General features: G+C 43.8%; 4 protein-coding genes and 2 long non-coding RNA genes across 15 annotated transcripts; 4 read left to right on the top strand and 2 right to left on the bottom strand.

Moving 5' to 3' along the window:
• Nucleotides 1-6,663: 6,663 nt before the first annotated feature.
• ERICH2 (glutamate rich 2) lies at nucleotides 6,664-29,731 on the top strand. 4 transcript variants are annotated; one of them, XM_083413189.1, is made up of 14 exons: nucleotides 6,664-6,810; nucleotides 6,931-6,979; nucleotides 12,054-12,087; nucleotides 14,420-14,456; nucleotides 16,783-16,816; nucleotides 17,065-17,113; nucleotides 18,592-18,628; nucleotides 19,371-19,454; nucleotides 20,700-20,782; nucleotides 23,430-23,522; nucleotides 26,438-26,628; nucleotides 27,936-27,993; nucleotides 29,134-29,205; nucleotides 29,587-29,731. In XM_083413189.1, the coding sequence occupies exons 1-14, from the start codon at nucleotides 6,803-6,805 to the stop codon at nucleotides 29,709-29,711; spliced, it is 954 nt and encodes a 317-aa protein (XP_083269315.1). In that variant the 5' UTR covers nucleotides 6,664-6,802; the 3' UTR covers nucleotides 29,712-29,731. The 4 variants fall into 4 exon arrangements, with proteins under 4 accessions (XP_083269315.1, XP_083269316.1, XP_083269317.1 ...); XM_083413190.1 differs by lacking the exon at nucleotides 6,931-6,979; XM_083413191.1 differs by lacking the exons at nucleotides 12,054-12,087; nucleotides 14,420-14,456; nucleotides 16,783-16,816.
• Nucleotides 29,732-36,333: 6,602 nt separating this feature from the next.
• Nucleotides 36,334-95,833, top strand: GAD1 (glutamate decarboxylase 1). Of its 2 annotated transcripts, none has more exons than XM_083409098.1 (17): nucleotides 36,334-36,634; nucleotides 38,737-38,898; nucleotides 43,577-43,639; nucleotides 55,141-55,299; nucleotides 59,908-60,150; nucleotides 67,193-67,283; nucleotides 80,021-80,133; nucleotides 80,838-80,953; nucleotides 83,471-83,550; nucleotides 83,739-83,793; nucleotides 84,214-84,330; nucleotides 85,539-85,603; nucleotides 89,222-89,300; nucleotides 90,351-90,500; nucleotides 91,811-91,918; nucleotides 94,919-95,008; nucleotides 95,611-95,833. In XM_083409098.1, exons 1-17 carry the CDS (start codon nucleotides 36,568-36,570, stop codon nucleotides 95,782-95,784), a joined length of 1,932 nt encoding a protein of 643 aa, XP_083265224.1. In that variant the 5' UTR covers nucleotides 36,334-36,567; the 3' UTR covers nucleotides 95,785-95,833. The 2 variants fall into 2 exon arrangements, with proteins under 2 accessions (XP_083265224.1, XP_083265225.1); XM_083409099.1 differs by lacking the exon at nucleotides 36,334-36,634 and adding an exon at nucleotides 36,855-37,178.
• A 3,419-nt stretch (nucleotides 95,834-99,252) lies between these two features.
• LOC310664881 lies at nucleotides 99,253-99,902 on the top strand. Its single transcript, XR_014505091.1, has 2 exons — nucleotides 99,253-99,413; nucleotides 99,551-99,902. It is a non-coding gene; the product is annotated as an uncharacterized lncRNA (long non-coding RNA).
• Nucleotides 99,903-119,981: 20,079 nt separating this feature from the next.
• GORASP2 (golgi reassembly stacking protein 2) lies at nucleotides 119,982-141,961 on the top strand. Its single transcript, XM_083411425.1, has 10 exons — nucleotides 119,982-120,388; nucleotides 128,051-128,131; nucleotides 130,184-130,387; nucleotides 131,694-131,780; nucleotides 132,159-132,289; nucleotides 133,966-134,098; nucleotides 134,817-134,937; nucleotides 135,477-135,554; nucleotides 137,292-137,402; nucleotides 140,836-141,961. The coding sequence occupies exons 1-10, from the start codon at nucleotides 120,326-120,328 to the stop codon at nucleotides 141,201-141,203; spliced, it is 1,377 nt and encodes a 458-aa protein (XP_083267551.1). The 5' UTR covers nucleotides 119,982-120,325; the 3' UTR covers nucleotides 141,204-141,961.
• A 1,184-nt stretch (nucleotides 141,962-143,145) lies between these two features.
• On the bottom strand, nucleotides 143,146-156,091 carry LOC310665260. The gene is made up of 3 exons (XR_014505341.1): nucleotides 155,960-156,091; nucleotides 152,645-152,739; nucleotides 143,146-143,665 (listed from the first exon to the last, which is right to left on the bottom strand). It is a non-coding gene; the product is annotated as an uncharacterized lncRNA (long non-coding RNA).
• Nucleotides 156,092-167,777: 11,686 nt separating this feature from the next.
• Nucleotides 167,778-239,775, bottom strand: TLK1 (tousled like kinase 1). Of its 6 annotated transcripts, none has more exons than XM_083408207.1 (22): nucleotides 238,635-239,771; nucleotides 235,857-235,891; nucleotides 207,865-207,983; nucleotides 207,192-207,263; nucleotides 203,472-203,547; nucleotides 200,162-200,208; nucleotides 198,399-198,485; nucleotides 195,141-195,230; nucleotides 193,140-193,232; nucleotides 192,207-192,317; nucleotides 191,109-191,245; nucleotides 189,403-189,591; nucleotides 188,450-188,516; nucleotides 186,779-186,876; nucleotides 186,383-186,464; nucleotides 183,732-183,823; nucleotides 183,552-183,641; nucleotides 175,794-175,963; nucleotides 174,146-174,281; nucleotides 172,514-172,625; nucleotides 172,153-172,260; nucleotides 167,778-169,574 (listed from the first exon to the last, which is right to left on the bottom strand). In XM_083408207.1, exons 3-22 carry the CDS (start codon nucleotides 207,976-207,978, stop codon nucleotides 169,398-169,400), a joined length of 2,148 nt encoding a protein of 715 aa, XP_083264333.1. In that variant the 5' UTR covers nucleotides 207,979-207,983; nucleotides 235,857-235,891; nucleotides 238,635-239,771; the 3' UTR covers nucleotides 167,778-169,397. The 6 variants fall into 6 exon arrangements, with proteins under 6 accessions (XP_083264333.1, XP_083264334.1, XP_083264330.1 ...); XM_083408208.1 differs by lacking the exon at nucleotides 238,635-239,771 and adding an exon at nucleotides 238,316-238,463; XM_083408204.1 differs by lacking the exon at nucleotides 235,857-235,891 and having other exon boundaries at nucleotides 238,635-239,775.
• Between the last annotated feature and the right edge of the window lie 35,097 nt (nucleotides 239,776-274,872).

The raw sequence follows: 274,872 nt of genomic DNA on the forward strand, positions 1-274,872 counted from the left end.
CCTAAGGAAATGGGAAGGAAGCAGAAATCTTACTATACATTATGGCAACCAATATGGAGGTCAATTGCCATGCCAAGTTGGCTTTCGTCCGTCAGTGTCCAGTGTTTTGAACGTAAACCCTTGTTGAAACAAACTCATGGAAAAGTGCACCAAGATTATTGGTGAGTAAAACCATTAAGTGTAAAAGATGTGGCGGAGGGGACAACTTGGAGCCATCTTGCAATCCACATTGCCACAATATTGTGGCCTGCATGACACTATCATGACCCTTTCCCTCTTTTGGAAACTCCACATTGTGGTTTAGCACAGAAGATCCATCCACTCTTATCAGTATTTTCAAGGTCTTCTCTACATGGAAGCCCTGTTCTTGCCTTCTTGAACACAAGGAAGGGGCTGCCATGTTTGGAGCAAGGAGATGAGGGAGAGAAGCTCAGGAAAGTGGCAATTAGAGGCTCAAATAAGTAGGTTGTATCCAATGCTAGTCAAATTGAACAGCAGGTCCATTGAAATGAAAAGACCTAACTTTTTGAAGCACCAACCTTCTGATCGGCAAGCCCTAGGCTCTGTGGTTTAACCCACAGTGCCACTCGCATCCCGGACAACTAGGTAGTTGTGCTATATAGTAGGGACCAGTTTTGCTTGAGTTCTAAGGACAGTTCCACATGACCTTTTTGCCTAGCATTCATCCTGATCTGTTTGCAGGGAGGTTAAAATGTAAAGGGACCCCTGACCATTAGGTCCAGTCGTGACCGACTCTGGGGTTGCAGCGCTCATCTCACTTTATTGGCTGAGGGAGCCGGCGCATAGCTTCTGGGTCATCTGGCCAGCATGACTAACCGCTTCTGGTGAACCAGAGTAGCACACGGAAACGCCGTTTACCTTCCCGCCGGAGCAGTGCCTATTTATCTACTTGCACTTTGACGTGCTTTCGAACTGCTAGGTTGGCAGGAGCAGGGACTGAGCAACGGGAGCTCACCCCGTCACAGGGATTCGAACCGCCGACCTTCTGATCCACGCCACCCGCGTCCCTGCAGGGAGGTTAGACACAGTGTTATCCCACACTTTGCAGGCCATTTTCCTGTCCCTTTCCTTATTGCAAAAAGTCCAGTCCTTCGGGGAAGCGAGTTTGTTGTGCAAGACTTCCTAATCAGCTATAATTGTGCAACTTGAATTTGCCAGTATGTGACTGAATTGTGCCTTAAAATAGCAACAGTCTGAAAGCTTCTTTACTGGTCTACAACATTGGCCAGGGAAGGCCTGAAGGGTGAATCTGTTGTTATTTGTTCCTGTTTTATCACCTTCCCATCAACTAGGCCTATTTAATGTTTAACCTAGTGTGAAAAGTGGTGCCATTACAAAGGTACAGCAGGCAGTTTTCTTCACCGATTACTCTGTGTGTGTGTTCTGAATTTGCTCCTAACTCTTGTAAAATATTATCCAAGTTGACCTGACTGATCTGAAAGGTGGTAACCTTTCCCGTTATAGTAGTGAATAAAACAAATGCACTAAAATATAAATTCTGAAAACTATTGTATTTTGGAGTTAGATTTATAGTACAGTGGTGCCTCGCAAGACGAAATTAATTCGTTCCGCGAGTCTCTTCGTCTAGCAGTTTTTTCGTCTTGTGAAGCAACCCTATTAGCGCCTTAGCGGATTAGCGCTATTAGCGGTTTAGTGGCTATTAGCGGCTATTAAAGGCTTAAGGGATTAGTGGATTAGCTGCTAAAAGGCTATTAGCGGTTTAGCGGCTTAGAAAAAGGGGGTGGGGAGCGGAAAAAAATCTCAAGACTCGCAAGACATTTTCGTCTTGCGAAGCAAGCCCATAGGGAAATTCGTCCTGCGAAGCGCATCGAAAAACGGAAAACCCTTTCGTCTAGCGGGTTTTCCGTCTTGCGAGGCATTCGTCTTGCGGGGTACCACTGTATGTCAAATATTCAGCTAATGGGAATGCATCTGTTTTGTATTAAAAATCCAAGTAATAGTTTGAAGTTTTGATTTCCAAAATGATTTGAGGGACGCGGGTGGCGCTGTGGGTTAAACCACAGAGCCTAGGACTTGCTGATCAGAAGGTCAGCGGTTTGAATCCCCGTGACAGGGTGGGCTCCCGTTGCTCGGTCCTTGCTCCTGCCAACCTAGCAGTTCAAAAGCACGTTTAAATGCAAGGAGATAAATAGGTACCGCTCCGGCGGGAAGGTAAACGGCGTTTCCGTGCGCTGCTCTGGTTCGCCAGAAGCGGCTTAGTCATGCTGGCTTCATGACCCGGAAGCTGTACGCCAGCTCCCTCAGCCAATAAAGTGGGATGAGCGCCACAACCCGAGTCGGTCACGACTGGACCTAATGGTCAGGGGTCCCTTTACCTTTATAGAAGAAAGCAGTTCACGCTCCTTCATACATACTGGCCAGTTTGGGGCATTTTTTCATTTAATGTTGAAACAGTGGTCCAGTGTTTATCACTTGTCTATACTAAGTTTGTGTCTTTCAGGAACCAGTGCTAATGACAAGATTATGTGTTATTTCAAAGAGCAGTTGACCCCCTACAATGTAACTACAAATGCACTTCTGTTCTATGTGGTGGCTTGCCCTTAATAATGGTCTGATTTCTTCTTCATTCTCACATTGGAAGCATTATCAGATGCCCTTGATACTATTAATTATCAGAAGTTTTTTATTATTAATATTTGTTTCTGTTCTTAGTTTTCCTTAATTGATATAATTTGTTTGTAAATACTGAGTGTGTACTGTTAAACATGAGAAGCACGCATGTATGTTCACGGCTGAATGTGAAGAGAGAAGAAATGCCATGGTCCATCTGCAGCAGCACAACCGGATGCCTTTATCTCCCCAGCTGCAACAAAACATTTCTCTCCTTTATCGGTCTCTACAGACGCTGCAACCTTCCAGCAGTGACTTCAGCCCCAAAGGCTCACTCTCCCAATTCTCCCAAGACTGAAAGATGCCAACAACAGGTAGCTAAAGTTGATGGCAGATATACAATGTACAATTGTGCGCTAAAGTGTATACTTCAGGTAGGCAAATGGAAGTGCAAAATGATTTACAGAAGATTCCCTTACCAAAAAGAGAGAAATGTATCTCACAGGTGCCAAGAAAAAAGATTGATTCTTTGTTCTTGTAGTATGCCCAATGCATTTCAGCTACAAATGCCTTAGTCAAGGGCTTATATAAAAATATAGGGTTCTGAAATGTACCGTATTTTTCGCTCTATAAGACGCACCAGACCACAAGACGCACCTAGTTTTTGGAGGAGGAAAACAAGAAAAGAAATTTTCTGAATCTCAGAAGCCAGAACAGCAAGAGGGATCGCTGCGCAGTTAAAGCAGCAATCCCTCTTGCTGTTCTGGCTTCTGGGATAGCTGCGCAGCCTGCATTCGCTCCATAAGATGCACACACATTTTCCCTTACTTTTTAGGAGGGAAAAAGTGAGTCTTATAGAGCAAAAAGTACAGTATGTGCTCATAGTGTAACCCTGAAAGGGATAAATATATACACACGCACACACACACACACACACACACAGAGTATATATAAAATTAGTTTTCCAATAAGAACATCCAATCAACAAATCCATCAAATCATAATCAAATAAAAAATAATAAAATAAAATAATAAACCAGCCAAATTACAATCCAATTTTTTTTTTCGGGCTTCCCATACTCTGGACCTCTGAAGTATATCTCCAATATTTTCATGTCTGCCTTCTTCTCCTGAAAGGGCTTTTGAGGCAGCTGCAGCAAGTGAGTACCTCTGTTTCAGCAGACAAGTGTCCACATATAGTGAAGGAAAAGCAGGAGAGTCAGTGCCCTGGGTTCTGCTGGCTTTCAGACATCTAGCTGGGACATATCGCTCAGATGGTTGGACCGTGGTGCTGATAATACCAAAGTTGCAGGTTCAATACCCATCAGGGACTGCTGCATATTCCTACAATGAGGGAGTTGCAGTGATCATCTATCTTCAGTAAAAAGGTAAAGGTACCCCTGCCCATACGGGCCAGTCTTGACAGACTCTAGGGTTGTGCACTCATCTCACTCTATAGGCCAGGAGCCAGCGCTGTCCGCAGACACTTCCGGGTCACGTGGCCAGCGTGACAAGCTGCATCTGGTGAGCCAGCGCAGCACACGGAAACGCCGTTTACCTTCCCGCTAGTAAGCGGTCCCTATTTATCTACTTGCACCCGGGGGTGCTTTCGAACTGCTAGGTTGGCAGGCGCTGGGACCGAGCAGCGGGAGTGCACCCCGCCGCGGGGATTCGAACCGCTGACCTGACGATCGGCAAGTCCTAGGGGCTGAGGTTTTACCCACAGTGCCACCCGCGTCCCTATCTATCTTCAGAGTCCCATCCAATTATATGATTCTATGAATGATATTCAGCACACTAAGTGTGATCTGAATGAGTGGTTCAGCAAGGGACTTAATGGTAAATGAACCCTTTTTGCATTGAAACCTGGAGTGCCATATAAACAAAAGCTTCAAAGCAGAGTCCAACATTGAAGTGTCATTCCTTATTTCCTATACTTAGTATGAGCCAGGGTCAAAGTGAGAGGATTTTCTTTTATAAAGATAGAGGGTATTATTCACTTTACAGCTGGTTTGATTAGACCTAAATATGAGCAAAGTGCTCCTCTCCTGAGGACTACATATTACAACTAATTTTGGATCATATTGATTGGATTGCAAAAGGCCGTTACCTCCACTGCAGTGACCAACTTAACCCTTTAGGCTATCTTTTCCCCATCAGCTCTCAAACAGCTTCCTTGCAAAGTGAACCAAACTCAAGCAATTTTTGAAATAATTGTGCTAATTGGGAAACTGCCACTCAATTCTCCCACGAAGATTCTCAAAATCCAAGCCTAAGCAATTTGTAAAACTCTAGATGCCACCTCATGAGGACCTAAGATTGAATAAACAAGCATTTGAGCCCATCCCAAATCAAAGCATATGGACATAGCAGTCAGCAGAACTGCATTGTAGAGCTATGCAAGTAAAATTGTCTACATATTTTTATTTTATGTAGTCATAAAGCCAGATGGTAAAAAGGGTTTAAACCTTTATCCCAAGCCCTCACAGTGCATGTGCATTGATGGGGGTCAGGGAATTCTCAATGCCACGCTACATCCTATTTCCAATACAACCAGAGATCAGCTTGTCAGATTGAGTCTTGTCATTTTCTAGGTATGAAAAAGTTCATTTCATCCTGATCCTGGATCTCTGTTTCCTGGAATGGACCTCTGGCTACATCTAAGCACAGTTTCGAATGAATACTGTTGCTGTGAAAAAAGCTGCCCGCTGCCCTGATGTTGTATATGAGTTGAAGGACATGACCTATCAGACATGTGAGAAATCTAGTGAAATTGTCATACATATGAATCATGTTTCATTTATTACTATTACTATTACTATGCCACACGGCCTGGATTCAAAACCACCCAATGGACAAGGGACCCATAATCTCCACTGCCATTTAAAAACAACTGCAACAAACCCATTTCAATTCCTGCCTTGATTATTTGCTTATCTAATTGATTTAGATAATCATCTGAAGAGCCCAGGGTGGTTTACAGTACAAAAACACATAACATAACAACAAACAGAACAATACTCATAGCCAGTGCTTTTTCCTGGGGGGGGATACAGGGGTATGCATACCCCTAAACATTTTGTGGATCTTTGTACTTTTGCCCATTTACTGTATTTATTTTTCCCAACTTGAACAATAAAATGGTGATTTTCCTGAGTCAAAATGAGAGTTCGCCCCTAAACATTTTTTAAAGAAAAAAAGCACTGCTCATAGCCCATGAATAAAAAACCAGACCACTCCTGCGGTCAGGTAGAAGGAGGCAATCGCCTCAATCAGTAGATTCTGGGTATCCTGAAAAAGCAGGACATGGTTGCTTTATATTTAAACTTATTTCTGTTGCGTTTTTACTGCTGGGGAGGAAAAGAGGCGCATAGGAGACGATTTGCCTCAAGTCCCAGGCACTCAGGGGGGCGAGCACCGTGTGCAACAAAACGTCTCGGGCAGTTTACTATGCTGTAGTATTGTATATTGTGTATTTCACGTGATGTCAGGCTGCCCTGTAAAATTTTAAAAAGACAAACTTAAAATGCAGACCATCCTTTTTTGCATGCCTAGAAGGTAGAATGTTCAATGTAAGAAACTCAAAAGTTGCATGTTTAAAAAATGTTTAGGTTTTTAGTTTTGGGTTTTTTTTAAATTTTGTGTTCTTTGTGAATTTGCTTATTGTGCTGTTTTTAATGGTGGTTAGTAGGATAAATGCACTGGTGAGGCAAACCTAGTGCCAACAGTAGGTACGTAACTTTCCAGTTGTATGTGTCATGCAGCGTTTGAAGGGACCGTGTACTTTGCTCAAAATGAAATAAAAAACAAGTAAAATTAAAAAATATATATATCCAGTATGCACGAGCATTACACGTGTACGCCCACCCAGCTCGCCGAAAACCGGGGACATGTGAGCAACGAGATTGGGGGGCGGGGTTTCTCTCCGTCGTCTTAATTTAACGCTGCTTGTCTCTGTTGGCTCCTTTTGCCGCTGCTTGGCAAGGCCGCTTCTCCTCGCAGGTGGGAACCATTTCGCCCCGCCTCTCCGTTCCCTCCCGGCCACCTTTTCCAGGCGGCCCGGAGGCTTGACAAAGCGGCGCTTGCTGCGCGTTGCTATGGTGACGTCGCGGCCTGCCTGCGGCCTGTGGGCGCTCCGTCGGCGCTGGCAGTGGAGCGTCCTTTGCGTTGCCCCAGTCAGTTGAATGAGCCCAGGTAGCTCGGCCGCGCCATGAACAGGTAGCCTAGCACCAGCACTGCTTTTTTTTTTTTTTTGCGTCGAGGGGGTTTCAAGGATATGGCGCAGCGCGGCTCTAGAGTCTAACCCTCTCCTTCTTCTTCCCTCCGCCCCCTATCTAGGTTTAATATTGTCTTGGGCCAGGGGATACCCAGGCCGACAGCCCCCAAGGTAGGAGACCCCACCCCACGTATTTAAAGGTGCCCTTCCTTTTTAACCTGTAGCCCTTAATAAAAGCTGCAATAATAGTACAGTAGTAATAATAATAATTGACAACGACGACAATGCAGTTCAGTGGGAAAGCTGGCTACTGTACCACCACCACCAAGGAAATGCTGTGTTTTTAGTTATTGTAGCAGCAACAACAACAACAAATTCTTGACAACAACGACAATGCAATTCAGTGGTAAAGCTGGCTGCTGCTGCACCACCACCGCCAAAGAAAACGCCATGTTGTTGATAATAATAATAACAATAATAACAATAATAATAATTTTTTATTTATACCCCGCCCATCTGGCTGGGTTTCCCCAGCCACTCTGGGTGGCTTCCAACAAATACTAAAATACAGTAACCTATTATACATTAAAAGCTTCCCTAAACAGGGCTGGGGAAACCCGCCCTGTTTTTAATTATTGTAGCAATAACAACAACAACAACAATGCAATTCAGTGGGGGAAATGGCTGCTGCTGCACCAACGCCGCCAAGGAAACATAGCTGTCAACCTTCCCCTTTTCTTGCGAGGAATCCTATTCGGAATAAGGGAATTTCCCTTAAAAAGGTAAAATTGACGGCTATGCAAGGAAAATGCCGTGTTTTTAATTATTGTAACAACAACAACAAATTATTGACAACAGCAACAATGTAATTCAGCGAGGGAAATGGCTGCTGCTGCACCGCCACTGCCAAGGAAAATGCCGTGTTTTTTAATTATTGTAGTAACAAGCAGAATAAATTCAGCAAGTGCCACCCTCCTCTCTGTTGGCAGCACCGCCATGCTGAGGAGTTCTTCCCGCCGTCTGTTCACGTTCTCCCTGTTAGAAGCACAGCAGCCCTGCAAGCGATGAACAAAAGAAACATTGAGATGTCTAGTGCAGCCTTTTTCAACGTTGGGCGCCCTGATATTGTTGGACTACAAATCCCATCATCCGTAGCAAGACAGGATAGCAGGCAGGGATGGTGGGAGCGGTGGTCCAACAACGCCTGGGGACCCAAGGTTGAGAAAGGCTGGTCTAGTGGATCTGGTGTGTAAAACCTCCCTGTCCAGGGAAGCTTTAGTGTGTAATGTTGTATTGTGTTTTTACTATTTTTTTGTTGGGAGCTGCCCAGAGTGGCTGCAGCAACCCAGTCAAATGGGTGGAATATACATATATTGTTGTTGTTGTTATTCCAGAATAGGCACTCCTGGCTGTGGGCAGCTGCAGCTCTAGCTCCAGTGAAGGCTTGGTACCACTAACACATCTTAATTTTTTTTGTTGTTGTTTTTGTTTTCTACACAATTGCTAATAAAATCAGTTTATTTGACAGTTGAGGGTGGTAATGGGAAATAATCTCTTCGCAATCTCATTCATTTTAATATTTGAGATTGAAAAACAGACTTACTTAGTTGTGTATGCTGAGGGGGGCTGCGTGGAAATTCTGTTAGTGGTTATGGATTTGGAATCCAGGACTTAGGGATAATGGCCAAACCTTCTGCAGTCAAAAGGAAGTGATATGTTTGTGGTGATATTAAGCATATACACATTTATTGATTTACTAGACTTGCATACTATTCCATAGCAGAATACCCTTAGTGGTGCCTGTTTCGCATTCTCCCCCACCCTATTCAAATGTTGGCTGTGGGGCCACATGAGTCATTAATCAAAGGTTGGTTGTGATCTACAAAGCAGTTAAGTTGGCTTGTTCCCATTTGAAATCAAGCCAGGCTTGCTAAATTCAGTTTGCCAACTTAAATGGATTTCAGATTATGTATATGATGATTAGCAGAGGCTCTAGTGTCCTGTAGAAATAACAGCTGTTGCACACGTGATGGGCACCGTATTATATACTACACAAATTTAAATCTGAACACACTATACTGAGAAAGGAAGACTTACAGCCAAGAGTTCTGATCTTATGGCTTACCTGTTGATGTGACAATAGAGCTGGGGAAGGTCAGTGTGGTGTAGTGGTTAAGAGCGATAGACTCGTAATCTGGTGAACCAGGTTCGCGTCTCCGTTCCTCCACATGCAGCTGCTGGGTGACCTTGGGCTAGTCACACTTCTCTGAAGTCTCTCAGCCCCACTCACCTCACAGAGTGTTTGTTGTGGGGGAGGAAGAGAAAGGAGAATGTTAGCCGCTTTGAGACTCCTTCGGGTAGTGATAAAGTGGGATATCAAATCCAAACTATTAATGAGGTTACTTCTACTTTGAATGCAAAGTGGAGTCTGATTTCCTGAAGAACATCCTGACCCATGCAGAGCAATGTGACGCTAAGTGGATCCTAGAATTATCTTTCCCTGAATATATGCTAATTCCGCAGAGAGGTAGCATTCACAAAAGCTGTTTCAGCTGTTACTACAAAAATTATGCCTCTGCAGTTACATGCTATACCTTAATTGAGGTGCTTAGATGAGTGTTGCATAGTATACATTCACATAGCATACATAGAGCGCTGCATAGTATACATTCGCAAAGCAGATATATCAGTGGAGCCATACATCAAAAGTAAATGTTTTTCTCTTCCATTGTTTTAGATGTAAACATTTTACCTTATCACACATAAGTTTTACCCTTTAAAAGTTGTGCAGAATTATTTCCCTATGTTTTAAATAGAATATTAAGCATTATTGCTGTTTGAGGTTTCCAATATATCTGTTATATATCAGATATATATACACACACACACACACAAAAGTTGGGATATAGGTGATCAATCATATTTTCTTTGCTTAAGCCAGGGGTCAGCAACCTTTTTCATCCGTGGGCCGGTCCACCGTCCCTCAGACCATGTGGTGGGCCGGACTATATATTTTGGGGGAAAATGAATGAATTCCTATGTCCCACAAATAACCCAGAGATACATTTTAAATAAAAGCACACATTCTACTCATGTAAAAACACCAGGCAGGCCCTACAAATAACCCAGAGATGCATTTTAAATAAAAGCACACTTTCTACTCACATAAAAACATGCTGATTCCCAGACCGTCGGCGCGCCAGATTGAGAAGGCGATTGGGCCGTATCCGGCACACGGGCCTTAGGTTGCCTACCCCTGGCATAAGCAAACACTTTCACACTAGAAATGGCACAAATTGCATTATTGAAGAAGTGCAACATACATTACAGCCTAGTTACTGCTATGTTCACCCACATTTTATGCTAGCTATGTTAATTATATGGAAATTAAATATGGAAATTAACAACTGTCTGTCACTTGTGTTTCCATGGCAGCCTACAATGCTGAACAAGTAGGCCATTTCTGGTTATGATTCTCTCTCTCTCTTAAAAATGATAAAGCTGTTGAAATTTAGGAATTTGAAGGTAAGGACAAGAAACTTGTGCACAATCCTGGAGCATGCAAGGCAGCCAAGTGTTGGAATTTCAGGAAAGACTTTCCATGGTCTGATGAACAAAATGATTTTGAAAGCAGAGCGATTGGTAGAAGCAGAGGGCCAAAGTGAGATAATGAAAGACCAAAGAGCAGAAAACTGTAGTAGTCAAGGCAAAAAAATATATTGCCAGCTTGATGTGACTCAGTGTTCTGTCAAAGAGGCAGATAGAAAGGACTATGTTTTTGTAATGCTGTAAAGAGAGAATTGACCTGGTATTGTGATGGCCTAAATTGTGTGTCAAGGAAGGAAGGAAGTCAAAGAGAAAACCAAGGATTTTAACTGAAATCATTTGACATTAGGATGACATGTATTCCATATTTTTATGTCTTTTTCTGTTCAACCAGTAATTATCTGTATAGAGTAAGTGTACTGTCAGCACTTCAGCATCAGTTACATTTTTTCACAATTCTGTTGATTGTAACCTTATCTTAAAAATTGGCATGTATTCTATACTGAAATTATTTGGTTCCAACTATCTGTTGAAACTCTTTTAGTATGCTGAGTAAGGCAGCATTAAGGGAGTGAATCTAGCAGACTTTACCAGTTGCAATCACACACAGAGTGATGCTTGTAGGTAAGAAACATAAAAAAGGACTTTATGGTATGAAATACGTACCGTACTTGGATAGAAGGGTTCCTAATTCTAGTCTAACTAGTCTGTAGTAGAACAAGGCAGCTGTGGTGGCTCCTTTGTTCCCTTGGAGGATGGTTCCAGCATGATGTCTCATTTTGAGGTCTAAGAGAGAAGTGAAAGTAACAGGAAGTTGCAAAACAGAGCACAACCAGAGAATATCAGTCTAAATGTAACGTCAGAAGAGATGGAGGGAGCTCAGGAAATCTGGAGGTCCCTAACCCTTTCTGTCTTAAACCATGCCAAACCCTTCTCCTGCATGCTGAGTTGCACCCAAATTTCCAACACTCCCCAATTCACATTTAGAAACAAAAAATATAATATTGTTTCAGATGCAAGGTGTTGTTAACAACCATGTGGCTGGGGGTGGGGAGGAGATTAGGAGTCAGGTCTTTTTGATACCTGAAGAACTCACAATTTGCAGAGAAAGGCATTCATCACTACACTAGTGGCCAAAATTGTGGGGGGGGGGGGGGAAATGGGGAAAGTGTATTTCTGAGGTTTGATGGCTCATAACAACCCCCCCCCTTTTTTAGTAATACCATAAAATGATATATCAATAGAAAGATAATTTAAATGAGAATGTACGGCAACAACATTTGTTCAGTTATCTGTATTCTATCAAAAGTTATAGCCAAATAACCAGAAAAATGAAGCACAACTTGCTTAGATTGATATGCAGTAGTTTTCCTTCATTTGAATGTAGCCAAAGAGCATGAGTGTTTAGAGAGCCAATCAGGTGTTCTGAGCCATCAAACCTCAGAAATACACTTTTTTTCAAAAGGTTTCCACAATTTTGGCCACTAGTGTACTTTGATGTGTCTTTTTATATATTTCTCCCTTTTGTGAATGCTCCCTACTTAGTTTCAGTAAAAAGTCAATTAAGAAACAGTGTTTGGAAACTTTCTGGGGCCTCTTTTGCAGGCCATACTTCATTGTATATAATATATTCATCTTATTTGCTCCTAGTAAGCTTCTTAAAAATGCCATTTGGAATCTTTCCTCTACATCTTTTTAGGTTTCTGGAATGATGGAAGTGATTGCTCCTGAAGGTATTTGCATTAAACAATGCATTTGAAAGTACTTTCTTATAGCTCCTTATATTCTAAAAAACATACAAACCCTACCCTCTTCCTTTTAAGCCTTTTTCCTTTTAAAAAAAAAAGTCATAAGAATTCTTAATTGGTTTTTTTTTGTTTTTTTTTTTTTTTTGTTCTTAATGGTTTTATCGATATTTCAGAGCTAAGAGTGTCCACTTGGAAGTAAGTCCCATTAAGGCTGTGTACACATTACCAGCTTAAAAAGCAGCTGTGTCATTACTTTTCTCAATTCAGATCAAAGCTGGGTGGGAGGAGGGATGCATCAAAATGCAGTATTTCATAAAAAATGACAAGATAGATATGCGGATAACCCCATGTGCACACCACTTTCCAAACCAGTGATGGGAGTGCTGTGTATGCAGAGCAAATGGGACTGACTACACAGCTTTGAGTTAAATGGTGCTTACTTACAGAAGTGTGTATAGAACTATAGCAGGCTGCAACTAGATAGCCACTGCCTTGGAAACAAACCTTGTTTAACTCAATGGGCCTTAATTTTGAGTACACATGTAGAGGATTGCATTCTAATAGAAGTTATTGACGTGAATGTGCCCATTTTCACCTGTGAATTGTGAAATTGCTATTCCTGTTCTGTGGAGAGTTGTGCTACTCAATGAAAACATGTGCACAGCAAATGTTTCGTCGTCCTTCTCTTAAATAAGAGCCACACATCCTGTGTTGTGTTTTAAATCACAGAAATTCCCCTGCATCCAAGTCACTTCCATATATTGAAATGTAATGTAGCCAGGGTTTATATACATAGTTTCCCAAATTAGTTTTTAGCCACAGGGTACTGTTAGTCTCATGACACAAATTGTAACAAATAAAAGATTTATACTTCTATGGTAGGCATGGATATATTAGGATGGCAAAGTTTAGAAGAGAAGTGGAGGTTAAAAAAATGTGGCTTAATTGTGCATATCCCCCACCCCTAATCAGGAGGCAAACACTTGGAAGAACATAAAACACAGAAGCAGGGCTGTCGGGAACCATACTGTGCCTTTGGAGCTTCACAGTTAATTCCCGTTCCTACCCTTGGACATTGATTCTGGGTCAGAGGAACAGGGGCATCAGTCATAGGCCTCAGAGAGCACAGAGGTGACTGCAGAAGGTGCAGTGGATAGAAGGATTTCTGCCACTTCCCCCCCAAAAAAGAGAGGTGTGGTGATGGTCGGTGACTTTCTACTGAGGGGGACAGAGATAGTGATGTGTGGACCTGATAGAATGTTCCAGGAGGTGTGCTTTCTTCTAGGTCAGGGACGTCAAGCCAAAATTGTTGGGCCCTGGGGTGGGGCGCCATAAATTGCTAAACAAGTAGTAATTACAGCAGCGGTAACTCCTTCTTCCATTCTTGTAATTGTGCACAAATGAAGGACAGAGCGAGAGGGCGGGACCGGATGCTCCTTTCCCCCCACGGAGGAATATGAGCCCACGATTGACTGTTATCAACCAGGGATCAACCTGTCGATCGCGATCGACCGGTTGGACATCCCTATTCTAGGTGCAAAGATTCAACATGTGACAGAGAGGCTGCCAACTCTCATCAAGCCCACTGACCATTACCCTTTCTTTTCATCCATTTGGATACAAAATGATACTGACAGACACAGTCTTCAATGTGTTGCAAGGGACTATGAGACTCTGGGTGGGAAGCTGAAAGGATCCTGTGGCACAAGTGGTTATTTCATCATGCCTTCCTGTTGAAGGGCATGGCTCAGGAAGAGAAAGAAAAATACTGGAAGTAAATAACTGACTGCACAGATAGTGTCATTGGGAAAGATTTGGCTTCCTGGACCATGGTCTCCACTTCCATGAAGAAGGACTTCTGGCAAGAGATGGGTTGCACCTGACAGCAGTTGGCAAAAATGTGCTAAAAAATCTCACAAAATTTATCAGAAGAGCTTTAAACTGAATCCCGAGGGGGAAGGAAACAATATTTCCCACCTGGTGGGATGAGATACAGGACTGCAATGTAGTAATTGAGGGATATAACTTATTCAAAAGGAATAGACCAAACCGGAAGGGGAGTAGCATTGAATGTAAAGAATGTGTGTACCTGTGAGGAGATCCATGACCTGCAGCATGAGAGTATGGGGAGAGCATTTTGATGAAAACTTGTAGAGGAGGGAAACAATATGTCTCCTAATAATTTTTTAAAAATTAAATGCATCTCAAAAGTTTATCAATTTAATGTTATACTCTGCCATGCTGAATCTATACATTGAAAACATGCAGATTTGGTTTAAGGAGATCATGCAAAATACACTCAAACTTTTTGTTTTAGATGGATTTGTCCTAGAAACACGTTTGCCTTTGCCAAGGTAAGGAAAGGAAGATGGGTTCTTGCCATTGTTCAGTTTATCCCTCTGAGAATTGGTGATCAGACCTCAACTTTCCCAGTTTTAGCAAGGTGGTGGCCCTACATGCCTTCAAGGCATATCCTAGGACAGGCTTCCTCAAACTCTGCCTTCCAGATGTTTTTGGCCTACAATTCCATTGATCCCTAGCTAGCAGGACCAGTGGTCAGGGATGATGGGACTTGTAGTCTCAAAACATCTGGAGCGCCTAGTTTGAGGAAGCCCGTCCTAGGATATTTTGGTCTCTTCTTTCCCTGCATTCTTTTATAAGACACTAGCAGCTCTGTCCTCCTGACCATCTCTACAAGTTGAAAATAAGGCCATGTACACATTGCCAGCTTAAATGAAGTCGGGGGTTTTGTGTTTGTGTGTGCTCTATATTTCAGTTCAGTTCAAATTTACACATCATTGTGAGCATCACTACTCTTTGATTTGTTTCCACACAACCCTCTGTGCATCCACACCAGTGGGCAGAGATGGGGGAGGGATGTCTTCACCTGATCGACTTCTCCACCCCTCCACCCACCCTCAACTCCTAATCATGAAGCTTTCCTCCCTTCAACCCTGTCCCCCCTACAAATCATCCTCATGCAGCCTACTTCCAAATTAAGTGTAGAAGCTTAAGAAATCAGCCTGATGGTGGAGCCCTGTACACAACTACTCAAAACTACTACTCATTTAGTTCAATGAGCCTTACTCTCAAGCAGGGCTAGGAGTACATCTTAAGGTAGCAAACCTAACACCTCCTACCTGAGAGTAAGCCCAACTGAATTCACTAAGTCTGGGCAGGCATGGTTAGGATCATGCTATTAATTTAAAGTGCTAGAAAACTCATTGCGGTCTTTACTACAGGGTAGTGCGAAAATTCTGTTGAAGTGGGTATCTATTTTTAATGAGTAGGATAAAATAAAACTCTTAAATTAACCTAAAATAGGGAACAGTTCAGGTAAAGAGGATTTGTCAGAGGAAAGAGACTTCTCTAACTCCCCCTACCCATATTGACATCAGACATGTAGTACCAGCCCCAACTCACAGCCTCAAATGTGCACACCTGGGTTTCACTACACTTTCAGTATTGCTACCATTCTCAAATTGGAATGAAGCTAGTTTGCAATGAATCGCATGAAAGCACAGTGTTTTTACAAGAAACTACAGGATAGCTCTAGATTGTTGCTAATTCCATGTGTGCATGGATTCAAAACCTAGTGGGGCAGTGCAGTGGAGATGGTCGTGTGCGCAGCCTAAATCCAGCTGATCGAATGGAACTTATGTATATGGAAGTATTCTTATGACTACAGCTGAAAGACCGGAGTGCATGTTACATGAAAATACTGTAGCACACGTACAAACTATTTTAAAAGAAAAGCTGTGAAGGTCAGTTGCCTGTTCTGAACAGGGTTGTATTCCTTCCTGAAGAACCACATACGCAGGTTGTGGGTCAGCCAGGGTCCATATTTGTCACTAGAGACCTAAACAGCCTCAGTAGCTCAGAGCAGCTTTAGCTGGTGTGCCAATCATAACCGTCCTTGGACAGAGATAGCTTGTCCACAGAGGTCCATACAATGATAACCTCAGGGTTGGATTGTTGCATCATGCTCTGTGTAGACCCATAAAGCTGGTCCACAAACTACAGGCTGGTGCAGAATGCTGTGACGAAGCTGCTATTCAGAGCAACCTACCTGGCAGCATGTAACATGGCTGTTTAGGGATTTGCACTGGCTGTTAGTTAGCTACTTAGTTAGTTTAAGGTTTTGCTATTGGTGTATAAAGCCCTTAACAGCCTTGGGTATGTTTACCCAAGAGACTGCCTTTTCCCATTATCATCCTACCTGAATACTTAGGGCATCAAGTAAGGCCATTTTATGGGTGATACATGCCCTAGGAGTTCATTTAGGCAGAGGTGGAAATAGTGGGAACCACAGGAGGAAGAGATCACGTCTTATTGGGATTCACTGTATATATAGGAAAAGGAAAGCTGAGTGTAGTGGATATGTATTTTGGACTTTAAGAAATATGATTTCAAAAAGCTTAATGAACTGCTGGTTGTGATCTCATGGTCAGAAATACTCAACAACAACAAAAAGAGCAGAAAATAAATAAGGTAGCATGGTGTTCTGTAGTGTAACAAAGCTTACTGGACTAGCCTACAATGCTTTGGTTGTAATGAATTCTTATACTCTGTTATGTCAAATATGAGAAGTAGGCTAAGATTCAAGCTGATTTTTAAGCATTATATCATCTTGAATAATCTGCTCCTTATATATGCAACTCATTTTATTGTCTTATATAGGCATAGTGGCTTAGGAAGGACTGATGTAATGAAGGTAAAAGTTTTTCTTTGAAATTTGATATATGTTTATCTTTAAAAGGAATTGATATATTGGTATTTAATGGTTTCTTGGTGTTTTGGTTTTAATCAGTTGATTGTACTGATCAAGAGTCTTATCTGTGTTTCAGTGATTTATTGCAACTTACGGGAATTCTCAGTAGTCAGAGAAATCACAGTGAAGAATTTTAGGCAGAATTACATGGCAGGTCTTGTGGTTGGTTCTTACTTTTGTCTTAATTACAGGAACAGAAGAACAGACAAAATGGAAGGTTGCATGTGTTTGGTCCAAAAGGTAAATCTGCTGAGCTTTTCAAAACTGCACTGATTTTTAACCACTGCATTCAAACCACACTGCTGGGCGGGGGGGGGGGGGGCGTCTTAGAATTCTGGATGTAGGTACAAAGGTGCTAGTAGTTTAGAAAATCATAATTAAAACCAGGGACAAAGCTAGTCTTTATTTATATGTCAAAACAAATTGCCAGTTAAAGAATAGAAAGCATTCTTCTGTAAGCATTAGTAAATTATTTGGTTGATTTATCTAATTTCATTAATTAGATAATCCCCAATGCAGCTTACATAAAATAATGCCTTGGAGAACTTTGCGGCTGTTTCTACTCTTCCTGGTACATGGCTTTGCTCTAGAATAGAATCCTTACTTTCTTCTCTCTGCCCTCCTGCTCCAGCTTACAGCACTTTTTAAGGTCTGTGGGCATCAGAGACACAGAAGCCAGCACAGAAACTGGCTCACAGATGAGCAATGGTGGTTGGAACATCAGTTGCTTCCTGACATGTGTGCCACTTCTCTTGCCTGATCTGTGTACACAGCTAGATACTACTGTATTTTTCGCCCCAGAGAACACACTTTTTCCCTTCCAAAAATGAAGGGGAAATGTGTGTGCATCCTATGGGGCAAATGCAGGCTTTCGCTGAAGCCTGGAGAGCTGAGCAGCGCACCCCGGGCTTCAGGCAGATGTCCGCAAGCCTTGGGAGCCCGGTGGGAGTCCCCCCCCCCAGGCCCCGCGCCTGGGGGGGAAATATTTTTTTTTCTTTATTCCCCCCCCCCAAAAAAAAACTAGGTGCGCCCTATGGGCCGGTGCGCCCTATAGGGCGAAAAATACGGCATGTTAGTCATGTGAACACTGTTATCACATACATTTTGTAAGTAAATAACCATGTGGGGCTACGATAGAATCAGATAGGTGGGGAGAAAGAACTATGTTCCTTCCCCCACCAAAAAAAACCCTTTCCCCTAAAATGCCTCCCTCCTTATGTAGTCACCCATGTTGCTTAGCATCCCAATTCTGTTCAGGGAGCCTGCTGCTACTGCTTTTTTTTCATTTTTTAAATGTCTGCACACTAATTATATTCATTCAATTAAGATCACATCTAATTTGGCCCTTATTCCTTTTCCCCAAATAAATATTAAGACTAACCTATTCATTCCAACTGTTGTATGTTGATCAGCCCCAGCAGTGACTGGAAGCCCTTGGCCAATAGTCTTTTAATCAGAATTGGGCTAATGAGCAAAAATTGAGGGTTTTCCATGTGATTTTTTTTTTGAGGAAAATTTGCCTTGCAGTGGGGGGGAACAGGCTAGAACAAACCACTTGCTCAAAGAGATGTTGTAAATTGATAATTGATGTTAAGAAAAAATTGATAAACTATATTACATTTGTTGCTTAGTTAAAATTTGAAATTATTCTTTTTTGGGGGGGGGTAATCTGAATGTGCATCAGTTGAACCAAATATTTCAATTTATTTTGTTTTTAGAAGAAGTAGTCCTTGAACCCGTTCAAAGAATTCCACGGTAAGATCTTTATTGTGCAGCTTGTATAGGATCTGCCTTCTTAACCAGCCAGAGAAAGATAGTGCAATTATTTGTCATAGATTACACAATCCTTTGCATGTTTACTCACTTATGTCAGTAGGGCTTACTTCAAAGTAAGTATACATGGGATTGCAACCTCTCTTATATTTAAAGAACTAGAAACACATATATTTCTACTTTAACCTTTTGATTGTCAACATGGATGTATATATCAGTAGATAGGTACTATCATTACTCTCACATAAGTTGGGCTTTCTTTCCAAATAAGTATACTTCTGAGTGCGACCCAAATTTCAAATATTAAGAGGGTATTCCAGATGATGCAGTCCAATACTGATTATTGTTGGCTAGCTCAATCAAATTCTTTCAGTTTGAGTTTCACTGTTAAATAAGCTGAGGTTCTGTAATAACATATCCTTGCTCTATAGTGCTGCATATCTTAAAATAAGTTTTTAGAAGAAGTTGTATTGATTGCTCCCCAACTTGAATCATTTATTTTATGCACATACTCTTATTTGACTTGCTCCTAATTCAAAATCAGCCCTTGATCTTGGCTTCTCAAAATGTACTTGAATACAAGAAAAGAATAAATAAATAAAAGGCTGCAGCAGTTGGTTAGAATCTGCATTTTAGTGCAATTATTATTCTGCAGTTGATGTCAAAACTTTTTTGTGATGGTTCTTTTCCTTCCTTCCTTTATTATTTTTTTAAACCAAGGCAGCATGGGATGTGGAAATGAATCTATAAGCAGACCTTACACTCCATCAAAGCAGATCTTGTTACGTGCAGCTAAATCCGTAGAAAAGTAAGTCTCACTTCATTTGCGTTCTTAATTAATTTCATTATGAGAAGAAATTGCTGACAAGCTTTTTCAAACAAGCAACCACTGTCCTATTGTAGATCCCAACAAGTTCTTGAGGCATGTGTGGAAGAAAGTGTGGCTTGGTCTGTGTTATTTTGCTCATCATGGGGTGCCGCCTAAACACACACACACACATGGTGAATTATTCCTGCTCCGGCTGTGACATTTAGAAGCACAGAGCTCAGTTGCCCTGCTGAGGGCCTTTGCACCTTGATCGTCTGTAGCTATTGGTGACGTACATTGATGGTGGTGTTCTGCATGGGATGGGCTTCCAAATGTTATAGGCAGGAATCTCTTTATCACAATATTTTTGGAGGTCTCTCCATGGCAAATGTAACACGTGCAGCAGCCTGCAGTCAGCCACTGGGAAATACGAAATTCGTTCTTGTCACTCAAGATTAATTGGCAGCAGATGAGCAAAAGATAAAGTTGAAAGAGAATATTGGGAAGGCAGGCTAAGTTGAAAAGTCATAACAAAGAGGTTATGCCGTTTATCCAGGAGCTCCATATGGCTGGGTAAAGGTTTGCTTGCCATCAAACTGTCTCAGTTGTTTTTTCTGAATCGTTTAGGATTGTTTCAGCATAGAAGAGAATGAGGTGGTCTCTAACATTTGTGGAACTCCATGTAACTTGAGCTTGTTCTCTGCACAGGGAATCATTTGCATGCTTGCACTGGCATAAGAATCAGGCAGCTCAGTACCAAATTAGATATGATGTTAAATTCATTTTTGTATCTAAAGCGCACACTTTTGAAAATGCAAATTACAGCTGCGGGAGTTGATGGTTATAAGAGACCACTGCAAGCAAGGAAAAGGAGTTTAACCCTTGCCTCACCACTGTAGTCCCTATTTATTTCAAAAAGCATCCTTCTGAAGCTGCTATTTGCATTAAGAGGAAATGCAAATAGCTTCAGAAGGGTGGTTTTTCAATCTCAAGATTGCAATAGGAGGAAAGTCCCTCCCCTACTTCCTGTGATTCCAGTAATTATCAGCCCGCCTAATAGCTATTATTTGCATTTTAAAAACATGAATATTAAATGCAAATGATGCCTTTAACATCAAGTCTAATTTTGTTTTCAGATGACTATTTTTACTGGATACCACTCCAGCTGTATTGAACCTGGCATATACCTGAAAGCATATTATCTCTGTAGTCTCAAAAATGTATGATTTCTGTTGTTTTTTTTAGGGGGAATACTTTAAAAAGAATTGCAAGAAATAAAAATCCAAAGATGAGTGTAAGATTGCCTGACCGCATAGAAGAAGAGACAGGTGAGATTTATGTTGCATATGTTTATATATATATATATATATATATATATAACCTATGCAGTTCTGTGTTACTAGACTGCAAACTAGGAGAGTAGAGTTCAAATTATCCCTCAGCCATGCAGACCAGATCCAAGCACTGTTTGAGAATACTGATTTTCTAGATCCATTTCAGTTGGGGGTTAGGCCCAGTTTTGCCATCGAAACTGCTTTGGTCATGATGACTTCTGTCAGAAGAGAGAGAAAGGAAATGTGTCCTTGTAAATTCTCCTCGACCTCTCAGTGGCTTTCAATGTCATCAGCCATGGTATTCTTCAGTAATGCAACAAGAATGCATCAGTGGTAGAGTTAGACTGGGCTGTCCATAAATCACTCTGCCTTATTAGTTGTTCTGTGATGCCTCCCTAATGTCATCACATTACTACCATCTGGAAGGGCAGTCTTGCACTGTAACGCAGCTAAAGTGGGACGAGAAACAGCAACCCAGGAAAAATTGTGTTAGGTAAAGTTGCAGGGTTTCAGCGGGAAGTTACAGGAGGTGCCCAGATTAGAAACAAAAGCAGCATACCACCCGGTAGCCTTTGCAGGTGCAAACATTATTAAAAGATAAATACAGTGGTTCCTCGCAAGACAAAATTAATCCATTCCGCGAGTCTCTTCGCCTAGCAGTTTTTTCGTCTTGCGAAGCAACCCTATTAGCGGATTAGCGCTATTAGTGGTTTAGCGGCTATTAGCGGCTATTAAAGGCTTAAGGGATTAGCGGATTAGCTGCTAAAAGGCTATTAGCAGCTTAGTGCCTTAGAAAAAGGGGGTGGGGAGCGGAAAAAAACCTCAAGAATTGCAAGACATTTTCGTCTTGCGAAGCAAGCCCATAGAGAAATTCGTCCTGCGCAGCACCTCTGAAAACGGAAAACCCTTTCGTCTAGCGGGTTTTCCGTCTTGCGAGGCATTCGGCTTGCGGGGCACCACTGTAGTGTATAATTGCCCTAAAATCACCATAAGCACAAATCATAATAAGTGCACCATAGAAAAGATATCTAGAAGGGCCCCAAGTCAAACCATTGGCTCATCTAGGGCAGTGATTTGTAGCTGCTTCCCATGGTTTGTCAAGAGTCTTTCCCACCTTTCCTGTATTCGCTTAGTATCAAGCCTGGGATTTTCAGAATGCAAAGCATGTGCTTTATCACTGAGCTATGACCCCTTCACACTTGAAAGTACCTTTGCTGAATATGATTCATCTTGATAAAGTGGAATCTACGTGAGCAACAAGCATTCTTTATGCTTTCCGCATCAAGAGGGAATCCTCGCCAACTGTCTTTTCTTTGTCATCATTTATTTTGTAGTTCCATTTATTTTGTGTTCTCTCTACCTGCATTGGTAGGCCATATCCCAGTGGCAGTGATGCTCCCAAGAAGCATTTTTAAGCGTGTCGGTGTCCTGATAATCTCTGCAGAGAGTGAGACAGCGCTATTCTATGTACCCTGGCCTTTACTTTACCCTGGCGCACATCAGAGCAGGAGTAGGATGCGGGTGGCGCTGTGGTCTAAACCACTGAGCCTCTTGGGCTTGCCGTTCGGAAGGTTGGCGGATCGAATCCCCACAACGGGGTGAGCTCCCGTTGCTCTGTCCCAGCTCCTGCCAACCTAACGGTTCGAAAGCGCGCCAGTGCAAGTAGATACCGCTGTGGCGGGAAGGTAAATGGTGTTTCCATGTGCTCTGGCTTCTGTCACGGTGTCCTATTGTGCCAGAACCGTTTTAGTCCTGCTGGCAACATGACCTGGAATCTGTCTGTGGACAAATGTCATCTCTCTCGGCCTGAAAAGTGAGATGGAACACCGCAACCCCATAGTCGCCTTTGACTGGACTTAACCATCCAGGGGTCCCTTACCTTTCCTTTCCTTTCCTTTCCTTTTCTTTCACTTACCTCATAAGTTAGTTTTCATACCTGCTAAGTATTCAATGATTAATTTGCTTTGAGACACCCATATTACAATATCTAGTATGAATTATTCTATACTTTTATAGATTAAATTTTTTACAGACTATAATAGGCTAATTGCCTATAGATTGTAGCATGCAGTTCAACAAGTGCTTCTCTAATTATTATTTATTTATTTATTTATTTATTCATTCATTCATTCATTCATTCATTCCCCAGCCACTCTGGGCAGCTTCCAACAAAATATTAAAATACAATAGTCTTGTCAAACATTAAAAGCTGCCTTCAGATGTCTTCTAAAAGTCTGATAGTTGTTTTTCTCTTTGACATCTGGTGGGAGGGCGTTCCACAGGGCAGGTGCCACTACCGAGAAGGCCCTCTGCCTGGTTCCCTATAACTTCGCTTCTCGCAGCGAGGGAACCACCAGAAAGTCCTTGGCGCTGGACCTCAATGAAGGAAGATGAGGACTGTATGGACATTGTAGTTTCTGAGTTGAATTCAGTATGAGCTGACATTGTGCACTTTTTTCTTGGCAGGGAAAAATACATTTCTGTTACTATATGCTAGCTTCATTAGATTATCGAACATGTTGTTGAAATATGAAATAGTATGGATTTCTCTACCCTAAAGACATAAATTTGAGGGGGGAAATATTGTTGCTGTTGAATTGTGGTGCATTTTATCTCTTACTTCTGCTTTCTCATCTCCCAGAAATTCATAATGATCAACAATTAGAAACTGATTTACAGAGGCTGAATCATGAAACTAAGATAACTGAGGTGAAGACAGAATTGGAAGTCAATGGTTGGTTCAAACAAAATATATTTCATTTATTAATCTCTTTCAGCTTCCTTGGCTATAAATTATGTCTAGATTTAGTTAAGCATAATATCAAAAAGGTATTTTCTTGATTGATAGATGCCATTAATTTGTGTGTTTCCTCTTAATTCGAACCTCATGGATATAGTGTAAGCTTCAGTGAAAGGTACTACTACTAAGGAATACTTTTAACCTTGTCTTTATTGGTGCTGATCTCCTTACTAAAGTATGCTATAGCCCAAAATGTAGTCTTGTTATATTGTTGTTTGTTTGTTTTTCATAAAATTTATACACTGCTGGACCATAAAAAAACTTCAAGCGGTTTACGAAAGGTGAAACAGGAAAATCAAGAAAAATCCACAACCGTACTTTAAAACATACAAAAGTTAAAATACTAAGGTAGATAAAATTTACCATATTTTTTGCTCTATAAGACTCACTTTTTCCCTCCTAAAAAGTAAGGGGAGATGTGTGTGCGTCTTATGCAGCAAATGCAGGCTGTGCAGCTATCCCAGAAGCCAGAACAGCAGGAGGGATTGCTGCTTTCGCTGCGCAGCAATCCCTCCTCCAAAAACTTGGTGCGTCTTATGGTCTGGTGCATCTTATAGAGCGAAAAATACGGTACTTCCTAAGCATCTGGGTAGGCTTGTCTACACGAGAATGTTTTTATTAATGACGCGTACTTCACCCCAAAGTCCCATGGTGGGTTACAGCATTAAAAACCCAATATTAAAAGCAGTTTAAACAACTTACAATCACAAAAATAAGGTGGGTGCTAAAAATATACACCTCAGGTGTCAAAAGTCAGGATAAAGAGATGGATCTCCAGCATTTGCCAGAAGCTGTTCAGTGAAGGTGTCAGATGCACCTCTGTGAGGAGGGAGTTCCACAACTCAGGGGCCGCCACAGAGAATGCCCTCTCCTGGACTGTCACCCTCCCCACAAGCCTCTGGGGGCTGAGGAACTCCCAAGAAGGCACCCTCAGTGCTCAGTATGGTCTGTAGGAAAGATTCCCCCCCCCCCCCAGATATTATGGTATGGGGGGAGAGATTCTGGTCTGCCCATAGCAACATTGCTATTTTTGGAGCTGTTCTTGTAGCATCACAGCTAGATAAATCAATATAGAGGCATTGCTCACCTCAACTTTCATAGTTCTGGTTATTGTTGTTATTAATTACAAACATAAACAAAGGGAAGCTTAATACATGTTACAAAGAGCTTTATCTTAAAAGAAGCAGTGAGCCAGTGTGGTGTAGTGGTTAAGAGTGGTAGTCTCATAATCTGGTGAACCAGGTTCGCTTCCCCGCTCCTCCACATGCAGCTGCTGGGTGACCTTGGGCCAGTCACACTTCTCTGAAGTCTCTCAGCCCCACTCACCTCACAGAGTGTTTGTTATGGGGGAGGAAGGGAAAGGAGAATGTTAGCTACTTTGAGACTCCTTAGGGTAGTCATAAAGTGGGATATCAAATCCAAACTCTTCTTCTTTTAGTATGTGAGAAAGGGAGAAGATTGCCTTCTCTAAGATGGTGTCTGCCACTTCTGGGGATACATGAATTGGGCCACCATCTTTCAGTTTCACTGTACCTTTATTCTATTATTATCATTATCATTAGCTGACAGGTAAACTGTTGCAAATGATGTGTTTTTCCTTCCTTTAAGGAAATTCTGACTTTTAAGGTGCAGTTGCTCAACGCATATAGCCCTTTTTCCTGCCTTCGATTACATCTTTGTGAGCTAACTCTCATGTCATAAATTGTATGTGATGTCGTGGCTCATCAACCCTACTAAATAAAAGTCCAGGCTCATGTGGATTTTTAAATTTGGGAGTGTCATGTGAGGACTGACTAGGCTGGCAGAGGTGTAGCAAAGCAATGGAACCAAAGATACTTGGTATGTGAATTTCATGATCAAGACTGGAGGAAGAGATAGCAGTACAGGTTTGGCAGAGCTGTCTAGAAAGGAGGAAAGTTGTTTGGTTGGTTGGTTGGTTTGATATACCACCCTATACCCAGAGGGCTCAGGGCAGTTGTATAGAGATTATGTGGATTATGTCACTACTAGGCATCTAAAAAGGATTAATGGGGTACACATCCTGGATTGAATTTAAATGGTGTTATGTATAAAAGTTATTTTGTCTGTTCTGAATCTACTGCCATTTAATGTTGATAGATGACAATATACCGGGGGGGGGGGGGAACGGAGGAGGAAAAAAATCTCTTTATATACTCTTTCCACACAATGATATATTTATAAACCTCTATCATATTCTCCTCAGCTGTTGGTTTCTAAGCCAAATAACCCCAAACACATTAGTTTTTCCTCGTGGTGGTTTCAACTCCTTAATTATTGTGGTTGTCCTACTGAAAGCAGGTGTGGAACAGTAGGTAGACTGCTGCAACTGAGGTGAAGAAGCATGGATTCAAATTCAAGCATGAAGTGTAGGGCTCTTGTGGAGATAAAGTAGAACAACCCTTAGGATTGGTGCCTCTTTGGAGAAAGGACAAAATAGAAATATGATAAAATAAATCAGTGGGATCTAAAAATGCATGGATTTGACCAGATCGTACCCTGGGGGTTTCATTGTCTGTTCACACTCTCTTTATTCTACTAATCATATATATGTTGAAATATTATTTAACACAGGATACAGAGAAATAGCAGTCATTTAGAAAGTAGCCTTATGGCTCCTTAAAGACTAACATCTCATAAAGGGGATGCTAAACCATGAATACTTACGCTAGAATGAATTAGTCACTAAGGTGTCTCAAGACCCTCTGTTTTTCCCCCTGCTGCATGGCTAGCCCCTGAAAATTTTGGAAAAGGTAATCTAATTGGTCACAGTTTTGCTTTCAGAAATGTTTATTAATGCCTCTTCATCTATAATACAATTTTTTGTGTAGATGAAAAGATGAAAAATTCCGCAGTTGTTGAAAAGCTACCCAACGGTGAGGTCAGTACTGAGAAGCAAAGGGAAGGTGTAGCTAAAGAAAATGCCGACAAGAAGCCACCAGAGAGTTCTGAGGACGAAAATAATGAACAAAGTGACTGTGAAGTTGAAAAGAGAATTGCACCACTACAGTTAATGGGAGAGGTACAAATACCCCCCCCCCCATTAAGCAAACAGATGTTCTGGCAAAACTAGCCTTTCCTACAGGAGGAGTAATGTTTTGAATACTTCTCCGTGTGATAAACATTGGCCAAAATATTATTTAAAATCTAGATAATTGTAAAAGAGGTTAGATGCATACAAGACTGATACTTAACAGAGCATAATAAGCATGACTACAGTTAATACATCTAAAATGGGGGGGGTTTGGTTAAATAAAAGGGAAAAAGAAACCTTCAGAAGACATCTTAAGGCAGCCCTGTTCAGGGAAGTTTTTAACGTGTGATATTTTAGTGTACTTTTGGTTTCTATGGAAGCCGCCCAGAGTGGCTGGGGAGGCCCAGCCAGATGGGCGGGGTATAAATAATAAATAATAAATATTATTATTATTATTATTATTATTATTATTATTATTATTATTATTATTATTACAGTCGTACCTTGGAAGTCGAATGCCTTGCGAAGCGAATGTTCTTTGGTACCCGAACATCTGATGCGGGTTCCACAGCTTCTGATTGGCTGCAGGAGCTTCCTTGGTTTCCGAATGTTTTGGAAGTCGAACAGACTTCTGGAGCAGATTCCGTTCGACTTCTGAGGTATGACTGTACTTACCACTCTGGATAAGTAGCCTCTGGAAGAAAACAGCCTAGAACATAAGAGACTCTTCCTTCCCAGTGCTACATTGATGCTTGTAGATCAGGGGTCAGCAACCTTTTTCAGCCGTCGGCCGGTCCACCATCCCTCAGACCTTGAGGGGGGGTGGACTATTTTTTTTTTGGGGGGGGGAATGAATGAATTCCTATGCCCCATAAATAACCCAGAGGTTCTTTTTAAATAAAAGCACACATTCTACTCATGTAAAAACACCAGGCAGGCCCCACAAATAACCCAGAGGTGCATTTTAAATAAAAGGACACATTCTACTCATGTAAAAACATGCTGATTCCCGGACCGGCCGCGGGCCGGATTGAGAAGGCGATTGGGCCACATCTGGCCCTTGGGCCTTAAGTTGCCTACCCCTGATGTAGGTCATCTGCAATATGCACAGTCTTTGTGATGCTTTAGGTCACTGCAGATGAGTTTGGTAATGACATACGATGCGTGGAGGAATGGATCTACTTGACAAAGTGCCGTGCATTATGTGTCTTCAGTGTGAAAAAGTTGTCATGCTGAAGCTGTTCAGACTGGACTTTGCATCGCAGGATCAACACCCTTGAGTTGACTCTACTGCAGGTTGAGTTATATTGGCTCGTATTTGTATTAATCTGCATACTTTTAAATTTTCTTTATAGTTTCTGAAGGCAATAATGGAGCAGAAATACAGCCTTGCAAAAAAGCTTTGTCAGATGAGTAAGTTTTCAAAGGGGTTTTTTTCCCCTGACTTGCATTGTTTCTCCAAATCTGTTTCCTAAGTTGTGACATTCCATCTAGTACAGTGGTGGGGAACCTTCTCCAACTGGAAGCCCATTTTGACAATCACAGTCAAGAACTCCATAGTGCTGTTCATAAGCCCTGGCAGATGCCTTGCTTGGCATGGAACAACCACGAACACACTTTAAGGCATAATTGTTCACTTGCGGCCTCATGATGTTGGATGAGGAGCAGGTGAGTGTAGTATGGCGAGATGGGACCCATGCCAGGCCTCATTAAGCCCACCACCCGACAGTACATTATTCTGTGGATATATTTTGGACTGGTGTTTATGTAGGAGCAAATTCTGAAATTGCCACACTACTCAAGAACTTGCAGTCTCCTGGATTCTTTCTGGAATGGTTTGCAATAGAGAGATCGAGAACCTGTGGCTATGATTCTCTATAGATCGGATTGTCTTTCTGCATCCACAGGAATTCTTTTGGGGGGGGAGGAGTCTCAAAGTAAACACTCCAAATAAATAAACATGCATAACAAGAATGTTTGGACTGAGCGTGTAAGAAGTTTAAATACTGAATAAGCATGATGAATGAAAAGTGAAAGGCACAGAGGAGAATTGGTTCCTTCTGTTTTCCTGTTTCAACCACTTCCTGTATAAATTAACAGACTGGTAACTTGCCAAACCAGATAATAGCATGAGGTACGTTAATCTCGTTTATATATTAAAAAATTTAATAGCAGCATGGGGACTCTGATGAAGATTATGACCATGCCACATGGGGAAGTGGTTTTTAAACCCCCCTCCTCTTTACCACAGACTTGATGAAAATTGCCACCCGCAGACTATTTGCCCCCACTTTGCATGCCATATTCATGATTCTGAAAAAGAGCGAAATGCTTTTGTATATTTCATGTTATCATCTGGTTTGCCTTGATGAAACATATTGGCAAGTAATTTCTAGGGTGCTTCCAGATCAGTTTGTTGTTGAATCAGAGGTACTTTTATGAGAAATATATTTGCAATTCTATAAAGTAGGACGAGCTATTATTGCAGAGTCCCATTTTCTGTTTCATCCTATAGATATCAATAATGTCTCCTCCTTCCTTATCAAATTCCAGTTCTGATATATGAACCAGAAAACCCTGAAGCCCTGCAGTTTCTTCCACTTATTGAGAAAAAACTAGTATTGGGTAAGTGCTACAACTGTCAATATTGGATACTATTATACAATTGAGAACTATATTATGTTTTTTAAGCGTTTTTACAGATTAGTGTAGATCCAGCCAAGGAATCTGTCCCTTTGGCACTATTGAAAGAAGTCATTCCAAGAGGTCCCTATCCGTTGCTTCTTCCCTTAAGATATAAACACTTCCTGGATTCAAGGAAAGCAGCACCACTAGCAAGTAACATGGGAAGCATGCAGAAGGGCTGTGGCTGATGCCTGTCCCCAAAAGAGAAGGGAGGAAGGAAGATGGGAGCCCATGATGCAAGCCAGGAAATGCACAGATTACCCCCTGAAAAAGGAGTTGCAAGAGTGACTTACCTTTGTATCGTTTATATTTCCATGTTAGAAAGCGAACGTGCTGCTAAAGAAGATGAGGAAACCGGTGAAGAGAGCAGTGAAGAGGATAGCAATACAGATAAAAGCGACACAGAAAGTGAAGCCAGTTCTGGAGATTCTGATAAAGATGCTTAGAAATTTGAAGAGACCACGAACGAGTGTGTTCTTAATCATCTTTTCTTTGAAATGCACATATTAAAACGAGCTGGCATAGTTAAAAGAATCCTACCCCCCCAAATTTTTTTCATGCTTAACCTTGCTGTCAGTGCTCCCCTGTTTCCATCAAGCTGTTATTGTTACTGGCCATAGGCAACTCCTGAAAGTTTTGTCGCTGATGAGCAATTTGTGAGATGAAAAGCTCCAGGGACTAACATAAAAAGTGTTCTGTTTTGTTGATTCTAGTAGCCTAAGCTTCAGGGCTAGCTGGTCACACCTCTTCCTGGCACAAGACTAGCATAGTGTGTTGGCATACAGAACCGGAGGTTTATTGGTGTTGAAAGTCCTGTATTCATGCAAATCTATTGCACCATCAAATCTAATGTGCACCTCAGTTTTCAAAACCTTGAAACCAAAAAAGTATTTGCTTACGTCAGCAGTGTTTTTCAAGCTTGCAATCGAATCTAATGTGCCATCAAATCTAAGGTGCACCCTAATTTCCGTGACATAATTTGGGCAAAAACGGTGTGCATTACATTCAAATAAATAGGGTACAATGCAAGAGTCCTGAGGGTGCCAGGTGCAACTTTTTGCTGCAATTTCTACGTCTCATAACGACTCAGCTCAGCACCTATCCTCTTACTCTCATTTCTGCCCTCTTCCCTTTCAGCTGTACTCTCTTAAAGCACTGGCATTTGTAAAAGCAGTGCTGACAGAGGGGTGGATATTTGGGTCTGTGGGGGCATTTGTATGCAACAATTTCAAGAAGTTATGAGAACTCCAGGAGACTGCAGTATCCATTATCACATTATTTTTCAGCAGTTTTCCTGGGGCTTGTCTGTATTTGAGGCAATAGAGGGACGTGGGTGGCGCTGTGGGTTAAACCACAGAGCCTAGGACTTGCCGATCAGAAAGTTGGCGGTTCGAATCCCCGTGACAGGGTGAGCTCCCGTTGCTCGGTCCCTTCTCCTGCCAACCTAGCAGTTCGAAAGCAAGTGCAAGTAGATAAATAGGGAAGGTAAACGGCATTTCCGTGTGCTGCTCTGGTTCGCCAGAAGTGGCTTAGTCATGCTGGCCACATGACCCAGAAGCTGTACGCTGGCTCCTTCGGCCAATAAAGCGAGATGAGCGCCGCAACCCCAGAGTCGGTCACGACTGGACCTAATGGTCAGGAGTCCCTTTACCTTTACCATTATCAGCGAGGCAGCATATTTCCTTGAGTTACAAATGGAACTGCAAACTTCAGTTGGTTGGTGTTCTCTCTCTCTCTCTCTTTCTCTCTCTCTCTCTCTTTGTGTGTGTTATATAACCCCAATTAATCAAGCAGCAAAATTATACCAATAGAAAGTTGTTATTTTATCTGTGAAGCAGTCGCTATCAAGATTTTGATCAGAATAGCACCAAAAGCACATCTCTTTCCAGACATTGTCTGTTACAGGCTTCCTCAAACTCGGCCCTCCAGATGTGTTGAGACTACGATTCCCATCATCCCTGACCACTGGTCCTGCTAGCTAGGGATCATGGGGGTTGTAGGCCAATAACATCTGGAGGGCCAAGTTTGAGGAAGCCTGGTCTATTAGCATTAAATGAGTCCTCTTCCCATCTCAGTGTAGGGGTGCTCTGCATAAAGTGCTATATAATATAAACTGTTTCTTAAGGCACTGATAAACCACAGTGTATTTTTGGTAGATCTGTTTTTCTTTTTTTTTCCCTTCCCTAGATAGGTTGGGTACAATAATTCTGAAGCAGGTCTGTTCTTAGCCCATTCTTCGATTCCAATTAGACGTTCCGGTTCTCAGCCTGTAAGAGCTTTATATGTTGTTGTATAGCCGTGACAGCTGGAAAGCTAGGAGGAAACTCTAGATTATAGGCCTGGTCTTCTGGGACAGTATGATTCCAGTGCACTCATGATAACCAAATTGCCAATGTAGAAACCTCATCAGGCCACAGATCGGACTTGCCTACAGGAGCAGCACCATGCACAGGTAAGGAACCATCTAATTAACTACAAGTATTTCAGCTGCCATCATCTTATAAATGTGTGCTTAATTTTAGAAAAAGAATGTTCAGATTTAAAACATAAGTGTACTTAATGTCAGCTCTGAGATTGGCACTTTTAAACTGGCATGGCGTTCTTTGCATTACCGTTGTGCCAGAGGTAGTTTTCAAATAAAAATGTCTATTTTTACTTCTTTGGCTGTAAGATCAGCATGGGATCTGGAAGCCTAGCAAAGTATCCTGTAATTCTTTGATGTTTGTGGAGCATTTTTCTTGAAACATCACAAATCCACCAGGAAAGTTCCTATAGTTACATAAAACTAAAATTTCGCAACCGTGCTGCTCTTTTAGAATTCTGGAGGTGTTGCTTATTAATATTGTTCATACTTGTTAAGGAAATAATTGTCATTGTGCTCAATGTATTTTTACACAGGTAACAAATATTTCCAGCAACTACCAGAGGGAATGCTTGTTCCCTCCATACAGGTGCTGAATGTCCAGAGAGCTCAGTTGTATGAGGAAATATTAAAGGTAAAGGTACCCCTGCCCGTACGGGCCAGTCGTGTCCGACTCTAGGGTTGTGCGCCCATCTCACTTAAGAGGCCAGGGGCCAGTGCTGTCCGGAGACACTTCTGGGTCACGTGGCCAGCGTGACGAAGCTGCATCTGGCGAGCCAGCACCAGCGCAGCACATGGAAACGCCGTTTACCTTCCCGCTATAAAGCGGTACCTATTTATCTACTTGCACTTAGGGGTGCTTTCGAACTGCTAGGTGGCCAGGAGCTGGGACCGAAAGACGGGAGCTCACCCCACCGCGGGGATTCGAACCACCGACCATGTGATCGGCAAGCCCTAGGCACTGAGGTTTTACCCACAGCGCCACCCGCGTCGCAAATATTAGGAAATATTAGGCCCAGACTATTACTTTCTTCTTGAGTAAAAAGTGAATTTAAAATATTTATCCGTCCTCCTCCTCCTGTAATGCAAGTAGGGACACTGAAACATTTCTCAGGGAAAGTGGGGCGGGTTGGGCTCCAGTTTCCTTTCCTCACTGCAATACTTAAGGTAAGCCCCCATACTACTTAAAGGATCCTTGGGGATTAGAATTGGGATTGTATTGAACTTGAAATGTTGACTTGTCCCTGGAGAGCATGTGTACCAACTCTGGTCTTCTGGGACAGTATGATCCCAGTGCACTCATGATTGCCAAATTGCCAATGTAGAAACCTCATCAGGCCGCAGATCGGACTTGCCTACAGGAGCAGCACCCATGCACAGGTAAGGAACCATCTAATTAACTACAAGTTTTTCAACTGCCACCATCTTATAAATGTGTGCCAAGAGAGATACCATGTTAAACAGAATGGTGAATAAATGCATAGATGAATTAAGCCACTGTGAATTACCAAGAGAGGTGAGGGGCAAGTTGTCAGGGAGCTCAGTGCAGGGGGGGGACAGAGATTGGCTCCACCACTGTGCACACCCTGCGCCTCTCCCATCTTGCAGAAACAGCGAGGACATTTGGCATCAGGAAAACAAGTGAGGAACACTGCCTTGCTCAACAACTTTAAAATCATTTTAAAAAGCTCAACATCTTCAATCCTAAAAAAAAAAACACTTCATCAAATCTGGCCCTCTTTAAAAAAAAGTTTGGACACCACTGCTACTGGATTAACCCACCTCACAGAATTGTTGTGAGGGCATGGAGGGATACTGAATGCTCTGTCTTGAGCTTCTTGGAGAAAAGGTGGAATAGAAATCCAACATAATTATATATAAAAAAAAAAAAGGAACAGGAGAGAGGAACCTGGAAGTTGCTGCTTTTGGTGCAGGTTCAATGATACCTGTTATTCTGTGGTGTTGCAAGGTCTTACCGCCGGATGAGTAAACAGGCAGGCAGCATTGGTGAGAGAGGGCTGGGAAGGTTTTTCCAACAGGTGCATGTAGTGGCTGTTGGAACAGATAGTTGCTACAGTCACCTGGAACCTTTTTACCATATGGAGCCCATACGTGCAAGATCCATATGTTAACTTATTTCAATATGCCAGCAATTGCTATTCTCAACCCTTGCTTCAGTGTAAATAGGCAGGGTCAGAAGGTTATCGCTACTCCAATCAGTAATTATTGTGTGCACAAGCTAAGCCTGATGCCTTTTGCAGCGTGTGACAGTTGAGAGGTCATTATGGATGCATTCATGTTGGGGGAAATGTCAAACTCGACATAACATTTATAGGACCACATAGTCCTGATGCATATTTATATTGACATAATGGGGCCTTGGTGTCTGTACAAGGTGTTCAGGGTGATTCACGTGCCTGAATCTGAGAGGTAGGAATCATCGCTCTCCAGCAATAAGAAATGTAACGTTTCAAATTGGTTGAAGACCTCACGTATTGCAAATTTCTGAACGGTAATTAAATCTTTAAGGAGTTCAAAATCTGATATTGAGATATAGCGCCACCTGGGGGAAAGCTCATGTCTAAGAAAACGCTATTTTAAAAAATATATTTCTTATATAATGGGTGTATGATAGTTCTGTTGGTTTTTAGCCCCACTTTTTATTTATCGTGGATTATGCTGAAATCTGTTTCAGCAAAAGTGCTTTGCTTTAAACTGTTATTTATGAAAAGTGATTTGTAATTATCAATAGCATTTCTGGGTGTTTTATTTTCATAATAATGGCTTGTTTTGGGAGACCCATAAGTGAGGATATTATTTGCATAGGCTGCTGTGGCCTTCCCTAGACATTTACTCAGAAGTTAAAAGCTTCTGCAGAATCAAATGCCTGTCATTCACATCTAAGAACTGCTTTCTTAATGCTCCTCCTTAAGTCTGTGAGTACTCTAGCCGAAGTGTCATGTGTTTATGCTGGGCAAAAATAAAATTATTATTAATAATTACGTTTTTAAAAAAGTACATTGTAACATTATTTGAATGTCCCATTCCTGCCATGGTTAAAAGACAAATAAATCTGGAAGGGGGCGTCAGCCTTCAGTTGGGAGCAGTTTGGGGATATGTTGTTTTGTATTCTAGTAAGTGAAGTATTTGATAAGGAGGTGTCTCTCAGTGCTTTGAGCACAACCCCTGGTTTCGAAGGACCAGCTGCCACCATGTGGGGCGCTTTCCGTCTGCAAATGCATTAGTATTTAACGGGCATTCCTTGTGGCCGTGTCTGCAGTGCTTCTCTGGCTGTGGCCTAATTCTTTTTTTCCTATCCATGATGTCTGACGTCCAAAGAGGACATCCCTCCCATAATGGACCCTTATGACAAACGGTGACATTTTACCGCGGGCCTAAGTAATAAATGTCCAATGAGAGAAGGCCCTTGGGTTGGATCAACACCGCTTTTGCAAAAGGTTAAGCACTCGCCGCCTCCACCTTCGTCTCAAACCCCCTTCCATGGAGTTGCTTTCATTTTTTTTTTCCTTCGGCAAATCAGAGTCGCTTTGGTTACCGAGACCTCCTTTGCGCTAAGTGCTGCTGTCCGAGGTGCTGAATCGATGGCTCACTGTTCAATCGCCCTGCATCTTTCGGAACAATAGCCTGCTGTGAGCCATACGGTGGCCATTATCTTTGGGTACCTGCCGCGGAATGAACATCAGGGGATCGGCTTATTTGCCTCTTTTTTTTTCCTTATAAGAGAGGAACGTTCGATAAAATAATCATCGTTTGATTTGTATAAGTAGGGCTCAGTATTGCGAGAGCACACTTGCTAAATGGCACATGCTAGCGAGAACCTGTCGTAACACACATCACGCAGGTGGCAGGATTCTATCTTGGTGTTCAGAGAAAAGTTAAGCTCCAGGCTGGGTGGGAGGGCACCCTGAAATTATGAATACACGGGTTTGTGTAGCGGAAGACTAGCTTTGACACTTAAAAGGCAGCATATGTAATTATATGTACTTGGGATAGGGCTCCGAGTGCTCAGACATTTCTCCTGTATAGCAAAGTGTATTCAGATGGGCAGGCTACAAATCATAAAATAATTATCATCATCATCATCTTGCCTCAGTTCTGCAGATCTCCCGGTGAAGGTGGTAACTTAGTTTTCACGAAGGAGTCTTTCAGAAAGGAGATATGGCTGACACCTTTACAGTGTTGCTGTTTGGCCTCTGGTAGAATTCTTTCACGCCCATAGCACGTGTGTGTGTGTGTGTGTGTCCACAACATTGTATATTTTCCCATAGACAGGCGCTTGTTTCTTCATCTGGCTAGTCGCTTTCCAGCGCTAGAGATAAAACGTCCTTCATGTATTGGCAGAAAGTGGAATATTTATTAAAGCTCCGGATGCTATTGGGGGACACGGGCTTCTACTCTCCCCTTCAATTTTATTTTTAGCGAATGGGTGCAGTAAAGAAACAGAGTTGGATACGCGTGTGTCTGTTGCTAAATCGGAGTCCTCTAATAACAAGGTGGTTTTGTAAACGGACTAGATGCAGAGCAACCCCGTCTTTGGTTCCTTGGTGCCCCCCAGTGGACAGTTCCAAAATAATTATTCAAGCTTTGGATTCCCGCCCCCTTCGTAGACGGCAATAAATGGACGGTGGGCTTTATAAAAATTCTCTAAGCTCCTCCAAATGAATTGAGAAGGGAAGACACACACCACCAACCCCCCAATCCTCCTTTTTAAGACGATTGCTCAACAGTACGACCAACATGTTCCGGGCGCTAATAAGGTTGCTATCAGAGAGAAGCGACCATCAACCCAAATTAGGATTGAGCAGGTGGCTTTTAAAGAGCCAACTTTTATAAGGAAGACTCGTCGGAGAGAGGACGGCAAAACTCCCTCGTGGAAGCAGGAATGCAAGGCTCTGTGTGGCGTGGCGTGATCTGGACCCATGAAGATCACGCGAACACCTTGGTCTGAACAGGCGAACAGCCTCTCCTTCCAGCAATCGGAGTGCGGTAAGTATGCGCACAGAATCCCTTCTCGGGTCAGCCGTGATCTGGATTCAGAATCGAGGTGCGAAACCACACGCGCTCCTTCCACTCCGCTCTTCCTTGGGGGAACCGCCTGCGCACCTGCGAGTGGATCACGCTCGCTTGGGAAGGCGCAACGCTTGGAGGCGCGTGATTCCTCTCTCTGTCTCTCTCTCTCTTGCACCCCCTCCCTCTCTCGCCGCCTTAGTCAACACCCGCACTCCTGCTGCCCTCCCAAACTCCAGCTCTTTGGCTTCCCATCTTGGAGAAAACGAGGTGGAGGCGCTGGCAGAAGCAGTGACTCATGCCTGCGTCGCAACAGATCAGCCGGCGATTCGCGCTTTTTTAAAAAAAGCGAATCTCAAGTATTGGGGGGGGGGGGCGCTAAGGTCATCTCGAATTAAATGCCAGGGAAGCCATTGATATTCCGACGTCGTTCGTGGCGGAGTTTATAAACGGCGAAGTTCTTCCAAAACGAAGATTTCTCCATCCTCCGCCGTTTGGGTTCCTGGAGTTGGAACCTGGGTTGGTAAGTCTCTCTTGATTTATTTTAATTTTTTTTTCCAACGAAAAAGAACTCGCCCCTCCGTTCTTCCCGGAGGATTTTGGAGGCTTTCTTTCGAGACGGTAGGGCTGTCTCCGTACTTAGAATTGAGGAAAGGATATTCGGTATTGGAAAGCTGATGTTTACGAGGAATAACCTGTTACTTCACTTTCCACCTTGGCCCAGGACGTATCCCCGCATCTCTATCTCTCTCGTTCTTTCTCTACCTCCGGAGATTCAGATTTGTGACTCGAAATTAAACGCGTGTAGACAAGATGCAATCCTTCACCCGGCTGACCCACAACACCCCGGGTAGCACTTTATTCACGATAACTTTTTTCGTTCGGCGATGATGCCACGGTGACAGGTGGCGTTAAATCTTGACCAAAATTAAACCTATCTATTTCCCGTGAGCTTAGATTTTGATGTGTTTTTTCATTATTATTAAATAACGTGGACCAAACAGCTTTGAAGTCCAAACTCCCGAATGAGGTTGAGATCATGTATTGATCGATCCTCTGCTTTCTGACGACCAATGAACCTCCGGAAGAGGGTTGCTGGACGCGGAACGAAATGTCTTCCCAAAGCAGCGCCAAGAACACGCGTGGAGAGAGCGAGCCCCAGGAAGACCAGCCTCTGTAGAACATCTCAATTTTCATTCATTCATTCATTCATTCATTCATTCGTTTGTGCGCATTCAGAGGCGCAAGTTGCCCTATAAGAATAGATCGGCTTGGCTGCTCCTTTCCCGCAATATTTGCCCCCCAGTTCGCCTCCCTCGACGTCGTTTCGTTTGCCTTTCGTAAACCTGCGAAGGGAGAAGGCGCCCCGAGGACCACCACCGGGATCGCTGGGAGATCTTTCTTCCTCAAGCCATCGCCGGTCTCTTCCTCTCCGAGCCGATTCTCTTCTCCCCCATTCTCCCCTTCCTCTCCGAGCCGGTCTCTTCTCAACCATTCGCTCCGAGCCGTCGCCTCCTTCGCTGCCCATTGAGCAAGAAGGGGCGTCGAGTGAGTGGCCGGCGGCGGCGGCGGCCATCCTCCTCCTCTTCCTCCTCCCACCTGCCCTTCCCCTCCGCCGCTTTGCTTCCAGGGGCGAAGACGAATCGTGCTCGGCTCGCCAGCCCCGTCCAGACATTTCCCCCGCTCGCTCGCTCGCCAGCCAGCGAGCGCTGCCTCATAAAAACCAACGAGGTGTCGTCGCCTCCAGCCATTTCTCCAGCCACGTCGCTTTGTCTGAGGAGAGGAGGCGGGCGAGAGATCCGCGCACCTCCGAGGAAGAAAGGGATCCTTCTTCTCCTTCTCCCCCCGCTGGAGGTGCAACAAGGTCCCTTTTGTGCCTGCCCTGCCCTCCCCACCTCCGACGGCCTGCGACTTGGCGCTCAGTTTAATGGCTTCTTGTCGCGCCTTGGCCGAAGCGAGAGGAAAGAGAGGGGGCGGCGGGGGGGGAACGATAGTCACAGCTCGAAATACACACACACACAACCACACACACAACCACACACACACACCCTCTCTAAACCCGCCTTTCTCTTCCCTTGCAGTCAATCATTCTGCTGGGATCGGAGGAAGGCTAAGGCAAGAAGAAGAAGAAGACGAAGAAGCCCGAGATCCAAGGGCTTTGCCTCAGCACCTCATGGCGACCTCGGACCCGTCCTCGTCCAGCACGGCTCCGGATCCCAATCCGAGCAACTTGCGACCCACAAGTAGGTCTCGCCTTCCCGTCTCGCGCCGCCTTCGTTTGCTGCCGCGGTTGTGGCGGCCACGCGTCGTCGTCGTCGCCGTCCTTTTTCGGCGGGTGGGTGGCTTCCCCACAAAAACCGACATTCGCCACAAAACCACCGCGACCGAGAACGACCGACATGGAAGCTCGCCTTCGAACGAGAAACCATTTTCCCTCCACCCCCCCCCCAAAAAAAAACCCCACACGAGTTCAGGCCGAAACCGTGGGGTGGTGGGCGTGGGGAAAAAACAAAGGAACCAAGGGATCTGAGGCCATTGCTACAAAAACGAGAGAAGGGGTGGCAAGGTGGGGAGGAATAAAAACCCTGCTCGCTGAGGAGGACTTTGTACGCGGCTGCTGGAGCGGGGCGCGAGGGGCGGGTCGGGGTCTCCGACCGTTTTTCAGGCTGACAGACCCGGCCGGCGCCAAGTTCCACCGGTGGTTTCTGACGCGCGGCGCGAGTCCCTTCCCGCCGTTTCTTTTTCATTTCCCTGAGGTAATCTCTGATCCAAGGGGCCAATGGAGGCTATTCGAGAGGCTTCCCCCCCCCCCCCAATCCCTTGTCCCTAACTGCCCCGTGTTTTGCCTGGAGTTATTAAGGTGTGAGTCGGAAGGGGAGGGCGCGAAGGAGCCGGGTTTATAGCTTTCGGCTAGACAGACATTCGGCAAACCCGCGGAGGGGAAGAAAAAAAGGCGGGAGGAGGAGGCGCGGCGGCGGCGGCGGCTTGAAATAAGCCTGGACGACATAATGACCCAAAGCGGGGAGGGCGATAAATGGAAGCTTGGCCAAAAGCGGGGAAGAGGTCCGCCCCCCTTGGAAGGGGTTGTGAAGCATGGACACCCCCCTCATTATTGGGCCACATGAGGGGAGGCTAAACCCACCGGGCGAAAAGAGCTTTTTTTGTGTGTGTGGTGTGGTGGCCTGGCGCCTGTTTGTTTGTGTTTGTGTGGTGTTTTTCTTTCCTCTCGCCTCCGAGCTGTCAAAAGCTCGCCTAATTGTTTCAAGGCGTTTCACGGAAACCCGTGGCGGGCTTTTATTGCGGGGAGGGACACACGACAAAAGAAGAAGGGTCGAGCGCGGTGTTGTGTATGTGTGTGCGTGTGTTGTGTATCTCCTCAGGAAGAATCCCTTCCCTCCGCGACCATTTCAAGGAATGCGGCCTCCTGTCAGGTTCCCTCACAGCAGGGAGCAGCGCGGGCTGCGCGCCCTCTTCCCGCGCTCGCGCGGCCATTGCCTATTGTTTCCCGACGGCTCTCTCTCGCGCGCGCTCCCTCTCTCCCGCCTCCTGGTCCGGCTGCGGGAGCGCGCGTGTGACTGAGGGGAAGGGATGGAAGAGGCGGTGTGCGTGGCGCGTGTCCCCTTGGCCTCCTCTCCTGGTCATGCTCCACCTGGCCTGAGGCGTCTTAAAAGTCCTGTCAGAGCTGCTTCTCCCGCCTGCCACTCTTCGGTCCCGCCCTCCCTTTCGGCTCCCCGGCGCCCTGTCCTTCGTCCTCTCCGGCTGTCCTTCTCCGGCAGCCGGGCGGCCTCCTCCCTTTCACCTGAGGCGACCTTCTCCCGCTGCCTCCTCGCCGTCCTTGCGCCTTTCCAGCCCGCTGACCCGCTGGAAGGGCTCTCCACCCGCGCCATTTGTCTTCTTCCCGTTCCCTTTCCCGCCCTTCTCTTGCCTCGCCGCTTTTCTGCTCTCTTTCCCTCTCTGCCTGATGGCTCCAGTTCGACCACCACCACAACAACAACCCCCATTTATTTATTTTAGCCATACATTCCCACCCCCCACCTCAGCAAGCATCTCTCCAACTCTTAAGCTTGGAATCTCCCCCCTTCCCCATAGCTGTCAACTTTTCCCTTTTCTTGCGAGGAATCCTATTCGGAATAAGGGAATTTCCCTTTAAAAAAGGGGGAAACGTTGACAGCTATGTCTTCCACCCCTTCAAATGCGCTCTGTCCCCCGCCACCATTTCCCTGGGCGCGCCTTCTCGCGCCCGCCTTCCTGCCTCTTCTCGTCCTCGCGGCCAGAGCGCCGCCTACAGGCGCGTTTTTTAAAAAGCGTGGAAGGGATGGCAGTAAAGGCGCGAGACCAGCGCGCACTGCGGCCGGAGCCTTTTCATTTAGACATTTCTGTTCTTTTTTCCAAGGGACAGGCGGGGTCGGGGAAGCCTCTCCTTCGTATTTGCTGTCCTCTCCGACATGCCGGTTTGAGACCGTTGTTGCATCCATGCTTAAAAGGAAACGAGCTCCACGAATGCCAACGGACACCTGCTTTCAAGGGGTGTGGATCGCATGGAAAGCCTGGCGATCTTTCTTGAAAGGAAGTTGCGTTGGAACCAGGGGGTCCCGAAAGGATGCATCTACAAAGGCCATAAATCTTAACTCCGGAGCAGTTACCCCCTTTGTATTGGGACCTAAAACAATGGCCAAGTAATACACCGCTAGCTAGAACCTTTATTCTCCCTCCTTCTTTCCTGCGTCCCTCAGTCTAGCCCTGGCTTTACTACAGGCCCAGCTTTTGGTCCCTTGGAGAAATGGGGTGTGCTTGTTTCCACAATTCTAATGCAGGGTTTTAACTTTACCCACCGTGTTTTGCTTATTTATATATTTATTGGCAATCGAATTTTTCTCTTTCCTTCCCCCACCCCACTCCATTAACTGCTTCGGATGGGCTCTTCCATTTCCCTCTCTTTCTAATTTCTTCCAGGAGTTGGGGGGGGAGCACATTGGAAATCCACTTAATGAATTTCAAGTTAGATTTCACAAAAATACACGGCAGTCAGGCAAGCTAGTTGTCTTCTTCAGGCATTGCCAGTATCCGTGCTTTGGGACATGCAGCTTAGGTTTCATTTAGGCCGCCTCCTGAATAATGCACGCATACCTTTTAAACTTGAAAACATGTTTTATAATACCGCTAGCGCTTTAGAGTTTAAAGAGTCAGAATAAAATACGCTTTTCCTTCTGGGTTACATTCACACGGTGTCCTTTATTAGGATCCGGGTTAGTCATTGGCAGAGCCGCAGTTACCGGGCATAGAAGCCAGCTGCCAAATAGGCTTACTCGGAAGTAAATCCCCCTGAGTTCAGTGGGGCTTACTAATATATTCCTTAACACCGTGGCAGAGCCGTTTCCAATTCTCCTGGCCTCCTGAAGTCTCTCGGCCCGCTGGGGCTTTGATGGTTGGCAATTATCTTTCTGTTTCCTTCCTCCTGCGATTTGTTTGTGGGGAGTTTTCTTTGTCTCTTCCCTACTTTATGACTTTCTATTTGCCCTGTCTCGTTTCAGTTAGTGCCCCAAACTAACTCACGCTTGCCTAAATCTGAATGAAGGTCGTTGCAGCCTCTCCCACTTTCAGCACCGCCTGAGACGGACAGCGCAATGCGTGTTCCAACTGCCTGATAGGGGTTGCGGGCAGTATGAATGGGGTTGTCTCGAAAAATGGGGAGCAGGAGGACGTGAGGGGCCTTTCAATGTGTCTCCCTGACTCGTCATTCCGGCTGCAACCTAGTCATGCAAGTCTGATCATCTAGTCAAATACTATTTTTCACCCAATTAATTCCTGAACTCTTCCATGACCCCATTTCATGCCAGTTTATTTTAAGCTGCCACTTTCCTGGAGCAGTGCCAATAAATTATTAGGAGATAGTCAGGTCTCTCTCTCTCCTCCAGCTGCTTTGTCTCTTCCCATCTTCCGGGTAGTACCTATACTGCCAGCGACTCGCCTGCGCGCTTAACCTGCTATTCCCTCCCACCCACCACCCACCTCGTGATTCCTTCATTGGCCCCAAAGGCTCCCTTAAAAGGAAAGCGTGCTCGACTTTGTTATAAGATCACGGAAATCACAAACTGGAGGCTTGATGGGGAACTTGGAAAAGCAGAAAGCTGGGGGAGGGGGCGGCGGCATGAGGTTTCTTTCCGTTGTCTAATGGGGCTGCGACTAGACAACAAAGACTTTTGTTGTGCTCGTACCAGATATCACAGGGGAAGTGGAACTATGTCTTTGTTTGGACCAAGGACTGCAAGCCTCCCAGTCCTTGCGTTGACCTGGAGACATTAACGTAAAGCAAACACACCTGTGCGAAAAGATGCAGGTAGCTGCGCTGAGAATGGAGGCCTGCCATTTTCTTCCACCAGCCCTCACATTCATACCGGAGGCATTCTTGATGATCCCAAAGACGTTTCATTTTAGAGTTAAGCCTTCTAGCTGTCATGAGGGTAGAAAACAGAAAGATAAAATGCGTTCCGCTTGGAGCTGTCCCTGCCCTGCGTAAGTCTTCGCTCCCACCACACCTCTACAATAACCCCTTCTAGGACAGTGGAGAAGGCACTCTGCTTATGGCCGGCTAAAACTGTTTGCCCATTCACTTTTTGAGCGGCATCTGCTGCAATAAGGTAAATTAAGATTGAGATGCCAGTGTAATTGCCGTCCCCCCATTACCCCAAATCGCCAGTGCGATCAGTCAGTCACCTTTTGGGACCCGTTCTCTCTTTTGTCTAGCAGAACATTATGGTCTGCTAGTGGGGCTGCTAAATATTTCGTTTGCGTTCTGAGAGCTGCAGTATATTTTTTAGAGCCAGGTCTGCCGCTCCTTCGAAGCACAGCAGCTGGGGATTGCAAAGTAGGCTGCGCCGCTCATTTCCACGGCCATAAACCTCTTGTCTCTGTTCCTTTCAGCTTATGACACCTGGTGTGGTGTGGCTCATGGCTGCACGAAGAAAATCGGGCTGAAGATATGTGGTAAGTGAAAAGATGCGCGCGCAAGAAATCGTGTAGCTCCGGTCATATTCTCTCTGTGTCTGTGTCTCTTTCTCTTTCCTTCTCTCTCACCTCCTTCCCTCCCTCAGGCTTTGTCTTGAATCCATAATCATATCCGAAGCTTTTTTATCACTTGCTTAAACCCATCACCGCTCCCTTTCTGAAGCAACTGGGTTGGCCGACCAGAGAAAAAGTAGGCCACCTCTTTTATCTGCAGATAAACGCAAGAAACGGGAACGAACCCGCAAAGAAACGTTTCTCCTCCCCTCTTCCTCCGCCCACGGAGAAGTGCGACGAGGCCACCATCAGCAATGCCCCAAATTCGTTTTCAAGGAGGTGGTGGGATGGGCGGGCTGTGTGTCTGTGGAAGAGCGAAATTGGCGCTTCTCTCTAATCCTGTGCTAGAGGCTCTTGCGCCACCTACTGTCCGACGCAAGCACAGGCCGTCAGCAGCCATGGCAAAGCGCAGCTGGAGGTAGAATTTACTGGTTCCCCGTTAAATTGACCTACTGGTGCTAGAAAACAACAACTGCGGCTGCTGGAAATACACCACAGGCCTTTTCCCTCCCCCCAGGGCATTTGAAGCGAGATGGGCGTTTAGCAGATGGATAGCGCGACACCTGTGTGCATTTGCAAGATGTCCCTTGGACTGGAGACCCTCTGCCCAAAAAGAACTGCAGGTCCTTTTGCGCGTGCGATGCAGCTGGTAGATTAAACAGGGCTAGCTTTAGGAAGAAGGCATCTCCGCAATTCTGCTCCTCCTGCCCACTTCAAAAGGGGTAACTCCTCCTGAAGCCTCCGGGTATCCAGCTCCCCGCGGCGACCCTGTGAAACGGGGGCCGTCGAGGAAGGCTGGGGAAGGGGGTGTGGCGGCGGCGGCGCACGACCGAAGGCGAGAGCGAGCAGCAGGAGGAAGGGAGCGCTTGCCAGGCAGCGAGTTGGGGCTGCTTTGCCACATCTCACTGTCTGAAATTTTTCAACCTTATCGGCCCAGAAAATACGGATCTCCTGGGGGAGAAAGATTAACGAGAGCCTTATTAAAGAGCCATTCGTCAGGCTGCTGCGTCCGGGAGATAGGAGGCTGGCAGCCAGTCAGCGCTCGGGTGTCTTGAAGTGAAGGGAGGAGGAAGGCGAGCAAATAATATGCCGTCAGATTGCACCCGCTACAGCAAGAGATTCATTTGCGGATAACGAGACTGTCTGCCTCTCTTTAGATTTCTTTATAACGCCTAGAAGGGGGGGCGGGGACGCCTAAGCCCAGCCATACCTTGGTCCATGTTTTGCTTTTCGAGGTTTTAAATGCATTTAACAATAGCCCGGTCCTGTGTGCACTTGCTCGTAAGAAAACCCCACTGAACACCATGGGGTTTACTCCCCAGGAAAATACGCACAAACTCCCGGCCTTTCAACAGAAGCTCTTTGCGCGCTTATTTGGGAGTAAGGCTCGGGTTAGGGACTTGCTTCTGGGTAAACACGCATAGGATCAGGCTGTGAGAGAAGCGCTTTCATCAAATCACTTGTGTGCTCTTAAACATCCATTTGCATGCACACACGCACTCACACGTTTTTCACTAATATTTCAGCATGCCGGAGGGTGGTGGTGTATTTTAAAGACGAAGGAAACACGCGGGAGTTTGGAGCCGGAATTAAGGCGCGTCTGAAAAGCACCAGCGCCGAGGTTGCTTTAACCCTTCCAGCCCAGCAGAGGTTGCCTTGGAGCCGAAGCAAGGACTGCTATTAACTTCTTCCTCTTCTATAAATAGCTCCTGATCTGGGCTTAATGGGCCGTTTCCTTGCTGGTCCCTTCAGTGGCTGGAGCGGCGAGGGTTTTTTCATCATCATTTTAATTTAGCTCGGCAAGCAGAACTGATAAAGTAACGCGCCGCTGCCTCTGGTTGCTAGACTACCGGGGTTTATGGAGGGGCAACCCTTCTGCTGCCACTAAACAAATACAGACCGCTAGAAATACTGCGCGCTCTCCCAACAACCGTTGTCAATGCAGCACGATGGGCAACAGCGCGATCCCCAAACCGGTCGAGCTGTTAAAGGCTTTAAATCCAGACCTGCAGCTTATAGAACATTTTGGACTGAGCCGCAAAGTCCAGCTGGAGGTTTAGAGCAGTTTTTAAGGTGTCTCAAGTCTCCTTTGGTGGTAGTGTTTTGTGGCCAGCGTTTCTTTATTATTTTTGCTTGGGCGGGGTTGAGCGCGCCTGCATCCTCCCACTTAATAAAATACATGCATTTCTAAGCTGCTTTGGAAATTTTAAACAACGGGACCTCCTTAAGCTGCAGCCATTTGATCGCTGTTAGATTTGTTCGTTGGTTTCAGGCTTCCCTATGCGGAAAGGGCAGGGTAAGGTTTGCGCAGATTAGTTAGATCCACTTTAATTCTTTCCATATTAAATTCAAAAGAGTCTGATTTCTCACAGTTGGGAATCAAATTTCCATCGTGTGTGTGTGTGTGTATGTGTATGTAAATCCCTTCGTTGCGTCTGGCGCTTCCAAACGTCGCCGGTTGCCGGGCCATTAAGGACTTTCAAGTCGATTACCCTGCGCGATTGATCAGTTAATTAGCCAGCCCGTTAAAGCGAGTATTATGGTCTCTAAAGGCAGGCGCTGGCTGGAGGATGCTTCCTGGAGCAAAAACGTGCCGACTTATAGGGGACCAATCACCCGTTTTGTCCAGAGTTGTGAAGGCGTCCCGCCGGACTTGAGGCACCTAACCCAGATGTCTGTGCAACGCCGAAGTAACTTTCGCGAAAGGCAGACCTAACTAAAAAGCGGACTGAAGATTATTATTTTTTTAAGCCAGCTGTGAATAAATTATTATGGAGGTGATGCTGTGCATCTTGGTCTAACCGGAAAGGCAGAAGATGTGAGAAAATTACTGTATTTAAGCTCAGGAATATTCGCATTTCTTTTCCCGGCGCCCACACCACCCGTGGATACAAGATTTTCCGTTTGAGATATTATATAAACCAGGCCTGGAAAACTTGCTGCACTGCTCCCTGTTGCTGGAGCCTAGTAACATCCACCCATCATCCATTGACCGTACTACCTGATGGGCTTTTGAGTCCATCAACTTCCGGAGGGCTGCCGGTTCCTCACCTCTACGGTGAATTATAATCTCCTCCCTGAGAACTAGCAACTCTGTTTGAGGATCCCGGTTCCTCAAGCTCCTTTGGTGTCTGCAAAAAGAGGGAGGGGCAAGAGATCTCGGGATCCCACCAGGAGGACGAAGTCTTTCAGAGATCTGAATTGAGATCAAATCCTACAGAATTCGATTTACTTCTGAGAAAGCACTTGTTGTCAGACAGCGCTGCTCCCTTGCCTTGCCTTGACTGTCTTTTAGCGCCTACAAACCCTGGCGGAGGCGATCGCACCCTGAAAATAGTTATTCACATAAATGAGTAAGTAAATGCAAAGCGGCCTCGCCTCAACTTCTTTTGATTTCAGCGGACTTTCCGATTTCTCCCCGTGGAGTTTCCAGGGACGCGAAGTTTGGATAAAGGGGCGTCTCGCCAACACTGCGACCGCCAACTCAGTGTGACTTAGGTGGTTGCAATCCTTTACCTGGAACTGTGACTCAATGGAACTTGCTTCTTGAGTGAAGAGACATGTTTAGAATTGCGCTGTTATCCCAAAGTAAGAGTGCAAAGGATTGCCGCATAATTGGGAAGAAAGGCCACCGAAATCCAGCGGGATATATTTCCCCCAAATATAACGGGTTTAGGATTTGTGCTGCTTGATCGATGCTGACCACGCCTAGGCATGTTTATTCAGGGAAATAAGTCGCGCTGCGTCCCGTGGAAATCACTCCTAAGTAAATGCGCGCAGGATGAAGAATTGCCAAACGCGATGGTGCCAAAGAACAGAACAGAACAGGGAACATGAGGCCATATTGTATTTTTATATATATCACCTGTCCCCTAAAGACGTCAAGGAGATTTGAACCGCCCCTCCCGCTTGGTACATCACTCTGACACCTAGTTAGGGAAGTTCTCGAAGGACACAAGAGTTCTTATTCGGAAGTGTCCAAAGCAAGAAAAATAAAAGAAACACACAACACATATCCCTTCTGTTCAGCCCAGTAGAAACCACAGAGATCTTAAAACTACCGCAAAAGTTACCACAGAAGCTAGTCGTTCGACCTGAACAGCATTTACGAAAGCAGGACCCATAAAACTGTTTCCTTTTATACAAGTTTAGATTCTTAAAACTTTTTAGTACCATCCAAGCTTGTGCCCCTGGGTCGGTTTCGGTGTTTCGCATTCATTCATGATGCGCAATGGAAATAAATGCCTGGTTCAATTTATGTTCAAATGTACAGAAAGACTAGGGAAACTTCTCTATTCTGAGGCGAATCAGAGTGGAAAGTAATTTATTCTCTGCTGCCCCCAGTGCTTGTTTTCCCGGTATAATTATTTAATTCGAGTATTCAAATCGTTTTGTTGCCATTCTTCCATTTTGGTATTTTGTTGCGTGTTCCTTTGTCTCTTAGACCCAACTCGCTGCCGGAAGGAATACGCTGCTTGTTTTAGAAAGAAGCGAACCCAACGCCCTTCCCCATCAGCCAATCAGAGTGAAGTAGGACTCCTTTCCTAATTGGCTATGCTCTCCTTTATGTAATGTGAGCCGCGCTCGGATTTATCCAATGAGGCTTCAGTAGAACATTCCCAAAATTTCTGCGGTGGTTCTTGGGTGGGCGGACTATAGAACGCAGTCGCTCTTGTTTCTAGTCCTCACGGCCGCTGTAATAGAGCGAGGTCGAAAACGAAAAGGCTGCGGAAGGTTGGGTCGCTTGCTCTCAAAGGTGGTCCATGGAGACCTTAAACTAGGGGGCGGTCTGTCAGAGAGCGCTATAGTGGAACTGGGATTTTGTTAGTCCTTCCTGCCATAGCTGTCAACTTTCCCCTTTTTTTAAGGGAAATCCTATTCGGAATAAGGGAATTTGCCTTTTTTTAAAAAGGGAAACGTTTAAAAAAGGGAAAGCTACGCTTCCTCGCTTCCTGCTTCCGCTCTATCTTATGAGCAACCCAGTCCTGTGGTCCCAATGGAGACAGACTGGTCTAGTAGTCAAAATTCATAGCCCTCCCTTTGACTATAGAGCAGTATTATTATTTAAATAAACACCTTATAGTTTTCGATGTGTCGAATCCAGAATGGGATGAGCTGTGTTTAAAGAGTCTCTCTCGTTCGCTCGCTCGCTCGCTCGCTCGCTCACACAAACACACAAATTGTCATTTTTCTATAACTATGCCTCTCAGTAGTTTAATACTATTTTCTCTGAGGCCTTTAAATCTTGCCCTGAAAATAATTGGCTTCCTTTTATATGCCCAGTAGCGTCAGATCAAGTCGAATTACCTTCTAGGAGAGTGGGGAAGGGAGAGACAATCTACTGTAAAATAATTGCCCAATTTGTACCTATTACTTCAACGTCGCGTGGATGCAGCAACCTGGTTAACTTTATTAGCTGAAGATTTCCTGATACATCATCCTCACAGAAGTTCAATTTGGTTTGGTTTTTTAAAACAAGAATAACTGATTAAATCTTTAAATGGGAGGAGGAAAGGGGAGGGCCAGCCCTGGCTGGCTCTAGACAGGCCCCGCTAGATCTCGTTTTAATTAACTTTTCTGGAAATGAGCAGCGTTGGACTCCCGCCCTCCTTTCTGGATGCACCGAAGGACGGAAAGAATAGCACAACTAGTACAGTTGATGGTTATCAAGTAAGCCTCGCCAAGGAGAAATAGAAGAAATCCAATGCGGCAGACAGGGACGCTCCTGTTATCTGTGCCACTTGTTCAAGGAGACCGACGGGTCTACTAAATTCTTAGGGCCACGATCTAACGAAGTGAAGCCCCCTTCAATGGAGTCCATTGGTGATCTGAGAGTGATTGACTTTGGCTGAATTCTCGGCTCTTTATAGGTAAACAGGTAAAGGACCCTTGGACGGTTAAGCGCAAAGGCGACTATGGGGTTGCAGCGCTCATCTCGCTTTCAGGCAGAGGGAGCTGCGTTTGTCCACAGACAGCTTTCTGGGTCATGTGGCCAGCAGGACTAACCCGCTTCTGGCACAACAGAACACCTTGAGGGAAGCCAAAGCGCACGGAAATGCCTTTTACCTTCCTGCTGCAACGATATCTATTTATCTACTTGCACAGGCGTGCTTTCCAACTGCTAGGTTGGGAGGAGCTGGGACAGAGCCACGGGAGCTCAGCATCTTGCGGGGATCCGAACCCTCAACTTCCTGATAGGCAAGCCCAAAAGGCACAGTGATTTAGACCACAGCGCCACCTGCTCACGCGTTGCTCCACATTTTAATCCTTTGCTGAAAGGCCAAACCCCATTCCAATACGCTTTGTGGGGGCTTCAGCTCAAGGGACCCCCGTTATCATTCTTTCAGTGGTTGGCAAGCTCAGTGCCTTTTGGAATTGAAGAAGGCTGATGTCCTCTCCAGTGCCTCAAGCGCGCGCACACAGAGCACACGCGCACTCATGGAACCGTATTCTTTGGAGAACAGCGACCCCTTCCTGTCTCTTTACGCACCCAAAAAACCTAAACTGAACTTGGAGAGACATAAATAATAGGGGGAGACTTAGGTTCAATTTCCCCACTCACGGGGTGATCTGGAGCTTCTCTTTGCCAGGGCTTTATTATTAGTATTAGCATTATTTTATCCATACTCTGCTTATCTGTCTGGGTTTCCCCAGTCACTTTGTGGGGAGAATTCCTCTCTGACCGCTTTTAGAGCAAGAGGTAGGGGAGCTGTGGCTCCTCCAGAAATTTATGGGACTCCACCTCCCATCGGTTGCAGCCAGCATGCCAAATGGGTCATGGTGGATGGGAGTTGTAGTCCAGAAACATTGGGAGGACCAGTAGCTTCCCGATCGCTGCTAAATGCAGCGCATTCGTTCCTCTCTCGCTTTTTGAGCAGAAATCTAAAATTAAGATTGCGGGAGTTTGCCTGTCACAAGCGGGGACCTCTGGTGGATGAGTCAGTGGAGTCACGTTTTGCAGCCATCCTCGGCTGAAAACTTTATTTAAAAAAGCAAGCTCCCCCCTCTCTTCGGTCCGATGCGCGCGCGCTTTAGCAAAGACGCAACACCTCCCAAGTTTATTCTTGGCACCGTGTGCTTTCGCCTTGAAAGGGAGCGCCTGCTGACACGTGCCTTTCTGTAGATAATCCTCCCGCCCGCCCACATCTCCTGCCTCCCACTGAAGTCAGCGGGACGTTTTGCCTTGGGCTACTCCTTGCAATGGGGGGGGGGGAGGGGGGAGGCCTGGCTGTCACCACGAGGAAGGAACCGCGAGGGCGTGAGTGAGCCGGAAGAAAAGGAAGCGCGTCCCCAAAATCGTGAGCCTGAGTCAGAGTGACAGGAGAAGACAGAAATAGCGACTGCTTTGGGGGGCTTCCCCTCCCGCACCGGCACTTGCACGCACGTCTTCCTCTTCGACTGACGACGCAGTTCTTCGAAGGAAGCTATGGGATCCGTGCAACGGGCTCCCCACTGAAGGCAACAGCAGAGAAGGCAACCACTTGGTTCCAATCAGGCCTGATGGTTGCTAGCTATGCTCAGAGTAGACCCTCCAGTCTACTAACCTAACGCCCATTATTTTCAATAGCCCTACCCTTGTTTGGGCAGAAACATACAATGCTGGTGTCTATTCCGTGTTACAGCGTCGGTACATCTAACCTCCTCTGTCTTGTCTACACGAGCTGGCTGCGGCCTTCTGGGACTTCAGAAAAGGCTTTTTCCCATCCCCTTCGTGGAGATGCTGCCAGTTGAACCCACGACCTTCTGGATGCACAGCAGGGGCTCTGCCACTGAGCTACAGGCTCAGAGCCACCCATTCTACACTCACGAGTGGGACTTGCTTCGGATTAAACGTTTCCCAGGAGTGGGGTGTCCTGCTCCTCCATCGGGTGTCTTTGCACCTAAAACGTTTCTGAATAGGAACTAACTTTCGTTGTGGCTTAATTTATAATCTCAGAGGAGCTTTCCCCATCAAACTTTTACAGTGGCAGCCTACGCACGTTTACTCAGAAGTAAATCGCACTATGCTGAATGTGGCTTCATCCTAGGTAGAAGTGTGCATAGATTGGAAGCCTTGATTATGGTTATTTTGATTATTGAGTTTTTAAAAAGTAATCATCAGAAATAAATAAGAATAAACATGTGCACCCCATTCCCGGAGACCCTTCCATTGCAACTATACAACGTCCCAAAATTTCAACACCTCTTGCGGTGATTTTGACCCCTTTCCGTTTTAACTACAAATTCTACAAACACCCTCCATATCTCCTCAAAATCATTTCTCCTGCATATTCCCCGTCTTACCTTAATGGCACATGTTAATTTATCATAAATAGCTATACCTCTTTATACCATTCTTCCATTCTGGAAGGAAGACTGCGAGACTTAAACATGAAGTACAGTTATTTTTATGTCTTAATTTTTTTTTTAAAAAAGTAACCAAACTGAAGAGAGAATCCTGTTCGGAAAGTCTCTCTTTTTTTTAAAGGTTATATAAAAACAAGTGTAGAGGTCGTTCTCCTTTTATTTTGAATTCGTTTGCGTCGAAATCTATCGCAGTTATGTGCGTTGCGAGCTTAATACTGACGAACTGATGGGGGGGGGACGCATTCATTCACGCCCCCTACCCCCGCCCCTTCCCACGAAGGAAATAATTCCCTTTCGGAGGATGTGAAGCGAGCGCAGCTTTCCAACATATAGATTAGCCTCCGAGGTGGTCCCATTGAAGCCAGGCATAATAGGGCATCTGTTCCCATGGCAACGAAAAGCAAATCTGGAAAGCTGGGGGTAGAGTCTGACTGGAGCCGGGAAGCATTGACCGATTAATCAGCAGCCGCCGGGGACCGACGGACGCGCATTCGCCGTGGATTTCAGAGCGCGAGCGCCGAACTAGATTTCCTGATGGGGAGCCACATCCTAAAGTCTGGTCCTATGTGCCTGTTAGCTTAGAAATTAGTGGGACTCGCTCCCTGGCAAAGCGTGCGAGTTACTAAGCGCCGCACTCATTTCAGTTTCAGAGCACATTTGATGAGGATTGAGCTTCCCACACACACACTCATTTTCCTCCGCTTTGGAGGGGTCACGGACCTTTCCCCTAAATCGATGTCTCCAGCAACAAGGAAGAAGAAATCTCAGTGAGGCTGCTCTCCTTTGTTATGCTAAGGCTGCGATCCTAACCGTTTCTGCCCTGAAGGAAGAAGTGCTACAGAATTCAATTCAAATGGGGCTTTTAGTTGTTGTTTGGTCGTTTAGTGGTGTCCGACTATTCGTGACCTCATGGACCAGAGCACGCCTGTCTTCCACTGCCTCCCGCAGTTTGGTCAAACTCATGCTGGTAGCTTCGAGAACGCTGTCCAACCATCCCGTCCTCTGTCGTCCCCTTCTCCTTGTGCCCTCCATCAGGGTCTTTTCCAGGGAGTCTTCTCTTCTCATGAGGTGGCCAAAGTATTGGAGCTTCAGCTTCAGGATCTGTCCTTCCAGTGAGCACCCAGGGCTGATTTCCTTCAGAATGGAGAGGTTTGATCTTCTTGCAGTCTATGGGACTCTCAAGAGTCTCCTCCAGCATCATAATTCAAAAGCATCAATTCTTCGGCGACCAGCCTTCTTTATGGTCCAGCTTTCACTTCCATACATCACTACTGGGAAAGCCATAGCTTTAACTATACGGACCCTTGTTGGCAACTCTCGGGGAAATCGGGTTAGGGTTGCAGTTTAACATGGAAATAAAGCTTTATTCAGAAAAGTGGGTCTTAGAGACACTTAGTGAAAGAGGCGGCCCTTTACTGTTAAACCGTCCGATAGACACCTCCGCAATATCTCTCCCGTAGGTTGAATGCTATCGATTTGAACAGCGCTGCTGATCGGCCTTTGAAATCAATACAACTGGCTTCTAAATAAGAACAACCGTTGCCAGCGGTGTGCCTGAACCTTTCGCAGTTCTGCGTTCCCGGGTTTGGAAAACGAGCACCGCCACACAATCCTCCACCTTCCAGGAGTAGTAGTTGTTATTATTTATTTAATTTGTATAGGCCCTTTATCCCAAGGTCACACGGCGGTTCACCGCATAAAATTAGGAAACAAGAACACAAAATGCATAACAATAAGACCAAACAAAAGCAAACCAATCACACACACCCTCCCACAAACGCTTTTAAAATGCCATTGTTGTTGTTGTTTAGTCGTTTAGTCGTGTCCCACTCTTCGTGACCCCATGGACCAGAGCACGCCAGGCACTTATTTCTTCCACTACATCCCGCAGTTTGGTCAAATAAAAGGCCATAGACTGTTTAATCAGCCAAAGGTTAGGTCAAAGAGGAGCGTTTTCGCCTGGCGCCTAAAGGTGCATAATGAAGGCACCAGGCGAGCCGCCCTGGGGAGAGCATTCCACAAACGGGGAGCCACTGCAGAAAAGGCCCTGTTCTCCTGTTGCCACCCTCCCTGCCTCTGGAGGAGGGAGCACACAAAAGCCTCAGATGAGGATCACAGGGTCCGAGGTGGTTCATATGGGGCCGGTTTCACTGGTGGTGGTGTACCCTGGATAAGTAAAAGCCAGACTGCAGGCCATACCTTCCAAGGGAGTTCGGGATTCTGCGCTTAGTGCGTACAGACCCCTGTATGACAGCAGTGGAAATCACTTCCGAAAACTGTGAAGTTCACGTCCAGCTGTGTGTTCCAGGACTGACTACGAAACCAGAGAGGCTTAAAAGCAGCGGCGGGGGTGTGCGTTTCCCAGATTCTGCTGTTTCGGAGAGGTTACTTTTTTTGGTATTCCAAAAAACAACCCCCCTCTTCGTTTGCTTGGCTTCGATGGCCGCCATGGCCCCTATCACAGTCCAGGCAGTCCGGACGGGGCCCCTTTCGCCTGAAGTCCACAAAACTTCCACCGCTGGGGAAGGAAAGTTGGGACGAGGTGGGGGCCTCTTGCCAGGATGCCATTGACTTCGTCCGGATCTTTCCCCTCCTGTCTCTCTTTTGGAGGAGTGGCATCTGTCCGATCGATTTAACAAGGATTTGCCATTGCACTAAATGACGAAAAATTGCGCGCGCGGTCTCTCTCCCCCCCCCCCCCGCACCCCGTCCTTTTTTTCTTGCCTGACTGGCTTTTTGCAGCTGATGTCCTTTGAGCGCTCCTTCCTCGGGGCGAGTTGTCTCTCCCCATAAATACTCTCCCTCTCCGACCTCGATAGGGGAGATCCTCTAGAACCAGCCCCACTGCGGGAACGGGCGGTGGGGTCTGGCAAAGTAGGAACCAGTTTGGGGTGGGGTGGGGGGAGCAGGTGTGGCTGGGTGCTTTGCTGGGTGGGGTTATCAGCAGCACGGAGGGTCTCCGTCGTTCTCCCCTCCCTGCTAACTCTCCTGAGCGGCTCGGTGGTTCTTTTGCTAAGCCAAGATGTTGGGAAGCGAGATCAAGCCTCCTCTGACCTGTCCGCCTTGTAATAACGATGTAGGGTTCTTGCAAAGGAACAACAGCCTGGAAGACAAGAGCCGGCTGGTGAGCGCGCTCAAGGAAAGGCAATCTTCCAAGAACCTGCTGGCCTGCGAGAACAGCGAGAAGGAAACCCGGTTCCGGAGGACCGAGACGGACTTCTCAAACCTCTACGCCCGGGGTAAATAAATCCTTCTTCTTCTTTCCCAGGTAGGGCACATTCCCACTAACAGGGGCTCCTTTCCCAAAAGAAAAGGGGAAGCGTTGAGTTGTCTGATCCTGAGTCATACCATTGGTCCATCTAGTTCAGTGCTTCTTGCACTGAACTAGCAGAGGCTCTTCAGAGTTTCAGCCTGAAGATGCTGAGGACTGAACATGAGACTTTCTTAATGGAAAGCAGTTCTCAACCTATAGCCCTTCTCCTAAAGATACAGGCACATTGCTTAAGAGAATCATTGGTCCATTGGTAGCTCAGTGATTGATTGCCCTGGCTGGCCTTGATCTCAGAAAGGGGATATTTCCCACCCGACCTGGAGAATGCTGGGCTGGGTGAATTTGAGACCTTCTGCATACAAAGTAGATGTCCCACCACTGAATTATGGCCCTTCCCTAATATTTGGGGGGGGCAGGTGGGAGGAGAGAGATGGTCCATAGAGGTCAAAGGCTGCAATCCTAACTCCACTTTCCAGCGAGTAAACCCCGTTGATTTCAGTAGGATTGCTTCTCAGTAGACATGGTTGGGATTGCGCTGATGGGGAATTATGCACAGAGTGAAGAAAGAGAAGTGTCCCCTCACCCAACACACACACGCTTTCTCACACAACTTAAAATGGGAGTCGTCCACTGAAGCTGATTGACAGGAGAATCACCAATACAGGCAAAAGGGAGTCTTTATCTATCCCAAGTATATTAATGTATTAGAGTCAACTCAAGAAGTGAGTTGCATTGAACTCAAGGGGGCTTACTCCCAGGTAAGTGGGGTTAGCGTAGCAGCTTTAGATGGTGTTATAATAGTGGGGATTTGGACAAAATTCATGGCTTGTCAGCCACCATAGCTATATGAAGCTTCCGTGTGCAGAGACATTAACAGCAGTTGCTAGGGTAGGGTACACAGTGTGTGGGAAGTGTTGCCTTCATGACTTGCTTATATGGGCTTCCAGGGGCACTTGCCTGATCAGACTTCTGCTGGTAACAGCACACTAGGCTAGGAGAGCTTTAATTCTCTCCCCCCCCCCCCCAATTTTTTAAATTAATTTTCCAAAAAAAATTAAACAAACAAACAAACAAACATAAATCTCAACCGTATTAAAACCAAACTTAGTAACATTGTTAAGTGACTTCCTCGTGTCCCCCTGGTTGAATTTCAATGTATATCATTTTGACGGTTTTCCAAAACCAATATTCTTCTAAAATTAACTTAATCACTTAACATCTTTCTTTCATTCCAATTCAGCATTAAACATATTAATTCAAAGCATCTCCAATTAATTTAACTTAACATATTTAACTAAATAGTCTTTAAATTTTTTCCATTCTTCCTGATAATCCTCCTCCTTCTGGACTCTTCCAGTCAGGTCGGCTAGCTCTGAAAAATCCATCATCTTCATCTGCCAGTCTAGGAAGGCTTTAATTCTGGTGCAGCAGGGCTCTTAGCTAGCAGCCCCCATTTAAGCTGAGACGTGACAGTAGTACTGTGATGACTCCATAGAAGTGAAAGGAAACACATTTTGTACGAAAGCAAAGGCATTCCTATCTTTTTCAGGCGTTTCCGGCTTTGAGTCATGCATGCAGATTGTGTAGCTCAGGGTTTGATGAAGCTGAATTCAAATTCAGCACCAAGGAGAGCTCCTACAGAGCAGCATGTAAAATCAAGGGCTGGAGGTGGCCTTTTGAGCTGCTCCGTCCCAGTTCCTGCCAACCTAGCAGTTCGAAAGCACATCAAAGTGCAAGTAGATAAATAGGTACCGCTCCCGCAGGAAGGTCAACGGCATTTCCGTGTGCTGCTCTGGTTCGTCAGAAGCGGCTTAGTCATGCTGGCCACATGATCCCAAAGCTGTATGCTGGCACCCTCGGCCAGTAAAGCGAGATGAGCGCCTTAACCCCAGAGTCGTCTGCGACTGGACCTAATGGTCAGGGGTCCCTGATCTTTACCTCCAATCCACTTCTCCTGTACTCCTCTCCCTTTATTGGGGCCCTAGGAACATATAAAACAGCAAACTCAGCCAGTCATACTGTAGCCTCTACTGCAGCAGGCAATGTGCTTTTGGTGTCCAAGAAGCTGCTTCCCACAATAACTACCATTTAGGTAGGTCAGAAGCTGCTGAAAGACCACAGTCATGATTCTACATGTACACTGAAAAGGTGTAGACATTAAATATTCAAGACTGTTTCAGATCGCTTGCCATGTGGAGTTAAATTTATGAATTTCAGAAACACACACTGCAATCAACAGATCTGAATCCACACAGTAGGAGCCTTCAACTACTATATATAAGCAAAGATGCACTAAAGCTAGTTATATTCATGCTTGTGGGTGGTTTCCAAAGATATAAAACATATAGCAAGCTGTTAATACACCCCAAATATAAGATAAATGTATTTGAATGAGTGGCTTTTTTGTGGGGGAGGGGAGATTGAGCTCAGTAATTTCTAACATTAAGAAGCACAGACCTTCCTGGAAGTAAGCCACCAACACACAAGGGGATAGTTTATAGTTGCCCAGTGATGCAGGAAAGGCACTCTGTACATGCTCGGAGACACTTGCTCTTCAGAGAGACAATTGTGTTAGTTTGTTGTCGCAAAACAAAAAGGAGGCCTGAAGCACTTTGAGGACTATTAGATTTGTCACAACACAAGGTTTTGTGGGCTTCAAACTCTACCATCAGACACATATTATCTGTTCTGGAAGGAAATATTGAAAACAATGGGGCCAGAGTTCAACAGGAGCAACAGCCTGTGTAACTATTCTGACCGGGTCCCTGTATTTTTAATAGCTTGCTTAGAAGCAGAAATTCAGCTAGTGGCCTCATCATCCTCCGTCGCCACCTCCCCACCGGATAATATAATATATAATATAATCTGACAGATTGAGGATTAACACTTCGTGCCTCTGACCAAGCAGGCTCTGGTTAGTTCATGAAATTTTATGCCATAGTAAATCTGTTAGTTCTTAAGATGCCACAAAGTGTTGTTCTGCATAGTTCTTCATAGTCCCAGGTCATATAGAGCAGGCAGAGTTGTGTGTGTTTTGGTTCACACTACACTCTTTTTTTGGCTAAAAACAACAACCATTAAATCAGGGTGCACCAACCTTTCTGAGAACTGAGATGGAATCCTTTTCTTCCCTACACTTATTGCATTTCTCCAGTTAAAGGGCTACCTTCCTGGGGGGGGGGGGGGGCTTGAGACAGGCGTGCCAACTGTTTTTCAACTAGGGATCTAGTGCCTTTAACAGTTGTGTGACAGGCAAAAATCCAACAAGTTACTTTCTCTCTTTCTTTTGCAAAACCACTGCCAGTCAGTGCCCACAATACTAGTGTTAGCTGGACCAATGGTCCGACTTAATACAGCGCAGCTTCCTAGAATCCCAGAATTGTAGAGTTGGAAGGGACCATGAGGGTCACCTAGTCCAACTCTCTGCAATGCAGAAAGATTTCACTCAACCTGGGGGCTTGAACCTACAACTCTGGGATTAAGTGGGCCCTGGCTCTACATAGGTTAGAGATACCTTCCCTAGATGCAGTGATGAGGAGAGTGAGTATGGAGACTCTTCTTCCCGGGGGGAGGGGGGAGGAAATAACCCAGAGCACCACATCCTGTTTTCACATGTGTGTGTACTAACACGGATCAGAATATTCACATCTCCCCAAAGCATGCATTGAAAGAACACAGAAATTCCATCCTGTTTAGCTACCCTGTTCTTGAGCACAGAGAGGGTGAAGGGCTTTAGTGGTCTTAAGTTTGCATATTGGTATGCTAGTGGGAGCTATTCTGGATTAACCAATGGCGCTGTAGGTTAAACCACAGAGCCTTGGGCTTGCCGATCAGAAGGTCGGCGGTTCGAATCCCCGAGACGGGGTGAGCTCCCGTTGCTCAGTCCCTGCTCCTGCCAACTTAGCAGTTCGAAAGCACGTCAAAGTGCAAGTAGATAAATAGGTACCGCTCCGGCGGGAAGGTAAATGGCATTTCTGTGTGCTGCTCTGGTTCGCCAGAAGTGGCTTAGTCATGCTGGCCACATGACCCGAAAGCTGTATGCTGGCTCCCTCGGCCAATAAAGTGAGATGAGTGCCACAACCCCAGAGTCGGTCACAACTGGACCTATGGTCAGGGGTACCTTTACCTTTAGCAAAAGACAGTCAGTGTGGTGCAGCATTTAAGAGGGTCAGTCACCAACATGTTGCACTGTTTCTTGTTAGTTGTATAGTTTTGCTGATCCAAAAAATAATTTAAAAAACACGATAAAAAGAGTGTTGGCCGCTGGGGAGACCCAGATTCAAAGTCCCACTTGGTCAAAAAGCTTGAGGTGCAACATGGGTCCACTCATTCCATCTCTCGGTCTTTCCTTTCTCACAGGGTTGTTGTGAAGATAGTGCAGGTGACCTGTTAAGAGTCTGTGTACTTCCTTGAGCTCCTTGAAGGAAAACCAGGTTATATTTGTACTCAGTCAATAAACATGCACTTAGGAGTAGCTTGGAAAAAGAGGATGACATTGGGGGTGGGGAGATATAGCACACCCTCTTGTTGGCCTCCCTTAACAGGGCTGCTGTTGTTTTATCGGTCCCTTCCTCAGATCTGCTGCCAGCTAAGAATGGTGAGGAGCAGACAGTGCAATTCCTCCTGGAGGTGGTGGACATTCTCCTGACGTATGTGAGGAAGACCTTCGACAGGTCCACCAAAGTCCTGGACTTCCACCACCCACACCAGCTCCTGGAGGGCATGGAAGGCTTCAACCTTGAGCTGTCGGACAACCCAGAGTCACTCGAGCAGATCCTGGTGGACTGCAGGGACACACTGAAATACGGAGTCAGGACAGGTGAGAGAATGCCCTGGAGCTCTGTCCAGAAGTGAGGGGTATGTGGGCAAGGGCTTCTGCCAGGCCAGAGTCTGAAGGCACACAAGTTGTGGCACCCTGGCTGAAACCAAGAGCATCTGGGTCTGGCTAGTGCCCAGATGACAGACCACCGGGGAGCCAAATACCGTATTTTTCGCTCCATAAGACACACTTTTTTCCTCCTAAAAAGTAAGGGGAAATGTCTCTGCGCCTTATGGAGTGAATGCATGGTCCCTGGAGCCAAATTGCCCAGGGGCGAAAAGCAGATAATGCCTTTTTTTTTTAGAAAGAGGGAAGGGGGTGTTGAAACAAAACCGCTGAGCAGCTGATCGGCAAGCGATTGGGAGGGATAAGGGACTCTAGATATAAAGGAGGCTGCCTGGGAGGGGGGAGGTAAAAGCACATAGATCCTCAGGATTTTTGCACTGGGTCACCCCGTATTCACCATCAGATCACATAGCATATCCATGGCTATAGCCTGCATCAAAAAATCACGCATCCACTGTTTCGTGGGGCTGCAATGGCATGGATCCACATGGATTCGCAGGAATTTTGCATTGGGCTACCCCAAACTGACCGTCAAATCACATATCATGTCTGTGGCCACAGCATGAACCACAAAAATCATGCATCCACTGTTTCGTTCAGAATATTTTGTTTCTTGTTTTCCTCCTCTAAAAACTATGTGCGTCTTATGGTCAGGTGCGTCTTATGGGGTGAAAAATATTGTATATACCACCTTCAGTTCCGTCATGGAAGAAATGCCCAAATATAAATGTCAAAAAAGAAAAGAAAAACACTTCTCTTATCCCACATACTTCCAAAAAGGAAAGAAAAAGAGTCTTATGCTCTCATACTGAGTGAACTTAATTTTGATGCCTTTCTTCCTGGTTTCCAAGAAAGATGTTAAAGATTGGGGTGCGAGTTAGCTGGAGAGAGGTGGCCTGGACCAAACAGTTGTTTCTGTGGACTTTGGTAAAAGTGCAATGGCTGTGATCAGGGTCAGCCCAAGACATTTCGGTTCCTGGGGTAAACCACAAGGGAGAAATAAAGATCTACATTGGGAACAAGGGTGCAGTGGCGTAGCGTGGGTTGTCAGCACCCGGGGCAAGGCAAGTAATTTGCGCCTCCTAACCCGGGGCAAGGCAAGTAATTTGCGCCCCCCGCTGCACTGTCCCTCCCCCAGATAGTCCCTCGCTCTCTCTCCGCACCGCACCGCATGCCTGGCACACCCCCCCCTCCACAGTGGGCGGCGACCCGGCGGCTCGGATCGGATTTGCACAGCCAGCACTGCAGTGAGAGAGAGTGAGTGAGCCAGGTAGGGGCAGAGAGCTGCGAGTGCGAGCGCCCCCCCCCCCCGATATTGCGCCCGGTGCAGCCGGGCCCCCCTGCACCCCCCACGCTACGCCACTGCAAGGGTGGGAGGAGACCAGCAGTGCCTGGCCTATTCTCCAAAAAGCCACCGTGGAGGTGGTATTGGGCAGGGAGCTGCCAAGGAGGCAGCAGGTCCAACTTCCATTGAGTATACTGGGGCAGCAGGCAGGGCATTCCTTGGAGGCTGGATCTGCTGCCCCTGTAGATCTTGCCACCCAAGGCGGTCACTTCACCTTGCCTCATAGGTTGGTTGGGCCTGGTTGTGATCCTAGCTGGCGCACTTTCCTGAGAGCAATTCCTTCTGAACTCAGAGGGACTGGCTTCTGACAGGAGCACTACAGAGAGAGGAGGAGGGTATAAGGTCCTCCCCCCCCCCCTATATTTCTGACTACATTATTTTCCAGGAATGTCTATAAATCTGGGTATATTATGAAGCATATCAAAAGCAGCAGTGGCAAATGCTTTTAAAATGCACTGCTTCCCCCCTGCAGCTTAACTTGAATATATGCAAGAAGCAGGCTTTCAAATTTGTCTGTGAATTTGGCTCCCCACTCCACCACCCTACCTGTCAGACTACCTGCCCACCATGGCAATACAGCTTCCATATAGGGTCATACTGCAAGCCTGTGCTTTCCTGTGCATGGGGCCTGAATCTCTCTTTCTCTCTCCCCCCCCATACATATATATATAGAGAGCCCTCCCTTTCGAAGTGACTCTTGCCTTGTTGCCTGCAGTAGGCAGACTGCTGGCAGTTCCGTTTGTCACTCAGATGGGCATTTTTGTAGTGTTGGGTGTAGACAGCGCAGACAAGCACATTTGAAAAGTCGTAATCCCTTTCGCTTGATGAAATGCAAGCGGCGTGTATCTCGGGGGAACGATATCATTAGGTAAATGAGGGCATAAATGACACTGAATTTGCAGTTTTTCTTCTTTATGTTCCCAAGACATTTAATGCCAAAAAGCAAAGAAAGGAAAGGGGGAGAATTTGGTTTCTTGGGATCATTAATATCTGGCCGCCCTTCTGATAACTCATCGGGCAAGGGGAGTCTCCGGTTTCCAGGTCTTTTCCAATAAAGGTATCAAATGTAATCTTCCCCTATTCATTTGTGAGTGTGAGTTTTTCTCAGACCAACTTACATGTAATTTTCAAGAAGGGGTGTGTGAGTGTTTTAAATCTCACAGGGGAGCTGTCCAGCAGAGTCAGCAAAGTTTCACAAGCAAGCTCTGGTGCTGAATAGCAGGTGAACTGTCCAGACCAGTGTGGGGTCATGAAGCAGTTACACCAGCAGCTTCCAGGAAGCAGCTGAGGGTTTCTGTAGTGAGCCAGGCTTCTTGGTGAAGCCTTGATCTTAATCATACTTAAGGTGATGCATTCAGAAGAGGGCTGTGCCATTAGATATGAGCTACTGTTTGGACGCGGGTGGCGCTGTGGGTTAAACCACAGAGCCTAGGACTTGCTGATCAGAAGGTCAGCGGTTCAAATCCCCGCAACGGGGTGAGCTCCCATTGTTCAGTCCCAGCTCCTGCCAACCTAGCAGTTTGAAAGCACCTCAAAGTGCAAGTAGATAAATAGGTACCGCTCCAGCGGGAAGGTAAACGCCGTTTCCGTGCACTGCTCTGGTTTGCCAGAAGCGGCTTAGTCATGCTGGCCACATGACCCGGAAGCTGTAGGCCGGCTCCCTCAGCCAATAAAGCGAGATGAGCGCCGCAACCCCAGAGTCGGCCACGACTGGACCTAATGGTCAGGGGTCCCTTTACCTTTACCTTACTGTTTGGACTCATTTTCGTTTTTGTTTCTGATGATAAGCATAAAGAAGCTAGAGCTGGAGGACTGAGTCCCGTTGAGGTGCATTATGAAAGAACTCTGGCTGGAGTGTAATCTCAGAGGCTCCCTTGGGTTGCCCTGACCCCTTTACAGCCTGGCTCTGGTAGAGGCTTGCAGTTAGTCTGGGCATCAACTTTTAATTTATTTTTAAAAGCCAGTTGTTCAAAGTTCTTCCTTGGGAATCTTGTTCAGGAAAGAATGGGGCAAAATGATGTTTCTATGCCCTGAACTTAGCCTGAGTAGATTGTCCTATGCACTTTTACAACTCTTTATAAAGAGCAGTGGAGCAAGGAAACAAAAGTAATTTTTGAGCTGGAAACTACTTTTTATCACAGAATAGGTGTCAGAAAAAGGGCAACAGCTACCATACTCTGCTCCAGTATTTATTACTTTTTTCATTCATAACCTGCTTTCTTCCATCATGGAACCTACGGTGGTATGTACGTGGTTCTCGGGAGGTCTATTCAAGTAATAACCAAACCAAGACCTGGTCTGGTGAGATGGCAGTAGTCTCATGTGCCTTGTCCTGGATATTATGACACAGTGCAATGACAGCAGAGCATGCCGGAATCCCTAGGCTGAAATCAGCCACTGTCAACACATATGATGCTATTCAGCACTGAAACGGAATATTACATGAGGCAGCTCAGCCACCTGCCATTTTGAAGGATTTACCAGCTCCCATTGGATCAAATAATATTTGATAATTGGGAGCTAAAATGGGTAGGTAATACAGTGCAGCACATCATTGTGGGCCTATCCATTACCTTACATTGCTGCTATGGCTAGATTGGCACTGCACACTCTCCATGCTGTTACTCTTTTAAGACCTTGGTATTCACAGCTGAGCAGTTACCAGATGTAATATAGCTTCATACTGCATTCTGTATGAATACACATAAATTCCAGAAGGATGGTTACCCAAACTTTACTTGACTACCTTTGTGAAAGAACTGACGCGCAGCGTAAATTAATACAGTGGTGCCTCGCAAGACGAAATTAATTCGTTCTGCAAGTTTTTTCATCTTGTGAATTTTTCGTCTTGCGAAGCACGGTTTCCCATAGGAAATGCATTGACGGTTTCCCATAGGAATGCATTGACAGTTTTAAGAAAAAGGCGCAAGACGTTTTCGTCTTGCGAAGCAAGCCCATAGGGAAATTCGTCTTGCGAAGCAACTCAAAAAACAAAAAACTTTCGTCTTGCGAGTTTTTCGTTTGTGAGGCATTCGTCTTGCGAGGTACCACTGTAATGCAGAGTTTTTAATTGAATAAAAGCTTTACTGAGTTAAAATAAACTTCTTCATAAACAACATGGTTCCAAACAGTTTGACTGAGATTACAGACTCTGCTCACAACTGAAGCAGACTGACTCTCACTGACATCTTACAGAGAGCACAAAGTGAAACTGGCGGCTACGTCACATGTCAGAATGACTCAACAGTTAGCAGTTAGGCCTGAATAACTTTAGTAGGCCCAAATGACTGTGCAGTCCCAGCACTTCCCAGCCTGCTTTGCCACTTCTGCTCTCATGTGTCTTTGTCACATGACAAGAACATCCCACTGTCTCCTTCCATGGATTGTCCCCATTGCAGATGGAAAGTACTTCCTAATATTTAAGTTAAAATCAATACTTCCATAATTTAAAATCATTAGTTATTGTCTTTTCTGTCATGGGAGAGATCAAGGAGTGATCATGGACCTTTAAAAACAATACTATGTGGTCCACTGCTTTCACCAACACATGTTTACTCAGAATTAATACGCACTGTATTCAATGGGGATTAACTCCTAGGGAAGAGTGCGTAAAGTTGCAGACTTTACAATTATTTAATGCAGGGATAGATAACTTGTGGGGCCTTTCATATGCTGTTGAGCAACAGGCAGGGATTATGGGAGCTGTAGTCCAAGAACATAGGGAGGGCCACATGTTCAAATGGAAAAGTCATTTTGTCACAGATACTGAAACGAGTTTTCCGTCACACACAACAGTTCTGTACGGCAAGGTTCCTAGAATACTTTAACTCACAGCAAACACTTGTACCTGTAGGACAGATTAGTTGTGACTGACTGAGTCCAGTTGGTTGCAGTGGAAGCGATGTGCAGTGCTATTTTTCTAGAAAAAGAGGTGCCAGAACTCACCACAAACAGCTCCCTTGTTCTCTTATAATGACAATGGCGCACACCTGAGAGGTGCTGGAACTGAGTTCTGGTAAGTTCTGGCTGAAAAATGCCCTGGTTATGTGTGACTAACTTTAGTTGGATTGGGACCTTGTGCTTTGCTTTCATAACAGGTTGTTGAAAAGACAACTGTTGTGTTTCTATAAGTGCTAGTCAGACATGCCTACCATTCTCAGTTCAAAGGTCATATTTAAAGTCAGGTGACCCAGGCGATCAGATTTGTGAGGAGGAGAGTGTGCTGGGTTCAGGGCATGCCTGACGCTAGTTTTCTACTTTCATATTTTCTTTTTTGCCATCATGGCGCAGCACCATTTGGATTTTCAACCTTGGGCATCAAATCATCTTGGACTACCTCATGTTGATTTCCTTGGAGTAAACATTATGTCTTGCTAGTTGAATCCAGTTGTTCTTTTTTTGTTTTAATCACAGTATGAAGGATTTAATTTTGCAATACTTACAGAATGAACAGGTTTGGGTTAAGTGTTGCTAGTAGGGAGGGATGATGTGGCCGCTGAATACCTGTTTTCACTGGAGTCATGAAAAAATAGTTCAGTGATTAGATTTAGATTTTTCTAGTGCCTTTTGAGTGTGTGCATCAAACCTTAATGTGAGTCCTAATATGATCTGACAGTGTTCTTCTCTGCTACTGGGCACCAGGCAGCTTTATGAACTTGTGTCAGAACAAGCCATTAGGTTGTCAGCATGGTTTTGCATGAAATACGTTTTCTGAATTACCTTCTGTCTCTCACTCTCAAAACCAATACTTTTTAAAAACTAATTTTCTTTCTGAAGGTCACTTGAATAAAGCTCATTGGTTGAAAATAGGAAACAAAAGATACTCCTTAAATTGTGGGTCAGGATCACGGGCCTCTTTGCTTCCATGATCTGGCTATAAGAAAGGGGTTGGCAGTCTTTTAATCAGCTGCTAAATAAATATGTAATCAGCCACCCTGAATGGAAGGTCTCGAAATTATGTTTTCCTAATAGGACGCTAGAAGGAAGGGATGCTGTGACAGGTGTCTGCTATATTTTTTTATTCGTTAGCAATAATAGAAAATATACAATAATTAAAATATTTATAGAACTGCAGTCAAAATATAAAATGAGGCATCCCAGAGTTGCTTCTACCTCTTTGTGATTCATTGCCTGTAGGGCTACAAATGCAACCCTATGCATGTCTACTTGGAAGTAAGTTTCATTGAATATAATGGTGCTTATTCCAAGATTAGTGGATATGGGATTTCAGTCTTAAAGAAGAGCAGAGGTAAAGAAATATATACTATACAATATGCAATCTGATCCACAGATCCATCCCTATTTATTGAGACTTAATTTTAATGCATATGAATCAAATGCTGATGTATTCTAGATTAACACACTTCTCTGAAAAGGAGTAGATGAATGCATGGAGTTATTGCATTTCCCATTTCCCACCTACCTAAATTATAAACATGTTTCCTTATTGTAAATAGCAATAACAAACAGTAGCATTTCTAGTTTGAAGGCATAACTTTATGCAACACATTTTGCAAAATCATTTGGGGGGGGGCTACTGATAGAAGAATATGAAACCTCAGAGAACAGAAGCAATGCAGATGCATAGATAATATACATGTTTCCTTTAGATGGTGTCATTTGTTTTTCTAGGTCACCCTCGCTTTTTCAACCAGCTTTCTACAGGGCTTGATATCATTGGCTTGGCTGGAGAATGGCTGACGTCTACTGCTAATACAAACATGTAAGTACCTTAGGACTTTTCTCTCTGCAGTATGTTGAGGAGGCAAAGTCCTGTAGATGTTGGACTACAGTTCCCATCATCCCTGACCATGTTCTGTGGGCTGGGGTCAATGGGAATTGAAGTCCAACAAAGCTAGAGGGCACAACACTTAGTTAGAGCATCACTTCAGTGTGCTAAAAACAAAGACAGATGAATTGGTTAGACTGTCTCTGTTGTTGTTTTTCTCCTCTTGGGTTTGGACTCTGTTCTAAGTAGACAAGGATATTTAAGGGTGTGTGTATGGGTATGTAGGTAGATTAATTAGGGGTTTACCTTCTGTGATACTGTGGCACCTAGACCATATCAAAAAAATTAAGGGACTTGCAGGGTCATGCTGTTCTATGACATGGGCGTAGCCAGGATTTTTGTTAGGGGAGCAGGACTTTGGTGGGGGCAGAACCGACGTGATTGGTCAGTTAGTTAAGTATTTCTATTGTTTTACTTGATCTAGGGGAGGCATCTGCCCCACCCCCGCCGCGGCTACACCCATGTTCTATGGTGTGGATAAATCTATGGGAGGTTGGCAGGTGGAGGGATGGAAACAGACAGCAGAGTTAAATATCCACAATAAATAGTTCTAGAAATTCATTGGGTGCACCATCTATTTATCTTCACAACAAATGGATAGGAGGTTGAAACTGCTTGCTGTGCACACATTAGGAAAAGTAGCGTAAGCACTACAGCTGCTGCTGCTAACCCCCATCTTGGGAGATAATCAGGGAAAAGCTGATCCATCTTCTCCACTTTTAGAAATTTCTCCTGGTTCCTTTGATAGGTTCATTTCACATATTCTGAATGAGAAATTAAACTAATACAGAACCTGGGCATATTAACATTTATCTGAACCTGGCTCAAGGTTTACTTCTGTTTGTCTTTGAAGTTGTCCTGAGTATATTCAATGTTGTTGTGAGGTGGTTAAGATTTCTTTTTGGAATTCCCCTGTTTGAAGTCTTGGAATTAGAAGGCGTGCTGGCTACAAACCTGAAGCTAGTTATTTGTTTGTTTGTTTGTTTGTTTGTTTGTGTAATGGTTCTAGGGGTTGCTCGTGCGTAAGCAGGTACCTATCTCCCCGGCTGGGTGCAAACACCTGGCTGGGTTGCCAAAGTGAACTTTTTTCTGTCCGGACAGCCACTCACCCGTGGGTGACTCAATCGCTGGCAGAATCCGTGAGCGGGTGTTTCTTAAACTTTTTCCAGCAAAGAAGTTCTTTGACGCCTAGTCTCTGCCTACCCGCTCTGCGCGGAAGCCTTCTGCGCAGGGAGGGCGTGGCAACGGAGGACCCCTACTCTCCCCGCTGGTCCCAGGCAAGGAGTCATGAGACCGCCTCGCCGCTTCCCCCATCTGCCCCCCTTCTCCACTGGTGCTACGCTGATTCTCTTCCCCAGAAGATGGGCTACTCCTCCCGATCCCTGGACGCTCTCTGGAATCCCTCTGGCTTTTGCTCTCCCCCTCCAGTACTGATGGCAGTTCCCTGACAGTTTGTTTTAAAGATAACCAGAATATCTGGAGGAGTCACACTTTCATATTTTCTGTATTAAAAGGAGGGCTAAAGTTGAGTTACAATCAAAACCTTCCACTGGAATTGATGTAAAAAAAAAAATTGTGCTCAGAAGGTGAGGAGAGACCAGAACTGGATTTTAAGGTTATGTTTTAATCACCTATAGAAGAAGTTGGTAAGACGCTCTTCATTGATGCAGGTTGGATTAAGAACCAGAAAGTGGAGTGATAACGTACTCAGCTGAATTATTAGTCTCCGTGTTATGCTTTAGCATAGTGCAAAGAAGGACTTTCAGTAGCAGAGGAGAAAATTACAACTGTAGCTAGCGTTAGATTCCATCATTTTATGAAATGCAATTATCTTTATTGATACGGAGGTTGCGGGGGAAAAGTTAAAATGAAGTTCAAGGTGATTGTTGGTATCAGTCCCCGAGACCTACTGAAAGGGATGGAAAGCGGGTGTGAGACACGCCTGGAGGCAGTTTGAAATTGTGTATTGATTTGCATGGGCTTTAGAAAGTGCGACATGAGAGGACTCCAAATACTCATCAGCGATCAAAAGGCAGCTTTCTATTTCAGACCGCTGTTAGATGTGCGCAGTGATGACTACATTCACAAGCAGCTGAAAAATCTCACCAGATGGGAAAGCAAGTTCATTGTGGGCAAAATGACAACGCATGAAGGAGCTTTTCCTGCAAATGGAAAAGCGAACTTTCTGCCATTTGCACCATCCACTGATAATGCTCTGTTGGTTTCAATGGGAGAGTTAAACATCTGTCACTCCTTGCTTGTTTGTTATATACTGCCCAATAACAAATAATCTCTCAGCAATTTACAAGTAAAAAAAAAAAAATCAACATGCATAATAAACACAAACTCCAACAACAAAATAAAACCAGGGTAAAATCAGCAGCAGAACATGGTATCTATACAATGGCTCTACAAAGCTCTGGAATGTTTTCAAATGGAAATACCTAGTGTAAAAAAGACAATAAAGACATTTCCAGGCAAACCTATCCAAGGAAGGGCTTTCCACAACCAGAGAGCCACCACAGAGAAGGTCCTCTCTCTCATAGCCACCTGCCACCCCTCATTTGGTAGAAGCACCCAGAGAACAGCCACGGAAGACAATATTGAGGTCCAGAGAGGTATACTGTATCTCCTTCAAGCAATCTTGCCCCAGGCCAGTTTTGGCCATGCGAGCACTTTGAAGTAGGCCTGGAAATGGACTAGAAGCCACTGCAGACACCAAAATACTGGTCTAATACTTTGGTATAGTCTCGCAATGCAATGCATTGCAATGATCCAAACTAGAGAATGCCAGAACATGGATAACGGTAGCAAGGCTATTTTTGTCCGAAGTGGCTGCCTACTAATTTATCTGCCTAACCTGATGAGAAATGTTCCAAGCCACAGAGGCTACCTATGCCTCTAGGAAGAGCTGGATCAAATATAGGGCTGCCATACTTCCACATTTTCCCAAACATTACCAGGATTTCAAAGACAGAATTGACACCCGGGGAAATTTCCGAAAGGCGGCACTTTGTCCTGGATCTTAGGCAAGTCAATTGAAAAATCATGTGTTGTTGTTGTTGTTTTGGTGTTTTTGTAAAAAGAAGCTCAACAACTTTGGGGGGGTGTCCTGGTTTTTACTTTTAGAAATATGGCAACTGTAAAAGGAGTCCGTACCCTATATGAACCTGGAAGTGCAATGCCTACAAAACAGATTGAACACTACTCAGTTGTGCATTGGAACTCACTCTCCCTCACCTGGGTTGAATCTCAGCTTATTGGTACTGATTCATAATACCCATTGTCTCACCTACATTTGTTCAGAAGGAGTGAGAAAACTGGGTGTCATCCACATATTGGTGACAACCCAGATCACTTGACTTATAAAGGTAGAGGGTAAATGACCCCCTGGATGGTTAAGTCCATTCAAAGGTGACTATGGGGTGTGGCGCTCATCTCACTTCAGGCTGAGTGAGACGATGTTTGTCCACAGACAGCTTTCCGGGTCATGTGGCCAGCATGACTAAACCGCTACTGGCGCATGGAGGGCCGTGACAGAAATGCCGTTTACCTTCCTGCTGCAGCGGTACCTATTTATCTACTTGCATTGGCATGCTTTCGAATGGCTAGGTTGGCAGGAACTGGGACAGAGCAATGGGAGCTCACCTTGTCATGTGGATTCGAACCACCAGCTTTCCAATCGGCAAGCCCAAGAGGCTCAGTGGTTTAGACCACAGCACCACCCGCGTCCCTTGTTAGCTATATGCGGTACAATATAGCTTTCAACTGGAAGTTGCTGGAACTCAGTTCTGGCACCTCTGCGGTGTGCGCCATTGCCATTTTAAGAGAATAAGGGAGGGATTCATGGTGAGTTCTGGCACCTCTTTTTCTAGAAAAATTATGCTGTTTATATTGACAGTGTAAGTTGTTTGTGACTGCACTGGTGTGTAGTGTTCAGGGGTATGAAAACTTCCATGGTTTTTGGTTCAAAGAACTCAAGGTTCTCAAACACTCACCAACAGAAATTGCTTGAATCTGAAGTTTTACAGCAGCTGGCGTAAGCTGAAAATTTTTACTAGCCCAGTTAAAAAAAAACATGGATAGCTTTTTATTTTCCTGATTTTATTAAATCAAAGCAAGTGTTGAAATGGGGATCTGAATGGATCATTTTATTTTTGCACCTGTTGATCATTGCCGTCATCATCATAACTGCCAGGGAACTGCCATCGGCTCAGAGGCGAGAAATAGAAGGGAGCCTCTGAAAATCTTGCGAAGCAGTTCCTCTTCTGGAGAGGAGGAATGCCCCACCTCCAGTGGGGAAGAGGTGCAAGGACCAGAGGATGCTGGTGGGAGCCTTAACGCCGCTTCTGGGCAAGCCGGTCAGGAGGGAAACATGCCCTTGCCATCGCCCATCCTGCACAGTAGTATGAGGTGCAGGGAGGGGTGGAGACAGTTGGGGGTAACAAAACTCTTTTGTTGGGGGAGGTCCAAAAGAAGACCACTCCCAGATTCTGCTAGCAACTGATCCAGACATGAGCTTTGGGGCTCTTCACTGTAACCCCTGACCATTAGGTCCAGTCGTGGCTGACTCTGGGGTTGCGGCGCTCCTCTCACTTTATTGGCCGAGGGAGCCGGCCTACAGCTTCCAGGTCATGTGGCCAGCATTTCTAAGCCGCTTCTGGCGAACCAGAGCAGCGCACGGAAATGCCATTTACCTTCCCGCCGGAGCAGTACCTATTTATCTACTTGCACTTTGACGTGCTTTCGAACTGCTAGGTTGGCAGGAGCAGGGACCGAACAACGGGAGCTCACCCCGTCGCGGGGATTCGAACCACCGAACTTCTGATCGGCAAGTCCTAGGCTCAGTGGCTACACTGTAAGTAGTTTGCACCAAAATAAAGCCTGTTAAAACACAGGTTGGAGTCCTGCCTGGTTACTCTCAATCAACCGCAACAGCCACCTGACAATAACAGAGGCTTTTTGGGAAGTCACTGTAGTGTGTGGTTTGAAGATCAGGAGATACTCAAATATTCATTACAGATACTCAAGCTGTAATCCAAAATGCACTGAAGCCAATGGAAGAACTCCCACTGCCTTCAGCAGACCTTGCTATAGACTCCCAAATTAATGACTCAAGCTGTGTAGCTGTCTTTTTCTGAGCCCCAGCTGGCTGATGAATGTACACGCAGCCTATGAATGTACCATCCCTGGAAAATTTCACATCTTGGATGTTGTACAGGTGAAGATTGCTTGACTTATTTTGATCAGAACCCACAAACTATGTAGGATAGCATACCTAGCACATCAGCTACCTAAGGTAGTTTATGGATTGCCATCTTCTCATCAATTTAAAAAGGTAAAGGTAAAGGTACCCCTGCCCGTACGGGCCAGTCTTGACAGACTCTAGGGTTGTGCGCCCATCTCACTCAAAGAGGCCAAGGGCCAGCGCTGTCCGAAGACACTTCCGGGTCACGTGGCCAGCGTGACATCGCTGCTCTGGCGAGCCAGAGCCGCACACGGAAACGCCGTTTACCTTCCCGCTAGTAAGCGGTCCCTATTTATCTACTTGCACCTAGGGGTGCTTTCGAACTGCTAGGTTGGCAGGTGCTGGGACCGAACAGCGGGAGCGCACCCCGCCGCGGGGATTCGAACCGCCGACCTTTCGATCGGCAAGCCCTAGGCACTGAGGCTTTAACCCACAGCGCCACCCGCGTCCATCAATTTATTATATACAAATTCCAAACTTTTTGTTTCTCACGCTGATGCTACTTAAAGTCTGTGCGATGTACTTGACACAAAATACCTGAAGGGAAGAAGGAAATGCATCTAATAGTAAACTAAGTTTAGTAAGACTTTGTACAAGGAATTCCCTGAAGAAAGGAAGTTGGATCCTCACCACCAGACCCTTGGCTCGTGTTTCCTTGGAATACGTTTTGAGAATCTCAGCCAAAGAAATCCATTTAAAAGTCCTTCAGTGCATTAGTTAAACAAATTATTGCTTTTAGAATGCAACTGTTGACAAGACCCCAGAAACATTCTCAACTCATTATGAAGACCGTGGGTATTCCAGAGACTTGGTCACGTCCAAGCGGAACAGAAACAACACACTCTGTGAAGGATACTTTTGAAAAGTGTTGAGACATTTTAGCTGGTACAGAATGCTGCAGTTGACCGGAACCTATGTTTGGAATCACTTGTCCTTGTTGGCCAGTGGTCACATGAAATAGGGTCTTCTTGGTGGTAGCACCTTGTCAGCAGAGCTCACTAGCCCAGGCAGTTCACTTAGTTCCCTCCCTGCTGATTTTCAGGTGCTAAAACAAAACTATACTCTTTTTCTCTCTCTCTCCTGTTCGTTTCATGTAACCCACGGTTGCTATGCTCTTTTATCTACTATCATTTTACTTTGCTCTTTATTTATATGCTGTTTTTTATTGTTTCATTGTATCAGTTATAATTGTGGTCTGTGCTGGAGGTCCTATGTATAGAGGGGGAGAAAGCAGGGTATAAATATGTTGATTAATTGATTAATGATAAGATATTAAAACAGGCACGCCATGGGAATTACTCTGTATATGCGCAGCATTTTCCAAAACATGGAAAAGTGCTAATTATTTATCTCTCTTCTCCCTTTGTTTTCCTTATGAGTGCAAAAAATTGGTCAGCGGTCCCTGTTGCCTGCACATATATGTGAAACAAGATATACTAATAGGTACATGTAATATACAGACACTCTTTATTGATTGATTGATTGATCGATCGATCAATCGATCAATCAATCAATCAATCAATCGATCAATTGCCAACTTGCTTGCTTGTATCTATCTCACCTTTGTTCCAAGGAGCTGTCTCCATATTATCCTCACAACAACCCTGTGATGTAGGAAAGGCCAATTGTTGGTGGCTGACCCAAGGGATCTACTCAGCTTAATGACTGAGTGAGGATGTGAATCCTGGTCTCCCAGTCTGATACCTGAACCACTATGCCACCTTGGTACCACATTCATTTTGAAACATATGAAGTCAGCCTCAGTGTAGCAGGAAAAGGGGTTTGGTTGGTTTTTTTTACAGGGGGACAAGCCGGGCAAAGTTACTCATGCCCCAAATGTACGGTTGTGAAACGTGGTCCACTTATAAATGCCATCTCCAACTCCTTGAAAGATTCCATCAACGGTGTCTCAGAAAAAACATCACTTGGGAAGACAGGCAAACTAGTTCCAGTGTACTGAAAGAAGCAAAGATCAGCAGCATCAAAGCAATGATTCTTCAACATCAATTTCTTTGGACTGGTCATGTTGTTTGGATGCCTGATTATCATCTTCCAAAGCAACCATGCACAGTCATACCTCAGGATAAATACGCTTCAGGTTGAGCGCTTTCGGGTTGTGCTCCGCGGCGACCCGGAAGTAACGGAGTGTGTTACTTCCGGGTTTTGCCGCTCGCACATGCGCAGACAGTCAAAATGACGTCACGCGCATGTGTGGAAGCGGCGAAACGGGACCCACACACACGCAGACAAGCTGTTGCGTCTTACATTCTGTTCGGGATGCGAACGGGGCTCTGGAACTGATCCCGTTTGCATTCCGAGGTACCACTGTACTCTATTTCAAACTTAAAAATGGAAAGCGTAATGTTGGTAATCAACAAAAGAGGTTTAAAGACTCTCTCAAGGCAAATCTAAAAGAATGTAGTATAAACACCAACAACTGGGAAACACTGGCCTGTGAGCGCTCCAACTGGAGAACAGCCTTTACCAAAGGTGTCATGGACTTTGAAGACACTCGAACTCAGGACAAAAGGGAGAAACAAGCTAAGAAGAAGGCATGTTTGGCAAACCCTCACCTTGATCAACTCCTGCCCGGAAACCTATGTCCCCACTGTGGAAGGCCTCCACAGTCACTTATGGACTCGCTGTTAAGACTGTGTTCATGGAAGACAATCTTACTTGGCTATGAGTGGTCGCCAAAGAAGGAGGAGGAGACATGGGATGCCATGTTAGTTAGCTGTTGGGCACAAATTGCTGCAGCTTGTGCTATTGCAACTGATGCGATTGGGCTACAAGAAAATTTGCAGTTATCTATCTGGTCTTAACCACTGCAGTAGAAGAATTTTATTGTGGCAGTTAGCTATAATTCTCTTTGGGTTTATTTCCTTTATTGTGGAGGAGTGAAGAGTTTTGCCTGGAACTTTAATGAAGGAACAACTTCCTGTTTGATGCGAATAGTAATTTTGCTTTAGACTTTTCTTTGTCCTGAAATAGAAGAATAGAACATGCTTTGAAATTTTAGAGGGGCAGAAATACATTAATTGGAACATGCAGTGATTCTTGCTTCCCATTAAATGGATAAAGCCATGGACTGCTCTCTTGTTATCTGTAATTGGTAATTAGAAAATCATCCTTTTTAATTACTCTTGACAGGTATTGATTGTGTGGTATGGTATAATTAGTTGTCCTTGGGGAGTATATGCAGAATAAATCCACACAAATAATTGGTTTTGGTGTTTCTTAAAGCTCAAGTTCAATATTTCTAATTATCTTTGTGAGAAGCCTTCTGATGTTTACTGTTTCCACAGCCTCTCTCTGCGTTCTGGCTACATGTTTTTCCAAATAGGAATAAGGCACTCTTTGAACTAAAACACTTTGCCGCCTCACCAGCAATATAGTTATAATCGCTAAGGCTAAGTTGTATAATCACAAAATGCTACGGCCACTGTAATTTTTAAAAGTTTGGAAAACGAATTAAAGGATATTTGTGGGGGCAGGGGGTGTTCAAGGAACTTTATCTAATTTATTAAATTGACTTTTATAAATTATTTATATATAGAAGTCATAGAATCATAAGGTAAAGGTAAAGGTACCCCTGCCCGTACGGGCCAGTCTTGACAGACTCTAGGGTTGTGCGCCCATCTCACTCAAAGAGGCCAAGGGCCAGCGCTGTCCGAAGACACTTCTGGGTCATGTGGCCAGCGTGGCATCGCTGCTCTGGCGAGCCAGAGCCGCACACAGAAACGCCGTTTACCTTCCCGCTAGTAAGCGGTCCCTATTTATCTACTTGCACCCAGGGGTGCTTTCGAACTGCTAGGTTGGCAGGCGCTGGGACCGAACAGTGGGAGCGCACTCCGCCACGGGGATTCGAACTGCCAACCTTTCGATCGGCAAGCCCTAGGCACTGAGGCTTTAACCCACAGCACCACCCACGTTCCATAGAATCATAGAGTAGTATATATAAAAAAAATTGCTAAACAGAGAAGTCCATAATGCACTGTGCTGGACAGAGGTTGGATAGGGTGCAGGTAATCCACTGTCAATCCCTTCCTGGACCCATCAGCTTCTGTCAGTGATGGACCTCTGACCCATTGCACCCTCTGAAATGGCTGGTGGGCAGAAACTTCTGCCTGCAGCATCCTTGGTAGTGATAGCCCGCACAAATCCTCCAAAATAGGGTTCAGAGCTGAGTCGGCAGAGGATCCACTGAATTTCTTTCTTTCTTTTTTTAAAACGTTTATTAATTTTCCAATAAGAACATCCAATTAACATATCAGATCAAATCCAATAAAAATAAAAAAACTAAAATAAAAAGTCCAATTGTCTTCCAAATTGCAATCTTTATTTTTTTGACTTCCCACGGTCTGAATTCCAAAGCATTTTCCACATCATCATAGTCCTGCCTCTTGTTGTCGGTGTTTTCATAATTCCATATCACGATTTTAGGATCCACTGAATTTCTGAGTGTCATGTGATGGTAAATTTTAAGGTTCTTTGCTATGCTACCATAGGATGTGGAGTATTGAAGAGGCTCCCCACCCCCTCACCTTCTGCAGAGGCCCTTGTGAGCAGCAGGGATGATATGGGTGCGTTGTTCCTTTAAGCCCCAGGGATTAAGTTTTATTTTTATTTTTCTCATTATGTTTATATTGCACCTTTCCTTAAAGGAGCTCAAGTTGGCAAACATGCAGTCCCCCCCACCCCCACTTCTTTTTATCCTCACAACAATCCTTATACACCCAAAACCATGTCAGATGCTTAGATGAGTCCCAGATAACTATACATTGGTACCTCGGGTTAAGTACTTAATTCGTTCTGGAGGTCCGTTCTTAACCTGAAACTGTTCTTAACCTGAAGCACCACTTTAGCTAATGGGGCCTCCTGCTGCCGCCGTGCCACCGCTGCACGATTTCTGTTCTCATCCTGAAGCAAAATTCTTAACCTGAGGTAATATTTCTGGGTTAGCGGAGTCTGTAACCTGAAGCGTATGTAACCTGAGGGACCACTGTAGTCAATGAAGTTGTCTCATAAAAGAATTTGGTCATTTCATTTCATGCACCTCTTTGATGCAGCAACAGGGGAAACTGCCAAGAGCCAATGCAGAGCAGAGTGTGAACACAATTGTTTGCTTTGTTGTGCAAAGAGTGGCAGATCTATCCCAGCGGCCTCTTGTGTTTTTAAAGCTGAAATTGCTCCCCAGATTCTTTTTGGAGTACCTGCTTGGTTTCCATATTTTAAATCTCCCTCTAGGACGACTTCAGTCCTACTTTCTTCGATTTATATTTGGTATGCCTAGACGCACTGCTGCTCTTCGTTTGAAAGCTATTCTGCCTGGTTTGGATATAGTCAATTCACTCTCTCAGCTTCATAGCTTTCTCCCAGCTCTTCTGTATTCCAGGTCACGACAGACTCTTGTCAGCCTGCCTGGATGAAGGAATGGCTGCCAAAAATGAAAAGGTTTCTTCGGTGTGGCTGTCTCCGTCTTACTGTTTATGTGTAAACTGTGAGCAAGACAAACACAGATTAATTGATATTTATTCATCTGTTTATTAAATTTCTGTACCATCCTTCATCCAAGGATCATGGGGCAGTTTACAATATAAAAACACAAAAATGCACAGCATAGTGATAAACAAAAACAAACACCCCCTACCCTATAATTTAAAGGGCCATAGATTGTTTAAGTCATGGGAGAACATAGAAGAGTTGTATTTTGTAACCCAGGGGCCTTGTCCCCTCCCCTGGGCACTACATTTGCCAGTTTCCATTTCTAAGACTGGGGCCTCTGTTTAAACCGACTATTTGTTCCTTACTGTAGGAAAGCTCCCCCCCCCCCCCCGGACTGCTTTAAAGCCTGAGTCTCAAAACTTGTAGAGGGCAGATGAAACAAAACTCCAGTAAATAGCAGGTGCTGCCTTTGTAATAACAAAGATGTGGAGTTCGTGTTGCACGTTCTTTTCAAATGTGGCTTTTATCAGGGGGGAAGAGAAACTCTGATATACCCCATGACACAGTTCTTTCCAGGACAATCTTTAGATCATGGGTAGGCAAACTAAGGCCTGGGGGCCAGATCTGGCCCAATCGCCTTCTAAATCTGGCCTGCGGACAGTCCGGGAATCAGCGTGTTTTTACATGAGTGGAATGTGTGCTTTTATTGAAAATGCATCTCTGGGTTATTTGTGGGGCCTGCCTGGTGTTTTTACATGAGTGGAATGTGTGCTTTTATTGAAAATGCATCTCTGGGTTATTTGTGGGGCCTGCCTGGTGTTTTTACATGAGTGGAATGTGTGCTTTTATTGAAAATGCATCTCTGGGTTATTTGTGGGGCATAGGAATTCATTTTTTTCCCTTCAGAATATAGTCCGGCTCCCCACAAAGCCTGAGGGACAGTGGACCGGCCCCCTGCTGAAAAAGTTTGCTGACCCTTGCTTTAGAGTCTCTGTGGATCATTTTATTGGAGGGCACCAATTCCTTCAATACCCATGCTATTTTAAAGGCTTCTCAACTCATCCAAATGATTGTCTACTTTGAGTTTCAGGGAGAAAGCAAGGCTTGAAGGGGAAAATATCTGCTACCCCAAATCCACACCTAAGAAAATCTTAACCTTTGCAATGCCTGCTGTCCACCCTTCTCATCTCATTTAGGGCTTCCATTTACCCCGCTATATGAGCCCAGCCAATCAGAGACCACATAGTGATTTCTGTGACACTATGCAGCCAATCAGATGTGACTCCATAGCACCACGAGATGTCTCATTTCAACATTCAAAACCGCAACATGTTTTTACCATCTTGAAAGGCTTTTGCTGGAATAAATCCCAGAGTTTCTTTCTTTTTTTTTCAAATTTTCAAAAATAAAACATATTTTTTTATACACACATATACACACAGACATATACACTTAATTTCACAAAACCATAGTCATATCAAAACCTTTATGGGGTTCCTCCCCCCCTTAGTTTCCAAAGTTTTTCCCCTTTTAACTGCCTCTAATTACTTTATCTAAATTTGTTACACTCCATTTTTATCCTTTGTTAATTTACATTACAAGCGTTATGTGAATCCTGCTAATGTTTTTAAGCTCTTACAGAGTTTAATGTTTTTGAGCTCTTACAGAGTTTCAGCGTCCCAGTATTCACGCTTGTTTTGTTATCCAGGATTCTCCTCCAATTTCTTGAATGTTTTAAACAACAGACTATTGTTAACTGAAAGTGCAGTCCTGTACATGTCTACCCGGAAGTAGACATATACACTGAATTCAGTGGGATTTATTAAGTGGGCATAGGATTGTAGGCTGAGTCCCATAAAGGTTGTAAAAGCAATTAGTATCTTTTCAGAAAGCATAAACATTTTTATATTTATTCCTGTGAAACGGGTATTGGCATTTAATTTATTTATTTTCTGCAAATGTCTATTCACGTACCCAGGTTTACATACGAAATTGCACCTGTTTTTGTCCTCATGGAACAAATCACGCTTCGAAAAATGAGAGAGATTATCGGATGGTCAAATAAAGATGGAGATGGAATATTCTCACCGGGTAAGTTCCATTTTTGACATGTTGCCCTAAATGCCAAGTTGTCGGTTAAGGCTGGAAAAATACAACTAGCTGCTGAGCATGTATGCTTTTAACTGTATGCTGGACCTAATGGTCAGGGGTCCATTTACCTTTATTACTGTTATGTACTGAAGTTCTCACCCTGGGCCAGCAGGGGGATACTGTAAATAGTTCAGGTCCACATATGCAAATAAGGGATTGAAAGTGACGTTCAGTGATTGGATAGTTACAGAAAATGGTTACTGTTGTGTTGTACTGGAGCTCTATATAAGCAGGCTGGCTGAACCCTTCAGTTCAGTTCTGTTCTGGCCTGTGAATAAACAAGAGCTGTTTGAGGAATTGCTGTGTCGTCTTATATGTTCACCCACAACTTAACAATTACTTTGTTTAAAAACAGCATTAAAAGCATCAGTTACTATCTGCTAGGCCATTTTAAGAAGATCAATTAAAAACAACAATTGGTCCTACCATTGGGCAGAGTGAGGCGGCAGGCTAACTTAGGGGGTCGAGGACAAACCACAAACAACTCTGTTGCATCACACCTCTAAATTCCGCCATGCCTGTATGAATGTACACAGCACATTTCACCAGCTATGCTTTTCTGCCTCCATTCGCAATGCCAAACTTTTCCCGCCCTCCCTCTTATCTCTTTTCTAACATTCTGTTATCATGTTCTCTTGTTACAGGTGGTGCTATATCCAATATGTATAGCATCATGGCTGCCCGCTACAAATATTTCCCAGAAGTCAAAACCAAAGGCATGGCTGCAGTGCCTAAACTGGTCCTCTTTACCTCAGAACATGTGAGCTCAACAAGCTTAATTAACTGTTGTTACTGCAATTGTTGGGGGGGGGGGGGCTAAGGAAGATGTCATTCCATCACCGTCAGCCCAATTCTGAAGGGGCACGACTGCCTGATTTCAACACCACCCATTGCATATTTTGGGGTGGCCCTAAAACTGTCACAGAAAATGACCTCCAACTACTTGAGAGCCAGTGTGGTGTAGTGGTTAAGAGCGGTAGTCTTGTAATCTGGGGAACTGGGTTCGCGTCTCCGCTCCTCCACATGCAGCTGCTGGGTGACCTTGGGCCAGTCACACTTCTTTGAAGTCTCTCAGCCCCACTCACCTCACAGAGTGTTTGTTGTGGGGGAGGAAGGGAAAGGAGAATGTTAGCCGCTTTGAGACTACTTAAAGGGAGTGAAAGGCGGGATATCAAATCCAAACTCTTCTTCTTCTTCTTCTTCTTCTTCTTCTTCTTCTACTACTACTACTACTTAGATGGAGGTTCTGTTGAACAGGAGGATGGTTGTTCCTCTGAGGATGTTGTTTCCTAGAGTTGGTTCTAGCCACCGTCTCTGTCACTAAGCTCACTTTGGAGGCAGTATGCGGTATCCAGTATGCAGAAGTGGGTTTTACATTCCCCACCCACCTGCAAATGTTTCCTTGTGACAAAACCGCTTGCCGTACTCCGACAGAGATTTTCCTCAAACCGGACTGTAGCGCAGTGCTGGGGACAAGGAGGCTGTAAGGAAGACAAAATATGTATTATTTACTTGGCAGCATTTGATGTGGTTGCTTGTGATACCTCGCATTATCCACAAAGCTCAGTCACCCCAAATATCTCTTAGAGCACGGGTAGGCAAACTAAGGCCCGGGGGCCGGATGTGGCCCAATCGCCTACTCAATTCAGCCCGCGGACAGTCCGGGTATCAGTGTGTTTTTACATGAGTAGAATGTGTCCTTTTATTTAAAATGCATCTCTGGGTTATTTGTGGGGCACAGGAATTCATGCATTTTTTTCCTTCAGAATATAGTCCGGCCCTCCACAATGTCTGAGGGACAGTGGACCAGCCCCTTGCTGAAAAAGTTTGCTGATCCCTGTTTAGAGCTTACCATGTCCTCAACTAATTAACACTTCCCCTGCCCCCTTTTGAAGCATTCATAGTAATGTTACATAACGAATAAAGTGCCTGTGCGTGTGTACAATGTGCCTGTCCGCACAGAATCAAGGAACAGAATCTCCCACCCCACAGATCTGATTCCTGGTATCGACATTAGTACCTTGGTTTACGAACTTAATCCGTTCCGGAAGTCTGTTCTTAAACCGAAACTGTTCTTAAACCAAGGGGTGCTCTCCCTAATGAGGCCTCCCGCCACCGGTGCCCTTCCACCGTTCAGCTTCCGTTCTTAGACCAAGGTAAAGTTCACAACTTCCGGTTTTGCGGAGTTTGTAAACCGAATAATTCGTAAACATGGCTGTTCTTAAACCGAGGCACCACTGTATCTCTCTTTTTAATCTTTAGGCACTGCTCCTACCTTTCTGCATAGCAAGCTTCGGGACCTAGTTGTAATAATATTTTGGGTTGCTTTTTCTCTTCCTTTTTTTATTTTCGTTTTTGGAACATTTAGAGCTTATAGCTTGCTGTGGTGCTCCTAAACCATGCCTGACCCTTATTTCAGCACTTATTCCAGAGCATTCCCACTGACTTTTACCTCTGCATTCAAACTGTTTCCTATAAATCAGGGGTCGGCAAAGTTTTTGGGGCTTGGGCCGGTTCAGGGTCCTGCAGACGCCGCAGTGGGCCGGAGTGTCTGCGCGCGCATGCACACCTGCGCAAATATTGTTTCCAGCGCTCCTTCCAACATGGAGGAGGCTTGCACAGCTTCCCATTGGCTGCAGGAGCTTACTGCAGCCAATGAGAAGCCAGCCAGCGTCGCGGAAGGCGGTCCCCGCTCTGCTCTGCTCTGCTCTGCTCTGCTCTGCTTTAGTGCTGCACACGGGAGCCAACCGAGCAGGCGGCGAGGGTCCATGGGCTGGTTAAACAACCCCCATGGTCTGCTTGTGGCCCATGGGCCTTAGGTTGCCGACTCCTGCTATAAATGGTTGGTTTGTGCCTGGAAGCAGCTGCCACAAAAAAGTGTATAAGAAGAAGAGTTTGGATTTGATATCCCGCTTTATCACTCCCCGAAGGAGTCTCAAAGCGGCTAACATTCTCCTTTCCCTTCCTCCCTCACAACAAACACTCTGTGAGGTGAGTGGGGCTTAGAGACTTCAGAGAAGTGTGACTAGCCCAAGGTCACCCAGCAGCTGCATGTGGAGGAGCGGGGAAGCAAACCCGGTTCCCCAGATTACGAGTCTACCGCTCTTAACCACTACACCACACTGGCTCTCAGCCTTTTGTGTGTGTGGCCCTTGCAATGAGCAGCTAGGGCATCTCCTGCTGGCAACCGTTGCTACTGCACAACTAATCTTGACTTCATTTTCTTTCCTTCCTTTCTAAAAGGGCTGACGTGTTTTTGTCACTGTTGTTTTTGCAGAGTCACTACTCAATAAAGAAAGCTGGAGCTGCACTTGGTTTTGGAACAGAAAATGTGATTTTAATAAAGTGCAACGAAAGGTATGCTCCCATAGCAAAATAGCTGTATTGAGTTTATTTGTTTGTTTTGTTTTGTGCAACAATATACTAATGTTGTTACTAATTAGATTAGTTGAATTAATTAAACTATGGTTAGTGTTCACTTCTATTTGGTCTTTATTCATTTGTTTTAAAATATTCTTTGTTTTTGTCTTTCACATTGGCTGCAGAGGCAAAATAATACCAGCTGATTTGGAAGCCAAAATTCTGGAAGCCAAACAAAAGGTAACCCTGATGTTTTTGTGTGTTTTTTTTGGAGGGGGGGGGACTGAATATATTTCCTATTTCGATGAACATAAGTAACATACATTTTGTCTTCTACATAAATGCATACCACACGGTGTAAGACAAGCTAAGGAAGAAATAATAAACTAATTTACAGTGCAATACTAACCCTTTGCTGCTGGAGCTTCACTGCCCCCCCCACGCCCCCAGCAAGGGGAGAAACTTATAATCCACTGGTGATTGCATCAAGTCCTCAAATGGACTTTTGGGGGAACCAATGAAAGAAAATGTGACAGTTAAAAAATATGCACGGCAGAAAAACTAATGAAAGAACTTGTAATCAGTTGCAATAACTGAAGTTAGCTTCAGTTTCCACATTTTTGTTTCCTCATGAACTTTATCCTCTGTCTTGCCTCCTAGGGATATGTTCCCCTTTATGTGAATGCAACTGCTGGCACAACAGTTTATGGGGCCTTTGACCCAATTCAGGAGATGGCAGACATTTGCGATAAATACAACCTTTGGCTCCATGTGGACGTGAGTAAGACGAGCTGCGATCCTATGCACACACACACTTGTCCGAAGAATAAAATCTCACTGAAAGCAGGGGGACTCACAAATCGTGTCCTCACCACGGAGGGCACATGTTGCAGTGAGACTGGCCTCACTGTTTGTGTGGGTAGGATCGTTTGGATAGCCACAACAACCCAATTGGGTCCCTCTGTTGCTGGGGCAATTCTGGCCAATGGGGTTGAGAGAATTTGCAGCCGGGGGACGTTGCGCCCACCCTCCCTATCTTTAGGGTCTTGCTATGACCTTGCTATGTGTGGGTTGTCTGCTTTGGGGGCAGGGGCCGGTAGAAATTTTCCCATTTGGCTGATTGGCTGGTGCCACTTGGGTTCCGCCTGCCACGTAGCAAATCGTCACAACTTTGTAAGGTTTGGCGGTTAGGCATTGGTTCAAGGTGTGGTGGAGGGGAGGTTGTCACACCTGCCTCTCCCATGTACAATAGGGTATTTCGTTAAAGGAATCCAGGGGCTCGCCATGCTTTTGTCCGATCCCCTTCCAGGGCTTAGGGCAACGCCAGAGCACCTGGGAGCATTTTGGGGTGAGGTTGTGTCTGTGGTAGGACCAATGCTCCCCCAGTATGTTTACCCTTACTGACTTCTGCTGGTGTCCACTTGTCAGTGCTGCCCTGCTGGAGATGTAGGTGCATGGTGTTTTCTGCTTGGCAGGGGGTTGGACTCGATGGCCCTTGTGGTCTCTTCCAACTCTATGATTCTATGATTCTATGTGCATCTAGTCAAACCAATGCCTAAGCAAACCACTCACATTCTGTAATCAATAAAGTTGTGGCCAAAATTATGTCCAATAACCTTAAACTAATATTGCTGTTGACTGTGTCTTTCTTTGAGAGGTCTTGGGGGTCTTCACACGCAACACTTCCGAATAAACACATTTAGGATTGCACTGCGAATATTGATTTTTTTACCATTTTTAAGTAGAAAAGAGGATCCTCCTAGCAACTCTGCTTGTTAGTGTTTGTATTGTAGTAACACACGGCCACTTCTCCTTGTTTGAAAGTGCAAAATTTAAGAAGAGCGCCTGTTTGTGAAATCATGAATGTTTTCATCAGAAATTTAGTGCCCAGAGTTTTGACAGCATTGATCCTTTTGCTAACTGTGGAGTGTCAGATACTTGAAGGGTTCCTCCTAAGCCTTTGAACTTTCTTCCATCACTTTCAGGCTGCCTGGGGCGGAGGATTGCTAATGTCCAGGAAGCATCGTCATAAGCTGAGTGGCATAGAAAGGTATTATTCTCGTTTGCATGTTTATTTAGTTAGCAACTTCTCCATGGTACATATGCCGTTTTGCAAATACCTAGGGAAGATAAACCCCTATCTTAAAAATATTATAGAATTTTTTTAAAAGAGCAATTGACAAGAATAAAAGGTCCAATGTGAGGAGGGAATATTCCACGTGTCCATGTAGAACAGAAGCAGTTTTATGCAAAATAGAATTTTCATGTCAGTGTAAGTTTCACATTTACATTACATACCAGAATGAAACAAGAGAGACTTCGTTGCCTATCTTGCCAAATGCAAGGTGGTTCTTTTAACATGAGAGTCAGAAGTAATACAAAACACAAGTGAGTGAGATGATTCAAGATTTTATTCAAAACAGCAAGCAATATATACATACCAAGCAAGCACTTCCATCTGCCACTTGGAAGCCCTCAAGAAGCAGCAAAGTGACTCCCCCAGGTAGCCTCAGTTTGTAGGGCCCTGCGGCCGATCAGTCTGTGCACGAGCTTCTCCAAAACTCTGCCCACAACCCATCCGATTCGCCTCATGAGAAGAAAAGACTCCCTAGAAAAAACCCTGATGTTGGGAAAGATTGAGGGCACAAGGAGAAGGGGATGGCAGAGATGGTTGGACAGTGTTCTCAAAGCTAATAACATGAGTTTGACCAAACTGGGGGAGGCACTGGAAGACAGGAGTGCCTGGTGTGCTCTGGTCCATGAGGTCACGAAGAGTCGGACGCAACTAAATGACTAAACAACAACAAGCCTGTGTGGCTTGCCCGACTGGCTACGTGCAGATCATTCATTACTGGCTATGTGCGGATTATTCATTAGCCACCCACTCCCAGTGCCTCACTTTCTCAAACCAATGTTCAACATCAAAGAAGGTACCTAGCACTATCACTTCCTCCCAACTGATTAGGACATTAAAGGCTGTTCTCATGCCATCAAATAACCTAACAAGAGATAAGAAGGGGAAGGAACAGAGGCAAATAGGGCAACCATGTTAGATCACTAACTCCTCGATATACAATTTATCTTCCAGATAGATTGCCCATACAATGTCTCATGAGTGAGATGCTTTGGGACAAAAATTAGCGAGACCTGCATCAGCTGTTAGCTTTGTGTCACTTCACAGTCACACTCTCTGTGAACTGCGCTCAGCTTGTGGCCTGCCTTCCAGTGGCGTAGCGTGGGGGGTGCAGGGGGGCCCGGCCGCACCGGGCGCAACATCTGGGGGGGGCGCTTGCACTCGCAGCTCTCTGCCCCTACCTGGCTCACTCACTCTCTCTCACTGCAGTGCTGGCTGTGCGAATCCGATCCAAGCCGCCGGGTCGCCACCCACTGTGGAGGGGAGGGTGCCAGGCGTGCGGTGCGGAGAGAGAGCGAGGGACTATCTGGGGGAGGGACAGTGCAGCGGGGGGGGGGCAAATTACTTGACTTGCCCCGGGTGCTGACAACCCACGCTACGCCACTGCTGCCTTCCACCCTGGTCAAGGCTGGAGCTGTCATCAGTAATTGGCAATAACTGGCCCCAGTGGTTCTGCTATTTATTATATTTTTGCATTAATCGACTGCATTGATCTCTGTGTGTTGGGAAGGGCACACACTCTCTAACTAGAGTTGCCACAGGCAACACTTGCCAATTTTGGAAAGACCAAGAAGAGGCTCGCAAACAATAATGGTGAATCACAGAATTGTACAATTGGAAGGGACCCCGAGTTTGGTCATCTAGTCCAAACTCTTGCAATGCAGGAATCTCAGCTAGATCATGCATGACTGATGGCCACCCAACCTCTGGTTAAAGACTTCCAAGGAAGGAAAGTCCATCACCTTTCGTGGGAGTCTTTTCCACTGTCGAACAGCTCTTACTGTCAGAAAGTTCTTCCTGATGTTTAGTAGGAATCTCCTTTCTTGTACCTTGAATTCATTGGTTCAGGTCCTACCCTCTGGAGCAGCAGAAAACAATCTTGCTCCATCCTCCATGTGACATCCCTTTAGATGCTAGAAGATGGCTGCCATAGTCTCCTCTTTACCAGGCTAAACATACCCAATTCCCTCAAGCGTTCCTCATAAGGCTTGGCTTCCAGACCCTTGATCATCTTGGTCACCGAAGCAGTCCCACTGTTGTACACTTTTAATGCCCTGGTCATTGCATGAGATTCATATCTTTAACAGGCTGGATCTACAGAACTGAAGGATCATAATGTCAGCTTTCACACAGACGCTGTTATATCTGAACAACATTCACTGCACCTTGTAGTTTATTTAGAGCAGGAATCGGCAGAGTCCACACTTGTGGGAACGACTTAATCTTACTATATCCCTGAGACCCACCAATTTGTGTGATGTGCTTGCATAGTAGCTTAGTGGGGGCGGACATAAACTCAAATCTAAAGAAGGACACCGAGTACAGTAGTGCCCCGCAAGACGAATGCCTCGCAAGACGGAAAACCCGCTAGACGAAAGGGTTTTCCGTTTTGGAGGTGCTTCGCAAAACGAATTTGCTATGGGCTTGCTTCGCAAGACGAAAATGTCTTGCGATTCCTGGGGGTTTTTTTCCGCTCCTCACCCCCTTTTTCTAAGGCACCAAGCTGCTAATAGCCTTTTAGCAGCTAATCCGCTAATCCCTTAAGCCTTTAATAGCCGCTAATAGCCGCTAAACCGCTAATAGCGCTAATCCGCTAATGGGCTTGCTTCGCAAGACGAAAAAACCGCTAGACGAAGAGACTCACGGAACGGATTCTTTTCGTCTTGCGAGGCACCACTGTATATCTGAACACATGCCCAAATCTCTCCCAAATTTTCTTCATTTCAACAGCCAGAAAAAGAGGTGAAGAGAGACATTGTTGGTGTTGTTAAACTACTGGAGGTCAGAAACCTTTGCTGATCTACTGCTAGTCTCTCAGGGGACCGGTCTACCAACCATTTCTGATCCACCTTTTGCCCATTCCTGGTTTTCTAGAGAGGAGATTTTGCATATCACTTGCTAGCACATCTTGGTGATAATGTGGGGATTACGTATCTCAGGAAATTTCAAACACCAGCCTATGGTGTATTTTAGAAGGGGGGGGGGGAAACAATTAGTGGGAAATAGAGCTGAATATCCTGTTTGCCTAAACTTATAGAAATTCTCACGCTGCTGTTTCTAGAAGGTGGCTCTTTCAGGAATGAAGTTACAGTATCAGCTAATCAGCATAGACCCGACAGTAATTAATTACCATTCATTACGCTATCAGCTTCTCAGTATTCTCTCTTTACCAGTAACATTAATCCTGAGAAGACAGCTTGCCTTAGTGCAATTCCAACCTCTGGCTGCAATGCTTGCCCCACAGAAGAAGACTATTGGCAATTTTTGTCATCTCGTATTCCTAGTATAGACCATTCTCACCTTATTAGGTGGTGCAGGGTCTTGACATCGGAGTGAGGGAAAATATGCCACAAACTGCATATTGCAGATAGAGATGAGATGTATTTGTAAGCCCAGGAGATATTTTGTCCCAATCATCTCAAAGAGTAAGTAAGTCCCACTGGGGCCCAGGCTCTGGGAAATGGCCCTCCTCTGGATCCAGCAAGGCTAAATCTCTTACTCCATTAATTCTAAGCACATTCTTTTCTTTTGTAGAGCCAACTCTGTCACATGGAATCCACACAAGATGATGGGGGTTTTATTACAATGTTCTGCCATTCTTCTTCGGGAAAAGGTTTGCTTGCATGTCGATTTCTTTTTAAATGGTACAGAGCAAACACGATTATGTTCTGTTTCTACCTTTACTGCTTCTCCCAAAGATTCCTGGGAGCTGAGGACTCTGTGAGAGATCTCCCAAAGAACTACAAATCCTTAGGATTTCCTGGAGGAAAAAGCATGATTACTAAACCAATTTAAGTCTGTGGTTGTTATAGCTACAAGGCCAAAGACTTTCACTCTTCTCTTCTTTCTATTGGATTTATTCAGTGCTGTTTTTCTAGAAAAAGAGGTGCCGGAATGGAGTTCCACCGACTTCGGGCTGAAAAAAAAAGCCCTGGATTTATTTGTTTAAAGTATTTTTATTCCAACCCTTCAACAAGGTTTCCCAGTGGCATTGGCATGCCACACCTGTAGTCTTGGTGGCACCTAGAGTGCCTTATGTTGATGTAGGTACAACTGGTTCCTATGCCTGCCAAATGGGATTTGGTGATTCCACTGTGGTTTCTTGCCTACTAAAACCTCCACTATAAAGGATAACCGAGGAACCTCAAATAAGTAGAGTTGTCTAGTGTGAGTCCACAGTAGTCAATGTGCTTTTAAGGGGCTCCATACATTAACTGTGCCACATTTTACACCCACCATTCACCTCTTCTCTGCCATGTTGAAAATCTCCCAATGGCACAAGGACGTTGCTACACCATTGTAATATTTTACGTTGGCGCAGTGCCGGATTTTGCTGGTGTGGAGGGCTTTAAGGGTGAGTTTATCCTGTCCGGATGATGTAACTCACGGATAGGAAGATCACTGTTAGTCGCTGCCATGGGTATTTGTAGCTACATGCTTAATAGTCACAAAACTGGTCCGAGATCCAGGAGAACTAATAATATGCATGCAAAAAAGACTGCATGGGGCAGCAGATGCTGCTTTCTGTTTTGCAGCCATGAGCAGGCCATGCAATGAGGGGAGTTGCTGAAGTGAGAAAGTGACATACGTTCTGTGCATGCGGCACACTATATTTTATCTACTACTTGATTTCTTATATTTGAAGAGGGTGTTTTCCTAACAGGGCATACTTCAAGGTTGCAACCAGATGTGTGCAGGATATCTGTTCCAACAAGACAAGCAATACGATATAACTTATGACACTGGGGATAAAGCAATACAGTGTGGTCGCCATGTGGACATATTCAAATTCTGGTTGATGTGGAAAGCCAAGGTAAGCGATAAAATGTCAGAAAAATGCACATCGGTTTTATGTGAGAAGATAGTTCAACTAAGTGCAGAATGCGGTGGCTAGTCTGGTGACTGGAAGTAGCAGCTGAGACCATATAACACCAGTCCTGAAAGACCTACATTGGCTCCCAGTACGTTTCCAAGCACAATTCAAAGTGTTGGTGCTGACCTTTAAAGCCCTCAGTGGCCTCGGCCCTGTATATCCGAAAGAGCGTCTCCACCCCCATCATTCAACACTGAGGTCCAGTTCCAAGGGCCTTCTGGTGGTTCCCTCACTGCGAGAAGTGAAGCTGCAGGGAACCAGGCAGAGGGCCTTCTCGGTAGTGGTGCCGCCTTGTGGAACACCCTCCCATTAGATGTCAAGGAAATAAACAACTATCTGACTTTTAGAAGACATCTGAAGGCAGCCCTGTTTAGGGAAGTTTTTAATGTTTGGTGTTTTATCGTATTTTTAATATTCTGTTGGGAGACGCCCAGAGTGGGCGGGGTATAAATAATAAAATTATTATTATTATTATTATTATTATTATTATTATTATTATTATTATTATGGTTTATCACTGTAGCCTTAAGTTCCCAGAAATCCAAATCTGTTAGTCCCAAATGTTTATATCTTCACGGATGGGGGAGAAAGGAGTTTTTGGAAACTTTTAGCAAAACCACATTCCTTTCCACAAAATTGTTTTTGGATAGGCTTATCCCCAGAACCCTAACTTCTCCCAATACAGATTTTGGCAATTGCTTAATAGAATGCTTACAAGAATTTAATTTTTATCTGATCATGTTTATTATTCATTTGTGTACAATTTTGTAACAGGAAAATAAAACAAGAAAAGAATGCTTATAAGTAAAGGCATTTAAACTAATGGTTCTTTTTGTTCAAGTAAAACTAAATATATGTGTATATGCTTGTAAGTCTATTTTCAAAACCTGTATTTCTTTTAAAAAAGGAATATATTGAAAATTCGGGTCTGCTTGAAGGACATATTATTTATAGTTCATTTTTTAAAGATTCTTATTTCACACAGGCTAGAAAACATGGTGCAATTTGTAAAATTAAATAGTGGATTCAAAATTTAAAAATTACAGAGACCCTAAAGATGAAGATATACAACTTCAAAATTTCAAAAGAATATTCCATAGTTCAGCAACCTTCAGAATTTAAAAGAATAACATGGAAAATAAATATAGTTGAAGACAAATATTTTATACTCAAAGCTAACCAGAGCAAATATGTGCAAGGAAGAGTACAGAACTGAAATTTAAAAATATTTTTTCTTTTTTTCAAAACAGGGTACAGTGGGATTCGAAAGTCAGATCAACAAATGTCTTGAATTAGCAGAATACCTCTATAATAAAATTAAGAACAGAGAGGAGTTTGAGATGGTGTTTGAAGGAGAGGTAAGCAATGGGCCACAAACTACTTTCAATTAAAAATGGGCATTTGGGGAATAGAAAATGCACCATCCAGCCCAGAGTTAAGTACTTTAAAGCCAGTGTTATTTTCAATGGGGGATATTTAACTACATGTTTGACTCACCAAATGAAGTCAATAGGGTGTAAAAGTGCTGAACTTTGGTTGGCTCACGGCAGGCCCCAGGTTTCCGTGCAGCCTTTGCCAACGAAAGCCTTGAAATGTAATTCCCCACCCCAACCCCAGTTTCAGCTAACGGGGCAAATGGTCACTTGTTTTTCTTTGTTTGCTTGCTAAGGACAAAACTGCAGTATAAGTACTTAGCTGCAACTAGAACTGTACGATGCTTGCATGTAGGCTCTATTTGGCTCTGTGGACACATTTGAAAACTGGAGAAACTGTTGTAGACAAATACACAGTGCTGGATTTACGTATAAGCTAAACAAGCTATAGGGACACGGGTGGCGCTGTGGGTTAAAACACAGAGCCTAGGACTTGCCGATCAGAAGGTCAGCGGTTCGAATCCCTGGGATGGGGTGAGCTCCTGTTGCTCGGTCCCTGCTCCTGCCAACCTAGCAGTTCGAAAGCACGTCAAAGTGCAAGTAGATAAATAGGCACCGCTCCGGCGGGAAGGTAAACGGCGTTTCCGTGCGCTGCTCTGGTTCGCCAGAAGCAGCTTAGTCATGCTGGCCACATGACCCGGAAGCTGTACGCCGGCTCCCTTGGCCAATAAAGTGAGATGAGCGCCGCAACCCCAGAGTTGGTCACAAGTGGACCTAATGGTCAGGGGTCCCTCTACCTTTACCTAAACAAGCTATAGCTTAGGGGCGCACTCTCTTGGGGGCCCCAAAAAATATTAAAGGGGAAAAAACTGGATGTACATTTCCAAAATATAAGATAAAAAAACAAATAAAATAAAACCTACATACAGCAACAGTGTTTTGTGTTGTGTAGGCTCCTATGATGTAAGTCATGGGCCCCGCCTGCTAGCCTGCTCCCTAAAATATCACTGCTTTGCTCATTTCTATATATAGGGTGCCTACATTCTGCATGGACTGGTTGCATGGCAACGTGTAACATGCATCTAATGTGTTTGCATTATTAAGTTTGTTATGAATAAAAAATCATTTTAAGTTAGAGCTTAATAATTATTTCACTATTAATATACTTCTTCTTAATTGTATTTCACTGTTAATATACTTCTTCTTAACTGTATTTCAGTTCAACAATTACTTTGATAAAATACATATTTTGCTATGTGCAAATGGCTTTAGATACCTGTTAGGTCCATAAATTACCATATAGCATATATTCAACACAAAAACAGTGACAATTTGTTGTTGACAAAGGACAGCTGGATATAAAAAGGGCCCCATTACCTTCAGTAGCTTAGGGCTTCAACAAACCTAAATCTGGCCCTGTACACACACACACACACACACACACATACACACCCCCACAACCTGCTCTGTTGTCAATAACAGAAGGCTTCTTTCAAGCCTAATTCCAGCAGGCAGAGAAAATATTGCAGATGCCATAGAAGGCAGGTACCATGTTGGTGACCCCTATGTACAAGCCAGCAATCCAAAAACCATGGAACCAGTTCCATGAGCCCAAGAAGGATTTTATGCTTCCTTTTGCTGAATAATAGCACACCACACCACATGACAAAACGCTTTTTAAATTGGTGTTGGCGGCGAATCAGTTTGCAATATGGGGGGGGGGGCTCAGCTGTAAACAACTGGAACGTGACAGAGAACGTATATTGGAAAATATAGGAGCTGCTACTAAATGAACATAGGGATATGTGGAATTTCAGCATCGTTGCAATGGTCAAGCACTTACCTGACTACCTGGCACGTGAGTCGTTGCTGCTTACAGGGAGCCGTGAGGCAGCAGGGTACAGCGCAAATGCAAGAGGGGAGCCAATCGCTCCCAGTAAGCCCAGTGATTCACCACCGGGAGGTCTGCCCCACTGCACTATCCACTACTGATGTGGAGTCACTTTTGGGTGGGCTTTATGCACCACCACAAACAGTTAACAAAGAAGTATTGCCCGTTCAAAAGACCATTGGAGAGTATTCCACGGAGGCAGGAATCCTGCGCTTCTTCCTGCAAAGCCACCGAATAGGAAAGTTCAAAGTGGGAAAATCCACTGGGCTTTTGTAAAGCACCTTCTCTGGATTTCCCTTCCCCTCTTTCGCCTCGGAAGATATTGTGATGTGCCACAAGTCGAACGAATGGCACTGGCAACTAAAGGCCGCGCTTCCTTAGGAAGATAAGCCTCATAAACTGATTGGCAACCCTAAAGTAATCTGCTCTTAGCTGAGATTCCACGCTTCATTTTCTGCTCTGCAAAGGTTGCTACTTTTGTTAATTCTGCTACTGGTGCTTTCTGATGGTTTCACTTCATAAACTTTGGCTGATTGGACACTTGAGTGTGCTCCAGTTCCTTATTTAACTTTAAAAAAACCCGATTCTCTGTCTTTTAACAGGAGAGAGTGCCTTTCTGTATATACTGAGGATTTTGCTGGCCCAGGAGTGATGGGAGGGAGGGAATGTGTTCTCATCCACTTAGTCCTAAATGGGCTGTTTGTATTCCATATTCATTATGAACTAATGTAAAAAAAGATCTGGAGAGAGAGAGTCTTAAGATGGTAGCTACATACAGAATTGCATCTATTGGCTGGTGCTATTTATTAACAAGCAAAATTTCCAGTTGTGGTTGAGAGGAGGTTCCTTTCACAGTGATGACTTACAACAGCCCCTGATCCAAGCTTCCCTATTCCTCGCTTGCATGCTCAGCCAAACTCCCAATCCTAAATTTCCTAAACTTTGGGGAGCAGGAGGTAACACTGGGGTACATCACCCAAAGTGTTTGGTGTGTGGTGAGATTTTTTTTTTTAATGAAATCTGAATTTTTGTGTTAGTATTTTATTTACCTACAATTTTGATGAGTTTGCTTTGTTTCGTTTCTGTCTTTATAGCCTGAACACACAAATGTTTGCTTCTGGTACATTCCACCAAGTCTCAGAGGGATCCCAGACTCAGAGGAGAGGAGAGAAAAGCTACATAGGGTAATCGCATCTATTTTAATTACTCCTAAGCTTTTCAGAGGGACACGGGTGGCACTGTGGTCTAAACCACAGAGCCTATGGCTTGCCAATCAGAAGGTTGGTGGTTCGAATCCCCTCAATGGGGTGAGCTCCCGTTGCTCGGTCCCTGCTCTTGCCAACCTAGCAGTGCAAGTAGATAAATAGGTACCACTCCAGTGGGAAGGTAAATGGTGTTTCCATGTGCTGTGGCTTAGTCATGCTGGCCACATGACCTGGAAGCTGTATGCCAGCTCCATTGGCCTATAAAGCGAGATGAGTGCCGCAACCCCAGAGCCATCCGCAACTGGACCTAACGGTCAAGGGTCCCTTTACCTTTACCTTTAAGCATTTCAGGGCAAGCCCCCACAGTAAAACAAATACAAGAAAACCATGTAATACCTCTGTGAAGATGGCTCAACCTTCTCTAAGCCAAGGCCAAGGCCAGAGGTCTAGCTCTCTGTGAGAATCCAGAGATCCCGAATAAGTTTCTGAGAAATCTTATAAGGAAGGGGATTTTTCACGTGGCTACTCCAGTAAAGAAACAAAGGACTAAACATTTCCCTTTTTCTATTTGACTCAAAAAGGTCGCACCCAAAATCAAGGCGCTGATGATGGAGTCAGGTACCACCATGGTTGGATATCAGCCACAGGGAGATAAAGCAAACTTCTTCCGAATGGTTGTCTCAAACCCTGCAGCTACCAAGTCTGACATTGACTTCCTCATTGAGGAGATAGAAAGACTGGGGCAAGATCTGTAATCCCCTCAAATGACCCGTTTTACTTCTCTAACAGCACTATTTTCCGGTACTGGCTTCTTCTGGTTTTGGTTTGTTTGGGGTTTTTTTGTAACCACTTCTGTAGAACACATTTTAAGGTAATCCCTTTCTAAATGTTCCATTCTTCTGAGACACCCTCCTTGAAAAAGAAAAGAAAAACAATGACAAAAAAAAACCCCTGTATATTACGAAACATATATGTGTATTAGTAGGTTATTTTACCAAAAGGGGGAAATATATTATCTTAAAATGCATTGTCCGCCCTTATTTAAAAGCCTGGCAAATCTAGTTAGCAGCAAGCTAATAGTATTAAGATAGACAATTAAGAACTCTGCACAACAGATGTGTACAGTAATATATATAAATAAATGAATATATATATATATTATAAATAAAGTGGTGGTGAGCCTAAGAGTAATTCACAGTATATTTTCCAGTGCAGAGGTGTTCTCAGTCAAGGACTGCTCCTACACAGCTCCAATTTGAATTAATGAGGCTTGACCAGAGCTTTGCTTGGAAGATTATAACCCAACACCCTCATTTCTTGGGAGTTACCTCCCTTGGTTTGAATGGATAGCACTGGGTACCATCCACCTTCCTAATGATTTTTTAATGGGCGCAGTCAAGCCAAAGGTGAGCATTTTGAAGCCCCTCTGGAATCAATGGAACTTAAGAGGACTTAGCTTTGACCTGATCACTGCCAGGATGTGCAAATATTTAGGACTGGGGTGGGAGGAAGCTAATGTTTTCATCTAAAAGGTAAATCATGCAATAACTGGGCCGATGTCATATCCCAGGCGAAATTAGGTATGTTTTTAAAGATGTAGATTCTTAGGAACTAAGGAAAATGTTTAACCTTATTTAAACTCTGTTGCTGGTGCTTCTCCGATGTATAAAAGAAACAGCAACGCTTTCCTAAAAAGAAGCACCTACTAGATGTATATATGCCCCCTTTAGTTGTCATATCAGGGGATAGTAGTAGCTGAGGTGTTGTGATAGGCCATAATATTATTGTTGTATTTTTTAGAATTTGATTTGTGTAGATTGTATACATTACTGTTAGACCGCTGGAGGAGGGAGGAACTAAATGTAATAGTTTTCCAGCAAGATAACTGTTCAGTTCTCGGTATATGAACTGTTTGCTTTCTTTATATGCAAAGATTTACCATGCTAAAGAGCTGTCTTGTATTTTCTTCCATTTGTAATGTATCCTATTTATATAATTATCAAAGTTCTAAATAATGTTTATTGGTATTTTAGTGTATTTGTGAGCCAAAGAGAAGATTAAAAATTAGTCAAAACGTTTATATAATAGTGCCCTTAAAACAATAACTTAATAGATGATTTTACTGTCTATAAGGAATCCTAACACTGTATATAGACTTTAGCCTAATGAAATACTTTCATTTTAATAGAATTGTCGCCTTTACTAATTGTACTGTAGTCTGGCTGTACGTTCTGTGTTCTGGGTGCTTTTTTAGTGAATCATGAATGCTTACATTAGACCGCTGCATACTCCTGGTAGTTTAGGGCCAAACTCTGTAATTTATTTAGATAAATTCTGTGGCAAGATACCCAAAGAGTGGTGATGATTCTGTGAACATGCTCTCATGAACCTCAGCAGGGTACCACATCATCATTTGGAGTTTACAAAAGAGAAGGAAAAGCTTGCCGCAGGATATTTCACGTATGTCTGGCTGCCTTGCCACAGTGATTTCCACATTGTTAAAGATATCAGATTTGCCTCAGATTTTATTTGCTAGGTAGTCAGTATTACAGATTCTCAGTCAACTGCCCTTCTAGAAGCTAACAAAGTCGCAGAACCGATAGAACTGTCTGTCAACAGAGCAACTTGACTCAAGCAACATCTTCTGACTGAAGAGCCTTCCCGAATATGCTGCTATGGCGATTAGCTTCAGTTTTAAGGCCTCGCTTTTCCAGCACATAATAAATGCTAAGGACTACAGCCCTGCACCAAGTTACCAACACGCGAGTCCCATGGAAAGGAATGGAATGTATATACGTCAACTGAAGTTTTGCACAGGTAACTTTATGGCCTGGATTAAAACAAAGCAAGCAATTGCTTTGTTGGAAAACATTAGCAATATTTTGACGAATGTTTGTTGGCATATGTGTAGCTTTTACCTTTTTGGTTTCCAAGTGTGGAATGAACAGCATTTAAAAGTTGCTCCCCGCCCCCATGCCCCCCTCTGCTTTGGGTGCCCTCTCTCTCGCTCTCTATCTCTGGTTGCTTCTTCTGTGATCAGCGCTCCTGTATTGAGATGTGTCTAGACTGCCCTAAATGTGTTAAATGTCCATATGGTATTTTTTAATAGCATTTGGATGGAACAACCGAGAAGCCGTTTGCAAAGAGTCTTAACATCTGCTGCCTCTAATTAATCTCCAAATATAGAAAGTTTCGCTCTGAAATGAAAAAGGGAGAGCCACATCTGTATTTTTTTAGGCATGGTGTGATAGGTCTCTCGTTCTGTTTCTAGTGAAGGAACTTCCTGCTTCCCTCTTTAATCTTTCCAAGACAGTGCAGTAAAGATAATGGGCTCTTCCTGTTCTATGACCCTCTTCTTGCATCTTGACTTTAACATCTAGGAGATGATCTATGTTTGTTATCTAATCCAGAGCCGTAGTGATCATAAAACCACTCTGCAGTCCTGTGCAGTAGACATCCTGCTATTTCTGCTTCAGCACCATCATTTTGTTTTACGCAGCTCCTAACACAGGACAGGTACCACTTCCTTATAGTCCTTAGACTATACAGTCTACCTGCAGGGTGTTCAGACTTGGAGTTATATTGATCTTCCGCTACAAACAAGGAAGCACAAGTCAATAAGCCTTGTTGTTAGTAGCACCTACCATCCTTTGACGCTTGGGGCTTTGTGTGCAAGTCTCAGTGGTGCAAAGGCTGAACACCTACCACAGGTACCATCAGCAGCGGCGCCCATGCTAGCTTTTTCTTCTGATTGAAATATGGGAGACTTTCTTCTTAGGCTTTTGATTTCTTTTCTAATCGCCAAGCGAAAGGTTGGCATGCCAATCAGCTGACTGGTGACATATTTTTTTGACTCCAGTCAAATGTTCCAACGTTGCCACCGTGTAGATATTTGCTTACCTTTCAAAACTCCTTAGGCCATGCATAGTGCTTCGAAAGCTCTGAGGAACAGCTGGTGGGCAGCAGTTGGCAAAGCACTGTGCAAGGTGGAAAAATCCCTTTTGGCTCAGCTGCATCTCTAATCTACCAGAAACCTGACATTATATATGGCATCCGGTATGAGCAGGTACGTGTGGCTTGTCCAAAAAGGGCCTCACAGACCAAATGTGGAAACCTGGTGGCCCTTAATAATAAAAAATAATCTATTACTGGTACCCCACCCATCTGACTGGGTTGTCCCAACCATTTTGGGCTGCTTCCATCATATAAAAACCTAATAAAAGCTTCACTATAGAGGGTGATTTCTAAAGGTTATATAGTTACTCATCTCCTTGACATCTGATGGGCGGGCATTCCACAGGATGCCACTACCAAGAAGGCCTTTGTGTCAGATTTTTCCCATAGTTGCATTAAAGTGCAATTTCCCTTGCTCTGCCACCCAAATGTTTGATTATTTGATTGTTTGATTATTTAATTGTTGTTAGCCGCCCTGAGCCCGGCTTCGGCTGGGGAGGGCGGGATATAAATAAAATTTATTATTATTATTATTATTATTATTATTATTATTATTATTATTCAAAGTCAATGAGAAGATAGCTTGCCCACTGGTCCTGCAGCAGTTGGGAGGCAAGTCTAGTGGAACAGCAAAGCATCTACAGACAGGAGCACAAAGAGTCCTCAGTGGCAAAGACCTAGAGGAACGAGAGTTGGGCTAAGATCAGGGAGACTCAAGTACCAATCTTCACTCAACTATGATGCTCGTCAAAGGATATTGTCACACCCTCAGCAGTTTAACCTACCTCACAGGGTTGTTGTGAGGCAAAAAAAGGGGGGAGGAGGAGGGGGGTTGTATATGCTACCCTATCCTCCTTGGGGGAAGGGTGAAATAAAAATGTAATAAAATAAAATAAATAAAATAAATTCATTTTTTAAAGCCAATAATGTCATTGTTTCACAGTGAAAGCTACTGTAAATGCTCTTGAGGTGGGGATGAAGAGAGTCATTGTGCAGAAGACACATTGTGCAGAAGACCCCAAGTTTGAATATTGACATTTTGCCATGGTAATAGAGCTCAGGTTCCTCAGTGCAAAATCAGCAACAGGCTGCTGCAGAGTTCCTTTCACTCTTCCATAACTTAACAATTTGTGACCAGCTCTTCTCCCTTACTTAAGGAGATTCCATAATGGCATTTTCTGAGACTTGTAATAAACTCTTCCTGCTTTTGGCTGCCACTGTGAAATAACTCTTCCAAGCTCCTTCATTTCTCAGAACCCTCCAGATTCTAATCATTCCCATCTTATGATTACATTTTTAGCCCCACAATAATTGCTATTTGAATAACATGTTATAATCAGGACTTTTTTTTCAGCCGGAACTCACCAGAACTCACTACTGACCCCTCTCAGGTGGGCACCAGAACAAGGGAGGCGTTCATAGTGAGTTCCGGCACCTCTTTTTCTAGAAAAATAACACTGGTTATAACAAATGTATGAGGAAAGTAAGAGTTATTCTTTTGAGGATACGTTTGATGAGGTACTAGACATGTTCAAGATTATTTAGTGGATTATCTTTCTGTGTTCCTGTTGAGATCCTGTGAAGTAGGGACTGCAACTTTACTGTGTGGTAATTGACATCCCAAACCAATTTCTGGGGCTTCTCTTGAGACTGTTATCATGAGCCTGCATGGAGTATTTATTAAATTGCTATAGCGGTACTCCCTCCTTCTCCCGACATATATGTTGTTGATTTAGATAGTTGTTTTTTTTAGAAAGACTAGCACAGAAAACCAATTAGAGGAATCAACTCTATTTCCCCTTCAGCTGAACTGAACCTCACCACAACTTCTCAAGTAAAAACCTTCATGGAGCTTTCTTGTATCCATACACCACATTTTTGCGGATGAATCCTAGAATTGTTGAGTGGGAAGGGATCATGAGGGTAACCTGGTCCAACCCCCAGCAATGCAGAAAGATTTTGCCCAATGTGGGACTTGATCAAGAGTCTCTACTGTTTGAGCTGTAACCTACCAAGTAGATTCTGATTAGGCAGAATGGCAAATCTATGCAGGATGTGGCTCATTTATAGTGCAGCCAAGGATGGGAGAACTTATACTTAATTTGTTGAGATGGTGTCATCTTAAGCCATCATCTGTTATATAGCTGTATCCGTAGATTATGTCAGTTCTCTATGTGCTTTGGAGACCAGAGATGTAACTCACTCGCTCATCCCCATACGTCTTGGGTCCTCTGAAACTTCGCATTAGCAATGCCCCTCCTGGCAGGGCTGTGATGGGCATGGAGTCGGACAACAGGGACTTCTCAGAAAGGAAAGAAAAAATTTATAGTGCAGCCCACACCCACCGCAATGAGCAAGTTTGGAACAGGAAGATCTTGGGCTGTCCTGGCCAAACTGGGATTACGCCAGCATAACGCTCTCAGCCTGGCTGAGGCAGGGCTATGCTGGCTCAACTGGGGTTCAGCAAGTGGAATTTAGGGTGGCCCCAAACCCCTCCAGCTGATTTAGCTGTACAGTGGTACCTCAGGTTAAGTACTTAATTCGTTCCGGAGGTCCGTTCTTAACCTGAAACTGTTCTTAACCTGAAGCACCACTTTAGCTAATGGGGCCTCCTGCTGCTGCCACACCGCCGGAGCACAATTTCTGTTCTCATCCTGAAGCAAAGTTCTTAACCTGAAGCACTGTTTCTGGGTTAGCGGAGTCTGTAACCTGAAGCATATGTAACCTGAAGCGTACGTAACCCGAGGTACCACTGTATTCAAAGGAAGCACAGTAGTAGTTCAGTTTGTTCCAGGTTATCTTTCTTTGTCAAATATGGCACCAGGTTTTAATTTCATTGCTGTGTTGGAAGTCGTCATGCGCACATCCCACTCTATCCAAATGATTTCATAAATAAATCCAGAGGCTGCTGTATGTCTTCAGCAAGCAGCTAGCTCTCGGCTATTTGACCTGCACGTTGTAAAGCAATTATCCCGTGCATAACTTATATGCTCCTGCCTTGGGGGGGACGATGACTGGGTATGCATGCTTCTGCAAAATCTGACCAGTACTCGCAACCAGCCTCGATGCTTTACAGTTGTTAAATTCACGTTTCACCCATCTCCATCACAGTTACAAGGAGACTCCTTGGCTTTGCTTCAGTCATTTTCCTGTGGATTTCTTTCTTGTGATCCATCTGGGATGAAAACCAAAGCCCTTCACTGAAATTACACTCATTTGAATACATCATCTGCAGTACAGGATGAGTCAATAGGCAAGTAATTGTAGCAATTTCCCTTCTCCTAAAGTCTGAAGGAACATGATGACTTTAGTGTCAATAACTGCCCTTAATAAGTATTTGGCACCCTGTAGCAATGAGAATAGCAATGCTTAGTATTTCAGTAGCGTTTCCAAGCATTTGAAGCCCCCTGCATGTTATTACCTTACAGTCCTCACAGCAATCTGACTGAGGAAAGGGTCTTTTTGTTGTTGGTGCCCCATTTATTCAATATCCTCTTCAAAAAGGTATACCATACCTGTCCGGGGCTCCAGGCAGTTGGGAATAGGAGTCTTATCACAGGGGCAGACTTATGGTGTCCTGTGAGAGGCCAAATTTTGGCGCCCCTAAATGGATCTACTCAATTACGGTTTGGCTCAATTTTGCTTGGCACCCTGTGCAGGGGAACTGCCCTAAACCCGGCATGCCTTATCGTCCTGTTCAGGCCTCTCAAATCACATCCACATCATGCATTTAAAGGGAGCCTAAAGCAAGCAGATTCCCCCAAAGAATCCTGGGAACTCTAGTTTACCCCTTAAAGGTAAAGGGACCCCTGACCATTACGTCCAGTCGTGGCCGACTCTGGGGTTGCGGCGCTCATCTCGCTTTATTGGTCGAGGGAGCCGGCGTACAGCTTCCGGGTCATGTGGCCAGCATGACTAAGCTGCTTCTGGCGAACCAGAGCAGTGCACAGAAGCACCGTTTACCTTCCCGCCGGAGCGGTACCTATTTATCTACTTGCACTTTGACGTGCTTTCAAACTGCTAGGTGGGCAGGAGCAGGGACCGAGCAAAGGGAGCTCACCCCGTCGCGGGGATTCGAACCGTCAACCTTCTGATCGGCAAGTCCCAGGCTTTGTGGTTTAACTCACAGCGCCACCTGCGTCCCTTAGTTATCCCTTAGTTAGTCCCTTAGTTTACCCCTTACAGAGCCACAATTCACAGCACCTTAACAAACTACAGTTCTTGTGATTCTTTTGGGAAAAGCCATATGTTTTAAATGTGTGTGGCTGTGACCTCAATTTGGGAAGGGGAGTTAAAAGAGGGGGAAAGGGACGCTTCTGTGTTTCCCCATCTAATCCCGTTCCCCAAGCCTTCCTTTTCTATACTATAATAGCACAAGGGCACTCAAGTTCAGGGCTGCTGACAGCCTTGGAATGTGGGCTTGCCCAGAATGGTGTTTTACTGCGGTTGTCTTCTGCAACATGTTCTCGACTTGGGGCTTTTCCACAATTGCCATTAAACTGTAGTGGTATAATTGCTGGGGCTTGGGGGGTTGGCATGCAGCCACACAATGTCGTCATTATTCAGCTAGTACTATGGAATCAGGGTGGCACTGTGGGTTAAACCACAGAGCCTAGGACTTGCTGATCAAAAGGTCGGCGGTTCGAATCCTCGCAACGGGGTGAGCTCCCTTTGCTCGGACCCTGCTCCTGCCGACCTAGCAGTTCGAAATCACGTCAAAGTGCAAGTAGATCAATAGGTACCGCTCCAGCGGGAAGGTAAACGCCGTTTCTGTGTGCTGCTCTGGTTCGCCAGAAGCAGCTTACTCATACTGGCCACATGACCCGGAAGCTGTACGCCGGCTCCCTCGGCCAATAAAACGAGATGAGCACCGCAACCCCAGAGTCGTCCACGACTGGACCTAATGGTCAGGGGTCCCTTTACCTTTACCATGGAATTACATCCTTTATCAAAGGCCTTTTTCTTCTACTGCAAAAGATATTGGTGGATCATCAATATTTTGCGGCATAGGTACAAGCACCATCCCATCTTCTGTGGAGAAGGGCTTTCAGTTTTGGGGCATGGATTGCGAGATGCCCGCCTTGTGCCACTTTCCCCTGACTGGTCGGAGCTGTCAGTTTGGGCTGGTTCTTGTTCTTCTGCTCCTAGCCCATTGTAGTGACTGTTAGCTGCTGATAAAATTCCATCCAAATTACCAGGTTTGCCATAGCTCAGACAGACACGTAGCTCCTCTTCTAATCTATACTCCTAAAAATTAGAATTCCAAAATACTGGACACTGATTATTACTTTGTAAATTGCAGAAGGGCTTTCCCTATATGCATGTTCATAACTCCAGCGTTTACAGTGGTACCTCAGTTAAGTACTTAATTCGTTCCGGAGGTCCGTACTTAACCCGAAACTGTTCTTAACCTGAAGCACCACTTTAGCTAATGGGGCCTCCTGCTGCCGCCGCACCGCAGGAGCACGATTTCTGTTCTCATCCTGAAGCAAAGTTCTTAACTTGAAGCAATATTTCAGGGTTAGCGGAGTCTGTAACCTGAAGCGTATGTAACCTGAAGCGTAGGTAACCCGAGGTACCACTGTACTGGTTGGAGGAACACAAGGGGTGTGAGAGCAGCCATGGAACTTTTCTCAATGCAGTCATAACCTGCCATTAGCGCAAAAAGGAAACCTCTGCGCTCACTCTCTAATAACAGCAATATGCATTTGGGGAAGGTGTGTCGGTTTTCAGTGACAGGAGCATCTATTGCCCAGCAAATTCCACTCACTTGGGCTTTTGCTTGTTTTAAATTGCCTCTGCCCCTTATTCCTAATAGCATGTTCTGTATAAGCACTGGGCGTTTAAGAGCTTTTTGGGTAGGGAGAGTGGAGAAAAAGAATTTAGAACATTAAAAGGCCTTTCTTTTTCTTTTTTTGGCCTCTTCCACCAGAGGCAACATTCTGCCTTAGTGATGTGACAAAGATCAGTGAAATGTCAAATGTCCTGTTTTTAGTATAGAACAAATAACCACCCTTGTTGGGAAGATAAAGGAGGCCTTCCCCTTGAGGTCTAAAGGGAAAGAAGTTATATCAGCCACGGAGACAGAAGTGAATTAATCACTGGAGACTTCACAGGGCCAAAATATCAAACAGAAAGGAAGTTAAGGGCTGTTATTTGTTCCCGAGAGAGAGAAGTGAAGGGGGCGGTTTGGAAACTTCAAAAACACACAATAGAGAAATCTCTCAGGGTCCACATCACAGATAAAAATAACCCTCAAAACAGAACCCAGGCTAAGAAGATCCTTCTCTGAGGCTAAATAAAATTGCTCTCTGCAAGCTATGAAATCTGTCATGGCTGGGAGTTACCTGCAGTGTTCGGCTTGAAGATGTTTGGAAGTGTTCAGGAGATAGGAGTTTGCATCTTTGCACGCTAAGCCCAGAGAAAGAGCATAGAGCATAGGAACACGCAACACAAAAGGTGGCCTTATACCAAGTCAAACCATTGGAGCCCTTCTAGACCCATATTGCCTACCCTACATTGACTTGCAGCTGCTGCCCAGGGTTTTAGGGCTTCTCTCCCAGCCGTGCCTGGCGATTTTTCTTTTTAACCAATGTTATCGAAGTTTCTAATAACGCTTTCATGGATACTTTTACTGGTTCCATTACAATTTTGTAATTTACAATTTTATGTCTTGTATAAGACTACCTCGATATACTTCTGTGGAAGTGCAGATTAAAACATTCTTCGATGCAGTAGAGAGAAACTAAATACAGTGGTACCTTTGGTTAAGAACTTAATTCGTTCCGGAGGTCCGTTCTTAACCTGAAACTGTTCTTAACCTGAGGTACCACTTTAGCTAATGGGGCCTCCTGCTGCCGCCGCGCGATTTCTGTTCTCATCCTGAAGCAAAGTTCTTAAACCGAGGTACTATTTCTGGGTTAGCGGAGTCTGTAACCTGAAGCATCTGTAACCTGAAACATTTGTAACCTGAGGTACCACTGTATTGGGGACCTTCTGCATGCAAACAACCACTCTTCCACTGACCTACAGCCATTTCCCAGTGAAGTAGTGAAGCTGGAGCAAGCTTTTTCTTCAACTTTATTTTACATGGCATCCATGCAAATTAATAATAAATGTAATAAATTAATAACAACAAATAGCCTACGGTTGTTATTTCTGTGTGTGTGTGTGTGTGTGTGTGTGAGAGAGAGAGAGAGAGAGAGAGAGAGAGAGAGAGATCTGTTTGACTCTGAAAGGAAAGCTCAAATCTACAGTATGATCTTTGAAGCAGTTACACCAGTGCCTTTTGCAGGAAAGATGTGAGATGGACATTTGAAGGTGTGGGATGTAAACACAGGAGCAGTCAATGACAACATTCCTAGAGTGTACATGTTAGAACATGGGGAGGGATGGCAGTCCAGCAAGCAGGTAAACTTCCTGGGGACGGACTTCCTCCGCATGTGACCAGAGGTGGGTGTGGCCTCACCTGTGCAGGTAAATGATAAAAGCACAGGGCAGGCAGCCATATCTCTCTCTCTCATCTTCATCTTCTGAAGGAGCAACATGCCCTCTTGGCTCTCAGCCAAGAGAGGAGGATGGGACTATCTTGCTATAAGATAGATTCTGAATGTATGTAACCTTTTTAAGCTGTCTGCCTTCTGGGATCATATTGTGAACAGAACGTGAGTAAACTCTTTTATACTTTTATAAAGACTGTGTCGTGTCTTGTATTTTAAGAGGGAACAAAAGGGGAAATTACCAGAATAATTATTATAGAGGTTCTAGCGAACCTGTGCAAGCATTACCGTTGCGAACTTAAAGGGGAATGTTTATAAACTCTGCTGATATTTTGGGAACTTGTTAGCACAAGTTGGATAAGGATATAATCTCACAATATATCCTCTCCTACACCCCTGAACATTCCTACAGAAGGAGGGACCCAGAGAAGAACCTCAGATGAAGTCCTAAGGCAGGAGTGAAACTAGGCTTTATTTCACCTGGGTCAAAGACCCAGTTTGGCATATACACATACCCCATGCACATTTGTGTACACACATACACAGGGAAGAACCTCAGTGGTGCCCCTCTGGAGGCTTCACCCAGGGCAAAAAACCTGGCTAGCCACCCCACCCCTCACCCCATAGCTATGGCTCTGCTTAAGGGTCTGGGAAGGTTAACCTGGGCAGAGGCATCCCAGAAGATATTAGGATCCTGGGCTTTAAATGTACCAACTGAAACCCCCTCTTGGACAGAGCGTCACAGTTGTCCATGTTTCCCTGATACACAGATCACATTCATGCAGTATGTTTTTTGAGGAAATTTTAGTTGGAGCAAACAACAGCATTTAGATTCTAAGTGGGCCTTCTGCAGGGTTTCAGTGCTTTGGGGGAGTTCGCTGTGGACAATTTCTTGGCACCCAAGCCAATCAGGACTGCACACGCAAACCCTCCCATTTTGCTTTCTGCAGGTGAAATATACTCAGAGTCCTGTAGCGATTTCATACTCTTTATTGCAGCTTGTAAAACAGTGATTGAATTGCCCCCCCAAACCTCAGGCTTTTATTTACAGTCATATCTTGTGTTGCATTTGCTTCATGATACGTTTTTTCAGGTTGCATCCCACAGCAACCCGGAAGTACCGGAAGGGGTTACTTGTGGGGTTCGCAATTTGCACATGCACAGATGCGCAAAATGACGTCATGCGCAGAAGCAGCGAATCGCGACCCGCACATGCGCAGACGCGGCTTGCATTCCTTTCAGGTTGCGAACGGCCCTCCAGAATAGATCCCGTTCGCAACCAGAGGTACCCCTGTACATTATTTACACAATGAGTCCTGTCTGATTGGCTGGTTCTGCTTCCCTCCTGGAGCCCGATTGGTCTTTTCCTGCAGGCCAATCAGTTGTTGCCCAATCCTACCAGCCTAATAGGCTGATTAACTTCCTCCTGGAGTCTGATTGGTCTTTTCCTGCAAGCCAATGGTTATATACTGAAGTTCTCACCCTGGGCCAGCAGGCGGATACTGTATATAGTTTTCACTCAGGTCCACATATGTAAATAAGGGATTGAAAGTGACATTCAGTGATTGAATAGTTACAGAAAGTGGTTACTGTTGCGTTGTAGTGGAGCTCTATATAAGCAGGCTGTCTGAACCCTTCAGTTCAGTTCTGTTCTGGCCTGTGAATAAACAAGAGCTGTTTGAAGAATCGCTGTTGTCTGATATGTTCACCCACAACTTAACACCAATCAGTTGTTGCAGTCTAGGATCCTACTTGCCTATTGTTCTAGGATCCAAGCTTAGTACATAACAGCAGGAGAAACAGCCATGCCTCTATCTGCCCCATGGTGTCGAACAAGTGGACAGGGTTTGCAGGGAAATGACCTCATGGGCCAAATAGGAAGGCCTGATGGGGCAAATCTGTCCTGAAGGCCGGAGGTTCCCCACCCCGCCCCAATTTAGAATTCTAACAGGAACTTTGTTCTCAAATGCAACAAAGGTGCTGTCCAGATTAGAATCTAAGGACCGCAACACTGTTTGTCAATTTCAGATACTGTACTTAGGCATTTGTACTGTGTTCCTAACCCCCCAAATTTGGGACAGAATGCTCCAAGAGTCTTTGTCGTGCAAGTTATTGCATTTGAAAGGTTGGATCCACAGCCAAGGGCGAGCTCAAAGCAAAACACAAGGAAATGGCACTGAATAACATGTCTGGAAGTGACTTAATCCAAACACCATTGTAACGCCCATTCCCCCCCCCCAACTCTCCCCTTCCTTAATACACTCTGGGCCAGCTGCCACCTCCAGCTGACTAATAGTTGGTGTTTTAACCCCAATTCTAATTCTCCAAAAGAAAATGTGCCTCTTTTAGACTGTAGAATTGCTTCCACAATTAGTCCTGGCAGCGTTTCCATCAGGAAGTCTTCTTTTCAGCCGTTGGTTAATTTATGGAGAAAATAGCTATTCAGGAGCATTCTTTGTCAAAGGCGGAAATCTCTCCTTGTCTGCCTTATGCATTATGCCACGTATTAACTAAAAACGACGGCGACATTTTACATTTTGAAAAGAACTGCTTCTTGATAAACATTTACCTTGTCAACTTTTATACTTATACTTTGATACTTTATGGCCTTAACGTCCCAGTAATTCTTTCCTTTCGCTCACTGGTGGGGTTTTTTAGCAAATACTCCTGATTTTTTTTACCTAATACTCCTAAATGTATTTTCCCATTTATGCAGATTATAGAAGGGCAGACTCAAGGAGTGTCAAGGAATAAGCTTGGGAATACATCAGGCCAGGGAAGCCTAAAGACAAGGAATATAGGGGGAGAGTAAGTACTCGCAGTAATGAAAAGAGGGACCAGCAAGAAAATGTTGTAGCTGCTGAGGTGCTGCTGCTCAGGAAAATGTTGAGGCACTGCTGTTCCGGATTCCAGTCAACCCAGTCACCCCATTCCATTCTCATCCCCCACAGCAGTCAATCAGCATTTTTCAGGCTTTGGGGAATCAGCTTCCTCCACCGTAGCAGTAAATAATAAGATGAAACAAAAGGAACGTCTTACCAGTTAGATGCTTTAATAATCACAGTGAGATCTCCCTAGAAATGGCGGTGCTCCCAATTATGGCTCACACCCCCTCTGTCCCTATTAAACTACATCACTCCTACATCTTGTAATCTGAGCTTGTACCCTCTGCACTATAGAGACACGGGTGGAGCTGTGATTACAGACTCCGCTAACCCAGAAATAGTACCTCACGTTAAGAACTTTGCTTCAGGATGAGAACAGAAATCGCACACTGGCGGCAGCGGGAGGCCCCATTAGCTAAAGTGGTGCTTCAGGTTAAGAACAGTTTCAGGTTAAGAACGGACCTCCGGAACAAATTAAGTTCTTAACCCGAGGTACCACTGTATTTGTCTTCTGTTTATGAATTTTGAAACCATATAGTGTTATAAAAATATTATCAGTATATTATTAGCCGATGTGTTGCTTGTTGTTGTTTAAAGATGGATGGTTGGCATTGAAGGGACAATGATTTCTTTAAAGCTACCAAGTGAGGTCATGGCTTGAGGCCACAGTTGAACACAGGCCTTTTTCCTGGCTCACAGCTCTCACCTTTATCTGCTGGTCACCTCGAAAAGTTGCAATATTACAAATGCACAAGCGGATTAATTTTAAAAGATATAAAGAGGTCATCCATCAGCTCAGGCGTCAACCAGAAAAGCAGGAGGAGGACAAGCTCAGAAAGGTCCTTTCCCAGCAGGCAAACAAAGAGTTCCACAATGCCACCGTGTGGTGGTTTGCCTACAAACCGGTCATTCTGAATTCTAGAGGAAAAGATGGCTGGTGGGAGGGGGCAGGAGGCTGTGCTTGTAGCTTTTGCTGTAAAGGGGAAATGAACTACCAGATATATGAGCAAAACAGACTATGCCAAAGTGCTACGAAGATTTCCCCAAATAAAAGCATACAGAGGATAACCAGAGATGTCATTTGAGTGAAAATATGAGGCACCCCGTGGGACGTGGGTGGCGCTGTGGGTTAAACCACAGAGCCTAGGACTTGCCGATGAGAAGGTCGGCGGTTCGAATCCCCGCGACGGGGTGAGCTCCCGTTGCTCGGTCCCTAATCCTGCCAACCTAGCAGTTTGAAAGCACATCAAAGTGCAAGTAGATAAATGGGTAGCGCTCCGGTGGGAAGGTAAATGGCATTTCTGTGCGCTGCTCTGATTCGCCAGAAGCGGCTTAGTTATGCTGGCCACATGATCCGGAAAAACTGTCTGTGGACAAACGTCGGCTCCCTCGGCTAGTAAAGCGAGATGAGCGCCGCAACCCCAGAGTCTGTCACGACTGGACCTAATGGTCAGGGGTCCCTTTACCTTTACCTATGAGGCACCCCAGTATTGTTATCAATACTCATGGCAGAAGAACTTACATGGCAGCAGATCCTCCAAGTGTCTCTATTTTCCAGGGACAGTCTCCGATTTACAGAAGCCGTCCCAGTTTCTGATGTCATCCCAGAATATCCTGCTTTTCCTTAGCACGTCCCTGTTTGCATTGTAGAAATGTCGGAGGGTATGGAGTTATGAGACCCCTGAGCCAAGGAGATAAGCAACTATACAACCTTTAGAAGACATCTGAAGGCAGCCCTATATAGGGAAGTTTTTTAATGTTTAATGGTTTATTATGTTTTTATATATGTTGGAAGCCGCCCAGAGTGCCTGGGGCACCCCCGTCAGATGTGTGGGATACAAATAATAAAATTATTATTATTATTATGGAATAGGACGTCCCTGATTTCATTGGAGAAATGTTGGGAGGTGGGCATTAGTACAGTGGTACCTTGGGTTACAGACGCTTCAGGTTACAGACTCTGCTAACCCAGAAATAGTACCTTAGGTTAAGAACTTTGCTTCAGGATGAGAACAGAAATCACGCAGCAGCGGCGCAGCGGCAGCAGGAGACCACATTAGTTAACGTGGTGCTTCAGGTTAAGAACAGTTTCAGGTTAAGAACGGACCTCCAGAACAAATTAAGTTATTAACCCGAGGTACCACTGTACTCCTGTTTGCATCAGTGCAACAAAATTAAGACAATATAGGGCTAAATTAGTAATTGCTTTACCTCAGTGAGCCTTGCTAAAATGCTTTTATAACTGACTAGTTGAGAAGCACGAGGTGCCTAGCAACAGCTAGGATTGGTCCCTCCCAACTTAAACTGTGTAAACTAGCTCTCTACGAATTTATATGACCAATTCAGGTACCCATTTTTAAAATATCACTCACGGGGCTGCCTAAAACACATCTACTATTCTGAGATTCCACCACCGCCTGCTCAAATTTCTTTATTAAAATGTTAGGGCCCACTGAGCAACTGCCCTCTGAGGGCACCTCTGGGGTTCCTTCACCTTTCCAAATGTCACATTCTTGGTCAGAATATGCCCTAAGACAGCCTTTTTCAACCTGTTTGCCCTCCAGATGTTTTGGGCTACAATTCCCATCAGCCCCAGCACAGCCATGCCAGCTGAGGCGAATGGGAATTGTAGTTCGAAACAACTACATGAGTTTCAGATTGCTTGAACAAAGCTACAGGTGCCAATCTTAGCTGCCATGCTCTGTCTCCTCAGCAGGGATGTGTGAACCTGTCCATTTCAGTTTTTCGTTTTTATAATCTTAAATTCAGTTCTCCACATTCCCACATCAGTGGGCTGTTGTTGTTTTTTTCAGTTGGGGGGGGATAATTAAGTTCTCATGAAAACCCATCAGCATTTTAATCAACTTTCTCATAAGATACGCATGGTGTATTTTTGCGAAACACTTTTCCTTAACGTAATGTGCTTTTCGTATGCCATTTTCTCCAGCGCATGCCTTCTGATACACACTTTACCCTACTACTAAATGTGTTTTTGTATACATTGCTTGGCTGGGGAAAGTGCATTGCAAAATTCAGAGAAGTATGAATGTTGAAGGTGTCTCATATTTTGGTTTGCATATTCCTTTGGAAAGTGTGATTTAGGCAAGGTCTCCTTTAAATGTGAACGGAATTGAATTTCTACCCCCATCTCTGCCCGTGAGGCTCAAGGTCAGAGTCTGACAAGGTGTAACAAATCTGAATAAAGGAGACTCAAAATTAAGCCACATATAAATTAGAACTATTCCTACCACAGGCTGCGCTCATTAGATTTGGCCAGAAAAGAATTGGCAAAGCAGGGCTTTTCCATTTAACTTCTGGCATCTGCTAGCTTCGCATTTATTTTAGAACTGCTTAGCAGCTGCTGACCATCCAAATAAAGATCTTTTAATTTGTTGGATGCATTTGAACTGTGGCGCATCCTCCATTTCTAACAGGTTGGGACACGCAACAAAATGTTGCAGCGTACCCTTGCCTTCTAAGCAGGAGGGCTCCTGCTCAAGGTTCCTACTGTCTAGTCATGCTTTCCTGCTAGATTTTATAAGCTGGGAGATGCTCAAGGACAGCATTCCACTCTCCCACCCGCTGAACTGTCCATTCTTCTCTTCCAGCATACCATGGCTAGTGAGAATGCTCAGTCTGTGTTGCAGTGGGAGGCTGTGTCTTTTGTTGTTGTTTAGTCGTGTCCGACTCTTCGTGACCCCATGGACCAGAGCACGCCAGGCACTCCTGTCTTCCACTGCCTCCTGCAGTTTGGTCAAACTCATGCTGGTAGCTTCGAGAACACTGTCCAACCATCTCGTCCTCTGTCGTCCCCTTCTCCTTGTGCCCTCAATCTTTCCCAACATCAGGGGCTTTTCCAGGGAGTCTTCTCTTCTCACGAGGTGGCCAAAGTATTGGCGCCTCAGCTTCAGGATCTGTCCTTCCAGTGAGCACTCAGGGCTGATTTCCTTCAGAATGGAGTGGTTTGATCTTCTTGCAGTCCATGGGACTGTCTTTAGATAAGGTTTCTTTGTGTTTCTGCCAGCTTTAGGGTTCCACTGAACATGCTGGTGCTTGCTACCTGTTTCTTGGTGGTTCCATCTACAGCATTCATCATCTGACTTACACGCCCTCCAACATTTCCCCCATGAAAATGGGGACATCCTATTCCATACCTTTCAACATTTCTCCAGTGAAAATACGGATGCTCTAGGGAGAATGGGACATTCCGGGGTCAAATCAGAATCTGGAACGGCTTCTGTAAATCTGGAAATGGCCCTGGAAAATAGGCACACTTGGAGGGGCTCTGGAAAAGGAGGGACATTGGCTCTAAAATAGCCATCTGCGTAATGCTTAAGCCATTCTTCTGTAATAAATCATCATTTTATGGTTGCCTTAGTTTCTTAATTCTGTGGGTCAATCAGGTCACTTTGCAGGCAATATTTCAGGAGATCTTCCCTTTTGGTTACACACGATTTCTTCCCTGCTCCCATCTTTATTCCTGTTTGCACTGCACTAATAATTCACAGAAGGATTAAGAATGTATTGGGGTCTGCTTTTCTTCACTGGCTATATTTATCACTGCTTCGAAAGCCACGTTCGCCAACACAGTTATAATACTTTCAGTGCAGCCTTTTCCCGCAAAACTTGGGAGTTCAGTTTTTAGTAAAAAGGAATCGCTCAGTCGTCAGGATTTGAAGAGGCTGTTCCAACCATCTGTCTTGTTTAGCAGATCCTAGATGATTTCTAAGCTAATAACTCTTTATTTGCACATACGTAGGCTTTCTACTTCATTACTTTATTAACATTTTTAAAAGGGCATGATTTATTTGTGAAATTAATTATTATTCCTATCAGATGATGGCTTGGTTTGACTCCATTCGATGCACCTGCCCGTTCACAACTAATTATAGCAATTATGGCTTCATGGTTCTACAGGAAAACTACCGCTCATTAACTTTAATTACATTTGAAATGCAGCTGCCTGGATACATACAAAAATTACCAGGTAGATCCATATTTATTAACTCTCTCTCTAAAAAAAGAAAAAACACCGTATGGATAGTATTTGCTGATTTTCTCCCTAATTTCCCACTTTGCCTCTAGGCTTTTCTCTTCCACCACTAAAAATTACTTTCCCCTCATTAAACAATGTTCATACTTTCGCCTTCAGAGCACTAACTCAGATTATGAAGTATCTCTAACAAAGGGCTCTGGATATAAAACCAAGATTCATGGGTGATTATTATTTTTCCCAGATACCAAATGTTTCATTTTTAACCAGGGGGAAGCCAAAACCAGCTGCAATAAGCAAATCAATTATTTTCCTCAGGAGTAAATAGTTTGTATAGAGTGACTGCTACTTCATCTATGAGATAGCCTTACTGCTTCTCTTCATATGAACCTACCCTGGACCCTGAGGTCATCATCTGAGGCCCTTCTTCATGTGCCTCCTCCTCGAGAGGTCCGGAGGCTGCCAACACTAGAACGGGGCCTTCTCTGCAGTGGCTCCCTGTCTGTGGAATGCTCTCCCCAGGGAGGTTCATCCGGCGCCTTCATTGTACACCTTTAGGCGCCAGGCAAAAACGCTCCTCTTCAAATTGGCATTGGGCTAGCTAACATGCTATATACTTTTAAATGTGTTTATGGAAGGGGGTAGGGATATTGGTGTGTTTTGGTTTTGTTCTTTTTTATCATTTATTTTGTGTTTTTATCTTGTCTTTTTATGCTGTGGACTGCCCTGAGATCTGTGGACGAAGGGAGGAATACAAATTTAATAGATAGCCTGTGGAATTGGCACTCTTACAGGTGCTGCGTAATATCTGTTCCACATTTGTAATAACTTGATATTTTAATGTGGCAGCACCAATACTTTGATATATTGATATCAGGAAGGCCCCTTCACTGTACCCTTTTCATGCCTGCTAAAAACATTATACAGGTTGTAAAGGTAAAGGTAAAGGGACCCCTGACCATTAGGTCCAGTCGTGGCCGACTGGGGTTGCGGCGCTCATCTCGCTTTATTGGCCGAGGGAGCCGGCATACAGCTTCCGGGTCATATGGCCAGCATGACTAAGCTGCTTCTGGCGAACCAGAGCAGCACACAGAAATGCCGTTTACCTTCCTGCTGGAGTGGTACCTATTTATCTACTTGCACTTTGACGTGCTTTCGAACTGCTAGGTTGGCAGGAGCAGGGACCGAGCAATGGGAGCTCACCCCGTCGTGGGGATTCGAACCACCGACCTTCTGATCGGCAAGTCCTAGGCTCTGTGGTTTAAAACACAGCGCCACCCATCCGTTGGTCAATAGGGGGAACAAAAAGCCTATACAGGTTGTAGATATGCGTAAATAAACCATATATCATTAAAAAAAACTCCAGAATCTCTGCTGTGCCTCATTTCCAAGTGGAAACATGAACCTTGGTAAATAACTGGAAGCCCTGGAATCTCTTACTGCTTGGAGATCAGGGTGGCATGCAACAATCCTTTAAGGTTATAGTGTGTACACAACCTTAGTGTTTCTTCCTTTGTAGCAAGGTTCCTAAAGAACTCTTACTATAGACAGGATTCTGCCTAAACACTGAGGTCCAGCGCCGATGGCCTTCTGGCGGTTCCCTCGCTCCGAGAAGTCAAGTTACAGGGAACCAGGCAGAGGGCCTTCTCGGTAGTGGCACCCGCCCTGTGGAACGCCCTCCCACCAGATGTCAAAGAGAAGAACTACTACCAGACTTTTAGAAGACATCTGAAGGCAGCCCTGTTTAGGGAAGCTTTTAATGTTTAGTAGATTATTGTATTTTAATATTCTGTTGGAAGCTGCCCAGAGTGGCTGTGGAAACCCAGCCAGATGGTCAGGGTCTAAATAATACATTGTTGCTGTTGTTGTTGTTGTTATTTGCATCCCCAGTCTTGTTTGCCCATTTGGCGTGTGCCAAAGAAGTTCCAGCAGGCAACCTTTCTCCCCGCAGGGTACTTTTAATGACATTTAAGAACAGCCACTAAAACGGTTTTATAACATGCTTTGGTGTAAGACAGAGCTTGTAATGTGGACTGTCTTGATAAAATATGGCCTTCTAAGTGATGAGATGTGCAACAGGCGTAGGTGAGCATTTGATTTACCCTCAGGGAAATGCATTAGCAGTAATTATGTCTGACCCATTGTAAATTTTTTGCGTGTGGGCAGGCAGAGATACTTGCTATTAATAAAAGGTTTATCAGCTCCACAGTCATTTGGCTGCGTGTAATCTTGAGGACAAATGGAATTGTCACTTTCATGTAGTCGAGTCTCAAACGCAGTCTATAGAGTTTTATTTATGACACCTTGGCGGAGTCTTTCTGTCGCTGCGCAGAATGGATTTGCTGCTGGCAAAAGCTGAGGGAACGTAATTCCAGTCTCGTTTTCAAAAAAAAAGTCTTGAAAATGAGTTCTTTCAAGGGTGGGTGGCATTACCGCTGGGGATTTCTTGCTGATGGTTAGCTGGCAGCTAGCTTATGGGATGAAATGTAAAGGCACATCATTCCAAAATTGTGCTACTTCTTTTTTCAGTGCTATGGGGCCCTTCACAGGAACCTGAACCCCAGAATGTCCAAGCACAGAAGCAAGGACACAAACAGCGTTCTGATGCAAGCTTTCCTTCAGCTGCTTGGAAAATTATCCTTTGGCTCTTTTTGCATATCTGTTTGTTTGTTTGATTGATTGATTAGATTTATATACCACCCTTCAGTTTGAACAAGGGATTTCCTTTGGCAGCTCAAATATGAACTGTTGCTGTTGATTTGCGCTTGTCACCCAAGCAATTCTAGATTCCTGCATTGCAGGCGATTGGGACTAGATGATCCTTGAGGTTTCTTCCAACTCTAAAATTCTATGATTCTAGATTCTGTATAGGGAAGTTTTTAATGTTTCATGTTTATTATGTTTTTGTATAAGCTGGAAGCTGCCCAGAGTGGCTGGGGCAACCCAGTCCGATGGGTGGAGTATAATAATTGTAATAAAATAATAATAATAATATCAAAATGAACTTCTGTGCCTGAACTATAGGTACTTACCAGGCAGTCATGAGCATGGAATTGGTCATAATATCCAACCCCATGTACAATTTCACTGAAGTTTTGTGTTAATAAAAATGTTAATCTGGTTTACTCAGATTCTTTTTATATTACAGTGGTACCTCTAGTCACACTTCTCTGAAGTCTCTCAGCCCCACTCACCTCACAGAGTGTTTGTTGTGGGGGAGGAAGGGAAAGGAGAATGTGAGCCGCTTTGAGACTCCTTCGGGTAGTGATAAAGCGGTATATCAAATCCACACTCTTCTTCTCGAGTTAAGAACTTAATTTGTTCTGGAGGTCCATTCTTAACCTGAAACTGTTTTTAACCTGAGGTACCACTTTAGCTAATGAGGCCTCCCACTGCTGCTGCTGCTGCACCGCCACTGCACAGTTTCTGTTCTCATCCTAAAAAATAGTTCTTAACCCAAGGTATTATTTCTGGGTTACGGGAGTCTGTAACCTCAAGCATCTGTAACCTGAAGCGTTTGTAACCCGAGGTACCACTATATAGAGTTGCTGTTTTAGCCGCTGGGAATCAGCCCACAGAAATTCTACGGCATCTCCACTTGGGGCCAACCTGGAGGGGCCAGTGCCCATGGTGCCCATAGCATGGTGCCCATAGCCCAACAGCCAATCCGGACACAGCTTCTAGCATGCACAGCTGTGCAGCTCGCCACACATGCAATCATCACAGAAACGCATGCCACACACCCTGCCATCATCACAAATGAACACACATGGCAGCAGAGGAACCTCAACCCTGTGGGGAGGTCCTGTCCTCCAAACCCCACAGCACTGCTGTACCCTACAGAGGTCCCTGGTCCTAAGGAACATACCATAGGGCACACCCGTGCTTCCAGAATGGTGAATGGGAGGGCACTGAGGCTGGTGAAGATGTGATTCCCAGGCCTGTATCACACTAGTAAATGCGCAATGGACACGCTCCCCTGAGGAGGTGCCTGAATTGGTTGTGACTCGTGCCGTGCTTCACAACGTCACCATGCCTAGGGAGCTGGCCAGGCATGAGTAAGATCTCGAGAAGGTACCTCTAACAGTGGTAGGAGAAGACGCCGATGGTGATGATGATGATGATGAGAGGAACCATGAAACTAGCTCAGAGGTGGAGAACATCTGGCCCATGGGAGTAGTCAGTCATTTACAGTGTTAGACCCTCAAGATATATACTGTATTTCGCTCCATAAGACGCACCCAGTTTTTAGAGGAAGAAAGGGGGAAAGCCCCGGTTTTTTGAGGATCAGCTCAAAGTTGTGTGGCTTCTGTTGCAAAGGGAAAAAATCCTGTTTTTATAGGATTCAACTCACAGTTCTGCAGCTTCTTTAGGAAAGGGAGCCATTTCTACAGTTTCCAGACAGCTAATCTAATCAGCCAGTCACATGTCGCTGGGGAAACAAATGGCCTCTGTCTGCAGAACATTCAAAAATGGAGGTCTGGACAAGGGGCTGGGGCTGGAAAGGGAGCCAGCGACCGCACATTCACTCCATAAGACGCACAGACATTTCCCCTTACTTTTTAGGGGGGGGGAGTGCGTCTTATGGAGCAAAAAATAAGGTAATCTAATCACCAAACCTTAGTTACGGTTGCCACAATGGACTGCCTAGGTGCCGTGTGTGTGTATTTTTAGTAGAATTATTATTATTATTCATTTCATTTCTATACCGCTTTCTATTTTAAGGATCAAATCCCAAAGCAGTTTATGCGGGAGATGCCATGACCCTATTTCAAATCCTTCTCTAAGTGACGTTTTGCTTTCCCCAGTCGCCAGCCTGGCATCCAGAGATCTCCACTTGGTCGCAATTGGACCTGCGCAGGTCACAAAATGCACCTGGGAGATTTCTAACACTGGGTTTATGACTATCAGGTCTGTGACATGGCTTTTATTGGGATCTTAAAGTGAGCTTTGTGAAGTTCTCGAAGGAGGGACCTCGTGGCTAGACCCTGCACGCTTCATTGGTGGCTAAGCAACCCTTTTTACAGCACTGGAAGGCACGAACAGCATTTACAGAAGGAGTCTGGTAGATTTCCTGTCTTGCAGCGGATGAAAAAGTTACTTTTCTGGGGTCTGGCACCCCTGGATGGAGCGATTTGCATAATACGGTCCCTGCCAGAGCCTTCCCGCGCCTACCTGACCACGTCTCCCCATTTCTCCTTTTCTATTCTTAGCTTTGATTTTGCCTGATTTTGCAATAATGGTGTTATGCATTGTCCTGCTTTGGGTAACCAACGTTTCTTCCCTTCTCTTCCCCCTTTATCCGTGTCCCTTGCTCCGTTATGGAAAATCTGAAAATCCAAATAATAATAATAATAATCCCACATACAAAGCCCCAAACAAAAATCACGGGAATAATCAAAAAGAAGCGATCCTAGCTGTGGTCCATTAGTAGTCCTAGCCAACAGCGGCGGAGGCAGCAGTAACTACGGTAACCGCGCCGCTCCACGGCGTTTTACGGTAAGAACCCCTTTCCGGCTAGCGAAGCGACAACGTAGCTGTCGACAATTGCGTCCCTCGCGGGGCGCCGTAGAAACGGCCCCTTTTATTTCATTCCTCTTCCGGTTGACTTCCCATAAGCAACCGCGGGGGCGAGACGGGTGAGCCGTCTTCCTTCCTTCCCTGCTGGTGTGCATAGGTGTCTCTGTGTGTGTGTGAGAGAGAGAGCGCGCTGGGGCCCAGCAGGTGGCGCTGTCTCAGGAGCGGCGGCGGCGGTGTGTGCCCTTTTTCTCCTTCCCCCCACCCTCAGCCAACTGCGCACCCGGCGGCCCCGGCCCGACGGAGTGCCACGTCCTTAATACTGTGACGGTGGCGGCGAAGAGGAGGAGGAGGAGGAGCCGGGCGAGGGCGTGTGTGCCGAGAACAACCGCCCCCTCCCCGCTCCAGCCGCCGCCGCCGCTTCCTCAGCGTCCTCCGGGCCTGAGCCATGGGCTCCTCTCAGAGCGTGGAGATCCCCGGCGGGGGCACCGAGGGCTACCACGTCCTGCGAGTAAGAGAAGGCGCTGGGCGTGCAAGGGGAGGGGGGAGAGAAAAGGCGTGTACGTGGGAATGCGCGCGGGGAAAGCGTGTACGTGGGAATGCGCGCGGGCGGGGGAGGCGTGTACGTGGGAATGCGCGCGGGAGGAAGACATTGGGGGGGCTTCGGCTTGTCTGTCTGGCTGGGAACGGGGCGAGAGAGGAGGATAAAGTAGGACAGACCCGTAAGAGTTGGGAAAGGGGGATCCGAGGGCTATCTAGTCCCCCCCCCACCGCCTCTACAGTGTAGGAATCGTGGCCACCACAGCCGATCGTCTCCTTGTGCCCTCCGGGGTTAGACAGGCAGAGGAACAAAAATGGCTTTCCCGCCACCGCCGCACCAGCCCGGCCCTCTGCAAAGCTGATCGTTTCTCCACTTTGCCTTTCCAGAACAGGGTGTGGGTTTTTTTTGGGGGGGGGGGCAGCTGCCTTCCTTTAGACTTGGAAGAGAGGGCCACTTTGGTTGGGCTGTGTGGTCGAGTACGTGCTGCTGGGGAGAGAAGGGGGTTGGGGTGGGTTGAAACCTTCTCCTTGTCGCTGTTGTTGTGTTTACAGTGGTACCTCGGGTTACGCTCCAGGTTACAGACGCTTCAGGTTACAGACTCCGCTAACCCAGAAATAGTACCTTGGGTTAAGAACTTTGCCTCAGGATGAGAACAGAAATTGCGCAGTGGTGGCACGGTGGCAGCGGGAGGCCCCATTAGCTAAAGTGGTGCTTCAGGTTAAGAACAGTTTCGGGTTAAAAAACAAAAAACCTACAAAGGGTATTTTGGCACCTTAACAACTAACACTTTTAAAAATGATATAAGAATCATTTTTGGGTTACAGCCAACTTCATTAGCTGCATAAAGTGTCATCCTGAGTTTCAGGTGTATATATATGCTTGAGGTATGTTTAGACGGTAAAGGTAAAGGTACCCCTGCCCGTACGGGCCAGTCTTGACAGACTCTAGGGTTGTGCGCTCATCTCACTCTAGAGGCCGGGAGCCATATCTGTAACTCAAAAAATGCATCTGATGAAGTGGACTATACAGTAGTTCACAGACATTTATGCCATAGTAGATTTGTTAGTCATTAAGGTGATACAAGTGAATATTCATCACTGAAGATTAAAAAGTTAATTCCCTTTCTTAATTGTTTACTAATATGAAGACCTCAAATTCTCCATTGTGAACATCATGAGTGTTCTTTTCATGAGTATAATGGAGTAGTTGCATCTTTATATTTCTAAAATTGCATTTGTTCATAATAGAAAATCTTGCCTTATTTCCTGCACAAATAACGGTGTATTTGAAGATAAATATAATGTCCAGTTTTTAGTTCATTATCTTCAAGCTAACTACGGAAGTTGGAAATAGTGGCTGATTTCAGTATCAGAACTTTCACTCCATTGAAGCTTCTTTGTAGAGCTCACTTATCAGGTGTTTCATCTCAAGAAGAATAACTTTACTAGATATCGGTTACTCATTTTTCACTGTGTGGAAAGTATAAGAGAGATAAGGATCTATTGTAAGATCCTTGCTACTTCATTGTTCTAGTCCAATGCAGACCAGGTAAGCCATAACCACATTGTTGATTGTGGACAATCCAGTTATCTTAAAAGCAATTCCCTCAGAAAAAGTTAATTGGTAGCACATGAATATAATTTATATAGCAATGTTGGTGTGCTGTATTCATAGCATTTTACCCTTGGTGCTTCAAAGCACACTCAAATATGACCAATGACTCTTTGATACTGTATTGTCCTGAGTCTTGAAGAAAAGCTGTAAGTGTGAAAAGGAATGTCACAGTGCTGCAGAAACTCATTTATTTTTATATTTGGAATAATCACTTTCCACCTGAAGAAACCCATAGCTGTTAGCTATATGGGAAAGGTAAATGACCCCTGGACAGTTAAATCCAGTTAAATGTGATCATAGAGTGCAGCGCTCATCTTGCTTTTCAGGCTGAGGGAATCAGCGTTTGTCCACAGACAGCTTTCCGGGTCATGTGGCCAGCATGATTAAACTGCTTCTAGCACAACAGAACACTGTAATGAAAACCAGAGCACACGGAAACCCTTTTTACCTTCCCGCCGCGGCGGTACCTATTTATCTACTTGCACGGGTGTGCTTTCGAACTATTAGGTTGGCAGAAGCTGGGTCAGAGCCACAGGAGCTCGCTCCGTACCACAGATTTGAACTGCTGGCCTTCCGATCGGCAGACCCAAGAGGCTCAGGTGTTTAGACCACAGTGCCATCCGTGTCCCTTGTTAGCTATATGCGGTACAGGGAATGTAACTATTGAAATGTAGGCAGAAACAAAATTTAAAACAGCATCAATAAACCATAAATAAAGCATTCAAGCAACTCGGATGTGCGCTTCTGTTTACCTGCTTTGCTTAGTTGTTTGACAGTTTACAGCATCTCAGGGCCTGTCATTTTGTTGAAAGAAATTATGGCTCAGCATTCATTGAGTCACATTTTGAAAGCTGCTTCTTAATTACTGATGTGATCTCCCCTACCAAGATGTTCTTGCCTGACTTGTATGGTGCTGTAGATAGTCACCAAAATAGTTTGCTCACATAGTAAAGTTCTGTTTTGTAGAAGAGTAATACCTAGAATCTGTAGAAGAGTAATACCTGGCGTCTTGTCCCAGCATGTGTAGGTGCTCACAGTGTGTTTGTGAGCTAATGTGGTGTAGTGGATGGGGAACGACTAGGTTCATAGCCTTGCTTGAGACATGAGCAGGCCACTTTGGTTACTACCTAATGCATATCATGGCCTCCTTAGAATGAAGTGAGAAGGGTCTCTTATAATTTTCCCTGAGCCCTTGAGATAGCAAGACGTAATCTTATTGTGTTGTTTTAGCCCTAACGCCGGATGCTAATGGCTATAGTTCTATATTTAATTTCATCCTTTATAATGCATAATAATTTGAGGAATGTTATTGTTACTGTTGAAGGTGATGTTCATCTGATTTCTTTCATATGGACATATGTTGTTAAAATATTACATTTTGTTCCGGATGATAGCATTCTTTAATTATTTTCCCTCTGGCAAGGAGAAAGGGAGGATTTCAGTATTGCACTATTCATTGGTGCAAGCATTTTTGCTTGCCACAACTCTCCTGCCCCTGCACACTGTTCCAGGGGTTATCCAGACCCATAAATCTGCCAAGCCAGTGGGAACCGGGAGGGGAGAACCCCATTGCGCAAACGGAAGTTCTTGTTCAAGGCTTCTGCTGAGGGGACTTATCAGGTGAATTCTTGCCTGCAATCTTGATGCATTACTGAACATTATTGAATGTGTTCTTGAACACATTACTTGTTTTCTTTAAGACACCAAAACTGATTTTGTGTTTTATCGCAGAAATTATCAGAAGTAACTTCTTAGCCCTGCTAGTTGCACATACAGTGGTGCCTCGCAAGACGAAAAGAATCCGTTCCGCGAGTCTCTTCGTCTAGCGGTTTTTTCGTCTTGCGAAGCAACCCTATTGGCGGATTAGCGCTATTAGCGGTTTAGCGGCTATTAAAGGCTTAAGGGATTAGCGGATTAGCTGCTAAAAGGCTATTAGCAGCTTAGTGCCTTAGAAAAAGGGGGTGGGGAGCGAAAAAAAATTGCAAGAATCGCAAGACATTTTCGTTTTGCGAAGCAAGCCCATAGAGAAATTCGTCCTGCAAAGTGCATTGGAAAACGGAAAACCCTTTCGTCTAGCGGGTTTTCCGTCTTGCGAGGCATTCGTCTTGTGGGGCACCACTGTATTTCTACAATATGGTAAAAGGTAAAGGACCCCTGGACAGTTAAGTCCAGTCAAAAGCAACTATGGGGTTGCAGCACTCATACACCAGTACGAAGAGGTGTGTTGCAGGAAAGCTGCAAGGTGCTCTCGATTGTCAGCATCTCCCTGAAATTAAGAGGTTGGACGTTCTCCCAACTGCTGCTTTCCAGCTCCAGATCTGGAGTGCTTTTGCTTAGAAATTGGCAGTAACTGAATAGACATTACCAAAGTTTCATAGACTGAAACATTAACAACACAGTAGGACCTGGAAGGCAATGTTTGCTTCTGCTGAAACAAGTGAGGTTCATACTTGGCAGTGAGGTTCCAGTTAGTGCCTGGGAATCAGCTATAAGACATGGTCAGGACAGAAAGAGGAGGCTAATCCTTTACTGTTTCATGTTTGTGAAGCTGCTGAGTGAAGTTATGGATTAATATGGCATTAATATGGTACCCCCAGCTCAGCTCTTTGGAGAGGCTTCATTTCTTGCAGTGGCACTGTTAAAAGGAAATGTGACTGTAAAGTGGATGGATGGAGTTCAGCAGTTCTTACTCTTGTCATATCAGACTGAGCTCACAGCTCAGTTGCTCTGGAATCTCAGTCATGGCATTAACCAGGAGTACCAGGATGCGGGTGGCGCCATGGTCTAAACCACTGAGCCTAGGGCTTGCCAGTCAGAAGATCGGTGGTTCAAATCCCCATGACAGGGTGAGCTCCCGTTGCTCGGTCCCTGCTCCTGCCAACTTAGCAGTTCGAAAGCACATCAGAGTGCAAGTAGATAAATAGGTACCGCTCCAGCGGGAAGGTAAACGCCGTTTTCGTGCGCTGCTCTGGTTTTGCCAGAAGCAGCTTAGTCATGCTGGCCACATGATCCGGAAAAACTGTCTCTGGACAAACGTCGGCTCCCTCGGCCAGTAAAGTGAGATGAGCGCCGCAACCCCAGAGTCATTCATGACTGGACTTAACTGTCAGGCATCCTTTACCTTTTTACTCTTTGCCCGTCCTGTTTAGTGAGTGATTTTCCACTTTTTGTCCCATAGACATCTAAAATAGGTATAACTGGGGTCAGCTGTTTGGAAGGTTGTTCCATCCATCCTTGCAGAATGTGTACCAGCTTCCATCTGAGCAAGGAGCTGATTTTCAGAGAGAGCATGTGTATGTTCTACCATGGATGCTTTTCTCTGGAGGTCCACCAAAGCCTGAACTTAAAACAAGTTTTTATTTGGCAAGCTAGGAATAAAACTTGTTAAACTTGGGAGGAACTGGAAGAAGTCGTTGCAGAATATTTAGCTTGTATGCGATATTTAATTCCTGCATATACAGTCTTGTACAGTATTGAAATATATGCATATCTGCACTTTGCAAATGGAATAGTGAAGCAACCAGAGGTCCTCATAAGACCTACTTGTGGTAGTTAAAAAGTGATGTGTATATTCTATATTGATTTTGCAATATTACTTAACAGTAGGGAAAAATAACGGCTTCAGGTTTCTTGCATGTAAAGTAATTTTATGCTGAAGAGGTTTAGAAGAAGGACATTAATGCAAGTTTTTGTGTTGGTTTGTTTTTTTGCTTTTTCATCAGCTCTTCTGTTAACAACTGGTCTAGAAAGGAATGGTTATAAAATAAGCTAAAACAATTGACTAGCTGTACTGGTGGGGCGGGGGATCACTGCTCAGTATAGGTGATTTATTTTCTTGTAACCATTGGGTCAATTCACTTACAAAGCCTTTTCTCCTAAAAAAAATAGATAGTTTCTGAAAGTGTTCATTGGAATCGTATAATATTTTAATATATTTTTAAAGCAATCTGACAATCAATTTCCATGGTACTAACTGAAGAATTGCCTTTACTGCAGATATTTTGTTGAAACATTTTATTACACTAAGCTTCCTCTGCACTACAAAAAAAAAATCTCTCTTCAGCAATTTGCAGCTGATAGATGTTCTGGAAAATTCATTTTAAAAGCTTTTTGAAGGTGGTAACATGAGTAGCTTGAACTGAACTCCAAATTCTCACATTCTAGATGCATAGCAGTTAAAAACCCTAAAGCTCTAACACAGTTGCATTGAAAGTAATAGATCTGCCTCTTAAGAAAACATCTTTAAGACAGATATGTAAATAAATCCACTTTAGCAATTTGTCAGTCCTAACAGAATTCGTTGTGAAGATAGGCTTGAAAGTATGTCAGAAATAGCTGGAGAAATTTCAAAACCCCAAGCAGACTTCCTAGTGGTTGGGGAATATCATCATGCAGCCAGTGTTAATGAAGCTACTTTTGAGTAATAGCAAGTAAACCAGCAAAGAAATAATAATAATGATGATGATGATGATGATGATGTTATTTATACCCTACCCATCTGGCTGGGTTTCCCAAAGCACTCTGGGCGGCTCCCAACAGAATATTAATAATAATAAAAGCGATAAAAGATCACACATTAAAAACTTCCTAAACAGGCCTTTAGGTGTCTTCTAAAAGTCAGATACAGTGGTACCTCGGGTTAAGAACATAATTCATTCTGGAGGTCCGTTCTTAACCTGAAACTGTTCTTAACCTGAAGCACCACTTTAGCTAATGGGGTTTCGCGCCGCCGCCGCCCAATTTCTGTTGTCATCCTGAAGCAAAATTCTTAACCTGCGGTACTATTTCTGGGTTAGCGGAGTCTGTAACCTGAAGCGTCTCTAACCTGAAGTGTCTGTAACCCGAGGTACCACTGTAGTTGCTTATTTCCTTGACATCTGATGGGAGGGTGTTTCACAGGGCGGGTGCCACTACCGAGAAGGCCCTCTGCCTGGTTCCCTGTAACTTGGCTTCTCGCAGCGAGGGAACTGCCAGAAGGCCCTCGGCGCAGGACCTCAGTGTCTGGGCTGAACGATGGGGGTGAAGCCGCACCTTCAGGTATACTGGGCCGAGGCCGTTTAGGGCTTTCAAGGTCAGCACCAACACTTTGAAAGTAAGCTTTTGTCCATTTTTCAGGGAACATTTTGCTAACCCTATTAGATCCCTTTGTTTTTGTAATTGAAAATGTTCTCTGGGCAACACTTTGCTCCGTCTTAATTAAGGTCAGTATTTTGCTAGTCTTGTCCCTTAACTGCTTCACTGAATTGTGAGATTTAAAAATAATCTACCTAGAATAGACTAACATGCAAGCCAGCCTTGTCCTGTCATTCCTGCATACACGGTGGGTTGGCAAAATGAATTATTTGGGTCCATCTTTGCTTTTAATTTTCCTACTTCCTGATCCTATTGAGATAGCCTTCCTATGCGACGAACAGCTATTCAGATGAAGGAAGCTTGTTCTTTATTTTTAAAAGATTCTGTAGGATGTAATAGATTCTACAGTTTGTAGTGTGGCACACAAAATACCAACAGTCTTGTGTATTTTGTTTGCACTACTTTAATTTACAGTACTGTAACATTTTGTCAGGGCCTGATGACAGAAGAGGCACGGCACAGGCCACGTTTCTTTAAAAGTTAATTAGAGCTGGTTTTCAAAGACTGCCAATATCCTTGAGCTGCCATCTCCAATTCTGGATTTACGAAGGTCGCTGTGACATTGGTGGCTTGAGAATAGAGAACCGTACATTTTGGCCGGGCTTGGTAGTCAGCCATACTTTCTAACAAACAATAGAGGTTGGATTTCTTGCTGCCTCCTCTGTTGAGGTGAAGTATCCTTTCATAGTGGATGCCTGGGAAGAAGGGTTTGACATGAGAAAGAGTGGTGGGCATTTACATCTGTAGTAACCTTATTGGTGGTTTTTCCAGCGATCTAGTGACTGCCTTATGGGGTCCCTGGCTGGAAATTTCAGGCTTTTTCCACTGGCTCTCAAACCCATTGAATTGACTTCCTAATTTTTCTTGTAATGTTTGTTTTTGCAGGTGCAAGAAAATTCACCAGGACATAGAGCTGGACTGGAGCCATTCTTTGATTTCATTGTTTCAATTAATGGTTCGAGGCTGGTAAGTTAATTCCTGAATTAAAGTTGCCGTGGGTTTTAGGCTTGTAGGGTGCGTATCTGAGAACCAGAAATCAATTCTCTTAACTTTACAACCTGATAATATATATATTATGTTTTTTGCTGGATTTAGTCCAGGGAGAACTCCTTACAATAAAAAAAGAAGGCCGTGATCCACCTTAAAAGTATTTTTGAGTGAGGTTCAAATTATGTTAGCTATTTTAGGCTCTCCATGGCTTTCGAATTGGAGTAGCCAACAGAAGTGCATCACTCCAGGCATAAATCCATAACAATGGGTCATTGATGAAAGAAGATATTTTTGCTTCCTATGCTCCTGCCCTGGAACCTTTCGTATGATTATATTAGAACAGGCTTTCTCAAACGCGGCCCTCCAGGTGTTTTTGATCTACAACTCGCATGATCCCTAGCTCCCAGGACCCAGTGGTCAGGGATGATGGGAATTGTAGTCTCAAAACATCTGGAGGGCCGAGTTTGAGGAAGCCTGTATTAGAACAAAGTTGGGGTGTCTGACTGAAAGACAGTGGTTCTGTCTGGATTTTTTCCATATGCCTTCTGGAGAGGAAGAGACAAGCAGAACTGAAGTATCCCAGTTTCATTTTCACTATATCAGTGAAAGTTGCAGGAAGAAGCAGGGAAGCTGAAATGAAGGATATTGGGAATAATTAGCAGCGAAGAATTTGTGCAGGTACAACAGATATGGACGAAGAACTTGTGATATCTTACTTAAAGGTAAAGGTACCCCTCTAGGGTTGTGTGCCCATCTCACTCAAGAGACACTTCCGGGTCACGTGGCCAGCATGACATGCTGCTCTGGCTCACCAGAGCCGCACACGGAAACGCCGTTTACTTTCCCGCTAGTAAGCGGTCCCTATTTATCTACTTACACCCGGGAGTGCTTTCGAACTGCTAGGTGGGCAGGAGCTGGGACCGAACGACGGGAGCGCACCCCGCCGCGGGGATTCGAACCGCCGACCATGCAATCGACAAGCCCTAGGCGCTGAGGCTTTTGCCCACAGCGCCACCCGCGTCCCAGTTATCTTACTTACTTTGCAACAATTACCAGTATTACTGCTTCATCCCCCTTCCAGGAATGTTAAGTGAGGTATTTTTTCAATGGCACCAAATATTCAATAGGACTTCTTTCCACATATTATATTATGTCTTTAATGTACAGCATAACAAAGCATACAAATCCAATACAGTGGATACTTGGGTTGCGAGCGTGATCCGTACAGGATGCACGTTCGCAACCCTCAGTGGCGTGTCTGCGCATGCGCGGGTTGCAATTTGGCGCTTCTGTGCATGCGCGACCGCCGAAACCCGGAAGTAACCCATTCCGGTACTTCCGGGTTTCGTTGGTCCACAACCCGAAAAAACGCAACCTGAAGCATCTGTAACCCGAGGTATGACTGCAATAGCTGTCTTCAAAACTGAGAGAATTGATTGGCTTCACACTTAGCTGCACTTAAATCCCTTTGAAATCATTGCAGCTGGAATCATGGCTTGTCCTTTCGAAGCCAATGGGACTCCCATCTAATTTAGTCTAGATCCAACCCAATATTTTTGTTGCCAGAGTACAACTTTTGTGGCGATCTGCCTCATTCAAGCTCAGAGCATGAACTTGAGAATTTGAATTGACAAAACGTTAAGGGGACTGATTGCAGTCCAAGAAGAAGCCTTTTAATTAGAGGACTGAGTTCTTAAAACGCGGGAACTTAATACTTCTGCCACTAGAACCTTATGCGCTGGGAACTTGGGGTGGGGTACGTGGCATGCTTGTGGCTCCTAGCCTTGTTTCTTGCCGTGCCACAGAGTTCCCCAGTTGCACAGATGTCCCATCATTTTTCATGGCATTGAGCTAGACTCCACATTGCTGTCATGAGCAAGGATTCCAGTAGCTGAATGTGTTTTTTAAAAAATCATTTTTTCGCTCTATAATTTTCCAATCTGAAACTTTGAAGTGCTTATATGCCGCTACAGCGAAGAATGTAATTGCAAAGGAACTCTGAAAATGATACCTCTATGCCTTTTCTAGAACAAAGACAATGACACGCTCAAGGATCTGCTGAAAGCGAATGTGGAGAAGCCCGTGAAGATGCTCGTATACAGCAGCAAAACCCTGGAGCTCAGAGAGACATCGGTAACTCCCAGCAACCTCTGGGGTGGGCAAGGCCTACTGGGAGTCAGCATTCGTTTCTGCAGCTTTGACGGGGCCAACGAGAATGTGTGGCATGTGCTGGTAAGTAGAAGCAGGTAGATGCTTTTCTACATGATGCTGCCATAGAGAAAGTCAGGCAAGAGGACATTCTTGGCTCAATATTGTCTGCTGGTAGCAGCTCTGCAGGGAGTCTCTCCCGGTCCGACCTGGAGAGGCCAGGGCTTGAACCCGTGACCCTTGGCATGTAAAAGGATGTGTGTGCTTTACTATTGAACCCTGGCTCTCTCTGTGGCTCAGTTGCAGAGCGCTTGCTTTGCTTGCAAACATAATTCCCTGCAAATCTGGGTGCGCAGATGCTTCTAGTTCTAACGGGATTTACACGTTTTTAATAGCGAGTAGGATTGCTGTTGGAGCAGTCCAGAGGGAGTTTGCACAAGTCCTAGAGGAAGTTGGAGTGTCATGCAACAGCTTTCTCTAAATTAGGCCCATTTCCTTGAATTATTTCTTCCCTGAGTGAAATTATTGGTCGTCAAAGCCAGTAGGATTTTCATCCTTCGGTTTAATGCACATCCAGGTCAAGCAGACGGTATCTGAGCTGAAATGAGGTTTCCATATGCAGTTCTTGTGGGCAAAGACTGTGTGCAAGCAACCAATAACAATACAGTGGTACCTTGGGTTACATATGCTTCAGGTTACATACACTTCAGGTTACAGACTCCGCTAACCCAGAAATAGTGCTTCAGGTTAAGAACTTTGCTTCAGGATGAGAACAGAAATCGTGCTCTGGCGGCGCGGCAGCAGCAGGAGGCCCCATTAGCTAAAGTGGTGCTTCAGGTTAAGAACAGTTTCAGGTTAAGAACGGACCTCCGGAATGAATTAAGTACTTAACCCGAGGTACCATTGTACATCATTTCAGCAAACGGAGTGTGCTGCCCATGTGTGGTTCCACATGCAGAGGTCTATGTGCATACGGCTTTCAGTTGCTGTCACGGTTCTATATATTGGGGCAGCTTTTTATACCCTGCATGTGCCCATTTTTCTCGTTATTGCTAAGGACAGTGTAGTAAATCTTGTTGGATAATTGGGCGAGCAGTGGCAACAGATCAGTGCCCAGAGCAGGTCTAGGATACAGTTTTAGTAAAATACATTTCAAACAGAGGGATTTCCCCCACACCTTTGCATGAACTGAAGAGCACCATTAACTTGCCAGCCAGAGGTTGCCCAGGGAGTTTGAAGGGAGAAGGGAGGACACCCCCCCCCCCCCAATAATCAGTCTGAAGTTTCGGTTTTCTTGTTTTTTAGCCAAAGATTTGTGGTGCCTCCTGTAACTTTTCTGACTTTAGTTTTAACTTCTTCTGCTTCTCTCAATTTTATGTCTTGAAACCAGGAAGTTGAATCCAACTCACCTGCTGCTCTTGCAGGTCTCAGACCTCATAGTGACTACATCATTGGTGCAGATACTGTCATGAATGAGGTAAGTACATATTTCATTTATTAAAGAACCAGGGCGGGGGCTATTTTTAACTCAAAAGTCGTTCTGAGAATGGTTTCAGCATTGCCTTGTGTCCTGCAGTGCAGATCTTTCCCTTTCAGTAGACGTAAATAACTTGGGAGTTCGAAATTTGCTCTTTCCCTGTAATTGTGTGGAGCTAGCGCAAACTCCCGAGGAGATTCATTTTGTGGCTTTGCAACATTCCAGTCTCTATTTCTGCATAAGCGGCAGGCTCAGTTCTCAACTTCGGAATCTAGAGCATTGCTTAGTGGGTTTAGAAGGGCCGTAGTAGACCTAAGATATTGAGGGCACTAGCTTGTGTCAAAGAAAAGTAACTGTGCTTTTTTTCTCTCCTTCCAGTCCGAGGATTTATTCTCCCTTATCGAAACTCATGAAGGCAAACCATTAAAACTTTACGTATACAACACAGACACTGATAATTGTCGGGAAGTGGTCATTACCCCTAACTCAGCCTGGGGTGGAGAAGGAAGGTAAGCTGACTCAATAGAAAAATAATATTGTTTTCACGTTAAGTGAACACTTGTTGCCTAGGTGCGCAGTCCTGTCCTTTCCTTGAGGTGGCAGAGCGATGAGGCTCCCAACACCTTTTTCCCACAGCTGTCTGTATATAGACCAAGGTGTGCCATGGCAATTGTGGGAGGAAAGAGCAGGTGCACAAATCTGCTGCATAGCAAAATTTCTCATATGCTCCAGAATTTCTCCCTGGATTAATGTGTAGAAACATGAGTGATTGAGGGGATACCCAAACCCTTCCATGTTCTCATTTATTAAACACTTACTAACACATATTTCACGTACATTGAAGATAATGAAATAATAGGGATTCCCCCCCCCCCCCAGCATATTGGGTTAAGAGTTAGCATGCAATGTCTTGATCCGGATTCTCTAGGATATCTAACTTGGAAAGGGGATTGTATATTGGGCCAAACGGAGACGAAATGGGAGAGTGATTTATAACTCTTGTAAATGTACAACGGGACGCAGGTTGCACTGTGGGTTAAACCACAGAGCCTAGGACTTGCCGATCAGAAGGTCGGCGGTTTGAATCCCTGCAACAGGGTGAGTTCCCATTGCTCGGTCCCAGTTCCTGCCAACCTAGCAGTTCGAAAGCACGTCAAAGTGCAAGTAGATAAATAGGTACCGCTCCGGCGGGAAGGTAAACGTTGTCTCCGTGCATTGCTCTGGTTCGCCAGAAGTGGCTTAGTCATGCTGGCCACATGACCTGGAAGCTGTACGCCGGCTTCCTTGGCCAATAAAGCGAGATGAGCGCTGCAACCCCAGAGTCGGTCACGACTGGACCTAATGGTCAGGGGTCCCTTTTTAATTGTACAACAGCATTTCATATACAGTGGTACCTTGAGTCGCAAACGCCTCAGGTTACAAACTCCACTAACCTGGAAGAGTTACCTCAAGTTGAGAACTTTGCCCCAGGTTGAGAATGGAAATCATGTGCCGGCGGCACAGCGGCAGCAAGAGGCCCCATTAGCGAAAGCACGCCTCTAGTTAAGAACAGTTTCAGGTTAAGAATGGACCTCCAGAACGAATTAAGTTCGTGACTAGAGGTACCACTGTAATGGGTGTGTGCATGTGCTTCATTTCAATAATCTTGTCTCTCAGTTAATCATTGAATACATAGCTTGCAGACCTCAGTAACTGCTTTCTTCCACAAGAAGCTACCCATGCATTACAGATTTGCATCAGAGGTCCTCCTTCAGATTCCCCGTGTCATTTGAGATTAGGCAAGCAATGAGAAGAGATGGGGTGTCACCACTGAGAAGGCCTTGTCTATAGAAGACTGTTCATCTGGCTCCTAGCTCAGGTCAAGAGCTGCTTTACATCCAGACATTCAGTTGACCCTAGTCATTCTTTTTAGTGTTAACAGTTGTTTTTCCTATTGTTTGACCATCTTGTCTTTTATATGTCTCTTTGAGAACTTGGCTTGGAGCAGCAACCACTGAATTAGCTATGGCTTGCAGTGGCAAACATACATCGTGCACTAGCTTCATAGATGAACTAGATCTACTTAGAGTTGAATCCCGACAAAGCACCATGTATATTTCCAAAGCAGCAACTCTTTGGTAAAGGACCCAGGATAAAACTCCTTGTTTTGTACTTTCTAATACCGTATATGTTTCTATTTTAAAAGCCTCGGTTGTGGCATTGGGTATGGTTACTTGCATCGAATACCGACGCGCCCTTTTGAAGAGGGAAAGAAGATTTCTCTTCCAGGACAGTTGTCTAGTTCACCTATTACCCCACTCAAAGATGGCTTTACAGAAGTGAGTTGCAGCGATTTATTTTATTTTTGTAACTTGCTCTCCAGTCCTTAACAGATGTGTCAGATTTCCATCCCTGCAGGAGCAGTGTAAAACTATTTGATACTGCAGAGACACAATTGCATGTCCCTTTCCAAGTATATACCATACATTTGCTATTGCTCTCTTGAAGCTGAATCCTTACTGAGAGTTTTATGCTCTTGGGAATCCCACTAAAGCAGCAAACTGACAAACTGGAACGTGTCCAGAGGAGGGCAACCAAAATGGTCAAAGGCCTGGAAACGATGCCTTATGAGGAACGGTTAAGGGAGCTGGGCATGTTTAGCCTGGAGAAAAGGAGGTTAAGGGGTGATATGATAGCCATGTTCAAATATATAAAAGGATGTCACATAGAGGAGGGAGAAAGGTTGTTTTCTGCTGCTCCAGAGAAGCGGACACGGAGCAATGAATCCAAACTACAAGAAAGAAGATTCCACCTAAACATTAGGAAGAACTTCCTGACAGTAAGAGCTGTTTGACAGTGGAATTTGCTGCCAAGGAGTGTGGTGGAGTCTCCTTCTTTGGAGGTCTTTAAGCAGAGGCTTGACAACCATATGTCAGGAGTGCTCTGATGGTGTTTCCTGTTTGGCAGGGGGTTGGACGCGATGGCCCTTGTGGTCTATTCCAACTCTATGATTCTATGAATTCTACAACATGGCATCTTTTGTTCATTTTTAATAAGGTTCAGCTGTCTTCGGTGAACCCTCCACCTTCATTACCACCTGGAACCACAGGAACCGAACAGGCACTGGCTGGGCTTTCCATTAGCTCAACTCCTGCCATCCCTAACGTGCTCAATACAGGTTTGTCTTTTTATGTCATTGGGATATTTCCGAATGAAAGAGCAAGCAGAGATGAGCTTAGTTTATTGTTCCAATTACTCAAGATCCGTGGGGTAAAAAGCAACGACCCAAGACCCCGCGAACCTTTGTGCCAAGACATTGCAAAGTGGGACATTCCCGGGGCTGCGGAATGGAACTGTTCTTCACGAAAGGTGGGATCCTGATTCCCGTAGGTGGAATTCAGTGAAAGAACAGGGAGCAATGTGCAGAAATCATGTAGGTCAGGCATAGGCAAACTCCAGCCCTCCAGATGTTTGGGACTACAATTCCCATCATCCCTGACCACTGGTCCTGTGAGCTAGGGATGATGGGAATTGTAGTCCCAAACATCTGGAGGGCTGGAGTTTGCCTATGCCTGATGTAGGTGATAGGAAAGTCCTTTGCTTGTAACGCCGGAGAGTTCTGAAGCAGATGATTCAAGGCTGGATAGACAAATAGTTTTGTCTGGTATAATCTAGGTGGCATCTGAAATGAAAGTTGGCCTCTTTTTTTCCCTTTAGGTGTTCCTACGGTACCATTATTGCCTCCCCAGTCAAGTCAGACTCTTCCTCCAGTTAACCCAGCAGTAACTTTGCCAGGTAAGTGGTAACACAATGAAAATGAAGCAGTCTTTTCAAGAGGCGCAAGTGCGTGGGTTTTTCCTTGTTCGGTCCATTAATACAACCTTCTCCAACCTGATGGAAATTGTCCACTGCAGGTAGGCAGAGGCTGTACTAGAACTTCAAACCGCAAGTGTAATGCAGTCACTAATTCTGCCAGTTCTCTAACTGGCAAATATAGGTGGTTAAATTTGAGATTATCTCCTTCTCCTCTACAATTGCAGTTTTAAATGTACGGGTTTTCACGTACATGGGCTAGAGGTATACTGATTCTAATTTAATGTCGGTGATGCGCACAGTATTTCTAAAAAATCAGAGCAGTAACCCAATATATGATTTTAATTAAATGTATGTGCATTTGCATATTGCCGCATTATAGGCACCTTTTTGAGGTGCTGGGAAATGCAAAATTATAATTTTAATAAGGGCCTGTTTTTAATAAATATGGTAATATTTGATTTGATTTTCGGAAATAGGAAAATAAATATTTTCATTTGATAATCACCAACATGCCAGAACCAAAATAACCGTAAAAATACGAAGACCCTTAAACACAGTCACACCACTTAATAGTGGCACCTACCGACTGATGAGGAAAAGCTTTAGCTGCTCCAACATTTAGGCCCAATTAAAAGTTGCTGTCTTACACGGGTCTGCAGTGAAGCGAGGCTTGTAAGAACACTTAACTGACTTTTGAATGAAATGTTCCTGGTGCTGCTGCAATGTGTTTAAATTTCTGAATTCATAAAAAGATAATATCTGTAGTTTAAAAACTCTAAAATACAGGGAATTGCACGGGGGGGGGAATGTTGCTATGGAGAAGGCCCGGACCACATTGCCATCCATCAAGCTTTAGCTGGGAGTCAAAACTGTGTGGCTTGTACACCATTAACCCTTTATTTCTTTGTTGGCCTATGCACATAATTTTCCAACAGCCACAAAGGAAACTACCGTATTTTTCGCTCTATAAGACGCACCAGACCACAAGACACACGTAGTTTTTGGAGGAGGAAAACAAGAAAAAAAATATTCTGAATCTCAGAAGCCAGAACAGCAAGAGGGATCGCTGCACAGTGAAAGCAGCAATCCCTCTTGCTGTTCTGGCTTCTGGGATAGCTGCGCAGCCTGCATTCGCTCCATAACACACACACACATTTCCCCTTACATTTTAGGAGGGAAAAAGTGAGTCTTATAGAGCAAAAAATACGGTACCTTCCCGACATGAGTTAAAACAGTATGTATGACATTCACACAGAAGTCATCCAGCAAAAAAATTTCCCAGAATGCAGCTGTTTCCGTGGTAGACAGATTTGCACACTGCTTGTTAAGCTGATGCACAGATACACGTTGGCTTTTTATGTGCATCTCCATCAGATAGTTGAGGATGTCAACTCCGACAGCTCCAATTGCCTGTTCACAAGAACCAGTGGGGAGGTCTTAGTATAGCCCCTCAAAGAAACACTCATCCCTTGAAGCAGTCATCTTTGTTGAGCTAAATTTTTACCATCTCATCCATGTGGTTCCTGATCCAGCTGAGAGTGTATGCACTGAACATGCTTCCTTTGACCCAGTGATTTTTGGACACGTAAATTCAGTCTCGTAAAGTTTGGGTTTTTGCTCTGCCTTGAATCTGATTTGTCAAGTTTTTGAAATCTTAATGGCCAGACTGTACCTGGTTACTCATTTCCCTTTCTCCTACCCCATTCATTTTTTTAGGACTGATGCCATTACCCACTGGACTTCCCAACCTGGGTAATATCCCAAACCTTAATTTACCTGCCCCACACTTAATTCCTGGTCCTGGATTAACAGACATAGGACATCCTGGTAAGTTTCTGCAGACTTGTTTATTGGCTTTTGATAAACCAAATCTTAACAAGTACGATACAGTTATGCAGTGCTTTCAGCGCAGCTAGTGAGCATAGCGTCGTGACATTTGGTAGGAAGACTGCCCACAGTTCTGCAAAGAGTTCAGAAAAAGCAGGATAAAAAATACAGTAATAATAATAAATTTTTATTTATACCCCGCCCTTCCCGGTTCAGAAAACCGGGCTCAAGGCAGCTAACAGCAAATTTAAAACACTTAATTGATGCAACAAAAAACAGCATAATTCAGAATTCAAAAATCAATTTAGGGGAGGAAATCCATCCAATAAACATTCGCTGATCACCAGGGCTAGCTGGCTAAATTAGTCCTATTTGGGCCAGCGAGGAGACCAGGGGAGATCCAGCTGTGGGATCCGAGAGCGGGCAATCTTCACAAAAAGGGGAGGGGGAGGGAAGGAAGGGGAACAAAAGATCAGGCCAGGTTCAGATTGAAAGCCAGGCGGAATAGCTCTGTTTTACAGGCCCTGCAGAAGGAAGTTAAATCCTGCAGGGCCCTGGTCTCATGGGACAGAGCATTCTACCAGGTCGGAGCCATCACTGAGAAGGCCCTGGCCCTGGTGGAGGATTATCTGACCTCCTTAGGGCCCGGGACCTCTAAACTATGATTATTCATGGACCTTAAGGTCCTCTGCGGGGCATACCAGGAGAGGCGGTCCTGACTACAGTTTATGCAGCATGAGGTGCAGAGATCAGCTTCCTGAAAACCTCAGACTTCCTTTCTAAAACAAAGTTCAAGCTTCTAGTACATATGTTTGAAAATGTGCTGGCAATGCCTGCCAAAATCATAGAAAGACAGCAGGGTTGCTTAAAAAAAAAGCAACCAGTGGGTTGGACACCACATTACCCTCTAGCAAAACTGGACCTATTAATGAAAAATGGTTAAAATCGCTGTTTGATTTCTTTCCTTGTGTGCAGAGTATTCATAGCCCTGAACATAGCAGTGCTCTGAAATGGCGGTTTGGGAGAGAGGAAACAGCTGGAGCAAAAAAGTGCATACAGACTTTACATGTTTGTGAATGTTAATATTGACCACTTGGGTTGGATTTGGACTCTAGGAAAGATCAAAACTCATCATTCTCACCCTGTGCAATAAGCGTATTATTGAAGGCAAGAATTGCACTGATTAAAAGGCTAACACATTCAGGAAGCATATTTTAAAGAATAGAAACTGATGTTTAGTTGAATACAGTTTCTGTTGACATATAGCAGGCACCCCGAAACTTGGCCCTTCAGCTGTTTGGGACTACAACTCCCATCATCCCTAGCTAATCTCCCTCCATCAGGGATGGAGGGAATTGCAGTCCCAAAACATCTGGAGGGCTGAGTTTGGGGGTGCCTGGCTGGGGAATGATAGAAAACAACCATACAGTTTTTTTTTTTAAAAAATCTTCTAGAACTGGACTAGGTGTGACACTCTTGTGTATTGTGAATCATAACCAGTTAGGCCACATTTACTGGAAACAGAGTATGACCTGTGCACTCTGTATTGTGCTGAAGCAGGGAAAAAAGAGTCAGCCTTGCTTTCTAGTCATTGTGTGAAAAGGAGAGTTGTGGACACGGAATGATAAACTGTTTGCATGTTACTCTACTTACGAGGGCTAATGGTCGTTCGTTCACTTGCACCACATGAGCCGCAAAAGGGAATGTGAAATCTTCTGTATAGGAATGTCTTTGGCGTAAAGTTGAAGCCTTCTCACACAAAGTATCTGTGTGCGGGTGGAAAAGCTGCTCTTCCATACGAGGCAGATTTCGACTACAGTTTATGCAGCATGGGGTTAAGAGACATGACCATCTCTGTATAGGATGGTAGATGTCTAGTTCAGTAAAAGGGCTAGGGGACCGAGCTGTGAAGCAAAAGAACCCCGCCCCAAAATTTCACATTGGCAGGTCGCCTCAATTAAGCCTGTTTTTTCTTGTGTGCATGGCATCCATGTGCCACCTCTCTGCAACATTGGGGATGATACCACATTGCTGGGCAATGTCAGCTTTTCAGCATTGCAGTGTACCACCAGCCCAACATCACAGTGTTGAAAAGCAGAGGGAGGAACAAGCTGCAAGGCGCCGAGGGAAAACTGCCTCAGCGGGAGCAGCGGCCAGGATTCATGCTGCTGATTCCTCCCACCGGGCGCAGGCGCGTCCCTCTGCTGCCAGCACCCAGTGGGAGTTGCAGGCAAGCACACACACACACCCGGTGAAGGCACCATCACACTCTGGCTCCCAAACTGGCCTTGGGCGATGTGTCAATTACATTGCCCAGGCCTAATTACTACTAACATGTAAAGTGCTTTGAATGCTCTCGGCATGCAATATTCATGCACCGGACAATAGGACGCACCTTGTTTTAGAGGGGGGAGAACAAGAAAAAAAAATTCTCCCCCTCTCTGCCCAGCGCCCATTCAGCGAAGCGGCAGGAGGCGCTGCGCAGAGAGAGGGAGAATTTTCCCCCTCTTGTTTTCCCGCTCTAAAACAAGGTGCCCTTTAAGGTGCGTTCAGGCAGCTACCTTGGAAGCCTGGAGAGCGAGAGGGGTCAGTGCGCACCAACCCCTCTCACTCTCCAGGCTTCAGGTTCCTTTCAACCTGCTCTTTGGGGCTGGCGGGGGGAAGCCCACCACCAGCCCCAAAGAGCAGGTCAGAGAGCAGCGGAAAGGCGCAGCAGAGAGGCTGCTGCCATAGTCGCACGTCACTTCTCCAGCTGGGAGAGGGTCGCGGGGCTATGGCTTCTTTAGCCCCACACACGCTCTCCCAGCTGGAGAGGTGACGTGCGGCTATAGAGGTTCCTGCCATAGCTGCGCGTCACCTCTCCAGCCGGCAGAGCGTCGCGGGGCTATGGCGTCTTCGCTTCATAGGACGCACACACATTTTTGAAGGGGAAAATGTGCGTCCTATGGAGCGAAAAATACGGTATGTTCTGCCATTTAGAATACAGTGGTACCTCAGGTTACATATGCTTCAGGATGAGAACTGAAATCATGCTCCGGTGGCGCGGCAGCAGCAGGAGGCCCCATTAACTAAAGTGGCGCTTCAGGTTAAGAACAGTTTCAGGTTAAGAACGGACCTCCGGAACGAATTAAGTACTTAACCCGAGGTACCACTGTACTTAATTTGTTCTGGAGGTCCGTTCTTAACCTGAAACTGTTCTTAACCTGAGGTACTACTTTAGCTAATGGGGCCTCCCGCTGCCGCTGTGCAATTTCTGTTCTCATCCTGAAGCAGAGTTCTTAACCTGAGGTACTATTTCTGGGTTAGCGGAGTCTGTAACCTGAGGTACCACTGTATCTGTTTCATAAGCTAAGGGAGGAAATGCATATGCATATAATACCCTAGTGTAAAATGTGTGTTTGTGATCTGTTTTTTTGCCTTTCCACGTTCTTAGGTTTGCCCCCGCTTCCTTCCTTGCCTTCCCTAAACCTTTCTGGAATCTCACCAGAATTTCTCGCTCAGTTTCCAATGGTGACTGAGGTGTCTACCCGGCCTGCAGATCTACTATCCTCCGCTCCTCAGATAGGGAGCTTACCTGTTAATCCGGGCACTACAGTAGGCGTGGAACAAATCTCCACATTTATCCTGGATACACCTCCTCCTCTTATTACTGCAACGACGATGGCTACTACTACCACTCCTCCTCTCAGTGCTCCTGCGGCCAAGGCGTCCACTCCCGAAGACCGAGGCGATGGGTCATCCACATTCAATGAAAAACCAGCATCCTTGGTGACGGAGGCAGCCGCTTCTGAATCATCATAACTTCAGATGTTTAGTTGGATCAGGCTTGGTGTATTTATTCAGCTGTGGGATAAACATTAAAAGAAATGCAAACTACCATTAATTTCATGCTAGTTTGTATTTTGCAGTTAGGTTTCCTGTAAATATCCTTAGGGTCTGGGTTTTTTACAGGGAGCTTGGTGGTAGGGATGGGAAGACGGGAAGGAAGTGCTTATATTTAAAACAAAAAAAATATCAAGGTAGCATAATATGCAGACCTCAACTGCCAAAAATTGAGGTATTTTTTTTAAAATCTAATCTGAATTCTGTAGGCCTCCTTGCTTCTCCCTCCTGCCTCCAAGTTTTGCTTCTGTAAAAAGGAAGAAGCAGTTCATGCTTGTGGCATTTGAGAACCATTATTCTTGTACTTTGCAAGAATTGCGAGAGGACACAGAGGTCTTTTGTCCAGGTTGTACATTTTAGCTCTATAAAGTCCTTCGAACTAAAGCTGTTTATATTAAAAATGTCACAGAGTGCGACTTGTCAATTCAGCATCATTTTAAATCTGCCTGTACACAGACTTTCTGTTGAGCTTCTGCCAGCCCTTACCCCTTAACCTCCGCTGCTTTGCTTTATAAAGCCCACTGTCGAGAGGCGTTTTGAAGAAGTCAGAAGGAAAATGCTCCCGTTAACATTGGACATAGCTCAAAGGGAGGAGGGGTGGAACTTTCACTTTTGTAAAAACAAAAAGAGTTGTATGGAGAGAGCTTACATAATGGCAATAAATTCTGAGAATTTTATCTTTTGACACGACGAGACCTTTTATTACATTAGGACATCGGCAAACTGTATCTTTGGGGGTGAAGAAACATTTCACTATAGCTGGATTTAACTTGGACTCGGGTCCAGAAGATGGAGAATCTGTTCTCTTTAAAGCCCAATGACTGATTTGCAAAGTCCAAGCCTACCACCATTTCAGCGAGCCATGCTCCTAAGTAAGTATTTGTAGGATGTCCACCTTAAATTGATTTCTAGGCAATAAATACCTCCGCTTTGCGAGGTGGGAGGACAACTAACTGCTGAATAAATAGCTTCTGTGTCCCTTCTGTCTGCAGTGCAAACCAGTCTTGCAGTTCTTCAAATGTCAAATTAAGTCCACTCCAAATAGGAGTGTAAATGCCACCTTTTTAAAGGGTTCATGTAAAAGGAAGGCTGTGTCAATAAGTTCAGTAGATGCTGACTACACTTGCTGACAAGTACCTGAACTTTGAGGTGCTTGGCTTGGATGTTGCATGGACCGTGGCAAGCAGAAACTAGGACTGGCACGCCAAATGACTCCCCCTTACTCCAGCAGATACCCCTTTGTTGGGCAAACAGGTGCTTTCCAGCTTTTGCTCTTTTAAGGAAGGGGTGTTACCTCGCAGAGAGAAAGAGGATCCTCTGCCTGCCTAGTCATAGATGTTCTTCAGGGTCCCTTCCAACTCTTAAGACTGGTGACTGGGAGCGGCGGCCGAGACCATATAACACTGGTCTTGAAAGACCTACATTGGCTCCCAGTACGTTTCCAAGCACAATTCAAAGTGTTGGTGCTGACCTTTAAATCCCTAAACAGCCTCGGCCCAGTATATCTGAAGGAGCATCTCCACCTCCATCGTTCTGCCCGGACACTGAGGTCCAGCTCCGAGGGCCTTCTGGCGGTTCCCTCACTGTGGGAAGCCAAGTTACAGGGAACCAGGCAGAGGGCCTTCTCGGTAGTGGCGCCCTCCCTGTGGAACGCCCTCCCACCAGATGTCAAAGAGAACAACAACTACCAGACTTTTAGAAGACATCTGAAGGCAGCTCTGTTTAGGGAAGCTTTTAAGGTTTGATGTATTACAGTATTTTAATATTTTTTTTGAAGCCGCCCAGAGTGGCTGGGGAAGCCCAGCCAGATGGGCAGGGTATAAATAATATATTATTATTATTATTGTTGTTATTAAAGTTCACTTTCCTGCAATGCAGGAATATACAGCTATGCCATACTGGGATCGAACCTGCAGCCTTGCTGTTATCAGCACCATGCTCTAACCAACTGAGCTGCCCAGGTCACATCTATTCCTTTCAAACAGACTGCGGCATGTAATGAATAACAAACTCTTGCGTCTCAGCTGCAGAGATCATTCAGTGCTGACACTACCATTAGCTCCACAGAGGAGGAGGAGATAATGCAGCTTGCCAATGTGTAACTTACCCTGTCTTCAACCCAATTGGCCTGGTTACCATTGGCAGTCAGGAAGGCCCTCCAGCTGGTTGGTTCCCCCTGGCAAAGTAGAAAAGACGCTCTGCTTTGCCAGCCTTGTTGGCTTCCTCCGCAGCCAGTATAGATGCCGATCCGGGTAGCAAACAGAACTTTTATCCACTCCACTAGCCTGATATGCTTCTGCGTAAGTGCTGCCCCAACCATGGACCCAAAGGCACTCTGGTTGAGTGAAGATGATGCACTGGACTGGAGCTGCAGTATTTCCCTACAACAGAAAATAAAAATAAAAATTAAGGACTCATTTCCTTTGCTTCTGTCTAGTAAGGAGAAATGGAGAAAGATGCACTTGCAGCCTGCAGTTTAAAAAAATTAAATTCTTACGACTAAAATAAAGTTGTTATTTTTAAAAAAAAAAATACAGGCTGGTAACCTCTGGAAGTTGAGTAACAAGGTGAGCCTTAACCTTATGGTCCAATAGGCAACTAGCTTACTAGAGGCCTGAGCCTCTGCATTTTTGCTTCAAAGCCCTTTGAGTTAAGGGGGAGTTATGCTTGCATAGGAGCACAACCTAATGTCCTGCACAGCACAGATTGGGTAAACTTTTTTTTACCACCCCCACACTTCTGTTTTGAATTGCTTCTGAAAGCTAATCTGGAGGGAGGAAGTGCGGTCATTAGGTCTGTTGGACGCGGGTGGCGCTGTGGGTTAAACCACAGAGCCTAGGACTTGCCAATCAGAGGCTCGGCGGTTCGAATCCCCACGACGGGGTGAGCTCCCATTGCTCAGTCCCTGCTCCTGCCAACCTAGCAGTTCGAAAGCACATCAAAGTGCAAGTAGATAAATAGGTACCGCTCTGGTGGGAAGGTAAACGGCGTTTCCGTGCGCTGCTCTGGTTTGCCAGAAGCGGCTTAGTCATGCTGGCCACATGACCCAGAAACTGTACGCAGACTCCCTCAGCCAATAAAGCGAGATGGGTGCCACAACCTCAGAGTCGGTCACGACTGGACCTAATGGTCAGGGGTCCCTTTACAGGTGGCCTCAGGTCAGGAACAGGCCTATAAAGAATGATGCACAGTTACACAAACAATGGGGAGAAAGTGTCGTGTGTATATGTGTGTGTACTCACGTCCCCTCATGTCCAAGCAGTGCTCCCTTTCTCAAGGGAGACTTCTCACAATCATGGCATTGCCATAGTCCCATATTTTGAGGTAATCCCCTGTGCAAAGCCACTATGCATCTCTGAAATGGCTGCCCAATGAAAAGGCCTTGCATTGCCTCTCCCCTCAGCAGTCAGAGGTGGCAGGAGTTGTGGGCAAGCGACTTCTCCAAGGTCCCGGGTTCCCCCAACCTCCCATTGGGCTTCTGCGTATCTCTATAAATTAGTGTGCAATCCGAAAAGGGCCTGCCTTATCTGATTGCTCCTCCACTTGAGCCGTGTGGAGTACCAGAAAGTCCTTTGGTCCTCTGGTTCTGAAGGCCAGGTGGTTTAACAGCTTGCATCCTGTTAGGTACAGTCATAGTTTTGCCTGTGAGGCTTTGGAGTCTTTACCAAGCAGCCCATCATCTTTCTACGCAGCATTTCAACCTGATCTTTTGCAAAGTAACAGGTTTGTGTATGTCCTGGAGACATGGTGCAAACATGCCCTTCTGGCGTTCCTTTCCATCTTCATACACAGTACATTATCAGGATTAAAACATATGGATGCTATATGTACAGAATTTCCCGGACATAACTGGAATTTGTCCGCCAAAAATTGTGTCTGGGTGGTTAAAATCAGAAATGTTTATATTTTGGCAATTTAAAAAAAATAATTTTTTAAAAAAAGGAAAACTTTTTTGGGGGGGGGGAGATTTTGCAAATAAAAACCGTTCAACAACTTTGGCACAACTTTTCACTTTTTGAAATATGGCAACCGTATTAATACACTGTATACTTAAGCTGTTGAGCAGCCATGAAGTAGGTCAAAATATTTTCACTAATCTATTTGGTAAAAGCAGTTTTGCCACACTCATGGAGAATAAACTTTCTGCAGATTTTCCCCTCCTACAGACACACAATTTAAGACATGCCACATGCTTCCTTTCAGATTATACATACGGTACATTCTGTGCAAGCCAGAAACAAATGTGTCGTACTTTTTTTTGCAGAGGGGAGTGGATTTCCTTGGTAGAGATACAATCAGTGCTCTTAAAAGAAAAAAAGGTGCCTGCAATCACCACAAAGTTGTTATAAATCAGTGCCACATTTTTAACATTTGGAAAAAATGGTGCTGCCACTGCGTAGCCTGGGGTACCTCAGAAAAAAAGGACTGGATGCAATAATGTACCACTGAAACCTCCTGCAACGCTGCTAATATCTGCTATTTTCCTATATTCTTAAATCACTCCATACTAGTCTAAGCAGCATTATATTTCTAAGAGGGGAGCAGCCTTCACCAAAGAAAACATATATTTAGTAAAACATATATTCTTAAAGGGATGCGGGTGGCGCTGTGGGTTAAACCACAGAGCCTAGGACTTGCCAATCAGAAGCTCGGCGGTTCAAATCCCCCCAATTGGGGTGAGCTCCCGTTGCTCAGTCCCTGCTCCTGCCAACCTAGCAGTTCGAAAGCACCTCAAAGTGCAAGTAGATAAATAGGTACTGCTCCAGCGGGAAGGTAAACGGCATTTCCGTGTGCTGCTCTGGTTCACCAGAAGCGGCTTAGTCATGCTGGCCACATGACCCGGAAGTTGTACACCAGCTCCATCGGCCAATAAAGCGAGATGAGTCGGTCACGACTGAACCTAATGGTCAGGGGTCCTTTTATATTCTTAAAAACATACTGGTTTTAACATGAGCCCTGCAGTCTCTGCTACTTAAACACATTATCACAATTTAACCCCAAGGTAAGCTTTGTGGCTCTGTATAAACTATGCTAACGAAGCACTCGGTCTATTCTCCATCATTTAGTCTGCTTTCGTTGGAGAGGCACTAAATTCCAGCCCACCTAGTAAAATAAATCTGTGTTGTCGCCATTTAGTTTCAGGAGGTTTCGCAGGATTTTCTTCCATGATTTCATATGGATTCAAGTTCTCTCTTTGGGGGGGTGGTATTCAGTGATAAATGCCAAATCTAGAGGTTTTTCATGCTTGCAGAAAAACAAGACCTCGTACATGCAGCTCTCCTCACAAGAACCCAACCACCATTGCTTTGTGGCTCTGTAGCTATGTGAAATAAATCACTTGCTTAAAAAATATTTGTTCCTGAATACCTTGGTTTACATGTTCATAATACTGAGAATTTATATGAAAATTCTCAAGGGAGTCTTTCTGGCACATTGCGTAACGCAGCCGTGTAACTTTCACTTCAGATCTCATCAGGAGGCAAGTCACAGATTCAAATTGTCATTGGTGCTGAAAGATGCGCCTAGGGAAGCAGTGGGCACTGCAGCTCGCAAAGCAAAAAGTGCTGTGGATCTGTTTGCAGGATACAACCACCTTGCTGGTGAGCTAGGGATGCTTTTCCTTCTAATCTTTGCCCCTTGTAGAAAGTTAGGAGAAGAGAAAGAGTAAAAAGTTATCACTCCACTAGGTGGCGCTGCATAGTTTGCTTTGCAAAGGAGACCTCCATCTGGAAAGACTGGTGGTGTGTGGTTTTTCTCAGAAACCTGAGCTGTGTTTAAATCTGTATCAAATGAGGCTATGGAGAATAATGTATCAAGGATTTCTGAGGAAACTTAGGCCCGTCATCATTTCGAGAAGGAAAATAGCCGTCGTGTTTTGCTGAACGCAAGTGAACTCTGGCCTCTTTAACATGTAAGCATGTTAAGTTCAAAGATTGCTGCTGCGTTGACAGGCAGTAAAAATGTATGAATTTACTGCAAGGTGGCTGGGACTTGGAATCATAGAATTGGAAGGAACCCTGAGGAACATCTATACTAATGCCCTACAATGCAGGAATATGCAGCTGCCCCGTACGGGAATCAAACCTGCAACCTTGGCGTCATCAGCACTACGCTCTAACCAACTAAGCCAGTGTTGGCCAAACTTGGTCCTCCAGCTGTTTTGGGACTACAACGCCCATCATCCCTAGCTTACAGGACCAGGGGTCAGGGATGATAGGAACTGTAGTCCCAAAACATTGGGAGGGCCGAGTTTGTCCATCCCTGAACTAAGCTATCCAGATAGTTATGCCCATGTTTTGTTTTGTTTTTAATTAACATGGAGAGAGAGAGAGAGAGAAGTTTGCATTTTAGCAATAGCCGACGTTGAATTAACACGAGAGATATTTTCCTAATTCCGAAAGGAGTAAGTTCAGCTGTTTGCTGCCAGCTGTAATTTCTAAATAAGAACCACCTAATGAGTCTGGTCAGCAAATCCTCCTAGCTGTGTTTGTCTCGACTGAATTTCTTTCCAGTCATTTTAGATGACTCTGCCATGGGCCAGGAGATTCCAGCTTTGCTGGATCAGCTTTTACATTTGTTACCTTTATTTGGATGGTGCAAAGTCTATGTGTACGCTTACACACTGTCCTTAAACATGCTGAACTAGAAATAAGGCTGCCTTTCTAAGAAATTTATCCGAGATTCTCAGGGTTAGGAGTTAAGGCCCCGAGCCCAGCAAAATTAGTTGGCATAGTCGTTGTGCTTATTTGTTTTGGGCAATGCAAGGAAACCTCGCCATGACCCAATTTACCACTGTTTTGTTTCTCTAAAGTGCAAGTACGTGATCCAACCAAACAAAAGTACTTCAGCTGCAATCCTTCACTCACTGGCAGCTGTTGTTGGCATCTGCCTGTCGCAAGAGGCAATGGAGTGCACCTCTAGTGGTGAAGTCAAACCGCTGGAGAATCACAGCGCCTGCTGTGGCTGCAGAGACCAGTAACTTGTAACTGCTGCCTACCATGTTGTTGTTGCTGCATTAGTAGCACCCAAGAGACCTCTCTGGAGAGCAAACCTGGGCAGTTGCATATGGAGGTCTTGGGCTGCCCAGATGACAAGACCCTCTTGGTCTTCAAAGCAAAGCAAATGAATACTTTTGACCCCAGCTTGGCTGCAGGAGTTGCTGGAAGGAGGCATACAAGACACCATCCAACAGTCTTAGGCACTCCACTCCAGATTTGTGTAGAGTCTACTCCTTAGCCTTTTCTTCTTTATTTATTTAAACTTGTATACCGCCCTTCATCCGAAGATCACAGGTCGGTGCGCAACATAAACATACTCAAAATACTTAATAAAGCAAAAGAAAAAGAAACCAACAACCTCCCCTCCCATAGACACATTTAAACAACTATAGAATATTCATCAGCCAACTCACATCACGGCAACAGAGACTCTCCCACTTTTCCAGGATATTTAAAAAGGGCTCCAGCAGTAGAAACCCTTAGGCAATTTTTTTCCCCAAATCAGCAAAACACAACCCTAATTTTCATATCTCACGGTAGTGATTAGAGGTGGCGTGCAACTTTAGTAACATCAAAGGCTCCTCACTACAACTAAGCTCACTACAGGCATATTGCGTGTCCTTTTCCTGAGAGGTACATCCCACCTTCTGCTTAGGAAGAGGTGGGCTCGATTTAAGGATAATCTGTGAGCTGCTGAGCAATAGGTGCATCCTCTGGTTACATATGAGAGTAGGGAAAGGGAGGGGGAGATAAAGCAATTGAGGAAACGCCCATACAGTGGAACCTTGGTTGTCAAACGTAATCCATTCCGGCAGACCATTCAACTTCTGAAACATTCGACATCTGAGGCGCAAGGGGGCGTCTGCAATTTCCATTGGGAAAATGGAAAAACAGGCAGCAGAGGCTGTTTGACTTCCGGGGCGCGTTCAAAAACGAAAGCAATTACTTCCGGGTTTTCGGTGTTCGAAAACCGAAACGTTTGGCTTCCGAGACGCTCGAAAACCGAAGTACCACTACAGTGGTACCTCGGGTTAAGAACTTAATTCGTTCTGGAGGTTTGTTCTTAACCTGAAACTGTTCTTAACCTGAAGCGCCACTTTAGCTAATGGGGCCTCCTGCTGCTGCTGCACAATTTCTGTTCTCATGCTGAAGCAAAGTTCTTAACCTGAGGTAATATTTCTGGGATAGTGGAGTCTGTAACCTGAAGCGTATGTAACCTGAAGCGTATGTAACCCGAGGTACCACTGTATATCTCTTGATATGTGCTGGAAGCTGCCCAGAGTGGCTGGGGCAACCCAGCCAGATGGGTGGGGTATAAATAATAACACAATCACTATTATTATTATTATTATTATCATCATAATATTTTGCTCTTATAATTCTGCTCTGCCTCTCCCCACCCCTCCATTCCTCCATCTGTGGTATTAGTAATGAATTAAGAATTGCCATTTGCCTTCCTAATGCAAAGTAACAAAACAGCTGTCCCCGTTTGATGGGCACCGATAAGATTTCTGAAGGGATTTAGAGACAGCTTGTTTAGCCACGAGAGGAATGGCGCTAAGTGAGGCTCCTTAACAAATAGCTCTGGAGGTCTAGCTAGTGGGGAACTTCTACCTGCTGTCATTAATGCACTGTTTCCCTGGGATCTGTTGTCATGTGCGGCTGCTGCGCAAACAAATAATGGATTTAAAATGCCTCGCGCTCCACGATACAAAGGCTGAAAGCATAAAAGCCACTAATTAGAATAATTTGCCAGGTTTAACATGCTGCGGTATTTATATAAACAGACAATTGAAATCTCCCTCTTACCAGAGGATTAGTTTCTAAATATTGGAGGCCTTTTCTTCCCTCAGCCACCACCGCACAGAGCTTATTGTTAAGATTTTAAAAACTTACCTCGTCGGGTAGAAAGTTCCGCTCTATAAATCCAAACGATAGAGAGAGCAGTTCTGGAAATGTTGTGCATATAAGGGAGTCACAGATGAGTCAACAATGTCCTCTAGCAAGCAAATCCCTCCATCTGACAACACTTGTTGTTTGAAACAGGTAGTCATTTGCATTCACGGCTGAACAATCCAAAGAAATTTCTAGGTGCACCACAGCTTGACTGAGAACTGAGCCTCAAGTTATTTATATTTTAGTAACCTCCGTGTTAGACTACTGTAATGCATTATTTGTGGGGCTGCCATGGTAACTGACATTTAGTTTTAAAACTAGCACTGCTAACTGGGACCAGTAAATGGGGATATAGTGGTACCTTGGTTCTCACACTCAATCTGTTCCGGAAGTCCATTCCAAAACCAAAGCATTCCAAAAAACCAAGGCGCGCTTTCCCATAGAAAGTAATGCAAAACGGATTAATCCGTTCCAGACTTTTAAAAACAACCCCTAAAACAGCAATTTAACAAGAATTTTACTATCTAACGAGACCATTGATCCATAAAGCAATAAACCATGTATTGCAGTCACACAATCAATCAATCAGTAGCTGAACTGGGTTCCACACAGTCACAAAAACAAAACAAAAAGAGCCGCAAAAACAAAAACGCAAAATAAATAGCAAAAACACAAAGACTTCAGCATAACACTCAAACTGGAAGCGTAACACTCAAAATGGAGCACATTCGACTTACAGGAAAAGTTTGCAAACCGGAACACTTACTTGCGGGTTTGCAGTGTTTGGGTTCCTAGTTGTTTGAGTACCAAGGCATTTGAAAACCAAGGTATCACTGTATATATTGTCAGTGCTTCATTCAACAGCGGCACTGTTGCCTGGTCCATTTCTAGGTACACTTCGAGGCCAAAGTAAACATGTTCTTTGTTTTTGCTGCTTATTAAAAAATGAAACAGCCAGCACAGCAGGATGAGGTGAGCATTATTGGAATCGTGGCTTGTGGGAAGATTAATCCTTTGCCTCTGTTGTGGTCTGAATCATAAAAAGTTCTTTTTATAAATACAGTGGTACCTCGTATTACAGACGCTTAAGGTTACAGACTCTCCTAACCCAGAAATAGTACCTCAGGTTAAGAACTTTGCTTCAGGATAAGAACAGAAATTGCGCAGCGGCGCTGCAGCGGCAACAGGAGGCCCCATTAGCTAAAGTGGTACCTCAGGTTAAGAACAGTTTCAGGTTAAGAACTCAGTTCTGTCACCTTTCTATGCCAACAAGGGCCTCCCAAATGCAATTTAAAATTCCTTCGGGAAGAAGGGCAAGGTAGACATATAATAACATCTATAATATTAATGCTAATACTAATAAATAATAATGCCAAAGGACTGGACAGACTTCTGACTTGTCAGATCTACTGAGCTGTTAAGAAACAGGTGTCCCATTCCAAGCTACACAGCAAAGAAGACATCTAGTTTTGTCTCTGAAAAGTGCTAATGCTTACTTAAGAAGTCTTTCGTGGCCTGAGACCTGGGGGGCTGAAGGATTGATTTCCCTCCACATCAGTCTAACCCTCCAACAAGATACCTTCTGAAAGTCTCCTCCAAGTACAGCTCAGGTGAGTTACAACAGGGGGCACATGTCTATAAGGCCTCTTTAGCAGTGGTGTTCCTTTCACAGAACACACAGGTAAACATTTGCATCCCACTGATTTAAGCCGGATACTTAAAAGGCATACCAATTTATCTGACGCGTTGATTAGGCAAAAATGGCCTTCGCTTACAGTTTTCAGGGAGTATTCTGCACCAAGGCATTTGTAACCGTGTACGGTCAAACCTCAGTTGTCGAACGTAATCCGTTCCAGAAGACCGTTTGACTTCTGAGACGTTTGACAACCAAGATTGCAAGAGCTTCTTGCACTCAGGCAGAAGCAGCGTCTGATGTTCAGGGTCCGAAAAACATTCAAAATCTAGAGCATTTACTTCTGGGTTTTCAGAGTTTGGGAGCCGAAACGTACGATAACGGAGGCATTTGGGAACGAAAGTTTGACTGTATTTGGAAGCCAAGTGACTAAGAATGTGATCCTTCATGCATCAGCCCCACTGAGTTACCTACGCCCTGGTAAGTGTGCATAGGATTGCAGCCAAAATGCCATATTAAGAACAGAGAACCTGTTATGCAAGGCTGCCCTAACTTGGTGTCCTCCAGACTACAACTCCCATCAGCCCCTTTGTAGGAATGAATTTAGCCACACTAGGAGAGAATATATTGTCTAGTTATTATCCTTCCTTGCTCAAGTTAGTGAGTTCAACAGCTTAAATTTGGAAGCTAAGACAAGGTTGTTTTAACCTTCTGGAAACAATAATTCAGGATTTGTTTAAGGCAGATTTTCCCTGGTATTGCATCTTTTCTCCCCCTTAAAATGACAATCACAGACATTGTTTTGTGAATAAATAAAAGTAGTATTTACTTACATAATGGGATTTGTAGTCCAAAACAACATTTGGAAGGCACCAGGTTAGGAAAGACCGAGTTATGCAGTGCTCTTCTACACAGAAACCATTATAACCTGAAATATATTCAAGATGAATTTTTGATATAGCCTTCATCTTATCCCTAAGAAAGCATTCATTACATAACTGAAAACAGCAGAACAATGGGCATTGTATCAGAACAGCCCCATCATTAACTCTCCCTGTGCAACTATGTTATTTCTTTTTTAAAAGATTACTTTTCTTTTGTCTTATCAATTATGCGCAGCACAATATTTATTATTATTAATAATAAAACATTAAACAAGCATGCTTGGTAATTAATTGGAAGAGCTTAGGAATAAAATTAATTGTGCAATTAATGTATGCCAAGCTGAATGTTTTGCATAAATTAATGGCACAATTAATTTTTCCCTACCCTTACCCAATTAATTACTACTGTGTACTCACTGAAGGGTTTGTTATTAATTTTATTAAGTATTGTGTGGCTCCTCACTGGTGACATAAAAGGGAAGCCGCTATTGTCCCACAGAACCACATATCCTGCAGAACCACTTAATATCACCTATTATGTTTTGTCAATAATGGCAATAGAAATGAACTTTTTGAAATGCAATTGCCTTTAAATGCAGCTGCTTGGCCCAGCCTATTTTTCTTTTAACTCTAGAGAGCGAGTCATCATTCGCATCTATTATTTTGCTGTATTAAAATGTTTTTATTTGTGCAAATTAAGGAGTTTAATGGCTTATGAGACCCACGGTCCCTAACATGAAAGGATGGGTGAAATTTTTTGCTTGGAAGAGGGGTAGGTGATGGATTTGCATACTACCAGACAAGTTCTCTGCCAATCTAGGCATTTGTGTGGGACCATTGTTATACCAGCTCAAAAGATAATTGGATAAAGATAATGTTACAGGGAGGGATGCGGGTGGTGCTGTGGGTTAAACCACAGACCCTAGGATTTGCCGATCGGAAGGTCGGCGGTTCGAATCCCCGTGACGGGGTGAGCTCCCATTGCTTGGTCCCTGCTCCTGCCAACCTAGCAGTTCGAAAGCACGTCAAAGTGCAAGTAGATAAATAGGTACCACTCCGGCGGGAAGGTAAACGGTGTTTCCGTGCACTGCTCTGGTTCACCACATGACCCAGAAGCTGTACGCCGGCTCCCTCGGCCAATAAAGTGAGATGAGCGCCGCAACCCCAGAGTCGGTCACGACTGGACCTAATGGTCAGGGGTCCCTTTACCTTTAATGTTACAGGACCATAGACTTACTTAGGACGGTGCTGAGGTTGGGACTGCATAAGTGCATCTGTGCAGTCAATATTGCCTGTGATGGTTGCTGTTTCGTCAACGAGAGATGATGATACAGGAACTTCTTCCTGTATTTGAAATATGATGCCTGTCAGAGTTCAGAAAGGAGCAACCAGCGAGAGGGGCAGAGAAACAACTTGAAGCCCACTTTTGCAGTTTGGAAAGAGAGTTTGGCTTGGCGGAAGCGGAAGCATATTGTGCTGGCAGAGGATGGGGGACACATTCTGGGAATCTGATGCAGCTCTGGCAGATTTGCAGGGTCCTATAGCCATGCCTATTTGCTCCTGGTATGCACTGCTTGGTTATTTGTAACTGAAAGAGAGATTACAAAGACACCCAACGACGTCTCCAGCGCAACTGGAGCTAAACCCCTTTAGCTCCTGGACTTCCCTGTGTAACAATACGTACTGAACCCCAGCTGGCTCCCAGTGGAGTACAGGGTAAGATTTAAGGTGCTGGTTTTGACCTTTAAAGCCCTATGTGGCCTAGGACCCACATACATACGTGCCCACCTCTCCTGGTATGCCCCGCAGAGGACCTTAAGGTCCACAAATGACAACACTTTGGAGGTCCCAAGTTGCAAGGTGGTTAGATTGGTCTCAAGGAGGGCCAGGGCCTTTTCAGTACTGGCCCCAACTTGGTGGAACGCTCTGCCACAAGAGACTAGGGCCCTGCAGGACTTGACATCTTTCTTCAGGGCCTGCAAAACAGAGCTGTTCCGCCTGGCCTTTGGCATGGACTCAGTCTGACCCTTATGTTTCCCTCCCCTTACGGTTTTGACCTATGGGCTACTTTTAAAACGAGGCTGCATTTAAAATTGCATTTTAACCTGTATTTTAAATTGCTTTATTATTATTTTGTCTATTATGTTTTTATTGTAATTTTATTGCTGTTAGCTGCCCTGAGCCCGGCGGGAGCCCAGGAGGGCGGGGTATAAGTAAAATTTATTATTACAGTGGTACCTCGGGTTACATACGCTTCAGGTTACAGACCCCGCTAACCCAGAAATAGTGCTTCAGGTTAAGAACTTTGCTTCAGGATGAGAACAGAAATTGTGCTCCGGCGGTGTGGCGGCAGCAGGAGGCCCCATTAGCTAAAGTGGTGCTTCAGGTTAAGAACAGTTTCAGGTTAACGGACCTCCGGAACGAATTAAGTACTTAACCCGAGGTACCACTGTATTGTTAATTTAAGACAACCTGCTCCTTGTTTGAGCCTTCCATGTGGAATCAGAGAATGGCAAAGTTGGAAGGGACCACGATCAGTGGCGTAGCGTGGGTTGTCAGCACCCGGGCCAAGGCAAGTAATTTGCGCCCCCTAACCCGTGGATTTGCGCCCCCTAACCCTAACCCCCAGATGTTGCGCCCGGTGCGGCCGCCCCCCCTGCACCCCCCACGCTACGCCACTGACCACGATGGTCATCAGACCTCATGAAAATGCAGGAAATGCCACGGTGCATCTGCAGTAGCACAACCGGACCCCTTCATCTGCCCCAGCTGCAACTAAACATGTCTGTACAGCCACAACAGGAGCTGCAGCCTCCCAACAATCTGACCCCACCCCGCAAAGACACACTTCTCCATTGTCTCCCGAGACAGACAGGTGCCAACAAAAAAAGTCCCACCATCAGACCGCTAAAGATTATTTCACCACAGGCTCCAACCGAGCATGAAGGAGCCATCTCTGAAGATGAGTTGGCAGGGCTTCCTCCATGACATCATGAGTTTTCCTACCTACTTAAACATGTTTTGTTCAATCGCCTGACTCAACTGGTGCCTTGGATCTTTTTCCAAAGCTGCGTTATGTCAGAAGGTTTGCCAGGTGTCTTAACTGCCCTCCAGCCACAGGGTTGCGAAATTATTATGCAGAACGTACCCAACAGGAACACCAAACAGACAGGCCTCTCCTGCACTAAACAATTCGAGGATTATTTCAAAACCTACGGTCAGGCTTCTTAGGAGCAACCAAACTGTCCTGAAAGCCCGGCTTACCTGGTGGCAAGTCAGTAGGTCAAGTCCCCAGTCGAGGGTTGAGCCAAAGTCTAGCCCCGCAGAGATCCTACAAGCTGAGGCCCATCAACATGGGCAGTTGAGGAGACACAGCCCCTCAGCTCTACTTCCCTGTTGGACTTTGCAGGCTGATTGCAACACCTGGGCCTGATGAGGCAAATGACCCTCACCTGCTCCAAGTCTACTCCAACTGAGGAATCACACCCCTCCTCTCAGAGATAGTGAGCCCCACCTGGCCACCTAGGGAGCTGGTCTGTGGGCTCTTGCCTGCCTCAGCCTCCTAGAGCACCCCTCTCACTGCTCCCTACACCTCAGAGCCTGCTGTGTTTGTGGAAATAGGAGCCACTCTGGCCCTAGTGGTGGGGCCTGCTGCTCTGGTTCCTGTGCACTGAACCCCATCCCCTTGCCATCCTCTGTCTTCCCTGGGAGTACTTCCCACACCAGGCACCCCCAAACTCTTTTTTTATATATAATATTTTATTAAAGTTTTACATAAAAAGAGAAATAAGAAATAACAAAAAAAGAAAAAATACAAAATTATAAAAGTACATAACAACAAAAACCGGCAAAAAAGAAAAAAAGAAAAACAAATAAAAACAATTCCATCTTCATAATATTTATTGCGTTTACTTATTTCCCAGACTTCCCCACACCTCCCCTCACTGTATTCCAATTCATATATTTGATCAGCAAATCCCTTCCCTCTGTCTTAACTGATCTTTATCTTAATTTTGATATCTTACTATATCTTGATCTCTTTGACATCTCAAAATATTAAATCTTATTAATTTTACACCTTTTAACTAATAACCTTTTACGTTCAATCTGATGTCATTCTAACATTCATTGATCTTATAGTATTTCTGTAGATAATCTTTGAATTTCTTCCAGTCTTCTTCCACCGTCTCTTCTCCCTGGTCTCTGATTCTGCCAGTCATTTCTGCTAATTCCATATAGTCCAATACTTGCATCTGCCATTCTTCCAGAGTGGGTAGCTCTTGTGTCTTCCAATACTGTTCGATGAGTATTCTTGCTGCTGTTGTAGCATACATAAAGAAAGTTCTGAGGCACCCCCAAACTCGGCCCTCCAGCTGTTTTGGGACTACAGTTCCCATCACCCCTGACCATTGGTCCTGTTAGCTAGGGATGATGGGAGTTGTAGTCCCCAAACAGCTGGAGGGCCGGGTTTGGGGGTGCCTGTCCTACACCAACCTCTCCTTCCCCATCCCCAGCTTGCCCCAGTGTGCCCCAATTCCAGCTACACTCCTCACTGGGATACTCTTCGTCCTCCCCGTTGTCCTGACAAAAGCTAGCAAGCTCTTGAGACCACAGAACTCTTCATGTGGCCAGATGACAAGATGAGGGTAGGGGGAGAGATAAAGTGAGGGGGGATCTGATTTGGTGTTGAAAACAGAAATCATACAATTAGATGAGGCCAGAAGTAAGCAACTCAAATAATTTCTGACCATTGGGCAGGTGGGCAAGAGCTGATGGAAGCTGAAGTCCAACGACATCTAGAGAGCATCATGTTGGCTATCCCTCAACTAGGTGAGGCAGATCTTAAAGGTAAAGGTAAAGGGACCCCCGACCATTCGGTCCAGTCGTGACCGACTCTGGGGTTGCAGCGCTCATCTCACTTTATTGGCTGAGGGAGCCGGCGTACAGCTTCCAGGTCATGTGGCCAGCATGACTAAGCCGCTTCTGGCGAACCAGAGCAGCGCACGGAAACGCCATTTACCTTCCCGCCGGAGCGGTACCTATTTATCTACTTGCACTTTGACGTGCTTTCAAACTGCTAGGTGGGCAGGAGCAGGGACTGAGCAACAGGAGCTCACCTTGTCACGGGGATTCGAACCGCTGATCTTCTGATCAGCAAGCCCTAGGCTCAGTGGTTTAACCCACAGCGCCACCCGTGTCCCGAGGCAGATCTTAGGTTGCCCCTAATCCTGCAGCCATAATACACTTATTTTTTCTATAAAAGTAAAAATGCAACCAATTCCATCCAGCTGTAAACAAAGCTCGCAGGTTGTTTATTACGCAAAGAACAAAAATCCAGTGAAATATGGTCGTTTTTATATGAATCAAGCTAGAGCTTAATAGAAACATCACTATTGGGGGCATGTGGTGGTGGTGAGAATGATTTTTCAGCAGCAAACATGCATGCCATAGTCCAGATCAAAATACAAATCCTAGATCATGCACTAAGTAGAAATTCAATAGAGCTCAAATCTAGCGGCATTGCTTAGTGGTTGGAAGGCACAGAAAGTAGCACCCCATTTGGGGGGGATAGAAAAAGCTTCCCCAGTTTGAGTCTCTCTCTCTCGTAATGTGAATACAGTGGTACCTCGAGTTACATACACTTCAGGTTACATACGCTTCAGGTTACACACGCCGCAAACCCAGAAGTAGTGCTTCAGGTTAAGAACTTTGCTTCAGGATGAGAACAGAAATCGTGTGGTGGTGGCGTGGCAGAAGCGGGAGGCCACATTAGCTAAAGTGGTACCTCAAGTCCAGAACAGTTTCAGGTTAAGAACGGACCTCCAGAATGAATTAAGTTCTTAACCAGAGGTACCACTGTACAGTCTTCTCCAAGACCCACAGAAAGCAGAGGAAGCAGATAGGACAGGTACTCCAAAATAAACCCCTTTTCTGAATCGTTTGATGTACAAATCAGGTCTTGTGTACAAAAAAATAATAATGCTTTCTTCTTCATAGCCACAAATGGGATGATTGCCACACCCTGGAGAGACAGTTTACAGTAAGAACAGTTGAATGAATATATTATTGCATGTTTACAAGCACAGACCTGCAAACATTTTAACAGAATTTATTATTTCGTCTTTACATTGCGTATGTTCTGTTCCCACTGAACCAAACTCCCACAAATTTAGGGCAATCGAGACTTGGAAGCATTGTATGAAGCTAATCAATGTTATTATCTAACATCTCTCTGTTTAGATAGTTCACATAGAAGGTGGATACAGAAGGAGAATAAATTGACAGGAGGACTCCTATTGTGCTAAGTAAGACATCTGCTACACTGCAAATGCAGAAAATGACAGAACCGATTTACAAACATGTTGGTGAAATGCTGGAAACATAGGAGTCCAGAACTGCAACCAATTCTAGGCAATATCATTTGGATCGCTGAAGAATTGATGCTTTAGAATTATGGTGTTGGAGGAGACTCTTGAGAGTCCCATGGACTGCAAGAAGGTCAAACCTATCCATTCTTAAGGAAATCAGCCCTGAGTGCTCACTGGAAGGACAGATCCTGAAGCTGAGGCTCCAATATTTTGGCCACCTCATGAGAAGACTCCCTGGAAAAGACCCTGATGTTGGGAAAGATGGAGGGAACAAGGAGAAGGGGACAACAGAGGACGAGATGGTTGGACAGTGTTCTCGAAGCTACCAGCATAAGCTTGACCAAACTGCGGGAAGCAGTGGAAGACAGGAGGGCCTGGCGTGCTCTGGTCCATGGGGTCACGAAGAGTCGGACACGACTAAACAACTAAACAACAACAACAAAGAAGCAGGCACGCGAGTTTTTTGTGCATTCTAAAATAGTGATCAAGCCCACAAAACAGTGGACCCCTTTTGGATCACAATTTTTTTTGCTGAAATCAAAGGGTATGTTTTCCAAATACTGTATTACTGGACAACAGTTTGGGGTGCGCCTGGTCTTAAATGGTAAGGGAGTGTGTGATTGGGAAAAGGAGCTATTGGGGTATATAAACTGAGGAAGTTGACCCAGTTAATTTGTGGAATAAATCAGTTGTATAAACAGCATAAACCCCGGTCAAATAATCTATGCTAAAGATAGCACTTATACCACATGGTTGTATTTAATGAGTTCCAGTGCTATACTGGAGAACTTGGTACCTATCACCAAATGTGGTGGTCCTGCCCATGGGCTCACGATTTCTGGAATTGTGCATTTGGTGAAAACTAGGAGGTTATATTGGGATGCGGGTGGCACTGTGGGTTAAACCACAGAGCCTAGGACTTGCTGATCAGAAGGTCAGCGGTTCGAATCCCCGCGATGGGGTGAGCTCCCGTTGCTCTGTCCCAGCTCCTGCCAACCTAGCAGTTCGAAAGCACACCAAAAAGTGCAAGTATATAAATAGGTACCGCTCCGGCGGGAAGGTAAACGGCGTTTCCGTGCACTGCTCTGGTTTCGCCAGAAGCGGCTTAGTCATCCTGGCCACATGACCTGGAAGCTGTACGCCAGCTCCCTCGGCCAATAAAGCAAGATGAGTGCTGCAACCCCAGAGTTGGTCACAACTGGACCTAATGGTCATGGGTCCCTTTACCTTTACCTCAGGAGGTTATATAGCAGTCTGTGGACAAAAACCCACAGCTAGCCTTGATGGACCTCAACTCAACCCCAAACTCAGAAACAGATAGCAAAGCTTTTTGCTGATGACAGTTGGAATAAAAATGACTGAAGGAACTGAAGAGGGAAACTCTGGAATATTGGTGCCACCAAGTATGGTACCTAGCATTTAACAGAGAGATTAATGCAAAACTAAGGGCTCTAAAAGGATTCTCAGGACCAGGTAAGAGTTGCTAAAGGGTGGTCAGATTTTATTAGTTTTGCTAACATAAAAAGACGGCAACAGAGATTCCCCAATCACATTGGGCAAGGATCTGGAAATCATAAAATTCCACTGATCCTGATATGTATTGTTCTTGCCATGTAAATTAGTTAATGTAAACTGCTCTTTTGACAAGCTATCAGGTTTTTGTTATTATTATTAACAGCTTACTTATATGTCTGCTCAAGGTGATTGGATTAATGTTGAAGTGGGATCCGTTTGATTTTTCCTTACTTGGTTTCATTTCTTATATCTGTACAGCTACCTGTTTGCAAATATTAAAAATAACCACAAAAGGGGACAAAAGGACAAACTATGCAATGCGTATCATGCCTAGTTTGGCATCAAATTAAAAATAAGCGACCAGTTGCAATTCAAGATATTTGATTAACCCAAGTCACTAAGTCGCTTCAGACACAGTTAACATCAGTGGAATCACATAAATTTTCTATAGAAGTTGATCATTCTGTCTAGGTGAGTTAAATTTTATACCACACTTCATCTGCGGAATATGAAAATCATGCCTTTGAAGCCAAAAGCTTTTCCCGCTCTTACCAGACACACAGTGGTTGACTGCAATTTTCCACCGATCTGGAAAAGGTATTCTGCACATGTTCAGGGACACAGTTCTTTCCAGCCAGCTGCAGGTTGCTGAAAAATAAGTGGTCTTATCTGAAAAGTATTTTATGATTTTTTTGGTTTAGTAAACCACAGCTTTCACTATCATCTTTCCCAAAGACAAATTCTACCGGAGGTTCTCATTTCCAATTATGTTAAAGACAACTTTAATTACAAACAGAAGCCTGCTGAGTGGGAAAGCATTAGTTTAAAAAGGCATCATTTCAGTATTAAATTTGTTAAGCGTTTAATTAATCAGAGATTTCACTGCCAATTCCACTGATTAATTGAGCTGCCACTCAAGCTGCTGATTGTTCCAATTATGAAGCCTGTTTTACTTAAGAAAGTTGATGTTAATACAATTAAATAGAAGACTACAATGCTTGGTGCTGTGATACCTTTATAGTATGCAGCCCTCACCTTTATGGATCAATACCCCGTACCCGATGAGCCACAACTTGATGTCTGCAACCTTGCAAGTTATTCTGACAATTCCCAGCTCCCATGCTTGCATAATATAATTCTTAAAACTTTTTTTTAAAAAGAGGTCCCCATCACTTTAAAAAAACCCAGCAACCACTTATATAGAAGGCTCTGAAAACATAACATTTGACAAGAAGCTGATCATTCTCACTCACAAACTTATAGAGCAAGCAGAAACACAGATACTCTGTCCAGGCATTTTTCAGTTAGCAGAATACTGGACTTGCATACTGAACAAATTCAGTAGTCCCAGCGAGTCTTTGAAGTTCAGCTCATTATACAATTCACCATCAATAGCCTTTGGAGAAGAAGGCAACAACAATTCCATCAATGCTGCTGGAATTGTGTTTTGTGGCAAACAAAAAAAGCACCCCCTCTCTCTTTCCTCTTCACCTACGAAGATCCTACTGTTTCTTGAACTCTTTGTGAGCTGCCCAGAGAACTTATTTTATGGGGCAGCTATAAAATAAATAAATGAAGTAAGAAAACATCTTGCCTGGTGAGGTCCGAGGAGCTCAAAAGCTTCTTCACAACATTCTGGCACTGTAATTCTAATAAATGTATTGGGATATTGTTCCTCGGGGCTTCGCCCCCCCCCCTATTGACCAATGCATGGGTGGCACTGTGGGTTAAACCACAGAGCCTAGGACTTGCCGATCAGAAGGTCGGCGGTTCAAATCCCCGTGACGGAGTGAGCTCCCGTTGCTCGGTCCCTGCTCCTGCCAACCTAGCAGTTCGAAAGCACGCTAGTGAAAGTAGATAAATAGGTACCGCTCCGGCAGGAAGGTAAACAGCGTTTCCGTGCGCTGCTCTGGTTCGCCAGAAGCGGCTTAGTCATACTGGCCACATGACCCGGAAACTGTACGCCGGCTTCCTTGGCCAATAAAGCGAGATGAGCGCCGAAACCCCAGAGTAATCTGCAACTGGACCTAATGGTCACGAGTCCCTTTACCTTTTATTGACCAACTCACCTTCCTTTAACTCACCATGAATGATTCCCTCGTTCTCTTAGCATGGCAATGACACCCAACTGTGAGGTGCCAGAACTGAGTTCCGGTGAATTCCGGCTGCAAAAAAAAGTATTAGGTTGAAGGGTTTGGATTTTCAGCATGGGGGAATATTTTGGGATAAGCGAAGCCTGTAGAGAAGAGATGGCCTCCACATGAACCGGGATAAGAACCAGACTGTTTGTTCTTCAAATCAACACGGTGGCCAAGTAGCTTTTTTAACTGATTATGGGTAGGGGGGGAAGTTGACAGGATTTGAGGAGGGTCCAGTTCAGAACCAACCTCCCCCCTTGGGATGAATATGGGGGAGAAATGATGAAAAAATAAATAAGAGAGGTGTAGAATTAGGCATTGAGAGTAAAGGGGCACAGGATAACGATTCAGAGAGCCAAAGACATTGGAAAAGAGACAGTGTATACAAGGGTTTCTATGCTAATGCTAGAAGTCTCTTGAGCCAAGATGGGTGCAGTGCTTTGTCTTAAGAGAACAGCACTGAAATATTAAACATAACTGGACATAACTAGAACAGAGAGAACCAGTGGGACAGTGTTATCTTTGGATATAAACGGTAAAGGAGACAGGGAAGAATGTGCTGTCCATCGATACATCAAAGAGAGCACTCTGTCCTGTAAGCTAAAAATCCCCAAAGGGGTGGTCTCCTCCACAGAATCGTTGTGGGTGGTGACCCTGGGCTCTGAGTGATTTGGTATTGGGTACACGCTATTGTTCCCCTGATCAAAATACTCAGAGAGATCTTAAGACAAATGAAATCAAGGAAGCAGCCCAAAGAGAAAATGTTGCAATGACGGGTGATTTCAATGGCCCTCACATGGGCTCGCTAGACGTTGTCTTCCAGTCATGACAAAGAGGTAAAATTTCAGGAGGACTGGATATTGTTTATTGAATAAATGAAAAAGTACTATAAGCAAACAATCCACCTAGCAGGATGGTAAGATTTTCAGCAGTGTAAGAAGTAACTAAAGTTTATAAAAATAGTTACTACGATAGACAGGGTGAACCAAGGAAATGTGAGAGGAGATTAAGGGAACCATGGAAGGAGAGGAGAGGAAGTCGGCTAAGGAATGTGTTGTTTTACTCTTGGAAATCTTAAATTGCAACCTCTTTTTTATTTCAGAGGTTCTTTTCTTATTGTATTATTTTTGTCCATATTTAGTTGACATGGAATTATATCAGAAACGCAATTAATTTTTTTTAAAAAAAAGAGGCATAATTTATAGGTACCTTGCACAGCTAAAAAGGTAAAGGACCCCTGGACAGTTAAGTCCAGTCAAAGGCAACTATGGGGTTGCGGCACTCATCTCGCTTTCAGGCCAAGGGAGCTGACGTTTGTCCACAGCTAGCTTTCCGGGTCATGTGGCCAGCAGGACTAAACTGCTTCTGGCGCAACGGGACACCATGACGGAAACCAGAGCGCACGGAAATGCCGTTTACCTTCCCGCCGCAGCGGTACCTATTTATCTACTTGCACTGGTGTGCTTTCAAACTGCTAGGTTGGCAGGAGCTGGGACAGAGCAATGGGAGCTCACCCCGTAGTGGGGATTCAAACTGCCTACCTTCTGATTGGCAAGCCCAAGAGGCTCAGTGGTTTAGACCACAGCGCCACCCGCATCCCATGTACCTTACACAATTGTGCTTTGAAACAGTTGGCCATGGAACAGACCCAGAGGGTTGGTAACCCTGGATATTAATCTTGAGAAGCAACTAGGACTTGGTGCAAGATATAAGCTGAAGAAATTGGGAATATGGACCAAGTGCTATTAAATTAAATGGTATTAAATTTAATAAAATTAAATGGACCAAGTAAATTGTCAGTTGCCAAGAAAATGAAACATGGTTGCATGTGACTTCGAAAGAAGTAGCCTCTCAAAAATGGGGAGAACTGGTAAAAAGTTGAAAGGCAGTGTCAAGATGGTCAAATCACTCCAAAATGCTTTGGAGTTGTTTAAAAACACAATGTAGAAAGCTCAGCTGGAGTGTATACCACAAATCAGGGCCAAGAGGATGTCAGCGTGATTTATGAAAGCTATTAGAGGCAAGAAGTCTTCCTTCAAGAAATGGAAGTCATGTGCAAATGCGAAGAAAATGGAACACAAACTTGGTCAAAAGGAATGCAAGCAGACAATAAGCGATGCTAAGAAAGAATTTTCTAAAAGCACAATGCGCCCCTTGAAGAACGGCAGCAACAAAATATTTAAATATATTAGTGGCAGGGGATCAGCTAGACGTGGTTGGACCCTTGGAAGACAAATGAGTCTAATACTATGCTAAAGGAGAATGAAAAGATTGCAGAAAAGCTGAATGAAATATATATATATATATTTGCTTCAGAGAGGAAGAGGGCATATTCCTGAGACTGAACTAACTTTTGCTGGAAGGCAGTTTGAGGAACTGAGGCAAATAGTGATGAGAGACCAAGTACTTGGTCTAATAGGGAAAATAAAAACCAACAAAACAAAATGGCAGGCCCAAATGGCATCTATCTGAGGATTAGACAAATTCATGGCATTAAAGCCTACCAGTGGCTACTAGTCATGATTCCTGTGTTCTGCCTTTTATCCTTACCTGTTCAGGTTGCACCTTCCAAATTAACCACATGCACATTTCAGGAGATTAGTGGGGGAATTCAAGAAATACATCTTTAAAAGATCTATAACCCCCTGCTTTTGTTTTTTGTAGGTAAAATAAAGACACACACACTGAAGGGGCAAATGGATATTTGGGGTTGCTGCTCCTATTACAAAGTCTTCAACGCATTCTGAAGTGCATCCTGCATGGAGCCAAAGTGAAATTTTATGCAAAAGGGGGAAAAAATAGTTGCAACTTAATTCAGCTCCAAGTAGGACTGGTTTATAATCTCTGCACAGCCAAAAACATCAAAATTACAATATGAACTAGAGCAAGGGAGATCTATGCAGATGTAGATCTGGTGTTCAAGCATGGGATTATTGAAATTATAAGTCATAGAATCATAGAATCATAGAGTTGGAATAGACCACAAGGGCCATCGAGTCCAACCCCCTGCCAAGCAGGAAACACCATCAGAGCACTCCTGACATATGGTTGTCAAGCCTCTGCTTAAAGACCTCCAAAGAAGGAGACTCCACCACACTCCTTGGCAGCAAATTCCACTGTCGAACAGCTCTTACTGTCAGGAAGTTCTTCCTAATGTTTAGGTGGAATCTTCTTTCTTGTACTTTGGATCCATTGCTCCGTGTCCGCTTCTCTGGAGCAGCAGAAAACAACCTTTCTCCCTCCTCTATGTGACATCCTTTTATGTATTTAAACATGGCTATCATATCACCCCTTAACCTCCTCTTCTCCAGGCTAAACATGCCCAGCTCCCTTAGCCGTTCCTCATAAGGCATCGTTTCCAGACCTTTGACCATTTTGGTTGCCCTCCTCTGGACACATTCCAGTTTGTCAGTGTCCTTCTTGAACTGTAGTGCCCAGAACTGGACACAGTACTCCAGGTGAGGTCTGACCAGAGCAGAATACAGTGGCACTATTACTTCCCTTGATCTAGATGCTATACTCCTATTGATGCAGCCCAGAATTGCATTGGCTTTTTTAGCTGCCGCGTCACACTGTTGGCTCATGTCAAGTTTGTGGTCAACCAAGACTCCTAGATCCTTTTCACATGTACTGCTCTCAAGCCAGGTGTCACCCATCTTGTATTTGTGCCTCTCATTTTTTTTGCCCAAGTGCAATACTTTACATTTCTCCCTGTTAAAGTTCATCTTGTTTGTTTTGGCCCAGTTCTCTAATCTGTCAAGGTCGTTTTGAAGTGTGATCCTGTCCTCTGGGGTGTTAGCCACCCCTCCCAGTTTGGTGTCATCTGCAAATTTGATCAGGATGCCCTTGAGTCCATCATCCAAGTCGTTGATAAAGATGTTGAATAAGACCGGGCCCAAGACAGAACCCTGTGGCACCCCACTAGTCACGCTTCTCCAGGATGAAGAGGAACCATTGATGAGCACCCTTTGGGTCCGGTCAGTCAGCCAGTTACAAATCCACTGAGTGGTAGCATAGTCAAGACCGCATTTTACCAGCTTCTTTACAAGAATATCATGGGGCACCTTGTCAAATGCCTTGCTGAAATCAAGGTAGGCTACATCCACTGCATTCCCTTCATCTACCAGGCTTGTAATTCTGTCAAAAAACGAGATCAGGTTAGTTTGACATGACTTTATTTTTCAGAAATCCATGCTGACTATCGGTGATCACAGCATTCCTTTCTAGGTGCTCACAGATTGTTTGCTTAATGATCTGCTCCAGAATCTTCCACTGAAATCAAACAATGCAAAGATAGTCTATAGCAACCATGCCTAGTCCCCAGTGATAGTTTCATCCTCCGTAAATGTGTAACCTCTTTTAAAACCATTCAAGTTGGTAGACATCACCTCATCTTATGGAAGCTAATGCCACTGTTTTAATTTTGCCTTTGTGTTCTCCTGAATTTCCTAGCATCCGGCTTCTTTATATGCCCCCAAGCAAACATAGTACAGTGGACGCCTGGGTTGTGAACATGATCCGTGCAGGATGCACGTTTGCAACCCGCAGCTGTGCGTCTGTGCACGCATGGGTTGCGATTCAGCGCTTCTGCGCATGCACAAAGTGTGATTTAGCGCTTCTGCACATGCGCAACCACTGAAACATGGAAGTAACCTGTTCCAGTACTTCCGGGTTTTGGCGGTCCGTAACCTGAAAAAACGTAACCTGAAGCTTCTGTAACCCGAGGTATGACTGTACTTAGAAGTGAGAAGTTGCGCAAAAGACTCCTGTCCCCAACTGCAATGTGAGATGTGGGTCTCATGCACGTCAGCTGAAAGGGGATCAGACAGTCCCAGGTGATATTGAAACGCACAAATCTCAATGTAAGAAAATGCACACATCACCACTGTAGAACATGGGGAAAGTAATAATAGCCCTTGTCACTTGTACTGTGTCTTTTTCATTGTTCCCACATAATATATGGACAGCCTCCAGGATCAGAACTTAGTGGTCCGATATGAAAACGAACGAAGTTCTACCGCAAATGCCCTTCTCAATCCAAAGCAATAACTTGAGAACTACTTGAAATTCCAACTGTCATTATTTTATTACTGTTTTGGCTACATTCTCTACAATTTCAGCAGCATCTTGAAGAGACAGTTAATGTATCCTTATGTACAATGAAAACAAAATGGCTTGCAACATCAGAAACAAGAGCCACAGTTTAACTGTACAATATTAAATGGGGGGGAAAAAAACCTTGTGGTAATACAGCCTTCCTTTCTGCAACATGGACAAAGTTACGTACAGGTAATTCAGCATTATGAATGTGACAGTAAAAGGAATCTTGTATGGGAGAGATACTGCATTCTGAAAAAAAGATTCTACCGTACAAGGCAGTTAGAAAATGTTTCACATTTTAAAATATCTGTACAGGCCACAAGAAACATCTCTTTAGAGGAACATCTTCCCACCTTGTAGACAGAATTTCCAGAAACCGTGAATAACCATAAACAACTTCTACATCTATTATCAACGTGCTCCAGCTCAAGAAACTGACTTGAACTGCACTGTATAGTTCCAACACAGATCAGTTTTACATGCCTTGATTGTTAATGAATTATCTACTTTTCAGTCTCTCTAGGACGTACAGTTGACTTGCACCTTAAGGAGGTCATTTGATTTATTTTATTTTTATTTTTTGCAAAAGCAAAAGCAACATCATTTAGCAGCAATTAAAAGCGCCTTCAATGAGACTTAAAAAAAATACAATATCCAATTAGAAAAGCCATACTTTAAACATTTGTACAGGAATAAGTTGCTGAAATTTTTTTAAACTGAAAATATGACCTCTGTACAACAATTTACAATACAGTTAGAAGGGAATTTTGTCATTATCCTGCATAGAAACATTGAATATGACCTGTTTGCTTTTGGTTACATACATGGCCTTTGTAGATCCCTCTTCAAAAGCCTGGGCAGCGGATATCAGTTGACAAGTCCGCTAAGTATCAAAATGCCATTTAAATAATTGAACTAGTTTCCAAACTAGCTTTTGCTACCTTACTTAAAATGCTATTTTTATCCCTTTGGAAATACAGTCATTCAACCAACGTAACAGTTATTTTAAAGATTTCTCCCCAGCCCCCAGAATACTAAATCACTTCTATCCAAAGAAATTAACAATACACAGCTGTGTCTCTCATTTTTACTTTGGTTTTTGAAACGTTGACTTCTTGGGAAGAAAGATTCTTTATTTAGCTTTTTTGTCCAGGCACTGTGCTGTTCTTCCGTGCTTCATTCATTTTCTTCTTTATTCAAATAATGAAAAACTACCCTTAATAGAGCTCTCCAGTATCAACCAAAAGTGTTGTTAAGTATTAAAAAGGCTATTTACAGTGTTCCCCTCCGGGCAACCTGAAATCACGCATTTTCTTCAGTCTTAAAAACACAGTACATCTGCTTGGAGGCAACAGGTAATGCTGTCCTTCAATGTTTCCAATATGAGAGTCTGAAATGAAGATACCCTTCACAGACCATGATCCAGTCCAATCATAGAAATGACATTTGTAGAAGAGCCACAGTCTGAACACCCCATTTGTTCAACTTGTGTCAAAACACTAATCCAACGCTTTCAGATGAAAGTCCGCTGCAGCAAAACTACATGACGATATCATGCAAGCCTTCCATGTTTAAGAAGCTTCAGTAGGGGATAATGCTGGATATTGGCGGCGTGGGAGATGCTGCCAGTCCAGTCATATGCAAGTTTCCTGAAGAATTTGATCTTCTCATGTGCGGGAGTAGGTAAGCATCATTAGCTAGCTGATGAACATCGAACCGGTCCTCCTTACGGTATGCCAAGCAACGTCTGATAAATGCCTGCGGAAAGAGGGGGGGGGGGGGAATTATTGAGCAAATTCTCTTAACAGTAAACGAGGTCTGAATCACCTCTTCTGGTGAGGGTTCTGAGTTCTTTAAGGTGCTAAAAATATAAGTGAAAGTTGTTAAGGGGGCTTTTGATTCAACATGGAGATGCGCTCATCATCTGATACCCACTAACACCACAGAGTGAACCAGCATAGTCAGAAGGATGAGCTAAAAGTTTCTGATTTAATTCAGATTTTAGCTCGTGCAGAATTTGCACAAGACGTTCTCAGTTTGAACCTCCACCCTGTGCCACTCAAATTCTTGTTTAATCTGCAAAGATGTGGGCACTGAGACAATATGTGAATGCTTAGAGATGTTAATTTATACACTCTTTTCTCCCAAACTTTTATTACATAAAGACAGCGTGACCATAAATGAACTGTCCAATGATATTTGGAAATGTACGCAGCCACTGTGAACTGCAGACATTTCTGAACAGTCAAATTAAAAGAGTAAAGTTAGCACTAAACTGAAAGTGCTACTGTTCCAGCTTCCAACAGAATTCTTGCTTTGTTCACTAAGCGCCCAGCTTTGAAAAGGGAGATAAAAATTCTGTTGCTGAACCTTACTTATATTATATTTGCAAATTTAATAATTAAACCTTTCTGCCAGCCCCTCCCTGCTTGTCTGTTCTACATCTTTAACCCATAACATTTGGGAGGGGAGACTGCAGATTACTTGCCAAACTAAGCAGAAATAAAGTTTCATGAAAACATCAATAAAAATAGGAGTTTTTAAATGTTATACAAAAATAAACCTTTAGAAATGGGACTGGTGGTTTACCAGGCCTGGAATTTGGGAGAATCTGAAAGCTGGTACAGAATCACAGATATTTTTTTTTAAGCAAGTTTCTGATCTCATGATGGCAGGTGTGTTAATATGCAGGCATTCTATGCAAAAGGCCCCACCTTCTAAGGGGTCGAGAGCTCAGGCCTTGAAAGTTGCTCCTCCATATATTTCAATGTCTGCTCCGAATCATACATCGGTAGCATCCTTCGCTAACACATACGGGCAAAAGATTAGCAATTACGATTTCCCTTGTGAAATGCATGGGATATAATTTTCAGACGCTAAAAATAAAACCCCCGAAAGGCATGACAGCAGGAGTCAGAGGTAAGTCCAAATGAGTAAACTGGCATTATCCATTTATCACACGCGTGTCTATCTGTCTCCTAAGCAGAGGGTGTTGTGGGAGGGTGCCAAGCACAAAGAGTTCCAGCTTCTTGACAGGTGGCTGTGCTAACCATCAGATTAAAAGCATACAAGATTAATTCAAAGGACAGGCTCCATGAATGGTTAGTAGCCTTAGCAGTAAAGAACAGAATCTCCATGTTGAGGAGGTAGTCCTCCAATTTACCAAATGCCAGCCAAACTGCAGGTGGCGGTGGTCTCTTTCTGTCTTATTTTCGAGTTTCTTTAGGGAATCTGGTTGACAATCTCTTTTCTACAGCTGCCTCTCCTTGCCACAAATTGCTACTGAAGGTCCGAGAACCCAGTGGAATGGCGTCCGATCCAGCAAAAGAGGGCCAAGGCCAGAATTGAAAACCAGAATGTTCCTGTGCACAGATGGGGCTCTTTAGATCCCAGCTGGAGGACTGGATCAGATGTCACCGGATCTCCCATTTAGCAAGGTAATTTTTGACACACAATTATAATCTACATGCAATGCTTCTTTTTTGGAATCAAGAGAAAAATGCAAGATTTATATTTGCATTATTTAAGTAAACTAATAACTGGGATGGGGAGAGAATCACTCCCATAATTAAGTACTCAATGTGCATAAATTGGAGCATGGGACTTGTTGAGAGAGTTTCTGGTGCAGAATGTTCATTTACTGAGATCCTCTGCATTCACATCACGTTTTGTGCTAATGAAATCTCAAATTTTGCATTCAGAATCTATCACGGGAACTTAAACGATGGTTCTAAGGTGGTCATTGCAGTTTTGCTAGTTCACAATGACAAATGCACACTAAAATTTGATGGCATTAATGACAACAGCGTATGGGAAACTGATTCAAAGCACTTTTGGCCTCTCTAGAAGGAGAAGCACTAACAAATGCTAAAGGATGAAATTAATTGTTTCATCCGCTTAGTCCTGCTGGAATATCAAAACTGATTTCAGAAATAGTCGAGAAACTTTAAATATTTACTATTTAAATATTTGTCTGTTTTCATGGGTAATTAGTAAATTTAGTTACGATTACTCCAAAAAAAATTCCAGAATATGTATGAGAGTCTGAGAGCAAGATTTTCAGGAAAATATTACTTTTAGTATCTTACATTTTATAGTATGACCAATTTAATATATACGCAATGCAAATGATACTTTGTATTTACTTTCAAATTTATTTATTGACATGCATGAATTGAAATATGGTGTGCTATTTTAAAAAAAACAACCTTAACACAAATTTTGTTACAATTTGCCTCAAAGTTATCTCTTGACCTTAACCCTGAAGCAAAATCCATCTCGAGGTTGATTACATCATATTCTAGCAGAATGTATACCTTAAGTCCATGAATATTACCTTGGCTTCATTGCTCACAACAGGCTTCACTGGGAACTGTACTTCAGTGGCTTTTAATATTGTATTTTCTTGAAGTATATCTTGTTGGGACTGGTTATGACCAAATGGCTGGAGAAAGGAAAAAGTTCAGACAGTGATTGCTAAATGTCCAAATATCAGTAAAAGAAATCAGCAACATCACCTTTTTTATTCTAAAATTATTCCACTTAAAAAGAAGCTCTCCCTGTTGGGAAAGGGCAAATGGAGGAGGCTGAAGAACCATACCTACTTCCAGAAATGGTTTTTTCCCCCTTCAAAAAGACCACGTTGAAGATGTACTGAAATGCACTAGAAAACTTTACGTTTAAGGGTTTGTTTTTACCTTTCGACCATATAGACACTGGAAAAAGATTACTCCAACTGACCACACATCCACTTTGTTAGAAATTTTGGGTGGCTCTTTGCCCACAACAAAGCACTCTGGAGGCAAATACCTGATAGAAAAATAGAAACTCAGTCACTGAAAACAGACACATTAAGAACATTCCCTTTCCAGAAGTTTGCTGATTTTTTGGAAGTATTTATGAGAGATACAGATTGCCAAGAATCTAGTGGCTTTCTCACATGCTTCTATTTGTTCCAGGATTATTATTATTTTTTATAGATTTACGTGGTATTGGTCAATTCACACGATAACCTGTTTGTTAAGTTAAGCTCATGGACTCCCTTCACTTATGCACTCTGATTTTCAAACATTTCCCAGTTAGGGCAAAACATTGTTTGCTGTTACATCTCAACTGACAAGCTATGATTTGTGTCTTCTCTACAAACCAAGATTGGAACCCCACTTCAAACAGTGGCTTCCAATTCTGGTCTGGATAGCAAGCACAAATCACAGTTTGCCACTTTAGGTGAAACAGATTATGGTATGCCAAACCAGGAAGTTATGGAAGAAAATAAAAAAGAGTGAGGAGCCTGAATTTTGGACCAGATGTGGTTTGAACTGTAGTGTGGTTTAAGCTGCCTTGAAAGCAGACAGGTTAGAAATTCCTAAACACATATAAGCAAACATATGCTACCCAATAAACAGAAATAATTCATTCACTATAATCTACATTGGAGAGAAGCTGTTAATAATAAAGTACATAACAATTCCCATATTTCTAGTAGAAACCTTAACTACTGTACCAGATATTTTTTTAAAAACCCTACGTTTCTGCCACTATCCCCTTCTTCCATCAGTGACCAATACTGTATGTTAAACTACACCAAGTTTGCACTAAATGAAGGTGATCATTCCTCAGCTAGAAACCAGACAATAAAACCTTGATGATAATAATTAATAAAAGAACTGAAGATTAAAGAACTACTAATCTCCATGCATTAGAGAAGATTAATTCTGTAGAAGGAATTCAACACAGCGCTACAGCAATTGTTCCAGCAGTACAAACATTTCAGCTCGCCAGGCAGAACTATCCTCCCTGCTCCCCTTAGGATTCTCCTGACCCCACAAATGCAATTTTTTGGGACTTGGGTGGAAAGTCCCATTACACTAGCAGAAGCCATTGTGCGGGCTTTTTCACTAGTGGGACTCAAGGGTTGAATCCAGACTTCTACCCTCAGGTTATAAGCTCAAATAGCCACCGACAGTACATTCTTTCCATCAACTACAGTGGTGCCTCGCAAGACGAAATTAATTTGTTTTGCGAGTATTTTCGTCTTGTGAATTTTTTCATCTTGTGAAGCACCACTGTGCATTGACGGCTTCCCATAGGAATGCATTGACAGTTTTAAGAAAAAGGCGCAAGACGTTTTCGTTTTGCGAAGCAAGCCCATAGGGAAATTCGTCTTGCGAAGCAACTCAAAAAACGAAAAACTCTTTCGTCTTGCGAGTTTTTCGTCTTGCGAGGCTTTCGTCTTGCGGGGTACCACTGTACATCCTTCGGCGGAGGTTTACAAACAGTTCTCACACAAGTAAGAAATACATTTGCCAAATGGGAAACAATAATATTACCAGTAAGTCCCAGCCCCTTGTGAAGTTAAGTCCATCCCATCCACACCATAGCTATCGTCATCCATTATTTTAGACAGCCCAAAGTCCGTAATTTTTATTTCTCCACATGCTGTTCCATCTACCAAAAGGATGTTTCCTATCAAGAGGGAGAGAGTTTGTTAAAATAACCAAGTCTACCCCCAGCAGTGGTTCACAATTTTTCCATTGTGTTTAAATGAAGACATTATAGAACAGAAACACCAAGTTGTAGGCACATCTATGGTTCATTCATTTATTATTATATATTTCCTCCAAGGGGCTCAAGGGGCTGCGTATGGTTCCGTCTTCCTCATATATTCACAGAACTGCTCCATCCTGTGAGCAGAGGCAGTTGTGTCTCAACAATCTCTTGGAGAATTTGAGCCATGGATTTTCAAAGGACAGCTACAGTTTGGTTAAAGTTAATTCTTCCCAAGTTTTCATAATACAGTCGTACCTTGGAAGTTGAAAGGAATCCGTTCCAGAAGTCCATTTGACTTCCAAAACATTTGGAAACCAAAACACGGCTTCTGATTGGCTGCAGGAAGCTCCTGCAGCCAATCAGAAGCCGCGGAAGCCCCGTCGGACGTTCGGGTTCCAAAGAACATTCACAAACCGGAACACTCACTTCCAGTTTGTGGAATTTGGCAGCCAAAATGTCTGAGTACCAAGGCGTTCTGGATCCAAGGTATGACTGTACTGTGCTAACTCTGCATCATGTAGATGCGTCAGATCTTTGTGTGTTTACTGCAATGCTGGCTCTTTCAGTATTTTCCCAGTACTATGCCATTTGCCTTAGCTAAGCTTGGACTTCGGAAGATGCCTGAACGCTTTTTCATTTACTGCATAAAAAAAAAAAATGTATTAGGTAGTGATCTACACAAGAACAAAAGACTCAAAAACTGTGTGAAAGAGGCATGTGTGCAGTATTTATTTACCTGCATATTCAAATGAAAAATACCTAATTTACTATACTTCTGGTTTACTGAAGGCAAATCATGCATGTGTTGTTTTGCAGCTCATTATAAAGATTGTGAGGTCAAGCGCATGGCACATGGAGCTAAACGCTGCAGATATAAAACTGTACACATATCAAATATATACTTCAAGCCACATTCAAAGATGATGTTTTATTGCTACTTCAATCCATTTCTAATTATAATTAAGCACACACAGTGGCTTAAGATACAAGAAAATCCTATTGAAGCCAAATTCATACAGAATATGGAAGACATCCATCGAAATAGCTCAGTGTAGAAGCCAAAACATTAAGTAGTGGGGTGAGGGGGCAGAGTGTGCAAATTTGCCTTCAAAGCAAACAGCAGAAAAGAGAGAATAGGTGTGTGAGGCTAGAAAAAAGAAGAGTGTGATTAAACGATTAAATTTAGTGATAAAACTAAATTCACATTTTTGTTAAGGATTAAAGACAACAGAGATTAAAAGAGACACCTCTCCTGTATTCCAAGCACTCATACCATAAAAGAAAATCAAGGCCAATGTGAGATGGGTTTAATAAAGAAAGACAGAGGCAGGCACTACACTAGTTAAGAATTAAGAAAAGAATGTGTTTTAGAGATATAATATACAATGTATGATGTTTGATTCCCCCCCCCCCCCAATTCTTATTTACCTGGTTTAAGATCATAGTGTATTATAGGTGGCTTAATCTCATTGAGATATCGCAGTGCATTTACTATTTGCATTACAATGGACCTAGCTTCTTTTTCTGTCATTAGTTTATGTTGCTTGAGATAGAAATCTAAATCGTTGCCTTCACAATATTCTAATACTGTACAAAACCTAGAAAGGGAAAAAATAAAAGTTAGATAAGGAAACAAAGGCTATTTAATTAGTCAAGCATACAATGGAAATATGAACATCATTTCTTTGCATTAGTTGCACATCTTCACTTAACTTTTATTTATAGTTTTCATTTGTATACATTTCAATAGTTTTACAAACATTGTAACGTTTCAAACAATTCGACTTCCTTCCTCCTCTTTCTGCAGTTCCTTCAATTTCTTTTATCATTTCCTGCATATCCTAAATTAACTTATCCTTCTATTTATTTCTTTTAATTCTATATTCTTTTTAAAACAGCAGGTTATTACAATAATCCTGCCAATGTCTTTATCTGTTTCCAATTGTCTGTAAATATTCAATAAACCATGTCCATTCTTTTATAAAAAGTTTGTTATCTTGATTTCTTAATTCTTCCAGTAAGTTTTGCTTTCCTCTTGGGAATTACAGGGGTTTAACTACCTAAACAGCATAGAAAGATATTTATGTATGCAACAACAGCCACAAGAATGTTACTTGCCCAGAAATGGAAAAAAGAAGAGGTCCCAATGAGAGAAGAATAGATACAAAAACTTTTTGGAATATAAACAAATGGAGAAATCACATTTTCACTTTACAAAAGAAACAGGAACAATCTACAATGGTACCTTGGTTGTCGAACTTAATCATTTCTTCGAAAACCAAGGCGCTTCCTGCACTCAATTGGAAGCCGCGGAAGCAGAGTTGGACATTCGGCTTCCGAAAAACGTTCACAAACTGGAACACTGACTTCCGGGTTTGCGGCGTTTGGGAGCCAAGCCGTTTGACAACCAAGGTACCACTGTACTTGAACAATCAATGCCACAGCATTCAGAACATCATACTAGAGAAAATACTGAGCCACTGAGGCCAAACACCATGAAATTTAAATCATACTTATGTCCAACCAACGATGTTCCTGAAGGGTGGTCTTAATTTCTAACTGGTGTGTGTGTGTGAGTGAGAGTGAGAGAGAGAGTGAGAGTGAGAGAGAGAGAGAGAGAGAGAGAGAGAGAGAGAGAGACTTACTGTCAGAGCTGGCTCCGGGTCCCAGCTCACCAAGGACCAACGCTAGCCGGTAGTACAGTATCAAAGTCTTTATTGAAGAATAGTCTCCATTTACAAATCTCAGCGTCCCAGCTCTACGTCTGAGCTTTAGACCGGCGAAGCTCTATCTGGATCTCCGCCCCCTGTGCACCAGCTTAAAACTCTAATCTTACTCCACCTCCTCCTTCTCTCTCTCTTCCTCTGGGTCTTACTACCCCCCGGGGTCTCTTCCCTCCTGGACTCTTCTGACGCAGAGCTGGACCCCTCTGACTCCTCCCCCTCTCTTCGGCGTGCTTTAGGACCTGGCTCTCTACCCGGGCTGCCCACCTTGCCGCCCTCCTGTACATTTGAACTTGGCGCGCGCGCGCGTTTAACTTTCCTGATGACCGTTTCCTCGCTCCCTGACGAGGGTGTGGCCACCCCTGCTTCACGCTCTCCCTCTGCCTGCGCGCTCCCTGATCCCGATGCCTTGGACTCCTCCCCCCTACTGCACTCTGGGGGGGAAGCTGGTCCGGATTTCCAGCTGTTACTCTCTGAGTCCCCTCTGGCCCCTTCTTCCCGAGGTGTCCCCCTTGCCCTGACCATGGGGGCCCCTTTCTGTGAATCCTCCGAGTCACTGGAGAGACTCAGAGACCTCGGACTACTGTCGCCGCTGACATTTCCTTCCGACTCCTCCCCCTCGCTCTCCGTTTCTTCCCTCTCCTGTGACTCTGCTCCTGAACCCCTGACATCCATCCCCCCCTCGAAGCCCCCCCTTCCCCCCTCCCCTTCCTCCGGCGGGGGTGCTGGGTGCTCCGTCGTTGTGGGGGTGAATGGTGGATACAGTTCGTCCCCCGTGGCGTGCATCCAGTTAGAGAAATCCGGCTCGTCCTCCATGTCTTCGCCGACCTCGTTCTCCTCTGCTTCCATCTCCGTGCCGCCATGCTCGAACCCAACGTCCTCCCCCATCACGTCCATGTCCCTCTCACCCTCGTTCCCCTCTGGGTCCGTTCCCTGCCAAGGGCCCCTCAGCCACCTCTCCTCTCCTCGATTGTCCCACCAAAACGAGCGGTCTGAGGCAAACCCCGAGGGCGAGCCCTCCGGTGAACGTGTTTCTAATGCTGGTTCTTCGTCCGATGTGAATCCCTGGAACGTGCTGGTAGAAAGCGTGGGTGTGAAAAGCCAGTCGTCGAAATACTCGGCTGGCATGGGCCTGTGTGGGAACAAGGCATGAAACTCCTCTTTGAGGAGAGGCTCGTCCAGGGCATAGTCCGGCACCCAACTGTTGGCGCTGGCCGGGGTACCTTCCCTTGCGAGAAAATATTCTACTCCCTCCTCCCCCCATCTCGAGTCCAAAATCTCTGTGACCTGGTTGATGGGTTCTCTTCTTGGCGACTCCCTCCTTGGGGGGGCCTCCCTATACGGGTCTGGTGCCGTGCCCTGCGCCTGAAATCGGTGAGGTGCTTTGTAGGGCGTGAGCACCGACCTATGGAATACTGGGTGCATTCTGGATCCTTCCGGAAGTGTCAACCGGAAGGCCACCGGATTGATCTGTGCTTCAACTCGGTAAGGTCCTAGTTGCTTATGTCCGAGTTTCTTCTTAGCTAAAGATCTGGTCGGCACTGCGTGGGCCGCTAACCACACCCAGTCTCCCACCTGTATGTCTTCACCAACCCTCCTGTGCTTGTCAGCTTGCAGTTTGTATGCGTGCTTTGCAAGCTCTAATTGCCTCCTAAGCTGATCGTGGACTTCCTGCAATTCCGCCGCCAAGACTTCCGCTGCCTGTGGCTCCCCCTCCCCCAGTTTCTCTAATCCCGGGAAGGTTCTGGGATGCCTCCCGTTGTTGGCGAAGAACGGCGTCACCCCTGTGGACACGTGCTTCGTGTTGTTGTAAGCGAACTCAGCGAGCGGCAGGTAGTCCACCCATGTCGTCGGCTGTTGATTTGCATAGCATCTCAGGTACTGCTGCATGATGGCGTTGACGCGCTCCGCTTGTCCGTTGGTCTGCGGGTGTCTCGCCGACGCTAGGTTGATCTTGACGTTCAGGAAACCCATCAGCTTCTGCCAGAAGCTCGAAATGAACTGGCGCCCCCTGTCGGACAAGATAGACCGTGGCAGTCCGTGCACCCTGAAGACGTGGTCTATGAACAGTTTGGCGGTCTGTTCTGCCGTGGCCACCTTCGCGCACGGAATGAAGTGGGCCATTTTAGTGAACATGTCCACCACCACTAGCACTGCCGTTTTACCCCTCGAGCTGGGTAAATCCGTGACAAAGTCCAGTGCCACCCTCTCCCACGGTTCGCTCGGGGTCTGCAGCGGTTCGAGCAGTCCTGCCGGAGGTTTGTGCACTGACTTGGCCCTTTGGCAAGTGTCGCACCTCGAGACGTACTCCGCGACTTCCCCCCTCATCTTGGGCCACCAGAAATCTCTGGCAACGAGTTCCGCCGTCTTCTCCTTGCCGAAGTGCCCGGCGGTTGGCGCGTCGTGCAACTGCTGCAGTACTTTCGCGCGGAGCTCATCTCCCGGTACATAGAGTGCTCCTCTGCGGATGAGCAATCCGTCCCTTATTTGGAACTCGTCGTTTTTCACCGTGCCCTTGCGCACCTCCTCCATCTTGGCTAGAGCGAAGGAGTCCTCCTGCAGTGCTCGACGGACCGCTTCCAGGTCCACGGTTGCGGAAGCGCACGCCCACGCTTTCTGGGCGAAAATGTGCTTGGCCGCTGCTGGCGCCGCTTCTTCGAGGTATTGCGGCTTTCTGGACAGTGCATCTGCCATGATGTTGTTGTCGCCTGGGATGTATTCTATCCTGAAGTCGAAATCCGCAAAGAACTCCGCCCATCTGATGTGCCGCTGGTTCAGGAACCTTGCCGTGCGCCAGTACTCCAAGTTCTTATGATCCGTGCGAACCTGCACAGTGTGTTTGGCCCCGATGAGGAAGTGCCGCCACGCCTTGAATGCTGCATGAATGGCCAGCAACTCCCTGTCCCAGATGGTGTAGTTCTGCTCTGACTTGCTGAGCTTCCTAGAGTAGAAGGCACACGGTCTCCAGTCCCCATGCGGGTCCTCCTGCAACAGTACGGCGCCCACGGCTCTGTCTGAGGCGTCCGTCTCAACCCTCAGCGGTTTGCTGGGATTCACATGCAGTAGCTGCCCTTCGGACGAGAAGAGACGCTTGAGGTTCTGGAAGGACTGCTCCGCTTGCTCCGTCCAGATGAACTTCTTCTTCTTGGAGCTGAGCGTGTCGGTAATGGCCGCTGTCTGCATCGCGAACCCCTTGATGAATTTGCGGTAAAAGTTGGCGAACCCCACAAACCGCTGGACCTCCTTCCGATTGCGCGGGCTCTTCCAATCCAACACCGCGCGAACCTTGGCGCTGTCCATGGCGAGCCCCTTGTCCGACAGCTTGTAGCCCAGGAAATCCACCTCCTTCCTGTCGAACTGGCACTTCTCCAGCTTTGCGTACAGCCGATGCTCCTGCAGTCGCTGCAGAACCTCCTTGACGTCCCCCTCGTGGGTCTCCTCAGATTCTGAGAATATCAGGATGTCGTCCAAGAAGCAGACGCATTTCTTGTAGAGAAGACCCGCCAGGACGTGATGCATGAACGCTTGAAAACAGTGGGCGCCATTTTGTAAACCGAAGGGCATAACTCTATATTCATATGTGCCCAGGGGCGTGAACATGGCAGTCTTCCACTCGTCCCCCTCCCGTATGCGGATCAGGTTGTACGCCCCTCTCAGATCCAACTTTGTAAAAACGCGTCCTTTCCTCACCGTTGCAAGCAGGTCATCTATTTTGGGCATTGGAAAGGCTGTGGGCTTGGTCTTTGAATTTAAGAGCCTGAAATCCACTACAAGTCTTTTTTGGGGCGTGTCCTTTTTCTTCACAAAGAATACAGGACTGCCCCCCGCTGCTTTCGACTCCCGGATGAAACCGCGCTTTAAGTTGAGGTCTATGAACTCCTTGAGCTCCTGCAGCTCGTCTTCAGACATGGAATACAGTTTCCCGGCTGGCAGCGTCGCCCCTGGCAGGAGGTCAATCTGGCAGTCATAGGGCCTGTGGGGAGGCAGCTTGTCTGCTTCCTTCTCGCAGAAAACCTCCAAAAACGCTGCGTACTTGCGTGGCACTGCTTGCAGCGTGCTCAATTGTAGCTGCGTGTCTTCCCCTCCTTCTTCTTGGCTACGAAGAATGCAATGTTCCGCGCAATAGGAGGAACCGAAGGTCAATTGGCGTTGGTACCACGCCAATGCTGGACTGTGCCTGTGCAGCCAACTCATGCCCAAGACTACCGGCGTGCCTGACAGTTTGGTGACGTTGAAGCTGATGACCTCTTGGTGATTTCCAATCCGCATCACCATTGGTTGCGTTTGTTGCACCACTTGCCCCCCTAGCAAGTCCCTGCCATCCACTGTGACAACCTTCAGGGGCAGTGTGGCTGGCAGCAGTGGTATATTGTGCTGCTGAATAAAATCCAGTCCTATAAAGTCGGCGTTGCTGCCGGAGTCAATGGTGATCGGCACTTCCAGAGTGCTTCCGTTGGGCAGTTGGAGAGACGCTGTAAGCTGCACCACTGGTTTGGGTGGGAGGGGGTCTGTGGGCTGCAAAATCCCTGGGGATTGTCTCATTGATTTGTCTGGCTGGACCCCAGTACCTCTTCCTCCAGCCAGACTCTGTCGTTTCCCTGCTGCGTTGCTTCTGTCACTGTTGCTGATGCTGCAGTGTGCTTGTGGAGCCTCTGGGGACACTCTTTCGCCATGTGTTGAGCACTGTCGCAGATGTAGCACTTCCTGTTCCCTCTAGGAGGCTTCGTCTTGACTGCTCCCGGCGTCAGGGCTCTGGTAGCTGACTGAGCCCTGGCACCTCCGAGCTCCATCGGTTCCTCTCCCCCTCCCTGCGAGGGCGTGGACTGCGCACGCGCTGCTTCTTTGGGATAGAAGGGAGGTGCTCTGGCTGGTGCCCTTCCCCAACGTCCTTCTTCTCTGTTGCAAGGACGTTCCTCCAGATGCACCCCGATCTCCAGAGCCCTCTGGACCACTTCCTGAGTGCTCCTTGGCCTCTCCCCCCTTCCAATCTCGGCTTTTACTTCTGTATTCAAGCCCTCCCAAAAGAGATCTCTCACTGGCGCAGAAGCTTTGTCCCATCCCAGTGCATGAACCAGTGCGAAGAAACGCGTATGGTACTGACGCACGCTGGCTTTGCCTTGCTTAAGTCCATGTATGTCTCTCCTGGCAATATCAACGTCTATCTTTGATAAAAAACACGAGTCCATAGCTTTAATGAAAGCCTTCGCGTCTTGGAGCGCCGGATCATTGTCCCTCCATAAATTTCTCAGCCACGTTTTGGCTTCACCATGCAAATGGGATAGGATAAACCCCACTTTCTCTCTTTCATCTCTAAAGTCTTTGTCAAGCAGATCCAGCGCAAACAACAGGTCTGCTCTAAAGTTGGGGTACTGCTGTAAACTCCCGTCAAAATGGGATACAAGGCTGCCTCCCCTCTTTCCCAATCCAATGCCCTCTGCTTTGGATCCAGGTGGCCCCTGTTTGGAAATCACGTCCAATCTTACTTGGAGATCCCGGTAGGCGCTACTCATTTCCTCCTCTCTTTTTCTGGATGCAATTACCTCCGTGCTGAGTCGTGTCACAGCTTCTTGCAGGGCGGATATCTGCTCTTCCGTCGTCATCTTGCCTGAGTTCTGTGAGCTCTTGAAGCACCCCTCCTCTGCCCTCGCTGCGTCAACTCACGTGGCGAGGTTCTGGGTGCCAAAACTTTAAGAATGGGGATAGAGCTTACTGTCAGAGCTGGCTCCGGGTCCCAGCTCACCAAGGACCAACGCTAGCCGGTAGTACAGTATCAAAGTCTTTATTGAAGAATAGTCTCCATTTACAAATCTCAGCGTCCCAGCTCTACGTCTGAGCTTTAGACCGGCGAAGCTCTATCTGGATCTCCGCCCCCTGTGCACCAGCTTAAAACTCTAATCTTACTCCACCTCCTCCTTCTCTCTCTCTTCCTCTGGGTCTTACTACCCCCCGGGGTCTCTTCCCTCCTGGACTCTTCTGACGCAGAGCTGGACCCCTCTGACTCCTCCCCCTCTCTTCGGCGTGCTTTAGGACCTGGCTCTCTACCCGGGCTGCCCACCTTGCCGCCCTCCTGTACATTTGAACTTGGCGCGCGCGCGCGTTTAACTTTCCTGATGACCGTTTCCTCGCTCCCTGACGAGGGTGTGGCCACCCCTGCTTCACGCTCTCCCTCTGCCTGCGCGCTCCCTGATCCCGATGCCTTGGACTCCTCCCCCCTACTGCACTCTGGGGGGGAAGCTGGTCCGGATTTCCAGCTGTTACTCTCTGAGTCCCCTCTGGCCCCTTCTTCCCGAGGTGTCCCCCTTGCCCTGACCATGGGGGCCCCTTTCTGTGAATCCTCCGAGTCACTGGAGAGACTCAGAGACCTCGGACTACTGTCGCCGCTGACATTTCCTTCCGACTCCTCCCCCTCGCTCTCCGTTTCTTCCCTCTCCTGTGACTCTGCTCCTGAACCCCTGACACTTACGTATCTGTATCCAGGGAAAAGTAGTCATAGAGTTTTACTATCCTTGGATGATCAAGTTCTTTGTGTATTCTATACTCTCTGCAGGCGTGCCTAGAAGACAAAGGTAAAATAATCACGACCACCAGAACAGCTTTAATTTGTTACAAAGACCCCAAAAAAGTGTTTTCTTGAAACGCTTACTTATGGTAGTTTTCCTTTTTCTCATCTCTCCAGCTTTTGTTAAGCTGGTGTATCTTCACAGCAGCGTATCTTTGCTCATAGAGATCAAAAGCCTGCAAGGAAGGTTGGGGGGGGGAGTAGTAGAAAGAGATTTTGTAAAATACGAGTCACAGAGAACTGTATTTATTAACATTTCAATATAGCTTGAGAGGGCAATACATCATATCTGGCCCAATACTAGAAAAAAACCTTGAATTTTTAATTGACTGTTTTCTCAGAAGCTTTTCAGAAGCCAACATACTATTGTTAATGGTCTCAGAAGAGTCAGATAATTTGTCTGGCATCTTTCTAATTTTTGCTTATTTCAACAACCAGGACACTGTACATAATCTGCCTTTGGGGCCAAATAAACTGCCCTCCCTATCACTCCTACACATTGAGAGATGGCCTGGTTACTTGCTCTTAAACTATCTCCTAGTCTGAACATTCACTTCAAATAGAGTGATCAGTACTCGTGCATTTACTAATTCAAAATACTAAAAAGCAGTTGTCATAATGAATAAATACGGCTTATTATTAGTTGGCCCACAAGCTTTTCCTTGATCGTTCCCAGATCAAATACTCAAAGCAGGTAAGCATTATTTAAAATTTACAGACTTGTAACCTCCCACAGTCTATGAGAAGGCAACAAAGGCAGAACATGAATGCAACAGTCCTCTTCTGCTTTTGCTCTAAAGCAACTGGTATTCACAGGCAGCCTGGAAAAAGTGTACAGGGATAGCTTTATTCTCCTTGAATTTGTATAATCCCCTTTTAGTCACCACATCTTGTCTTGGCAGATTGCATAGTTTAAGTATCCACCATGAAGTAGTATTTCCTTTTGTCTGTTCGGTGCCTCCCGTCATTCAGCTTCACTGGATAATGCTTGGTCCTCCTCTATCTTTATGAAAGAGCATGCATAAAATCCTAAAGACCTCAAATATTTTCCTGACACAACCTTTTCAAAGCCCCAACCATTGTAACCACTCCTCACAGGACAGTTGCCCCAGTGCCCTGACCATTCTGGTCACCCCTTTTCTGACTGATTCAGACTGCAGAGGAACACACACTATAATACAGTGGTACCTCGGGTTAAGTACTTAATTCGTTCCGGAGGTCCATTCTTAACCTGAAACTGTTCTTAACCTGAAGAACCACTTTAGCTAATGGAGCTTCCTGCTGCTGCTGCACAATTTCTGTTCTCATCCTGAAGCAAAGTTCTTAACCTGAGGTAATATTTCTGGGTTAGTGGAGTCTGTAACCCGAAGTGTATGTAACCCGAGGTACCACTGTAGCCTGATTCACGTGATAGGGTAGGTAAACCAAACTATAGTTTACCAGGATTGCGGGTTCCTGGGGAGGCCCTCACAGTCATTTTGCTCTTCCTCCTGCACTGTGGTAAGCCAAGCCAAGGTTTGGCTTAGTGCGTCATCCAAGCTGGTTAAGCTCTCTCCTCGCCAACGGCAAGCTATAGACAAGATCTGGTTTACTGCAATGTGCAGACCAAGGGCACCAGCTGCCTTCACACGTGTTCTTAGCATGATGGGAACATGTTTCAGCAAGCTGAGCGCTCCTTCACAACCATCTCAGCACAACTGTAAGGGGTCACCAAGCTTCAGTTTCAAACAACCTGCAGTTTAGCATGTCGCTCAAACTCTAAACTGTGGTTAATCTTAACTATGTTTCGTTGAAACTAACCTCCCTCGTAACACTAAACCATGGAAAATCTAAGCCGTTCAAACGAGGCCCATATTTCTGAAGAAAAATTACACACAGTTTTCAAATGTATGTACAGATCACTTAAAGCAGGCACGTCCAACAGGTAGATCATGATTTACCGGTAGATCACTGGACGTTTGTGGTAGATCACCGGCTCCCCACCCCCCAAAGAAGCTGGAGAACTTGGGCTCCCCTAAAAAGTTAAACATTTTTGACCTTCTCCCTAAAACTCTAAACTGTGGTTAATCTTAACTATGTTTCGTTGAAACTAGCCTCCCTTGTAACACTAAACCATGGGAACTCTAAACGAGGCCCATATTTCTGAAGAAAAATTCCACAGAGTTTTTAAATGTATGTACAGATCACTTAAAAAAAAAGCAGGTACCAGCTTAGAAAAGGCATTCTGCCTTCTCTATGCTTATTCCAATACAGTGGTACCTCAGGTTAAGTACTTAATTTGTTCCGGAGGTCCGTTCTTAACCTGAAACTGTTCTTAACCTGAAGCACCACTTTAGCTAATGGGGCCTCCTGCTGCTGCCGCACCGCCGGAGCACGATTTCTGTTCTCATACTGAAGCAAAGTTCTTAACCTGAGGTACTATTTTTGGTTTAGTGTTGTCTGTAACCCGAAGTGTATGTAACCCGAGGTACCACTGTACAGCTCTTTGCAACCAAAGCTTGAGCTGAAAGGTTTGGGTATTCTCTGGACACAGATTGACTTTTATATTTTTCTATCCTGCTACCAGTTTTAGTTGTTCAGGAAAACCTGGAGAGGTTATTTTTATACTTTTAAGTTGATATAGTTTTGTTGTTTAAAATGTTTTTCAGTGAATTGGTTCTAGAGAGGGTCACCTATATCGGTAGGCATACGTTTAAAAAATAATTAAATATTACCAGCAAAGAAGAGGACATTACCTTATATACTTCACTAAATCCACCTCGACCAAGTAAATGAAGTAACAAATATCGCTCGTTTAACGTAGGATGATCCTTGAACCTTATTATTAAAAAAAAGAAGGAAGAACATTGGTCAATGGGAAAGGCAAGTACTTAATTTTAATACTAATTATTTTTGTGTATACAAAAAAAGTAAAAAACTGAAGTGCAGTGTTTCATTCTTATAGTTCTGGATCATAGCAGTACTGATTCAACTTAAAATACATTCGTTGTTGTTGTTGTTGTTATAAGTGTACTGCTTGTATAAAAACAAAAACAAGTTTTGCAGAGTTGAGGCACGGATATCTGTGTGTAATTTATTCCAGAGTGAAGTGGAGAAGAGTAAGTATGCAAGATTAAAATCTAGTGTCTTACTGAGAATTATCTTCATTGTTTATTCTTTTGAGCTCTCGTATGTGAAGATTTCTAACTCTTTCCAGACGTTCAAGTTCTGCTTGTATTTCAGCTTCTTCCTGCAAATCAAAACAAATAATTTATGAAATCTCAAGGTTTGTTAGTTTGTTTACTTTTTATCCCTCTCTCAGCTGATAACCAGGGAATTGTTTGTTTCAGGATCTCAACATTTGAAAGAGAAATTGAAAGACATACACCTAATTTCAAGCCTCTAGTTGATGTATTCCATTTTTTTCTTGCAACAATGGGGATAGTACCCAAACAAACAGTTTCATAACTGAACAAGTTCAAAAACCTTTGTGCCTGCCTGGTCATGTAGAGGCAAATGATATGTATAAATATGTATGTGGAGACAGGTGATGTGTATAAAAGATAAGCAGAAAATTAGGCTACAAAACCATTTTCATATTTGAGAATTTATCAAATTGGCTCTTCAATAAGAAAAACCTCCTTTAAGCCAATGTATCTGGTAAAAGGTAAAGGTAAAGGTAAAGGGGCCCCTGACCATTTGTCGACTCTGGGGTTGCGGCGCTCATCGCGCTTTATTGGCCGAGGGAGCCGGTGTACAGCTTATGGGTCATGGAGCCAACAGGACTAAGCCGCTTCTGGCGAACCACAGCAGCACACGGAAACGCTGTTTACCTTCCTGCCGGAGCAGTACCTATTTATCTACTTGCACTTTGATGTGCTTTTGAACTGCTAGGTTGGCAGGAGCAGGGACCGAGCAATGGAAGCTCACCCCATTGCAGGGATTCAAACCGCCGACCTTCTGATCGGCAAGTCCTAGGCTCTGTGGTTTAACCCACAGCGCCACTCACATCCCTAATGTATCTGGTAGAGGACATTAAATCAGTTTAGAGACTGACCATAAGGTATACACACACACACAAAATTTGAACAAGTTATTTACATTTAAAAATAGAAGTTTGAATTTAAAGAAATATTTTACTTTTAAAAATCAATCTTTATCTACTCTCTTGTGGGATAGCATTTTTCTTAGAGTTGAAAGAGCAACAAAACAGATGGCAGTGTTTTTCCTGAAGAATGGTCTTCTGCGTAATACCTTCCTTAGCAAACTACAAGCTTCCACTGTCCAAAAAGGAGCAGTACTCTTAAAAAAGGTCAATCAAGCTGATCTTATTAACTGAACAATAAGTTTACCACTGCTAATTTTTAAGAAGTACAAGTACTGAGTATACAGTGTAGTGGTGTGTCCCAAAAATGCAGATTACTGACTTTATAATATTAACTGACACATTCTTATAGCCACTGTTAATATTACCAACGTGTAACTTATGTATACCTTCCTCTTGTCATTCAAAATGACAGCATGGAATTTAGATTAAAAACTAGACATTTAACAGAAATGCTATTCTTCATGGTATAATGCAAGACACAAAATACTGAAAATTTCACAAGCGATGCAAAGTCACCATACACCTTTCAGTTTAAAAGTGACATACGACTTTTGACTATCTGAGCAGCTCTAGATAGTATTTTAAAGCATGCTCCTGCTACAGGCATGGTTCTTTCAATCTTAAACAGCTTACTTGGATCATATCTATAACCAATGGGGTAGGGTCTATGGTTACAGTACCGTGTGATCAGAAAAAAGATCCAATTTAAACATACCTTTTTGAGATGTCCTAATCTAAGCTTGAAAATTTCTTCTTGCTCATGGTATTCTGCTAGTGTTAGCCTGCAGGAATTACCATAGATAACAAACCATTTTAATCCAAAGTTGCACACAAAAAGTCACAGTACATGTTACTAAAAGTTGAATGGGAAAAAACGTATTTTATTTCCAATTCATAACACAGAAAGCCAATTCCTCCAGCATCTTGTAGAATCCGCTACATTCTGAATGACCAGAAGCTTAATGTGGAACAAAATGTTCTGATACCAAAACCTACCTAAAAGATACAGGGAGGTATCAAAGAACAGTGTAATTCCCGTAACTCCTCTTTGGTGTTTGAATCAAACGCAGCTGATATTGCAGTATGTGCTAAATGCTATTGGTCGACAAGGCATCTTATATTAGGATGACAAAGAGATATTAGGCATTTGGAATAATGTGGGAGTGCACATTTAGAATAAAGTGCAAAGTCATGTTGCATTTATAGGAATGAGCAACAGATTACACGGTGATGTTCTTAAATAGAAAGGGTACTTGATGCCAGAAGAGTCTGAATTATTGACGTCCTAGATTCAGCAAGTACCAGTCTGGGACCCAAGCTTTAGTATTCATTGGAACACCTACATATCTTACACCACTTTGCCGACTCTAAACCAAAATAAGCATCATATACAAAAATCAGTTCCCCCCCTTGTCATAACTAAAATACAGAGGGCAGGCTTTGGAAATGGCCCTATAGAGCTCTGTGGGATAAAACAAGCAAGCTGCAATTGACAACACTTTGGGAAGACACACATCGTTGGAACACCCCCCAAGCCACAACACCAGGGCCACTACAAGCAGGGAGAAAAATTTAGCTTTCCAACTTTCTGAATGACTACAAACAGGTGGTTGTGGCACCATCATGACAAATACTCAATACATAATTAGAAAAGAAGTACGAACTTACAATTGTGGTAAATTGGGTCTAACAAACGGATCGTTTTCTGCTCCATTGACAGCTTTGTTTTTCCTCTGCTTAGGTTCTGAATTGGCAGAGGGCGCCTGAGAATTATTTGTAGCAGGAGGTTTTCGCTTTGCCAGAAGTTTTCTTTGCCTCTCTATATCTTCCCTTTGTTGATTTACCCACTCCTGTTGCCTGCAAACCCAAAGCATTGTTTTAAGATGATTTTCAGACTTGATTTTTTATTTTTTTTAAAAGGAACACGTTTTAACTCTTGTGGATTTAAGCTGATTCCCTAAAGCAGGAGTGGAGAACCTCTAGTCTGCGGGCCAAATTTGACCTGGCACAGGCCACAGGCCCCCAAATATTCTCCACATCTCCATTATAGTGGTACCCTGGTTCAGTGGCGTAGCGTGGGTTGTCAGCACCCGGGGCAAGGCAAGTAATTTGCGCCCCCCCCCCGCTGCACTGTCCCTCCCCCAGATAGTCCCTCACTCTCTCTCCGCACCGCACCGCACGCCTGGCACCCTCCCCTCCACAGTGGGCGGCGACCCAGCGGCTCGGATCGGATTCGCACAGCCAGCACTGCAGTGAGAGAGTGAGTGAGCCAGGTAGGGGCAGAGAGCTGCGAGCGCCCCCCCCCCAGATGTTGCGCCCGGCCCCCCCTGCACCCCCCACGCTACGCCACTGCCCTGGTTTACAACCATAATCTGTTCCGCAGGTCCGGTTGTAAACCAAAACAGGTTATAACCCAAGGCACGCTTTCGCCAATGGGGCCTCCAAAAAAAGGGGGGGTTGTAATCCCAAAAAAAGGGTGTGGGTTGTAATCCAAAAAAAAGGGACATGCACTTCTGGGTTTGACGTGGTTGTAATCCAAAACGGTTGCAAACCAAGGTACCACTGTATAGGCCATGTTTTCTTCATTCAAATAACTGAATTACAAGACGAATAGTTCCAGAAGCTTGGTTAAAAAAAGACACATGTAAGATGTAGAATCCAACATGCAAAGTAATCAGGGTTCTCTGACATGCGTGCCAACTTGAAGAGACATCCCAAGCCATCTTCTTAACTATGGCTTAGTAACATTACAACAGAGGGACTACACATGACATCCTTCTATTCAAACCATGAAATTAAAACACAAGAATTCTACTTTTCTTCACTCTGATTCTACCTATACACCTTCTCAGTCATTTCCTTCTCTGCCAAGTCTCTGCTAAACTATGTTACTGAGGCGACTATTTTACCAGCAACCACAGGCTCTCCCTCTCCTAGTCCCTATTTTATGCTAGTGGAAGTGCAGTCAAGTCAACTAGGTTCTCATTTACTTGTTGCTGCTCCTTTATGGTAAACAAGCACACCAATAGCTCAAAGTACTTCATATATTGTAGATGCATGGGTCAAGCTGAGAGTCATTAATCTACATGTTCTAAAAGTCTGCTTTGTTTTCAAGACTCACTGAGAAACTCATGCAAACCTACCCATGTGTTTGCTTTCAAAATCACCAAATGTAAGAAATTCAACAGACAACTGATCAAGTCAATTCTCTACTGTATTCTGGGATTTCCTCCCCCCCCCCCCTTCTTTTTTTAAAAAGCCTGAATACCATGATGTGTGTAAAAAGTAATCCCAAAGCCGGCAGTTTTACATAAAAACACCCACTCCTTGGAGCTAGTAATTACGAACAATTTAAAAACACAATATTGACTAACTTCACAAGATTCTGAAATGCGAAGCCATCTGTCCACTGTTCGGTAAAGGATGCGCCGTGTCGAACAGTCGTAAAATGCCCAAGGCGTAATCTGTCTTGCATACTCTTCTCTCTGCTTGCCAGCTTTTCTTGTGTGCTCTAAGGAAATCAAAAATATCACCAGTTAAGTTTAGAGCCCTTCCTTCTCAGCAACGGATTTTTGCCACAAGAAATGCAACACTGACGCTTATTTTGTTGCGCAAGGATCCAAGATACCTTCCTTCAAGGCTTCCATTTTGTGAGGGTATTGCATTTTCCTCAGCAAGGGGGGGGGGGAGAGCGAGAAGCAGCTCACCACCCACCCAGTGAGCACATCAGCTGAGATTGCTAACGCCAAGCAGAATGCAGTTGCTTGCGTATCTTTGCGAGTGCCTTACTGGTTTGTGCTTGTGGTATCAAGCAAGGCAAATACGAGAGCGCTGAAAGCTGAAACCTTCTGCATTCTTTATTAAAGGCTCCTCCTGTTCCTGAAAAAAAAGACGGTATTCTGGACAGGTTTGCTCCTCTCAAAGGAGGCGAGGAAAGAGTGCTATTTCCACTTTGCATCAGAAGAGGGGGAAAACCTCTTCCAGTTTTCTAAATAGTTCCCAATTAAGCCTATTTTATAATGACTCTCCCTCATACCAGCTTGGAATTTGATCCCAGGACCCAGGGATCTATTTCTGTGTTTAAATACAGCACCATCAGGGTAGTAGTTCTTCTACCTCTTCTTACATATGACCACAACAACCTCCTCTTGTCCGTTAATTCATCTCCTCATTTCATCCTGGAGGGAAGAACTACCTATGAGACAAATCCATACATCTGCCCCCACCTTACACAGTGCCTCTCTCTTGCTGTGTGGGAATCAACCCAGAGAAGCAGTTTCCTGCCCTGCTACAGTAAGAAGGGGACACAGGTATCTGAGCCACCTTACTGCTGACTGGATCGGGTTTTTACTGAAATGACACAAACGGCAGCTCATGCCATTGCAGTTTAACCTGATTTACAGGATTAGGATGACAAAGTATTCTTCACTGCGGATACTGAACAAAAATATATATTTAAAAATCCAACTTACTTTTTCAATCAAAAGCTTCTTGCTCATCGAAATGCATTTGTTTAATCTTTCTTTGTATTTTTCAAGTAGCTTTTGTTGTTCGTCTATTTGTCGTCGTAGGTCACAATTAGCCTAAGAATCAAATGAAATTGTATTTGTAACCAGTGGGGCCCTGCGATAAAATGCTGCAAGGCCAAAAGCTTCTGGAATAGGGTCTCAGCTGTCCTATTCCATCCCCCATCTCCATTTCTCATTTATTCTCCATCCATTCCACACACACACACACACACACACACACACACAGAGCATTCCAGGCTCAGTCCTCATTGGCCTGTTTTGGAGTTCTCCGCAGCATAGGTTGGGTGACACACTTGTGTCCAAATCCCAGCTATATTAAAATATTTCACTTTCCCATTCATATCTTTGGGCAACTCTCCTTTCCATTTCTGATTAAAATAGCTTTCAAGTGTGAACCAGGAAGTGAGCTAATGAGGTGGTACATTCTAACTTCCTTAAAATCTCTCTGTGCGTCTTCTTTCCTCCTCCTTTTCCAGCTACTCAGTTCCCCTCCCAACCTAATCATCTTCCACCCACCTTGCTAAGTCAGATCTATACCACCGAATTCTTAGGGCCTTTTCCTAAAGATTTTTTGAGTATGAACAAATCACAAATACAGGAAATGAGGAGTGCCAATTATAAATTGTATACATATAGACCCAAATCCGTGCCTTCTCTTTCTCCGGGTATTAAAAATATGGTATCAGTCCACCCCCCCCACCCCCAAAAAAAGATTCCTAGAGTTTGGGGGATACAGTATTATAAGTACGTTGGCAAGAATACATTTATAGGTCTTTCTGATAGCTTAAGTCAAATGCAATACAAGTAATTTGCCATTTTATATGCGGTGTAAGTAACCCTATATTTCTCTCTTAATCTTACCGTTATCGTACTTACCCTGAGCAAATCGTCTATACGACCTTCCTTCTTTTCCAGGTCTTGGTTTTTATTACTTTCAAGTGCAGTTAATTTCAACATTGTGAGATCAGTCTACATTAAAGAAAAGAAATAGTAGGGAAGTGGAAAGCAAATATTTATCAAATTCCATCTAAGTTCCATCAGAATGCAGCCTTTTAATTTACCACTAACTTATTCAGCTTAGGCAAAATAGCAAATACTGTCAGAAGCCTGAAGAGCGGCAGCTCTAAATTCTTCCCTTTCTTAGAAGAAGGAAACGAGCAATATGCCGTTTGTATAATCCAGATTGTGCTGAACTGGGTGGATACATGACTCAAGAGAAGAGGCAGCACCGGTCACAGTCATGCCAGGTTGCACAAATGGCTATGCCACCTTTATGTGAAAACCATAGCGAGGAGCACCTCACCTGGCACACACTTCCGCTGCTTCACAAGCATTCCGGACCTAAGGGAATCTGTTAAATTGCAACACAGAGAGTCAATGTGGTGCCCACCAGGTGTTCTGAACTACAACTCCCTGTCGGAATGCAGAAGGCTGGGAGGCCAGCTGGCAAGCCCCAGTTGGACTGTCTCCTTCTAGTCTTCCTGCTTTGAAGACCATTGGCAGCTGCTCCGACGTAAATCAGTGACCTGGGCTTTAAAGCCAGGGCACACTATCAGCACAGTGAACTGTGCACACAGAATAGGCGTGAGGCTTGTAGAAGCATACCACAACTACAGATTTATTAATCATAAATCAGGACAAAGAAACATGTCGTCTCTCTCGTCGTCTCAGAGAGTACAGGGAAAAAGCAAAAGCTATACACAACGGAAGTTCCCAGCAAGCTGTGCTGGAATGTAAACAGACATGTGACACGCAACAATTCCACACGTCTGCTCCTTAAGGTGGAATGGAAATGTCAACACCCCCATGTTCCCTGCCTATTGCTCTTGCTGACTGGGGTTGGTTGATGGGGGCTAGAGTTCAAAACCTAGAGGGCACCAGGTCAGCCAACTCTGTACAATTGGACTACAGTTCAGTGGTAGAACACATACTTTGGAGGAGCTAGAAACCGAACCCTTCCACAGGCAGAGACGGCTGTGAAATAATCCCAACTAAAAGCCTCGACAGCTGCTGCTTGCTAGTCAGTGTGGACAACACAACTAAATGGAGAAATTGTCTGAATCAGCACAGCGCAGCTTACATTCCTGTGAAGTTTTAGTTTGTTATTTTTATGTGGTTCGTGCTATGGTCTAAACCACTGAGCCTAGGGCTTGCCGACCAGAAGGTTGGCAGTTCGAATCCCCGCAACGGGGTGAGCTCCTGTTGCTCTGTCCCAGCTCCATGCGCTGCTCTGGTTTCGCCAGAAGCAGCTTAGTCATGTTGGCTACATGACCCAGAAGCTGTCTGCGGACAAACGCCGGCTCCCTAGGCCTATAGAGCAAGATAAGCGCACAACCCCAGAGTCGTCCACGACTCGACCTAACAGTCAGGGGTATCTTTAGCTTTACTTTACACAGCCTTGATAAAAGTTACCTGCACCCTGCTTTTCCATTTTAATCTTGTTATTATGTATTTTGTGGTTTTTACCTTGTATTTTTACGTAGTGAACTGCCCTAAGACCTACGAAGGGCGGTATAAATTTTTTAATAATAATAACTCTTGTTGATGTTTTCATTTCCATCTATCAGAATCTCGAGACCTTAAATCCCAAAGCATCCATCCTGAAATTGTACTCCATATATATATTTTTGTAATCTCCCTAGGAACATCACGTGTTGTTATGCTGGGAATGGGAGTAAAATATAGAGACGAAGAATGGCTTGCTTCTATTTACTCTCAATCTTTCACTGTAACAAACACTTCAAGTTTAGCTTTAACTACGCGCCACCTTTTCTAAGTTACAAATCAGAACTAATGTGTATGCGTGTAGAATAATGAAACAGAATGGCTTCATGTATTTTTAGCATTAAGCATAGAATTACAATCCAGAGTGCTCACCTGAGTAATTTTAAATGACAACTGCTTTGGTTGTGAAACAGGGTGGTCCCCAAAAGATAACGCAGTAGGAGAAGGACTATTCTGTCGAACCTAAATGTGCACGGATAAAATATAAGATTTACATGTAACTGTAAAGCAGAAATAAGAACGAAGTAAATTGCTAAAATAAGGGAAACTGCCTGGTCAGACATTGTCCTTTTTCACCCTCCCCACACCTGAAATGCTTGGAATCCACGGTAGCCAGACCATGAATAAAAACCAGTCATTTATTTCTTCTACTAAAAGGAGTAAGTACCTGCAATTGGAATACACATGACTCTTCATTCTCCAGTACTAAAAGCTACACTATTCAGATCTCAGAGGACAGAAACTTCCTCATGGTACATGAGAATATCGTCTGCAGGGAATGTTACGAAGTCACCATTTGCCTCTGCCACCAATGTCAGAACTGTCCCCAATTTATTTATTTTATAATGAACGGGGGGGAAATCATTTCATGCACCTTCAGAGAAAATACCATTTCAAACGGTCTCTAAGGGGGTAGTAAGACTATCATATAAGGCAACTGCATGGATACAGCAACATAAATTGGTCTCTGAGAGACAGCACAGAACCAAGGGACCTCTCTGTATCTTACACCTCACCCCTTTTGCATTGGACAGGTTCAGATCCTCAGGTAGTACCAATTTATTTTTCAATAGACTTGAGACTTGTGTTTGTAAATGTGCTAATTCTTAATGGAAACATTTTTGTCCTGTATCACTATCCAAATTCTAGCAACCGGTTACTTGTCTCAGCAACTGCAGACTTTCCAGACAATAGGGAGGAGGCAATTAGGGGAACCACTGGTGGCTTTTGCTGCATCTTCTAATACTTCTAATATTATTTCAAAGACACTCACTACAAATTACAACTTTGGAAATTAACAGCTCTTCTAAAAAAAATAAAAATGCTTGGAGACACTTTGCTGGTAAAGCTGTTTTAACAGGTAACAGCGCATCAACTACTAGATTGTAGCTGAGACAGGGTATGTGGAAAAATATATTTCACCCCACAAATGATCAGGGAATATTCTTCCTTTAGATGGTAATGGCTGGTTAGAATTTCTATACATCTGGGGAAACCTGGACATGTCCTCTTTTGGGGAGCCAACACGCACATCCGGGTGAATTTTTGCATTTTAAAGGAAATGTCTGCTCTGCATGCCGCAGTCGTGACCAACCTGAGCTGAGGCTGTCCTCTTTTTTGCTCTTCAAGATACAGCAACCCTATTTGAACGCTTTGTTTCTGAAGCAACACTACACAAAAACACCAGCCTCCCTAACTGCTGCATCAGAAAGGGAACAGTTAAGCAATGGCAGACCTTACCTAGAGGTTTCTAAGAAATAATTTAATAGAATAGTCCAAGGACAAGCATGAATTGCTTCTCCCTACTATTTTGTGGGAACACAGCAGAAGGTGGCTCTCTCCCACCCCTGACGCAGACGCCTAGGAGAAGTATGGGGAAGAAAATTGCTCATGGCAGCGCTGTGTCTTTGCGTGGAAAGACGTGCCCCAGACACAAACCAAAATCCATTGGGGGGTGGGGGGAAGTGTCTTGAAATGTTTGGGAAAAGAGGACTGACAATCTTCCAAATATGCATAACTGAAACCCCTCTCAATTATCTTTTAGTAAAAAAGGAATTAGGAGGAAACACTCTATTTTAAAGAAAAAGCCAACCTGTATGGGGGGGGGGGGTTGTTTCTGTAAACTGAACATGCCTGTGGATTCTAGATAGTTACAAGAAGGAGCAAGAGGACGGGGAGAAGAGGAAAACATTTCTTTTGTAGCATTTCCACCTTCATGTAATTGTTTTAATTCAACGGGATTCCCAAGAGCTAGCTCTTTGCCTATAGCAGAATTGAGGGAGAAATACCAGGGGAGTAATCCAGACCCACTGAAGACACCATCGTTTCATTAGATTAAACGTGCAGAGGTATTTAACTGGAAGTGCTTCAATTTTCTCAGCTACTAGAAGATGAAGCCTGAAGCTTTTGTCAGTGCTGGAGTAGGACCGGGAACAGGGGGAGAAGGAAAATTCTCCTCAGTGAGATATAGTAACTTGAGATTTTAAAATGTCTCACATTTCTCTAACCGGGTACAACTGGATGTGCGAAATCTATTTTACCATTCTAGATTGGACCTTCACCTTTTTACAAGCTGCATTATCATTAACCCAGCTGACTACCTGCAGATCCCTCTCCGCATTAAAAAATTTAATAGGCAATATTTTTCAAAGGAGATAAGGAGGGGGGGAGTACTCTGGTTTCTCTTCAGATCGTATAAGGAGAGGGGCTGGAAATGTTCTGGCAATATTCTACCCCAGTGCTCAGCAAGACAGGGCTGCCATACGTCCAGAATTTCATGGACATAACTGGAATACGGTGTCTGGGCGGAAATCACTGAATTCCCCCCCCCCCCCCCGTTTTGCAATTTTGCCGGGGTGGGGGTGGGGGAGCTCAATAACTTTGGGCAAAACTAAGAAAAGCTCAACAACTTTTGTGTCCGGATTTTCACTTTTTGAAATACGGCAACCCGACAGTAAGAACCTGTTCCCACGTTCAATGCTCTTGCCAATTATTTCCAAAAAGTGCAAGCATAAGAACTGACAAATCATGAAAGTTTGACACTTTGAATAATTTTATTGGGCAACATTCAACTACATACAGGTATGTCTGCTCACACAATGGGACTTCTTTTTCCTCTCCTAGATGCTACACCTCCTGCACTCCACAAAAATCTGCTCCAGAGAGTTGAGGGATAAGTCCCATCATGCAAACAGAAATCCATTTCTCAATCACGTGAGCACCATTGGCTATCCCCCATTAAGGCCATTTAATAACTTCTAACATTACACTGTTATTTACGATCTGGCTCCCCATCCACCCCCAACATGTGGACCTGAAAAAGAAGTAACAGAACACTCCTATCACACTGCCCGGCAGAAAGACTCAACCGCTGGTTTCTACGCAAGCAAACTACCAATAGGGAGGCGAACAAAAAGTAACAATACAATAAAAGTGGTTGTTGGGTGTTTTTGCGTGTGTTCTAAGGCAGGGTTGGGGAAACGGTGGCTCTCCAGATCATGTTGCACTTCCAATTCCATCAGTCCTGGTCAAACGTTCCCTGTCTATCAAGCCACTGCCTCTGCAAGATTAGTTTTGACTATCATGAACATTTCTGAATCATAAGCTGATAATTATACAGAGTAAACTTACGGAAGAAGGGGCGGAATGTGAATTTTGAGGAGAGCGAATCGCAGGAGGCATTCCTCTTACTGGGCTAGACCCATTTCCACCTTGGTACTGGAAAAAAGTGAACAAGTCAATTATAGTCTAACAGAAATGTACAAAGCAAAATTCAGATTATGTAATCAAATGCAATACCCTTCAGATTGATTTGCGTGGGGTGTGTTGAGACAAACTGGTTTATCACAACAGCAATTCAACACTCAACAATTCTTCATTTTTATTTCTGTCTAAAAACTAATTGCCCATTAACTGATGCTTGAGCAAAACTTAGTATTACTGCCATTATAACTTTAGATTTAAGGCAAAGGCGTTCCTTTTTGTAGGAGCAATCTCCAGCTTGTACATTATTAAGTTTGTATGCCATCCATCCTCCTGAAAGAAGCCCAGGGCAGCAAACAAAGTAATAGAACAATACTATTAAAATAAAATGAATATATATTTAAAACATTTTAAAATATCAAGGGCCTCTAGAAACAGCTAACATAGAATACATACGCAATAGCTTGTTGAGAGACACTAACCTGGAAAAGCTACCCCAGCAAGCATGGCTTAGCAACAAGCACAAATGAGGGAGAAAGTCTTTGGTAATGCTTTTGCTTCCTAACTTGCTTAATTCAATATTTTGTGAAATTCTAAGTAAATTAAGTTGAAAGCAAAAAACTAAACTGTTGAAGAGGCATACAGTATTACAGTTAGGAAACCAGGGATTGTCAAATGTCACAGGAAAGGCATGCAAAATTTAACGGTAGAAAGGTTGTGCAATTCTTCCATAACTGAGAAATCTATTAAATAGTGCAGAATGACATCGAGACTCAATATGTAAATTCAGGAAGCTGCTGACAACTTATACACATGGTACTAAAACTGAGGATATTAGCAGCAGCCCGTTTTTCTACTGATGACACCTTTTGCTCATTTGTGCAAAAAAGCACATTGTAATAGAGTCACACTTCCTACTAGGTTCCATTAGTCTCCAGTTATGACTATATGTCTGAAGCTTTTTCACAAAAGCAACGATGTAAGAAAACTAGCAATAGCATGACTGGGTCACAAAATCCATATTCTTTTAGCTCTGTATAAATTTCCAATAGGCATATGCTGGGAGGTGAAAGGACAGCAACACTATCTGGAACTTCTAGATCAGGGGTAGGCAACCTAAGGCCCGGGGGCCGGATCCGGCCCAATCGCCTTCTCAATCCGGCCGCAGATGGTCCAGGAATCAGTGTGTTTTTACATGAGTAGAATGTGTCCTTATTTTAAATGCATATCTGAGTTATTTGTGGGGGATAGGAATTCGTTCAATTATTATTATTTTTCAAAATATAGTCCGGCCCACTACATGGTCTGAGGGACGGTGGACGGGCCCATGGCTGAAAAAGGTTGCTGACCCCTGTTCTAGCTGGAACTGTATGGTTTAAGTACAAAAAAAGTCAAAATGCACCCCGTTTTATTCAGTTTACCACAGTTTTAGAAGACCTGCACTAGGTTTAGTGACAACCATCTTCTCCCCATCAAGGTAAATCAACATATAGTTTGAGAGAGCATTCAAAAAGGGATTAAATAAATGTTTGTTACCTTATGCACTTTGGGATGAAGAAAAGAAAAAATGTTTATATACAAAATAAAAAATAAACAACCAAATACAATAGTTTATATCCCTCAGAAAAAGCTACATTTGATGTATGAAACAGAAACAGTGTAACTAGAATATAGTGAAATCATAAACTTACTTCAAAATAGTCACTAATTTTGTGCCCACGTGCACCAATGTTTTTCCCTAGAAAATAAAATCATCATCAAAAAGATTAGAGAGACAAAAAAGCATTATTTCTGCTGTGCAATACGAAGGCTGTAAGGTATTGTTTAATTTTAGCTTCTCACAGATTCTCGTTAGTTTGGTGAGTACTTTTGTTTCCTTACATTAATCTTTTAGGAATGTCTAAACAATCACTTTTTCAAAGACTATATGGACCAACCTTATTTCTCCAGATTTATAGTTAGTTACTACTGAAAAGTCCCATTGCTTTCAGCGGACTTATTCGTGACAATGTTTGCTGAATCTTGGATAATCAGGGCCATGATAGCCATGTAACTCCAACCAAGACCTAGTGAACTCAATAGAACTTACTTCTGAGCTGACATGTACAAGATCGCACTGGTAGCCACATTAGGTTTTTTTGCAGTAAACAAGGCCTTTTAAACACCTTATGGTTGCAGATTGATTGCGGCCTGAGGATTTGTAAGTAAGAGCCTACTTATCTGTGTTCTTATCCTAATTCCACAGGCTGAATAATTAATAGGACTGATTTAGTCAGCAAAAGACATTTGAGAAGTTGTATGACCATTGTAGTAACAAGGAAACACAGCAACTTATATCCATTTACCATTCTGAGCTGCTTGATCCTGATGGCTCAGCGCAAGACCTTAAAGACCAATCACCATAGTTTGAAAACAAATCTAGAAGATAAAGGTGCCCCAGATTCCAGAAAGATAAAAGTTTAAAGCTAAGAACATGTGCACTGGTGCCTTAACATCCCCTACCAAAAGTCGACTGAAATAAAGTGGCCATATGGCTCTTTGAACGCACACAAAACACTCTGATGCGTCTCCAAGGAATGGAAAAGACAGAGAGACAACTTTCTGAGCACTCTCTACATATAGATATGGTATAGATAACATCTTACACTTCGCAACAATGAACACAGAGGACAGCCTACATTAGTTTTTGCTGCTTTGTAAGTCAAGTATAGGATCATGAATTGTACTTGCAAGATGTTGTTGATACTGGCCTATGACATTTTGAGACAGCTTTCAAAGTCATTACGACCATTTCCCACGTACAGAAAAAAAGGACCGAGAATCTCTCTCACCCACACAGGCTTCTGCTTTAAAAAGTAGTGTTTCTTCCTTTTATCATGAAATGCTTTCTTCCCTCTCCAAAATATTCTTTAAAGCCATAAATTTGTCTAAAGTTATCACATGAAGAGTAATATGAGACCGTTCCAGAGCACTAGTCTCATGCCTATTTCCATAGAAAATTCATTACTGACGGCAATTTCCACTTGGCCATAGCTTGGAATGAAGTTTACAGAAAGCATTTTCCAAAATGTCTACCAGTCGTTCTATGGATTACTATTATTATTATTAGTATTATTATTATTATTACTACCATGAATTAGCAATTGTGGTGTGCACCCCAAAATAAGCATTGGAGCATCACCAATCATACACTCCATGAGAATGTTCTCTGTGAGATGGCAGCAAATTGTGTCTGGGTCCAAGCCACTGTAAAGTGCAAAATTATGCCAATAACATCTAGCAGAGCCTGTCTCCCTGATATCTTTTGGGAAGACGGACAAGATAGCAATCTAAGACACAACAGCAGCAGTCTAAAACATGTATAGGAAAGAACTAGGAGGTGTGGCTGTTTGTGTGTCAACTAGAACCCTCAAACGATTCTCACTTCTAAGGTGTGTCGTACAACAGCACATCTCTAATGAGTTTATGAAAGGAATGCCTATTTATCTAAACAATAAAACAAGATGGTCCTTCACTCCTCTTTATTTAACCAGCAGCTACCATTTCTTCCAATGAAAATAAAATAGGGCTCTGCAAAACCCATTCAGACAAGTTTGATAAAGTAACACATTAGTCACTAGACCTAGTGGAATAAGTCCTCCAACGAAACAGTCGCTTAAAGCTAATTTGTGGACTGCTCTTAAAATACATTTCTCTTCTATTTCAGATAGTAGGAACAATAAGCCATATACAAGTTTATTATACAATTTCTGTTTGGCAGCATTTCTGTGAAGCACCCACACAAACACACTTCAAAGCTTGTGCTATGGTTAAACAATGCAAAACTTCTGATATTTTTGAATTTAATTTAAAAGCATCAAATCTGCAAAGTTAAACAAGCAGCCATGTTTACTCTGCATGTGCATGTATCAATGTGTATTGAGCACATTGACTTTTGTACTCTGGACAAAAGTCTACAAAGATAAGAAAATGTAATTTAAAAATAGCATTTTCTCCAGGACCAAGCACACTCTCTGGGAGCATTTTAGAATGATGAGACAGGCATTCAAGAACTAATTACTGACAGCAATTGAATCAAATATAAGCAAATGAAGCAACCAGATATTATTTCTTGTTCCAAATCTTCATAGCAATACAGAGTGCTATTTATCAATTCCAATGCTAGTTTATTTTTAAAAATTCTAATAGACCACCTCAAATTTAAAACATTTTTCTATTACACTCTATTTGCTCTCGAGTGAACACATTTCCAAACTGAGATAGTATATTTATTGACATCCATAGAGAATCGTTGATCCTTCGAGTGTCTGTCAAAAGACAAAATAAAACTTGCAGCATGTCCCTTCCAGATTACTTTGAAGGAGCTTGAAAAGCCCTAAGACAAAATCAAGCGAAATTTGTTACTTTTATAAAACTATTTTTTAGAAAATGCTGTTTGCTTTGTTAACAATACAATATTATATGTATTATTACATAAGTGGATTCTTGGATTTTGTTAATTTTTCATTATCTTCTGAATGTGTGTAGAACAGCACAGTGTTTTTTGATCTATATTTTGTCATTTCAACAGGTTGTAAGCTGCTTCGAGATCAGTAATGTGGAAAAGTGACATACAGACTGAAAATGATATGAAATGAAAAGAGCAACAAGGAAGAATGCTGGTTTTTAAAACAACCATAAAGGATGACTGTTCAGCTGAAGACAGCATAACTACAAAATTGACTCCATCCTGTCTTTTCAAGAAGGAAACTAACTCCTAGGGCCGTATTTGTGTAAAGTGCTGCTAGAGACTACAATTTGGCAAGCAGAAAACCATAATTACACATAAGCCAAATTCAACTTTTAGTGGAATTTTTACTCGGTGCAGCTAGATGCCCGCTGACAATGAGAAGCAACGGTGTGACGTTCAAAAAGGGAGGACTTCTTTCCCAAGAAGTTGAAATGTTACTAGATGATTCAATTAAAAAAAAAAAAATCAGCTGTACATGATATATATCATACCTTGACTACTTTCACTCTGGTTTTCTGCTTTCCTTTTTCTTCCTCTAGAAGGTTCCAACTGTTTTTTCTCGGGAGTCTGCCAGACACAAAATCATGCTGTTTAATGCATAGAAAAGGAGCCAGCAACAGTTCTGCGCACAAATGTGCATTAAAAAGAGATGCTCAACCAATGGGCAGCTTCACTTATCTCCAAGGTGACACATAGAATGTTTTTTTCAGGAATTGCACAAAATCCCTACTCACATCAAGTTACTGCAGCTACTTCATTCTATCACCCCAGTAAACCAGGTTGTTTTAATATTATTTTATTCTTTAATTTGCTTGCATATAAATATTGAAAACCTCTCTACAAGCTGACTGTAACAACTATGAGCTAAAGAAAAGACTGGCTCAGGTTTAAAGAACTGTCACATGACCTTCCTACTGCACACACTCCCTTTCTGAGGCAACCCCTACATCTGCCCTAACAGTCCCCCGCCGAAATAAACAGGAGACCCTCCAGAATGGAATGGAGGGATCAACAGCAACCCCTGTGAAGATGTGAAATGCCTTGTGCTTACGTATGTTGGGCGTGGGAATTGATACAAGCCATTAATTTTGTACACTCTCATTTGACATTCAATGTAGTATTAAAAAGTATTCTCAAAAATGTAAACAAGAGCACCGAGTTGGATTGAGAATTCCCACACAAAATGCTCCACTCATGAGATGCTCCAGATGGAATAAGGGAATTGGGGCGGGAGAGATGTTTTTTGCAAAATTATTCCTTCTTTCAGCAGCAGCAGCACCCCCAAGAACTGCTACAGTGGACTGGGTGCGCAGTGTTCATGGTGGCAAGGGGAAATTGGCAAAAATAGTCTACCTGCCTTCCTCCAACCTGTGCCTTCAAAGGGTCTAAACCCCTTTTGTGAACAGAATGAACATTCACAGATGGGATAACTCTGGATCAAAGCTACAGTAAACGCATGCTTTCCTAGGACACAAGCTTCAAACCACCACCACCAAGTTTCAAAAGAAAGCAAAACTGCAGTTTCCCAATTACACATTAATATTATTTCCTTATTGACCAGGTTTACACATAATGCTAAGCCATCGTTTAACAAATCATGAGTTAACAATGAGTTATTCTATATGTCTTTATAGCTCAACAAGCATCTGGGGTGAAGAGACCAAAAAAAAAAAAAAATTGTTAAGGAAGGATACTCAGTTTGCACACAATGCAATGCACATACAGTTAAAAACAAAGCAAGTTTGTGAGCCAACAAACCATGGCTTCTGACTGTGGCTTGTTGCCTGTAACCCAAGTTAAGCTGCTGGATAGGGTTAGCACAATCAAACAAACCATAGTGTAATATAAAGAGTCAGCAAATTTTAATCACAGTTTAACACAGAAAAGTTAGAAGCCAAAAGGCACTGGAATCAATTTGCTCATAAAACAGTAGGCAGAAGTCATTACTATTTCCCATATACAGCTGAAATCCAAGTATAGCTTTTTTTGGGGGGGGGGGATAATGTACTGCTAAGAAATTCTGAGTCAAAACAACATTTTCTAAATTCTTCACATTTCAACCACAATCCAACAATGTGATTGAAAACAGATGACCCTTCGATCATTTTGGAACGCTCCTGAATACAAGCAAGCCCATTTCAAGCTTGAAGTTGTTGTGCCAAATCTAATGTATGTACTGGATGAATTGCTAGGTGCACTGACAACTACAGGGACAAAGCGAAGGAGAAATGAAGTCTGTCCTGTTTCTGAGTTAAGCTTTTTTTAAAAAAAACAAACACCTTATCATTCTAAATGTGTGTTTTACATTCATGCGAAGAATTTGATGCAAAGGTCTACTTTTAGGCATGCACAAGGGATTATAGGTGTCAAGTGGGAATTCTTATGCTGGATATGATGTGATGGGTCCTCGACTTTTTAGAACCCCCTTTTTTGGGGGACGTAGTTGCCATGTAACGTAGAAGGCTGCTGCTTGAAAAAGCACACTCGCCACCCCCACCCCACATGAAACTAGCTGCACCATTCTTTGAATCCCAGGCATAACCTACATTTTACAGTCAAGTACTTTGGAGAAATCACAAGTAATCAGAAAGCTGTTGTCTTTTTGAAATTACAATCCTACAACCACATCCTAACAGGAGCTCTATTGTCATTTTTATTTATTTATTTTTTTACAATCTTGAGAAAAAGAGAATGCACACACATTCAGAGTTTTAGAGCTTACATATACCAGCGAACATATCTAGGCAGCTTACGAAATTGAGGCACACAACATTTTAAAAATTTAAAATAGAGTTATTAAAACCAACCAAGATCAATTAAACAAACAAAAAAAATCTTAGCAGAGACAGAACAAAACCATTTACAGAGCAGGGGGGAAAGGTTTATCTGAAAATGCACTGAAACACCTAGGATTGCATTTAATGTGCTTTGGAGGGTCTGTCAATCATCTGGAGCTGATTTTGACAATGCAGGGAGATGAGGCTGGAGGGGACAAGAGAGGAACAGGAAGTTCCATTGTACACACTTAACCCCTTGTGCCAGTGGAGCTGCAACACTGGATATGCCCCCTATGGTTTGTTTTGAAAACAAAAGTTTACCAGGCCTGGGTGAATAAAAAGTTCTTCACCTGTTGCCACAAAGATCATAAACAAGGTGCCAGGCAATTATCTTTCTGCGGAGGCTGTTCTATAATCAGGGTACCAGAACTGACAAGGCCCTGCCTTTTATAGCAACTGCTACACTTCACTTGAGATGGCATAGTGATCAGGGCCTTCGATGAAGGGACTCTTTGGGTACGTTATATATAGGCAGAAGGAAACAGCTATTCGTATGACTGAAAAAAAGCCATCGCACCAATGTTGTCTGTGCATTAGCAGAACAGACATCTGCTCACACAACAGGGACTTCACCTTCTTGTCCTCCTCCTTGCAGTCCTCCATGTGCCCTCAGCATCTGCTCTAGAGGGTTTGGGCCCCATAAGAGTAGACTTTGGAGGCACCCAGGGAGGCTGCGGGGAGTTGGAGAAGACAGTTAATTCCCGTTACATAGGCAGGCGTCTACATACGTACAGCTGAATTTCACCAACAGAAGTTTTACACGTCATTTCCACATAGATTTATAGAAAGGTTACCAAACTGGAGAAATTCCGAGGTGTACAGAATTGGCTATTCCAAGAACTGAAAGGAACCTTTAGCAGTACAGCTGCTAAATAGTATATGGTCCTATTTAAGGGACATAGCTTAGGAATAAAAGGTATTACCAATCAACTCCAATCTCATAATAAAATAGACAGACATTTGATTAGTTTTTGAAATGAAGCCATCACCGAAAACTGCACACATAATAGTGCAGCTGTAATTCTGGAAGCCACTATGCACTGAAAGAATTTAAAGATGAATAATTGATCTGCATTTTATTGACAATATCCCAGTATTTCAGATAGCGTTATCCAACAGAAAACTAAAAGTGGTTAGCAAACCTTCCATTTGAATAGAACCAAATGTACTCGTACATGACCAGCATGGCATTTATAATCTTCCTGCACAAACACTAAAATATTGGTTCTTTCCAAATCTTCAATGTAGAACCATTCAGGAAAATCTCACGGGCATGCACATTTCAAGAATGAGGCCTAATGTACACAAGTATGAAAAAGAGTTATAACAATCTTACATTAGAAGTGTCAGTTTAGTTGTTTAACTACTTCATACCTCCGATTCTTTGTCACTTAGAGATCCCAAGCTTCCAAAACTGTGATTAGAACTCTCATTATTTGTTGAGGCCTGTTGAGAAACAGAGACACTATTTGGCATAATATGTTTCAAACAGCTAGTTAGAAATTATATAATATTAAGATAGTATCAGAGTCTATGTTTCCAGAAACTACCACCTACATGCATATTCTGGTCACCATGTGAACATACGGTATTTTTTGCTCTATAAGACGCACCAGATGACAAGACGCACCTAGTTTTTAGAGGAGGAAAACAAGAAAAAAAATATTCTGAATCCCAGAAGCCAGAACAGCAAGAGGGATCGCTGCTCAGTGAAAGCAGCAATCCCTCTTGCTGTTCTGGCTTCTGGGATAGCTGCGCAGCCTGCAATCGCTCCATAAGACGCACACACATTTCCCCTTACTTTTTAGGAGGGAAAAAGTGAATCTTGTAGAGCAAAAAATACGGTAATTAGAGGTTCTGGCGTAGCCAATAGCTTGTGCAACTACTTCCAGAAGATGCTGCTAAAAGGAACTCCAGGTATTGAATGAACTTCAGCATTTTCTCTTGTACCTCATTGTGGCATTTTGCTTAATACACTTGCTAAGGTAGATCATCACCACTGTTGAAAAAGAGCACTTTATGTTGTACAGCTAATATTTCTACTTACCTTTGCTCCAACACTACAGCTTCCTGTACTCCCAGTGCTTCCACTCACTACGCCTGTGAATCTAGCCTCTAACAATTCCTGCCTTCTTGGATCCAGGCTATGAAGCTCATCCATTGCACCTAGAAGAAAACATTTCATTTGTTATAGAATGTGTAACTGCAACCACATGCAATCTTAGAATTCCTACATTTTAAATCAGTACATGCAGTTCCCGCTTACAGAACACAATGTGCTCCCTGGAAATCGTTTGTTAGGTGAAAGTTCGCATAACGAGTCCATGATTTCCACTGAGTCTTATGTGAATATATCTAATCCACGATTTGCTCAATGTCTGTCCCCACTCCCTCCATGGTTTCTTCCTAAAATGGCTGCAGCCAACCAGCAAACGAGAGACAAAGGGAAAACTGATTTGTCTGATCTCTCCTGCTCCCTATTTTGCCTGATCTCGCTCCCTCCCTGCATGTTTTCTGCCCGAAAATGGCTGTCACTGACCAGCAAAGCACAAACAAGCTAGGAAGTAAGGAACTGGACAACTTCCAGTGGGCTGCATGGCAAGGTTTAGGCCTAATTCTTTGCATTCAGATAAGTGAATTTCTGCGCACTGAAAGGGCAGATAGTGGGACTCGCATGTACTACATTACACAGTCTTCCTTCAGAAAAGGGTATATTCCAAGTAAAGTCACTGGTGCTCCATCTGCATAGATGCCCATCTTGAGCACAATCAAGATATACCTGCCATATATGCTATCCTAAGCTGGGAAAGAAATTACACAGAACTGCATATCTATGCTCAATAGCAATGTTTTTCATAAGATAAGCAAAGCCACTAGGCCTCAAAAATGCTGCAAAGTTTATGTTATGCATTATGTATTGCTTGTAGGGGCAAACTACCACCTGCACACAACTAATAGTAGTAGTAGTAGTAATAATAATAATAATAATAATAATAATAATAATAATAATAATAATTTATTATTAATACCCCACCCATCCGGCTGGGTTTCCCCAGCCATTCTGGGCAGCTCCCAACAGATTAAAAACAGAATAAAACATAAGACATTAAAAACTTCCCTAAACAGGGCTACCTTGTGAGATTTGCACTGGCTGCCAACGTGCTACTGCATCAAAGTCAATGTTTTGGTAGTAACTTAAAAGGCTCTATACAGCTCAGGAGCAGGTTACTTGAGAAAACCTCTTATCCCTTATATTCCCAGTAGATCATTGCATGTGCAGGAATTTCACCTTAACGTCTCAAGAAGAGGCCCACTCCATAGTCTCTCAGATGCACTGCCCATTTTGTGGGAAAGCATCCCTGTTGGTGATATGAGAGGTGCACAATATCTGTACTTTCCGGAAACAATTTAGAGCCCCCAGTGGCACAATGAGTCTGGCTTTTAACCATAAGGTTGGTGGTTCGAGCCCACCCGGGATTCCAGCCTTGCAGGGTGTTGGACTACATGACCCTTCAAACTCTACAATTCTAAGCTTCTATAACTGAAGACATTTTTGTTTTTCCAGCTGAATGAAAACCTGCCTTAAGCATTTGTTTTTTATTGTTTTTAAACCTCCCTCTAGTTACCGTTTTTCTATTTTTAAAATAACATTTTAGCTGTTTCACGGTAGGTTTGCAAATTGCCTTGAAATGAATGTAAAAAATGACTAGTAGCCACTATACTTGTTCACGCAACATTGTAAGCCAGACCACATGAATGTGAGGGTGGCAAGAGGGGAGCTTCCAGCTGCTTTCTTCAACCCTGTGCTGAGCGAAGGGTTGGCTTAGCATGGCATCTGAACCCAGTGTGCCATCTGAACTTAGGGTTAAGCTCTCTCCTAGCTAACCATGAACTTTAGCCAAGAATAAATATTGTAATTAGAGAATTACATTTCTGACATATACATCAACCCTAGACATCTTCATAAGACACATGCTGCACAGGGCTTTCTTTGTGAATTGCTGCTTGCCTTCTTTTGGTGACCTTTGCTCTTGCTTGGAGATGCTGGAAGAGAACATCCTGCTTCTTCTGTCATTTTGGCCTGCCCCCTCCCTCATAGTCTACCTTTTCACCTCTCCCCACAAATCACTGTTACTGACTAGGGGGAAAGCAGCTTATTGCCTTGCTGAGAGAATAAAAAGACAGAAGTAGGTGCAAAGAAGAAAGAGCAAAATACCTGCTGTGGATGCCCAAGCCTCAGATGAAAAATCTGAAAGTTTGGGTGACTACTACATTCCAACAAACCGAGACTCACAGAAGGAAGTATAAACCAACCAGATATATTTGAAATTTTGCTTGTATTAAACTAAGGCATTTATGGATTTAAATTTCTTAAATATGTCAAACAGAACAATTTTATATTCCATGGTTATAAATGTTTCATTTTACATTATTAAAGCAGTAAAGTTTAGTTAAGAAAACAAGCAGTTTATATGAATTTATTTTTAAGTTTGTCTTAACAGCCTACTTCATCAGATTCATACATTTACTAGAAACTCCTATTTCAAGATTTCTATAACAGCACAGTCATGTTGGTAGCTTTTGTTAAATTATTACAATTAACTGTCCCTTGAAAACAGAACAGCTTTTATTTATCAGAAAAGCTTTTGCTTTTACCGATAAATTTAAATTCTTCTCTGGATTTAAAATATGTGGCAATGGTGCAAAGTTCAACAGTAGCTAGGGCAAGCTGATGAAAATTGGGTGCCCTACCAGTGTTTTCTTCTACTGCACTGTCAACACTGGATAATCGCCCCCCTAAACCAAAATTGCCTGCTTTTTCCTTTTTACTGCCATCCAAAAGACTGCCTATTAGTCCATTCCAGTGTGGAAGAGACAGCATTTCAGTCCTGTAATCACTTTTCAAAGCATGCTAAGTCAAAGCATATTAAGTTTAGATGCTTAACACACACTGAAAATCTAATGACCCGTTACACATCCTTCAAATTGTAGCACCAAACAGTAAAACAGCACAACCTTTTGTTCTACTTCAACACATGCAACAAAAAGAAAAGAAATCCTAAAGGGCAGATGCATGAAAAGTGACCAGTTAGAACCAGCTCTCTACTAGTTTCAATACTAACATAGACCATTTGTAGAATATTAACACATACTATTCAGAAAGGAAAAAGGAAAAAAAAGGGAAAAGGAAGAAAGGCCATTTTGTTCCATGAGAAAATAATCTAAAATCCTCTATCAGGCAATACCTTCATTTGAACCAAGAAAAATGTCACAGCATAGTGAGTATCTTTCAAGTTCTCCAGTGCTCTTCATTAAGTTGGATGTTAAATAGTGAAAAAGCTGCTGTGATAATGAAGCCATGGTGTCTGCATTAGTCACAGTCTAAAGATGGAGTACAGGAAAAGATAGCAGACTTAATTAGATTAGGCTCTATTGGGTACTGCACAGGTTACAATGTGCACAAAGGCTGCTAGGGCATACAAAAAAATAGCTGATCCATTTTTGAAAATGTAGAAACCAGTCATTACCCAGATTTTTTTCACAAATACCCTGACTTTCTTTCCGTTGTCTATGTCTTGGAGAATACTGAACTTTGCTGAAGATAAGACTCTAATTCTTACCTTCTCTCTTCAACTAGTGAATAATTGTAATATATTTACTTTTTTACCTGACACATCTTAAAAAAGTAATCTGCAATTTTGTCAACTTTAAAACTAGCGAATTCTTTTTTGGTTTCCGCCTACCCAAACCCCTGTATGTTTTGGCGGTCCAGCTGCATTTTGTATTTACAAAAATGGGAGGAAAAGACCAGTGCTCTCGCTGAAAAATCTGTATAGCACCAAGTAGAGCCTAATTACATTTTTGTTGGTACAAATAAAAGGCACTGCCTAACCATGAATTTTTGCACAGAAATGAGCATCTGAACAGCCAGCCATTTCTACACAAGGTCTTTTAAACTTGAAGTACAGTGGTACCTTGGAAGTTGAACGGAATCTGTTCCGGAAGTCCGTTCGACTTCCAAAATGTTCTGAAACCAAAGCGCGGCTTCTGATTGGCTGCAGGAAGCTCCTGCAGCCAATTGGAAGCCACGTCAGATGTTCGGGTTCCAAAGAACGTTTGCAAACCGTAACACTCACTGCAGCGTTCACGAGCCAAAATGTTAAGACTTGCAAGGCGTTCGGGATCCAAGGTATGACTGTACTGTATCTGAAATCCAGACAAGCAGACTAAAACAACAGAACAACCCAGTTAAGCTGAGCTGTTAGAATCTGAGCTCAAGGCGGCTCACGCTACAACAACCCATTTAAAGCAAAATGCTTGGAGTTTAGATTTAGTGTTTCATTGTCATCAGTAGTAGTTTGTAAATGCAAGCTATGTTTATATAAAATCTACAAGCCAATCTTTGTGCTGTTGCTCAGGAATCTAACTAAAACGCTACAAGAGGCTTTGTTTAAAGATGTATCAGTTGCCTGCCCAAAGTAATGCAGAACAAAAGAATAACAGGAACTATTATCTACTGCAGAACTATACACCTTACAAATACAGTGGTGCCTCGCAAGACGAAAAGAATCCGTTCCGCGAGTCTCTTCGTCTTGCGGTTTTTTTCGTCTTGCGAAGCAAGCCCATTAGCAGATTAGCGCTATTAGCGCTATTAGCGGTTTAGCGGCTATTAAAGGCTTAAGGGATTAGCGGAGTAGCTGCTAAAAGGCTATTAGCGGCTTAGATCAGCTGATAAGCGGCTTAGATCAGCTGTTAAGCGGCTTAGCGATCAGCTGTTAAGCGGCTTAGGGGCTTGGGGGAAAGGGGGGGGGGACCCAGGAATCGCAAGGCATTTTCGTCTTGCGAAGCAAGCCCATAGCAAATTCGTCCTGCGAAGCACCTCCAAAACGGAAAACCCTTTCGTCTAGCGGGTTTTCCGTCTTGCGAGGCATTCCTCTTGCGGGGCACCACTGTAATATCAAACAGCTCCTCAATTTGATTCATGACCAAATTTGGACTACTCTAAAGTATTCTCAAAAAGCCTGAATAGTATAACCAAGTTCCTGTAGTAATGAATATATTTGCTTACATAAACTCAGAACTGCCATAATCTTTGTTAAGAGTACAAGCATAGCTGGATATTGCTGTGCCGCCAATGGCCAAGGGGGTCATTTAGTGTTTCAGGAAAAGCATGAATAATAAGTACTGGGATAGGTCTTATTGCCTCAGGTATGTAGAGAAGGAAAGTACAGTACAGTATATATGTCTCAAGTCTCAGTCAGTTTTATTGCACATAGCCAAAGGCTGCCGCAATGTACACAGAATTATTTGACAATTAAAAGAAAATATACTGAATTGGTAAAAAAAGACTTAAAACATTTATATTATTAAAACATTACGTACTCTAAACAAAGCTATAAAAGTACCCCAATGTACAAATAACGGGTGGACTTGTGCTTCCATATCATCTACCAGTGCTAAGATTGTGCCATGAAAAATTGTAAGAAATAAGCCCAAGTTTTATCTTTGCTTTCTAAAAATATTGAAATTTAATTTTACTTTTATCCAAATGAGTACAAGGGGGGTATTTATCTACTAAGAGTATTTATAGCCCACTCTTCCACTGAATTTGCAGCACTCAGGGAACAAGTTCAAAAACAATCAGATGTATTTTATTGCACTTCAACTTTGGGCAAGCAAGATGCTTAATTTTATAAATATCACCCATTCATCCTCTTACACATGTCTTCACTGTTGTACAATTTCAGGAATCGTATAATATAAAAAACTTGTTTCATATAATGCAACGACAGATGTTTCAAACACACCGGCAGTTAATCACTACCTACTGTCAATAAAACTATAGAAGCTTGCATTGAAATGATCAATATTTAGTTCTAATTTGGCTTGATAAAAATCAAGGTTGCAGTATCTTTCCTTGCTAGCTCTTTTCATTTCTCTGCATGTACACACCCAGAGAGCAAGCTAATCTTCTTGTTTACAGCATTAATTCTCCATTCTGCATGCTTCTGTGCCAAAAGACATGTAAATTTCTCCTCTCTTTAAAATCAGTGAGTGAATATGGAGATCTGCACCGTCATAATGAACCATTTTCTCAATTTCTACCCAGAACTGAAATATGTAGCATTACCTTTGGATAAATTGTTTCCAGGTGTGAACTACAGTATTTTCCTATCCATAGAATTATTTTCAATCTCAGATCCCCAACAGGGGATCCAGTGTGGTATAGTGGTTATAGAGTGTTGGACTAGGACGTGGGGGACCAGGGTTCAAATTGCCACTTGACCATGATGCTCACTGGGTGACCTGGGCCAGGCAGGTAGGTAGACAGACAGACTGACAGAAAGACAGACAGGAGGAAATGTCAGGGAGAAGCGCTCAGGAAGCCTGAGGGTTCAGTAAACATGAAATCATCTCCCTACCCTTTCTGTGCTTCAAATACTGCTGTCTCTTCCCTCCACTTTAAAAGAATTCTGCAGGGATTGGACTTCTAACACATAAGAATGCCACCAACATGTCTAGTTGCCCCCAGGTGACTGTTTCATTAGCAACATGTCTTTAGTTGGTGCCTTTGACATCTGCTGAATTACCAAACTTCAAAATACCTTGCATTGATACCAGATACAAGCAGCAGTAGCATCTCAGGAATCAAAGGATCATAAAAAAGTATTTCCCTCAATCTGTTCAACAATAGCAAGTTAAAGGGGGAAAGCAGATCAGAAGAATTAGCAAAACTGGCTCATAAAGGTGTCAGGAGGATATCGTTTCATTGATATATTATCCCCACTGCCAATGGAAACACAAGGCACCAATAAAAAGATCAATACCGTCTCAACTGCTTTTAAATACCTTACTGTATCCAGATAAAAAGCTCCTCTCACCTAACCTCCTTCCATTTTTAAGAGAAACCTTCTCAAGTCAACAGGAGTAAATCATTAAGGAAAACGTCTAACCATGTTCTAACCATGCTCCAATGCACAGTGATCTCCCCAAACCTTGACGTATGAGTCAGCTGGGCTGATTTAACTCCATCATTTGCCTCAAGTAAGCACCTTTCAAATACAGTCTTCACTCCTATCCCATGAAGATTCTTGTAACATTAATAAACATGACTTCTTCCAAGGAAAACATTGCCTTTTTTGATGCGGCAGGCAGTATTAGTCTGGTGTTTGCTCATACATAATCATTTACCCACAACAGCTTATTTATACTTGCTTGTAAAGACACTTCGACTAGCCTCCGTTATCTATTCACTAATACACAAATCAACTATGCCCTCCGACCAGCTACACCTGAATCAAGAGAAGACACTGCATTTCATCACCTACATCTGAGACCCATAGGTCAAAGACCTTGGACTTTGAACTATATACCGGTAAGAATAATTAATAGTACAGAGGGGAGACCCTAGTGAGTTGGGTACTAAAAATAGAGCTACTGGCAGTTAAATTGGCTACCAGTTGGATACCAGAGATTGGCTACCATATTTCTGCAGACCTGATATAAGTGATGCACCACAGAGAGAGAAAAACTCAAGGTTCTCAAACCTGATATGCCCAGATTACTGTACCTAGATTTTTATTAACTCGATGAATTTTTCAATGTTCAATGTCATCAGGATTTGAATTCTATGCAAGGAAAACTAGTAAGGGATATATACTGGCAACTATCGTGACTATAGAGGTACCTCAGGACTTGGGTGGCACTGTGGTCTAAACCACTCTTGGACTTGCCGATCAGAAGGTCGGCAGTGCGAATCCCTGCAACGGTGTGAGCTCCCATTGCTCAGTCCCTGCTCCTGCCAACAGCAGTTCGAAAGCATGCCAAAAAGTGCAAGTAGATAAATAGATACCGCTCCGGAGGGAAGCTAAATGGTGTTTCTGTGCGCTGCTCTGGTTTCGCCAGATGCAGCTTAGTCATGCTGACCACATGACCTGGAAAAACTGTCTGCAGACAAACGCTGGCTCCCTCAGCCTGTAAAGCAAGTTGAGTGCCGCAACCCCAGAGTCATCTGCGCCTGGACTTAACTGTCAGGGGTCCTTTACCTTTACCTTTTTTACAGTGGTATCTCAGTTTAAGAACAGTCCTGTTTATGAACGATTCGGTTTAAGAACTCCGCAAAACCGGAAGTAGAGTCCCGGCTCGCGAAAAGAATGGAATCCAAACGGTGGAAGGGCACCGGCGGCGGAAGGCCTCATTAGGGAAAGTGTGCCTCGGTTTAAGAACAGTTTGAGTTTAAGAACCGACTTCCGGAACAGATTAAGTTCGTAAACCGAGGTACCACTGTAATCATGATCTCTGAAGACAATCAATCAGACAGAACTGCTCATGTTTTTAAAAATGATATGGGTTAAAATGTTACATGTGATTTATAATTTAGAAGCAGCAATAAAAATCAGAAACAGCGTGTTTTCTGTATCAATGTTATTTTCTGTTATTATTGTTTTTTGACACAGATAATACCTACCAGAATATATATATATGTAAAGAATCAAGCAACACGGGGGGGGGGGGGGGGGAGAGCTGATATCTCCAAGAAATATGGCGTGCTAGTTCTCCGCTCCCACCCTAACCCAGGTATGTTACTTGCAAAAAAACAGAAACAAAAAAACCCTTCACTCTTCTCCAACTCTCAGTAACCTAAAATGGCACTAAAACCTGTGAGACTGGGTAGGAAGAATTTGACTTGTTTCAATATACATTCACTCAAATTTATCAAGATTTTCCAGCGGAGTGGTCAGAGTCTTTGACCCCTTTACGGGATAACATAGAAGACGTAACAACCTCCATTAGACTTACTAAAACTACAGAAGAACTACAATGAAGCCATATCTAAACTTTTTTTTAAAAAAAATCATGCACAACTTTCAAAATATGGTGCAATTTTTATTTATCATACTTATAGAACATTACTGAGTACATTACTGGGCATGAAAGTTTTAGCAAAGGCATTATACTTGCTACTTTGTACTTTGTCAAAGCCACATGGGGTATTAACATAAATAAAACAGAACAAATAAAAGACAACTTGCTGGTGACCAAGTTTAACAGTAAAAAAATATCTAAGTACAGTGGTACCTCAGGTTACATATGCTTCAGGTTACAGACTCCGCTAACCCAGAAATAGTGCTTCAGGTTAAGAACTTTGCTTCAGGATGAGAACAGAAATCGTGCTCCAGTGGCGCGGCGGCAGCAGGAGGCCCCATTAGCTAAAGTGGTGCTTCAGGTTAAGAACAGTTTTAGGTTAAGTACGGACCTCCAGAACGAATTAAGTACTTAACCCGAGGTACCATTGTAATAAAGCACTGCAGCATTTACTCTTAACACAGCTCCAAACAATGAAAAAACCTATTCCAAGTTTTTATAATAAAAATATTTTACTCTCCACATTGAAATGCCTATTTTATACAGGACTGCGATATTAGCTTCAAGGGCAATCCGTAAGAGCAAACTTCATGCAAGAGATCTGGCACACAGTTAAAATTTGTCCCTTGAACTTTCATGGTCACTCTAATTTAGAACCTTAAACTCTTCAAGGTAGGGGGCCAATATTTTTCTCTTATGCAACTCTTACTGCATTCCCACACTGATGAGACTCTTTTTTTAAAAAAAAAAATCAATAATAAATATCAATAAGTTATTTGACCTCCCTTAGAATTCAGAGAAGCAGGCAAAAACATATCCAGTTGTTTCATTCTCCCACTTTCACACAAAGAGATACAAAGGCTCTAAAATTCTATGGTTTTGTGGGTTTTTTCTAGAGAGCAAATAAGCAAATGGCAGGTTATCCAGAGCAGTTAAGGAAGGTCTTAAAGCCTTGTTCTCTAAAATTTCTCAATTTTTTTTGCAAAGGTGGATTGTGCTACTATTAACGTATTTTCAGAACTCAGAAAATATATGCAAAGCTCGATTGCTACAAATACTAGTTAAGCATAAAACCATTCTCACAAACGCCAACTAATGGGAGAGCAAAAGTGGTAATGGCAGGTTTAAACATGAAAGAACTACAACATACTTTGCAATACATCATCTTCTGAAATGCACATCAAGTATTGACATACACATATATTAGAGTTTTCTGCAACTTTTGATGTAGATGGCTACGGAATGTTGACACAAATGGTATCTGGAAATTCACTGAACTGCTTGGGAACAGCTCCAAGTGTGTGTTTTTGTGGTGTGTCCGTGTCCTATACAGTACAGTAATGAGTGCTTTTCCACTATTGCTCCAGGAATCGCTTCAATACAAAGCAGCTTTTGTTTTCATGTTGGTTGAAATACTTACAAATCATTGCTCATAAAAATCATTTTCCTGTAAGAAGGAGCACTAGTATAAACTCCAAGCCATTCTGCCTCAGAATATCCCTGAACCAAACAGCTCCTAAGACACCTTTCACCTGCTGACATTTTGACAACTGAAATGAAAACCAGTCTCCCACAGCCTTCCAAAAGGCCAAACAAACATTGACAGAAGTTCAGTTCATGGGCCTTGCAATTGCTTCCCACAAAGTTCAAGACTGGGGTTCATCCTGCATCTTGGTCCTCACAGCTAGAGATGGTAGGCATTACGAAAGTGCAACAGCAATGGGACATTACTACTGCAGTCACTTATTTAAGGGGCAAATATGTTGCTTCATTCTCTTGGAATACCTAACTTCCTTCCGGAAGCAAAGTTTAGTGCTTCACATACCAACCGATGAAGGACGGGTTTGGTCAACACATTATTTCAAACATTAAGGCTTCAGATGTGTTTAATAGTTTACTGAAAGTCATCCTGATTATGTATTTGAAAGGCAAGGTGTAACAAAAAATAATAAATAAAAGATTGGCTCAACCACGTTCCTATGAAATCTCAATAAACTGATATTTTGGAAATAGACTGGTAAACCATTAGTAAATGTCATTAAAGCATCTCAAGTCAAACACAACTGGCTAATCCATTATTGCCAGGGGATTAACAAAACCATGTTCATCCATGAATTGATTGTGGATGAGGGAGCTTTGACTTCTGCATAGCAAGGGGTTGGACTAGATAACACTAGCAGTCTCTTCCAATTCTACAGTTCTATGATTCTATGATCTGGCTTGTATTCCTGAGACCTGAGAGTGTTGGGCTGAGTAGATTTGACTCAGCTTTGCCCAGAAGGCATCAGCCTTGATTGAAGGATCAGAGAGGGAGAAGTGGATGTAGTCTGTAATATTTCCATTTTGCTCACCAGGAAACCTCGCCACCATGTGAAGGAGGGCATCTGGGTATTGGGAGGGGGTGAATTAACCCTGTTGTCATTGTCAGATTATTATCTGGTGAAGTTGGGTATTACAAACTCACCCACCCGCTGCAAGTGTAGGGTACCCTTTAGGGTGGTCCACCCATAAAGACTTAGGAAATCAAAGGTATTACTGAATGTGCTTTGGGGATTTTCAAAAATCCGGAACCAGCAATACTGTCAAGGTCTTGGTTTGGTATGGAATGACAGCCAGGCACATTGACATAACTGCTCCTGAGTGCCCTCTCTGAAACTAAAGAGTCCAGAGGACTCCCTAAACAGGTTGGCGGGCAAGTGGTATACGCTGATTGGACACACTAGTTCCTAAAGATATTTTTCTAGAAATATTAGCACATGTAAGAACTCAAGTCAGAGATTATCTGTGCTCTGTCTTTATTTATATTTCCTTGCCACAAGTCAGAGAGCAAGGTGTGATGCCCTATAAACATCAAAGTATATCTCTTTGGAATTCAAAGCAAAGCACAGACAGAAAGCTAAGTTAATTTATACCATCTGACAAGCAATACTTTGAAATTGCAATCTTTGAATGGACATTCTACTGGGCCCCCAAAAAATTCCTCTAAGTTGCATGGCTATTAGAATAGATTATTCAATTTTATCAGCGGTCCTTGCCAAAAATGTAGGACAATCTCTTCCTGTAAACATAATATTTCCCATGTATTGCAAGACCATATTTGGCCTGTAGAAGCAGCATCTTCCATCACCCAAAAATTGACTAGCTGCAGCTTCTGAAGTTCTTTCTTAGATTTTCCTTCATAAGTTTTACTTTAACATCTTAAAGAGCTTGCCTCTGTTGAAGATTTACAGACTACCTGCATTTCATTTTGTGGCACTCCAAATATTTGTTTAAAAAATAGAAAACCTTGAATTACTCTGCCCATTATGAACAGTTTGATTTTCTCAACCATCTTGTAAGATACCAATACTATTAAGATGTTGTGCTAAAAGTAGCCGAAAGGGATACAGCTGGTTAACAGCACAATATAAGAATAGATAAATGGCATTTCTGAGGTAGTGTTTTTTAGCAACAGTAATATTTACCGCAAGGAAATAAACGCAGTCTGCCAAAATCTGGAAAATGGCTCTCAAAATCCAAGGTATACAATATCAAGTCTGAAAATAGCATGCACTATTTACAGCAGGATTAACACACAGCATTTTCCTATCAGTTTTAAAAATCTAACTTAAGACATTTCAGCAAAAACTTTGGAATTAAGTAAAAATTGTAGAGTGATCCACCAAACCAAATATTTCAATGAAACATAAACTGGAGATGCCATCATTTCTAAATAGGTTTTCTTCTTTGTGGTCTTGGTCTGTATTCTGATCTAGCTACCCAAAGAGAAAAAGCAAAGATGCTACACACTTTTTATGGTGCATACTTCATTCAGGTCAAATAATTAAATAAAATATGACAATTGTTCCTCCTTATGGGCAAGATTTCAGGTAATGCTTAATGTCATTTCAGTACTGACTCCAGGCTTCCCTCACCCAGTGTCTTTGGTCGTGCACATAATCCTAAGGGAGTGAGTGATCAGTCTACTATGAAAATAGGCTAAATATTGAGGAGGAGGGATGTTTTACCGGTCATGGGTAAAGCATCTGTAGATATGGCATGTCACTAAGAGGTTTAAACTGCATTATGCAGGGCAACCAATACCAAGGCCCTTTATATGCATTTCCCCCCCTCAGTCATTCCAATTGTGGTAGATTTGACTCCAAAAACTGCAAGTGTAAAAACATCTATTTTTCAGGAAGTTAAGCAGAGGGGTCCTGAGAAACACCACATAGCAATTCACACCTCACCAAGGTTGGGGATTACCTGGAACAAGAGTTGTGGAAGTTTTATTAGGAGTTTCCCCCCTGTGCTATTAGGGGAGCAAGGGTATTTAGCACATGTTGACAGAGGGTTGGGCACACTTAAGGCTACACAGAGTTTGTTCCTAACCAGCATTTTAAAGCTAGATCCCATTTTACATGTGTAAGGGATAGGAGTGCAATTTTGTCTCACGTTGAAATAGGACCACGGACAGAGCACAGAAGGAATCATTGAGTAATCACTTGTTTAAACAATCTTCCATTTCCTTAGCATCTTAATCCGGAAAGTATGGGGGAAAGATTGGTGCTGGGTCCCTCAAGTGTTTTGTGGATTCTTTACTACAAATACACTATGAATCTAGAAGGACATGGGGAGAAGAACCTACCTATTTGACAGCAGATCTGCGTATTGTGCACAAGACTGAACTTGCCATTAAACTAGAGAGCCCCCCCCCAACTTCCATTTAAAAAGCAGCAGGTGAGCACCCTTCCACCCCCCACCTCACACTCCCCACCTGCTACTAATGGAAGTGAGCAGAGCTTGAGAAAGAGTTGCAGGGAGAAAAGCAGTAGATGGATGGACATTTCAACACATTTACCTCTATGATGTTTTCCCTGGGTAAATAATATAAAAAAGACAGGTCTGGCACTTCTACGCTAACAATTGGCTTATTTTAAGAAGTTAATTCTCCAAAACAATGGAGACGGTCCCAAAGCATATAAGTAACAAACAAGATCACCTGAACTTGGCCCTCCCGCTATTTTGGGACTACAATTCTCATCATCCCTGACCACTGGTCCTGTTATCTAGGGTTGATGGGAGTTGTAGTCCCAAAACAGCTGGAGGGCCAAGTTTGGCCACCACTGCCCTAAAGCAATGGAAATGTATAAACAGTGATTTATGAGTCAACAGTTTAAGGCTACATATAAAATGAACATAAACAAACATGAATGATAGCCACTATTGTGTGACGATTACAATTGCTCCAAACAGTACAGATGTTAGAGATGTTTCAGCAGAAACAAAATTGGTCTTGCAGTTGACAGCTGTAGATCCCCCTAGAGCTTCTCGTTTGATTTTTCCAAATTGTATTCATTTTTTTTCAACTTAATTATATATAAATATAATAGTCTATTATGTCACTCGTTTGAATGGAATCAAAAATTATAAAGGAATAGATTACCATTATAAATTTATTGCTTGATATAGTTCGTATACAAGACCTTTAATGACTAGAGCTACACCACAAGGGATTTGTTGCTCCTAAGACTGTAATTTAAAAGGATAGTTTGATTATAAGTCCTTCTAGCATAGAATAAAAAGTTTGTATAAAGTAAAAATACAAACCTATAATCCAGCTATGTTGTTGCTCAAAATATGCCACTGCTGCTCACAAAATGAAGCATAACTGAAATTCAATATAGGGGGAATCAGCTGCCAATCCATATCTCACCAAAAGATGTGACTCTCAAATATGCTATTACTCAAGCAGAAAAATTATACATTAGTAGAACTACTACCTGAAAAGAAACTCTATCTTTATATCCTCTATTTTTGAGATGAAATTGTTTATGAAAATGCAAATACAGCTAAATTCATTTTGTCATTTAAACCAGCAAGGGAAATTGTGCTTAAATTGTGCATCCAAAAGACTACTCATTGGGAAAGTTCAAGAATATTGTATGTTAACAGAATAAATTATTTCTGTTAAAAACTACCAATTAAATCAGAAGGCTTGTGATCATATTCCAGAAAATGCATGGTTAATGAACTTTCTGAATTTCTAGTATGACTCTCAGATTTGTGCTCAGTAATCCTCAAAAAGAGGTCCTGTGGTCTGACCAACACATAATTTTGAACATTGACACATAATGGCATATACAACATAGAGATGTAATAATTAAAGATTTCAATACACATTTTTTATTATCAACAGGAGGAAAACAATCTTTCGAACTTTGTGGACAACGTATACAATGACCACACCTATAGTGACCATCTGGATAATTTAAACACAGTTCCATATGCATAATATCTGAATTTTATTTATTTATTTATTTTAATGCCCCACCCTCCCCAGCCAAGACCGGGCTCAGGGCGGCTAACATCAGGTATAAAAACAATTGATTAAAATGCAACTTAAAAACAAGATTAAAATATAACTTAAAATGCAGCCTCATTTCAGTGGAAGCCCAGATCAAAAACTGTTTGGGTGGAGAAAACGTCAAATCTTCACCAAGGCCAACTATCCAGACTGGTCCTATGTGGGCCAGAAAGGCCAGGGAAGTCCCCAAATAGGGGTTCCATCACAGAAAGAAAAGGAAAGAGGGGGAGGGGATCAGGCTGATTCCAAGCCAAAGGCCAGGCGGAACAACTTTGTCTTACAGGCCCTGTGGAAAGAAATCAGATCCCGCAGGGCCCTGGTCTCATGAGACAGAGCGTTCCACCAGGCCGGAGCCAGTGTTGAAAAGGCCCTGGCCCTGGTTAAGGCTAATCTGACTTCCTTAGGGCCCAGGACCTCTAGGGTATTGCTATTTATGGACCTTAAGATGCTCCACGGGGCATACCAGGAGAGGCGGTCCAGTAGGTATGAGGGTCCTAGGCCGCAATGGGCTTTAAAGGTCAAAACCAGCACCTTAAACCTCACCCTATACTCTACCGGGAGCTACTGAAGCTGGAAAACCACTGGGTGAATGTGGTCCCACGGCAAGGACCCCGTAAGGAGCCTCGCCGCGGCATTCAGCACCCACTGGAGTTTCTGGGACAACTTCAAGGGCAGCCCCACGTAGAGCGAGTTGCAGTAATCAAGCCTGGAGGTGACTGTTGCATGGATCACTGTGGCCATTTCAGGGCGGGAAAGGTAAGGGACCAACTGTTTAATATGGCTGCAACCTGAGGCTCCATGGAGAAGGAGGCATCAAAGGTTACACCCAAACTCTTGACAGAAGCCACTGGCACAAGTTGAGCCCCCGCAAGAGATGGGAGTTGGCCCCCCAACACCTTGCCGTCCCAACCCAGCCAGAGGACCTCCGTCTTTGAAGGGTTTAACTTCAACCGGCTCCCACACAGCCATCCAGCCACAGCTTCCAGACATCTGGTCAGTGTGTCCAGGGCCGATTCAGGATGGCCATCCATTGACAGATAGAGCTGGGTGTCATCAGCATATTGATGACAACCCAGCCCGAAACTCCGGACAATCTGAGCAAGGGGGCACATAAAGATGTTTAAAAGCATCGGGGAAAGGATTGCACCCTTCGGCACTCCACACATCTCCTTCCCTAGCGCCACCCTCTGTCCCCGACCTGAGATAAAGGAACGCAGCCATTGTTGGACTGTGCCCTGAATCCCCACGTCGGCAAGGCGGTGGTCCAAAAGATTGTGATCAACCATGTTGAAGGCTGCTGACAAGTCTAAAAGAATCAGCAGTCCCAACCCGCCTCGGTCCAGTTGTCTACAGAGAGCATCTGTTAGGGCGACCAGAGCTGTCTCGGTCCCGTAACCAGGGTGAAAGCCGGACTGGAATGGATCCAAAGCTGATGTTTCCTCCAGAAACCTACCAAGCTGTTCAGCTCTCTCAATTACATTACCCAGGTATGAAAGATTCAAAACTGGGCGGCAGGACACTAATGATAATTTATCATTCTTCAAAAGAGATATTTGAAGCCAGACAAATTTTGTATTTTTTATTTTAAAGCAAATTGTGTTCTGACAACTTAATGTGTTCCTGGTTTGAGACATTTGTTCTGCAAATATGTAACAAGAAGTAGAGCAAGGCCTGAGTTCAGGCACCCTCTGCCATGCATAGAAACTCTGATATTTTATCATTTGTACTTTATTTTATCCCCTGCCTTTTTGCCAAAATGGCATTCATGGGAGCTTACAAAACTCCTGAACAGCTCTGCCTCCTAGAAAAGCTTAAAATGAGACAACAATCAGGTTACAGCTCAACACAGTTGCACACCTTCTTGAAATAGTCACATTTATAAATTCTGTATTATTCTTTTGCACTTATCTTTAGATGATTGACAAATTTTATACGCAAACCCCCCTTTACTTATGAATGATTGTTGATTGATGCCACCAACTACAGTATAACTTGGATTCTTAAACCAAGCTCAGCTTACAGAAAGCCTCAATACATTCCAAAGCAGCTAATATAGCCAGCAATGCAAAGTCTACATTGCCAACATACTAATTCCATATTACACCCACATTTTGATTCACCTCAAAATAATTATATGCTTTTTTTAGGAATCGTACAAAAAACTGCACATCATAGCTTTTCATAATATTCTAGTGACCTATCCATCCCAAATCCTTTTAAAACCTTATTTTTTAAAAGCACAAATTTGAGAACCACACTGATACTTTTCGGATTTTCAACTCCTTATTTAAAACTTCCGTGATAATGTCAAGAATAATCAAGAACAGAGAGATTCCCATATAATCAGTACAGATTATATGAGACACCTGCATGCATACACAAGAGGAGAACCAACAGATTTCACAAACTGGCCCTGACTTGCTGCAGACATGCTGCAAACCCCTGATTACATGAGACACATTGTACAACCATGGTCCAGAGTACCCCCAGAGATACAATTATTCCTTCCCTTGCTTCAGTTTTCACTAAGCATCGTTTTTCTATGATGTCCAAACTGGCAAACTTTACATACTGCTAACCTCCCAAATCCAGTTTGCATACACAATGCAAACAACAGCTAGGGAAGAAGGGAAAACAATTTATGGTGCAACCAGCTTGCAAGAGTGGAAGGGGGATCCCATATGCCATGAGCGGCACTCCTGGACAAACCACAGTTTGATATTACATCTGAATCGAGCAACAATGTTCTGGTATTTCAGGTAGAATCTAACTAATGTTTTAAAGTAAGAATTCTTATTCCTATTCTGTTACCCTTGTCCCCATCTTCCTGTTGCTTCACTCATATTGTAAGCTTCAAGACAAGGGCCTATTTTAAATGTGTTGCTTTATAAAGCATGTCCGCATCTGGTACTACATAAACAGCATTTAAAATACCAGTCAACGTGTTTAACTTCAATATGGCCCAGAAGTATATGTTAGAACTAGACTTTTTCAAGCTTGAGAAATGAACATATAAAACTTCAAAAATGCTGTACACTAACCTCACTTTGATGGCATTTAGCATGTGTATTAGTCTAATAGAATTTGCATCTTAGAAAAACTTAACAGCACAATAAAACAGCATACCTGTAGACAACTATCACAATGATGATGAATTCCCTTCACTGAAATATACATTGGGCAATAGACTTTAATGTGCTGACATCACAATGTCTTTTATGACAGTCATATCCTTTGACTCTTTCAAGATGCACCAAATATTTGAGTAGTTAGAACCAGGCTTACTAAATAATCTGGGGAGCACAGAAACACACACAAATTTAAATTGCAGAATCAAAACTAAGTAGCTAATAGTAATGTTTAACTACATAGTATTATTAAATTCAATTTAATTTGGCATAAGCTTCCAAGGGTCAAAGAGTACTTCCATCAAGTGACTGAAAACCAAGTAAAGAGAAATAAAAATATATTTTACACAAAATGATACCAAAATCAGTCAATTACAAGATACAGCATTAGGTCTGTTAGAGTGCTATGTAGAACACAACTCAAAACCAGAATCCAAACACTCCTGATTATACCGATACTGAATAACCATAATTCAGTAATATAACAATAATTAGAGACAACAATTTTCTGTAGAAGCTACACTTTCCTAGGGAGACGAAATTTCACAGTGTCACATTAAAAAAACACATTCTAATTCAGGAATTTTATACTGGGTTCTCTCTCCAGGGAATAGGAACAATTGCTGCCACATTAATTTCATTTTTTATATATATATGAAAACTGATGGTTTCTATTGTATAAGAATATGCAAGCCTTTGAGTTATGTAGAACTCAATTTGTCAGACGTGGAAGAGTAACAGATTACTTAAGAAAGAATTCTGAATGCGAGTTCTTTCTACTTGCTAAAAGCCTTTTCTCTTATTTCTAACCAATCCCATTTTGAACAACAAAGTATACAAATTATTTTCAATAATCAAGAAGTATCTTGATTATAACTGCAGATGGTGACAGCAGTCACAAAATTAAAAGACGCCTGCTCCTTGGGAGAAAGGCGATGACAAACCTAGACAGCATCCTAAAAAGCAGAGACATCACCTTGCCAACAAAGGTCCGTATAGTTAAAGCTATGGTTTTCCCAGTAGTGATGTATGGAAGTGAGAGCTGGACCATAAAGAAGGCTGATCGCCAAAGAATTGATGCTTTTGAATTATGGTGCTGGAGGAGACTGCAAGAAGATGAAACCTATCCATTCTGAAGGAAATCAGCCCTGAGTGCTCACTGGAAGGACAGATCGTGAAGCTGAGGCTCCAATACTTTGGCCACCTCATGAGAAGAGAAGACTCCCTGGAAAAGACCCTGACGTTGGGAAAGATGGAGGGCACAAGGAGAAGGGGACGACAGAGGACGAGATGGTTGGACAGTGTTCTCGAAGCTACAAACATGAGTCTGACCAAACTGCGGGAGGCAGTGGAAGACAGGAGTGCCTGGCGTGCTCTGGTCCATGGGGTCACGAAGAGTTGGACATGACTAAACGACTAAACAACAACAACCTTGATTATAACAACTCCATTCTAGCATTTAAAATTGAAACTAAACCCAAAACTGATCAGAATGTCACACTACACTTGAACACATTCAAAAGCACCAATATATACCTGGCATCATCATATGCATCATTTTCTAAAGTTTACAAAACCAGTAGGAACTATTCAATATAATCAACTTTTCCATCCCAGTGCCATTCAGGAGGATGCAAGGATTTAATTCCCATGAACCGTTTAAAAAGATGTCAAACAGAATTTCATATCCTTGTAAATGAACTGGTCAGTGTGGGAGTAGTAGTCATGCTGTGGTTAACTGACCACAGATGACAAACTCACATCCCAACAGCAATCATGGTCACAACTGTATGATTAGCTACCTCCCCGTACCTGCCCACCCATCCACATTAAAAGGTTAGGCATTTCCTTGATTTTAACAAACCTGAAAGATGTGAATCAAATGTAAACAAATGTAATACCAACAGCTAAAGTCACTAACCAGCCCAGAACTACCTGAATCTCTATACAATGGGTTGGATCCAGACCTGGTGTTCTGTGAAGAGAAAAGCTCCTTCCATTTGTGGAAGTCAATCAGATCCAGCAAATGTTCCTGGTAGAGGAAGGGGGGGGGGAGTTGCTTTTACCAGTTCTCCCTTCCCCCTGCAGCCCCTTGTGCCACCTCACACCTTGTTCTGGAGGGTCTGCCAACCCTCGCAAGAGTGCCCAAACTTTTTTCAAAGAGGGCCAGATTTGATAACGTAAACATAAGTGAGGGCCAACCGAAGTTGTTGAGCTTCTTTAAGGATTTTACCCCAGAACATCTACTGCCATGGGGGCCAGATTGAATTGACCGGTGGGCCAGATTAGGCCCCCGAAACAAACTCTGGACATGCCTGCGAGTCTGGAGCAGATTTTTAGGAGCTGTAAGAGACATCAGCAAAAGCCACCTCTCCCTCTCTCGCCACCCATCATCTCCTTCGGTCAGCAGAATTGTCTAGCTATTGGACTCAACTCTGTGTTAACCAAAATGTGTAATAACTGCTTTCAACAAATTCTAGAATGGGTTGGAACCATTTCTCCAAAATTTTGCAAAATGGTTTCTTCAGCCAGAAAATGAAATTTCCAAGAAGCAGTGGTCACATGTTGTTGAAAAGAAAAAATGAAGCTTCAGTAAAGCAGCACCCAATACCAAATAAAAGTGAGAAATTTTAGTTTGGTCAGTTATGTATCACTTGATCTATATTAATCCAAACTGCAAGTGATACAAACTAATCTATATATTGCAAAAGAGCTTAACTGCTGAAAAGGGTAGTATTCATTTAACTATATTTAGAGTGTTGAGATAATCAAACAGAATGCATCCCAAAGAAACTGTGTTACAAGGAGATAGCAGAATCTTCAGTTCCAACATTTTCCAAAGTAATGGACTGAAATGTTAGCTGAGATGTTGATATGATATGAACATGCATTTTATTCCTGGTCATCATGTTTAACCCCCAAAGGTCCAATGATACCAATGTTTTGTTGAAAATTTCTTTAAAAGCATTATTTTCCTACTCATGGATCAAATAATTAGGATGTAAGCCAATATATTAATTTCAAAATGTAGTTTTTTAGTCATTTTATTTATAACCCCTTTTCATTTCTGCTATTGTTCTATATTATGACAAATCTTAATATGTTACTAAGTAAGAAAAACAGAAGATGCATTCAAGTTACAGTAACCTTTATACAACTTAACACTAGGAACAAACATGTAATTGTGATTTTAAACAAAAAATTAGATGAATCACAGTACATGAAGAAATTAGTCACTCTTAAATACATATTTAGGGAACTTTTTGAAACTGGTTCCTTCAGACATCTTTCAATAATTCTGTGACTTAGTGTGAATTACCGGTAGTTTACACTGTCTATGTCAATGTCTAGCATACAGTAAGTTTTAAATGAATGGCTGGGTGGACATTTGTCACAGAGGGGAAAATAAGTCATCAGTATGCTGTATTATGCATGCCAATGGTACAAAGACACTAGCCAAAGCAGTATCAGGAACATTTTATTGGTTCTAATTTTTTCACATTTCAAACTACTTTGGATCACACTTGTGGCAGTCCAGCAAAGATTATTACAACTGAACAGTTAAAGGCACACACCAGCAGTATAACTCATCGCAACAGACATCAATGGACAATAAACATTGTATTTGGTATGTAGCTGTTGAACTATGTAATTCTTATAAGTCACAGTACTAGAAAACAGCAGAAAATTATTCAAGCACACTTGAAATTGAAATTTAATTCACACAGAGAATTACAGTGCATTTCTTCCCAATCACTTCAATACACTAGCAATAAAAACAGCTCTCAGGCTTCAAACTTATCAAGCGACATATATAATGCTACTTGGTTTCTGTAACCAATAATTGTATGTTAGACGGTTCAGGTTACAAGAAAGGAGATTCCGGCTAAGCTTTCGGGAAAACTTTCTGACAGTAAGAGCTGTTCAGCAGTGGAACAGACTCCCACGAGAGGTGGTGGACTCTCCTTCCCTGGAGGTTTTTAAGCAGAGGTTGGATGGCCATCTGTCATGGATGCTTTAGCTGAGATTCCTGCATTGCAGAGGGTTGGACTAGATGACCCTTGGGTCCCATCCAGCTCTAAGATTCTATGATTCTACACTCTATATATACAATAATCAATATTGAACACACTTTTATTTTTCCTATGACAATGGCTCTGCTTTCTTACTGCAATAAACTATGGTTTCTGCATTGACATGGTTTGCTGCTTCCTAACAAGTCATAATTCCTAAATCTACAGACCATGGTTTCAAGGCTGGTTATCAACCATGGGCTTGTTAGGAAGCAACCAACCATGATGTCTGGATATTAACAGGAAGCAGAGTTTAATTGTTGCTTCCAGACTTTGGGTGGAATCCAACACTTATCAGCTTGCCAAATAGAACAATCTCTCCCCCCCCCCAATGTGCTGATTTGGGGGTTCTCCTGATCCCTCTAGTACCAGTTTCAGGGGCTACATGGGGGTCCATGCAGGGGGAGAAGGTGGAAAGCAGAAGCCCCCCGAACAGGATTCGTTCGGTGAATTCTGTCCTCTGTTTCTCCCACTTGCACCAGGGAAGGAATGAAACTAGAACAATCAGGCAGCAAGAATCTCAGGCCGCCCATTCATAATAAAACCATGATAGGCCTGGCACCATGCGTTATTGTGATGTGCAGATGCAGATACCATAACCTACATAAATCTCTTATCAGCCTGCAAAATCTTCAACAAGTCAATTACAGATTCATTAAAAGAGCCAGACAGAGATTGACTGAGAGACAGAGTCCCCACCTCACCTGCAAAAGGGAGTGGGACTAAAGGAAGCAATGAATCACTGGGCAAGGCCTCAAAATTTAGTTACAGTGGTTGGGCACCACTATAGAGAACCATTAAGTAAATAGGTAGTGTTTCAATGAGACACAGGAATAGTTATATTCATTTTTATTATTAATCACACCTTTCCCTCAAAGGATATAACAGAATGTTGGAAGGGAACCTGGGGGTCACCTGGCCCAACCCCTTGCTATGCAGGAATCTCAACTAAAGCATCCATGACATGGCTATCCAACCTCTACCTAAAAAACCTCCAAGCAAGGCAAGTCCACCACCTTCTGAGGAAGTCTGTTACACTGCCAAATAGCTCTTATCTCCTTGACCAGAACACCTATACTTCTGCTGATGCAGCCTAGAATAGCATTAGCTTTTTTTGCTGCTGCATCACACTGTTGATTCAAGTTAAGCCTGTGGCCTACTAAGACCCCTAGCTCCTTTTTGCATGCACTACTGGCAAGCCAGGTGTCCCCTTCTTATCTTTGTGCAGCTGGTTCTTCCTGCCTAAGTGCAGAATCTTACATTTGTCCCTATTGAAATTCATTTTGGTAGTTTGGGCCCAGACCTCTAATCTGTTAAAGTCATTTTGAATCCTCATTTCATTTTTAGCGGCATTGACTAAATGATAGATAGATATGCCCATGCTGCTGTTCAAGCGAACACTATCCAGGGGAGGCAAATAAGTGTCCTCTTGACACAGCATGGCTTTGTTTTGTAACATTTTACCACATCAATACACATTTGAATTGGCTTGGGATAGAAAATATTCCATTACACTATTATGTGAGTTTCAATGTAATACAACCCTTTTCCATTTCATACTAAATTGCCAGTTTTATGGGATAGTTCTCTACCCCTTCTAACTTCCAATGTCATTTTTAAAAACGTTTTCTAGGATGACCATACCCACATGATTATCAAGCTACAAAAGCACAAGACAAAAGCAGCTGGAAAACCAACCCAGTTTTTACGATACAAGCCATGGTTTGTTTTGATTTGGGAACAGCTCACATTTTATTAGGCATGGCCTAACGGTACATACAATCCAGTCCACTGATTCAGTTCAGACATTACATCACAACCATGGTTGGTCAACATGCTTTGATTTCACACTGGATTCCTCCACTTCCTTGCCACGCTACCTGTGTCATGTGCAGCCTGCAGTAGCTATCCAAATCAGGGAAACTTTGGTTCTGCAATCAATAACTTGCCTCCAAACCAACATGAGAAATCCTTTCCAAGTAGTGACTTCTGTTCTAATTATGATATTAAACTATAATTACCAGAAACTGCAGGAGGCAATCTGAGCACATAATAAAGCATCTTCCTAAAGCCCAAGACATCTAAACTGGGCCACTTTCCCAGTACGTTTCCGAGCACAATCCAAAGTGTTGGTGCTGACCTTTAAAGCCCTAAATGGCCTCGGCCCAGTATACTTGAAGTAGTGTCTCCAACCCCATCGTTCAACCCAGACACTGAGGTCCAGCTCCGAGGGCCTTCTGGCGGTTCCCTCACTGCGAGAAGCCAAGTTACAGGGAATCAGGCAGAGGGCCTTCTTGGTAGTGGCGCCCTCCCATTAGATGTCAAGGAAATAAACAACTATCTGACTTTTAGAAGACATCTGAAGGCAGCCCTGTTTAGGGAAGTTCTTAATGTTTTATTGCGTTTTTAACAATCCTGTTGGAAGCCGCCCAGAGTGGCTGGGGAGGCCTGGCCAGATGGGTGGAGTATAAGTAATAAATTTGTTGTTGTTGTTGTTGTTGTTGTTGTTGTTTATTATCACATTTACTAAGTGCAATACACATAATAGGTTTCTATTTGAGTAGCATATTATCAGAAACACCAACACAGCAATGATACTCAGGTGGTATAGCCTGCATTAACAACTATACAGTAATACTGATGACTAATACTTTCTCTAACATTAGTTTTAGTGTGCTGGACAATAATTCCTAACTGAATTACTAAAGGGTTTTGCAATGTGAGTTAGCATCTGTAAGGTGACATGAAGGCTGGCAACATCTCTTGCAGACAACCACAGTGCCTGGAGACTGACAGGTCATATATCCATAGTATTGGCCAGATGAGGAATGACCGCAAGGAAGAGCGCAGAGAGAAGAAACACCATGGTGCATCTGCAGCAGCACAACTGGAAGCTTTCATCTGCCCCAGCTGCAACAAAACATGGCTCTCCCATATCAGTCTCTGCAGCCAAAGCAGACACTGCAACTTTCCAACAATTTGACTTCACCCCCCGTTTCCAACTGTTTGACTTCACTTCCATTGCCTCCTGAGAAATATAGATGCCAACAACATCTGTAATGGAGAGGCCATTTCTGAGTTTGGCAGTGCTGAAACCTAGGGAGGCAAACTAACATATGACCTACATCAAACTAAGTTTTGTTAAGTAAACATGGCCAGCTACAATTCACTTTGGTTTGGTGAATTGGAAAGGTCAGACTTCTTGATTACCGTAAGTCAGACAACTTTAACATTTGGAATTTCAGTAAAGAAACAGTAATACAGCTTTCAAGGTGTATAGCTTTTCCAGGAACAGCTGAGGCATCAAGAGTTTTCAAAATAAGATAAAGAGAGGCTATCACATAGAAGAGCTTTGGACTTGTATGAATCAGATAATTCTTCCAGACTTCAATTAAAATGTGAAAGTCAAGTTCTTGCAGTTAATTTAAGTGCAGAAAGCAGCTGCTTAGAACTTAATCAAAAATAAATTGCTTGACCTTCCTCTGGAAACTTGAGCATCATTGTCAGAGGGAAAACTCACCTCATTCCTTTTTTTAAAAAAATTTAAAAAGGACAATTTGGGTACTTCCTAAACAAATCTAAAAATACTTCAAGAGGATTTGTTTATTTCCCCATTCAAGTTACCTCAAGTCAAGGTAATGGTCACCTGGGTTTTAATAGGGTATTTTTATGCACATACTCTAGAACCCCTTTCATTTCCATCATTGGTGTAAGAAAGTATTTCGGAACAGTTATGCAAGAAGAGCCTGAACTAGTTATTAAACACGTATTATCTACTTGTTAAAAAACTAAGCCTCTCTGTCAATGTGAGTTTTATTCACAAGCCCACCTTATCCCAAAGGTAACCTTTTTGTAAGTTATTGTTTTGTTTTGATACGAGCAATAGCGGCCCATGCAATGAATTAAGTTCATGTCCCAAACATGAAGCACCAATTAAATTTTAAGAGGGACATGCTTCTACCACCGCTAAGTCTTAGCAGTTTAACAGCTTGCAGATAGAAAGGCAGGGGGCCAGTACCTCTGGAAGAGCAGTTCTCAAACTTTTTTCCTCCACAGAACACTTGAAAATTGGCAGGGGTCTCAGGATACCATTAATATTCTACTAATCAAAGCACATACATATTTTAACAACCATGGTCTAACACAATGAATATGAAGGGAAAACTTTTTTCCTTCTGTACCAGCATCATTGTCAAAACCAGTTGCATTACAAAAACATTTGACCTAGCCCGGGGATATTTTTGCCCCTTTGATAATCGGGCCCAAGTTAGAATGGCCTTGATCTCAAGTCCAGGGGGTGGGGTGCGGGGAGAGATCAAATGTGGATATTTCTTTACTGTTCTACATGGAATACCTGAATGGATCTGATGGACACAGTTTTGAGAATCTCTGCGCTAAAGCAATGGTATCAAGTCAGGTACTACTGCATTCTCTCACCCCAACCCAAGTCTTGCTTGCAGGGATTACAGAGAACCTTGATTCTCAGATACCAATTATGATCAGGTCTGAGAACTGGTAGCATTTCTCAAGAAAGTGGGAACATATTTGTTACCAAGACAGAAGATATACCACATACAATAAAGAAATATTAGCACTGTCTTCAACAGCAACTAAATCATAAGACTGGGCAACAACAAAAAAGAACCAGTGGATAACATATCACACTTACAGTGCAAACCTAGGCATGTTTACTCAGAAGTTGAATCCTGTGTATTCAGTGAGTCTTGCTTCATAGTATGTGTGCTTAGGATTGTAGCCTTAAAAGACTACAGCTTAGTGTGTAGTGTTTTCATTGAAGTTAATGGGATAGTCTGCCCTGCAGCGATCCAAACAAAAATATACCGGTAAACGCTACTGTAAATGAACATAAGCATCTTCCATGGGTGACATGGAAATAAGTAGCCAAGGTTTACCTGAAAATTAAGCAAGTAACATGCAGTTGCGTCACAAGGTACTAAGAAATTTTTGGAAGTCTCAGAACAGTAAAACACATTTCTAGCCACTGTCTGCTTACACCAAGCATAGAGCTAGAAGTCTTACTCAGCACCAAAAGACATTAAAAAGTGAACTTCAGAAGCTCGAACTATTTTTCATATTTGTTTACTTGTAAACAAAATTTATGTCACATAAAATATGCTATCATGTTCTATTGCTTACTAGGGGACTTACTGTTCTTATCTTGTGATGTCACTTCCAGTGTAAGACACACAGCAGTTCTTACAGTGTTTTGCAGCTACCTGACACTCTCAGGTAAGTTTGCATTACTATTGCAACATGAAGTCCCACTGAAACTATTGGGACTTAATTCCGATTAAACATGCATAGGATTTTTATGCAAGGTGGGCACCAACTATACTGCTAAAATCTGTATTAATCAAAACGCACATTAAACAAGATGCACAAAGTTTATCTATTTCAGACAACTCAGAGTAGATTCTAAACGATGAACTTTGTTATTCTGCCTTTATCATGATTACACAACAATCAACTCCATCTTGAGCAGTGGTTGTACATACTCAGAGATTATTCAACAATGGAGTCACGTAATTCAGACAATGACAGTCCTTTTGATAATGTGAAGGCTTCAAATTCAGTTTCAATTACTAGGAAATCTTTAACTCTGTACCTTATTAAGTATTTCATTTTCAAGAAGATAGTCTTCTGTTGAGAAACACATGAAAATATTTCTCAGGGGTTTGCATCTTCCAAACTAGGCTGAACTAGTGCCCTCCAATGAATGACAACTGTCTAGATTAAGATGACAAACACTTCAAACGAAACACTGGCTTAGCAAATCAGAAATCTGCACATATATTAAGATTCTGAGCCTTTGTCCATGTTTTGCCATAACTGTACATTTTTCCAGGTGCTTTAAAAGTGAAAGCAGAAAATTTGAGATCCTACATCCCTACTATACAGCCAGAAAGTACTACATTTACACATGCTCTCATACAGTAAAGCAAAAAGTTCTCTCTTTGGAGGTGCTCTGTTTTAGAGGTTACAACATAAAATCAGGCAGCCAAAACAAATACAACAAGAGAACACACAGTTTTATAACAAGTGCTGAAGGTTGTGGGAAGCTGGATTAAACTTTTCATGTGACATACAAATTCTTAAGTTTTACTGAATACCATCTTGCTTCCCATTGAGTTAAAAAAATCAAATACCAATTTGCTTTCTAAAACAGTATTAAACCAATTGCATTCCTCGGTGGCCTTGTAAGCTGAATTAACAAACCACAGACTGACACCTCAGCACAGTAAATAAATGACAATCTGTTCTACCCAATCTAAGAGTTTATACTGGACTTTAGCTGCTATATAACCTCTAAAATGAGCATTTTTTCTACTCATATATTTGAAGCAGCTTTAACAAAAAACTTCCAATCAGATTTTTACAACATAGTCTCAAAATACTGACCTAGTATTTTTAAAAAATAGGTAGTACACACTACTGGTGCTAAACAATATCTGAAAGCAATAAACTTGGTTCACATATAAAACTTTGTCTCTTCTCCCTTGAGCTTAAGTTTCCCAAAGTAATGGCCAACACCAAAATGCCTACCACATCAGTGTTTTTAACATATGCTGTATATCCAACCATTTCAGGTATTGGTTTTCATGCCAATCTGAGCTTCCTATTATCAGCTTCCTATCTAGGAACGTGTGCAAAAGTGACAACGAGTGATGCAAGTCTGAGTACTGGAATGGAGAAAGAGAGCAAACACTTCCACTATATATTTCCACGGCTCTAAGCATTTTAAAATGAAATCTTTAAAAATGTTTGCTGATAATGATATTCCTGACATGTGAGGTGTCTTCTAGATTGGAAGCATCTAATTTCTCAAAAATCTTAACATTTTTCATATGGAAAGTTAATGCGGCCCAGCAAGTGCTTAAGGAAAGGGGGAGGGGAACCCAAGCCGCCCCCCCACAATGAAAACAAAAGGCAAGAGCCATTCAATACCCTGAGATAAGCGCTATAGTCAAAGAGCAATCGCATTTCAAAAATCATGAATATGCAATATTCATTCTTCCAGAATACCATATGTTGTATGAAAGTTCCCCTCTCTCCCTCGCTAACCATAATTTCGAGTAAAATAAGAGAGCTTTAATCATTTCATAAACTGTATAATTGCTACATCTTGTGGCTACATAGTTTAATGCAAGGAACAAGGGGGGGTAGGAAAGGACAAACAATAAAAAAGACTTGTTTGCACATAACCTTCATACAGATATTCTCTGCAAAACACCCACAACACCCTGCTCTCTCTCACTGTCGTTCTAATACAAGAGGGGTGGGAGAAAGGGGGAGGGAAGAGGGGGGGAACCATCCAAGATGCGATGGAGGAAAAGGAGAAAGTTGCAGTCATTCTGTACTGGCTTTTAACGTGTCTCCGTCACTTTTGTCGGAAGCCAATGGCTGAAGAAAGTGTCTTTCTTGTATCAAATAAGTGCCTCGATCTTTGTCTCTTTTCCACCATCCTACCTCCATGATGCCAAAAGCGACTCGACCCTTTTTTCCTCCTTCTTCTTCATTTTAAGCAAAACAGCCACGTTCATCATCATAACCAACCAGGAAAAGCCAGGAAATTACATATCTATATTTTTATATATAGATCTACAGATAGATATATAAAAGGAGCACCCGCTTCTCTTCCTTCCCAGTCATAAAACCCCACTTTACAATAGGAAGGAAAGAATTAACCATCTCCCGAGGAAAGGAAACCTACGCAAATATTTTCATCTCTAAAAATAAAAAAATAAGCCATTTAAAAACAAAGAGGAGAAAAGAGATCGATGTTAAAGAGATCGATTCGCCGCGGAACTAGGAAAACATTATGAACATCCACCTCCCTCCCCTCCCAGCAGCAGCTACTGTAAACGGCGGCGGGGGTGGGAGGAATTCAAGGCGACATTTTTTGGGGTAAGAGGGGGGTGCCTCGAATAAATAAAACAGATTAAGGGTTGGGAGGCTTGAGTTTGTGCGAGAAGGCTGGGGGGGAAGGTTTCAGGCCCCCCCCCCGACTTCGGGAGTAATTTGGGGAGGGGGGTGTCGAGAGAAAGAGATAAGGGGCGCCCAGACCTTCTTCCTCCGTCGGATGCAGAAGAGAAGGAAGACATGTCTCGCCTCGTCTCTGCTCCCTTTGCCCTCGCCGCGCACTCGGCCCCGCAAAGCCTGGGACTGGCCTCAGGCGGCTGCTGCTGAGGCGGCTGCTGCTGCTGCCACCGCCGCCGCTACTGACACGGCCGTGCCCCTCCCTCCCCAAGGGCCCGTTTCCCCCACCGCCGCCACCGCCGCCGAGCCCGTCATCTTCCTCCTTCCTCCCCTCTCCACCCCCCGGCGGCCGAGGAGAGGCCCCGAGAAGCACCTTCCCCCTGCCCGGTCTCCTCTCGCTGTTTACCTTCCTTGAGCGGCGCGCCGCTGCGGAGCAGGGAGGCCGCCGCCGCCGCTGAGGCCGCCACGGCCGCTGCCGTCGCCGCTGCTGCTGCCGCCGCTGCCGCCGCCGCCGCCGCGGAGCAGCCCTGCAGGCTCGGTGGGGACGTGGAGGAGAGCCGGGACCAAGATGGCGGCCCCTCCAAACTTCCACTGCTACTTTGGACACTCATCAAGCTACTTTCCTGGAGCCCGGCGGCAGCCGCCGGGGGCAGCAGCACTTGGGGGAGAGGAAGAGGCGGCGCGGCGGAGGAGAAGGAGAAGGAGGCGGCGGAGAGGGGGGCGACGCGGAGAAGACCAGGAGCCGCCGCCGCTGCTGCTGCGACGCCGTCGTCTCCTCCGCCGCCGCCGTGGTCATGGCCGGGGGTGGGGCGCCGCGGGAAGGGAAGGGCAGCGGCGGCCCCACGCGCGGGGACGCGGCGGAGGTGGGGGGAGTCTCCGTGGGGCGTCGCGGGGAGGAGGAAAGGGGCTCCCGCGCCCTCCAAGCGGGAGGAGGAGGAGGAGGAGAAGCCGCGGCTCGGGCCGGAGCAACCTGCCCGCACCTCTGCACTGCGTCGCCTCAGAGCGGCGGCGGCGGCGGCAGGAGCCACTGTGAGGCGGGGGCGAGGAAGGGGAAGCCTCTCCGCCAGCCTAAGCTGCTCCCCTGCCGGGAGGGGTCAGGCACACACAACGCCGCTGCCGCCGTTGGCGGGCAAATGGCGGGGGGGGGGGAGCTTGTCGCCGCCCCGCGGCAGCGTCGGCACCCGCAGCCCGCCTGCGAGAGGGAAGGAGGCACTTTCGCAAGCCGGCATGGGCACCTGCTCCTCCTCCTGCCGCCGCCGCCTCTCCTTCCTCACAGCAGCAGGCCGTAGCGCCGCCAGCGACGCGCCCTCTTTGGCCTTCCTCAGAGAGCGGCTACTTACATCACCCGCTCTCCCAAACACACACTCGGCAGAGAGAGAGAGAGAGGGCAACAAGGCCCTCCTCCTCCCTGGTGGCGGTTTACACCTCTCGGCCCCTCATGCCGCACATAATACCGCAGCGCGCACACGGCCATGGGCGCCCTCGGCGGAACCATCTTCCGCCTGGGCGCCTCACGCCGGTTCCATCACCCCATTATAAACGTCCAGAGTCGTCGTCAACTTATAGGAGCCAAGGGCTAAGGGGGCTTCGACGCTCCCCTCACCCAATAAAATATTCGAGGGGAATTCCCATTCAGATAGTGTCATGTGTTCGATTATGTGAGGTGGGGCTTACTTTCCACCCTACCTCCAAAAAATATTCAAGTTGACACCCCTGGAACATACCTAGGGGCTGGCCCCCCAGCAAGGGTGCCAGTCCAGGGGGGTGCGCAGAAATCACACCCCTCTGCTCTGGCTTGGAGCAGTGACCGGCTTTGGGCACTCAAAATTTCAGCGGCGCCCTAAAATTTGGCACCCCCAGACTCTCGTGGTCCGTCCTACAGCGTTGTCGGGGCACCCCATGCGGCGCAACGCCCGGTGCAGCCATAGTGCCCTGTTTGGAGTAGCTAGAAGCCCACCGGTACCCAGGCACATAGGAGCCAACTCCTATTCAGCCCCCCCAAAAAATATTTGAGGGGGCTGCCCCTCCCAGTTGATGGGAATTGCCATTCAAATGGTGTGCATGATCAATTACCTGCACACACAAAACATTTTATTCAAGTTGGCACCACTTCCCAGACTGGTCAGTATTTTGGCGCAAGGGACAGAGCGAGTGCTGATACAGCTCCTTGCCAAGAATGCAAAGGAGCCTAGGTACTCCTCTGGTTGGAAGGGACCTCGAGGGTCATCTAGTCCAACCCCCTGCCGTGCAGGAATCTTTTTGCCCATCGTGGGCCTCGAACCCAAGATCTTGAGGTCAAGAGTGTCTTTCTCTACCAACTGAGCAGTCTTGGAATCCACAGCCACCAGATGCACTTCACAGATGCTCTAGGTCAGGGTGGTTTTTTTCCAGAGGCTAGGAAGAAAGCTATCCTGAACGGAGCCTGGGGCCTGCAGGAATGACCTGAAGAGGGTCCCACACTTTCACAAGAGAAAAGGTGGAACTATGTTCCAAAGGCACCATATACCAAATCTTGTGGGTGGCGAGGGGAGGCTGTCGCTTTCATGCCCTTGCCATAGGAAACAGGATGCAAAATCTCATCCAGTAAAGCAACTCGACTCGCTACTAAACTTGCACCCAAATGGAAGGATCTGTTCTGTTTTCAAGATTTATATCCTATTGTCAAAGCCTCCAGACTGCTAGGTATTTTCTTCTTTACAAACAAATAAACAAACACCTCTGAAATTAAGACAAGTGAAAAAAGCAGCAAAGAAAACACAGATCTAATTCAAGGGAATACCAGAATCATAAAAGCAATGAAAGGCCATTAAAAACTCAAGTGCAGGACAAACTTTGCCAGATACTCATTAAATAACAAAGGCTGCTGGGAGGGAGTTCCACTGTTGGGTTATTTTCAGTGGTGGTACCCATTCTCCAATTGGTACCCTATAGCATAACAAGGTAGACTCATTGGAGAAGGTAGTCCTTTGGGTACCCTGATCTCAAGCCATTTAGGGATTTAAAAGGCAAAGTCAGTAACTATAATCAGGCCTGGATGCAGACTGATAACCGGTGAACCTCCTGGCATAGTATGTTTGCAGCATTAAATGCCAGTGAACAGTCCTGCTGCTGTCACATTTTCAACCAGCGACAGTTTCTGGGCAGTCTTCAAGGGCAATAATCCAGCAAGGATGTTTCTAGAATCTAGAGTACAGATTGCTATCACTCTCTAGGAAGGTAAACAGTTGGTACCCCAGCTGATGATAAAAGGTACTGCAAGCTACTTTACAGAAGTTAAAATGACTTCTAGAGCAAGAAATCTGTGGGCAAGTATTTTGATTATATACTTGCACTCTTAACATGCCTGTGCTTGATGATCCTCCCCAATCTACCTACTGATTCCCATCAGATATGCACACCTCCAGCCAGATCGGACACCTTCATTCCTTCCTACTGAACCTCAGCATGCACACAGAGAAATATACTGCTATACTGTTGTGCATTGGGGGCGGGGGGAGGAACAGGAACTTAGCCTTCATGATGCCTGGGTGGGTCCCTTCTAATTCCTGGGGTCCTGGATCTAGGAAGGGTTAAAAGCTAGTGGAGGATTCTCTTTTTGAACTAGCCAGTCACATTTCTTTGTATGAGAATGGTCATAGTTGCCACTTAAGGACCAACATCACCAAATAAGTGATGGTGCCATCTAGCAGGCAAACCTGCGCTGATAGAATACATTTCTGGCAATCAGTGCAACCTATGTGCATTAATGCTGTGCGGAACCTCACAACCATACATGTGTGGTGCAACCGCTTACAGTGATGCACAAACTTCACAGTAGTCATTAAAAGTCTGCAGAAATTTACTTGCGGGATGCAGAGTTGGGGGAAGGCAATTATCTGCCTACCAGTCTCTTTAACCTACCGATCCTACTCTTTCCACCTGCTTTTCCACCTAGCAGCCTAGGGCCTAACCTACTCACAGCCAGCCTTCCCTTCCTCCACTCTCATGCTGCAGGTATGAACCTGGAGAGGCCTAGCCACACCCATGCCCTACTGACCACAACTGCCTCAACTGGGTAAGGCAGCAGGGGACTATTTTCCTGTCTTCTTGCCCATTATAAAGGTTACCTCTGCACTAAGGCACCATATATTTCAAGCACATGTTCCCACCTAAAGAATCCTGGAAACTGTAGCTGCTGGGAATTGTAGCACTGTGGAGGGTAAGCTACAGATCCCAGCATTTACTGAGACAGGTACATGCAGGCAAAAGCCCCACCCCACCATAATTTCACAAAACCATCACAGCAGGTGGTCAGGGAGATACAGACAAGGTGTATTTTCTCCCCCCCCCCCAATCCCCAACCAGCTGAGTTTAGACAAATCTCAAAGGCAGAGAAAGTCTGTCTCACACTCACCATTCTTGCTCCATTCTGGGCAGGAAGGAATTGTCCCTGATTCACCTACAGCAATTGCCTTTTTATTGGAGCTATTGTCGCAGGGAACTAGGATTTCTATTTTGGACCCAGTCCTGTCCCAAACTTACAAATCTGCCAGCTATGAGTGTGAAAAATGCTTTACCCAGGCTTCCTCAACCTCGGCCCGCCAGATGTTTTTGGCCTACAACTCCTATGATCCCTAGCTAGGAGGACCAGTGGTCAGGGATGATGGGAATTGTAGTCTCAAAACATCTGGAGGGCCGAGGTTGAGGAAGCCTGGCTTTAACTGCCTGCATTTAAAGAAAGTATCAGCCTGAGCTCTGTAATTCCAGAACTATGCTGACTATAGGTGAGCTGCAGAATTCAGCTCTGTTTCTTTCTGGCTAACCACATTACATTTCCAAAATGCTGCAGCCACCACCCAGGCAGGTGGGTCTTGGCTTCTAAGCTGAAAAAGAATATTCTGTGCTAGGGATGGGGTATCTCTGGCCCTTCAGATCTTGTTGGACTACAACACACATTATCCCTTGACCATTGGTCGTGCTGGCTGGGGCTGATGGGAGTTGTAGTCCAACAACATCTCGGAGATTCACCCATCCCGGTTCTAGAGAGAATTCGGCTCACTAGGAAACATCGTCATGAAGCAATTTAGTAGAAAAGAGCTGCCTTGAACTTTTATATGAAAAAGTGGAATAGAATTTTTTTTTAATGTATACAGTGGTACCTCGGGTTACATACACTTCAGGTTACAGACTCCATTAACCCAGAAATAGTACCTCGGGTTAAGAACTTTGCTTCAGGATGAGAACAGAAATCGTGCTCCAGCGGTGCGGCGGCAGTGGGAGGCCCCATTAGCTAAAGTGGTGCTTCAGGTTAAGAACAGTTTCAGGTTAAGAATGGATCTCTGGAACGAATTAAGTTCTTAACCCAAGGTACCACTGTATAAAGCATGGTAACTCAAGCAGCCATTTCCCAATAGCCAACCAAGAAGTATCTTTCACCTCTTCCATCTCAGGAAATTGATAAAATTTGTTGTTTGGGGTCAGTTTCCTAAGTTCCCTCTTCCCCACTCCCCACCTATGGAGGGAAATGAAACTGGCTGGATGCTTGCTCCCAACCCTGCTGGAGACAGCAGGAACTGAACCAAGCCTCTCCCGCCTTCTTAGCTCTACTTCGAATTCTTTGTTCCTATCATAATTCTTGTTGTGCAATGTGAAAGCCAGGTCTGTGGCTTTCCCTGGCCCACTTCCATCATTTCATTCTGGGCATCAACCTGTCTATGCTAATGTGGACGGCGGAGTTTAAAGGTTCTGCAGCAAAGGAATCCCGCGTAACAGTTGCACTAGCAGAAACTGGTGCAACAGTTGGTTCTTGTTGTGCAATCTGTTGCACAATAATCTTGAGTAATGTACTTGGCTTTCCCCTTACACAACAATGTTCCACCGGTGCAACAAGTATACAGTAACGCCAAGTGACTTTAACCTAGCGCTACATTGGCTGCAAACCACAGTTACGGTTTTTCTTGATATTATTACGCTCCCATTTGTCCAGCCTTGGATCCTTATAGAAGTAAGGGCTTTTGAGTCTCATGTTAAGACTTCAAACATAGTGTCAGTTGATGTGAAGCCTACTGACCATGATGGCTGTTCTGCCACCATCTTTCAGGTCCTCCACTTGCACTTGGCACAAAATGGCTGCAGGAGTACAAAATGGCTGCCACACCCAAAAGAGCAAAACAAGAGACAGCTCCTCAGAATTGGCATAGGAATGCGTCTCCATCAATCGGAGGGGCACCAAAAAAAATCACTCAGCCTTCTTATCCACATCTAGCTGTTTGTATGTTCTTACTTCCTATGTTATTTTTTGCTATTGGTTTTACTGCCACTACTGTTGGTTGTGGTGCTATGAGGCCTTGATTTACTGTTCAAATGAAAGCTTCTTTTGCATGGGTAGTTGCTGCTGTAATCTCCCCTTTGACTCAGTCTCACCAGTTCACAGTTTCTCTCCAATAAAACTTAAACCCACTGCTAGCATAATCATAATGGTTTCCCCACTTCCACCCCTGATCAGAAATTTCAGGTAGGATTCCATGATTTGTCTTCCTTTGGAGCAGACAGTTCTGGAGACAAGACAAAAAATAATATTTGGGTGATATATCCAAACATCTACTTAGAGCAGGGCTATTTGACTTAAATCTGTTGGTTTTGATGGATCTGTTCTAAGTATTTAGAAATACATGAGTATTCTAATTATTATTGCACTGTTAGTGATATAATTGCAACACTGATGGTTTCTGTTATTATTCTACAGAAGTTAATCAATCAAGATCTCCATCAGGTTTCTTGAATGGTTTCTCTGCATCAGCTTATGTCTGTACCAAACACTGCAACATAAATCACCAGGCTTCTTTGAACGTGATATTCTTCTCAGCAGGAACAAAGGCTGTGTACACACCGTACATTTAAAGCACATTTAAAACACATGCCTTCTCCTAAAGAATCATGGAAGCTACCATTCCTACCACCTTTAACAAACTACAGTTTCAAGGATTCTTTGGGAGGATGTCGTGTGCTTTAGATGATCTTTAAATGCTATAGTCTAAACAAATGTTGGTTGTATTCTGACTGCTAAGGTGGCTGGTCCCCAGTCTCCAGCCCTTAAAGCAGCTAATGAAGTTCTCCGTTCCAGAAGGCTCACAGTGTCCCTATTTTCCAGGGACAGTCCCGGATTTATAGAAGCCGTCCCAATTTCTGATTTGATCCCAGAATGTCCTGTTTCCCCCCTATTTTCATAAGAGAAATGTTGGAGGTTATGGAGTTATGTGACCCTCCCCCCAAGCCAAGGAGATAAGTAACTATACAACCTTTAGAAGACATTTGAAGGCAGCCCTGTATAGGGAAATTTTAAAATGTTTAATGTGGTGGGGGGGGGGGTGTTGAAAGCTGCCCAGAGTGGCTGGGGCAACTCAGTCAGATGGACGGGGTTTAAATAAAATTCTTCTTCTTCCTCTTCTTCTTCTTCTTCTTCTTCTTCTTCTTGAATAGGATGTCCATATTTTCATTGGAGAAATGTTGGAGGGTATGGGCTCAACAAACACACAGGGCCATGCCAAAGATAAGTGAACAATGAAAAAGGAGGAGGGAAAGACACATTAAACTCACAGAAATTTAAGGAAACCATGAGTGATACTCATTACAGAGCCTCTTTAAGCCATTTTCCGACAGTAGTTGAAGCACGGTTAGGGATCTACCATGGCCGCAGAAAAGCTTGTTGCTGCTTTTACATGCTCCAGACATATTCTTGCCATCTGTCAAAGTGAATAAGCAGTTAGCTTCATCCATGGAATGTGTATAGTGACTGTATAAGCTTTTAGTGGTAAGAACGATATTAAATTACCCATGTCAGTAATGTTCTCAGTCACTTGTTTCGTTTTAATCTGCCATGGTTGTGGGTGGTTTGACTAAGATGGAACAGCAGGCAGGAAAGAGTAATCTACAAGCAGCTCCCCACCTGACATGGTAACCTTGGTGAAGCTGAGTCAAAAGAGCCAAGTCTGGTCCATGCTTGAATAGGAGGAGACTGCCTAAAAACTCCACGTTTGCCGCCTTTGAGTTCCATGATGGAGGATAAGTAGGACCAAAAATTACCAAGTACATTCACGTGAGTTAGGAGCATAAGCTTTGTATACATCAAAAAAGGGGGGATGCCAATTTCTTGGGGCCACTGGAGTGTATTTGGAATTTTGGGCACCAGTCACAAAATGGCAGCAGCATGGCAGCATGGCAGAATACAAAATGGCTGCCATGCCTGAAAGAGCATAAAGAGAGACAGAGCCACAAAATGGTGAGGGGATGTTTCTCTCTTCTGTTCAGAACGGAGAGCAGGGTAAGAGTCCAACCCTGGCACCCCATGTCCAATTTATTACAGTATTCAATGCGCTTATATGCCACTTTTTGCCAGGACTCAAAAGTGACCTCAGAAACATTTACATCAAAATAAATCATGTCATTGCCACTCATGGAATACAATTAAGATAACATTACAGTATCATCAACAGTACTGTATCATTAACAAAACCACTACATCAGTAATGTGAATCAAAACAGACTCAAGGCTCAAAAGCAGTCTAAGCATAGCTACCTGAAATATACTCGGAGTCGAGTGTGGATTTCATGCTCTTTATTCAGCTCATAGTAGTGAGGAATTAAAGTTCCCCTAAAATATCTGCTTTATATACATTATTTACACAATGGGCCACACGTGATTAGCTAATTCTGGGGTTCTCCTGTAGGCCAATCAGGTTGTGGATTCACTTCCACCTGGAGCTGGATTGGGTGGCTCCTGCGGACCAATCGTACTGCTGCATTGTTCTAGGACCAATCAGACTGCTGCATTCCGGACTCTATTTTTCTAGAGCCAATCAGACTGCTGCATTCTGAATCCTATTGTTCTAGGACCAATCAGACTGCTGCCTTTTGGATCCTATTCAACTCAGTACATAACACTACCAAAAGCGGAGGGGGGGGGGCACGAGTAAATTTCCATTGAACAGTGAATTCCCAAGCAACATATAGCTGGAGGGTGTTCCAGAAGTGGGGCACGCTGTCATACTAGAGCCATTGGGCTCTTCCTCTCCTCCATTTCCATATGCATCCTGTCTGGCCTGACACTCTGTTAATGTCCTCTCCACCTTATCTTCGGACTGCTCACTTTTAGCTGAGGGCTGCAGGAGGAAAACCCTTTGGCTCATGCCCTGTCTAGGTACCAGCTCAGACCCTCAAAGTGTCTCTATTAGAGAAGCTGTCCCGGTTTCTGATTTGATCCTGTAATTTCCCACTTTTCCTTAGGATGTCCCTCTTTTCATTGGAGAAATGTTGAAGGGTATGGAGTTATCCGACCCCAGAGCCGTCTGAAGGCAATCCTGTATATGGACAGTTTTTTTGTTAAATCGCTTTTGTTAATTTTCCAATAAAAAACACCCAATTAGCATATCAAATCATAATGCAATAAAAATAAAAAACTAAAATAAAAAAGATCAAATTAACATACAAATTATAAATATTAATTTTTCGGGGCTTCCCATAGTCTGGACCTTGAAACATATCTCCAAATCTCAGACCTGCCACTTCTCATTGTTTCCATATTTTCCACATCTTGATTTTAATGCTTCAAACTTCTCCTGTATATGGATGTTTTTAAAAAGGTTTTATTATGTTTTTATATATGTTGGAAGCTGCCCATAGTAGCTGGGGCAACCCAGTAAAATGTGTGGGGCATAAATAGTAAAATTATCATTATGGAAGGGAGTGTCCCTATTTTCATTGGAGAAATGTTGGAGGGTATGCCAGCTTTATAGAGAGGCGAAAGAAGTAAGAAAGCAGTCTCAAATGCAGTCAGGAGTCCCAGATGAGTCTCTTCCACAAAGCACCTGCCTCACCCACAATTCTCCAGCAGTCCCAGGAAATAATGAGCCAGTGTAAACAGGAACTGAGCAGGAAGACCAAAGAGTTGTTGGTGGACAAGGCCTTTCAAAGAAGGTACTGGTGGGCGCACAGTTGCCATGTTGGTGACCCCTGAACAAAATGAAGCAATCCTGGGCCTAAGTCCTATTGAACTCAGCAAGGCTTACGGCAGAATAAACATGGATAGGGTTGAGCTATGACTGTGCTTAGCTGTCAAATTCTGCTCAGAGATACTACTTAGGCACCAAACCAGTAGGAGTTTTCCAGTTGTCCAGATAGTAGCTCCCTGTGTCCCAGTTGTGCCCTCTGGTTTTTTTCCACTGCGCCCCAACTTGCACACTCTTATTGCAGCAAACACCAGCAGGTGTATATAATATTTTTTTTAAAAAAGAATCTGCATTTCAGAAATAATAATAATAATAATAATAATAATAATAATAATAATATATTTATACCCTGCCCATCTGGCTGGGTTTCCCCAGCCACTCTGGGCGGCTTCCATCAAAATATTAAAATACAGTAAAGCATCAAACATTAAAAGCTTCCCTAAACAGGGCTGCCTTCAGATGTCTTCTAAAAGTCTGGTAGTTGTTGTTCTCTTTCACATCTGGTGGGAGGGCGTTCCACAGGGCGGGTGCCACTACCGAGAAGGCCCTCTGCCTGGTTCCCTGTAACCTCGCTTCTCTCAGTGAGGGAACTGCCAGAAGTCCCTCAGCGCTGGACCTCAGTGTCCGGGTAGAACAATGGGGATGGAGACGCTCCTTCAGGTATACAGGACCGAAGCCGTTTAAGGCTTTAAAGGTCAGCACCAACACTTTGAATTGTGCTCGGAAACGTACTGGGAGCCAATGTAGGTCTTTCAAGACCGGTGTTAAATATAAGTGTTCATTTTCTAGTGGAATATGTAAAAGTGATAGAAACGATGCAGCTAATGAAAACTGGCCAAAATCAAAATAAAGGAGATGAAAACCTTCCGTTGTTTGAGGGTGTAAATGAGAATACATGATGGAAGCTTGGAAAGGCTCACTTGTGTCATTTCCCATTGCATAACAGGATTTCTCTGAGTGTTTTATGTATCTTGGCATATAGTATGCTTATATCAGGCTCACCCTTTCATCCCAATGATACATTTTCATAAGAAAGGAACATCAACACAGAGGTAGTTGAGTGTCCACTCTGCTGTTGTTGTTTTATCAATTTGGCTTGGCAACGTTTTTTATCCAGGCAACCCATTCCATGAATATTTCATCACATATCTTCTTATAACTCCTAGAGAGCTGTGCCTTGGAATGTCAAATGTTTTATTGTCTATAACGTATTGCACTGCAAAAAGCCTTCCAAGTATTCCAGCAAACAATTAAATCCTAATTCAGCTTGCTGTTGAAAATGGGAAGCATATAAAAGAGGTTTGTTTGTGTGTGTGTCTAAGCGCATGCGCATTTGTCCATGCACACACAAAAATCTGGTCTTTTATCTTGGTTTTATATTTTCTGGGATGCGCAGAAGACAGTAGACTAGAGGAATTCTAATTCAAAACATAAGATCCATGGCCACAAACAGTACATTTTTCCAGAGAGGAAATAAAAATCTGCTTTTCATTATTTGTGTAATAGAAACTTTATATGAATAAAAATTCTGGTCAGCTTTGGAAATTGGCACATTGAAATTCTACAAATGGCTGCAACCCAAGCTGATTTCTCTCTGCCAATGTGACATCTAAAAACATCCTCAAATTCAGGCAGGGCACATCTATTTTTGATTTAATATGCGCCTTACATCACCATGCTAGCTTTGAACCGAATGTGGTTCATTCTGTGATTTCACTCTTACTTTCCTTCCAAAAATCACACTCATGAATAATGTTTTCTTCCAGCTGTAAAGAAACATGAGGTATCTGTTTCCTTGTAATGAAATGAAACAATGGAATAGTTTGAATACAGGATAAAGACAACATCAGAAAAAGTAACCAGTCAGATTCGGTTAATCCATGGACAAAGAGTAAAGGACTCCTTTGATGCCACATAGGTAATGGTAAAGGGACCCCTGACCATTAGGTCCAGTCGTGACCGACTGGGGTTGCGGCGCTCATCTCGCTTTACTGGCCAAGGGAGCCGGTGTACAGCTTCCAGGTCATGTGGCCAGCATGACTAAGCCGCTTCTGGCGAACCAGAGCAGCACACGGAAATGCTGTTTACCTTCCTGCCAGAGCGGTACCTATTTATCTACTTGCACTTTGACGTGCTTTCGAACTGCTAGGTGGGCAGGACCTGGGACTGAGCAACGGGAGCTCACCCTGTTGTGGGGATTCGAACCGCCAACCTTCTGATTGGCAAGTCCTAGGCTCTGTGGTTTAACTCACAGCGCCACCCGCGTGATGCCACATAGCATACATAATTTCTTTTACAAATATAAGGGACAATGAAAGATTGCCTCCTGACAAATATCTGAAATAGTAGGGCTGCTGTATGTCTGCATTTTCCTGGACATTACTGGGATTTCAAAGGTGAAATTGACGTCCAGGGGAAATTTCTGAATGGTGGCACATTTGTGGGTTTTTTGCATTTTTGTTTTTTAAAAAAGAAAAAATAAAGCTCAATAGCTTCGTGGTAGATATGCAAATGGTGGTTAAGTTGCTATCTGATTAATTTTCAAGTTGTAACCTGTCTACTCTTTTTATCTCGCCTAAATTATTTGTACTTTCATGTTGTTCTCCATGTTGCATATGTTTATGCAATCACAATACACATTTTAAAATAAAATTAGAGAGAGAGAGACACAGAGACAGACAGAGAGAGAGAGAGAGAGAGAGAGAGAGAGAGAGAGAGAGAGGAGAATGTTTAAAACAAGAATGAAGACCACATCATTCCTTATGTCAGTTCAGCTAATTTACTGAAGCAAAGCACAGTGAGCTGATAGCAAATACCTTACTCCTATGTGTCCTTCTTATGGCAGGTCATGGAAAATGTTACAGGATTGGTAGGGAAGAAGACTCAGCTATTCATTTCCTGACTATGGGTGCTTCCACTTTGAAGCTTTCTTCTTATTTATTTCCCCCCTCATTCTACTTTTATCAGAATGTGGGATACTACAAAGCGTGTTCTCATTAAAGGAGAGCACGTGTTGCGGCTGGGGCCAGACAAGCACCCTGTAGTTGCCAGGCAGGATCGAAGGAAGGGGCCTGGCGTGGATTGGCGGTGGTGTTGCTGGGGCAATTTGTATGTTGCCAATTTGGGGGTGGGATCAGAGGATATTTAAGTAAGGCCCACAGCAAGTTGCTTTCTCTTTCGCTGTGGGCATCGGATCACCCGCCCGCCCTCCCTTGTTTGGGCTTGCGCCTTGACCTTGCTATGCCTGTCATGGGATCGTCCGCTTTGGTGCGGGGGCCTGGGAGGAATTTTTCCATTTGGCTGATTAGCGTGTGCCATCTGGTTTTCGCCTACTGCGTAGCAAATCGTCACAACTTGTAAGGTTGGCGGTTAGGCATTGGTTTAAATTGGTTGGTGGAGGGGTATGGATTGGCTGTGCCTGCCCCTCCAGAGCTGCTGCTGCACAGGAATTCCGTTAAAGGAATTCAGGGGCTTACCATCCTTTCGTCCAAACCCCTGGAATCAGGTTTGGGCCGCGTATGCCCCTAGGAGCATGCGGGGAGAAGCTGAGGGTCTGTGTCGCAGCTCCAGTTATCCCTGATCTTGTTCCTCCACACTGTCTTCCGCTGGAATCCGGGAGTCAGTGCTGTCCCCAAGGCGGGGGGGGGGGGGGACAGATAGTCATAACCAATGCCTAAGCAACCACTCACAATTTGTATGTTGAATAAAGTTGTGGCCAAAATTATGCCAAAAACCTTAAACAAAAATTATGTGTGATGTGTGAGTTATTGGGGTAGGGGTGTTTGGGGGATCTCAGCACGCAACACCTGCACAAATTTTGTGTTTTTTACCCTTGGTATCCCATTCAAACCAGGGGGCAGTGCATTACCGAATGTGCTTTTTTTGGTACAAACTTAGACTCTACAGGATAGGGGAGGTTCCAAAATGCTGTGAAAGTTAAGGAAAAGGAAGAGGACTGTGTTTTGATGGGTTGGTGTTCAAAATATAGGAGAAAATGGGACGTCGAGTCGGCGTGTCAGAACATGAAAAAAGGCTTTGCAGATAACAGAGGTGAAATGAAGGAATTCTGGTCTGGTAACATTTGTTATCTGGGTTCCAGTACATGCAAGCCAAACACTAGACAGGGCTATAAACAATGGGGATTTCCCTCAGGTCTCAGATTTGAATATCAGCCACATAACTGTATGCAGGCTGCGCATATTCTTTAAAGCGCATTCAAAGCACATTCCTACCCTCAAAGAATTCTGGGGACTGTAGTTTCCTCCTCACAGTTACAATGAACAAACTGTGCTTCGAATGTGCTTCAAAGGTATAGTTGCAGCTAATAATAATAATAATAATAATAATAATAATAATAATAATAATAAATAATACAGTGGTACCTCGGTTCTCGAATACAATCCATTCCGGAAGTCCATTCAAGTTCCAAAATGTTCAAAAACCGGAAACTGAAAGCGAAAGCCTCAAAACCAAAGCCTCAACATGGAAAACTCAGAACAGAAGCCACGTTCAAAATCTGAGGCATTTACTTCCGGGTTTTCAGCGTTCGAGTTCCAAAACGTTATCCCACGGAGGCATTTGAGAACCGAGGTACTACTGTAATCACAGTGGTGCCTCGCAAGATGAAATTAATTCGTTCTGCGAGTTTTTTCGTCTTGTGAATTTTTTCGTCTTGCGAAGCACCACTGTGTATTGACGGTTTCCCATAGCAATGCATTGGCGGTTTTTTAAAAAAGGCGCAAGACGTTTTCGTCTTGCGAAGCAAGCCCATAGGGAAATCCGTCTTGCGAAGCAACTCAGAAAACGAAAAACTCTTTCGTCTTGCGAGTTTTTCGTCTTCCGAGGCATTTGTCTTGCGAGGTACCACTGTATTATTATTGAACAGAGCACCCCTTTTTTCATAGCAGAAACGTTGGAGGGTATGTTCCATTGCCTGTGCAGAACTCCATTCTTTCTTACAAGAGGTGATAATTATACTTTGCTCGTAAGACAACATTAGTACACCGATCATTACAGCCCAACCCTTGCTGCCACTGCTGCAGCCACAGAAGCAATGAGAGGCAGCGGCAGGGGTTCCAGGAATTTTCATGAGCTCTCACACAGCTCTGAGTGAGATCTTGTTGCCGCTTCTCCTCACAAGACCATCACGCGCGTCTCCTTCCCACCTCACCACCAGAAAAGCTGTTGCATCATTGGCTTCCACATTCCGGCAAGATGTCACTGGTACTCAGAAGGCACTACAGTGGTACCTCGGGTTAAGAACTTAATTCGTTCTGGAGGTCCATTCTTAACCTGAAACTGTTCTTAACCTGAAGCACCACTTTAGCAAATGGGGCCTCCTGCTGCCGCCACACAATTTCTGTTCTCATCCTGAAGCAAAGTTCTTAACCTGTTTCTGGGTTAGCAGAGTCTGTAACCTGAAGCGTATGTAACCTGAAGGGTCTGTAACCCAAGGTGTTATGTACTAAAGTTCTCACCCTGGGCCAGCAGGGGGATACTGTTGATAGTTATGCAAATGAAGGATCGAAAGTGACGTTCAGTGATTGGATAGTTTTAGAAAGTTGCTACAGTTACATTGTTCTGGAGCTCTATATAAGCAGGCTGACTGAGCTCTTCAGTTCAGTTCTGTTCTGGCCTCTGAATAAACAAGAGCTGTTTGAAGAATCGCTGTGTCGTCTGATATGTTCGCCCACAACATAACACGAGGTACCACTGTACAGCTTCTCCCATGGTAGTGGGGGCACAGTCGGAACCTGAAAGCAAAGGTGGCAGCAGCCAGATGAGGCAGCACCTTTCCCTTCTGCCTCAGGCAGCAAAAGAGACCAGGCTGCACCTGCTTTTTAGATTTGGGAGTCCTTTATCTGGAAGTGAGGGCCAGACCATAGCTGTCAACCTTCCCTTTTTTTGCGGGAAATTCCCTATTCCAGCACCGTTTCCTGCTGCTATCCCGGATTGTTAGATATCCTGTAGACTGGCCCTGGGACAGGTGAGGCTGCTGATCCCTTATTTTCGAGGCTCCCCGGGACAGGTGAGGCTGCTGTTCCCTTATTTTCAAATCTGAAAGTTGACAGCTATGGGCCAGACTCACACTTCTTGACTCGATGTTACAAATTTTGTCATCTGCGATGAGAAAGGCAAGCCCACCTTGACATTTCAAAGCTGATGCGTGGCGGAAAATCCATCTCTCATCTTTCTGTCCATCCTTGACTATTAGAACAGAAAGAAAGAAGCTCCTGCTCTTTTTGAGCAAGTAATATATATATATATATATATAGAACATTGGAGGCTATTTTCTACCTCTTGGTATCTAGAATTCATCACCTTTGGTAATATACTGAACTTAGGTGAAGCAATTTTTTAAATGTATATAGAGAATGGTTCAGTTTTGTAACTGCCATTCTCTACAGCAGGCATCCCCAAACCCGGCCCTCCAGATGTCTTGAGACTACAATTCCCATCATCCCTGACTACTGGTCCTGTTAGCTAGGGATGATGGGAGTTGTAGTCCCAAAACACCTGGAGGGCCGAGTTTGGAGATGCATGCTCTACAGTTTGACGTGGTAAAACTCAGGACTTCTCCATACTTACCTTTTGCACCCCATTGAGCACGGGTCCTCATTTTAAAGCTCTGTGTCTGAGCTGTTTTTTGATGTCAATTTGGGTTTTCTGCAGATTACCATTTGCTCCGAATCAGCTTTAAAGAGCGGGTTTTCACGGGGAAAGCTCCAGAGCAGCAGCAACAACAAAGAGTGCTCAGACATAGAATCACAGAATTGTAGAGTTGGAAGGGAACCTGAGGATCATCTAGTCCGACTCTTGGGAGTCAGGAGCAGCTCATCATTAAACACCCAGTGCCAGCGAAGTTAACTCTTTATTCAAAGAAACCAAAACAGCTCAGGCCTAGTGACCACATCAACTCTTCCCAGTAGGTCATGCCCCAACAAGGTCTTCCCCATGGTCCTTCTTCATCAACCTGAGGCTCCTTTGTCTTCTTTCTCTCTGCTCCACCCTCTTCATTCCTCTTTGTGCTCTGGGAGACCAGGGGGAGGGGAAGGGGAGTTGGTTGCAGCAGGAAGGGAACACCCCATAGATTCTTCAGCAGCCTGCTTACACTCTGTCTCTTGGTCCCACTCCTCCCCAGCCCCTGCTTCTGTCACAGCTTCTTCCTGCTCACTAAGCCCCGCTACCTCTTCCGCTTCTGACACTTTTTCCTCCCGGTCGGCTCCCTCTTCTCCCTCTGACCACTCATCGTTGTCCCACTACCAACTTCCAGGCTCAGAGCCTTCTTCCGCTGGGGGTTCACTTCCTCTGCATCCAACCAGTCCATTGCAGTACAGTGGTACCTCGGGTTACATACGCTTCAGGTTACAGACTCCGCTAACCCAGAAATAGTACCTCGGGTTAAGAACTTTGCTTCAGAATGAGAACAGAAATCGTGCTCCAGCGGTGCAGCGGCAGCAGGAGGCCCCATTAGCTAAAGTGGTGCTTCAGGTTAAGAACAGTTTCAGGTTAAGAACGGACCTCTGGAATGAATTAAGTACTTAACCTGAGGCCTTGTGTTACGCACTTAATCTGTTCCGGAGGTTCGTTCGTAACAGGAAACCGCTCGTAACATGAGGCACGCTTTCTCTAATGGCGCCTCTTGTTGCTGCCGCACCGCTGGAGCGTGACTTCCGCTCACATCCCAGGGCAAAGGTCACAACGAGGGGCATCTACTTCCGGGTTAGCGGAGCGCGTGACCCGCAGCATTCGTAAGGAGGACAGTATGTAACACGAGGTACCATTGTAGTACTGAGCTAGATGGATCAATGGTCTGGCTCAGTATAAGGCAGCCTCTTATGGGAGGGGGAGGGGAGTCAGGGGTCCGTTTAAGGAAGCACCATGTCTTGGGCCAACACTGGACACCTTCCCTCTAAATTCAGCACAAGATAGCCCTTTAAAGGAAAATAATTGTAGATAGCAAGAGATGAACAAACGATGGCTACATAGGAAAGAAAAACCGGAACGGGGAAAATATATAATTTACCTTAAAAACCATTGCAAACAATTAAATTTATTAGTAGGATTGGAATAACACTTGTAGTTTAATGTTGGAATTTAGTTATAATGGAGATTTAATAGATTTTGGATTAATAGACAAAATACAGGAGGAAAAGGTTAATATAAGGACCCACAAAGGAAGGAGGGAATCCAGGAGATTCTCCAGAATTCTCTTTCTATGTTGGTTGTTTGATAATTGTAAATTTCAAAATCTGAAAAAACTAAACAAATTTTTTTAAAAAGGAAAGAAAAACTGGAGGGCAGAGAGCTAGTTCAAAGTGGTGGATTCAGAAAATGGGGATTAGATACTGTTGTAAACAAAAATTGCCCTTTTCCCTTATGGGGTATCCAAGAGCTCATATAGAGTCCTTACATAGGTTCCCTATTGGTAGGAGAAAATAACAGAGGCCAACCAGAGAATATTGAGATGCAAAGCAGCTAGTAAGCTTGATCTTTATTGATCTGTTGCAGCAGGGTGCTCCCCTCACACGCAGGAAAGGAGGAGGACCCAGAAAAATGGTGTGCAAGACCTTATAAAGACTTTTGAAATTGCCACCCTGTAGATCAAGACCACCCCAAGAAACATCATACATACATCACAGAAGGGGTGTAACCTAAGACCACCCCCCAGATACATCATAGCTACATCACAGAAAAGGCGGTCTAAACAGAAATTTGAATGTTGTTTTTCTCTTGTCCTTGTTTATCTCCTGTCTGGCAGGTTACTTGATTGGATTGCCTGGGAGCCTGGCCAGTCTTTTGTAGTGATAAATACTTAGTTCCTGGGCCAGGTCACAGGCTCACACCCTATTCAAACACAGACATACCCTTAAGACAGGATTTGTGAAGGAAAAGACAATGGGGAGGTTTCCCACTTTGACCTTGCAGAGAAAACATTTGCTCAGTTTAGGAATCAAAATGGCTTCAGGTCGGTCTTCCTGTGCTGATCTATGTATGTGCAGTTATGAACATTACCATATCTCTAAGACCTCAAAATTCCTATCACAGAACCACTGCTTAAATGTTTAAGGTTGTTTTCTTATATTGCCAGTGGTGCATACCTTAACACATCCATAGGTAAATGAGTACTGGCGGCACTTCCCACCTGTTTCTTGTTGATCACATCCTTCCTTGTAGTTATTTTCTGCATCCATGGGTGGCGATTAATACTTCAGTTCCCGTTGTGCGCAGAGATGCTCCCCGAAGGGAATAGCTAATAACTGGATTGATAATAAGTGTTCTGGCCCTTGTTCGCATAAACACACCTGTCAAGAGTTAATAACACCTGAGGTGTAATAACAGTGCTACGATGAAAGAATCACAAAAGCCCAAGAAGAAAAAAACTGTCTTGCAGGTAAAATCATGTGAAGAATTCAAAAATAAAACATTACTTCTACCATGTTCAGGACCTTGTCACACAATGCAGTGCCCAACACAGACTTGCTACTTGGTGTCCACTCAGCATAAGAACACAACCAATTCTCTAGTAATTGTGCTTGTAGGATACACACATTAGGTATGCAAGGATATACACTTTACATAAACCAGTTAAGTCTACCTTAGCTTTTATCCAGGGCGTTTTCCTGCCAGAACTCACCAGAACTCAGTTCCGGCACCTCTCAGATGGGCACCATTGCCATTATAAGAGAACAAGAGAGGCGTTCATGGTGAGTTCGCACACCTCTTTTTCTAGAAAAATAGTCCTGTATTTATCTCTTTGTAAAATTTAAATATTTTACTTATACTAGTTAAAATATCTACGTATCTGAAGAAGTAATGTACAAAGAAGCCCTTGGGGAAAATAATATTTATTATTTTGCTCTCATGATGCCAATTACATGCTATTCCATTGGCAAAAATCTCTGAAGACAAAGCATTTATTTATTTTTGCCACTGAAAATGGTTATTCTTACTCTCTGGCAAACCTTTGAAACCTGTAATGCAAAACCTAAATGTAAACAGTCGCATCACATTTTATCTAAAGTTTCGATTACAGTCGTCAGCTTTCTGTGCCTTTGTTATTGCTCCAGCTATATCCACTCTGTGGGTGAATTTCTGGAGAGATGCCAGGTTTTAAGCCTTCCTGGAAAGATGATAACATCAAAGGAGGATAAAGTTGTTATATATGGGGTGGAAATTTTCCATTTCAGACAGTGCCACTGTACCTGCCAAAATTCCCTCTTCTACACACTTCAATAAGTGTACAGAGCCAGTATGGTGTAGTGGTTAAGAGCGGTAGTCTCATAATCTGGGGAACCAGGTTCGCGTCTCTTGCTCCTCCACATGCAGCTGCTGGGTGACTTTGGGCCAATCACACTTCTTTGAAGTCTCTCAGCCCCACTCACCTCACAGAGTGTTTGTTGTGGGGAAGGAAGGGAAAGGAGAATGTTAGCCGCTTTGAGACTCCTTCGGGTAGTGATAAAGCGGGATATCAAATCCAAACTCTTCTTCTTGTTGTTTCCAAATACAAAAGCCCTATGCAGACAATTCTCATGTACACATGGGATAGGGAGAAGAGAAATGTTGGCCAGCAACATAATGCCCATGATAAGCATCACATTTACACACTACTCCAGTTGTACAACCTCTGCCCTGTACAAATGGAATGAACATACCACTGAACATACCAGTGAGCAAGTGTCGGTACTTTAAAGCCTTAAATGGCCTCGGCCCAGTATACCTGAAGGAGTGTCTCCACCCTCATCATTCAGCCAGAACATTGAGGTCCAGCTCTGAGGGCCTTCTGGCGGTTCCCTCATTGCGAGAAGTGAAACTACAGGGAACCAGGCAGACGGCCTTCTTGGTAGTGGCACCCGCCCTGTGGAACACCCTCCCATCAAATGTCAAGGAAATAAACAACTATCTGACTTTTAGAAGACATCTGAAGCAGCCCTGTATTGAGAGGTTTTTAAGGTTTGACATTCTGCTGGAAGCCATCGAGGGTGGCTGGGGAGACCCAGCCAGATGAGTGTGGTATTCTTAATCATCACCATCCCCATCATATTACCACATAGTTCTAGCCTATGGGAGGGCTTCAATGTTGTGCTCTTCCATCTGTGCAAGAATTTCAGCTTACCAGAGGCAACGATCTGCCTGCTTCTCTCCCTGCACTTTGTTCTGGGGGTTCTCTTGACCTGCCAGAGCCAATTCTGAGGGACCAGAGAGTCGAATCCTGCCTTGTGTGCTTAGGCCTCTATGTGCAAATGTCACGTCCAAAATATGGATGGCATGCATATATTAAAACAGGGATCAGCAAACTTTTTCAGCAGGGGGCCGGTCCACTGTCCCTCAGACCTTGTGGGGGGCTGGACTATATTTTGAAGGAAAAAAAAATGAACGAATTCCTATGCCCCACAAATAACCTAGAGATGCATTTTAAATAAAGGCACGCATTCTACTCATGTAAAAACACCAGGCAGGCCCCAGAGATGCATTTTAAATAAAAGGACACATTCTACTCATGCAAAAACACGCTGATTCCTGGACCATCTGCAGGCCGAATTTAGAAGGCGATTAGGCCGGATCCGGCCCTCGGGCCTTAGTTTGCCTGCCCATGTATTAAAAAGTAGACTACAATGGGATAAAAGCACATGGATTAAAAAGGTGTGCATAGCATAGACTTGGCAACAAATGCCAAACCTGACAACCATGGGTTATATCCAAAGTTAATCCTTCTCAGAGAATTTAAGGAGACCCACTGAAATGAATGCACCTACTTCACCCCTGTCTATTTCAATGGGTTTAATCTGAGTAGGACTTGTCATGGCTCCAACCCAACGCCATCTCTAAACCACACAGAGAGAACGCAGATCTACACAGTATAAATTATGGCCCAGAGCTGGTGTGGTGTAGTGTAGTATTAGTGAGAAAGATGAAATCCATATTTCTTCTCATCCATAAACATTACTAGATGGCTGTAGACAAGGCATTCTTTCTCTCAGTCCAAATCTGCAATATTATGGGGATAACAGTATTCTCAGAACAAAGGACTGCAGTGCCAGAAAAGCTGGAAGGAAATAAGGAGGTAGACTGGAAAAAACAAACACAAAGCACCATGAAATCGTTTTGTCTGAGAGAAGTGTATACATATTGACTCAACATTCTTCCTCTGGGCAAGTAGAGGGGAAAAGCTAATTGTACAACTTTATAATAGAACAATATGTCACATAACAAAGGCATCGTTTTAAAAATAGATCAGCCTCACGTGACAAAAGCATTAGCGCATGATCAACTGTTTATATGTGTATGTATGCATGCAAATGCTGTCTAATTTATCTGTCCTTCTACCCCCTTACAAAGGATGAATCATTTCTAAGATCAAGTGTTAAACTTCCTATTAGGTTTCTACTTGTGAAGCAGAAAAGATAGCCAAAATCGTTAGGTCAGTAAAAACGGGGGAGGGCAGTAGTAGGAAACAAGGACTAAGCAGATAAACATCTGAGGTGTGGAGAATTATCGTGGTTTCTAGCTCTCAGTTTTTGTTGTGGGCCAAATATCCCCAGAGGTAGTTTGTTGTGGACCATAAATTGGGTCCACAAATGGTTGCTGGTGCGAAATGGTTGTTCATTATAACCACAATTTTTTCCTGCCTTTTTGCGACACCCAAAATCATCAGCCTGAGGTGACCGCCTTATTCTGCCTAACATTATGGCGGATTGTTCTCCTAGGCTTGGCTTCCCAGGCTGAGTCTGAGCAAACCATGTATGATAGGAGGTGCTAAACTGCTTTGCCCCTCCCACTACTGGCATACACACAACTAGTTTTTGTTAATTTTTTTTAAAAAATATTTGCACATTTGAATCCTCTATTCCATTCCTAGGACTTCAGGTGCCCTTTCCATCTTAACTTTATTCCCCACTTTTATCTGCGAAACAACCCAATCCCTGGGCAGTAGGTGAAGTTTGTGATCCAAATAGTGAGTGACTCAAGGTCACAGTGGGCTAAGCAGAGATTTAACCCTTGTCTCCCTGTCCAAATAAAACACAGAAGCCTATACACTCGTATCACATGAACCTGTTCTCCGCACCTAACTAATGCAGGCCGATTTATGCATCTTTACCGCCGTGTCACGTGAGACACGGGTGGCACTGTGGGTTGAACCACAGAGCCTAGGACTTGCCAATCAGAAGGTCGGCGGTTCGAATCCCTGCAACGGGGTGAGCTCCCATTGCTCAGTCCCTGCTCCTGCCCACCAAGCAGTTCGAAAGCAAGTCAAAGTGCAAGTAGACAAATAGGTACCGCTCTGGTGGGAAGGCAAACGGCATTTCCATGCGCTGCTCTGGTTTGCCAGAAGCGGCATAGTCATGCTGGCCACATGATCCGGAAGCTGTACGCCGGCTCCCTCAGCCAATAAAGCGAGATGAGCGCCGCAACCCCAGAGTTGGTCACAACTGGACCTAATGGTCAGGGGTCTCTTTACCTTTACCGCCGTGTCACACACTTGTCGGCACACCAGTCTGGTATTATGGGGTGAGGCTTCCAACCAGGCTCCAGTTGTTGTCTAGAAATTGAGTACAGCGGAACTTTGGTTGTCTAATGTAATCCGTTCTGGAAGACCACCCAACTTCCGAAATGTTTAACAACCGAAGCGCAATGGGCGGTCAGCAAATTCAATGGAGAAAATTGAGAAACGCGCCGCGGAAGCAGTTTGCCTTCCAAGGCGTGTTTGAAAACAGAAGCAACTACTTCTGGGTTTTGGGGGTTCGAAAACTGAAATGTCTGGCTTCCGAGACACTTGAAAACCGAAGTTCCACTCTGCTATTTCTAGGCTTTCCCCTAACATCTTCTCATCCATGAAACAGGCAAAGGCAAGCACTTCATATGTGAAGGGAATTATGGAATTCTTCCCCAAATTCGTTATCTTTATTTATTTCCCTTCCATTAAAATTTTTAAGGGCCGTTTACAGCTGGGTGTAAAACACACACAATTAAAGAACAGCTGACAGCCTTAAAAGGTAACGCCAGAAACATCACAGCCGAAGTTGAAAGTCTGGAAATGCAAAAAAACCAAACAAACCCACACACCTTCATCTGGCCTGGTGCCTAAAAAGCATTAGCAAAGGCACCAGACAAGCCTTAACTGGCCTTCCGGATGTTGTTGGACAACTCCCATCGTCCCAACCAGCGTGGTCAATGGCCGGGCATTATGAGACTTGTAGTCCGACAGTATCTAGAAGCCGCAGGTTGAAGATTTTCTGGAAGGCCTCAAGCCATGTAGGGTCTACACTTTTGCATACCCTCCAACATTTCTCTGATGAAAATAGTCTTTTTCTATCATCATCATCAACCCCACCCATCTGACTGGGTTGTCCCATTCACTTTGGGTGGGTGGCTTCCAACATATATAAGAGCTGGACAGCAAAGAAGGCTGATCGCCGAAGAACTGATGCTTTTGAATTCTGGTGCTGGAGGAGACTCTTGAGAGTCCCATGGACTGCAAGAAGATCATACCTATCCATTCTGAAGGAAATCAGCCCTGAGTGCTCACTGGAAGGACAGATCGTGAAGCTGAGGCTCCAATACTTTGGCCACCTCATGAGAAGAGAAGACTCCCTGGAAAAGACCCTGACGTTGGGAAAGATGGAGGGCACAAGGAGAAGGGGACGACAGAGGACGAGATGGTTGGACAGTGTTCTTGAAGCTACCAGCATGAGTTTGAACAAACTGCGGGAAGCCGTGGAAGACAGGACTGCCTGGCGTGCTCTGGTCCATGGGGTCACAAAGAGTCGGACACGACCAAACGACTAAACAACAACAACAGTACAACATTAAACATTTTAAAGCTTCCCTATACAGGGCTGCCTTCAGATGTCTTTTAAAGGTTGTATAGTTACTTATCTCCTTGGCTAGGTATGTGTGTGTATCATTTTTCCCTCACAGATTGAGAGGGGGAGAAAACAGTGGCAGGTTTTAAAGAAATGTGTAGTTACAGCTCTGGACTGCATCAACACGAAGACAATCTCCGTTGCTTTTCACATTTCGGATAAAGGAATTAAAAGAGCTCCTTTTCTTGCCACAGTCTGAATTTGTATCCGAGTGGGTCAGCAGGTGAGGCCAATACTGCTGGCTCTTTACTCAGTCCTCGATTCTAAAGATGGTCCTAGTTAAAAATTAATTGCTGAGCAAGTGCCTTAATTACTTGATGAACACAAGATGAAGGATGCTTCTCCCACTTCATTTCGCTGCAGAATTTGTAACGGCTCTTGTATTTTAAATGCCAAACAAACAAAGTCAGACCTCCTTCTCTTATCGTGACTGGAAATATATTAATATCTCAACAGAATTTCGAAAGCTGCCTGGTAGATCCCAGGAAGGCCAGGCAGTCGTTTCAGCCGCTAGTGAATGACTAAGAAAATGTGTAGCATTCAGTTCAGAGTCCTGCACGACTATCCTATTATACGAAACAGAAATGTATTACATGCCAACTAGTATCCAAGGGTTACTCTTTCATTGGGGGGGGGGGGGGAGTGCTGCGGATGCTCAATCCATGCAGCAGTCACAAGCATCTAAAATGGATTCAGCAAACCCAATTAAACAGAAAGGACCAGTCTCTCTAAATGCTAATTATTCAGGCACCGTTTGAGTTCCTATCAAATTAGTTTTTTAGGCTTTCTCTCTTTTTTTCTTTTTGCGCTCTAATCAATGGGACTATAGAAAGAATACTGTTTTGGGGGACTACTTTTATACCGTTCTGCTGTTGCTATATTATTCCTGACATTTATTAGCTGCAGTTTTGCAAGCGGTGAAGTGCTTTTCTTCAGGGATGTCTCATAATCAGAGAAAGGATTTGGGGGGGGGGGAGGGGAGAGAGAGAGAGAGAGAGAGAGAGAGAGAGAGAGAGAGAGAGAGAGAGAGAAGGCAGTCTGAAATGAAAGGCCAGTACAGTGGTACCTCAGGTTAAGTACTTAATTCATTCTGGAGGTCCGTTCTTAACTGGAAACTGTTCTTAACCTGAAGCACCACTTTAGCTAATGGGGCCTCCTGCTGCCGTCGCGCCACCGGAACACAATTTCTGTTCTCATCCTGAAGCAAAGTTCTTAACCCAAGGTACTATTTCTGGGTTAGCAGAGTCTGTAACCTGAAGCGACTGTAACCTGAAGTGGTACCACTGTACATCACCAATTACTATCTATCTATCTATCTATCTATCTATCTATCAATCATCTATCTATCTACCTATCTGTCTGTCTATCTATCTGTCTATTTATTTATTTATTTTACAGTGGTCCTTGGAGCACACAAGAGCTTCACTCTCTCTGCCACTACAGAGCTTGAGTCAGATTCTACAGGCCCCCACCTGCTTATAAGGCACCGAGGGCCTGATCTGCACTGATGACATGATCGGTGTGGACCTAACAACCCAAAGCTGCAATTAAGTCAAACTCCGGGTTTTTTCTTTTCTTTTGTTTTTTTAGGCGACTGGTGTCATCTGGAAAATGAATCTTAAATTAACATTAATTACGGATCAAAACTGGCAGTTTTTGCTTATCTCTAGAGGTTGCTATAAAATGCCGTGTTTGTTACAGGTGATTTATATCAATCCATAAAGCCATGTACATGGTGCTTCATAAAAATAAATAAATGAGAGGATGGGTCCTTCTTGCCTCCTAGGCATTACAAGGAATAGAAACAGAAGGGGACACATCAGAGACAGGAAAGGGGTAGATAGGGGAAGATCATATAAATATCTTAGTTACATGTTCAGTTAGAGCATACACAGAAAGAATTCTGGGAGCTATAATTTCCCATTCGCGCAGCTATAATCCCCAGCATCCTTAACAAACTGCAGTTCCCAGGATTAATAATAATAATTTTATTATTTATCTCCCACCCATCTGGCTAGGTTTCCCCAGCCACTCTCAGCGGCTTACAGCATATATAAAACATAGTAAAATACCAAACATTAAAAACTCCCTAAACAGGGCTGCCTTCAGACGTCTTCTAATAGTCAGTTGCTTATTTCCTTGACACCTGATGGGAGGGCGTTCCACAGGGCAGGCGCCACCACCGAGAAGGCCCTCTGCCTGGTTCCCTGTAACCTCACTTCTCGCGGCAAGGGAACCGCCAGAAGGCCCTTGGAGCTGGACCTCAGGCTGAGCGATGGGGGTGGAGACGCTCCTTCAGGTATACTGGGCTGAAGCCGTTTAAGGCTTTAAAGCTCAGCACCAACACTTTTTGAATTGTGCTCGGAGACGTACTGGCAGCCAGTGAAGATCCTTTAGAACCGGTGTTATATGGTCTTTTGTGAAGGAAGTGCTTTAAACATATGGTGCATACGCAGTTAAGAAAAGCAGAGAGATGCTTCCGGCAGCACCATGATGAGAGCAAAGATGGAGGCAGTAACGGGAGTGAAAATAATTTGTAAATATTAACCCTGGCACTGGGAGTCGGTGGGGGTGGCATTAGGGCTTTTCTTCAAGTAGGATGGTGTCTTGGGCCAGTACTAGTTATGGAAATTCGGAAGTGGTGTCAGAGGTATCACAAAAAAGTTGGGTTTTGCAGCGGGTTTAGAAGGAAACGAATAATATTGTAGTGTGCACATTAACCACTTGTTCCACCTTAAATGAAATCTGTAAGGAATCCTGCTGCACATGGAATATGATATGTGAGACCATTTTTAATTAACAGTAAAAGCAAGCTTCAATATAGTGTATCTGGCATGCTTACACACTTACATGGGAGTAAATCTCACTGATCTGAATGTTTGGACAACTCCAAAATATATGAACTCTTATCAATTTGCATATATGTTTTAGTGTATGTTATACTAAAATACCACATGTTTTACGATTTCCCTGATTCAGTCACTGTTGTATACCTAATACATTAAGTCATCTACATTTGGGGAACTGAAAAATATACAATATAATATATATTAAACATGTATGCAGCCAGATATAGTTGGCGTGTTTTGGAATTGTTCAGATATTATAATCTTGTAGTACTTGCCTTTCGATTTTGAAACATCTTGAAGAATGTATAGGTTTACCAGGAGAACGTCATGTTTGGATACCTGCATGAACTACCAGAAGATACCAAAATAATTAACTCCTCTTTTAATATAGCCAGAATGATTTACACTCAAGTACAAAATACGCATATTTATTCAAAATATTGAACATTACCTCAGTGGTCAAATCAACCAATTATGTATACATGCATAATGGAAGACAAACAGATGTTTGGAAATAGTGCTATTTTTTATGTTTTGGGAGTTATAAAGTTCACCATCAATGCTGCAAAAGGAAGAACAAAGAAACAGTGGGGTCACTCAGAGGAGAAGATGGTGAAATGCAAACAGGGGACACAGAAAGGGCTGAACTCCTCAATGCCTTCTTTGCCTCAGTCTTCTCCGATAAAGAAAACAATGCCCGACCTGAAGAATTTGGAGGAAATGATTCAGCAGAGGAAACACAGCCCAGAATAACTAAGGAGATAGTACAAGAATACTTGGCTAGTTTAGATGTATTCAAGTCTCCAGGGCCAGATGAACTGCATCCAAGAGTATTAAAAGAACTGGCAGATGTGATCTCAGAACCACTGGCAGTCATCTTTGAGAATTCCTGGAGAACAGGCGAAGTCCCGGCAGACTGGAGGAGGGCAAATGTTGTCCCTATTTTCAAAAAGGGGAAAAGAGAGGACCCAAATAATTACCGCCCAGTCAGTCTAACATCAATACCAGGGAAGATTCTGGAGCAGATCATTAAGCAAACAATCTGTGAGCACCTAGAAAGGAATGCTGTGATCACCAATAGTCAGCATGGATTTCTGAAAAATAAGTCATGTCAGACTAACCTGATCTCATTTTTTGACAGAATTACAAGCCTGGTAGATGAAGGGAACGCAGTGGATGTAGTCTACCTTGATTTCAGCAAGGCATTTGACAAGGTGCCCCATGATATTCTTGTAAAGAAGCTGGTAAAATGCGGTCTTGACTATGCTACCACTCAGTGGATTTGTAACTGGCTGACTGACCGGACCCAAAGGGTGCTCATCAATGGTTCCTCTTCATCCTGGAGAAGAGTGACTAGTGGGGTGCCACAGGGTTCTGTCTTGGGCCCGGTCTTATTCAACATCTTTATCAACGACTTGGATGATGGACTCAAGGGCATCCTGATCAAATTTGCAGATGACACCAAACTGGGAGGGGTGGCTAACACCCCAGAAGACAGGATCACACTTCAAAACGACCTTGACAGATTAGAGAACTGGGCCAAAACAAACAAGATGAATTTTAACAGGGAGAAATGTAAAGTATTGCACTTGGGCAAAAAAAATGAGAGGCACAAATACAAGATGGGTGACACCTGGCTTGAGAGCAGTACATGTGAAAAGGATCTAGGAGTCTTGGTTGACCACAAACTTAACATGAGCCAACAGTGTGACGCGGCAGCTAAAAAAGCCAATGCAATTCTGGGCTGCATCAATAGGAGTATAGCATCTAGATCAAGGGAAGTTATAGTGCCACTGTATTCTGCTCTGGTCAGACCTCACCTGGAGTACTGTGTCCAGTTCTGGGCACCACAGTTCAAGAAGGACACTGACAAACTAGAACGTGTACAGAGGAGGGCAACCAAAATGGTCAAAGGCCTGGAAACAATGCCTTATGAGGATCGGCTAAGGGAGCTGGGCATGTTTAGCCTGGAGAAGAGGAGGTTAAGGGGTGATATGATAGCCATGTTCAAATATATAAAAGGATGTCACATAGAGGAGGGAGAAAGGTTGTTTTCTGCTGCTCCAGAGAAGCGGACACGGAGCAATGGATACAAACTACAAGAAAGAAGATTCCACCTAAACATTAGGAAGAACTTCCTGACAGTAAGAGCTGTTCGACAGTGGAATTTGCTGCCAAGGAGTGTGGTGGAGTCTCCTTCTTTGGAGGTCTTTAAGCAGAGGCTTGACAACCATATGTCAGGAGTGCTCTGATGGTGTTTCCTGCTTGGCAGGGGGTTGGACTCGATGACCCTTGTGGTCTCTTCCAACTCTATGATTCTATGATTCTATGATTCTATGCTTCATTTGCTATGTCCCAGTTGCTATAATGATGTGATTTCAGACTGTAGACTCATCAGGAATGCAGACCTCTTGCCCTTTCTAATGTGTCGTGTGCACTGATAGCACCAATGACCGCTTCCTTGTCCTACACGATGAGCAGCTAAACATTCATGCATGCAGCTAAAGATGAAAGTTATCATATTACATAACTCCACTTGTCCCCACACAGTTCATTAATGACAGTTCAGCTGTGCACAATGAATGCAGATCAGCTTCTAAGCAGAAAATATGAATTCAAGCTACACCACGCACCCAGGGGTATTCCATAAGCGGGGAAGATTACGACATAGATTGTAACAGAGTTGCTACTGCCGATTTAATTTTACCACCGTAGTGAGAAAATGCTGTGTTTTTGTTTTGAAGCAAGCAGGACAGAGAATTTCCCTCTGGGAGCGTCGGTCCTAACTGAATAAACTGCCTCATTCTTATATAACCACCATTCATTAACTGCACTGCTTAACTGGCTGATGAAGTGCATCATCAAAGAAGAGTAATTTGTGATTTATCGCCAACGAAGACGGAAAATATGAGATTTATTGCCCACTTTGTAGGCTGCTTACACGCTTCTGTTTACTCTGCAACCCACTGCTGGTTTGTGAAGAAGCGTACACACAACTCGGCCACAATCCATACCATTCCTTAATCCATCCTGTTCTTTGATGCATTTTATGAGGGTTAAACCACAGAGCCTAGGATTTGCCAATTTGAAGGTCGGCGGTTCAAATCCCTGTGACGGGGTGAGCTCACATTGCTCGGTCCCTGCTCCTGCCAACCTAGCAGTTTGAAAGCATGCCAGTGCAAGTAGATAAATAGGTAGCACTCCAGTGGGAAGGCAAACGGCGTTTCCGTGCACTGCTCTGGTTCGCCAGAAGCGGCTTAGTCATGCTGGCCATATGACCCGGAAGCTGTACGCCGGCTCCCTCGGCCAATAAAGCGAGATGAGCGCCGCAACCCCAGAGTTGGTCACGACTGGACCTAATGGTCAGGGGTCCCTTTACCTTTACCTTTTTACCCAGTGATTTTTAACAAACTGCAACCGGGGGGGGGGGGGGGAGAGAGAGAGAGAGAGAGAGAGTGTGAATGTGGCTGCAAACCTGTACCTGCTTCCATGGGAGTAAGGCTCATTGAACTCAAGGGGACCTATTCTGAGGAGGCATGCACAGGATTGGTCCCCTGACTGCCTATAGGAACAGAGGACTCTTTCGTCTGACACTGGCATACAACAACTATATTTTGCAAAGGCACATGTTAAGATCTTTCGTATCCTTCGTCTGATACCTGCATACAGTAGCGGTATACAACAACCATACTTTGCAAAGGCAGATGTGGAAGATTACAAAGAAAAGTTCATCTTTTGCAAGTACTGCTCTTTAAAGTTGTTACGTTTGACACTTGTATTCGCTAAGACATACGTGGAACACAAAAGCTTCTATTTGGACATTACGTATATAAGAACTGATCTACAGTGGTGCCCCGCAAGACGAATGCCTCGCAAGACGGAAAACCCGGTAGACGAAAGGGTTTTCCGTTTTGGAGGTGCTTCGCAGGACGAATTTCTCTATGGGCTTGCTTCGCAAGACGAAAATGTCTTGCGATTCCTGGTGTTTTTTTTTCGTTCCCCACCCCCTTTTTCTAAGGCACTAAGCTGCTAATAGCCTTTTAGCAGCTAACCCGCTAATCCCTTAAGCCTTTAATAGCCGCTAAACCGCTAATAGCGCTAATCCGCTAATGGGCTTGCTTCGCAAGACGAAAAAACCGCAAGACGAAGAGACTCACAGAACGGATTCTTTTCGTCTTGCGAGGCACCACTGTATTTGTATTTCCAGTTCTAAATGTCGGTCCTTAATTGCTTCTACTCAATTAGATAAAAAGAGTTATGTTTATATGATGTATAAAGAATTTATATACAGTGGTACCTTGGGTTACAGACGCTTCAGGTTACAGACACTTCAGGTTACAGACTCCGCTAACCCAGAAATAGTACCTCAGGTTAAGAACTTTACCTCAGGATGAGAACAGGAATCGTGCGGCGGCAGTAGGAGGCCCCATTAGCTAAAGTGGTACCTCAGGTTAAGAACAGTTTCAGGTTAAGAACGGACCTCCAGAACGAATAAAGTTCTTAACCTGAGGCACCATTGTAGTTAAACATTTGCCATCATTACCCTAGCAACTTAGTCTCTGCAATGACACGTGATGTTAGGAAACAAGAAGCAAATAGCTGTCCAACCCAGGCAGTAAATATAAATAAATAAAGGCAGGAAGGAAGTGTGTAACTCCTCATGTGAAAAAATCTATTCTCTTTCCAGGAATCTGTCAATCTTGATGCAGTATAGTTTGCACTATTGCAACATTGAAAGAAAAGGAAATAGAAAGACTTTGTGAATAGCCTCTTCCCTTTAGATATCAGCCACCCAATGCACACACAAAAAGCAGCAACAGACATACTTCAGGCTCTTGGGATCTACGTTGTTGTTGTTGTTGTTGTTGTTGTTGTTGTTACATGCATACATAATTTTATTTGTGTGCCACCTTTCCATAGTTCAAAGCATGCTCAAGGCAGCTTACAACATGAAAAACTACATTAACTACAACATAACAAAAGTTGTCATAAACAGTAAGTCATAAACATTAAAAATTACACAACCAAGTTGGAAATTCTCCACAAAAACCACAAGAAGATCTAAGCTAAAGATACAGAAAACCAACAGCAACAACGTCCCTGCCAACAGCACTCTGGCCCAAGAGTCTGTTCAGCAACCTCCGTTTTTATAGGCCAGATGAGATTCACAAACTGGAGCCAGGATTGGAGTTATATGCTCAAACCGACTTGCCCCAGTGAGCAACCGGGCAACCCAATTCCACACTAGCTGAAGTTTCAGAGGCAGTCCCATGTATGTGTTGCACTAATCTAACCCAGAAGTTACAGATAACAGAAATTACGCTGTCCCTGTCCAAATAGGGGTGCAGCAGCTGGGCCACAAGCCAAGGATGACGGAAGGCCTCAAGTGACAAAAGTGGATTTAGAAGCACAGTGGTACCTCGGTTTAAGAACAGTCCGGTTTAAGAATGATTTGGTTTACAAACTCCGCAAGAACGGAATCCAAACGGTGGAAGGGCACCACCTCATTAGGGAAAGCGCACCTTGGTTTAAGAACAGTTTTGGTTTAAGAACGGACTTCTGGAACGGATTAAGTTCGTAAACCAAGGTACCACTGTACTCCCAAGCTATGTGTTATGTACTGAAGTTCTCACCCTGGGCCAGCAGGGGGATACTGTAGATAGTTTTTACTCAGGTCCACATATACAAATAAGGGATCGAAAGTGACGTTCAGTGATTGGATAGTTACAAAAAGTTGTTACAGTTATGTTGTACTGGAGCTCTATATAAGCAGGCTGGCTGAACCCTTCAGTTCAGTTCTGTTCTGGCCTGTGAATAAACAAGAGCTGTTTGAAGAATCGCTGTGTCGTCTGATATGTTCACCCACAACTTAACACTACGTACCCACTGCTTCAGAGGGTGTGGAACCCCCTCAAAGATACATGTTGGTCCACACTGGACTGATCAGCCACTATAAATCCCTACATTTGTTTGATGCCCCACAAGTACTTAAGTTGCTGGCAAGCTTCCTTCCCTGGTTTTGCTGCATGGAGAGCGATTGTGCAAGTGTCTCTGGCGCCAACTGGCTGGTGTCCATTACTTCATTAACTAGGTCCATGGCTCCGCATCTTAATTATACGCTTCCTGAAAATGTAAGTGTTATCTGTGCTCTGGTAACTTCTGGGTTAGATTAGTGCAACACATACATGGGGCTGCCTCTGAAACCTTATTCCCCTCAGCGGTTAACAAGAACCATTTCCATCTCACTTCATCCTGTCAAATTTATAAACAAGGCCACCAGCACCTCTCTCCCAGGCTCGATTAAGATGTGGCAAATTTGCACAGGAAGGGTATTGATTTAAAAATGTAACTTTCCATCAGTGACAGAACTCCACTTTCCTCCTTTAACAACATATTAAGATAGAGGGGTGTTTTAAAATAAAAGACACCGTGCTTGCCGTTTCAATCTAAGGAATACTAGGGTTTTGCCCCTGCTTTTCACTGCACTGTAGGTTTCAAATGGCCTAAATCAGATCAGAATCTGTTCCTAAGCCTTTGGACTAATTCCGTTTCACAAGAGGCTGCCTTACATTTCATTGTTTCAAAGCAAAACAAATATTCACAGCATCCAATAGTCTTTCTCTAGGTAAGTCAACTAGCTGTTTGTTTTTTAGTCTTTAAAACATGCTGCAATGCTGTTCATCGCGGCTGCCTTTTTTGTTTTGGAACTGCTCCTATTTCCCCTTAAAGCTAGCAGAGGTAGGATAAAAACCAAAGTTTTAAGAAGGGGCTCCTGCCAAAAACACCTATTGATTTCTGTCAAACTCTTATAAATTCAATGTGGCTTGTGTGACTTGCTTTCCTCCCTCTATGTGTGTGTGTGAGAGAGAAAGAGAGCACTCTAGTTTAAAAATAAACACAATTTCACACTTTGAAAGCGGTAGCATGGTGTCCTTTTCAATCTACTAATTTGTGTTCACACATTATTAACAAGTATGGCTTGTTTATCTGGGATACAAAACTACCACTGGTTTATTTCTATGTAAAGTCAAGCCTGGATTATACCCAGTCATGGCTTCAGTTCTTCAGTTTTGACTGACCCAAAGTCCCTTTGCTGATTAAAAGTTAAGCTACAGAAAGGAAAGGAAATAAATTACAAAGGAAACCTGTTTTTTTCCAGTTGTTCTTCACTTTAGACCATCAACAAACCTGGCTGTAACCCCAGGAATCTTGCAGTGCTGCAAACTAGACCTCTGTACGATTACATAAGACAATGGTAGTTTTGTATAATAACTTGTATAGAATCGCAAAACAGAATCTTCAATAGTCCAAGTCCTCTTGCCCCCCCCCACAACACTCCCTTTTATTTGAGCATCTGAATTTCCCCCCAAGATACAGCTGGAAAAAATGGGGTGCTGGCTGTATCCAAAATTATCTGTTATCTTAGTTTTATCATTTAAGACACAAGGGACTCAATGTTCATATAGGATCCCCTCCCATCTTTAAAAACCCAGTGTTAATATGGATATTAATAGAAACATTTTACACAAAACATTCCATTTCAAGGGTTAAAAGCGTATGTTCATGCCTATCATTCTTTCTTGGCAAGAATGACAGCACTGAAAGATTTTGTGGCTACGCAGAGTACAAATCGGTGTTTTAAGAAATATCTGTAGGTCCTTCTTAAAAGTCAAGAAGCGATGTCTCACGTTTAAGTATTTTGCATTCACTGAGCACACTGAACTGGTGGAAGTCCATGTTTGTCCAGATATTAGCTTCAAGATCTATGAAGAAAGCTGTTTCCTTCAATCATGGCTGGAGTTAAACCCCATTTCGTCCAAAAAGAATGCCTGCTTGTGTGTTACACTAACCACAAATTTACTGGGTACGCAGTCTACAGTTCCCATCACGCCCGATCCTCTGGTGAGGAGCTGGAAGTCCAAACAGCATCTTCAGGTTCCCCATTCCCGCTTTAAACTATTAATACGACTGTAAACTTGCTTTCTCTGAATGTGTATAGAACACACAACATTGCCGTGTTCCTCAGTTCACGCTGTCAGCTTCCATGAAACGAGACAATACATAGCTGATCAAATGTGAGAAAACCACACAGGATGTATGTCTTCACTTATGATTCAGCGGTTAAGACGACAGCTACATAATACAACTAGCATTCTGAGTCTACTCCTCAAAAACGCTCAAGACAATTTCTATTAGCTATGGGCATTAAGCAGAACAGTACAGCAGAAAACTCCCGGCAGTAATAAAAACAGTTGAATATGAAGGAATACGAGTGTAATCCAGCACTCCAAGGCTGCACGCCTAACGTCACTTACCTGAGAGTAAACCCCACTGAATTAAACAGGATTTAACTGTAGACGAGGATAGTGCTGCAAGATTTCAAACATGGGTGTCTAAAGTTAAAAAATTAGCCTGAACCATGGACTCATTCAACTGGATCCAACCTTGCGCTCGGAGGAAGGAGCGGAGAGGTGATCTTTGCCAATTCCTCTTGCAGATCATTGTGCTCTTTCCGCCCCACAAAAAAGCTGTTATGAAGAAGAAGAAGAGTTTGGATTTGATATCCCGCCTTTCACTCCCCTTAAGGAGTCTCAAAGCAGCTAACAATCTCCTTTTCCCTTCCTCCCCCACAACAAACACTCTGTGAGGTGAGTGGGGCTGAGAGACTTCAGAGAAGTGTGACTGGCCCAAGGTCACCCAGCAGCTGCATGTGGAGGAGCGGGGAAGCGAACCCGGTTCCCCAGATTACGAGTCTAACGCTCTTAACCACTACACCACACTGGCTCCATAAATCCTTATGGAGGACCAGGGAACCATCTGGGACAACACAAGAGGTAGTGCTGGGATCTGGAGGTAGGGGGAACTAGCAAAAATCCCCCCTCTTCCTCAACTGAGGAAATTCTCCAGGATCCTGCCATGAACTGAAGGAACCCTTCAGTTCGAGACGT

The sequence above is a fragment of the Podarcis tiliguerta genome, assembly GCF_965153285.1.
Source record: "Podarcis tiliguerta genome assembly, chromosome: 1".
Classification (NCBI taxonomy): domain Eukaryota; kingdom Metazoa; phylum Chordata; class Lepidosauria; order Squamata; family Lacertidae; genus Podarcis; species Podarcis tiliguerta.

Bases quoted from the DNA above. Each gene is read 5' to 3' on its own strand.
- GAD1 (XM_083409098.1), top strand. From the start codon at position 36,568: ATGAAGATCACGCGAACACCTTGGTCTGAACAGGCGAACAGCCTCTCC. The intron at 83,551-83,738 runs GTATGCTCCCAT...CATTGGCTGCAG, and splicing joins TTAATAAAGTGCAACGAAAG to AGGCAAAATAATACCAGCTG. The intron at 91,919-94,918 runs GTAAGCAATGGG...CTGTCTTTATAG, and splicing joins AGATGGTGTTTGAAGGAGAG to CCTGAACACACAAATGTTTG.
- TLK1 (XM_083408204.1), bottom strand. From the start codon at position 238,839: ATGAGTGTCCAAAGTAGCAGTGGAAGTTTGGAGGGGCCGCCATCTTGG. The intron at 207,264-207,864 runs GTAAGTAGAAAT...GTTTCTCAACAG, and splicing joins GCTGTAGTGTTGGAGCAAAG to GCCTCAACAAATAATGAGAG. The intron at 169,575-172,152 runs GTAATATTCATG...CTCTTTCCGCAG, and splicing joins TTGTGAGCAATGAAGCCAAG to GCATTTATCAGACGTTGCTT.
- ERICH2 (XM_083413189.1), top strand. The intron at 26,629-27,935 runs GTACAAATACCC...TTTTCTTTATAG, and splicing joins CACTACAGTTAATGGGAGAG to TTTCTGAAGGCAATAATGGA. The intron at 29,206-29,586 runs GTAAGTGCTACA...TTTCCATGTTAG, and splicing joins TGAGAAAAAACTAGTATTGG to AAAGCGAACGTGCTGCTAAA.
- GORASP2 (XM_083411425.1), top strand. From the start codon at position 120,326: ATGGGCTCCTCTCAGAGCGTGGAGATCCCCGGCGGGGGCACCGAGGGC. The intron at 135,555-137,291 runs GTAAGTGGTAAC...TCATTTTTTTAG, and splicing joins CCCAGCAGTAACTTTGCCAG to GACTGATGCCATTACCCACT. The intron at 137,403-140,835 runs GTAAGTTTCTGC...CCACGTTCTTAG, and splicing joins AACAGACATAGGACATCCTG to GTTTGCCCCCGCTTCCTTCC.